The following is a 288,358-nucleotide window of genomic DNA, read 5'->3' as shown; positions in this document are numbered from 1 at the left end:
ATATATATATATATATATAGACGTACATTACCATACATTTCACCTTGGGAAAATTGCTGGCCTACTGCTTACTGCCATACAGACTGTTTTGTTTGTCAGTGTGATTGTGATGGTTTCAGTTATGCATTGTTATGTAACAGATACAACCCAATGTGTGAACGTAAGTATTTTCCCCCTAGGGATTGCATACAGAGTGTAGTTAGAGGTTGCTGGACTATACGTCTGCATTACTTACTGCTGAATGATTGTTATCCTGTGGCCCAGTCTGTCTTTACTGTTGTACTACTGGCAGGCCTTTGCCTGGACAGCAACAAATGTTTTGCTTTCAGATTACTATATTAAATGATCTGCTTGAGAGTTGCATTAATCTGTTTGTATGTATTTCAGAGTATAAACAGCTATATGACATGGCACATACAACTGTGCTAGTACACAAATAAAACTTTCCTATGTATGCAAACCTGTGTGTGGTGTCATATCCTTTGACTTCTCTGTGGGTATATGTTTCAGGCAACAATTGTCTTTTGTGCCCATATATATATATATATATATATATATATATATATATATATATATATGTATATATTTATATGTGTATATATATATATATATATATATATATATATATATATATATATATATAGATAGATAGATATAAATATATATACACACACACACACACACACACACACACACACACTTACATCTACATGTATACATACATTTCCTGTGCTATTGAATGACTGTGCTGGATGATATGTTAGTGAAAACATCATGGTTATGTATATCTGACATGGCTTAATGATAAATCACATTGGCTATGGTTTATAGGGTCCTGGGCTTGAGCCTTGCAGAGGCTGTTTATTTTGTTGCTGGGCAGAAAAAGACCCACTGGATACAGAGTGATTAACGCACTTTTAAGCAGTTGTAAGTGGGTTGGTGTGGGTTTGCATGGAAGTAAGCACTTCTAATGTCTGGTTACAGTTTCTTATATTGATTTAGCTTCTCAATTGCTTAACCTGTGCAGGCATTGCTTACCCCCGTGCAATCAAGCTTAAACCCACTTACTGCTGCTTAAAAGTGGTTATTCCCGCTTACCCCCATGCTAATTTCTTTAAAAGAAATGAAAAAGGGTTGATAGGAAAGTGGTGAAAAGGGGCGCAAAGAGGGAAAGACAGTAGGGAAAATAGCTAGAGATGTGCAGGATGGATGTAGGGAAGGTCCAAAGCTACCCATTTCTTCTACAGCAACAGCTGTGCATATAAACTGAATTTGGAGATAGATTTGGACACTCAAACCCCTGAGAGAGGGTTGAGGACAACAATAATATGTTGTGAAGCCAATTAGACCAGCTTACATGTGTCCAGTGGACATGTGTGCAAAATGGACAGCTATGTATGGGGGGAGATTTCCTTTTTTTTTTCAGGTGAGAGTGGGATGTTGGGGAGAGATAGTAATTATATTTGGGGAGGTAGGTTGTGTAGGATAACAGACAAGACAGACAAGACAGCAAACAGGGGCAGCATATGACACATGTGGGAAATAAACACCCTGGTGGGGAGGGGTGTTTGGAAAATGGTACCCCATGATCCCCCTAGTGGATGCAGTGGGATTGAGGTCCCCACCCATAGACAGTCACAACTGCACCTTCACAGCCCTCAAGGTGGCTGTGCTGGGGGCTGAGTAGGCGGGCCAGGCCGACCCTCTAGTTGCGACATGCGGCCCTCAAAATGGTGTAGCATATCTCCAAACTCCCTGCGGAGCTCGCTATGCACCATGCACTGGACCTGGCTCCAGGTGACAATGTCCTGTCCACGCTCACTCCTGGGGGGGGGGGTGAGCCCCATTCCCTGAAGTGGTTCCACCCAAAGGTGGAGCAGTACCAGCGATGAGGAGGTCCCAGGGTGGGCTCCAGACGTGCTGGTGCCGGTGCCACAGCCACCTGAGGTGGGACAGGTGGGTCCACTGGGACTGGCCTTCCCAAACATGCTATGGTGTTCAAATTTACAACATATGTGGGTTAGTAATAGTCAAACAGTATGCATAGATATTCCCATTAACCCGAAATACCAGATATGGGACAGTTGCACAGCAAACAGAACACATGCATATATGGAACTACAGTGGCCATTACAACAGCATGCAGGTACATTGATGGCAGCATGCCACGAATTTGGGAGTATTTCAACATGACACATGCATAGGAGCAAATTTAAGTATTTATCAAACAATAGGACATATGTCCCAATAATAGATTTAATGGAGCACATACCGATTGAGTTGTGTATTTAGTTTATTGTTGCAGATATGGTGGGGGGAGAGAAAGATGTCAATTAACAACTAGTATATTCCTGTAGTTCTCATTACTTTCCTAGTCAGTGCTGTGATCTGTACCTTACAGGTTTTAGTACACTACCCTATGGCCTTACTTTGGACAATGGTCTGGATGTAGACAAATATATACATGAACTGAGTTTTACCTGCAGTATACACCTCTTAGTTGGTATACCTGTGGAGGTTTTGTTTGTTAACACTACCTAACTGTTTCTACACATATTCCCAGATTCCAGGTTGATGTCATGCACATACCTGTCCATCTCATATTGCACACACTCTGGGCATGTCTCGACCACATGCAGGTGAACTGAGACATATTTTGACTATTGCCCTCTTAAACCTTTGGTGATTTGTACAATGACAGGTTTGTTTTCATTGACATTTTCTAAATATGTACAGGCCTGACAGTCAGTTATATGACATGAAATGCTGCCTACATATAGGAGATTAGCACACTGATATGCCAGGGGGACAGGGTAACAGTTGTCAGATATGGGCCAATTTACTGGACATTCGGGAAAATTCTGTACACTTGTGGGGTATGATTCTGCATACAGCTTAGTACCACTTCCAAGATTCGAACCATGGCTGTGTCTGCTAAAAATAAAACAGTGTCCATCACAGAGTGTGCTATATAGATATTGCTGTGTATCTCTTCTCTGATTTCTGTCTATGAGTCTCCTATGGTTTTTCAATCTGACCTTTTAATGACTACATTCTTATACAGGGTTTCCTAGACAGTTTTATTATGTAGCACAGTGTAGGTGGCAGTGTTGAGTAATACCTTATTATCCAGAGCAACTGCAACACTAACAATGCCATACAATACCAGAGTAAACCGTACCAGTACAGGGTATCAATCTTTTATTTCTAGGCACAATTTTCGTATCTGACAGACCTGTGGGGGCAATGTTTGTTAGCACTACCTGAATGTTGCCACACATATTACCAGATTCCACATTAGTATTATGCACATACGTCTCACTCTGTTACTGCACACACTCTAGTCACAGCTTCACAACATGGGAGTGGAGATGGGACATACTTGGATTATTACTCTCATAACATTTTGGGGAGTTGCTAGAGTGACATGTTTGTTCTTATAGCTGTCGGATAATCATTTGTATTTCTTATTTGCTGTCTAAATGTCTGGGATCATCCCATTGATTTGTCAGGGGGACAGGGTGACAGGCAACATATATGGGCCAATTAACTGGACATTCTGGGCATATCTGTACAGTTATGGGATATTATTCTACATACAGCCTACTACCACTCCCAGGATTCGAACCATGGCTGTGTGTGATAAAAATACAACAGCTCACATCTCAGTTGAGTGTGCTATTTGGATTACGTTGTCTCTTTTTTTTACTGTTTTCTGTCTAAGTCTCTGTCAGTTGGCACTATATGACCTCTTGTGATTACAGCAGTCATATACAGACATTCCTACACATATTATTTATGTAGCACATTGTGGGTACAGTACTATTAAAAGATTGCAACTCTACATTACCATATGATACCAGAGTAAACACATGCAGTCCAGCAGTTAGACCTTTATTGTCAGGCTATTATACTTTTATTTACATACAACCTATATGAGACTCTTCCTGCCATATTCTCTGGTGTATGCAGTACATGCCTTAAACAATACAGGTTTTATACAGGTGATTAACTTACTACTACTTTTAGATTTATTTCCTATGACAGTACATGCAAGAATATTACTAGCCTGCCTTGCGTCGCAACAGCTGCAATCTACAGGCATGGGCTTCCTGGTTTGCAGCCCGCTCATCTGCCACTGTGAAAGACATAAGAGGAATATTTAGCCATACCTATCCATAATATACATGAGCTGGCAATTGTTAAACAGGTAGTGGACTGATACTTACACACGGCTGGGACACCCCCCATCCTCCTAGCCTCTTGGATCCACTGATCCAAGTGAACCCTCTTTCTCCACTTCAGGTTGGCATAGTGATGCCTGACCTGCTTACCAGTTTGGGTTAAACCAGTGGTACTGGTGAGGTCATGGGCAAGATGGTCCCAGGCTTCCGCTTTGTATTGGGAACCCTGGTACTGACTCTGCAGTAGTCTCTGGTCATGGTCTTTCACAAGGAGTCTTGCCATGTCTCTGGAGTCCTGGATGCCCCTGTGCTGCACCCGAAAGCACACATCCACTCCCATACCAGTCATAGTGTTTACAGAAGGAAGCTGCAACCAGTTATGAGATGTATTCTCACCTGTTGGGTTTAAATATGGCCAATGTCCTGCACTTTGCTGTGATTTAACTATTTTGAAAAGGCTAAGCTATGGGCAAACCTGCTTACCTAAGGTGGGCATTGCTTAAAGGGGTATACCAATGGGCAAACTGATTTAACTGGCCTACTCATTGCTTACACCTAATAAGCTGGGCTGTGCAATGCTTAGCATTGCTTAATTTTTAATTTGCATACTATTTGCTGTTTTGCATTGATTTGTTATTCATTACATGTTATATATGTGTTTGGTATCTCTGATTTATGTGTGCGTACATTGTATGGGGTCCTTGTGTTTATTAGGGGATTTCAACACTTTATTACAATGACATCACCATCTGGGCTTAATGCAGTACTCCAATTCACATATTTATATTATGTAGTAGGTTATACAACACAAAACTGTATATGGATTCCTTTTGACATATTCAGTTTGATTTTCCTATAGTGAGGATCTTTTTGGTGATACCTCACTCTTATGTACTGCTGTGATGGCTTAGTGGTTAACTACTGTGACCATAGTGTACAGGGTCCTAGGTTCAAGACCTGCAAAGGCTGTTTATTTTGTTTCTGGCCAGAACAGTGGCTGTTGCATACAGAGAGATTAAGGCACTTTTAAGCAATTGTAAGCAGGTTTGCGGGGGTTTGCGGGAGGGTAAGCAATGCTAACCTCTGGTTAAATATGCTTACAGAGAGTTAGCATCAATATTGCATATCCTGTGTGCCCATTGCTTACCCCCACACAAATGGGCTTAAACCCACTTACTACTGCTTAAATATGCTTACTCTTGCTCAATAGTGGTTACTCTCACTTACCCCTGCACTAATTTAGACAGTTATGTATAATGGTTCTTGGGAAGGTGGTGGATTTGGAAACTCTATGGATTTATCATTCATTACACATTGTATCTTTAATTTGTATCCCTGATTCATGTGTACATATACTGTATGGGACACTTGTGATTATCTGTGGATTTTACAACATTATGACAATGACATCTCACATCTTCATTTAATGCCATACTCCAGTTCGCAAATATATGTTATTTAGTAGGTTATGCAACAAAAAATATTTTTCATAAAGTGATTTGGCATGGAAAATATAATGTATTGGTGTGAGCCTCCAACCAGGAGTAACTGCTCGTAAGGCGAATGCTCTGCCCACTATACTATTGCAGTACTGCTTCATTTGCATATATCTTGATTTTTATCCTCTTGTGCCATTTAAGCTTCAATAAATTTAGGTAAGCAATGGGCAAACCCACACACCTATGGTTAAATTATATCTGTTTCATATAAAAAAATAGCTTGTTTATATTTTATATTTTAACTATTGCTCTTTTAAACTTGGGGGGTGTTGCTGGGGGTATGCAGACACCTATGAGTGGTCTCACTCATGCTTATTGCTAATCTGCTGTTCTTGCTTACAGGGGCATATATATTCTGAGAGCTCTGCTCTCAGACATGCCTCCTGCACTCGTACACGCTCCATGTCCATTTAGGAGTTCAGGCAGTATGCCTTCATTAATATGCCTGGTGCGTTATCGTCCTGCTCCTAAATGGCCACTTCTGTGCAGGACTAAGCTAGTCCTGCATGGAAGTATTGTGAATCCGAGGGTAAGCTCATTGATATGCTTGATGCATTTGTAAATGACAAGATTCTAACAGCAAGATTAAGTTACAAAATATGACAGCTGACAAGTCTATGTCATTGTGAAATAGTAACTAAAGAATGGTTTACAAAGATAGCTTTATAAGTTTATACATTTATAAGTTAGATTTATTTGTTTATTAACTGACATTTGATTACTGGGAAAGTCCGACTCGGTAGAAGCCCATTTTCAGTGGAGGCCTGGGGAGAAAAATTCTAAATAATTACAAAACATTTTAAGAACAATCATTTTATAATCTTCAAAAATTAAAGAAAAACATCTGCAGTTTATATAATGATAGCAAGTTAGACATAATTTAAAAACATTGGTTAAGAATCGATACAAGGTATATGAAAATCCTTTAATATGTATAGAAATTTTAGACAGTTTGTACAGAAGTTTAATGTAAGTCAGTCTGATATAAACAGGAATTGCAATATGAAGTGAGGGAAACAGGCTTGTGGTATATTTACAAAGAAAATCAGGGAAAATAATTTGATAGCAGTAAGGAAGTAAGTGAAGAAGGCAGAGTAAGAAGCTATAATGAATTAAAAATGTACTTGTTCATATTAATAAATCTAACCCTAACTCACATATGTAATTTTTTTCATAAGTAAACAAATTTCATGGGAAAATGCTAAACTTGGATAACATGTTATTATTTTTATGATTATCATGTGTATCAGCATGTTCAAATACATTTTCATTTATCTATTTGTTTATGTATTTACCTTTGTTTATTAGAAAGTCTGAGTGGGCACAACCCTTTTTCAGTAGATGCCTGGGGTGGAATGCACCAACAGAGAATACAGGTACTGATTAACAATATTATTTTACATTTATTTATTTATTTGTTGCATTTGTTGCCTGGGAAAGCCTAACTGGGTGCATGATCCCTTTTCATTTGAGGTCTGGGGAGAAAAGCTCCAAAAAATATATACAATAATAATGAACAGTATATTTAGAGATGAGCATACCACAGGCAGTATTAAATAAAGTATTAATCAAATATTGTACAGTAAATGAAAGATATATCATTATATCATTCTGTATTAGATGAAGATTCTCAAATTATAGTTTAGGAAAAAGTACTACCTAATAGCAGAGGGTTAATTGCAAAGGAAATGGAAAGAAAGAAAGAAAGAAAGAAAGAGAAAAACTATAATTGTGGTGATGTGAAAGGGTAGTAAGGTTGTTATAATATTTTCAGTAATAACTTTTGCAAGGTGGAACAGAGAAAGTAAAGGGTAAGAAGTAGTGGAGTAGGCACAGATTTGTTATAATGGTTATTCTGGAAGTGATATGCATAGGCATGACTTTAGTGGGGACTTGAAGTATTTCTGGCATTGTTCTTGTTTAAGTGACAAAAGAATGGAATTCCAGGATTTGGCTGTACAGTCAGAGAAAAGTCAATCAAGATTGCCATTATATGATTGTGAGGTGAGGAGAAGGAGTTTATCAGTGGAGGTGAGGATCCAGGGGAGAGTAGTGAAGGGTAAGTGTAGAGAGAGGGGCAATTGTTGGGAGACTAAATGAGCTTATGTGTTATTGGTAGTGGGGCATGGTTTAGGTCATGAGGTAATTCTAGTCAATTCATTTCCATGAGAGATAAACAATGGTGAGTCCTGTGTTGGTATTTGGCAGGGAATTTAGCTGTTTTTGTGGTAATATTATTCTAGCTTGATTAGATGTGTTTCTTGTAGGTTTGGTAAAATTGAAACAGAGTAGAAGGGGGCAGGAAGAAGGAGGGTAGAGGCTAAATGTTTCATTGCAGGATTGACAGGTATTGTTTGGTGCTACAGAGAGCTTAACTTCTGGTGTTTTGTTTTTCAGAATGTGTTACATACAGTAGAAAAAAGGCATATTGTAATCTATATAAACACCTTCTCATTTTGTGTGAGGGACAATCTTAGCAGAGACTATGTGGAAGGCATTTTTTTGTGCGCTGTAGGAGTGAAGTGGAGGAGTATAACTTTAGATTGGGATATATAGTTGAGATACAGTTAGCAGTGTTTCTGTTGATATGAAGGATTCCTGTGTAACTTTTTGAAGGTTGACAGGGTTATGGACATGGCAAAACAGGATGGAATTATCCCCATATTGACCTATTGTGGCAGATTTAGTGTGCAATGAGAGTTCAGTGATAAAGATGTTAAAGAGTATGGGGACAAGAATAGAACTTTAAGATACATCACTAGAAACTTGGAGGAAACATGATAATTTATTTTGTCATTTAACAGCTTGTTGGTTAGAATGATCTCTGTGCAACCAGGACAAGAAGGAACTAACTAGGTCAAATTTAGTGAGTTTCTATAGTAAGACAGGATTGGAGACAGTGTCAAAGGCTTTGGAGAGATTGATATAGAGAGCTGCTGTTAGGTTACCACTGTTCATGTGTAAGTTACTAGTATTAGTGAAATTTAGAAGGGCAGTAGTACTGCTGTGGTGAAGGTGGAAGCCATGCTGAGTAGAAGATAGACAATTATTCTGGGTGATATGTAGGGTAGGATAGGACTGTAAGCATTTTTCCAGACATTTTGATAATAGATATATCATTGCAATTGGTCTGCAGTTAGAGATTATAGTGGAGTTTCTGCCTTTATGGAGGAGAAAGCTATAATGTTTTTTCCAGAGGAGTGGGGCACATGATTTAGTAATGGAATAATTTACAGAAAGATACTGGGTAGGCTATTGTTTCAACTATTGTTTCAGCAGTTAACTTCACATATTTAGCATTTAGCATTTAGATTTTCTGTATCAAGGACTGAAGGTTTTAGTTTAATGGTAGTGGTAGACAGTGGTTGATATACAAAGAAGTTTGAGAAAGACAGAAGGTGGAGAATTGGGAAGTGGAATTTGGTTATTTGTTAAAGATGAGGCAGACTGTATGACATGGGGAGTTGGAGAGATACACAGTGTTATCAATGTTATTGTGGTTAATTATTCTGGGTAAAGATTGGTGATACGGCCTGGTGACAGGATTTTGTTTATAGTGAACCAGACAGTTTTTGGTGTTTTAAGATTTTTTTTGTCTGGAAATTGCTGTAGAAGAACTTTTTGTCACACTGGATGAGGCATTTTTAACTGTCTTCTAAGATGCCTGTAATTTTGCAGGCTGATCTGGGTTTTATTTGTGATCCATACTTTCCAGGCTATGTCTTTCTTTTTCATAACAGACTTGGTGCTTTTGGCTAGCCAGGTTTCTGGAGTAACCTTCACATGTTTTTTTCTCGAGAGGGGCCAGGTCATTTAGGTTGTTTAGAAAAATGCTATTGAACTTATGTATTGCTTCATACAGATGGAGACATCTCAGGTTTTTCCATTTAGGAAAATTCTGTTGAGCTCATTGACAGCTTTGTCTAAATGGAGATACTTCAGGTGGTTCCAATTACAAAGTTTTAAGTTGGAAAGCAAGGCAGGCTATATATTTCATTTATATGACAATTTGGGGGGGGGGGGTGGAATGTTATACTCTAATTATGAAAGTGGACATTGGGCAATGAACCCCAGGCAGAGATGTTAATTGAAGAAGAGGTAAATATGCAGTCTTTGGTGTTCACTTGTCAGTACTGCTGCTGTAATTGGGAGATGAGCCAATTGCTTTTGTGCAGCCATAAAAATCAATAGTATTGAGAGTGGTATCTACGTTAATGGAGATCCAATCAATGTTAAAATCTCCTAAATTATTTTCTCTTATGAGATTTTGCAGGTGGCCAAGGATAGGAGAGCCTATGTTTACTGGTTGAATGAAAAAATCATCAAACATCTGATCAGCAAACACAACCCAGCAAACATTCATTCAGCAAACATTCACTTCAGCGAATCTGTGAGATGGGTAAAGTAAGTAGTAGGCCGATATTTTCCCATCTCACAAACCACACTATTTTAACCCCCACCTCCCAACTATATATACCAACTCTGAGATCGCACTACAGTGGGGAAAAATGGCAAATTTCCTGTTGTTGGCCAACTTCTTCAATGCCCTTTCCCCACTGTGGTGCAATCCTGGAGTTGGAAGTCTTCAGTAGTGCCGATCTTATTACCAGGAGGGATATAAATGCCAGTGATACATTAAGATTTATGATAGTTCATTTTGAGAGGAATGCAGAAGATGTATGTGTTGTTGAACTATGGAGATGTTACAGAGGAGAAGATAAACTAGAGAGTATTTTTAAAATGGCCCTGACACTTCCTGCTCTTTTATGTTTTATGAGAGTATTTTTAAAAATTACTACAACACCTACTGCTCTTTTGTGTTTTCTACCACTTTCTAAAATCTTGTAACCTGTGGTAAGGATTTCTTCATCCATGAAGCTTTGTCTTAGCCAAGTTTCTGTAAGTATGAGAATGTCAGGGAAAACATAAAAGAAAACAGTCACAGAGTAACATCAAAGTATTGCACGAGGGCATTTGATAAAATACAACATAAACTTAAATGAGGTATATGCATATGACATGAGGAGTATTCTCAGTAACAGGATATATAAATATTAATATAATAGCATAAAATCAAACCCTCAGAGTTTGCATTTTAGACCATAACTCAAGCCTATCAGTTCTCTAATCTCCTAAATACCTTATCAGTTTTGAGTAACCTACAGTATTCTCAACTAGTCGAACTGGAACAATCTTATAATAAAAATGCAAAGCTAATAAGTAAGCACATTGATGATACACATCACTGTCTTGCACTCCAGTCCCTTAACTGGCTTGGATGACCTAATATATTAGTCTTCACTCATATAAAGACTGCCTACAATATCCTCTATAGTTCAGACAGATGCTCTGCCATCGACCTATTATTAAACTGCCACTCACCTCCCAGAGAACTGAGTTCATTGAACCAATTATTTGCATTTAATCAAAAATCTAAATATTACAGTAGTGACTACCTATATTCCATATACTTTGTTAACCATGGAACTCTTCCCTAACAAACACCAGAAATATCTTGTCTCATCTAGAATGTAAAGTCTCATTCAATCAAATAACCCTGCACTTCTAACATCCTCATTACTAAGCTCCTTTCTTATTCTAATCCTTTTTACATCTCTGTTTGAAAAACACATTGAAATCAAACCTATCAACAAAACAATCCTGCCCTTCTATCAACATCATTACTGCCCCCTCCTTATGCAAAAATTAAATAAATGTCAAAAAATATCCTCACACTTTGTCTTCTCTTTACAGGTCTCAAGTAAATAAATGCTTGGATAATATATGTATATGCCACGTCTACTGTCTGTGCACAAAGATTTCAATGTGACATTATACATAAACTGTAAAATAATCCAATATTAGCATGCTAGAATACTGAGCAATGTTCTTAATGTGATAATCTGTTAAATTGTACATATTCAGCATTGTATCAAATAATTTTATGGTTAGATCATATAATAATTTTGAACAAATATTTGCAATGACAAACTTTTTCTCTAAGCCTACAGTGAAAATGGATTATGCCAAGATGGGATTTCCTGCTAGCCAAAGGCAAATAAATTAATAAACAGAGAATCAGTTGGATAGCTAGATATATATTCAATTATTATTATTATTATTATTGTTTTAATTCTCAGTCCGTGCATTGCTAGTGGGATGCGATATTTTCTATCAGAAAAACAACAACCTGAGTCTATCACAATACTATGTCAAATACATCTGGATTTACCAAATCACAGAAAGGCATATTTTGTTATAAAAAAATGGCTACAATGTCTTAAACAGGACTAACATATGATATATGAAAGTGCCAAACAACAAGAAACAGTTATTGCTATCTGTACTGTCAGAGCACTGACTGCTTTTCAATAAATAACATGCTAATCAAAATTATCCTGGGCAAAACCCATTTATAATATAAGCAGTGTTGGTTTCAAAAACTAAACTAAAAAAGAACAAAGTATTAGAAACTCAAACTCATGTACCTGCTAGATTTTTAAGCACTTATTTTGCTACCCTCTTTCACACCAAAGAAAGTGACCAAAAAGTAGTTTTCAATGAGCGTGGTCACATACCATTCACAAAGTAAAAATTCATAGACCATCAAAAATTTTAAAAAAGTCTGTAACATTCCTGTTATCAAACTCCTCAAATTGTGAAAGCAAAACAGTTAAAAAACAGAAAAACAGCAGCAGCAGAACCACAGCAACACTGTTTTTATTGTAGATAGAGTAAGCGCTTCTGTCGGTGTACTCCACCAACTTCATCAGACAAATGATGTAACATGTAGCTGCAGTTTAAATACTTTCAAACTGCCATATCACTTACACAATTAAAACCATTTTTTTAATTAAAGAGATATTCCCAGAAAAAAACATTTTGCAACACAGGACGCCAAAGTGGGAATAAAAAACTACATTACTAGTACTGTAACATAGTTAAATGTGAAAGAGTTATTTATATTAGCAGAACATTGCAAAGTCTTTATCATAAATAGAAGCAGAAAAATATATGGCTAAAAACAGAAAAATATATGGTTAAAACCAGTCGACCAGTATGACAACAGTATTACCTAATCAAAATTGTTGTCCCTTCTCTTTATACCTATTTGTGTCCTAGCATTCTTCGTCCAAAAACTTTGATGCGAACCAACACCAAAAACCATATATCTGGCGCTAATCCACTATGCTTATTTTTCAATGAATTAAGTTGGAAGTTTATAGGCGTTGTTAGAGCCCGAACCCAATACTTTAAGAAGACTTACACAATATATTGTGATTCTAATAATGCACCAGAGAATACACTAAAAATATGAAGTGTATAATGTAAACTGTGCTATAAATGTAGTTGTGTTAATAATGTTATTAAATTAAACAAGCCGTAGTTAGTATAGCCTTATCTATTTATGTCAGGACACAAATAACAATATTTTTTCTTGCAATATCTCTTTAATTTAAAAAAAAAATGGTTTTAATTGTGTAACTGATATGGCAGTTTGAAAGTATTTAAACTGCAACTACATGTTATGCCATTTGTCTGATGAAGTTGGTGGAGTAAACCGACAAAAGCGCATACTCTATCTAGAATAAAAACAGTGTTGCTGTGGTTCCGCTGCTGCCGTTCTTCTCTAATATTCATGTTATCAATTTGCATCATTTATTGCAACACAGATAAAAGAAGAAGACAAACATGCTAATGCTCACTTTCAAACTCTGCTGTAGATTAATGAATGTACGAGCCTTTAAAACTCACAAACATCTAAACATTTGTGCCTCAAAACCTGAGTTTTGAACTCACATAACAAACCAGTCATATTATACATGTATACACACACACACACACACACACACACACACACACACACACACACACACACACACACACACACACACACACATACACACATACACACTCACACACACACACACACACACACACACACACACACACACACACACACACACACACACACACACAATACACACACGCACATACACACGCACACACACACACACACACACACATACACACACACATGACATACATACACACTCACACCACATACACACACACACACGTACACACACACACACACACACACACACACACACACACACACACACACATTATTTATTACATATATAAAGCCTAACCACTGCACAAGAAACTTAATTTATAACTAAACAATGTGTCTAGTTGAGTGACTTGTCCTACGCCCCCACAACAATGCTGACAGCTCAAACATGGGACTAAAGAGTGAAGAGGTAAGCTCTGAAACCACTGTGTACAAGTAACAGATTGTCATAGTCATATAAAGTTATGTTTATTCAAAATGGATAAACAAAATGCTATTAAACATTTTAGCAATATGGTTAGCTGGATTTTATAAGATGGACAATCTTACTTTAAAACCAGTTGCTTGATCAACATAATTTAAAGGCAAGTATTTGTTGGTTTTCCTCAAGAAATATTAAAGCAAGTCAGTAACTCAAATTACTAAATTACAGCCTGCCCATTAGCATAGGTAATGCCACCTGAATGCATCACTGGTGACCCAGAATTGGCTAACAACCTGTACGTGATACATTCTGTGGAGACAATCCATCCTAAGTGGATAGCATCTCTGAATGTAGACATAGGCATTTGAATAGTTGCAATAGTGAACTCTTCTGGAGACTGAAAAAAAATCTCATCACAGATGGTTGCATCTAAGACATGGATTTTAAGGCACACTGACTTTGATATACAGAATCATCAGTGAATCCAGTGCTTCCTGTGTATGTGTACATTTTAGGGGCATATTCTTGATCAGACAAAAAATAAAATAAAAATAGGCCCCTCCTACAATGACTGTCACATCTCATTGTAAATTCTGCCCCCCGTCACCTACTTCATTACATAAAAATGACACCATAAGATGGCATCCCTTTGGACAGAAGGCCATCCTGGTGGTTGGCACAATTAGGCTAATGCACAACAATAAAAAAGGACAATAAATGGCTTGGCTGGTGGATGCAGTGACTATAGGAGCTAGAATTCAGATGGTAACATTGTTCCTATGAAAGATATTAGGGCATTAATGCAAAGCCAGTGCAATGTATACATCCTAAATAAGTAATAAAATATGACAAGGTGTTACTTGATCTGATAAATACGTGTGTGGGTTAGTGATGAGGCATAATGCTTGAGGCGAATGACTTCCTGCACTTATCGATGCAAATATAACAAGGAAATGAAGGAAATACAAAGCCTAACAATGCTTATAAAATGTTAGAATCAACAGAGAAATGTATTGCTTTTTTAAGGAAAGAAAAAAACTTTAGTTGTATATATCATGCATAGATTAGTATAATAAGGGTATAACTCATATGAAGTTGTATCACTTTTAGAATAATTACTAATTGAATTATAATATGTAGTGAAAGTAGTAAGCTATATCTCTTGTCCTAATTTCATTTGTCATAAACTCTGATTACCACTGTTGCTCTCAATGCTCAGAGCTGATAAGTATTTCAGTACAGAAGGTGCATGAAGTTTGAAACAATCAGTAAAGTTAATAAAAAGAAGTGACTGGGGTGGTCCTTGCTTCTCTTTTTTAGTTTGCTTTGCTACTTTCAGAAAATGGGACTCGGCTCACCAACACGCAGTGTTTTTCCCATCAGTGCTTGATTTCAGAGGCAGGAGAAGTTAAGCCTTGTAGATTAAGTAGGAAAGCACAGCATCATCTTGGATAAGCTTGGTTTTGATAGAAATATGTCCTGAGCGATAGCCATTGATAATAACTGAATGAAACTTGCTCAATGCTTGACTGGTTTTGTGGTAATAATTTCTTATGACTCTGCTGTATGACTGCAGCTATGTTTTGGCAAGGTTTAAATCTATGTAGCAAACTTATAGTCTGTTATAGATCAAAGGCTGACAATGGTACTACACACTTATTTTATAACCTAATTGTTTGTTTAACTACTTCTCAATAAAGTTTTGATATTTAGGTACCCTTTTAAACTTGATTTTAGTTTTATTTAAAATTGATTTTAGTTTTAATCAGCAGTTTCAGAGATTAGCAAAGATAATTATTGATTTCCTTAAATTTACAGTTTTCATATTACTGCAGAAGATGAAAAAAACAAAACAAAAAACAATCTACACACACACACACACGCACACACACACACACATATATATATATATATATATATATATATATATATATATATATATATATATGCTTATTTATCAAAACAAGGTGAGGAGGAAAAGCAAACCATATCACAATGTTTTCAAATGCACTTCATGGAACATTGCTGCTCAAAGTGACCAATAGCTTCTAGAATATAACCTAGATAGGGTCACAATGCAGCACATATTGATATGTGCCATAGCAACGTCATCATGCCTCAATGGCTCATCTGTTTCAGCAGCTAAGAAATGCAAGCGCTAATGTGATGCTAGCAACACAAAGTAACATCAGCAGCACAGAGGGGGAATTATTTGGTTCACGGGTTGTCTCTACATATAAAATAAATTAAATGTCAGTACACATTTATTAAACAGCATACTTTAATCAACAAGCATTTTAATCATTACACCACACTCCATGTCTGTCTCATAGCTGCATTCACTCACCTTGCATTTTAAGAAATGTATAAAAGTAATAAAATGAAGGGCCCTAGATTTGTGGACTTTTCTTAATAAACTGGTTAAATTACAAGATATTTACTAAAATGAAGAATTCATGGCTTTATCTATACTCATTTTTCATTCAAATAATTTCAATGTGTTTTATGGGCATATCTGAGACATAATAACATAAGGATTATTTGGGCAGAAAGTTTGAGACCGAATCATTGTTGCAGGGTTAGCAGTATTAAGAGGGTGGTAAAACCTTCATTCTTAAAAATCTCTGTCCAGTTATCAGGGCACCAAAAAGGCAAATACTCGAGCTCTGAACTAGTTTGAGTGTAAATACCTTTGTTGACAATTTCCATTACTACATCATTCCTTTTGGGAAACAGTAAAATAAATGTACTTTATATATGATAGTGAACAGTGGAAATCTTGCAAATGTTTCAGTAGGTGTAAAAGCACTTCACTGAGATGTGGAAAAGAAAATCAGGACAGTTTTTTTTTTTTCTCTTAGATTAAAAGAAACAAGTCACATATAAAGACACTACCAAGAATGCTAAAACTTATATGAAAATATAATGTTAAGACACAGAGTACATACAGTTGTTAAGGTGAATGCATTTATCTGCACATTTCCTGAAAACAATAGTACCACTATCCTAAATGATAGTGATCTCATAACCTTTACACTATTCAAAAGGTTTTAAAAGGAATAACTTCTGGGAATGGAGTGACTGTCATTTAATGCAGTAATCATATACCCATTATGGTCTATTCTGTTACAGAACTGGTCTGTAAAAAAGAAGTCAATTCATTTGGACTGATTCACTGAAATTGCATTTCTCTTTTTGGAGTTGTATTCTCTTGTTCTTCTTCCAGTGTCTGAATAAGACTTCAACTTGTTTTTTTTCCAGAGTGTCTCTCGTCAATGTCTCCATCTTAAATTTGTAGCAGATGAACAATTTCTAAAGAAAAAAGAATTTTATTTTTGAAATAGGATATGAACATGAGGATCATCAGAGGCTTATCTGTGTAAGAATAAGTGGATTTTATGTAACCTCTCAGAAATGAGAGCATACGTTACCTTTCTAGAACTGTTTTCACTGTAGTGGTCCTAATGCCTTTGCTGATATTAGCTATGAGTCTCTCAAATATGCAATTTGACTGAGGCTATAGTGTACCAGTTATCCTATATTGTACCTCAAGTTTTTAGAAAGAATATTTAAACGGCACATTGTTGAATATCCCTTTATCTGACAACAATACTCCTGGTATTTTAAACAAAGAATGATACAGATGCCACTGGTTTGCAATAGTGAGGCAGGAATATTCTTCCATCATGGTTATTACATACCCTGAGCTGTTCACAGGACCATCGATAGACATTGACTTCCTCTTATGGATATTTGGGCAGTTCTGAAATGTGAAGGGAGTAATTTCAGTCTCCTCAGCATTAGCTGCATCGGTAATAGTTTCTGTACTCGAGAACAGTCTCTATAACTATATTAATCTCACTGAACTATAACTTCTTTTTTTTAAATGCCTTGTCTTCACTATGTATTGATATGCTTTGTTGGCTTTATGTATTTTTCCTTCTTCTAGTATAATGGTGATGTTTTGCCAAGTGTATAACATGCCCTGATTCATTAATTCATGTTGACAGATATCAAATGTATTCAAAATATCTGCATGTGTCTTACCTTTGGTTGGTTTATATATGTGCCACTTCAGCATAGCTCTTTCATCTAACATGAAACTGTGATATTTTATTTCTTCTTTTTTGGCTTCAGAAAGAGCTAATGTTGTTGGAACTTCACACTCAGTTGTAAGGTTTACATAGTGATCTCAGTTGTTAAAATATTCAGCCACCTGTAGATACAGTGTACAATGTCATTATCTTTCTTGTAAATTTTCTTGAAACTGTATGCTTTAACCTCATATTCAACCTTCCTAGTTATAAGGATTATTTGGATCTAGGCTGTTGAAAACTTTCTGTAGGAGCTTGTGGTCTGTCAGCAAATCATTTTTTTTTTCCTGAAGCAGATTTATGTGGAAGAATTCATACTCATGCACCATAGCTAATAATTTCTTCTCATTCTCCAAATATATATATATATACAGTATATTTATATGTTTCATGCTTTCTAACAGATCTGCTAGCATAAGCAATCAATCTTGCATGGATATTTGTGCTGCACCCTGCACCACTGCAGTTGTAACTGCGTTTAGACATCTTTGACAGTCATTGTTGGACAGAGTTGTTTCCAGTTCACAAATTATGCTTCTTCTCGACAGGATCTGCCTGGTATCTAGCAGCTTCCTTATTGCTGTTTTACATAAGAAACTATTACTAGCATGTGCTAGCAGAGATTCCTTTGTTTTGTGTGAATTTTAATTTTTGACACGTTTCTCTAAGTATGGAGTTAGTATCAGTAGTGAGAGCTTTTTTCACTCAACTACATATATACATGTAAGTGCTGGAGACACTGTTATTGACATTTGTTCTAACTGGTAAGTACCCTAACTACCCTTAACACAGGGCTCCCATTCTTAAGCCAAGTTCACTCTCAGTCCCATACTCCCCTTGGTAAACCTAAAATCCCCATTCACTCACTCACACTAAAACAGTACCCTTGCTCCCTAACCCTAAGCTTCCTTCCCCATCCCTAAAGCTAAAACCTCCTTCCTACTCCCAATCCTAAAGTCTCTGATCATTCCCTAACTGTAAAACTCCCCTCTAGCTCTGTATCTCTAAAACTCCCTGCCTGTTCCCTAAAGCTAAAAGCCTTCCCACTCCCTAAACCTAAAAATCCCCTTCTTCTCCCTAACCCTTAACTCCCTGCCTACTCCTTAAACCCAAAATGTCCTTCCTGCTCCCTAAACCTAAAGCCCATCTCCCAGTAGCTACCAAAAACTCCATCCTATACTCCCATCCCCACAGCTGCTGATATAACCTTGCCTGGACTTGAATATTGTGTCCTGTTGATGTATGATAGCCCCAATCTCTCTCTAAGGCTTCCGCTGCTTGCTTGAGCACATGTTCAAGTTTGAGCATGAGTGGTCAGACATGTGAACTCCAAGTCACTCAAGTCCCTGGCTTCAAGGTAGTGGAATTAAACACCTGGGAATGGGAGGCTGTAGTTTATCTGTTTTCTTCATTAGCGAAGCTCAGCAAGTCAGCTCTTCATGGAGTGGTAACATGAAAAATTCATAGGTGAAGCAGTAAAGTGTATTCTATAAATCAATAAGTATTTCTTTTGTTTTCCCTTGTGACGTATTTGTAATACATCCAGGGAGATTGCACATTGTGTTTATGACTGTGAAAGATCTGTCTTTCAAGCTATAAGTAGTGTATTTTATGGGAGTGATGTGATTACCTTCTGGTATCTGTTTGCTTACATCTCATGTGGTATCTGGGAAGCTGTCTGGTTTGCACGCTGTGGCAGAGCATGTTATCTCTGTTCCATCTGTAGACAGCCGGTGACCATCATACAATATGATCTGTATACCAGGTCTACTTTGGCAAATGACTGTTTTGCATTCTGTAATAGTCTGTGGGTCTTATTCTTACTTTTTCCCCCTGTTTTGATGATGGAATGTATTTCCATTTCAAGCACTGCCAACATCTTGGGGTAGTTTCTTCACTGACAGCTGTGTGTTGTTTGGGAATAAATCCTTATTTGATTAGATAGACCATTCATGTTCCTTTATACTTTTATGATATCTGTACCATGACTATTCTTGTACTTTCATTTCTTCTGTATCATGTTTTCACTTTCCTTTTCATTGGTTTTATCTTACTCTGAATTTACTGCACATTTATTTAAATTTTCATTTATTTCATTCTATTTTTTATCCAGTACTTATTAAAGGCACTGTGGCTGTTTAGTTAGAGATGACTAAATGATAAGGATACTAAGTCTGATTACTCATTGGATTTTTCTATCTGCTTCCTGTCTTGGGTAGATCATCTGTTTGTAACAATATCTTAAGGATCTGAAGAACATGAGAAATGTTAGCATGCATGGCACATACAATAACATTTTAACAGATGTTTTGACATACTCACCCACTGTAGATAATAGTTGCCTCTCCTCCAAATATCTGATGCCCTGAACATATTCTGGTTGCTACAAGAAGAAGTATAACTATTTACATTGACAGTGTTACCTGTTCCTGGGGATATCAGTGCTATTTTTCAAGTACCAAGTTATGCCAACCAATATATCAGGCTTAAATCTGCTGGGGCACATTTCCTGGCAGTCTCGGTATTCATACAGAGCATAGTCCTTGAATCACTTGGTCTGTGGTAAAATATAGAAATGTATTGGTTTACAGCTTTCTTCCCTCACTCACTTGTCATTGTTAACACCGGTCATGATAGCAATGGTTTCTCAGGTAAGTGAAACAGTTCTTGTAGTTATGCTGTTACTGGACAGTGTCACTGTACATTTTGAATCATTATGCACATATTTGGATACTTGTACTGTAAAATTCTAAATGCAGAGCATTGCCAGGGTATCAGGTGCTCATATAGTGCTGCTAGCAGAGATAACTGCATAATGTGATGTGAATAATGTATGTAGTAGCATTGTTGTACCAGTATGTGTACCATTTAACTGGTAACAGTACACATGCATGTATATATTGGCCATGGTACACTGGTGACATTTCTGTATAATGATAACCATTGACTACACAGTTTTGGTAACGTTATATAGCTGTGAAAGTCTGTTATTCATGAAATTTATTAGAATAAGAGAGTCATATATATGCATAGATCGATTGATTCAAATTTTGTTAAATATTCAGTGCTCAGTGGTGCTACAGCAACTTACTTTGTACTGAACATTACCTTGATTGTAGCACTTGATTCTTTTACTGGCAAACCTTACAAGGAATTGTGCACAAAGAGAAGTGTAGTTTTTGCCATTTATGTTTAAAATATGATTTGTTGAAAGCTAATCAGCTTATATTAAGTGACTGTGGTATAGTGCACAGTTTTTTTTCCAATTTTACTCACTATTGTATGACCATAATGTTGAAATATATAAATAATGAGGTGTGAGTGGATAGGGATTTAGTGGGTTTGTCCCTGCATAATTTTTATGCATTTTCTAGTTTTGAATTACAATTTGCGATGTAAACAGACTAATAATATATATCTAATATTAACAATTAGGGAAGTGTTTTAATTATGTAAATTTCTAAATGTGGTAGTGTGTTACATTTTAATGATTTTATAAATGTTTTGTATACAGAAGATAGTCATGGCCTTATGAATGCATGCTGACTAATGCTGCTCACCTGTATGACCATGGAGGGACTAAGGAACTGAGGGATAAGAGGAGATAAGAATTGGTACCGTTATGTATTTAGTGTATGTGGCATGACAGGGTCAACATGGAATACAGCTGACATGTAACTATCATGAAGGGCAGAACTAATGAAAAGGCTAAGACAGGTGCCAAGAATAGGAGAAGGTGTAGTACGGGACACGTTGGACAGGGCACTTACTGTACATGAGCAGTTTCTGTTACAGACGGTCTCTGAAGTGTCACTTATTTGGGGCTTTTGTCAGCATAGTTGCTACTGTACCTCCTAGATCATATTAGTGTCTCTGCTTTTTGTTCTGGGAGTATTCCTAGGGTACCACTGCTTATTTAACCATTTACCGTGGAGTATTCCTAGCTTACTGCAGCTAATGTAACTGTTTACTATAGAGCATTTCTAGGGTACTGCTGCTTATTTAACTGTTTAATGTAAAGTCTTCCTAGCATACTGCTGCTTATCTAACTGTTTATTGTAGAATATTCTTACTGTACCGCTGCTTATTTAACTGTTTACGGTAGAGTATTCACAGTGTATTGCTGCTTATTTAACTGTTTATGGTAGAGTATTCACAGTGTATTGCTGCTTATTTAACTGTTTACGGTAGAGTATTCACAGTGTATTGCTGCTTATTTAATGTTTACGGTAGAGTATTCACAGTGTATTGCTGCTTATTTAAAGGGACAGATTCCGTAAAGCTTGAAGAATCCCACACATTTTGCCAGTATCAGTGCAAAGCCTGGGGATAACATAATATATAAATGTACCACTTGAAACTCAGAATAGCTCAGTGCAGAAAGGAGTATTGCAGTAGCAGTGGTGCACTAAACAAATCCACAAGTAAACCACAAGTGAGGAGAAATTGGTGTCAAAGCATGTTGTACATTAACAAAGTTATGTAAAGATTATCATAATTTAATTATCCTGATAATTATACAGACATATAAAAAACAGAATCTGTCCAGTGCAGTTAAGGACAACTATGGGATATAACTGAATCTGTTAAATACAATAAAAAAAATAGAGTTCACACTATTCCAATGTAAGCTGCATGGCATTCATAATACATTTGTCCAAAACTTTGTCCAGAAATATTACAGATAACTACAGATATTTCAGTAATTCATTCACTAACAAAAAATTACTTGTTTCAAAGTTCCAGTTCCTTTGTAATATATATTATCTGTAATCCTTGCAGTAAGCTTAGAGACAACTGCGGCTATATTCTTAAGAGATGTACTAATTTAGTATGCCTACTTGATCTTATGGATTCCAATGGAATCGGCATATTTTCTAATAAAAAAAATAAAGGCAAAGGGCAATCATGGCCATATCACCATGCTAACAATGGGTTTGGGAGTTGTGGGGGGGGGGGGCACTAGTAACACATTCACCCAAGGAAAGTGGGGGATAGAAAGGAAGATGTGAGATATGGGTGAAGAACAGGGACATGCAAGAGGGATGTTGGAATATAAAAATCTGAGGGGAAAGTCAGAGGCGCATGATAAATTTGTTTTTGTGGGAATAAGACTAGAAGGAAAGGTAAAGATAGGGGAAAAGGAGGAGAAGGTCATCACAACAAGTAAACTAATTAAATAAATATCATAAAACGAGACAGTCAAAGGTTGCAACAAATGGTAAGGACAGGTAAGTTACACAGATGGCATACTGCATGACATGGGCAATGGGAAGGTGTCAAACAGGGTGGAGATGCGTATCAGCCATGTTGAAATGCATACCTATGTACTATTACATTAAGACATGTTGCAAACTGTGTTGCGGTCATAACTGTATGTGTATAACCAATGGTAGATGTGTATTGGAGGGTAACAAATTAGGATCACACTACAAATTGGATAGTTACACATGTATCCAAGTAGTCCATTGATACTGCAGGTGTAAGCTAAGCAACATCACAGATAAGCAAATGCAGGTCTAACAATGCTAGATAACTCCAGCAGAGGACAGAACTAAACTTATGACCCTGCATGTGAAAAGCAAACACTCCATCACAATGCCAAACAGAAGTATTACAGAAAAGCAACAAAATGGTTGCTACATACACATGTATGTGTACACAACTCAAACAAATATGTAATGGATTACATATATATCACACACATATGCCATGTCAAAGACAAAACACAGGTGTAGATGTCTATGTATGACTGTCAGTGGCATACATGGAAAGTACATGAAATCAAGGTAAATACATATACACACACAAATGGCATGTAAGAATATTTACAAAAATGTATCAGTACAGCTTAATAAATATAGTAGGTTGTGCACATGGATGTCAACAAAGTACACTGGTTAACACATTAGTATAATGAGAACAAGGAAGTACTGCAAGCAGTAAATAGCAACTTGTGTGCTGATGTCTTGCATCATAAAATGGCCAAATAGTTGGCACAAGTTATCCACAACTGTATTCAAAATATACAATAATATCAATAGGTGGAATATACTTCTATAAGGAAATGCTATGAGTGAATTAAACCAAGATAACAGATATGTTCCTCCTATGTGGATTGGAACCCACAGCATGCCAAAATGTAGACATGCCAGCATGTCTCCTTACAAGTCAAGCTAACAGCCAGCACATGCTCTTATTAAATAAACAGGCACTGCTCTACAAACCCTATTGTTTCAGAGCTAATGTTAGCAGAGTGTTATGGATTATGGGGATATCCAGAGGAATTTGATGACTAACTCAAGTTATTTGTAACCATGCATAACATAAATATTAATATCAGTTACTGGAATATGCTTCTCCAAAGTAATGTTATCTGTGAACTATACCAAGATAACAATTACAGATGTGTTTCCCCATGCAGATTGGAATCCACAGCATGCCAAAATGCAGTCATGCTCGTTAGTTTCCTTACATGCCAAGCTAACCAGCAGCAGTGATTTGCTTTTAACAAACAGGTACTGCAGGTGTTTATTCAAATTCCTATGCAAAACAGTTGAATATGGAAACTGCAAATAATTATTGGACATTTTATTATAAAAACTTAACAGCTATCAACACATAAATGATGGCATATGTGTAAGCAGTCAGAGAGACATTTGTTTTTGTCTAGATAAATGTGACTATTTACTTTATTGGTAGTAATGAATTCAAGAAGTTATGTATGAGTTTTTCATTCCAATGTATAATGGTGCAATAGGCGATACTGTGGTACTATAACAGAAAATAACAAATTGTGCAGTCATCTGCGGCCTAGATGCTATAGGTGTCAGTGATACATGAGGTCAGTGGCTATGTGAAATAATGTTATTAAATGTTGGAATACATATGTACATCTACAAAAGTCAGACTTATGGATATTATAAACATTATTAAATAAATTAAAAGCATGGGAATTGAACCCACAGGAACTCACAGTTATAGGCACAGCAGGTCCCACATCCTCTGTCACAGCAGTTATATAAAATCATTTATCTGATATATATATATATATATATATATATATATATATATATATATATATATATATATATTTGGGACAGATATAGATCAAAAGTCCATAGGAATGTTGAGATATGTGTAGAATAGTAACACTTACTGTAGGGCTCTACGGGCTGCCTCCACACCTCAGTGACAGCTTTTTGAAGCTCCCCCTCTGATGCAGGTCATCATAGTGGTGGCAAACCTGTTAGTGTGGTATATCCATGTTGATCTGTGGTGTTCCCTTGCGATTCAGATCCATACGTCTATCATGGCAAAGTCCCTAGATCTGGTTCTTATTCACTGTTCCAACCCGGTGTACACACTCAGCATCTGGGTCGTCTTCTCATGGGTCCAGTGATGCAGGCAGACACATATCAGCCTTCTCAAAGTAGTCATCATGATCCACAAATAGAAAAAAGTCTGAAAAATACAAATAAAAACTCAGAGAAATGCTCACTGAGGTACCACACAGTTGACAGTTAGCAATGTTCTGATCTGTAACTGTAACAAAATCAGTATTTGAAAGTGGCACTGATGTCATGTTACCAGATCTCTAGAAGATAATGGGCACATGACACACATGGTACCGCTTATCGATACCTAATGGGTGCTTATGCAGAACACCTGGGTGTTACGGCACATGAAGTCAATTTACATGGAGGTATGCAAATAGGATTCCAAAAACCTGAGTTTTAATTAACCTTATTTATTATGCATGCTGCAAATGGTACATAAAGGTGGGTGCAGATAAGGTGCACTTTGATTATGTGATTCCTTGGGAGAGGTATATTGTTAATTGGTCCCATTTCTGTTTTGGTGATTATTAAATCTTTTCAAGTCAGTAATTTCCAAAGGTACCTGGTTAAATGAATTTTTACTCAAAATGTTATCTTTAACAGAAATTGTTATGTTACTAGAGTGATGTTGGTATGAAATGTATACATACAGTTATTGTTATTTTAAATAATTGAGTTCAGTCCCATATGCAGTTGTACAGACAGATTTACATTGCATATGTTAGCAGTATATAAAGGCAGATTTACGGATCACCTGCAACTCTAACTGATAAATTCTTGCCCTCTGTGGTGCAACTACAGAAATCTGTTGATTCTGATACTATCTGTATGTGCCATGTTTTGTTTATATTACAGATATTTCTTAATTCATGATTCCAAGCAAAACTTTTAAAAACATGTACTGCTGCTGTTACAGATATTTCTATACTACTGGCTCAATATAATAAGAATCCATGTTGTCTGTGGCCTGCCTATGGATCCTGAGGTTTGCTGATGCTTTATGTAAGCTGCTCAATTGTTACTTGCTCTAGTATTGTCACATGAAATGTATATTGACTCTGCTGGCATGATGCTGTTGTCTTGAGACTTCCATTCCAAATATATGTAGTATGATGGGATTCTAATCCCACTCACAGAATCTAAAGATACTGCAAGTAATATTGATTTTAGTTATGTTATGCATGAAGGTGTTGTTGTTAGTTCAACTGCTTACATGGTCTCACATTGGAATATTATCATGTGCATATCATTGTCTTTTAGATGGCCAACTGTCCTAGAGGTGACAACTTCTACCTCCCAGGAAAATGAAATCATAATTGAAGTTCCGCAGCAACATGGACAGAGACTCCCAGACCATTCATTTGATCTTGATAAATGTGCAAAAGCAACCTTTAAAGCAGGAAAACTGCAGCACTAGGAAAACATCAGTTTAGGACAAGATTGTGATATAAAAGAACTTGAGCAAGAGGGGGTGCTGAAATACATGGGAATTAATGAAGGATCAGCAATAAAACATGAACAAATGCAAATAAAACTCAGTAAGGAATACCTTAGAAGACTTAAGTTAATCCTGAAAATAGCATTGACATCCAGAAACAAAATCCAAGCTATAAACCAATTTGCTCTTTCTGTCCTGACTTACAGTTTTGGAGTGATTGAGTGGCCCCAAAACATGTTGGATAGATTAGATAGGAAAACAAGAAGGATGTTTCATGCCCACCAAATGATTTATAAAAATCAGGGTATACCAAGATTATATATCTACTGACCTCACAATATCAGAATGCAGTGAAAGTTTTGAAACATGAGGAGAATAAATCTAAGATGACTTCTCTGGTTAATTTAGCAGAAGCATATTGACATCAAGCATGAATGGAAATCAAACCAGAAGTAGAGAAAAAACAGGTGACAACTGAATGTGCCAAAAAAACAAAAAAAAGAATATAAGGTGAAGGACCAGATGAGAAGGCAAGAAATGTGGAAAAAGCATAAATATATTTGCAATTATAGAAAACTTCTGGAAGAACCTCATGTTGATCAGGAACAAATGCAGGAATAGTTAAGGAGAGGCGAATTCACACCAAGAGATGAAAGGTTAATATTGGCAGTCCAAGATAGTGGGCTACGTGCATGCTGGTTTACAAAGTCCGTTGAACATGTGGGAGAAACAGAAAAATGCAGGTTTTGTAAAATTGAATTTCAGTCACACACCTTGTTGCTGGTTGTGACACAAGAATGGCAGAAGGACTGTATACTGAAAGGCATAATAATGTGGCAAGACTGTTGCACTGGGGATTACACAAACATTATGGTACTGAAGTGACTGAAAAACACTGGGAACATGAGCCACAAAACATCATAGAAAATGATAAAGTTTATATCACATGGGGTCACCCATTATCAACAGTTCAAAAGACAGATGCTGGAAAACCAGATATAGTGGTCCAAGAAAAGAAGAGAAAAGTAGCATTGATCATTGAAATTGCCACACCCAGTGACTATAGTGTCTTGCGTACAGAGAGACACAAAGTCATAAAATACCAGGGTCTGCAGGCAGAAATGAGAGCAATGTGGAAGAAATACACCCAGAAAGTTCCAATAGTAGCAGGAGCAATGGGTCTTATAAAAAAGAATCTGCAATCATATTTAGATATTTTACCAGTCCATGTAACCACATACAAATTTTAGAAGGAGTCATTACTGGGCACATAGCAGGTGCTGCAAAGATAATTTTGGCTGGCATCAAAGATTAAAACAATACTAATTTCATGAACTTTAATCATACTTTGACTTATGAATGGGGGTCCATTCCCATCATCGTATTAGAAACCCAAAAGATTTGGAAAATTGAAAAGGCAGAAGCCATTCTGATGACACAGTTTGGAGAAATGAGATTGGGACTGACCTCACCAACATGATAAATGCAATTGGAAGCCACAAATGATCCTGTGATGCCTGTAAATGGTGGTGATCTGACATGGTCTTTTGTGCAGCTAACAGATTAAGAGGTAACAAGAGATTGAGGGATGCCACCAGTGGAAGACCCCCATTGACACCCCTTGATGAGTCACAATATTTCTGACTTAACTACATACAGCAAGAAGGGAGTGATGTATCCAAAGGGTGGCATTGAAGTTGGAGTTCCATGCAGAACATGTATGCCATTCTTTCCATTACATGGCTGAGTATAAAGGCAATCACTGCATATTGCTGTACCATGTGTATTCATGGATTGTTTTTGATTTACAGCTGCAGAGTTGGGCCATGCACATATATCCACACAGGGTGAGGAGGATGAACGTAAGTCTAACAACATGCATTCATGCAACTGAAGTACAGACAGAGAAGTCCAAACAGCATGTGTATTGGGATTTGCATTAATATTACCAAGTCCATCTACTTCAGGACTAAACCAGGGAATGGCATGCGATTGTCTCCATACTGCTACTGTGACGACTACCTTGTTATTGTCTCAGCCTCATTTTAGGGCACTGCTGTTTACTGTCATGTTGTACATCCAATTGGGGCCCAGGCTGTGCAGGTTCAACCTCATACAGACCAGGTCTGTTACAGCAAATTTATTTTAGTTAGCATCAATGTGTAACACATGTGATACATGACACTTATGTCAATATTTGTCAACACTAGCCCATTTGGCATTCACTTGCAACATCCATCACGTGAGTACCTGCAGCCCCTGTGTTGTATATGTGTTGCTGTCAGTACTGTTTTTTTTGGCTAAAGACATGACTGTGTTGCTTTTCTCTGTACTTTCCCAATGCAGGATCCACAATACAACCCACAACCTCTCCACAGTAGGAGTCCGTCAGTGGTATACGAGTGTGGCTGAGACACACATTGGTTTCAAGGAGGATGGAGTTTCTTCACAGGGTCTGTTCAGACATGTGTGGGGTGCATATGTTGCAGACAGCTTGCATCAGTTGTCTATGTAGCCAGTACCTGTCAATTATTTGCTGGTCTGACAAATGGTTTAGTTGCAGCCTTGCTCTGGCTTTACCTGGCTGCCTTATGGAGTACACAGCCACAGCCTCATTTATGGCTTGTATCACTACAATCTGTTGCAGTTTATTAACAGCAGGTTGCATTTTTAAATACTTTTTGATCTTTTGCTATGCATTTCAAAGAAATCTATGGTATTCACATTAGTTTGTTGGGGTCTGTAAAACATATGCCAAGGATTTCGGAAACAGAATCAGCATGGCAGTATATCACAGTTAAGTTGTGCTGTGTGCACATGATGTGTTTTGGAATCAGACCAGCATGTGCAGAATCCCTAATTTTTCTACTGTGAATATCTAAGTACTCAGACTTCCTTCAGCGTATCTTCTAAAATCCCATCCACAGCAGGTACAGTGAAGTCTTCCTTCAGTGTGCTGCACTGTCTGCAAATAGCTTTTGCGAGCTTTGTAGAATCCATCCCTGACATCTCATCCAAAGGTTGACACATTCAGGGGTAAAGCAGTAAAGCAGCCCCCACATATGCTACACTATAGTGCCAACTATCCATCTATCTTGTGTGGAAATAGAAAACTCAGTCTTCTGCACCAAAGGCAATTGTTTTATGTCTTGCATCACTGGCAATTGTTTATATACACAAAATGTTTATCACCAAGATCTAGGCACACAAGCAGTGTAGGATATATTTCAAAAAGAAAAAGATAGTTAATTAAGATGAAAGATAAAATATGTAAGAAATGGAAACAATGCATAGAAAAAAATAAATAAATAAATGCAGTGTGAAACAAGATCTGGAAAGATTTAAAGAAAATTTAAATAAGGATATTGATCACAATATGGCACCATTTTATAGTAATATAAGATGTGGTAGAAATAAAGCCATACAAGTCAATAAACTGTGCATAGATTCAATAATTTGTTATCAACACAGCAGATTATATATATACTTACAAAATGATATACAAAGAGCTTGATACCACAAAGGGGGAGATAATTTATCCTGGTAACATCCAGGTAACTTTAAAATGAAATGAAATTAGATTAGACTGAAAACATGCTGTCCAAACTGGACCCAGCAAAGTACAGGGAGGAGACAGAATTAGTCATATTGAGCTGAGAATACTTCGATGTGACCTTACAGTACCATTAACTGTGTAATTTAGTAGATCATTTAAATATGAGGAGATTCCTCAAGAATGGAGACATGCACTTGTTAAACCCACCTTTAAAGAAAGGGGGATGGGACAAACACAGTGAAATATAAATTCATAGGTCTACTTTCTTCTTGAGGAAAATTAATGGAGATGTTTATTTTGGATACATTGTTTGCCAGAACTGGAAATATTTAGACCTGAAACTGTATATCAGCATGCATTGTTGAAAACATATAATTACTTGTCAAAGGAAAAAACTTCAAAGACCAATTCACGTTAGGTTCAAGCAAGGCACCCTTTATTACTTGCAGCAAGGAGACAAAGCATGTAGGCACAAGATTTTTCTGAATGATTAATGATTAGTAGGTTATACTTATACAGTTTTCTTCCTGTCACATAGAAAATGTTACATTCTATTGCTGACGTAGTTAGACACAGCTTTCTATATGTTTTACTTAAAATATTGTTAAACTTATTGCTGACCAAGTTAAAATAGCTGTCTTTCTGCAAAACATTTTGAGAAAAACAACCTGGCCTTGGGTTTATGTCAGTCCATTTCAGCATTTCAGTTCTTCTATTATACTGTTCTAATACATGTGTTACATTTTACCTAGATTCAAGGTACATTTCTAGCTTTAGTACAAGTAATGCTGCCCATACCTCTCAACTGTACAGATTTTCGCAGAATGTCCAGATTTTTGCCTTATATTTTTGGTTCATTCTTCATAAAATTGTGGCTTTCTGGCAAATTAGTGGCAAATCATTAAAGACTGAAGTTAGAAAATAATGACATACATTTGAGTTTTAGACTTTATATCCTTCAGAAAATTCATGCTAATGCAAATCCTGTTATTCTATCAACTTTCTGAGTTTGTAAGAGCAATATTTAAAAAATGTCCCTATTTGTACCATTTTTTCATGGATTTGTCCAGATTTCTTACTCTAAGAGGTTGAGAGGTATGATGCTGCCTATGGTTTAAACATTCATGCATCTGTTGTTTTCTTTATCAATAGCTTCTAGCAGCTGCATGTTTTTTCATGGCATAAGCAGAAATGAATATCCCTTTGTTAAGTTTCATGACATTAGCAGAAATGAATTACTTCTTTTGTTATTTTCTGACATTAGCAGAAACAGAATGCTTCTTGTTAAGTTTCTAATGGCTGTGCAGATTCATGCAGTGTGAACAGAATAAATGTATTAACCCTTTTAAATCTCAAATGCACTAAATGCACTAAGCATGCATTTTACTATTACATATTTTTCTAACATTTCCCCCTTTTTAATACTTTTATTCTACTTTCAAGATAAGCATAAACAATGTTTTCTTCCCCTAACCTCTTCCTACTCAAGATTTGCAGTTAAGAGAGTCATTCAGTTTAAACTTATGAAAGCATTTCCAGTTTTTCAGCAATTCTTCAAGTTCAGCACCTTGGTATAAGGTTTCTGAAACTGACATGTCTATAAAGTCTTTAATCAGTCTTTTCATGCAGGGGATGCAGCAGCACACACATACCACCAGTAGGATCATTCCTACAGAGATGGCAATCAGGATGTTCATCAGGATACTGCCCCCCCCCCCCAAACAATCTCTGGAAAAAGTCCATCAATGGATTTGGTCCTGGTTTGGTCATGGCTGACACCTGCTGAATTACCTCAAGATGATTGTCTATCTTGTGTTTGTGGTCAGGAATATACAAACAGCACTCCTCCTGGATTAAAGCACACGTATCTCCTCTCACCGCTAGGGTGACGTCGAGAGCCATGCGGTTTTGAAGCACTACTGTTCTCATGGCAGTCAGTTCATCAGTCACCAATTCTAGGGCAGAAAAGGTTGCATTGCTCATTATTTCGAGAAGTTTAGATAATTTTCTCAGTTCCCAGATTGATTTTGTTGCTCCGTATGCTGGCAGTACACCTACCCACGAGATGATGGTATCACCCAAGTCCATATGTGACAGCCGATTTTTCCCTAAGCCCACAGCATGATGGTTTTTCCAGCCTGCATTGATTTGCCCCACTGGATTAACAGGTGTTTTGATTTCTCGTTGAACATTCTGAATTTTTGCTTGAGGTAAAACTGCTATGTGTCGTATGGCCGGAACCAGGTACCCCAAAATACAACTGCCAGACCAATTCTCAGGTAACCACTTACATGCTTTCCTACCACATACAAAGTAACAATCTTCTACTTTGGTAGTAACTTTACAATGTCCTGGCTCTGGATGAAACATTTTTTTGTCTATTATAGACAGCTGTCTATAAAGGTCAGCATTATGTTTTACTTCACCAGTTGTCCTATGCATCAGTTCAACAAATGAATCATAATAAATGTTGCAATAGGACCCTATGTTAGCAGGTTTAGTGTAGCATCTATAGGGAACAGTCACATTGCAATTGCTCCAACCCACCTGAACTGTATCATTTTTGTAAAAACACACAGTCCCCTTTTGTCGAACAGACAAGTGCAATACTACTTTATCTTGTGATGTGACATCTGATGTATCATAAATTAAGTTTTCCTGGGTCTTGTTGGTTCCTAGGGGGACTGAAGTTAACAATAACCCCCCATATGCTGTTGGCAAAGCTGTGCAAATCCAGCAATTCGAAACATTGAAAGTCTCATCATACACATATTTGATTGCCTGGTAAGTGTTAAAGTTTGGGTGCCATTCTGCATGCCACTCTGCACGCTTGTTCAGTTCAGTTTGTGTGGCTGTGAAAAGGAATGGCCACAACAAAAAGATTATTGTCACTAGTACAGTCAACAGGATGGTTATGCAATACTTCTGAGGAAATGGTTGTTCTGCATTTCTGTTTTCTCCGACTCTTCCGAATAGGTGCATTTGGATATTACTGGATTCTGCCATCTTTATTTCAGACACGTGTTCGTACTCTCTGCCCTAATAGGACCTTCAGCACCAATGGTTTCTTCAATGGGGTTGAGACGGATCAGTCCTATTGATATGACCCCCTTTGTAGCCAGACTTTGTGCTGAGGGCCCCAATGGAGAGGTAAGATTTTTGTCCAGTTCAAAGTTGTTAACTAGTTTTCAGTGCATCTGGTGGATCCATGAAGCTCGCTCTGCTATCTTGACTGCAGTGGGTGTTGAAAGAAGCACCTAGTAGGGACCTTCCCACCTTGGCGACTACCAATTCTTCTTCTTTATATTTTTGATCCACACCCACTCTCCGGGCGTTACTGCCACTTCTGATGTCTCGGTTTGTTTTCTATCTGAAATAGAATTTGACTGCAACAGATGTTTAGAATTCATTATTTTCCTCATATATTTAGCTAGTGTAAAATCAGCTTCCTGGTCTGATGACTTGAAAAGTTTCCACTGGGGTGTATAGTAAGCCCTTCCAAATAACTTTTCAAAAGGAGTCAATCCTTTTGCTGTGGGGACAGTTCTCATGCTCAACAGTGCCAGGGGTAAACAGTATATCCAGTTTTTCCCTGTCTCAGCTATCAATTTTCTCAATTTGTTTTTTAATATACCATTATGCCTTTCAACTAGCCCTGCAGATTGTGGATGGTATGCACAATGATTTTTTAAAGAAATACCAAAATGCTTACTCAACTGCTGTATGGTTTGATTTACAAAGTGTGTATCATTGTCACTGTAGATCCTTTCCAGAATACCAAACCTAGAAATGATTTCTTTGACAAGTACTTTTGCCACCGTAGCTGCATCTGGACTTTTGGTTGGAAAGGCTTCCACCCACCTGGTAAACATATCTACAATCACCAGAAGTCTCAATCTCAAGATGCACGCACTCAAGGCCCTTCTCAATATGGAGAACATCGATGTCTGTGCTGTGACAATAACCTGGTTCAAGGCTCCTGAGAGCACCCCAGCACTAACAGGTTTCACCTCATATCATGCGTTCCGGCCCCAAAATCCGGACAACACCAAGAAAGGAGGGGGGGTGTCCATATTCATAAAGGACACCCACACCTCAAGGTTGGTGGCAACGCACGATGCATCGGAGACCATCCAGGTGCAATTAACCATAGGCAAGACTGCTCTGCAATTTGTAGCATGTTACAGGCCACCCTCTCAAACTCAGGAACCTCACATGGCCTTCCTGAAAACATTGGAGAGGATAAATGTATATCCAAACACCATCATACTAGGTGACTTCAACTACCCTAATATAGACTGGGAACACTACTCAAGCCCGAACACTCTAACCCAAAGATTCCTGGAGTTCATAAACTCAAATGCCATGGAACAACTAGTCACCATCCCCACAAGAGGTGAAAACATACTTGATCTCATCATCACGAACATGGGATCAAAATGTTCAACACCGGAAGTATACCCCTCACTGGTGAGATCAGATCATAAACTAATCTCGCTGGAGGTCCTCATCCCGCCCCACCTGAAACAAAAAGACCACAGTGAAAAACTTCTCAACGCCGATTTCACACTTCTAAAAACTAGTGTGGTCTCCTTTAAGGCCCCTGAGCCAGTGGTAAACATTACTCAAACCGCTGAATCACTTACAAATGCCTTCTACCAGCACCTACAGGACTGCATGGATCAGGCAATCCCAAACAAAACTAAGACTCTCTGTACCAAAGGCAAGCGTCCAGTCTGGTGGACCCCAGCCATAAACAAGCTCTACAACAAAAGGAGGAAGCTACTACAAGATAGAGCAAAATCCTTGAAAGGTAAGACACCTTTGATCATTATAAGTAAAAAACTAAGAGCTCTCATAAAATCATCAAAGGCAAATTTTGAGAGAAAAATCGCCAAGGACTCTAAAGACAATCATAAGGCCTTCTTTAGCTATGTTAGAAACCTAGGAGGAAACTCCCAGATATGCTCAGAATTAGTTCAAAATGATGTGAAAATTACTGAACCTACACACATTGCTAACATACTGGCTGACAGGTTCAGTGCAAACTTCTCCCCCCCCCCACAAAAGGAGAGATATCTATTCCAGAGGATTGTAGCCCCCCAAACATCTCCAACGCCCAGGTGAGAACTGCCCTCACTAAGGCAAAAAACACAGCATCCATGGGACCGGATGGTGTCCCCGGCTGTGTGCTTCATGAACTCAACGAGGAATTAAACCCACAGTTAGGACAGCTGTTTAATCTTAGCCTCACCTCAGGATACGTACCCAAGGAGTGGCGCACGGCGACTGTGGTCCCACTTCATAAGGGCGGTGCCTCCACAGACCCTGGAAATTACCGCCCCATTAGCTTGACAAGCCTTATCTGCAAAGCTATGGAGAGGATCATAATGGAACTCATAAATAAAGACATAGGGAACTTGCAGACTTTGGATCCAACCCAGTTTGGCTTTGTCAAAGGCAGATCCTGCCTCTTAAACTTGGTTGACTTTTTCGAGACAGTCACCAAAGCCATTAATGAGGGAAAGGCAGTCCATACAGCCTACCTTGACCTGGCAAAGGCCTTCGACACAATACCCCACTCAGGTATCATCAAAAAACTCATCAGCTTGAATGTAAACCCATACATCACAAGATGGGTTGCAAACTGGCTAAGCGACAGAACCCACAGGGTCAGAGTTGCTGGAGCCATGTCAGACTCAAAGCCTGTCACAAGTGGTGTCCCACAGGGCTCAGTCCTGGGTCCACTCTTGTTCGGCATCTACTTTTCTGAAGTACAAGCAAACACAGGAGGGTTATGGCTGACAAAGTTTGCAGATGACTGCAAACTGGGCCATAGTCGAAAACACATCTGACACAGATATCCTCCAGAAGGGCCTCACAGAAACGGATAACTGGTGCCAGAGCCATGGCCTGAAGTTAAACACCAAAAATGCATAGTCATACCCTTCGGGAAAAACAAGGTTACCCCTAGCTACCATATAGGTGACAATCCACTGAGCACAGAAAAGTCATCAGGGATCTGGGGACCCAAGTTGACAGTAGTCTTCGCTTGACACTCATGTTGCTAAAGTAGTTAGGAAAACCTTCTATATCGCCCACCTGATCATGAAGGGATTCACATCTAGATCAAGGGAGGTCATCGTCCCCTGTACTCATCACTCATTAGACCTATGATTGAGTACAATGCCCGTTCGAATGTATCTGACCAGACACCTGATGCAGCTTGAAAGGCCCCAAAAGTTCCTCACCAAAAGGATAAAGGGTCTCAAAATATGTCTTATGCTGCCCGACTGAAAGAACTCCAGCTTTATTCAGTCTCATACCGCTTGCTCAGAGGTGACCTGTGCCTGACATATAAGGCCATGTCAAACCCAGATTTGATGAATATGCTTCACCTCAAAAATCTAGATCCCTCAGAACCACAAGGGCGGAGACTTAAACCTTGACACGGTTATAAATAGAACGTGCTGGAGGGACAGATTCATCACCCAGAGACTCCCTATGCTGTGGAACAAAATCCCGGTACATGTGAGGCAGAGCACCTCGCTGGCCTTGTTCAAGAGGAATCTTGACCAATGGATGGGAGATCGCAGATATACCCCAGGGACTACTTCAGTGTCACTGCTTGACAGAGGCACAGAAAAATGATAGGCATAGTTTTTATTCAAACTAAAGGGGTGGCGAAAGCCACATAACTATGGGCTAGGGTTATAAATGCCCTTGGGCAGATAGCCTAGTATGAACCTATGAACCTATGAACCTAAGAACCTACTTCTTATTTTCACATTTGTTCAATTCTATGAAATCCATACAGATAGTGTGAAACGGATATGGTGGTGTAGGGAAACTCCCTTGCTTGGGCTTTATCGCCCCCTGTGCATGATGTTTGTTACAAATCTGACACGTCAAACAAAATTATTTAGAGTAGTTTGTAAATCCGTACATTTTGAACACCTGGTTCACCAGCTGTACCATCCCCCCTGTTGAGACATGGCACTGCCAATGGCTCAACAAAGCTGCATATCAAAACAAGTTAGAGGGTAGTATCGGTTTCCCTTCTCTAGAGATGTACAGTCCCTTTTCGAGAATTGCTCCTCGTTTTATCCATCATTGTTTTTCAGCTTGCGTAGTGAGTGTCTGCATTGTTTTTAACATTTCTAAGTCTAAAATCTCAGAGGGTTGTAATTCCTCATTTAAAAGAAATACTTCTGTGGCTGCTTGTTTTGCAGCTGTATCGGCTCTCGCATTACCTTTTGAAATTCTATCTTGTTGCTTGGTGTGAGCTGTGCATTTACAAATGGCTACTTTCTGAGGTAACTGAATAGATTCTAAAAGATCTAAAATAAACTGTGCATGATTTATAGGTTTGCCAGTAGATGTTATCATTCCCCGGTTTTTCCACTGTTGCACAAAGACATGTACAATAGAAAAAGCGTACTGGCTATCAGTAAAAGTGTTTACACATTTACCCTTTGCTAAGGTACATGCCCGTGTCAGGGTGATCAGTTCTGCTGCCTGTGCAGATAAGTTGTGTGGTAAAGGTTTTGCTTCTATAATCTCAGTATCAGAAACTACTGCATATCCTACTAGGTTCTGTCCTGCAGGACCCCTTCTGCACGAGCCATCCACATAGTATGTCACCTCGTCATCATCCAAGCGGACATCCGTGAGATCTTTTCTAGGTAGTGTCTTTTGCTCAATTACCTGCAGGCAGCGGTGCGGTGTGATGTCTGCAGGGGTCGGGAACAGAGTGGAAGGATTCAAAGTCGTGCATCGCTCAATTGTCATATGAGGTTGGCTCAACAATATAGTCATACAGGAAAGATGCCTAGCAGGGGAAAGATATGCCACCTTTTCTTGTAGTAAAATAATCGCGACTGCATGAGGTACTCTCAAAGTGAGAGGGTGGAACAAGACTACTGAGGCTAAAGCCTGTACTGCCATTGCAGCTGCAACTACTGCTTGTACACAGTGGGTAAGGATCGTGCCACTGGGTCTAGTTGTGATGAATAGTAAGCAATGGGGCATTGCTTATCTCCATGCTGTTGTGTTAGTACTGATGTCATGTAACCCTGCTTATAATGTACAGTTTGGAAAAAACGTTTATGGTAGTTTGGCAGTCCCAGAACTAATGAGGACGCTATTAACTGCTTTAGTTTGCAGAAAGCAGATTCTGCTTCTGGTGTCCATTGTAACAAATCTTGCACTGCCATAGGCTTCTTATATATAAGGTCAGTCAGAGGTGCAGATTCCAAGGCATAGTTTGGAATCCAGCACCGGCAAAAATTAATTGTACCCAGGAAGGACATCATTTCCTTCTTGGTAGTGGGTTTTGGTGCTTGCAAAATTGCTATTTTTCTGTCCTCATCTAATGTTCTGCCTTCCTTGGATATTACATATCCTAGGTATTTAACTTGTTTTTTCCAAAGCTGCAGTTTACTTTTATTTATCTTATGTCCTTCAGTGGCTAAGAATTGTAGAAGTGCTATGGTATCTTCTCTACAATCCTGCTGGGTGGGGGCTGCCAGCAAGATGTCATCAACATAAAGTAAAATCTGACTGCCTCTTGGTGGGGTGAATCCCACCAAGTTGCTTGCCATTTCTTGTGAGAATATTGTTGGACTTTCACAATATACCTGTGGTAGTCGCGTATATGTATACCTTTTCCCCTGAAATGTGAATGCAAACCAATAATGGCTATCAGGGTGTATCAGTATCAAAAAGGACGCATTGCTGAAGTCTACCATAGAAAAATACTTCTGTTGAGGTTTTAAATCATTCAACAGGGTGTGTAGATCTGGCACCATGGGTGCCCTTGGTATTACTGCATCATTTACAGCTTGTAAATCTTGGACCATACGCCATTCTCCATTTGCTTTTTTGACTGGAAATAAGGGTGTGTTACATGGTGAATCGGGAGATTCTACTAGTATCCCTCCTTTAAGTAAGGCTGCTATAATAGGCTTTATATCTGCCTCTGCATCTTTTCTTAAGGGATACTGTCTTTTTTGTGGTCTGAATGCTGACTTTGGTGTGATAGTAACTGGTCCCGCTGTACGAATGAGTCCTACATCTGATTTTCCTGTTGACCAGAGGGTCTCTGGTATATTTCGTAAGGCATTTTCTTCCTCCTTTAACAGGAGTGTCAATCAGCTGGGTTGGTCTGTGTTATCCAATTTAACTTCTGTATTTGTATTCCCTGTTCTGACAGTTCTAGTTCTGTTTGTTTCTCCCATCTTGTGACTTTTTCTCCTAGGTCTGCCCATTCTATATTTCTGTTTTTGATTAAGCTAACATGTGGTAATCAATTAGATTTATAAAGTGCAAAGAACTCCTGGGGCAATGAACAGCTGGCTACACTGTTCCCTTCTGTGTTCCAGTATAGGTTACGCAATATCAATCTGTTTGCATGACTCTTAAACAATTCTTGCTCATATTCCTTATCAGGTCCTGGTGTGTTACAATAATACAGGGTACAGTGCAACAGGTGTTGCTTATCAATGTCAAGGGAGTGGAATTTGCTGATGGCTACATTCATTAACTCTTCGGTTACAGTCCCTGGATCAGTCATAACCAAGTCCTGGCTGTGCCAATAAAACATTTCACCCTCCGATTGCACTGCAAAGGTATTAATTTGTCGCTGTGCTTCCATACCCTGCGTGGTTGGGACTACTGCTATACCAAATAGCTGCATGAGGTCTCTGCCCAAGAGGTTTACTGGGCATTTTGCAGAAACAACAATTTTGCCTTTTTGTGTCAATCCTGAAACTGGATCAGTTATTGTAATGTTACGGGGGAGAGGCTCCTGATACAGCTATCCATTAACTGCTTTGACTAGCATGTAATCAGGTGACTCTGTTTTCTGGCAGTTTGGAGAGATGTATCAGGGTTCGTGATGCCCCTGAGTCACACAAGAATTTGACTTCCCTCCCTTCTACCAAGAGTGTAACTTCTGGTTTCGTGTCTGCCAAATAAAGCTCCAAGCTCAATAAAGCTGTTTAATATTTCATTTTCTTCATTGTCACTAACTTCCTGCACTTCCTCTACTCCCTCTATCACATTCTCATTTATCCCTTCTTCACTAGCCCCTTCTAGTGATTCCTGACTACCATATAGTCAGTCCTCACCCTCCTTGTCTTCCATTGTTGCCTTCTTAGTTTTCTTGCAATCCCTTGCCAAATGTCCCTTTTTACTGCATTTAAAACATTCTCCCCTTTTCTTTCACCCTTCAAAGTCCTCTGATCCTTGATCAGATTGTTTGTTTCCCTGTGCATTTTTCTTGCCCTTTTTCCCAGACTGTACTATGTAAACTTCTGCTCCATCTTCTACAGAAAATACTTGAGCTTTCTTTTTCTTTTTGCTATTAAAATGCCTTTCAGCATGCCTAGCATATTCAAGTAATGATTGTAACCTGCTTGTACAATGATCTACCATGTGCTTTGTAATAAAACTGCTTATAGGTGCAATACTGCCCTTTAAAAATGCATTCTTTAACTGCTGTTCATATGGGGAATCTTGTGTTTGATCTTCAGGAACCTGCATTCCACAGTGGTTATTAAAACACTCTAATAGTCTGGCATAATACCGGTCAATCGTTTCAACTTCTTGTTGGATGCATTGATTAATGCAAGTCCAGTCTGCCCTAGGTTTCCATTTTTCAGAGATGCGGTCTGTAAGACCCTTTACTCTGGTGTCTAATTCTGCGCTGCTATGTGGGAGGGGTCTTTGTGCAGCGTCACAGGGATTCCAGTTCCCACTAATCATATACCAGTCTGGCCTTACAATTTGTCTAACTACCTTTTCTACCTCTTCTCCATTTAAGTTATAACTCAGCCTCATTCCTTGTAAATCTTCTGAGAATTTTCTAAAATTAACCTTTGGATGGGGAATTCCCTCAGTGGCTTTCCGGATATCCTCCAGAGTCCAAGGTCTATACACTAAAATAGTTGGTTCCTGATTGTCCTGACCTGCCTGAGGGTTGAGTACTTCTATAAGTGGGCATATTTCTTTTTCACTTATAGATTGTGAATTCTTAACCATTTGCCATAACTCAATGCCTTCATCTGAGTTACCTGCCTTTGTTCGAGACCTGGTCTCGATGGGATCTCTAATTTTAATCAGTTTTATTTTCATAATATCTCTATCTTCAGTGATCACAGGATATTGTGGGGGTGGACTAACCTGTTCACTTGCTTCATAAGGGAGGCGGAGGTGCTGATGCTATTACTAAGTTATTATCCTCCTTATCTAAAAACATTGCTTTTGAATTTTTGTTCGTTTGTTCCCTACGGTTTGCTTCCTCAATCCACCTGTGTGCCTGAGGAATTCCTAATTTACGTTGCTTTTTTACCTGACCTTTGGAATCGGTTTTGAGTTGTTTGACAAGTTTGATAAGTGAGGATTTTTCTAATTTTCCATCAACTTCGTACTTATTAACCCATTTTGAATAATATTTAATATTGTTGGCGCGCTGCATCTGCATGTATTTTGTGTCTACTGTTAACGGTGGATTTTGGGGTATTTTTGTGCAATTATTACCCATTTTATTTTACCCTTTGATTGTTACGTAACTTTTCTTAATTTTTTAATGTGGTACCACGGATTTTGTTATAGTCTCTTCAGAATGACTGCCTACTTATTCTGTTTCTCCAGATCTATGACAAGACAGTAATCTTTTTTGTCCCTGACTGGTAAGAAAAATACAGTCGATCAAAAACAATGCACATCTAGTCCCTGATCTAAAACAGAAAACAGAAAAAAGTAGATTTACCTTACCTGAGCCCATGTGATTGATCACAAATTTGCGGAGACCCGTCCTTCAGTCTCAGATCAGAAAGTGGCTGGCCTCTTTTGAACGACAGTTCAGTCTGAGGACTTTCCATATAAGAAGAACCGATTTGGCTTCTTCCCCGTACGGTTTCAACCACCTGGCCCATCTGATCCGAGGTGAAGAGAGGGTTCCGGTCCGAAGGACCAATCTGTCAAAGGAAAAAACTTCAAAGGCCAATTCAAGTTAGGTTCAAGCAAGGCACCCTTTATTACTTGCAGCAAGGAGACAAAGCATGTAGGCACAAGATTTGTCTGAATGATTAATGATTAGTAAGTTATACTTATACATTTTTCTTCCTGTTACATAGAAAATGTTACATTCTATTGCTGATGTAGTTAGACACAGCTTTCTGTATGTTTTACAGAAAATATTGTTAGACTTATTGCTGACCAAGTTAAAACATCTGTCATTCTTCAAAACATTTTGAGAAAAAAAACCTGGCCTTGGGTTTATGTTAGTCCATTTCAGCATTTCAATTCTTCTATTGTACTTTTCTAATACATGTGTTACATTTTACCTAGATTCAAGGTACATTTCTAGCTTTAGTACAAGTAATGCTGACTACGGTTTAAACTTTCAAGCATCTATTGTTTTCTTTATCAATAGCTTCTAGCAGCTGCATGTTTTCTCATGGCATAAGCAGAAATGAATATCCCTTTGTTAAGTTTCATGACATTAGCAGAAATTAATTACTTATTTTATTTGCTGACATTAGCAGAAACAGAATGCTTCTTGTTAAGTTTCTAATGGCTGTGCAGATTCATGCAGTGTGAACAGAATCAATGTATTAACCCTTTTAAATCTCGAATGCACTAAATGCACTAAGCATGCATTTTACTATTACATATTTTTCTAACATTACTGAAGCATGATAGCCTATAATAATATAATAAAATATATACATGAAAAAGTTTGTTGTGATGTAATTTATATAAACTTATCTTTAGAATTTGATAGAGTCATATACAAAACTCTGATCATAAATTGGAGTTAACAGGTATTAATGAGATCTTGATAAGATAGATAACTTAATGGCTTACAAATTGGACATGGTAAATATTGTACAGCAATTAGACAGGATAATTTCTTGGTTACAGTCAGGGTGTCCCACAGTGCTGTCTTCTAGACCTATACTTGTTTAAGTTGAAATTACCAAATCCATGTTTTTTTATCTACAGTATACTAAAGTCTGAATGCAGATTACTTTAAAATGGGAAAAACTGATTATATCTGCTATAGACAGGGGATGTCTGTAAAAGGTTGACTAAATTGGCCATTTCAGTATAGGAGAATAATCTGCTGACAAGTGCACCAAAAGATAATCAAATAACATTTAAGAGACATAGATTGAAAAGTTAATATTTAACACAACATGGTGATTGACGCTGTTGATTCATTTAATGACCAGACCCGGCTTTGAGTTTTCCTGATCATATAAACTAAGTTGTTAATTATAGTTATAAAACAATAGACTGTATGTGATGCCTGTGCACTGGCCCAGCAATCAAGGAGCCTCAATCCTCACCACTAACACCAGTGAGGGGTGTGCACATTGGGAAGGATAACAAATATACACACAGTAAAGTACAATTTCTCTTAAGAACGCACAGAGATCACAGTCAGTCTGGGGCTGGTTTCTCCCTTTCTCTCCAGATCCCCAATAAGACTCCCCACTGGCACAGCTATATGGTCCAGATCTCAGCCTAGTGATCAAGCTAAAACCTCCAGCACCCTCTCTGTCCAACCAGTGCTTCATGTCCCTGCCCAAGTAGCTCACACACACACACACACACACACACACACACACACACACACACACACACACACACACACACACACACACACACACACACACACACACACACACACACACACACACACACACACACACACACACACACACATACACACTTTAAGAAATGAGTTATATACAACCACACAGACACTCCTGGCTGGCACAGGTTCTCTAGCTATGCCCCTTCTTGACAGTCTATAAGGTAGTACCAGCTGGCACCAACTACTAATATCAGCTACTAATAAGGCCCTTTGTCCAATTATTACTGTGCAATATTATTATCTAAATGGTAAGTGTAACTGAACAGCAAGGCTTATTGGAGTGGCTTAGTACAGTATCACTATATGCATGCAATGCACTCTAGAGCTTAAATTATCTCTACACAAAACAGCAACAGTTGAAAGGTTTAAAATATTTAATAATAAATAATAAAAACACAAGACAATACTTCTTACTACACAGTGCTAGTCAAGAGTTCAGAGATCACATGAAAATGCGTAAAATAATACAGTAGAATAGTTCTGACATCAGTACAAAAAAAAAACTAGTCTAATCTTCCTATTTCTTAGCTATTTTTAAGAGAGACACTAACACCTAACATCCTATTTACATACAGACACAGGCAGAGTGCTGGTGAGTTGGATGTTCTCAAGACAAATGCAAAATGCTCTGAGTCTCTCTCTCTCTGTCCTTAAATTGATAACACAGTACTACTGACTCATTTCAGATTACATCATGTTTTTCTCTGGTTCCCAGGCTAACAGAAACTTAGAGTTTAGCAGCCATTTTTATCTTGCACCTGGTCAGGAAGCTACATCAATATAAGGTATTATACATTCAAATTCTAGCAATAAACTCTGGTCTCAAAACAATAGCAAGAATTCCTTCATCCAGACATCTCGGATCTGAGTTTTGTGAGATCAAACAATTATACAATGCTTGACTTATCAGATTCCTCCAGCAGAGTGCAATGTGGTTACATTTTTGAAGTTCAACATTTAACAAAGAGTACACGCATGTGGCATACATTAATATTTACAAATGGCAGAATTATCTACAAAATCCTAGCTAGCTGGGCTGGCAGCCGTCACATATCTTCACACTGTATACACAGATTTATGAAGTCTAGAAATAGCAAAACTATTGTCTGTAAGTTACATTAGACCCAAACTAGAGCATGGATTACTAATGTGGAATTTTTATAAGAAAATTAGCATAAGTAATTTTGACAGAGGACTGAGGAAATTATACTAAGAGGGTCCATGGATGCCAAGCTTTAAGCTATGAAAAAAAATTTAATATTTGAATTTGTACAGTGTCACTTACAGATATTTAAATGGAGGCTTTTTTCAGATATAGAGGGTATTAGAGACAATTAGCTCCGTGAATGTTTGGAGTTATCAAAGAACAGTAGAGCATCATCAGGCAACCTGTTTAGGAGATACAGATAAGCCATCCCTAGAACTATAGACCAATAACTTGCCTTCTGACAATATACAAATTATATACTGGAACTGATGCAGACAGAGTTTATAGTTAATTTAGAAAATAATTCAATTATGGCAATATACAAAAATGTAACAAAAGAAAGTCATATAGAACAAAGACTCAGTTGTTGCAAAACAAAGCGATAATAGAGAGGTGTAAAAATGGAAAGAATCTAATTACAGAATGGATAGACTACAAAACAGCATTTGACAGCATTTTGCATTTGTGAATAAAGGAATACTTACAGATGTATAGAATACCCTACATTACAGTTACCATAAAACAGTGGCAAACCACTTTATAGTTGAGCCATGACAAAAGTCAAATTATTATCTCAGTGATAAAAAAATAAAAGGGGGAACTTTCAGGGTGATTTTTTTTGTCACTGCTGCTCTTTAGTCTTGCTCTTAACCCATTAAGCTGCTTAAGAAATTACTCTATGATTGTAATGGTCTCCAAGAAAACTACCCTATTTAAAGACTTCTCATCTAGTTTTTGTTGATAACTTAAAATCATATAGTTCATCAGAAGAAGAGTAAAAGCACAACTTCAAATGGTAAAAACTTTCTCAGATGCTATAAAATAACATTTATTCTAGATAAATGTACAACAACAGTATTTAAAAAAGAAAGCTGCGGCACCAAGAAAATATTGATCTGGGACAGGAATGCAATTTTCTATTTTTTTATTTACTTACTGGCATTTGATTACTGGGAAAGTTAAACTGAACAATGTCCTTTTTCAGTGTAGACCTGAGGAGAAAACCTCCATTATACACACATCACAGACATCAGTTGTATTGTTTCATCATTTACAGTAAATTTCATTCATGAGCAATAGTTCCATTATTGAGACAAGATTGATTTTAGTTATATCATTTTCAGTTTTGATCAAAAATAACAGTTACATGGGTTGTATATAAATATTTTTTAGTAAAGGGAGGTGTATGCAGTGCAATATCATAGTATGCATTAATTGTCAGGTTTTATGTAAGAAATTTGCTATTATAAAGACTTGTTCAAAATCTAGGACATAGGAAAATGAGACAAAGAGTTACAGCAGCCCAAAGAAAAAACAGAGAGGATAAGACACATGGAAGATAAAGGAGATAAGATGTTAAAGGAGGGTATAGTTATGATAAAAGCGCATTACATTTTGTGAAGCAGATATTTATGGCACAAATCCATATGTATTAGTACCAGTTTAACCACAGTGGTGCAGGTGCAGAGCCATTTATCTATCAGGTGTTGCTTCAGTTTGCATTTAAAAGTTTTCAGGTTGCAGACTGTTCTTAAGTCAAGTGGGATGGTATTCAAGCTATTAGCAATGAAGTGTGAATACAGGGAGTATCCTGCATTGTGGTTTGTTTGGTTATGGAGAGTAATGACTTGTCATACAGGTCTCTTAGTAGTGTAAGGCTGAATTACAGAGTGAAGAAATGTGAAGTTTTCAGGGTTGTGCAGTAGTTTGAAGGTTTTAATTAATTTTAGGTACAATAGAAAATAATAGAGTTTGAGCCAGTTTAGCTGTTTAAGAGAGGGAGAGAGAGAGAGAGAGAGAGAGAGAGACAAAGAAACAGTGAAATGATCTATATTGTTGGTTGGTTGGCTGTGATTCTTATTGTAGCTTTATTCTAATTTGGCTGACAGAGGAGTTAAGATTGGTTAGAGTAGAAGAGGCATATAAGAGGGTGGGGAGTAGAAAAGTGGCTATGTTTTGGCTATCAAAGAGAGTAAGGTAGTGATTTACTCTATTTAGACATCCAAGCTTTTGGTGTGTCTTTTTTTTTGGCTTGCTGAAGGTGCTGATCAAATTTCAGGTGATCATTTATAATCCCACCCTAGTACTTTGGTGGGGAATACCAGTTCAATATTGCTCTTGTTGGATGATAGTATATTAAAGGTATTTTGTGGGAGATGAGAGAGTTCGGTGAGCAGTAGTAGTTTGTTTATTTATTTGTTGTTTGGATTCAAGAGGAGTTGTGAGTTGTCGATCCAAGCATCTGTAGAGGAAATGGATTTCTGGGTGAATGTCTGGAGCATGAGTAATGTTAAGACTTTGACGGGAGTCAACAGAGTATTGTACTATGGTGGACATTTTGGCTTAGTTTATTGATAAATAAGTTAAGCAGTTGTGGACCTAGGATGGAGCCTTGTGGAAATGTGGTGGATAAAGGAAGGAAAGAAAATAAATCATCTTGCCATTTCACTGCTTCTGACCTATTAATGAGGTAAGTTAGAAATCAATTAAGTCAGGAAGGTGATGGCCCACAGGAAGAGAATTTAGTTAGAATTTTATCTTTATCGGTGTTGATCGCCTTGGATAGCTCTAGAAAATGGGTTGAGATGAGAACACCTGAATTTCTATTGTGATTTATTCTATCTGTGAACCTTAATACAACAGTGGCTGTACAGTGACTGGGTCTGAAACCATGCTGTAAGGGAGAGAGGAAGTTATGAGAAGTAATTTTAAGTAGTAAGTTGAGACTGAGTACATCTTTTCAAGATTTTGGATAAGGTTAAGAGAATGGCGGTTGGTCTATAGTTTGAGAGTTTGGTTGATGAGCCATCTTTACAGAGGGGGTATTATACAAGATTTATTCATACAGTAGAAACATATTTTTCTTGAATCGAGCAGGTTATTACAATCAATACAGGATATGAAAGGCTATCTTCAGCATGCTTGAGGTATTCAGATGGAAGTTGGTCAGGGGCAGTGGTTGTTATCTTATGTGTGTGGATATTTTTTAATTGTAGATGTCACTTGAGTGAGTGTGAAGGTATGTTGTAGCTTCAATGATTGGAGTAGGATGGCTTCATATATAGTATTTTTGTTTTGTTTTGTAGGAGGGGGCTTACTATACTTATAAAATGTGAGCTAAACTGTGAAGCAATGGTTTGAGAGATATTAGTTGGGAATGGGTTGGGTTGGCTTGATTTTCCAGGATTCAGCAATGTATTTATTGATTTTCAGAAGTTTTTTGAATTGTTAGATTTTTGATTGTATGATTTTGGGTGTTTCTATTAATAAGCTTTTTTGTCCTGTGTTATGCATTGCTTGCTAAGATTCCTTAGCTGTCTATATTGTTTCAGGGATGTTTGTGACTTGGTTTTTAGGCATTACATCCATGCTTTATCTCCAAGTTACATGAGTCACTTTTTTTTTTCGTCACTCCAGGGGCTGGTTTATTTTTGTTTGGATTGATTTGTCTTTTGGTTCTTAATGCTGCTTACTCAGCTAAGATATTTAAAAATATTGTATTCAATTTGTTTACTGCTTCATAAAGGGGAAGCATTTTAAGTGGAGTCCAGTTAATCTGGATCTTTAGTAGGCTGGAAGTAAAAGTTTCTTTATTGAAGTTACTGAGGTTTCTGACTGTGTTATATATAGTAAAGAACATTATGGGGTTGCTTAGGTTTCTGATTTTTTTTGTGTAGCTGGTGGTCACTTGGGCTATTTTTAGGTGAGCGGATAGTATTTAAGTCCTAGGTTGTTGGAAAGGAGAGCTATTGCTGTTTTGGGATGTATGGAGGTGGGTTTGGTGGGGACTGGGATTGGAGGATTGAAGAGCCACTCATATTTGCCCTTTATACATGATCTTAGATAGTAATGGAACATGTACTGCTTGCTTGAATTTTAGGGTGCTAGTGTGATTAATGTTGAGTAGGCAGAAAGAGATATTTAAGACATTCATTTTACGTATTATGTGGCAGGTATAGGTAAACAACAGTGGGAGAGAGACTTGAGATAGGTGGTTGAGAGTGTGAGTATAGTGAGACGTGCAAGTGATAGAAAATGAAACAGTGGTATATTTGGAGATTAGAAGAATATATGGATAGGTGACAGTGAGTGGTTGGAGGAAAGTGGAGGGATTCAGTGATCTAAAAGGATATAAAATAACTTGAGTAGGAGGGAGTGCATAAATATTTGGAAATAGATGAAGGGCCATCAATAAAACAAAAACATGTGAATAAAGTTCAGTAAAGAATTCTTCAGAGGACTAAAACTAATATTAAAAACAGCCCTGACAGCTAGTAAAAAAGTTCAAGTTATAAATCAATTTGTTCTTCACATTCTTACTGTTCAGGAATAATTAACTGTACCCAAAAGGTACTGGATCAATTGGACAAGAAAACAAGAAAATTACTTCATGCTTATCAAATGATATGTAAAAATCAGTGCACAACAAGATTATATATTTCTTGCTCTGAAGGAGATACGTGCCTCCTCAAACTTGATTACATGTATAAATCTACAATCACGAGGCTGCATTTATATATGCTGACTTCATCAGATCCAAACATAGTGAAAGATTTAAAATATAAAGAAAAACGTCTAAGATGACATATTTCTTTGGTTTAGCAGAAGCATTTCAGTATCAAGCAGGAATGGAACTCATACCAGAAGTAAACAAAAGTCAGACAACAGCTTAATGTGCCAAAAAAAACTAAAGAAAAAAATATAAGGAAGAGGATCTGATGAGATCTAAAGAAATTTGGAAAAAATACAAATACAGTAGCAAGTACAGATATCTCCTGGAATATCCTTGTGTTGACCAAGATTTGATGCAGGAATGGTGAGGTGAGGAGAGGTGAACAGAAACAGAAAGATGAAAGGCTAATATGGCAGTCCAAGACTGGACTATATACACATTGGTTTACAAAGACCATTGAACATGTGGATGGAATGGACAAATACAGGTTCTGTAAACTAGAAATGGAAACAGACACACATTTTTTTGCTGAGTGTGATACACTCATGACAGAAGACATGTGTACTGAAAGGAACACCAATGTGGCAAGACTGTTTCATTGGGGATTGTGCTGAAAAGCATTGGAAAAATAAAACACAAATCATTATAGAAAATATTAAAGTTTATATCACATGGGATAACCCAATACCAACAGTTAAAAAAACAGATGTAAAAAAAATCAAATATAGTAGTCCACTAAAGAAGAGAAAAGCAGCATTGATCATGGAAATTATCACACACCGTGATTCCAGTGCTTTATATACCAAGAGCCACAATGTAATAAAATATGATGATTTGCACGCAGAAACTAGAGCAATGTGGAAGAATGATACCCAGACAGTCTAAACAGTAGTCTGAACAACAAATTTATTAAAAACAAATTACAGTTATAATTACAAATTCTACAGATATATGTAATCCCATACAAATTATAGCAGGAGAGATTTCTGGACACATTGTGGGTGCTGAGGAGAATACTCTTGGCTAACATCAATGTATGAAACAATACCAATTTTATAAACTCTAATTATACCCTGACTTAGAAGTTGGGTTCATCCTCATCTTAATATTAGAAATTCAGAACACTTGGAGAAATTAAAGCTGGAGATTACACAGCAGTGAGAGATGTACTACTTGGTTCTCTGAAAAAGTAGCTGATGCCTGGAATAGTCTACCATTTTATATTAAAGCAAGCACTAGTTTACATCTTTTAAGAATGACTTGGACACATTATGTGGATAGCTGTTTTGCTATGTTGACAGGCTAGAAGGGCATTATTATCCATGGCTGAAATGTATGTACGTATATTTGTATGTATGCATTTATGTATGTATGAATGTAATCATTGTTAGGGGGGTAGTGCAACAGTAGTTGGAGAAAGGCTTACTTGACTAAGATTCATGGAATTTTTAATGTTTTTTTTGCCTGTCATGTCTGCTAGCCACTGGCCACAAATATAAATCTTGAATTAATTCTTCATCTGGAAACAGAATCAATCAGATTAGTCCATATGACTAACAGAGTTCCCATGGCTGAGAGGGTTAAGTACAGAGTATGGATAATGCGGGCTGGAAAAGGAGTTAGAGGAAATGTGCTGATGATGTGTGACTTTGTACTTAACTCCAAGCTGCTCACACACTGGAGGCAGTTATTCTTACTGAGGCGATATATTCACAGTGAGGGCAGAAAGACAAGAGTTTTACCATCGTGGGAATGTGATACGGTAGATTACAGTGTGCTGTTGTGTAGGTGGTATTTAAGTGTGATCATGAATGCATGTTCATGTGTGTGTGTGTGTGTGTGTGTGTGTGTGTGTGTGTGTGTGTGTGTGTGCGTGTGTGTGTGCGTGTGTTTGTGTGTGTGTGTGTGTGTGTGTGTGTGTGTGTGTGTGTGTGTGTGTGTGTGTGTGTGTGTGTGTGTGTGTGTGTGTGTGTGTGTGTGTGTGTGTGTGTGTGTGTGTGTGTGTGTGTGTGTGTGTCTATGAATTTAATATAGGTAACATTATTTCTCCTTCACTCTAGTAAGTTATAAAATAACTCTAATATAGCTATAAAAATTGATTGAAGGGATAGTCCACAGAATGGATGAATGACAAAATGGCAGTCAATTCATTGTGGAGTAGAGAATGGGGAAGAATGTAAATGCAGAATATGAGGATTACATTTCCTAACCTCGGGACATATACTACACATTGAAATAAGCAGCAGCAGATGAAGAAGTTGATATTTTAGGACATTAGCACACTGGATTACTAATAAAATCTGCTGATTATAATTTCTCCTTTAGGTTTGACTTCTGCAACTATAATCAGCAGATTTTATTAGTAATCCAGTGTAACCCACACCTAACACTCCCAGACACACTCATAAACCCTTCCCAAAACCCTTAAAAAACACCACACTTACTTAACGTGCCATCAGTACCACAGGTTTGACATTTCCAGGGTTCGATATTCTGCAGTTTTGCGCATCTGCAGATTCGACTCTTTGGTCTCGAGATACTGAAATTAAGCTTTTCAGTATTTCGAGATTCCAAAGTGTTTCCTTTTAATAACACTATCAAAACACAATATCAGAGAAAGAGTTTCCTTAAATGGTTCACTAGAGATATGGGAGCATAAAAGAAGCAGTAGAAATTGCTTGTGCACTATAATCAGATGCCTAATCAAAAGACTTTGCAAACACTGAGAAATATGGCTCTAATGTATCATTAAAAAGTCATGAAATATGCTGCCTTGCAAAACATGCTTAATCTTTTCAGTTACCATCTCTGGCTTTCATGCCTTCCAGATTCGCTAATCATAATATCTGTTTCACTATTTTTCTTCCTCCTCTCTCAGCCAAATACTACTTCACTTATACCTACTTGTGGAGCATCTCTTTCATCTCAGATCATAAAAAGCTGTGTTAAAACTTTCCTTGCTTTTAAAGTCTATTCCATAATGTAAGTCCACCTTTCAAGAGATAAGAGTTCTGCTGGCTTCCTATATTTGATTCTTTAAGCTGCAAGTATGAGGGTCAACTGGATATTGTTCAAAGACCAATACAGGTTATAGACTAGTGTCTGGTAGCCTAAACTTTGGGAGCCATCTTCACAGGACTGCATTTTATGAGGTTTAAATGCAAAGGATAGTGTTGTTGTCAGAGCAGGTGTATGCACCTTTGTATAATTACAAGGCCACCTGTAAAATTTACCTCTGGAAGGTATGATACTGACTACATCACGTACTTGCCCATTTATTCTCATTCCAAAGTAAACTAGTACTTTTCCATTAAAACTGCCAATCTTGAATTCTGCTACAAGAAATCCTGTGTTCACCTATCTTCTTCTGACTTCTCCAGGTTAGGGGTCGCCACAGCGGATCATCTGTTGGCTCATAATTGGCAGTGGAGTTTTATGGTGTTGAGTTACCAGCCCAGCACCCAACCTTCCATAGGAGGCACACACAGGGACAATTTAGAGTGTCCAATCCACCTACTGCATGTCTTTGGGAGGAAACCGGAGCACCCAGAGGAAACCCACGCAACCACAGGGAGGACATGCAGACTCCACACAGAAGGCACCCCAGCCGAGAATCGAACCGGAGAACCTCTTGCTGTGAGGCAGCAACGCTAACCGCTGCACCACTGTGGCCACCCAAATCCTGTGTTCACCTATAAGCCCATTAAATTAAAACTGTAGATAAATGCCTTGCTTTTGGGTAAATTACTGTGATTCAGAATCTAATGGGATGGTTTTAGAATGATTCTAAAAAAAATACAGTAGTGCTGTAAAATCATAGAACTGTTGACCCACAAATGCATCTCTATCAAGACAGAGCATTAGACAGGTTTATCTCATGTAAATTTGAATTATCCAAATGTTGCAGTCCAAAGTTCAGTTTTAGGAGCAGACAAATTTATTTTATATTTAAAGCCCTAAGAATTAGCACAACACTTCTGAGGATTATTAGAACAAGTGAGACCATGTTAGAAAAAACAAAAACTGTGAAACTTCGTCACTGACATGGTACACCAAAATGCATATGATGTCCCGTAGTGTAAAACGTGATTACAGTGTTGGTTATTAATTGCTTCAGTTTCTCAGAAATGATGGACACTTCAATTTTCTGTAATAGGCTTATACTTCTGTTGTAGCATTCCTGCCAGCAATTCTGTTTGTCACTTATTTATAATATGCAAAATCTAATTAATACACAGAATGGAATTGTTTATAAGTATTAGCAATTTTAATCTAGTACTCAGAACAAATATGTTAGCGAGACATGCATACTGTGAACTCAAAGAACCTACAAATCATCCTCTTGCCAGTATAATGAACTTGTCTGCTGCTGTCAAGAATGGTAATTATCAGGAATATTTTTCAATTAGCTAAGAAGCAATTATTAACAAAATGCATGCCCAGTTCAAGAACAATACCTCAAAATATCAGAGGGTATACATCTTCAATCTGCAATATTTTTTCTTATAATTAGAACAAATATTTTATAACTAATATCTTGATTGTACTCAGATGATATTTAGTTGTTTGTATTCTGGCTGGTAATAAGAAATTACAATGCAGGTCTTCATTAGCAATGCATCACAAAGTTAAAGCTTTTATTCTTTTTTGCCAGCAGTGACCATAGGCAATCTTATCCATGTTTGTCATTTAAGTAACACTTTGAAGAACAGAAAAATGTATGTGCAGCACTCAAGCAGCCTGAATTCAGATGAGTGCTACATAGGAATATACCACTGTCCATGTTATTAAAGCCATAACCTTCGGCACATGCAGTTTGTAAAAGGGCATTGCAGGACCACAAGACAAGTTGACTAGAATTAATATTATTAGTTGACTTGATTTATAGCCTGACAAACTATAACATAGCTTGCAGCATCTTTCGCTGAACATCCTATTTACTCTAAATGTAATTGGAGATGTACTGGTCACACATGAGCTCATGGTGTGTTGATGAATTTGTCTGTTGATATGTAGATACATCATGAACTGCATACCCATATCCTGGGCTGTAAATATAAACACCCTTCTTGTTGTGATTCTGTTGGTATGAAAATTAGACCTGCATATTAAGCTTGAATAACATGTCCCGACACGTATGAATGCTGCAAAATAAAATATAATCAAAATTAATAAAAATCATATTGTTGTTTAGATTGTGGAGAATTTATTATAAGATTTTTTTAATTTATGATGTAAGTATTTTGGATGTTCAGCTTGGAAGATGTTGATGAATTATAGATATTATTGTAAAGCAATGCAAACAAACAGGCTTAGAGTCACACAGGAGCAGTGATCAATGTGAGGGATTCCTTGGTACTACATGAGCTGGTGTAACTTTGTTATGAATAATGATTGTACAGCATCAATAGTCGGCAAAACAGGGTGCATATACAATAGAGGGGTCAAATTATGGGAAAGTGGCATTAGTCAAGTTTTATGGAGAGTCACACCATCAATGTGCATGTGAATGGGGTGCTCCATGTCACGCAAAGTGTACCCAAGTGTGCACTTGATAATATGTCCTATGCACAAAACAAACAGCCTTATTGCTGCCACATACACAGTACAAAACATGCCAAGGGAAGCTAGAACAGTAAAATGCTAGTCCAGTTCATCATACAAATAAGGAGGGAAGGAAGAGACAAGGAAATAAGGAAAAGGGGGATGGCAAGCAGAGGAAAACATGCAACAATGATGACAGTAATGAAGACGTGCAGGGGAAAGGAGAGTATGTATTTAAAGGGGGGCTCTCCTTTCTCATATAGGAGGACAATGACAGCTGGGGTAGGATGTGAAGAGAGACAGAGATAGAGGCAGGAAGAAAGGGTGCAATGGCACACAAACATAAAACAAACAGGAGTGATATTGTCATAAATAGTGGGGACAACATGGATGAACACATACTAATGGAGGATAGACATATGTAAATGGGAGCACTGGATGCTAAAAAATGTATAGGGAGTGACACAGAAGCAATATCATAAAGGTATAGGTATGCCACAGAAGCAGCCATAACACAAGTAAGGTTAATATGGCAGACTTATTACAGATGCCATAACACCCTGGGTCAGCTCATACAGACATTAGCCACCTCTGTGGCTGACATCACATACAAGCTATGCATCTGGAATCCTGATAGTGCCAGTCATGTGCCTCATGAGTCATGCTAGGAGGAGCTCCCCAAGAACATAAAGCCACTATTACAAAATGCAAATCAGAGTATGAACATAGGGTTGCTACAGATTCAAAGAAAAAAAAAACAGAAATCTTTCTTTACCTGTGTCAGAAAATTAAGGAATAATGTCCAACAATGCAAATACCTCATTTATGATGTTATCACCCATTCTGACCCAAACAATATAGCTAATACAGTAACAGGCAAATTAAGTGATGACCTAAAAGCCCTGGGTCTACAGCACTGTGAGGTGTTCCCCTAGTAGTACGCAGAGTAATACCATCTACCTATAAATTGGCTAGAAGCTATCATTTAGGGGCTTACCTTAAATGATATAGGTGGTAAAGCACAGATTAGAATTTCTTATTTTCCCAAACTTTAGCTAATACAAATTACAGCGTTACACTAATGGAACTTACTGGTAGATGCTAAAACAACATACTGATAGGGTTAGGGATAAAATATGCATAAATTACTGCTATTTGTACTTAGTATATACTTTAAAGCCAGGAAAAATCTTATATCTGTATTAACCCCACTTTAATACCAAATTACTAGCCATCCTTGACTGCCACACACCATCTCATACTATTAGAACAAAAATAAAAGTAGCCCCTTGGATTTCAAAAGAAACCAGACAAAAAATATTACTTAGAAATAAAGTTTGGGCCAAATGGCATACCACAAAAGCCCCTTTAGATCATCTTAAATATAGACAACTAAGGAATGACACAAAAAAGATCTATTATGGTAGAAAAAAAAAACTTCTACTATCAACTACAATAAAGGCACCAAAATAAGCCTCAAATGTTTTGGGCAGGTATTAATAAACTTCTTCACCCAGGGCAATCCACCACTCCTACCCTTTCAGATTCCAACCAAAAATGCACAGAAGAAATTGCCAATACTTTAATAGCTTCTTTACTGAGACCATCCAATCCCTAGCCAGCCAGTTATCCCCTGGTGGCCCAAATCTAACTACTACTATACCCAGCTCCCAACTCTCCTTTCACCTTCAACCAGTCCCCACATCACTTATCCAAACCCTAATTAAGAAACTGAAACTTGCCACGCTCTCTGCTGATCGCTTACCAGCAGAGTATCTACAATAAGCTGCGGATGCCATAGCATACCCCATATCCATCCTTATTAATAGAGCTATACAAGAAGCTACTATCCCCTCTATCTGGAAGATATCCCATATTATCCCACTCCATAAAGGTGGTAACTCTATTGAGCTACCAAATTACACACCCATAGCTATTCTATCACACCTGGCTAAAATTATGGAGAAATGTATCCGCAAATAACTATTGAGCTATCTTATCCATAACAATCTACTTGCTAACTCTTAGCATGGCTTTAGACCATTTCCCAGCGCTACCTCTGCCTTACTCTCCTTCTCTAATGTCATAAACCAAAACCACAACAATAACATTCTTTCCTCAGCTGTCTTTATCGATCTCTCTAAAGCGTCTGACATGGTAAACCACCAACTCCTCATAAATCCACTAAGAACCTTCTCCCTATATAACCAGGCTATCCAATGGTTCCAATCTTACCTGAGTGGTAGACAACAAGCAGTCCTTTGGAGGAACAAACTATCTAACCTTCTACCTATTACCCTTGGAGCTCCCCAGGGCTCCATATTAGAACCCCTTCTTTTTTCCATCTTTATTAATGACCTGTATGCCATCATTCCACAAGCAATCTGCATCCAGTATGCAGACGATTCCACTTTAATCTGCTCAGCTACCTCCCCCCCTGGACTGCAAACCTTAACCCAAATTGCTTTTAGTACAGTTGAAAACTGGCTTCTTAACCGGTGGCTCATACTAAATCCTAACAAAACAAAGATGCTGTTGTTTTCCCCCACCTGCAGGTCCTCCTTTCCATTCTTTACTATTACATCTAACAATGGCTCCAGTATTTCACCTGACCACTCTACCAAACTCTTAGGTGTAATAGTAGACAATAACCTTAAGTTTGACATGCATACTACTCAATCTATTAAAACAGTCAACAAAAAACTTGGCTCACTATACAGGATTAAACCTTTCCTAACTCCACTAGCAAAGACTGTTATTGCCCGCACACATCTACTATCCACCCTCCGTTATGCCTCCCCATTATTCACAAACTAGAATAAAGCTGACCTTAACAAACTATCATGCTGCTGTAATAGCATTGCTAGATTTGCCACTCAAGCAGCTTACAAAACACACCACTGTCAAAACTTAAATCAGTTAAGATGGCTTGAATTGCCTAGCCTACTCCAGTACAACCAATTAATAGTTGTGCATAAGATTCTATACCAACCCGAGAACACCCCTATACTTAAAAAATGTATCACCCCTTACAGTAAACTTAAAACTCTATGCTCATCCAACAGACTTCTAGTACAAACAGTCAAAGCCAACAACTCAGCTGGGGACTCTTTGTTCATCAACTCTGTTGGCAAAACTTGGAACTATCTTCCAACCGATATTACGTCGTTGCCCTCAGTAACCCAATTTAAAAATAGCCTTAAACAATACTTTAAAACATGTTGGTTATGTCCCTGCTCTAACCCTGACTAACTTCTATCCTACAGCCACAAGTAAAAGAAGACTGCTTATGTCACTCAGACAGGATGTTACTGATTGTCTATGAACTGTCTATGTAATATCTAGTGATATCATATGTCTGCCTATCTTTTCAATGTATTGCAATACTGATATGAATTTCTAAACTGTATTTGTCATATGTAAATGAAATAATTTTCTGCATGTATGTTGGAGCTTATCTCCCCGGGCCTCTGCTGAAAATGGACTGTATCCAGTCGGACTATCCCGGTCAACAAATGTAAAATAAATAAAATAAATGTAGCCCTCCTACCCACATCACTACACGCCCCCACCACACACACACACACACACACACACACACACACACACACACACACACACACACACACACACGCGCACACACACACGCACACACACACACACACACACACACACACACACACACACACACACACACACACACACACACACACGCACTATCCCTGAGAATTTAGTTTCTCCTAAAATCACATTGGGACAAGTCTTAGTATTTTTGTCAAAGGATAAAACAATACTACCTTTGTACTGGACAACATACCAGGCTGCATTCTGTTCAATGCCAGGTAAACATTTTCTGAGCCTCCACTTAAACTGTTCAACTTCAGTCTATCCACGGGATTTATTCCTGATGCCTGGAGAACAGTGACTGCGATTCCTCTATATGAGGGCGACCCCTTGACAGACCTGGGTAATTATGGAAACATCAGCTTCACTAGCCTTATATGTAAAGTCATGGAATGCATCCAATCCTTTACTCCAGAAGTATAGTTGAGCAAGTTTTCTGATGACTGCATCTTGGGCACTGTTATCCACTCATCAACTGATACAAAAACATCTCAATAAGCAGCTGGAATATGCATATACATGCTGTATCAAAAGCAGTCTCAAAAACTCATACATTTTAAATGGTAATTCTCTTCAGAAAGGTATATCTTAAGAGATCAAGGTATTTATGCGGATAGCTCTCCCTAATTCGATGTTTTCACCACAGTCTGGAAATTCTTCTATCTGGACCTGTTAATTTCCAAGGGAATATCTTCAGGATTCAAGAAAGTTATCCTACCACTGCACTCTTCCCTTGTCAAACCTATTATTGAATACAATGTCCTCTTTGGTATGTACAAATCCAAGCATATTTCTCAACTGCAAAGGCCCCAGAGATTTCTAACCAAGATGATTAAATGTCCTAAATCCTTTAGCTACATCAATAGATTAGCATGCCTCTCCTTATACTTAGTAGCCTCCAGGTTCTGAGAGGTGACCTCTATCCTGCTTTTTGAGCCATGAAAAACCCAGTCCTGATTGAGCTCCTATTTCTTAGCAAAACCAGTTGGTCTGCAAACACCCGCACTAAAGAACTAACTCTGCACCAAGAAATAAAAAAGACTTGCTGGTGGGATAGGTTCTTAACTCAATGTGTTCCTAGCTTATGCTGTAAGTTACCACTACAGGTCAAACAAAGTAGTACTTTGGCTGGGGAGACACTAATATACATCAGGGTTGTCATTTACAACCTTGCTCAATTTGGGAGGTGAACATGAATAAGTGCTTGAAAAAAGTGGAAAGAACTTTTAAGTTTTAAGTTTTTGTCTGCTTAAGGGTGTATATGGCTAAGCATCTTATGGTCCCCATGATGACTTGCTTAGTCTGCTCTTACCTTAGATGTCACCAACATCTGCAGCTAATGCTGGGTGACCTCAGGTTTCTCATCTGAACTGCCATCAGAAGATAAGCTGATGCTCTCTTCCAGAGTACTGGGCATTCAGGCCTCCAGTGAGCCATCAGAGTTGCTTTCTGCAGTGTGACCTCCATCCCACTACTAGATGCAGGCCTGGTCTATTTGTGTCCCAGTACCAAAGGCATTGACATTCACTAGTCTTCTGCCATTGCATCAGCTGGACTGCCGAAAGAAGAAAAAACAAGAGAACTTAGTATGTATGTGTTACACGTTGTATGAGCTATACAGTGCAGCAGTGTACATGGCATATACAACCAACTTCTTGGAGATATAGCCCTGTCTCCTGAGGTATCCTCCTCTGCTCTCACTCTGCTTCTCTGCTGTAAGACAAAGTAAGATGTTTTTGAAACAATGGTGGATCTATGAAAATCAAGGGAAAAAAAGAAAAAGAAAATAAACTCAGAATAAATTTCTAGCTGTCTATCCCTATCCCATGCTTCTCACTGGCCAAGCAGATTTGGGATGATGCAGCCACAGGTCACTATAATGATGTTTGCACTGATCCTAGATTGGATGATTCCAGTCATGTTACTCACTGCCTTGGCAAGCTTGTGCCAGGCATCAAATTTATACAAAGTGCCATCATCAATAATCCTGCCTTGGTTTGTGATTTATTGATCTTTACTGCTAAAAAGAAGTGCGACTGCAAGTGATAGTGAGCAGAAGCTACTGCGCATGACGTAAAGGAATTACAACTTCTGTCTGGCCTGCAGAGCTTGTATGGTCAGAACAAGTGTACTGTACTTAATTTATTATTTAGTAGTATATTGCTGGTGTGAGTTTTTGTCATAGAAGTTGATTTAAGTTCACTTTCCATTCTGTGGTTACTTTTTTTGATGATTCTTTTCTTTTACAATATTTTATTCATTTGAAGCTGAATACGGATTCCTTAAATAAGAATGCAATTAACGATTTGCTAATGCACAAATATCTTGTATAGTGTAACAAATGGTAGGCATATTTAAAGGTAACATCTGATAACACTGGTGATCTGTGTTCCTTGTGTCAGAAGTTGGATGATTTCCTTACCATTGTTAGAAGTAAATCTAGATTTAATGATGATGATGGCACTTGTGCAGTTGGCATGGCTTGAAGAACTGTTGTTTCATATATTAATGACTGGACTGATGAGATAAATAATGTTAGACAAAGAGCAAATAGAACACATTTAGGAAATGATGCATCTGTTTTCGGCAAAGATCATTCAACCCCTATAAAACAAGACAATATGCCTGACAACTTTGGAATGCTGGATGCAAGTATTCAGCAATCTGAGGATCCAGTTTGTTTAGAAGGAAACAAAAAAGAAAGAAATGAAGACATTCACAACAAATAACAAAGTAGAAAAATAAACTGATTAATGACTGTAAAGGAAAAAAGAATATGTACTAAAAAGGACACTGCTTTATGTAACAAACAGGCTACAGGGAATGATGATATTTTTCTATCAGAAAACCTTCACGCTACAGAAAAAGGCATCATTTTCCCAACAGAGAAGGTAGAAAAAAAAGGCAAGGGGCAGGTGAAAAGGAAGAAATCAAAATTGAATGTGGAAGGATTGAAGAACTTAACTGTAAAAAAAAGAAGAGAAAGTCGGGTGCTGACTACATGGCTCAAGCTGTGGATTTACAATACCAGCTGGATGAGAATTTAATACACGGTGAAAACAGTAGGATTAATAAGACCAATGGTGATGAAGATCTATCCTTTGTAACAATTAACAGAGCAGGTATTGCTGTATTAGAAGCTGAAGATTCTTCAGAGCTGCCCAGCAAAGATATTCTTGTAATTGGAGATTCAGTTATTACTGGAACTGAAACTTATATTTGCAGAGAAGATAATGAACATTGAATAGTGTTATGCTTGCCAGGAGCAAAAATGGAAGATGTGAGACAAGTCATGGAACATCTTAACGTAAGGAAGTACGGATCCATTTTTATTCATGTTGGTACAAATGATGTCATCTCCAAGGATTCTCTGATTCTTAGTAGGGAAATGACATGTCTCTTAGTCTAGTTAGTACAGGTGTTAGGATATATTTTTCACAAATCTCCTATAAAAAGGATACTCAGATCACTGTGAATGAAAAGATTTTTGGGTAAATACCTACATCGAAAAAATGTCCCATTTTAAAAAATGGAAATGTGTGGAGCATCCAAGCTTAGTTTTGGTCAAACTTGAGTTCAGACAGGATGGCGTGCATTTGCCAAGGTCAGGGAAGATAATTTTTGCAGCAGATATTTTCCAGTATTTGACAAACACTAGACAGGATTTTTGCCAGGTCGAAAATTTTGCAGTTCACAGATAGCAACATTTGCTGCATCTCTGATGGGTGCTTAATGCCAGGAACATTAATAATAATTTTTTTTTTTTGGGAAAATTTGCTACATTCCCACAAGATTGATGTTATTGTTTGTGAAACATGGTTAAAGAACAATGACTGGAAACCATTTCTGTCAAGGTATAAATATTTTTACTGTAACAGATATTCTAACAAAAAATCAGGTGGCAGTGTTATGATTGGGATTAAAGATAATTATGAGACCTGTGATTATTACATGTTCACTGATAATGCCAATACTATAGACTGTGTAACTGTGACAATAAAGACAGCCCTGGAACATATAACAATTGTTGGAGTGTATAGACCACCAAAGTCAAGAGAAGATGACCTAGAGGAATTCATACATTTCTTGTATGAAATACAGGAGGGAAGAATAATATTAGCTGGAGACTTAAATTTACAACTTTAGTAAGGAAATGATTCACAATCTATATTCAGGAACAACAACTGCTTCCAACTGTAAAAAAAAAAACTACTAGGGGATGGAACATGCTAGACCTTGTTTGTGTTTCTAAAGAAATTGCTGTTACTTCAAGTCAAGTTTTACCACCATTGATGTGCAGTGATCATGGGGTTATAAAGATTAATTTCTTGCTAGGTAATTCTGCCAAACTGAAATCTAAACCAATACACAGAAGGTTAATTACAGATTATATGTAAGCAAAACAGTCACTATGTAAAACTAACTGGAGTGAGGTGTTCAGTTGAAAAACTGCAGATGGAATGTGGAAAGTTTTGAAAGAGAAATTGTTTGAGTGCAAAAAATCTAAAAAAAAATGTTTAACATCAGGATCTAGGCATACAACATCAGGGGGATATATTTCCATAACAACAAGATATCTGATTAAGGTGAGAGACAAAAAGTATAAGAAATGTGAGAGAGGTTGAACTACAACTTTGAAAACTGAAATAAACAAGCTGGACAAACAGATTAAGCATAGTATGAGGCCAGATCAAGAAAAATTATATAAAAAATATTGAGCATAATAAGACACCTTGTTAAAGATGTGGAAGGAGTAAAGCCACACAGATGTATAAACTGTGTGCAGATTTTAAAATGTATTCTCAGACACAACAGACTATAGATATATTTACAAAATCTTATGCAGAACAGTTTGGCTCCAAAAAAGGGGTGATAAGTTGTCCTAGTGATATCCAGGTAACCACTGATACTGGAATCAAATTAGATTATACTGAAAAAGAACTGCGCAAACTGGATCCAAACAAAGCACAGGGAGGAGATGGAATTAATAACAATGACCTGAGAATACTTCAGCAAGAACTTATTGTACTATTATATTTATTATTCACTAGATCATATAAATATGGGGAGATTCCTCAAGACTGGAGACGTGCTTATTAAACCTGTCTTCAAGGGAAAGGGAAGTAGGACAAACCCAGAATCATACAGACACTTAAGTCTACTTTCATGTTGTGGAAAAATAAAGGAGATGGTAATTTTGGATAAGTTATTGTCAGAACTGGATAGGTTAGGAATTGAAACCATATATCAGCATGCATATGTTGAAAACAGATTTATTACCACGTGTAACATGATGTTCTACAACAATATCATAACAGCTATGAATGAAAAATTGTGCTGTGTGTAATTTATATAGATTTAACTTCAGTATTTGACAGGGTCATACACAAAACACTGATCAATTAATTAGTACAATTAGGTAATGATGTACTCTTGATAAGATAGATAGCTGCATGGCTTACAAATAGGACATGGCAAGTATCATACAGCAACTGGACAGGTGAAATCATTGGTCAGAGTCAAGCTATCCCACAGGGCTCTGTCCTAGGCACTTACTTGTTTAGATTGCATCTTTCAGACCTAACTTTGCTATCTGAGGTGTTCTACTGTTTATATGCAGATGACCTGGAACTGGGTAAACTAATTAAATATGTTACATATAAGGCATGTCTGCAAAATAACTTGCCTAAATCGATCATTTGGGCACAGGAGAATAGTATGCTTATAAATACATCAAAAACTAAACATATGAGATTTGGGAGACATAAATTGAAAGCTGAATATTTAATACACCGCACAGTGATTGAAACTGTAGACTCATTTAAGGACCTGGGTATATTGGTAGCTTCAGCTATGAATTTTTTCTAATCATATAAACTAATTGGTTAATGGTAGTTATAGAACTACAGGCTGTATAAAAAATGTATAAAGTCTAGGAAATCCAAAATAATGAAGTCATTGTTTGTTAGTTCCAGAGAGCACCCCTGCAATACCAGGCTACAACTCTTACCACACTTTTCGGCCACCAAACCAGGACCGAAACACTAAAGGTGGAGGAGTGTCAATATTTACCAAGGATATTCACACCACCAGGCTAGTTGGCCAACACAATGTGTCTGAAATTCTCCAAGTGCAACTAACACTAGGTAAGACTGCAATCCAAATTGTAGCTTGCTACAGATCCCCCACCATACCCCAAGATTCTCACTACACCTTTCTAAACATACTGGAAAATATTAAGATAGAACCGAACACCCTAATACTGGATGATTTTAACTACCCTGCCATTAACTGGGAAAACTACTCATGTCCCAACACCTTTGCGCAACGGTTCTTGGAATTCATAAATTCCAATGCCCTGGATCAACTAATCCATAGTCCCACCATGGGCTCCAATATCCTAGACCTGGTCATTACCAACATGGGAAATCAATGCTCCATACCTATGGTCACCCCCTCGTTAGTCAGGTCTGACCATAAGCTAATCACCCTTAACATCCACATCCCACCCCCACCCCCCACTAAAGAAACCACCATAAAAAACTTCTCCAAAGCCAATTTCATGCTACTCAAGTCAGAAGTGACAAACTTCATAACACCCATGCAGATGGGAACTGAAAGTTCAACTGCTGAATCCTACACTAAGGCACTGTATGAGCACATCCACTCATGCATGAATCGTGCCATCCCAAATAGAACCAAAATGCTCTCATCCAAAAAAGGAAGCCAATCTGGTGGTCCCCTGCCATAAACAAACTTTACAACAAAAGGAAGAAACTTTTGCAGAAAAGAGGAAAATCCCAGGATGCAAAAAACTCCCTTACTAGCCTCAGTAAGAAACTGAGATGCCTCATAAAATCCTCCAAAGCTAGTTACGAAAATAAAATTTCCAAAGATTCCAAAGACAACCACAAAGCATTCTATAACTATGTCAAGAATCTAAATGGCAATGCTCAGATCTGCTCTGAGCTAAAACAGAATGGCATTAAATATACTGATCCAAAGGATATTGCCAATATCCTGGCAGATCGATTCAGTGCCAACTTCACCCCCTAAATGGCCCATCTCAATACCGGAAGATTGCCAAATTCCAGTAATAATGGCCACACAGGTACAAAACGCACTCTCTAAAGCCAAGAATACAGCATCCATGGGACCAGATGACATCCCGGGTTGTGTACTACATGAACTACAATATGAACTGGCACCTCACCTAAGTGTCATGTTTAATCATAGCCTCACCTCAGGTTTCGTGCCCACTGAGTGGCGCAGAGCTACAGTTATCCCAATCCACAAGGGGGGATCCACCTTGGATCCTGGAAACTACCGTCCCATCAGTCTGAAAAGCCTTATCTGCAAGGCCATGGAGCGTATTATCATGGAACTTATAAACAAAGACATTGGCAACCTTCAAACACTGGACCCCACCCAGTTTGGGTTTGTGAAGGGCTGATCTTGTCTCCTGAACCTGATTGACTTCTTTGAATCAGTCTCCAGAGCCATGGACAAGGGTAAGGTGGTCCACACAGCCTATCTAGACCTTGCCAAGGCCTTTGACACCATCCCCACTCTGGAATCATAGATAAACTTACTAAGTTGGGCATTAATCCCTATGTCACCCAATGGGTTGCTAAATGGCTTACTGATAGAACCCACACTGTAAAAGTAGCCAACTCCAAATCCAGCTCCAGACAAGTGACAAGTGGAGTACCTCAGGGTTCAGTCCTGGGGCCACTCTTGTTTGGCATCTACTTCTCTGAAGTACAGGTCAACACTAAGGGACTCTGGCTAACAAAGTTTGCAGATGACTGCAAACTGGGAGCCATTATTGAATCCCCAAATGATGTGGATACTCTACAAAAGGGCCTTACAGAAACAGATGCTTGGTGCCAGAGCCATGGGCTCAAGCTCAATGCCAAGAAATGTATTGTTATCCCCTTTGGGAAAAAACATGTATCCATGAATTACCATATAGGTGGCAGTACACTAAACACAGAAAGTGTGATAAGAGACTTAGGGACACAGGTGGACAGTGATCTCACCTTCGATAACCACATCGCCACAACAGTCAGGAAATCCTTCTATGTGGCACACCTCATCACGAAGGGCTTTTCATCCAGAAAAAAGGAGGTTATTGTCCCACTGTACTCATCCCTCATTAGACCCATTATAGAATACAACGCCCCATTTGGTATGTACCTCTCAAGACATCTGCAACAACTGGAAAGGCCTCAGAAATACCTCACTAAAAGAATCACAGGCCTAAAGCAGATGCCCTATGCTGCCTGCCTTAAAAAACTCCAGCTATACTCTGTCGCATATCGTCTACTCAGAGGCGATCTCTGCTTAACATACAAGGCCATGTTAAACCCAGAGCTGTTGGACATGCTACACTTAAAGAAATCCCAATCCCTCAGAGCTACACGCTCCAGGGATCTAAACCTTGTCATCACAATAAACAAAACATGCTGGAGGGATAGGTTCCTGACCCAGAGACTCCCCAGACTCTGGAATAGATTGCCCATACATGTCAAGCAGAGTGCCTCTTTGGACCTCTTCAAGAGGAACCTTGACGATTGGATGGGAGAAAGGAAATTCACCCCAGGGATCACGTCAGTCGCCCTGCTAGACAGGGGTTCAGGAAAGTAATCAGTTAGGAAGCAAGCTAGCAAGTACGACTGGTGCTCGGCAACCAAGCTTGTTTGACCAATATTGAGAAATAAAGCCAGCACCTCGAGTGGTTCCAATGCATAGATTTTATTGCACAAAAACTAGACCGGTTTCAGCTGTTCAAGCTTTCATCAGTAGTTGAAAAGACAAAATATAAACTGCTCCTTATATACCCTATAAGAAAGCAATGACATCACTTCCTGTCAAGGAAGAAAAAATCATTAATTATGTTACAAATAAAACTAAAAATAAGTATATATGCAGCATACAAATAAAATATACAAAAATTGTTGTTGTCCATCTAAGGCTGTATCAAACCATCATTAATATCAGTTTGTGGAAAATAAGATAAAATATTACCTTTGTGTTGTGAAGGAGATGTGTGCTGTATAAAGAAGAAAAAGGTTAGCACAATAGTACATAGTTTGCAATAATCATATCAATAATAAATGTTGGGTGACACTGTGAACATATGTCAGTGTCAAATTGGAATAACTAGGAATGGTAAGTATAATAAATAAGAGTTTATGAAAAATCACATTTTGTCATTAAGCCCTGGTGGGAAGAGCCCACCCAATTTGACTATCCATCTTTTCTCTTTTTTGTTAAGAATGTCATGCCATCCTGTTTTAAATGCCCTATTTCCAATGATGTTATCAATAATACAAAAAGAAAATTTGGCTGTAGGATGCTTAATGGTGTGTCTGTATAATGCGTTTGTTGGTCTACAATTCCTGATGTCTCCCAAATGTTCTGATATCCTGATGCGGAATTGTCTGGATGTTTGGCCTACATAGAATGCCTGGCACGTGCATGTAGCTAGACAAATGATCCAGTCAGAACTGCAGTTCCCAAAGGTTTTAATATCATGTAACTGACCAGTGTTTTTGCTTGTGAAGCTTTTAGTTTTAAATATATAGCCACAAAAACTGCAGTGGCCACAGGGATATGTACCCACTAATTTGTCCCCTGTTAATGTACTCTGCGTACAAGAGTTGTCATCCATAATACTCCTTTTGTAATGAGAAAAATGGGAACCTAATGTTCTGCCCTTCCTATAAGAAAAATAACAACGTTCTCCTAAATAGCCCTCCAAAAGAGGGTGAGATTTGAGTATGTTCCAATGTGTATTGATAATGTTGATGAGATTGTGACTGTTTCTTCCATATGTGGTGATAAATCTACATATGTCTGAATTATTGGATCTGGCTTTTTTCTTGTAAACTAGCAATGAATCCCTGGGTTGCGTGTTGCTCCATTGTGCAGCAGAACTGATGGTATCCCAATGATATCCTCTAGCCAAAAATCTGCTGGTTAACTCCTCGTGATGTATATTTAAATCCTGTTCCGAAGAACATATTCTTTTGATTCTCAGAAACTGAGATTTTGGAATATTCTTAATGATGTGTTTCGGATGGAGACTGTTGGCATGTAGTAAGGTGTTGTATTGTGGAAATTTGCGATGAACAGATGTTTTAAGTGTGTGATCCGGTTGTCGTTGTAAATGAACATCTAGAAAATGAATGTCATTCAGATTATATTCCACAGTGAATTCAGTCCCCCACATATTTCCATTAAGATGTTCCATGAATTCTTGAAGATAGTCGGGACCTCCTTTCCATACAAGCCAACAGTCATCCAAGTATCTCCTCCAGATGTCAATTTCCGGTAGATACACATTATGCAGTTCGTCATAGATGATATGCTCTTCAATGTACCCCATATATAAATCTGCATAAATAGGTGCAAAAGAGGCTCCCATGGCCGTACCTTGTATCTGCCAGTAACAATCTTGTTGGAAATAAAATACATTTTTTGTCAGAACATGTTCAGCCATGCATACAAGTAATGTGTTCATTCCAGGGGGATAGATATTGGCTTTGTTCAGCCAAAAATCCAGGGCCATCAGTCCTGCCCAGTGTGGAATGCTAGTATACAATGATTTAACATCCAAGGTGCATAATAGCCAACCAGGTTCAAGTTGTGATTCAGAAACAATTTGTAAGAATTCTGTTGTATCTTGAATTCTGGCTCTAATGCATGATAATAATGGTTTTAGTTTTTCAGTCAGAAACATAGACAAGGGTTCCGTCAGGGATCCAATGCCAGATACAATCGGTCTTCCTGGTGGTTTGTTGATGGATTTGTGAATTTTAGGCAACAGATAAAGGTATTGTTTGGCCGGATCCTTGACCGTGAGATGTTTATTAGTTTTGTCAGAAATAATGCCAGCATCGACTGCGTCTTGTAGAAAATCACCAATTTCTTGTTGAAAAGAGGGTGTAGGATCAGTGCTCATTTTCATGTAATGATGATGGTTGGACAATTGTCCATTTGCCTCATCCCGATAATAATCGGCGTCCATGACAACAACCGCACCCCCTTTGTCAGCAGAGAGTATAACTATATCCTTGTTGTTTTTAAGTTTGGTCAGAGCAAGTTGTTCCTTATAAGATATATTGTTTCTTATATTGTCAGATCTATTGGAATGAAAATGTAAATCTTTCATGACCGCCTGTTGAAACACTGCAACATGTTTATCCATAGGGGGATTGAAAGTGGATTTGTGAAATCTAAAGTCTGTAGATCTTTGAGAGAGGTTGGAGTTATCCTGTTGTTTAAAAAATAGGTTGAGATTAATTTTTCTACAAAACTCTAATATGTCAGCAACATGTGAACTTTCGTCAATAAAGAAACCAGGAATAAAACCCAGACCTTTATTCAATATAGAATATTCATCAGATGACAAAGTGTATTTAGAGATATTTAACACATTTTTATCAGATTGAACTATTTCACTACTGACTGGAAGAGTTCCTCTAGACTTTTGACCCCGATGCTTTCTCCCTCCCCTGTGTGTCCTACCCCTAAAGGGCTAACCATGCTTCTACCTCTTTTGTTGTGTGGTGATTCACCAATGCTGGTTGATTCATTATCTGTTGTGGAGGACTCCTCCCCAAAGGTGTTACTAGAGGATCCTGATTTTTTGAGAATTGATCTCGGTCTTTTTTTACGCACAAAGGTAAAACTTTTGGTCCCTTGGGCGAATCTCACACCTCTTTGGGATTCAAATTGTCTACCCCTGCTGTAATCTTCTTTATCCCTAGCAAACTTATGTAATTTTTTGGATTTGAGATTGTTCTCCAATGTGGTTAATTCTTTGGATAATTTGTTCAGATAACTTTGGAATTGTGAATGATTTTCAAATTGTTTTAAATTGTTACATGTTTTCTCAATGGAAGAAACAGTCACAATCTCATCAACATTATCAATACACATTGGAACATACTCAAATCTCACCCTCTTTTGGAGGGCTATTTAGGAGAACGTTGTTATTTTTCTTATAGGAAGGGCAGAACATTAGGTTCCCATTTTTCTCATTACAAAAGGAGTATTATGGATGAAAACTCTTGTACGCAGAGAACATTAACAGGGGATAAATTAGTGGGTACATATCCCTGTGGCCACTGCAGTTTTTGTGGCTATATATTCAAAACTAAAAGCTTCACAAGCAAAAACACTGGTCAGTTACATGATATTAAAACCTTTGGGAACTGCAGTTCTGACTGGATCATTTATCTTGCTACATGCACGTGCCAGGCATTCTATGTAGGCCAAACATCCAGACAATTCCGCATCAGGATATCAGAACATTTGGGAGACATCAGGAATTGTAGACCAACAAACGCATTATACAGACACACCATTAAGCATCCTACAGCCAAATTTTCTTTTTGTATTATTGATAACATCATTGGAAATAGGGCATTTAAAACAGGATGGCATGACATTCTTAACAAAAAAGAGAAAAGATGGATAGTCAAATTGGGTGGGCTCTTCCCACCAGGGCTTAATGACAAAATGTGATTTTTCATAAACTCTTATTTATTATACTTACCATTCCTAGTTATTCCAATTTGACACTGACATATGTTCACAGTGTCACCCAACATTTATTATTGATATGATTATTGCAAACTATGTACTATTGTGCTAACCTTTTTCATCTTTATACAGCACACATCTCCTTCACAACACCAAGGTAATATTTTATCTTATTTTTCCACAAACTGATATTAATGATGGTTTGATACAGCCTTAGATGGACAACAACAATTTTTGTATATTTTATTTGTATGCTGCATATATACTTATTTTTAGTTTTATTTGTAACATAATTCATGATTTTTTCTTCCTTGACAGGAAGTGATGTCATTGCTTTCTTATAGGGTATATAAGGAGCAGTTTATATTTTGTCTTTTCAACTACTGATGAAAGCTTGAACAGCTGAAACCGGTCTAGTTTTTGTACAATAAAATCTATGCATTGGAACCACTCGAGGTGCTGGCTTTATTTCTCAATATTGGTCGTCCAGGAAAGTAAATAATGTGGGAAGAAATAGCCAGGGAATTGTTATGGCTAGGCTTGTATAAGCCCTAGGGCTGATAGCCTAGTACCAACCTATGAACCTATGAACCTATGAACATTAGACCCAAACCTGAGTACAGAATAACAATATAGAAACCCTATATATGAGTAAACTGGAAAGGGTACAGTAGAAATATGCCAAGGGCATCCATGGATGTGAAAATTTAAGTTATTATGAAAGACTAAAATATCTGAACTTGTACAGTGTCCCTTAAAGATATCTAAGAGGAGATCTTATTCAAGTATATAGGGCATTTAGAGACAACTACCTTTGGGAATGTTTGGGGTTATGAAAAAGTACTAGAGAATCATCAGACAACCTATGTAGAAGATTGTATTGGAATGAGACGTGTACTAATTGGTTCTCTGACAGAGTAGCTGATGCATAAAACAGACTACCAAATTACATTACATGAAGCAATAGTTTAGATGTTTTTAAGAACAGCCTAGACACTTACTATGGGAACAAGTGTTTTGATATATTGGCAAGCTAAAAGGGCATTAATGCCAGTGCTTGAAATATTGGTATGTATGTATGTATGTATCATAGTTGCTCAGAAGGCACTACTGGAAGGCCATATGAAGGAAGAACAATAAAACATTGCTCTCCCCCAAGCACCATATATCAGCCCTGAGGTTCCAAGTGTCTGAAATAATCACTCAGACAGGTATACTCAAAAAGTAAAACGGTAGCCCCTTACATGTTCATACATTATTGTAGCACAGTAACGAGATACTTCCAAATGCTTCTGTAGTACAGACTGATGACACAATGATGTCTGTAGATGCCATGTTTGAGCATATAGTTTACTGCCTTGGGACAGGCAAGGTTAAGCAGGCTATCACAACCTGTGGTGATAGCACTGTATATTATGGTAGTGATGAAGAAAAAGGACTTGCAATGGTAAACAGATGCTGGAAAAGCAGCATGAGAAACAAAAACTCCAGCTTTGGAAAAGCCAATAAGTTTATCACAAAAAAGCAAACATAGACGCAAAGCTTTCAGAATAAGCCCCTTTCTCAGTGCTAAGATTTGCGTCTTTGTATGCATTTTTGTAATCAACTGCTTGGTGTTTCTGAAGTTGGAGTTTTTGTTTTTCATTATGGTAGTGATTCAGAGATAGCTGCAACATACTCCCTCTTTAACTGAACTGCCACACTTTGAGCCCTGAGGTAGCATGATATAAACCATTGTCACCAATTTGTAAGAGGCCACTCTGACATAAGCAGTCATGGAAAACAGACATTACTGCTTCAGGGAACTGGATTTTGAAATAGACAACATGAACATAAAGAGGAAAGACAGACACCTGGTAATATACATACCCTTTCACTGTACTGAACATCCAAGAAGCACAAAAAGAACAGAGATATAGTGGAACACATCACACTGGCATTACACCTTCATTGACACTGTCATGCCTGGCTGTAGATGGGAACACACAAGTGTCAATAGCTGTAATAGGAGTCTAAATCAGGTTTGGCAAATGATAACCAGTGTGATACTGCATGACAAGAACAAGACACAGGATATTACCAGGGAAACATTCCTGTGTTTTGCTGTCTAGGGAAAGGGGGTTGATGCTCATACCCAGTGGTGGCCTAAATCTGACAGCCGGGCTGGTGATGATAGAACAAGTTTCTGGGGGGGTGCACCAGTTTACTGTTAGTCATTAGATCACCATATAATATAATGCAGTGCATGTGATGCAGTACGTATTGGACAAAAGGCTTCTATATATCTCCCCTATGGGTACCTTTGGTCTGCAACTGCAACAATCTGCACAACAGAGGATGTAGGTATCATTATAATATTCTCAGTTTCTCTCATATAACAGTTTACTTATTGTTGGGAGTGTTCAGTGCACCAAAGTGTTGTCACATATATACTGCTTTTCTACATACAATGTATATATGTGGAGGGTACAGCACAGTGGGACAGTACATATCTGATCCCCTCAGGTAATCTGTGACTGACAATGATGGCAGTATTCACATGGTATTGTCTGATGACACAGTGGCACTGTCAGCAGCTCTTACAGCTAAAGTACAATAAACATTTTCACATAAAAGGAGCCTGAGCAGAACAAAATGACATTCTAACTTCACCACTGTCTGACAGACATCCTGTAACTGGGGTCCACACCTAGGCTACAAAGGAGTTATCTTCTTGGACAGTATCTGTGAGCTGCACTGCCTCTTTTCTATGCGCACATCTCACGGGGGGAGTGTAGTTGTCTGGAGAGCCATTATGACTCCAATTCTCTTCCTGATATGGGTGCAGCATTTGGCATTAATCACCTGCTTGGGCTATACAATGTCATCCAGCACCTGCACAGTGGCACAGAGTATAGGGACAGGGAGTAGACTGTGTAGGTCAGGTTTGTGGTGGTTAACATGTCATCCACTAATGCATCCATGTGGCAGATACTAAATCTCCTTTGGTTCTAATATCTGTTCCTTTGGAAGGGTCTGGATGTGAGGTGGTCTAGCAGAGGATGGGCATCCACAATATCACTGAGTACTCCTGAGACCGCATTATTGCCAACTCTGGCCACGCAGACCACTTTACATGGCCACAGCTAGTTTCTCATAAGTGGAAACCAAGTCTCCTAAAGCACCAAACTTGGGACTCCTAAACAGGCTGCATGTTCTTGCTCACAAATTTCCATACTATCACTATCCCCTGTGAGTAGACGGAGACAAATGGCCACTGTAGCACTCACAGCCATCTTTTGTGACTGAGCAGCTCTACTTCAGCTCTGTTGTATGTGGTCACTGACTCCCCACAACCTGCTAGCACAACGACTTTCCACAACTCTGATCCCTAGAATAGTATTGATCCCACATCTCACTGTGTCAACCCCACCTGTTCAGATGATGATGATTGTACCCTGTCCATCCTTTAAACTATGTAATTAAATTAATGTCTGACACATAGTGTGACCAGTCATGGCATAATATTATCACAGGGAAATTCTAATCTAATGACCATAAAGGGCCTTTTATAAGCCTAGCTATGCTTCTCAGAAGTGTTATAAAGGGTTTTGTTCCCTTAGATTTGTGTGGGGGAATATACATACCTTGGGCCACATCACATGCTTCCTCTCTTTAATAGAGACTTTGTTGCCAGACCAGGGAAAATTTTGCAATTTCCCATCCACTGATCCAAGCTGAGCTTGAATAAGTACAGGGAAGAACTCTGTTTCACATGGATATGAAGCCTGTTCCAAAGAAGGTGTTCCCTGAATCACATACCTGTCCCTCCAGAATGTCTTATTTATCATACAGACAAGGCTTAGGTCCCTAGATCAGGTGTTTCTGATGCCAGTTTTTATGTATGTGCAATATGTTCATTGACAATGGATCAGAGGATGCTTTGTAAGCCAGGCATAGGTAACCTCTCAGCAACTTGTAGGAGTCTGAGTATAAGGAAAAGGCTTTGAAGTGCTCCGCAGAGGATATGTTTTGTACACCATGTATTCTTTTTGTGAGGAACATCTGTGGATACTCCAGTTGTTGCATATGCCTTGTCAGGTATACACCAAAGGGGGAAATTAACTTAATGATTGATCTAATGAAGGCTCAATACAATGGAACAATAACATCTTTGGACCTAAATACCATGCCCTTATTTATAAGCTGTGCAACACAGAATTATTTCCTTACTACAGTAGACACATGATGGTCAAAAGCCAAGTTACTGTCTATATGTCATCCCAAATCCATGACCACTGGATCTACTCTTGGAGGCATATTACCAATGTAGTAATTTGCAAGGATGGCCGTCTTACCAAAAGATGCTATTATGCAGTTCTTGGCATTGAATTTTACAGTGACTCTGGCACCATTTATTAGTCAGTGTCACTCATTCCCAGAGGGTGTTTGTGATATTGGGAGGATTCAAATACTGTGACTTGTTTGCAATCATCTACAGACTTGGTTAGCTGGAGGCTTTTGATGTTAGCCTTGAGTTCAGAGAAGTAGATGCCAAACAGGAATGGCACCAACACTGACCCCTGAAGTGCTCGACTAGTGACTGGCCTTTTTGTGGAGGTAGTCTCTCCTATCTTAACATTTTGTGTCCTATCTGTGCACCAGTTGGCTAGCCATTGTGTGATGTAGGGATTTACACATAATTTAGGGAAGTTGTCTACAATGCTGGAGTGAGATATTGTGTTGAATACCTTCACCAAGTCAAGGGAGGAAGTATGTACCATTGTGTAATAAATCCAAAAAGCAGCCTCAGGGTAAAGGTACCTTCAATGTAAGCATAGACAGCAAATATTTTCCAAAGATGCACCAAGTACCACCACGACTCTTCTAGATTTTAGTTCTTTTATTGAGACAAACAATCAAGATAGTAAGCACTTTCGGGTTACATCTAAACCCTTCCTCACACATATATTCAGTTACATTTTCTAGGCATTTAAATAGCAAAAAATGGCGCCAAAATACTACATCTCTATAACTTATCTAAAATAGTCACTAGATGGCAGCAAATATACATTTATTCCCTTTCAAAAAACATTTATTCCCTTTCAAAAAAGCATTCTGCAATTAAAAAATTTATAAAAACCTTAACATAAATAATATGCATATACATTATTTCATAGGCAAAAACATTCATCTAAAACACACACACACACACACACACACACACACACACATATATATATATATATATATATATATATATATATATATATATATACATAATTTCATTGGAATAATATATGTATTCAAACCAATAAATATAACAGTGAAACTTTTCAAGAGACTATCTAAAAAAATCCCATATATATATATATATATATATATATATATATATATATATATATATATATATATATATATATATAAACCCTTCATATTTAAAACAATATGGATAACAAATGTTGTGTCTTTCAGCTTTGCTAATGATTGGCAGTAGATTTTTATGTGCTGAGTTGCCGGCCCTGACGCACAACCTTCAACGAAGGTATGCCCATTCACACATGTCTCCACACAGAAGACGCTCTAGCTGAGAATTGAACAGGACAACATCTTACTGTGAGGCGACAATGCTACCGCAGCACCACCACCGCAGTACAATATGGATAACAAATGTACACATACTTAAAGCCATCAACTTTGTGTCTTCATCCATTGCTTTGGTGACTTTTTCGAAGAAGTCCACCTGATTGAGAAAGCATGACCGACCCTTGATTGGAACAAACTGAGTTGGATCCAGTGCCTGAAAGTTTGTTGTTTTGTCATTTATCATATCCATGATTATTCTTTTACATGTTTGATTAGTCAGTTTCATGTATCAGTAGTTCTCTGGGTCTATGGATGTTTTGACTTTATGCATTTCCTGCCTGAGTGAATCTATGATTGACACAACGGTCAGAACATCCTGTCCTTTCCCCAGGAATGGTAATTCACCTGTATCTAGTGTAACCATCTGCCTCTTCCTCCTGCTAATTACAGTCTGTGTCTGAGGTTTGAGAGGCAGCATCTTACATGTCTTCTGTGTTGTCATCTTGGCCTGGCATGGAATTAATTTTTCCCTTCTTGTTTCCTTTCCTTTCCTGAACTTTTAACTTGGATGTTGCTGGGATACACAACTTGTTTTCTGGTCTGTTCTTTTTCACCTCTTGTCTTATAGTGTAGCTGCTTTGTGACCTCCCCCACCCCCAACTCTAGTCCCTAGTTACTTTTTTGTTTACCAGTGCTACCAAGTTTTCCTCCTCCTCCACCTCCTGTATGCTGACCTATATTTTTGATTTCTATGAACTTGTCAGCATTATTCTTGAACCATACTTCCCATCTACTTTATATGTTGAAACAAAGGTAGGTCCATCTAAGGAATACAAGGAGGAATAAACCCAGGTTGGGTTCATCAAGGTTCTTTTCATCTAGTTAGTGGTTTGGAACTCCTTCAACCTTCTTGTGTCTCCATTGAAATAGAAACAAAATCTTTTCATATAATCAGACCATGGGTATGAAATGCAACTGTACAGTATGTGTAACCTTTCCATATGCTGTCTGAATTCCATATGCTATTCTGTATTTTGCATTATTTATACAAATGCAGCCTTTCATTTATATGCAGGTTTATCACTTCCTTTATGCAGCTCACTATTCTACAGGTTTTCATAGCACATTACTATGTGTTATCTGTTTGTTTTACATGCTACAGATGTTTCAGAGGTGTAGGTAGCTCTTCTTGCACATGGTGCCATGCCCTAACCTAACAATCTCCCATCCTTATGTTTAGGAAAAACAAAGCTTCCTCTTCAAACCAGAGGAGTAAAAACCACTGCCTGTTACAGTTTATGCCACAAACCGAATGCTGCAATGCAGCAGCACTGTAGTTCTCACTACATATGCACTGAAGACTGATGAGTATCTGTCATTAATGTCTCCAACACTTTGCACACAGGCCAGTTGCCCTCTTCACCCTATCCTAGATATGCCTCTGTATGTTTACCTTGACTAATTGTATTTTCAAATATGTATGTTAATATACTCCCTGGGATTCAGTAAACTCTGTGTAGGCTTCGCGTAAAGCCTACATGGAGTTTACATGGGTGCGATGTGATGCATGGTGAGCAGCAGCACTGACTACATATTCATGCCATGCAGTACGTTGAAATGCAAATAAGTGTGGTTTCTTGGCTGGTAACAGTGTCACTGGCCAGTGAACCATGTAATACAACATGGATAGTAAACCTGTTTAAATCAGAGCATAGTAGGTTAGCAGGTTTGCTTGGAATGGCACAGTGATCACAAGGGCTTAACATATAATATTTTTCATAGCTCTCAATCTCTAAATCATAGGATCATAGGATCATAGAAGGTTACTAGGATAATGGCCATGGGGATCTTCCAAGCCTAGCCAAGGGTTTATCTCCAAAAAGAACCCTCAGTCAGCACATCTTGCCCCTGTCAGTGAGGGACACATGTGGAACCCCTGGGACAAATTTGTGGTTTCCCATCCACTCATCAAGGTTGTGCTTGAAGAGAGTCAGCAAGGAGCTCTGTTTGATGTGTATGGGAAGTCTATTCCAGAGACGGGGCAGCCTCTGGGAGACAAACCTGTCACTCCAGCAGGTTTTTTGATGTTGCATATTAGATTCAGGTCTTTAGAGTGGGTAGTGCGTGAAGAGTTACACTTATGGATATGGAGCATCTATAGTAGGGCAGGGTCCAAGTTTGCCTTGTAGGCAAGACACAGATCACACCTGAGCAATCTGTATGATACCGAGTAGAGTGATAGTGATTTGAGTCTATCTGCATAGAAGGTGTCGGAGACCATGGATTCTCTTTGTGAGGTACTTCAGTGGTCTTTGAAGTTGGTGCAGATGTTTGGAGATGTACAAATGCAGCGTTATACTCAATTATTGGTCTAATGAGGGAGGAGTATAAAGGTAATAACCTCCTTTTTTCTGGCTGTGATCCCTTTACTTATGGGATGAATGAAGTAAAAGGCTTTTCTGACCACTGCCACTACATAATGGTCAAATGTGAGGTTGTTATCAACCTGAATGCCCAGGTCTCTCACCACAGGTTGTGTAATTAGGGGGTTGCTTTGATGTGGTAATCAGTAGCGGTCATTTTTTGCCGAATGGTATGATGATACATTTTTTTGCATTTAGCATGAGGCCATGTCTTTGGCACCAATCATTAGTTGCTGCAAGACCTTCTTGCAGTATGTTAACATCATTTGGGGAGTCAATGACAGCACCCAACTTACAGTCGTCCGCTAACTTGCAATGCAAGAAAATCTGCACAAAGCACAACATAATAGGGGGACAATGACTTAGAAATAGGGACATATTTTACATATTTAATCTTTTAAACTTAGAAATGTGCTAGAATAACAAGAGGTTTGTGTGAAGGTAGAATTTTCTGAAGGATTTGAAGTCTGAAACTCAAATGTATGTAATTATTGCATGACATCAGTCCTGAGATCAGCCCACTGATATGTCAGAAAGCTACAGGTTTGATAAGGAACACACGAAAAGATATATAAGGCAAAACTCTGGACATTCTGCAAAAATCTGGACAGTTAAGAGGTATGATAGTTATGTATATGGTCCAACCACAGTACAGGACAGTGTATACAGTGCAGAGTATTGTGAAATCCCTTTCTTGGTATTCTGTACTGAAGTTGTGTAAATGATCTGTAAGAGTACATGGACTACCATGTAAAATGATCACTCAGGGGAAGTGTGTATTGAATAGGGACACGTGGATGAATTGTACGAATAAACACAGGGAAAGACGACAGGTGAAACAACCTAATTTACAGCAGAGAAGGGCATGTCAATGGAAGACAGTTGTAAAAACAACACCAATCACATATCAATATGGTACAGTATGGACTGCACAGTGAAACTGTGCATTATGTGTCTGTCACATAAGGTTACATAACAGTGGGGAAGATGTCTGAGAGACATAAGCATCCTTACATGAACAATGCAGATGGCATCTATCAGGGATGTGATATACAATTGAGGTAGGGTGCATATTGTGAAGCTGTGCAAACTGATTTGCCTTAATACGACTGTAATCTCAGCAGAAGTCTCCAGCAAATGGGGCACAGGTAAAGGCTCATGGACAATATTAAAATAAGGAAACACAGTCATGGATAATATCAGAACAATACCATCAATAATCCCATGTCTCTGACGTAACGTGATTTAGAGAGATCAGAGATGATTCTGCACAAACACACTTGTACAACTATTATGACATGTCCAGACTGTATGAGGGTAATCATGCACATTGTCCAGGCACTCTAACATCTGCTGGAGGTGTTAAGAGGGACACTGCTATACCTATGTGCAGCATTATGATTAATACAGGCTAGCTGACTGGTGTGCATGGCAGATATATATGGTACAATCCACACTGTCACGAATGTTACCCATGCCAGTAATGTTGTGAAACTGCTATGTATGTACTGTGTGCATCACCAGAACAGGTAACACACATGCATCTGGTGTAACATACTCACTAGTTGTGTTACATACAAGGATGTAGTTAGCACTATGACCACATACCGGTGGACGTTCCACTTACCATCTAACTCAGGACATAGGTCACAGGTCACATACCTGTTTATCTGATTATAGACTGGACTGGGTTGTGTGTTTGTTTTCCTGACTAATAATTTCCCCCAATGTGTTTGTGTCACTGCAGGTGTTGTCATGTCTGTGGCAGCAATCTTTGGTGTGTGTTGATACTGTCTTTATTATATGAACATCACAGTTAGAGTCCATGATTGCCCACAATCTGTAGTCCTTCAGACATCTCTTTGTACACAGCATGTGTATGCCATCTGTGATGTCTGTCACTTAAATAATAGACAGAAAAAGGTCTAGCTGACAGCCCTGATGTGAGGACCTGATCAATGGACATGAGATATAGATCACTTTGCACATTTTAACATATTTAGATGCCACATATGTGATAAAGTGGTCTACCCACTTGGTAATATAGGTGTTTATGGCTACATCTGACACTGTTGAGTAAATTCCTCTGTGTGGATTTGTGTCAAATGCCTTGGGCTTGTCAAGTTCTAAAGGCTGATAGTGTTTTCATCATGCATGCCCTCGATGACCTCTTTGATGACATCTAACAGATGTACCTACACGACGTAGCATTAACAACTCACACAGATCTTTTGCACACAGTCAGAATAATACTAGTGTCCATTTAGAGAAGGTCCATGATGACACATATGTCTACCTCACAAATGAGGAGAGTCAGGATGTGTCTATACATGCATGCATTGGGTGCTTTCTCCTGCCAACTCAGATGGATGCATGTTGATGTGCACCATTCTACAGGAATATAGTCTGTGTGTAGGGTGTGTTGAATTGTGTATTTGACCATGTCAGGAAGGTGTATGTGAAGTGTCATGTCAGTATGGTATATGTGATGTGTCATATGATAGGTGATCTGTGATGTTGTCACAGCCCATTGATTCTGTGTGATAGGCCTGTATGAAGGTAAAACAGTGCATACTGGCTATCCTGATCTGGCCTAGGGTTTGAACACAATCGCCCACACCGGTACCATTGAGAAACTCTTCCAGTTAGGGATTAAACCTTACATTACTAGATGGGTAAACAGTTTGCTCACTGACAGAACACATACTGCGAAAGTTGATGAATCAACCTGTACCAGTAGAGCTGTCACCACTGGTGCACACCAGGGATCTGTTCTTGGCTCTTTACTGTTTGGAATCTACTTCTCAACAGTTCAGGCTAAAGCATACTGCCTTTGGCTTACCGAGTGTGCTGATTCTGGCATATTGGGTGCAATCATTGAGTCCACCTATGATGGTAACATAATACAGTAGTGGTGACAAAGCAACATGGTCTACAAAAAATGCAAAAATGTATCCTTATTGTGTCCTTCTGCAAAGTGGAATTCCCATGCTAACTGCAGCATTGACAGCAGTACAGCTATGCTGAATCCCAGTAATACAAGCACTGGGAACACATGTAGATAGCAATCTGAACGTGTCCACAATGGTATTCAAAGCCTTTGTTGTGCGCATCATAATTCACATCATCATATTCAGATCTGAGGATTATATTACAGCACTGCACTCGAACCTCATAAAAACACTAATATAGTGTATACTGCTCTCTTTTGCATGTACTTCACCAGACATATTCAGCAGTTGGAAAGACTACAGGTGTTTCTCACAAAGAAGACACAAGTCCTACAAACCATGCCATGATGTATGTGGATAGACTGAAAGCTATATCACTGTAATTTGTATTACGTGGGATGAGGTGACTTCTGCCTGGCCCCCAGGCAAGTCGCTGACCTTGCCCTGGGCGGAATAGTGCACATCCACAAATCAGATATAGCTAATGGCATAGCAGTGTCTAGTGAGGAGAATATGCAATAACAGTGTACCACATACTGGTGTAAAAGGCTCTTTCTAATGTCAAGCAAATGCTCACATACACACACACACACACACACACACACACACACACACACACACACACACACACACACACACACACACATCCCAATGACTGCAGTAAGAATAGAACCACTAAGTGCACAGACTACAGAAGTCTGTATTTAAGGCGAGCGCAACAGCTCAAGTCTGACTTCTAATGTAATGTCAAACAAGTGCACAAACACCCCCCCCCCCACTAGACTGCAGTGAGAGTATAATCACTACCTAGCTATGGTTCATAGATTACAGAGCTTAGTAATTTATGCAAGCACCATAGAACAAGCCTGTCTTTTGCAAAGTTGCAGGCCAACTTATAATGGATGACATCAGCAGTGCATGTTGGAGAGAAAATGTTGGGAGGCCTTCATGAAATGGATGTGTAGGCATGTGCAAGTATCAAAATACTGTCTATCCATGGGATTAGAGCAGTAACTGTAGGATACACACTTCTGCTCCTCTGGCTAGACACACACACACACACAGACACACAGTCACACACACACACACACACACACACACACACACACACACACATACACACACACACATACACACACACACACACACACACACACACACACACACACACACACACAGTTGACTGCAGTGAGAACATAACCCCAACCTATCTATGTACACAGACTATTTGACTGCAGTGAGAACATAACCCCTACCTATCTATGTACAGAGACTACAGACCTCAGTTATTTATGCAAGTGCCATGGCACAAGTCTGATTTTTACAAGGCTGAAGAACAAATTAAAGTGCATGACATCAGCATTAGATGTCAGACATAAGATGATCAGAGGCCTGCATAGGTTCATAACTTCATAGGTTCTTAGGAGGTTACAAGGTTAATGGCCCTAGGGTCTTTACATGTCCAACCATGTAAAAATCCAAGTACCCTTACTGAGCATAATTAGATGTTCATTATGAGCATGTCCATGAGGGACATTGGTGCCACCCCTGAGGTGAATTTATAATCACCCATCCAGTTGTAAAATTTGTGCTTGAATAGGGTCACTGGGGAGCACTGTATCTCATGCAGTGGGAGCCTAATACAGAGGAGCAGCAATCACTGGGAGACATTTCTGTCTCTCCAGTATGTTCTGTTTAAGTCGCAAGCTAGGTTGAGATCCATGAAGAAAGTTATTCTTGTCCCACTTGATTTGTGGATGTCTAGCATTTACATTAGAGCAGGGTCCACTGAGACACCTCTGCAGTTCAGGCCCAGGTAGCCTCTCAGCAACCTCTATGATACTGAGTACAATTACAGCACTTTTAGTCTTTCCATGTATATCATATTTTGGAGGCCTTGGATTCTCTTGGTCAGAGACCTCTGTGGTCTCTCCAGTTGCTGCAGATGTCTGGTGACATACATAGAGAAGGGAACATTGTATTCAATTAGTGGTCTGATAAGAGTCAGGTACAATGGAGCTATGACCTCCCTGGTCTTGGATGCAATGCCCTTAGTTTTGAGGTGGGAAATGTAGAATGTGTCTTGCCACTATGAGCACATAGTGATTGAAGTTTAGATTGCTATCAAACTGTATTCCCAAGTCACGCACCAATGAGTTTGAGCTTAGAAAGGTGCTATGTATAACATAATTACCAGGGCTACTTTTTCACTAAAGGGGACAATGAGACATTTTCTTACATTAAGTTTGAGTCCATGAGCTTGTCACCAATCATTTGTCTGTGTCAGCCTTTCTGTGATATGTTAACATCATTGGGGGACTATATGATTGTGCCCAGTTGATAGTCCACTGCAAACTTGGTAAGCCATAGGCCATCTACCTTTGCCTGCACTTCAGAGAAATAATTTCCAAACAGTAGAGGGCCAAGCACAGATCCTTGTGGTACTCCACTGATAACTGGTCCACTGGTGGATGTGGATTCCCCAACTTTGACAGTGCATGTGTGTGTCACAAAAGGAAATACTGCCAGCCCAGCTATCTGGAATTTGTAAATAATTACATGTCATTTGTGAATACTAATACGATTTAGATAGAAGTCTCACAGAAGGAGATACTGCTAGCCCAGCTATCTGGAATTTTGTAAGTGGCTGTGAGTCATTTCTAAATATCAACATGATTCATATGCCAGTGTTACAAATGTAGTACAACTGTATGTCATATTGTATAGATGAGTGCCTTAAGAGATATTTTAGTACTGAGCAGAAATGTGTATGAACTATTGTAACTGTTTACATACATATTTTAACAGGGGAGACTGAAACACAGGAGATTAACTTGCAAAACCGCAGAAGAATATTTGAGACTGAAGTACTTTATTGCTGGGCTATAAAAAGAGATGTTATCTTTCAGTTTCAATGCAACAGGAGACATAATAATAGAACTAAAAGTTTTTTTTTTTTTATTGTCTTTTAATGTGGAGCAATGTAAATTGTTTTACAACTTCCACCATTTACCTTAGATCTAAGAGAAGTCTTTGTTTAGGTATTTTCACAGGGAGATGCTAAATGCTACCAGCTACAGTGGGGGTTTCACCTGGGATAGTCAGGTGACAAAAAGTGATGCCATGCTGCAAGTATCCCAGTAGTAATATTTGAAATATCAATTTAATAACTTTCTGAGAAAGACAATGGGGAATTTTGTATTTGTCTTTGACCTGACAAAATCAGCTGGAAAACCCACTCACCACATCTGTCTTGCCTTGTTCTGCAAGTAAGTTAACTAGGGTACAGTATTTTTTTTAAGGTTCAGGCAGGAATATAGTGAAGTATAGCTTAGATGTTTTCTGTATTTATTTGAGACTGTCCTGCAATGTTGTTTTAAATATTTCCTTGATTTTGAACTCTTTTTTTTTTTTCAAAACAGGTTTATTGTTTTAACATATAAGAGAAATATCATAACAATTTTATACAAGTAATTAAAAATAGGTATTATTATAATATTCAACAAAACAACTAAAGTATTTACAAAGACATCCACTACAATCAGATCAATTAATTAAACTAAAATACCGTGCTATTGAAATTAGAATTTTTTTAACAAATTTTGTAAATTATCCCATACAATATAATATGATGTTTTTCTAGTTGTTCTCATTCTAATTGTGCTTATTTCCATATGGCACATTATATTCATAACATTTTTAAATTCATTGAACGAAGGAGGTGTATCTGAAATCCAATTTCTAGTTATTATTTTCCTGGCCACTGCTAGGATAGACCATAACAAGGGAAGCTTAATCTTTTTAACACATTGAGGTACAGGTGTGTTGAATTATATAAGAGACTTAGAAATAATGAAATTATCTGTAAAAAGAGCCTGCAGAAATTCATTAATTGACTTCCAGTATTCTTTCAACTTCATACAGTCATAAAACATATGAGCCCAGTCAGCATTAATTTCTACATTACATCTCTTACATAGATTATCTTTATTATTTATTTTATTCATCATCAAAGGTGTATAAAAAGATCTATGTAAAAATTTCCATGTATAAAGTCTCCAGACAATGGAAGATGTAGTTCTATAAGCAGATTCCAATATATATTGTTTATCTTGTTGAGTTGGTGGGTCCCCATTAATAGAGGTGAAATAATTCCAGTATGAATCTACACTGTAAAAGTTTCTTGTCTGATAATTTTATGTATATATGAAAGTTTACCTTTATCAGAAACTTTATGCTGTAAATTTAATATCAAGTAATCAATCAGTTTTGGAATAGATTCTTTAACTGTTATAGACATTAGATCTATTCTATCAATGAGATGTTGTCTAAAGATCTGAACCTCTAACCAGCAAGTTTCTCTTAGATCAAATTCTTCTTTTAAGAAATCTAGATTTTTAACTTTATTATCAGATATCAGCTGATACCAGTACTTTAGATCATTATCTATAGCTAAATGAGCTCCTTCAGAAGTAGATGACATAAGCATACCCTGAGTATACATTATAGGAATACAATAAAATTCCATTCCCTATACTTAGGGTGCATGAATATAAAGTTACGATAACTAATAATAATATTTAATGGGTAACAAACCATATGTTTAGGTGTAATAGGTGAAGTACAAAATTCCTTTAGCAACCACAACATGGAGATATTTACAATCATATTTTTATGTGTTAAGGAGATTTTCATGAAGTGCATACTAATTAGCTCCCAATAATCTTTCCATTTTGATATATGACTGATTTATTAATAAAGTAATAACTTTTATAATAGAAGAGATAATATATAAATTAAAGTCTGGAAAAGAAATACCCCTTGAGACCAGCTATTAGTATGTTTCTTTAATGCAATCCTAGGTCTATTAGGTGCCCATAAGAAATTTAACATTAGTGTATTCAGTTTCTTGATAATTATTTTTGTAGGTGAAAGTATTATTGATTGTATTAAGTATAAAATCTTGGGGAATATTATCATTTTAATAATTGTAAGTCTCTCCTCCATAGTAAAAACATATTATTCCAGGTATTAAAAGATTTTGTATATTAAGAAAACAGGTATTATAGTTATTATATATAATAGATTTAATATCTTTAGATAGTATTATACCTAAATAAGTTATCTGACCTGAATTGGGTACATATTTAGTAAAATCACTAATGAGAATATTTTTTCGTGTATATATAGGTAGTATTTTAGTTTTTCTTCATTGAATATTAAACCAGAAATACTTTTAAAATTCATCATTTTATCAAATAAAGACTGCATAGAAGAATTAGATCCTGCTGATGTAATTAGAACATCATCTGCAAAAGTTGAATTTTTGATGTTGTATTTTCATCTATTTCAAAACCCTCTATGTCAGTACTGTTTCTAATCAAATTAGCCCAAGGCTCCATTACTAAAGTGAATAATAGTGGAGAAAGTGGACATCCTTGCTTTGTACCTTTAAGAATGGGTATTTTTGTGAAACATATGTTCCTACCTTAATATAAGCCAGCGTTCCTTTGTATAAATGCTCAATTAAATTTACAAATGCATCAGAGAAGTTTGTGCATTTCAGTAAGGTAAACAGATAGTCCCAACTTACTGAATCAAATGCTGAACCTATATCAAGACTAATAAGTGTTAAATCTTTCTTTTTCCTATTTGCAAAATCAATTAATGTTAAAGTTCTTCTTATATTATCAAAAGTATTTCTATTTACAATGAAGCCCGTCTGATCTATATTTATAATGCCGAGGATGATTGTCTTCAATCTATCAGCAAAAATACTCATAAACATTTTATAATCAACATTAAGTAATGAGATGGGTCGATATGAAGAACATCTAGTTGGATCTTTATTAGGTTTTAAAATTGGTGAAATAAATGTATATTGCCAAGATGGGGGGGGGTTATTAACTCAGTTTGGGCCAAAATAAAAACCTTATGTATTAATGAATATGTAGTTTTAGAAAGGATTTGATATATCTCTGGTATAATACCATCATTACCCGGTGCTTTGTTTGATTTAAGCTTATTTATTTGTGTAATAACTTCTGTATATGAAATACTCTTGTCCAATAGTTTAATCTGTTGTTTATTAAGCTTTTTATTCATGTTTGTGGTTATAAACTCCTTTCTTTTATCTTTAGGTTCCATGTTAATGTTGTTATGGTTAATCTTGTGAAAGTGATTTCTAAATTCATCCAGTATTTCTGGTATACTAGAAACATTCTTCTTTTCCTTAGAGAAAAGATTTCTTTGATATGGTTTTGTTTATTCAATCTTTTGTTTTATTTTTAAGTCTATGTAAGTATTTGGGGCTTATTGAATAAGACAAAAACTTGTATTTCTCTAAAGTTATTTTAACTTTATGAGTTAAAATTTCTTTGTATTTCTCATTTAGTTTGTTTATTTCTTCAATAACTTTCTTGTCCATAATATTTTCTTTATTATTATGTTTATAAGAGTCTAATTTACTTTGAATATCTAACAATTCCTTATCCCAAGATTTCCTTTTATTATTATACCATCTGATACTTTGTCCATATAGATATGATTTTAAGGCATCCCAAACACAGACAATGGAGACTTCAGGAGTATTATTTATGTCTAGAAAATGTTGTACTTCTGAAAGTATATATTCTTTATAGTCTTTTAGCTGAGTTAAGTATGCTGGTATCCTTTTGATCTGAACATTATGAGTATTTTTATCATGAATTCAAAAACAATTGAGTTATGATCAGATATAGGACATGAAATGATTTTGGAATTAATTAAATCTGTTACCATCTGGTTAGAAATAAAGACCCTATCTATTTTTGAATAAGTTTTGTATCTGTTAGAAAAAAGGTGTATGGTAATGATTTTGAATCTATCTGATTATTAATATCATTCAAATGATAAGAATTAGCAAAATCATTTAAATGTTTTGCATTAGATGTAATTCTTCTTTTCCTTATAGTGGTAGTATCACTTTCATGTAGTATACAATTAAAATCACCAGCTAAAATAATATTCCATATAGAGAATGATATGATCTTATCAATATGATGTTTCACTGTATTAATACCAATTTCAGGTATCCAATATACATTAATTAAAGTGTAAGTCTTCCCATTAATTTGTATTGTAACAATACAAAACATTCCTTTGTCATCCTGAAAAGACTTAATGGTTTTAGGAATGGGCATACTTTTATTCCATAAAATAGCCACTCCTCTTTTTTTCTGAGTGTGCTCTGAACTAACCAATACTGTATACTTATTAGTGGCTAGTTTATCAATATCTTTTTTCAAGAGATGGGTTTCTTGCAGGAAGACTAGATTGGCCTTGTGTAAATTAATGTATCTTATTAGGCTTGCCCTTTTACACTGATTATTCAATCCATTAATGTTTAAAGAAATTCCTTTTAAAGATGTCATTTGGTATTTTTAAAACTCAAGAATCTTATGATCGAAATAACAAATAACAAGATAAATAATGTTACATCTCCTCTTTTAGGTGTACCTTTAAATATAGCTGTATTTATTAAATCTCTTATGGGATTTTGTATAGGATTCAATTTTGTTTGTAGTGACAATGAGTATACAAAATATAATGTGGATGTCAAAACTATATACATATAACAATGAACAAGTGAAAATAATGTAAGGATTAAACCTTGCATCCAGCCTGGAGTTGAAAACTCCAACTTAGAGTAGTATTTACTACTCAAGTTAACCCCCTACCCTAAGCAGCAGTACCTCAGCTACCACCTTATCAATTTAATACTAGTTATATTTAACTGAGGTTAACAGTTTTCAATTCAATTATCTATCAAGACAAAACTACACATTTGGTAAAACAGCATCATATAAACTAAAATAAACTTTTTTATTTTTTTTAAAAACTGTTCATACTACTATATAGATCTGTGTAATATATAACACTTGTATTCAAATAGCATTCAAATAATCTTGATGTTAGAAATCAAGAGGAGAGAAAATTAGGTTCTAACATTCATTTAAATCAAAAACTTTGGCTAATATGATTCAGACATTACATATATTAAGATGCATCTATTTTCTGTCTTGTGAATACTATTAACAGCTTCCAAAAAAAAATCTTGAATTGTTTGTATATGAGCATTTACTTAAACTCATTATTGTCAATAGAGTAAAATATTGTATTCATAAAAATTATTATAAATCATATTGCATAGTTATGCAAATTCTCAGAAACACTTCCATTATAAAAAAGCCATCACACACATACACACAGACACACACACACATACACACACACACACACACACACACACACACACACACACACACACACACACACACACACACACATATATATATATATCTGATCTCACTGAGTTATGTCCTTGTTGAGCACTATCCTACTTGCTGTCCCTAGAATAAATATGTCTGCTTTATAGAAAATAATGCACAGCAAACACATTTTAGTAACCAGATTTTACAATCATGCTAACCTACTGCTTTAAAATATATCACATGACATTTCTTCCAGAATAGAATTATAAAATTGTTTATGCTTGTCAGTCAGATGAATTAAATGAATTATAATAAAGTATATGTTTGGAACAGAAGTTTTTAACACAGATTATTATGCTGCTGTTAAGTAGATTTTCAAAAACATTTAAATAAATGTTTCATTTTCTATGCCTTCCAAAATAAGACATTTACTTACTACAAGAAACTACATAATGTAAACTCATTATAGCTGACATTTTATGAATAGAGTATTTTTCCTGAATCTGTGGTGTGTCAGTATGATAACTAGGTCAGAGGTTATACTAACTGTTTTCAGTTTCTCTGTGAGAATTCTGTGAGTTGAAGCTTTTGAAGTAGTTCATGGACACTGTGCACGAGACAGCCCACATCCCCGACCGTCTCTCCCAACATCCCGGCGGGAAACCCATCAAAAACCAGTGACAAACATTCACCCAGCAGTGCAAATGCATGCAAACATGACAAAACCTTCACAATGCACTCCACAGACCACCACAGCCTCCCACCTCCCCTCAGAAAGAGAAACAAATTGAATCACAGCCTGCAACCAAATCTTCAGACACCTTGACTGGCCATGAAACAAAACACCACAACCGACACATCTTATGAATAGAGTATCCTCCTGAATCTGTGGTGTGTCAGTGTGATAACTATGTCAAAGGTTATACTAACTGCTTTCAGTTTCTCTGTGAGAATTCTGTGAGCTGAAGCTTCTGAAGTAACTCATGAACACTGTGCATGAGACAGCCCACATCTCAGATTGTCTCTCTTAACATTTTGGCGGGAAACTTATTAAAAACTAGTGACAAACATTCATTTAGCAGTGTAAATGCATCTAAACATGACAAAACCTTCACAATGTATTCCACAGATCATTACAGCCTCTATGTAAGTGAAATTAAGCCCAAAATTACCAACAAGCAATAAAACTCAACATTCTCCTCCCAACTCAATTTTCTTACAAATCCTATTATTCACTGTGCCCACACAATCAAAAGCATTTCTATATATTAATAAAGAAAAGAAAAAGAGAGTAGAAAATAAAAGGGAGTGAGGCAGAAATAAAAAAATGTAAGAGAAAGCTGTAAGAAGTATATAGAATGGAATGTTACTTACTGTTTATATTAATAGAGTTAAAAATAAAACATATTATTTACTCTTATTTAGTTCTGATTATTATTAGTTAAAGCATAACAGATTATTTACAAACAGGCATAAGCAGTATAATCAAGAAAGTATAATTAGAAATAGCATTTGAAGAACTTATAAAAACTTTTACAAGGAATAAATATGTTATTATTCTATTAATGATATTTTCATTACTGTTCTCTCCTGCCCTCCCCACCCTTTACCCACTACATAATCTAAATAGAATGTCATTGTTTAAACAAAGAAAATAAGAAAAGGAGAAGGAAAAAAGGTAAAGATAAAAAAAAATGTATCAAATTACTAACCTTACTTCTTTTCAGAAAGAGAAACAAATTGAATCACAGCTTGCCATTAAATCTTCAGGTATTTTGACTGGTTATGAAACAAAACATTTCTTTGCACATAGAGAATAACTTTGATTAAATCTTTTCCAAAATATTTGTGGCTTTCTGGAAATGCAGGAACTATATTAAAAAAGATTAATAATGAACTAAAATGATGAGAGAGAAAAAAAACATATAACAAATCATTTGTTTTTTAGTCTCTTCTTCTTCTCTGAAGTCTTCCACGAAGCTTCAGTTGCCAATCTCTTTAATGAAGAACTAGCCCATTCCATTTCTTCTATTTTATCCAAAATCCTTTTTTCTTTGACAAACAGTAAAGCAGAGTCTAAATCATCGAAAAAGTTAGGACCATCAGGAAGGAAAATTTTAAGCTTGGCAGGAAACAGAAGGTATGTTTTAAACTGTGCTTTTTTAAGCTCCCTTATTAGTGGTAGAAAAACTTTTCTTTTAGCTATTACCATGAAAGAATAGTCATTGTCAAAACGCACAGTTGTCTCATTAATCTTAACAGGAGCTTTAGCCCAAGCAGATTTAAGAATCATCTCTTTATCAAAAGATGATAGAAATCTAACTATAACTGATCTAGGATATTTTTTTGTTAGAGTTAGTATTAGCTATAGATCTATGTGCTCTTTCGATACCAAAAGAGAATGCTTCTGGTAAGTCTAAAGTTTTAGGGAGCCAAGTTGTTAAAAAAGAAGTAATATTGTTACCTTCAATATTTTCTGGCAGTCCAAAAATCCTAATGTTATTGCGCCTAGATCTATTTTCCAGGTCATCCAGCTTTGTTTGTAAATGTGTATTTTGTTTCAGCAGAAACTCAATGTTGATTTCCTCTTCTTGGATTCTATTTTCCATGTCATTCACAGCTTCTTCTATGCCTGTCATCTGGTTCTTCTGTTGTTGCAGGTCTGTATGTAACAGGTCTATTTGTTTTGTAGTTTTTTTCTATGAAGGTGTCTATTTTAGAATCCATTTTATCCATTTTATCAGTAAGTTGCTGGATTATAATTATCAGAGACTGAAGTTTTTTCTTGATACTGGAGTCTTGAGAATTTGTCTTACTGGAACTCATTTCAGACTGATAAACTGACAGGAAAATTTCCACAGTGATTTCTGACAGGAATATTGTTAAGATGTCCTTTCTTTTTTAGATATAGTTCAAGAACTATATAAAACAAACGTATTTAGAAATAAAATTACTTCAAAAATTAATTTTTAAGTAATTAATTCCTGTCAGTGTAATGAAATTGGTGGAGCTGAAGAAATCTGCTGCTATCCTGTGTTCATCCTTGGCCACGCCCCCCTTGATTTTGAACTCTGAAGTAACTGTGATTGTTTACTGAGTATTTTCTTGTCATTTTATTATTTATTATTAAATACAATTAAACCTTTCATTGTGGCTGATATTTGTGACACATATTTAACATCTTAGAATACTTGCATATCTATTGGTGACACTGTGCAGGCTACTTCTAATAGCTTTGCTCTTGATCAAACTACCATTTGGATTAATGGTGACATTACACGGTAAGACTGGACACCCTTTGTAAGGGTCTTAAAGCAGCTGATACATAGTGGCTGGTGGCAGTGAAAACTACCTTATAGTCTAGGAAGAAGGAGGCATAGCTAGTAAACCTGTGCCAGCCTTTCCCAGGTGTGTGTGTGTGTGTGTGTGTGTGTGTGTGTGTGTGTGTGTGTGTGTGTGTGTGTATGTGTGTATAAATCAAATCTCAGAGTGTGTGTCAGCTACTTGGGCAGGAACACAAAGCAATGGCTAGACTGATAGGATGCTGGAGGTCTTGACTTGGCTACTCAGCTGAGATCTCAACTCTATAGCTGTGCCAGTGGGAAGTCTTATTGGGGATCTGGAGAAAGAGGGAGAAACCAGCCCCAGACTGACTGTGGTCTCTGTGTGCTCTTAAAGGAAATGTCACTTTACTGTGTGTGTGGTTATCATCCTCCCAGTGTGTACATCTCCCACTCTTGCCAGTGGTGAAGATTGAGACTACTTTATTACTGAGCCAGTGCTGGGGCATCACATATTAATCGGTTGGCAGTGGCGGGATATCCACCTCACATTTTAATTTGATGGCAGTGGTGGGATATCCACATATTAGGATTCAGTGGTGTGAATATTGAATTCCTGGAACCCATTCTTCCATGGTCACTGAAGAATGTCTTTGCACTCTCAATTAGCCACACAGTGATCATTGAGAGTTTCATATCACAATTGTTTTATTTATTTATTTTTTGCTAGTCAGGGAGAGCAGGCAAGGATGTCAGCTGAGGAGAATGGCAAGCTGACAAGGAGGCAGTTGGCTGAGATATGCCAGGATAAAGGACTGGTGCATGTCCACTGGACTAAAGCAGAAATTATTGCAGCCTTGGGCGCAGCTGCTTCACTTAAAAGCAACCAGGAGGACAATCAGACTAGCTTTGGAGATCTTCAACTCTCAGCAAATGGACAGTTCAACCTTTCCACAGAGGATGTACAAATCTGTCTGGAGTTAAATAGACTTGAACTGGAGGCCAAACATTTGGAAATAGAAGCAGCAGAGAGACTGAGAAATCTGGAGGCAGAGAAAAATAAAAAACTGAGACATTTGGAGGCTTAGGAAAATGAGAAACTGTGATGTCTGGATGCTGAGGAGAATGACAGGCAGATGCAACATGAGAAGGAGATACTGACTCTTCACCAGTGTCATGGAGGTAATGGGTAAGGGAGTAATCAAACTCCAGAAGCAGCAAAGATCAGTAAATGTATTCACAATTTACAGAGGCGGATAATTTTGATGGTTTCCTTCATATGTTTGAAAGGGTGTGTAAACAGTATAATGTTGACCAAGGGCTCTAGGTATGGTTCCTGACCCCCTTACTCCATGGTAAAGCAGTAACTGCTATTTCTAAATTGTCTGATACTGATTGCTTAAATTATAATACTGGTAAAAATTGTCTGTTAGAGTGTTTTAAGTTAACACCTGAAGCTTATAGGAAATAGTTTCATGAGAATAGATACAAGCCAGATGAAAGTGTGCATAAATATATTGCTGAATTAAGCACTTAGTTTCATAGGTGGGTGAGTCTGTGCCATGTCACCACTTTTGAAGGGCTAGTAGATCTTTTGTTGAGGGAACAAGCCCTTATCACCTTGCATGGGGACATGAGAATCTGGTTGGCAGATAGGGAATGCAGTACCACATATGAATTGGGGAAAAAGGGACCTCTATACCTAACAAGCAGGGCATCACTGCACATGAAAGAGACACTCACTGCTGCTCATGGGTCTAAGGGAACCCATGGTGGGCAGCCTAAACAGCCACAACAGAGTCTGCCAGTATCAAGGGAAGCCACTAGTCCAGGTACACATCCAGAACCAAGGGTTAAATGTTTTAAATGCAACCAGCGGGGCCATGTAGCATATAGATGTCCATGGAGGCAAGGTGGGGAACAAAAGTGTTAGAGCCAGTAAGTGGGAATAACAAAATGCCAGCATTAAGTTGTCTGGAGACAACAAGGGTACTACATTACCACAAGGGGTTATATCCTATCTTAATAACTGGAAAAGAGGCCACTGCTAAAGAGAGACACAGCCTCTGACTTAACCATTGTGAAGCCTGCAATGGTTAAAGAGGAGCACTACTTGCATGGGCAGTCTACTCCAGTCAGTGCTGTAGCAGGGACCCTATTCCAAGTACCTTTGGCTAGGGTTTACCTTGACTGGGTGGGTGGAAAAGGAAGCAAGCAACTAAGTGTGTTTGAGGATATTCTTGCAGTTGTCCTGATAGGAAATGATTTGGATAATGCAGTACCTTATGTGCATGCAGTTACATGCAATCAGGCTTGGAGACAAGCATGTGGGTCTGGCAGCCTGAGGGAAACCCAGACAGACTGCAGACTGATGAGGTGGTTACTTGAGGGAGGGAGCTACCCTGCAGCAGTGAGTCTAAAGGTGAGCCACAGCTGCTTCTGGGTACTGATGTTCCCTTGGACAGAGTAACTGCAAGGGCAGAGGTGAGTAGTAGTACCCAGGCTGACAATAAGGCACTGCTGTCAGAGGATACCAGACTTCCTGTGAAAGAGGAGCTGGGAAGGGTTACCAACAGAGAGAGAGTTGAGATAGGCTTAGCTCTCAGACCCTATATTACAAGGCCTCAGGGAGGAAGCCAGTGAGCCACCTGATTGTTAAAGAAAAGGGGGATTTGTATACTGGGACAAAGAGTTACTGTCTAGATAGTGGACCCCTGAGGGAGGACTAGAGGGTAAGAGAATACAACAGCTGGTAGTGCCCAGAGCCTATCATTTGGCAATTCTAGCCATAGCCAACGATATTCACTTTGCAGGTCATATGGGCATAAAGTGTACCAAGAAACATATTATGCAGAACTTTTATTTGCCTGGGATTTCCAGAGATGTAACAGGGTACTGCAGGACTTGTCAGTGGTGCCAAAAGGTAGGCAAGGCAGGAGACAAGGTGAAAGCTCCTTTGATGCCTTTGTCTGTGATTGAGGAGCCATTTCACAGGGCAGCTATGGATATTGTGGGGTCTCTTTGTACCCCAAGTTCCACAGGGAAGATGTATATCCTAGTGGTAGTAGATTATGCTACCAGAAACCCTGAGGCAGTGGCATTTTCCTCCATTGAGACAAAAAAGGTGGCAAATGCTTTGTTAGAGCTTTTCAGCAGGGTAGGTTTCCCAAAAGAAATACTGACTGACAGAGGTGCCAATTTCATGTTAGACCTACTGACTTGTCTGTGGAAGCACTGTGGAATGAAGCACCTAAAGACCACCCATACCATCCTCAGACTAATGTTCTGGTGGAGAGGTTAATCTCTACACTAAAGACCATGCTATGAGCGTTTGCAGACCAGTTCAAGAAAGAGTGGGACAAATATTTGCCCTATTTGTTGTTTGCTTACAAAGAGGTTTCCCAGGAATCCATAGATTTTTCCACCCTTTGAGTTGCTGTATGGGCATAGGGTGAGGGGACCACTAGATTTGATTTGTGATGAGTGTTAGATTGTGAATCCCATAAGGAGTCTGTTGTGGCATATGTCTTCAACCTCAGGACAAGGCTCAGAGAACTCATTGGCATGGCCCTGGAGAACCTGGCACAACCCCAACAGCAAAAAAGGTATGGTATCTCAGGAATGCTCAAGCTAGAGAGTATGCTGTGGGGCAGCAGGTAATGATATTAATTTCTGTCAGACACAACAAGTTGCAGTCAGCTTGGGAGGGACCCTTCAAAGTTGTAAGGAAGATCAAAGATGTTAACTACATGGTAGATCTGCTTAGCAGGAGGCAAGGGCACAATGTTAACTACATGGTAGATCTGCTTAGCAGGAGGCAAGGGCACAAACTGTACCATGTTAACATGATGAAACCATACCATGACAGGGAGGCCCTGGTGCTAAGTATTTGCAGTAAGGGGAAGGAGGAGACTGAGGGGGATCTATGGTTACAGGGAGCCAGCCAGCAAAGTCGCAAATTACTGTGGTGGACCCTAGAATTGCAGACACATGATTAGACAGTGCAGCACTGTACTGGGGTCAACAATGCCAAGGTAGCTGGAATTGCAAGACAAGGAATGGGGTTATACATTCCCAGATAGTCATCCTTTCAAGCAGTGTTTCTCAAGGGTCACTTGAAAAACTAGATTGAGTCTTTGGGAAGGGGGTAGAGGTGTCACAAAAAGAAATATTGCCAGCCCATCTATCTGGAATTTTGTAAATAATTATATGTCATTGGTGAATATTAATATGATTTGTATAAAAGTGTGACAGAAGGAGATACTGCCAGCCCAGCTATCTGGAGTTTTGTAAGTGGCTGCGTGTCATTTGTAAATGTCAACATGATCCATATGTCTGTATTACAAATGTATTAGAACTGTATGTCATATTGTACAGACATGTGTGTTGAAAAGATATTTTAGTACTCAGCAGAAATGTTTATGCACTGTTGTAACTGTTTACATATATATTTTAACATGGGAGACTGAAACACATGAGATTAACTTACAAAACTTCAGAAGAATAGTTGAGATTTAAGTACTTTATTGTTGGGCCATAAAAAGAGATGTTATCTTTCAGTTTCAGTGCAACAGGAGACATAATGTCTCGAAATAGAAGTTTTTTATTGTCTTTAAATATGGAGGAATGTGAATTATTTTACGACTTCTACCATTTGCCTTAGATCTAAGAGAAGTCCTTGTTTAGGTATTTTCACAGACTGGTGCTAAATGGTGCCAGTTGCAGTGAGAGTTTTCACCTGGGATATTCAGATGACAAGAAGTGATGTCATGCTGCAAGTATCCCAGCAGTAATATTTGAATTATTAATTTAAGAACTCTCTGAGAGAGCGAGACTAGGACATTTTGTATTTGTCTTTGACCTGACAACATCAGCTGGAAAACCCACTCTCCACATCTGTCTTGCCTTGGTCTGTAAGTAAGTTAACTAGGGTACAGTAATTTCTCTTAGACTCAGACAAGAATATAGTGAAGTATAGCTTAGATGTTTTCTGTATTTATTTACGACTGTTCTGAAATGTTGTTTTAAATATTTCCTGTGATTTTGAACTCTGAAGTAACTGATTGTTTACTGAGTATTTTCCTGTACTTTTATTATTTATTATTAAATATATTTAAACCTCTCGTTGTGGCTGATATTTGTGAAACATATTTAAGCTTTTAGAGTATTTGCATATCTATTTGCTGACACTGTGCAGGCCACTCCTAATAGCCTTGCTCTTGGTCAAACTACCATTTGGATTAATGGTAACATTACACAATAAGATTGGACACCCTTTGCTAAGGGCCTTAAAGTAGCTGATAAGTAGTGGCTGGTGGCCGTGAAAACTACCTTATAGTCTGGGCAGAAGGGGGCATAGCTAGTAAACTTGTGCCAGCCTTTCCCAGGTGTGTGTGTGTATGTGTGTGTGTGTGTGTGTGTGTGTGTGTGTGTGTGTGTGTGTGTGTGTGTGTGTGCATGAATATGTGTGTGTGTGTGTGTGTGTGTGTGTGTGTGTGTGTGTGTGTGTGTGTGCGCACTCATGTGTGTGTGTGTGTGTGTGTGTGTGTGTGTGTGTGTGTGTGTGTATAAATCAAATCTCAAAGAGTGTGTGTGTCAACTCCTTGGGCAGTGACATAAAGCAATGGTTGGACAGAGAGGGTGCTGGAGGTCTTGAGTTGGCCACTCAGCTGAGATCTCAACTCTATAATTATGCCAGTGGGGAGTCTTATTGGAGATATGGAAAAAGAGGGAGAAACCATCCCCACACTGACTGCTGTCTCTGGGTGCTCTTAAGGGAAATTTCAATTTACTGTGTGAATGCTTGTCATCCTCCCAGTGTGTACATCCCTCACTGTTGCCACAGGTGAGAACTGAGGCTCCTTGATTACTGGGCCAGTGCTGGGTCATCATAGTGTGTTCTTCACTGAGCCAGTTAACTATCCATCTAGTAGTTTATGGGTTAATCCCCAGATGGGAGAGTTTCTGTATGACACCTGAATGTGAGATTGTGTCAAAGGGCTTTTCTAAATCAATATGAGATGTATGTCCTGCTTTCCCTCATCTAGGGCGTTGAGGATATTATCAAAGAAGTACACTAGGTTTAATAAGCAAATCTACACTTGACAAAACCAATATGGGTCAGGTCAAGACTGTTAACGGCCAACTACTTCCCTGTGGATAAGATCCATGTTGATTATTTCCATAGCCTTGCAGATAAAGCTGTTTAGGTTTATTGGTCAGTAGTTCCCAGGGTCAGTTGATGGATGTGTAGGTATGTTCAACTGTGAAGATAGTTCTAGTTGTACATGTTACCAGACTGACGTGCTTTGCATATCACATAACATTTGGTATTAATTTATGTAGTATATTTGATATATTCTGGAAAAGTACTGTAGTCACTAGGGTTGCAGTGTGTTAGGGGACGCAAGACATGATTGCTTTGTAAATATGTGAAATATTGTTCAGTTTGTTTAGTTTCCACATTTAGTTTCATGGTATAAAGAGCAAACTGGGCAATAAACAGCAGCAATACATGCTAAATGTGAAATTGCATAGCACAGCAGTGAACAGTGGGTTTGCACAATGCTTGGCAAAGTGTTTGCACTTGTGAGAAACACATTTCCATTATTTTCCCTATTTGCATATAGTAAAGCCATTTGCAAACTCAAGAAGCATTGCTGAAAGTCTAGCAGAGAGTGGATGAAATGCACCTGCTGCCTAGCTGACTCTGTAGCAGCAGGTGTAAATGCATTGATACATTTACTTTTGAGCCTAGATGATACTGGGCTCAAATCCAAGTATATCTAATACTTTTAAATAAACAGTGACAATGCAGTAACATCAATTCTTTATAGTACATGTGTTGTGTGTTGGCATAGCACAGTGGGTTTAAGCAGCACTGAGCAGAGGTAACCAAAGCATTGTAGGGTCACTCATTGTCACTTGGAATTGGTGCGTGATGCCAAACTCCATGCAAACATAGAGGCAAAAAGTGAAGGGACCCATTGCTTTTTCTGCTACTTAAGTGTGTTGCATGTAATTCTATTTTTTGACCAGATTAGAGGTGTTAAAATGGGTTAGGTAGGAAAGTGGTTAAATGGGGAGCAAGCCAAGGTAAGAACATATCTATCCCAGCAGAGTTCTGCCCGCCTGACATCTCAGATGCTCAGGTAAGAGCCACCCTCTCCAAAGCAAAAAACACAGCATCAATGGGAGCAGACGGTGTCCTGGGCTGCATCCTACATGAACTCCAAGAAGAGCTAAACCCAAACATAAAACTACTGTTCAATCTCAGCCTTACTACAGGATATGTACCCAAAGAGGCAAAAAGTGAAGGGACCCATTGCTTTTTCTGCTACTTAAGTGTGTTGCATGTAATTCTATTTTTTGACCAGATTAGAGGTGTTAAAATGGGTTAGGTGGGAAAGTGGTTAAATGGGGAGCAAGCAAAGGTAAGAACATATCTATCCCAGCAGAGTGCTGCCCCCCTGACATCTCAGATGCTCAGGTAAGAGCCGCCCTCTCCAAAGCAAAAAGCACAGTATCAATGGGACCAGACGGTGTCCCGGGCTGTGTCCTACATGAACTCCAAGAAGAGCTAAACCCAAACATAAAACTACTGTTCAATCTCAGCCTTACTACAGGATATGCACCCAAAGAGTGGCGTACAGCAACAGTGGTCCCTCTCCACAAAGGCGGTGCCTCAACGGACCCTGGAAACTATCGTCCCATAAGCCTGACTAGCTTGGTCTGCAAAGCTATGGAAAGGATCATCATGGACCTCATAAATAAAGATATTGGGGATCTACAGACACTGGATCCTACCCAGTTCAGCTTTGTTAAGGGTAGATCCTGCCTCTTAAACCTGGTCGACTTCTTTGAAACAGTCACCAAGGCCATTGACGAAGGGAAGGTGGTCCACACAGCCTACCTGGACCTCGCAAAAGCCTTCGATACAATACCCCACTCGGGCATTATAGATAAGCTCACCAGCTTAAATATAAACCCCTATGTCACTAGATGGGTTGCAAACTGGCTCAAGGACAGAACCCACATGGTTAGAATTGCTGGAGCCATGTCAGACTCCAAACCAGTTACAAGTGGCGTCCCACAAGGCTCAGTCCTGGGACTTCTCTTGTTCGGTATATATTTCTCGGAGGTACAGGCCAACACAGAAGGACTGTGGCTGACCAAGTTCACAGATGACTGCAAACTGGGTGCCATAATCGACTCTCCAGCCAACACAAGCATCCTCCAAAAGGGCCTCATAGAAACAGACAACTGGTGCCAGAGCCATGGCCTCAAGCTAAACGCCAAAAAGTGTATAGTCATCCCCTTTGGCAAAAACAAAGTGCCCACAAATTACTACATAGGTGGTAATCCATTAAGTACAGAAGAAGTAATTAGGGACCTGGGGACCCAAGTTGATAGCAATCTCTCATTTGACAACCACGTGGCCAAAGTGGTTAGAAAAACATTTTATATAGCCCACCTAATCATGAAGGGATTCACATCTAGATTAGGGGAGGTCATCATGCCTCTTTACTCATCCCTCATCAGGCCCATAATCGAGTACAATGCCCCTTTTGGGATGTACCTTACCAAACACCTGCAGCAACTGGAAAGACCCCAAAAGTACCTCACCAAGAGGATCAAAGGGCTCAAAGAGATGCCATATGCTGCCCGGTTAAAGAAACTCCAGCTCTACTCAGTGGCATACTGCCTGCTCAGAGGCGACCTGTGCCTGACGTATAAAGCCATGTCCAACACGGAATTAAGGGACATGCTGCACCTCAAAAAATCCAAATCCCATCGAGCTATACACTCGAGAGACTTGAACCTCAGCACTGAAATAAATAGGACATGCTGGAGGGACAGATTCATAACCCAGAGGCTCCCCTCACTCTGGAATAAAATCCCAGTCCAGGTTAGGCAGTGCCCTCATTGACTCTCTTCAAGAGGAATCTTGATGAGTGGATGGGAGATCGTAGGTTTACCCCGGGTATCACTTCTGTGTCACTGTTAGACAGAGGCACAGTATACTAACCTCGAAAAAGGGCATAACAAAATTAATTTAAAATGGGTGGCGAAAGCCAAACATACTCTGGCTAGGCTTATAAATGCCCTAGGGCAGATAGCCTAGTATGAACCTATGAACCTATGAACAAAGGGAAACCAATAGAGGAATGTGCAGGTGGAGGAAGGAAAGCATCATAGCTATTCATTTCTTCAACAGTAAAACCTGATAATATATGCAGAATATTAGCTGAATTTGGATTGTCACCACAAGAAAGAGAGGGGTGACAACAAGGTAATCATGTTATATAGCCAATTGAACTGATTCAAGTGTGTAAAGAAGACATATTTGCCAAATGGACAGATATGTATGGGACAATATGTTTTTGTGGGATAGGTGCCCAATTTCTATTTTTTTTTTGTAATTTAGTACAAAAGGAAAGCTGGGTAAGGGATGTGGGTATGTCTGTGTCAGGTAAGTTGGGTAGGTGAGGAAGCAAATGCAAACAAACAAGATAAACAAGGCAAGAGACAAGGATGGTAAGGGACATAAAAGGTTGGGGAACACCATGATTGGGGTGAGGGAGGAGACAACACAGGCTCATGCCTGTCAAACTTGGAGACAGTGAGAATCAAGTCCTCACCCAGTGGACTGTCATCACTATCCCCTTATTCCACTGGCAGCTGGAGTGCTTGACAGCTTCTCCTCCTATAGACCATGAGGGAGAGCAGCCTCTCCATCCAGCATAGGCATACACCAATGGTGCAGTGCACTACCCTGTGCAACAACCATGGCATCTCCTTGCAGGTGATGAAATCCACACCTCCATCACTGCTCCCGGAGGGAACTACCGTAGCAGCTGTCAGGGCAGTACACCTAAGGGCACAGGTAGTGCAGGGACAGCAGAGGCACTGCTGCCAGTTTGGGTCCTAGACATGCTGGGCATCGATGCTGCAGCCAGTGGAGTGGGGGCAAACTGATACACTTGGGCTGGCCTACCTCACTGTACAGTAGAGCATTTAGTCATGTGGTACAGATGGATAACATGGAGGCATTTTGACGACACATAATAGAAAATAAAAAAAGAGAGATAAGGGTTTGGGTGAGAGAGGAAAAAAGAGATAAAATTAGTACCATCATATGTGACATACAATGCATTAACACAATTATACAACTATTTAATCTCAAGTATGACATGTAAGTATATGTCCTAACAAATACACACTATAACTATAGATTGCTAACAGTAATCCTTGAAATGTGCATAGATTGCACATATATGTGTTCCATTTATACAGATTACAGTTAACAGCAGAGCATATGTGCCATTTGTATTGAGTTTAATTTAATGCAAATATTATTTAAAAATGTAGTATTTTATAGTTGTGATTTATGGTATTTGAAGCCACAGCCTCTGACTACAGTCTACACTTTGACTGCTAAATTTGGTTTGTGCTACTGAATAATACATGTATTCTTGCCTTTACATGTGAAATATGCATGCTCAATTTGCTACAACTGTATAAAAAAAACAAAAAATCTATCTTTACCTTTTAAAGCTACAATAACACTTCCCTTATGCTGTATACACTTAGTTCCCTCAAAGTCTCCATTTGAGTAACATAAGCCTGTCTATTGAACTCACATTTGGTATTAGCTGAGGAAAGAACAGAAAAGAACAGAATACCATTATTCATACCAGTTTTGCCTATATTTAGCTTTTTAATATTAAAAATACTCTCTTATAATCATACTTACATAGCTGTGGGTTGTCTGCAGACTCAAATCCATTCAACCAATGGTTAAGGTATCCCTTTTACACCTGTGCAGGTCATTAAAATGATGCCTACACTGCTCTACAGTGTGTGGGATTCCAGTAGCACTGGATACAGCCTGAGCCAAACTATTCCATTCCTCAGACTTGTACTTGGAGCCAGCATAATCCTCCTGCAGAAGCCTTTGGCTGTAGTGCTTTACCAGGAGTCCAATAAATATCCTGGACTCCTGGACACCTCACCTCTGTGCCCTAAACTAGGCATCTGCCCCTGTAATGCCAGACATGATTACTGTCCAAACTTGAGCAATGGCAAATTATGTTTTCTCACCAATTCCAGTTATCACGTTGACTGGTAATGTGCAAACTGCAGCAAAGATGCCAACCATGCTTGCGTGATTCCAAGCAGAATGCAGCAGTGCCAAATAGAGAGGAAATATATACTTGAAATCAGAAGGTTAACCTTATACTTGCCCTTAATTTGATGGGTGTCTGGTGATGTAGCTTGGAAATGTGTATTGAAAATTAGAAGGTAGCTGTTAGGTGAGTTTAGTTTGCAGACATGCACTAAGGGCATAAATGTCATGACTTGACACATTTGTTTTTGGCTTTATACACTGCTAAAATTAATTTTTAAATTGAGAGATTCAAGTCTAGGAATAAGGGACAAAACATTTTCTTCCACGGAGTTGATCTTCCATCTTTGCCACAGGAGGAGTGCTGCACAGACACTGTCAGGAATCATTCATAAATACAGCTAACTGTCTGAGGTGTTACACATGTATGTGTATGACCTGACAATGTTCTTGTATATACATTCAGCTGTGTAGGTGTGTTATGCAACCATGAAGGCCATGCAAGTACAGATAGCAGAATTATACTCACATACCTATAGTAAGCACTGTACCCTCAGTCATATATCTGAAAACAAAATAAGGGTGTCTTATCCCTCATACATATAATTCATATCAACTCCACTATATAAAGTGTTTTAAATGAGAGTGAATATAATGGGAAGTGGAGCAACTGTAAAGCTGAATAGAATACCCTGTATTAGAACTCAGGACCATGTGCATGGCAGTCCTAGGCTTACGCCTGTTGCCACAAGAATATTGAAATAACACTTGTCTATTTATTAGTTCACTGCTATAAACTGCACTGTCACAACAGTAAAAATAGGTTGCACACCCTGTACTACGGCCCAGAAACATCTGTACTCCAGCCCTGCATCTACACTTGCTAGCTGCAAGACATTTCCTAATTAGCTACTCATTCTTAAGTTCTCTCTGTTAACCACTACACAATGCCACATAGCATGTTGGCATGGTGCCCAGCAGAATTAATTGAATGTATCTATTTTCAGTTATTGGCTGTCTAAGTCCTTTCTGCAGGTGTTCAATGGCTACATGTGTTGTGGAACCTTGCTAAATGCCATGCAATGACAGTAAGCAAAGATGCATAATGGAAAGCAAAAATTGCAACAATGTATTGTTTTTGACATTTGCATTTTTACAGATGCCCTGTATGCAGGTATTATGCAGGTGTTCTTTCTGCTTCCTGGGTGGGCCACTAGTCCAGGTTTGTGCATTGTTAAGCTTCACGTAAACAAGATAAGCACTGCCAGATTCATTTTTATTTTTTACCATTTGCCAACAAATGAAGGGGAGGTTAGATGTTAATGAACAGAACCTATGAATTGTATGCTACTTACTTACTTACATTCCCAACCTTGACAAAATTACTTTTAACACTTTAAAAGTCTAACCTGACACACCAGCTGGATGTATGGCAGTCTGGATTGCTGTTGTGTTTTCCTTCTCCCTACCAGTAATCATTCACAGTTGCAATCCACTGAAAAAAAAAAAAACACTGAGAGAGTACCTGCACTATGTTTTGATACGCTACATGGAGCCAAGGATTTGAGTGTCAGCAATTCTAATGAGTTCACACCTGATTTGCATCTTCAACATGTTGACAGCCCTGAATCTACAGCATACAAAGGAAACTATAGCCAGGGAACCTGAAGGAGAGGAGACTTGTTTATGTGGAGACACAGAAAATAAGCTATTACTGTAGGATATATCTGCATAGAAGATTATTGAACTTGAGAAGCTATGTTTACATTTTTCAGCTATATACTGCATATGCTGAAATGTCATTAAGAAAAATCTGTTCTGTAGATATATATATATATATATATATATATATATATATATATATATATATATATATACATATATATATATATATATAAAATATATAATATGTATAGATTAACAAATGCTACACTTTTGTCTGTATGCATTAGTTAGAAGTGCATTGATGGCATGGGCATGTTTGTCAGGGCATTTCACAGGTATACATGATCGGAATACCTTAAAATGGAATGTTCTGTGTTAGATCTGTAGACATGTTTCAGGGACATTTCACTTGATAGCACTTTTAGCCTTTCAGTGATGGTTTGTTAGAAATGTGTCATGCGCCTGTTCATTTTGTGGTGGGGGTGCAAAGCTGCATCTCTGTCATGGTACAAACAAGGACATGTTGCTATTCTCGCTCTCCTTTTTGTGCATCCAGCTAGATGTTCATATTTCAACTCTCTAGACTGTTTTATGTTTCTCCAGCGGGTAATACTGAAATGCTTCAATTTTTGTTTTATCTGGGTACATTTATTTTGCAGTTATGTGATACTTATAGGACACCCAGGACTATGGCACTCAGGTGTCTCAATCCCCAAAAAACACCCTTCAGTGACCCTGAGAATCAAGTCATTGTGGATGCTATTTAGCAACATGGTGCCTTTCTGCCTGAGAGGGGACATGGAGATATGTCAGGGAGAATGGAAATTTGACAGCAGATAGTTACAGATGTGAATGCAGCAGGTGGTCACAGCAGGACATATGCTCAGGTGTGCCATAGGGCCACTGACATGATCTCATCTGCAAGGAGGAGAGCAGCTGCAGTGGCACATGATGGGGTGTGTACCAGGGGGGTGACCTGCTACAGACATCACTAACATCAAATGAAGATTTCCTGTCCACTGTCAGGAAGTCAGACAACTTCCAAGAAAGCACAGAACAACATGTCCTTGACATTGTGCTGCTGTTTCAAGGACAGCAAGTATGTCCCAGTAGGAGCTTCCAGGTAGGTTTTTGTATCGCAATTGTTAAATGCTGTTGCATAGTAAAATATTTACATTGATATGTTAGTTCTGTTTAACATGAAATTGCTTGGGCAAGATTGAAGATTGCAACAGTTTTCAACACATTCTGATTGATTACACACATGGGACTGAGGTTGGGCTTGTCATCCAAGTGTTTTTCTGAAAGTATAGTTAATGGACATATAAAGGGCAAAACATTTTACCCTCTGTGTTACTGTTAATTGTGATGATGTTGTTCTTACCTTTTGCTTAACTTCTTCCAGGACCATCCAACATATGTAGTATACTATCATCTGCACATGGTAAGCCAAACATTTTTATGTCAGTACTAATGAACAGTTCAAAAAAAATATTTTACTGTCTTATGTCGATGTTAGGACTGTTGTGTGTATTATTGTACTGTCTGTAATAGTGGCACTACTTTTTGTTAGCATATATTGGACTATAATCGTGTAGGTATTTATTTTTTTCCTGCGTTTGTTGCTTATTATCACAGGTGATCCTGACAAGTGAAGTGCAGGACTTCTACCATCTGATGTCAGAGTATCAGCAGACTCCGATGATGATGATGGTGGCCAAACAGAGGCACAGTCAGGGTGTGCAGATGTTGAATCTGACACTGAGCTTGACATACAGGCATCCCCTGTAATTCTATCAGACACAGCCAGTAGGCCTCCTTTTACCCATTCCAGTGAAACCTCAGATATTGGACAGGTGAAAGGCTGGCCAATTGATCAGGAAGTGTGGCTATTGTGGCTTCAGTGCCTGTTTACTCTGGCCATAGCCAGTGTGGGCAAGGTGCCATGCAAGATGGTTGTTTGGGGTGCTTGCAGGAGGCCTGCTGTCCCTCCTCCACCTGGATACTCTCTACTATATTGCACTAAGTATAATTCTGCTATCTCAACTTGCATGGCCTTCACAATTATATAACACACATACACAATTGGATCTATATATTAAAACCTTGTCAGGTCACACACATACATGTGTAACTCCTCAAACAGTCACATGTATTTATGAATTATTCCTGAATATGTCTGAGCAGTAATTCCTATGTGGCAAAAATGGAAGATCAACACTGTAGAAAACGCTTTGACCATTATGTCTACGTTTGAATCCCACACTTTAAAAGTAAATTTTAGCAGTGTATAAAGCCAAAAACAAATGTGTCAGGTCATGAAATTTGTTCCTCCAGTGGATGTCTGCAAACTAAACTCACCTAACAGTTACCTTCCAATTTTCTGTATATATTTCCAAGCTATATAACCAGAACCCCCTCAAACTAAGGGCAAGTGTAAGATTAACTTTTTGATTTCAAGCATTTATTTCCTCCCTGCTTGGCACTGCTGTGCTGACATGACTGACATCGTTACTCATTTTTGTGCACTTCCAGTAAATGGAAAAACTGGGATGTGTGGGAAAGCAGCAATTGCCATTGCTCAAGACTGGATATTAAACATGTCTTGCATTAGAGGAGATGATGCCTAGTTTAGGGCACAGAGTTGGGGGTCTCCAGGAGTCCGGGATATTTATTGGACTCCTGGTAAAGCACCACAACCAAAGGCTTCTGCAGTGGGACTATTCTGGCTCCCAGTACAAGTCTGAGGCATGGAATAGTTTAGCTCAGACTGTATCCAGTGCAACTTGAATCCCATGCACTGGAGAGCACTGGAGGCATAATTTTAATGACCAACATAGATGTAAAGGGGATACCCTCAACCATTGGTTGAAATAATTTGAGACTGAGGACATCCCACAGTTGTGCAAGTATCATCATAAGAGAGTAATTGTAAAGTTAGAAAGCTAAATATATAAAAAAATTGGGCACCTGTCCAACAAAAAAAAAAAAAAACAAAACACAAAAAAATGTCCCATACATAGCTCTCCAATTCACACACATGTCTTTTTGACACACTTGATTTGGTCCCTTTGGCTATACAACATGATTATGTTGTTGTCACTTTTCTCTCTAGAGGTGACAGCCCAAATTCAGCTAATATTCTGCATATATTGTCAGTTTTTACTGTTGAAGAAATTGATAGCTATGGTTCTTTCTTACCTTATTCCTGTACATTCCTGTATTGCTTTCCCTTTGTTTTTCCCCCTGCTTGCTCACCATTTCACCACTTTCCTCTCTACCCCATTTTAACACATATAATCTGATAAAAAATAGAATCACACGCAACACACATGAGTAGTACAAAAACAGTGGATCTCTTTACTTTTTGGCCTCTGTGTTTGCATGAAGTTTGGCATTGCACACCAATGCTAAGCGATGGTGTATGGCCTACAATGCTGTGGTTACCTCCATGCAATGCTGCTTAAACCCACTGCGCCATGCCGACACACAGCAAGACATGTACTATAAAGAACTGATGTCAATGTATTACCACTATTTATTTAAAAGTATTAGTTACACCTGGATTTGAACCCAGTATCATCTGAGCTCAAAAAGTAATGTATCAATGCATTTCCACACCTACCACAGAGTCAGTTAAACCAAAGTTATGTTTCATGCAGTCAGTACAAACTGTTAGACTTCCAGCAATGCGGCTCAAATTTGAGCACTACTTAACTACGAACAGGGAAAATAATGGAAATGTGTATCTCACAAGTGCAAACACTTTGTTAATCATCAGTTAAAATTAATTGCTCCCTGTTGTGCTAAGCAAAGCCAAATTTAGCATGTATTACTGTTGTTTGCTGTCCATTTGCTCTTTATGCAATGAAACTTCATGCGGAAACTTAACAAACTAAACAATATGTCACATATTTACAATGCAGCCATGTGTTGCTTCCCCCATGCAATGTAAACTTGGTGTCTCCAGTACCTTTTTACAAATATATCAACTACACTACATAAATTAATATCAAATTTTGTGTGATATGCAATCCACGTCAATTTAGTAACATGCAGAACTAGAACTATCTTGACAGTTGAACATGGCTATGCATCCATCAAGTGACCCTGGGAACTATTGACCCATAAGCCTAACCAGCCTTATCAGCAAGGCTATGGAAAGGTTCATCATGAACCTTATACACAGGGACATAGTTGACATTCAACACTCTTTACCTGCCCATATTGGTTTTGTCAAGGGTAGATCATGTTTATTAAACATAGAGTACTTCTTTGGTAATGTCTCCAAACCCTGGATGAGGAAAAACCGAGCACACCACCTATCTTGATATAGCCATGGCCTTTGATACAACCCTCGTTCAGGAATCATAGAGTAAGTCTCCCATGTGGGGATTAACCCATATGTTACTAGATGTGTAGCAAAATGGCTCACTGACAGAACACATACTATCAAAGTTTGCGGATCCACCTCCACCAGTACACCACAAGTGGAGTATCTCAAGGATCTATGCTGAGCCATCTACTGTATGGAAACTACTTCTCTGAAGTCCAGGCAAAGGTAGACGGCCTGTGGCTTGACCAAGTTTGCAGAGGACTGTCAACTGAGCACAATCGTACAGAGTCCCCCAATCATAAAACATATTACAGAAAGGCCTAACACAGACAAATGATTGTTGTCAAACTCATGGACTGAAACTTATTGCAAGAAAATGCCTCATTGTCCCCTTAGGCAAAGAAGTAGCCCCACTAATTATGTTATACATGGCACCCCTCTAAGCTCAAACTCAGTGGTGTGAAACTTAGGAACACAGTTTGACAGCAATCTAAACTTCAATCACTGTGTATCTATAGTGGTAAGACACACATTCTCATTACCCACTTCCTAACTAAGGGCATTGCATCCAAGACCAGGGAGGTCATACCTCTGCTGTAGTCAACACTTATCAGACCACTAATTGAGTACAATGCTCCCTTCTCTATGTACCTCACCAGATACCTGCAGCAACTGAAGAGACCACAGATGTTTCTGACCAAGAGAATCCGGGGACTCCAAATCATAACATACATGGAAAGATTGAAAGCCCTGTCATTGTACTCAGTCTTATACAGGCTGCTGAGATGCAATCTTGGCCTATTCTACAAAGTAGTTTATGACGGTGCCCTAATGTAAATGCTGGACATCTGCAAATCAAATGGTTCAAGAATAACTTGCTCCAGGGATTGCAACCTAATCTGTGACATAAACAGAATATGCTGGAGAGACAGATATATCTCCCAGTTATTGACACCCCTCTGTATTAGGCTTCCACTGCATGTGATGCAGTGGTCCTCAATGAACCCATCCAAGTGCAAATTTGACAAATGGATGGGTGATTATAAATTTTTTACAAGGCTGCAGAAAAACTTATAGTGCATGACATCAGCAGTGGATGTAAAAGAGAGGATGATGGGAGGCCTGCCTAGGTTCATAACTTCATAGGTTTCTAGGAAGTTACAAGGTTAATGGCCCTAGACCCTTTACAAGCCTAGCAACCTATGCATTTCATGGCCAGGGCCATTCACTGCTGATCAGAAAATCGCTCTGCCAGCAATGAGCATCTAACTATGCTATCAATAAAAATACATGGCTTTTTACATGGCTAGGCTTGTAAAGGGTCTAGGGCCATTAACCTTGTAACTTCCTAGAAACCTATGAAGTTATGAACCTAGGCAGGTCTCCCATCATCCTCTCTTTTACATCCACTGCTGATGTCATGCACTATAAGTTTTTCTGCAGCCTTGTAAAAATCAGACTTGTGCCATGGCGCTTGCGTAAATTATTGAGATCTGTAGTCTGTGTACTTTGATAAGTAGGGTTCTCTTCTCACTGCAGTCAACTGTGCATGTCTAGTCAGAAGAGCAGAAGTGTATATGTTACAGTTACTGATCCAATCCCTTGGACTGACAGTATTTTGATACTTGCACATACCTACACATACATTTCATACAGTCCTCTGCATATCTTCTCACCTACATCCAGTGCTGATGTCATGAGCTATAATTTGGCCTTCATCCTTGTAAAAGTCAGACTTCTGCCATGGTGCATGCATAAATTACTGAGTTCTGTAGACTGCATATTTACTTAAGTAAAGGGTTCTCTTCTCACTGCAGTCAACTGGGGTGTATATATATATATATATATATATATATATATATATATATATATATATATATATATATATATATATTATGTGTGTGTGTGTGTGTGTGTGTGTGTGTATGCACTTCCTTTACATTACAGAGAGCCTTTTACACCAGCATGTGCAACACTGTCATTGCCATATTCTCCTCAACATACACTGCTGATGTCATCAGCTATATCTGATTTGTGGATGTTTACTATTCCCACCAAGGTAGGGTCAGAAACTTGCCTAGAGGCCAGGCAGGAGTCACCTCATCCTATACGATACAGAATCCAGTGACATAGCTTTCAGTCTATCCACACACATCATGGCATGTTTTGCAAGCCCTGTGTTTTCTTAGTGACAAACTCCTGGGGTCTCCTTAGCTGCTGCATGTGTCTAGTGAGGTACATGCAAAAGAGAGCATTATACTCCATATTAGTGTTCTGATGAGGTTCAAGTACAGTGCTGTTATACAGTCCTAAGATCTGAATATGATGGCATGACTTATGATGTGCACAACATAGGCTTTCAATATGAGTGTGGATGCTTGCTTTTCAAAGATCAGATTGCTATGTATGTGTTTTCCAACTGCTTGTATCAATGAATTTCATTATAGCAGGACTGTCATCAGTGCTGTAATTAGCAGGGAATTTCACTTTGTAGAAGGACAAAATAAAGACACATGTTTGCATTTATTTGTAAACTGTGTTGCTTTGTCACCAATCATCTGTCTGTGTTAGTCCCTACTATAGTATGTTATCATCATAAGTGAACTCAATGATTTCAACCAGTATGCCATAATCAGCAAATATGGTAAGTCAAAGGCAGTATACTTTAGCCTGAACTGCCATGAAGTAAATTCTAAATAGTAAAGTGCCAAGCACAGATCCCTGGGTGTATGCCAGTGGTGGCAACTGTACTAGTACAGGTTGACTCACCAACTTTCAAAGTATGTCTTCTGTCAGTGAGCCAGTTGGTTACCCATCTAGTGATGTATGGTTTAATCCCCAGCTGGGAGAGTTTCTCAATGATACCAGTGTGGGGGGCTGTGTTCAAACCCAAGGCCAGATCAGGATAGCCAGTGTGTTCTCTCTTATCTTCATCTAGGGCTATTACACAGAGTCAATGGGCTGTGACAACATCACAGATCACCTATCATATGACACATCACATATACCTTACTGACAGTGTTGAATATACACTTCAATACACCCTTCACACAGACTATATTCCTATAGGAGGGTGTACATCAACATGCATCCATCTGATTTGGGGGGGCGCAGCATCCAATGCATGCATGTATTGACACATCTTGAATCTCCTCATCTTGAAGCTGACCAACAAATCATCATGGGCCTTTTCTAAATGAACACTAGTAATATCTGGCTGTGTGGAACAGACCTGTGTGAGTTGTTAATGTTACATCATGTTTGTGACAACAGTTAGATGTCATCAAAGAGGTCATTAAGGGCATGTATGATGACAGCACTATCATCCTTCTGAACTTGACAGGCCCAAGGCATTTGACACAAATCCACACTAAGGTATTCACTCAACACTGTCAGATGTGGCCATAAACACCTATATCACCAAGTGGGTAGACCACTGTATCACATATGTATCATCTAAATATGTTGAAATTTGTGAAGTGACCTATATCTCAGAACTAGTGATCAGGTCTGCATGTCAGGGCTGTCTTCTACACCTTTTCCTTTCCATTATTTAAGTGACAGACAACACCTCCTGCATTCAAACAACTGTCTGAAGGACTTGAGATTGTGGGCAATCATTAACTCCAACTGTGATATTAGTATAATACAGACAATATCAACAGGCACTAAAGATTGCTGCCACAGATATGCCAATACCTCTCATGACATAAAAACTTTGAGGGATCTGTTACTTCAGGAAAACAAACACACAACCCAAGTATAATGTCGACATCATTCTCTATAATCAATTGAATAGGTATGTGACCTGTGTCTTGAAGTAGAGGTCAAGTGGAACATCCATCAACATGTAGTCACAGTACTGACTACTTTGTTGTATGTAACACAACTACTGAGTATGTTACACCAGATGTATGTGTGCTACCTGTTCCAGTGATGCACACAGTACATACATAGCTGTTTGAAAACATTAATGGCATGGGTAACATTCGTATTAGTGTGGATTGTGCCATATATATCTACCATGCAGACCAGCTAAGAAGCCTGGTTTGATCATAATGTCACATGCAGGTATAGCATAGTCCCTCCTAACCCCTCCAGTAGATGATACAGAGCACAGTGTGCATAATTACCTTCACAGAGTGCAGACATGTCATAATATTTATACAAGTGTGTTTGTGCAGAATAATTTCTGATCACTCTAAATCAAATATGTTATATCAGAGACATGGAATTACTGGTGATATTATTCTGATATTGTCCATAATTGTGTGTGCTTCTTTTAATTTTGTCCATGGCCTTTTACCCATGTCCCACCTGCTGGAAACCTCTGCTGATATTACACTCATATTCAGGCAAAATAGTTTGCACAACTTCACAATATGCACCCTACGAAAATTGTATATCACTCCCCTTATAGATGTCTTCTCATTGTTTAAGTAAGGATGCTTATCTCGCCAGATATCTTCCCCATTCTTATATTACCTTGTGTGACAGTCACATAATACGCATTTTTTTCTGTGCAGTCCATGCTGTACCATATTGCTATGTGTTTGGTGGTGCTGCTACAACTGTCTTCCATTGACATGTCCTCATCTGCTGTACATTAGGTTGTTTTACCTGCCCTCTTTCCCTGTGTTCATTCCTACAATTCATCTGTGTGTCCCTTTTCAATACACATACTTCCTCTGAGTATTTATTTTGCATGGCCATCCATGTACCCTTACAAATCATTTACAAAATTTTGGTACAGAATGCCTGGAATGGAATGTCACAATACTCTGCATTGTGTTTGGACCATATACACAACTAATCATACCTCTTAACTGTCCAGATTTTTACAGAATTTCCAAATTTTTGCCTTAGATATCCATTGGTGATGTATAGCCTTTCTTTACTATGTTTGATCTTTTGCATAAAAAGTAAATTCATTGTTTTACCACCCTAAGATTTCTAATGTTTATCATTTTATTAAAAATGCTACTATTTAGAGCATATGTATAATATTTTTTGTCACCAAAGAGAATCACCTTCAACTTTTTAGCATTAAATTACATAGCACTGTGTTTCACCCACTTCAACAAGGAATCCAAATAACTTTGCAACTTTACTCAATTCCCCAGGTTTGTGACTAAAGAATCCCCCTTGGTGTCATCTGGGCATTTGGTGTCTCTGATAAAATCAGATATTGATATAGTGAATAATTTAGGGCCTAACATTGAGCTCCGGAGGGATTCCATCTTCCATGTTTCTAGTAACAGATAATGTGCTTCCAGTTTTTCCTTTGCAAGTCCTGCCTTCTAATCTCTTGCTTACCCATTTTAAAAGGTATCCATTGATATTATTTTGCTTCATAGCACTCAACTTACCCTCATGGGGCACCATATCAAAGAACATTGCAAAGTCTAAATAGGCAACACTCACCATTAGTCCCTCAACCATAGCTTTTCATACTAACGTGGACTGCTTTCTATGAATGCATGTTGGTAAATATCCATACCAGCAGATAAAGAGTCAGCTAGTATGTCACAGATGATTCATTTAGAACATTTGCCCAAAACTCAAATCAAAGTGATTGGACAATAATTCCCCATCAACATTGGTAAAACCCCTTACAAATTAGGACAGCAATAGCCTCCTTTCATACTGATGGCAAAAATGCAGAACTAAGGGAATCCTGGTATAAATTATAAATACAAGGTATCAAATGATGAACAGTATTTCTCAAAAAATATTGCATTCTGGCCTTTGGGAACAGCTGCTGTTGATGGCTTAATACATTTTATTAATTTCTGAACAGATTAAATCTCCTAATCTCAGCAGTTTTGCCTTTGTGAGGGATTTTGATCAATGGTGTTCCTCCTTATCCATGCTCTTCCTAATGTACAAACATGGGTACATGTAATCAATCTAGAATGACACTTAAATGTTCTTTTTTGGGGATTGGGCACCATTTACTTATTGAGGATGACAAGAAGCATTGGACATAGGATCATTTATTGATTCCTGAGATACAATGAGACCATGAGGTCACTGTGTCTGAAGCTGTAGTAGTAGAAGCAATAGTAATAGTAATTGTAGCAGTAGTAGTAGTAGTAATAATAATACTATTGGCAATAGTAGTAGTAGTAGTAGTAGTAGTAGTAGCAGAAGTTGTACAAATAGCAATAGTAGTAATACTAATAGTAGTAGCAGCAGTGTTAGTAATAATAGTGCTAGTAATGGAATTAGTAGTAGTTGCAGCAGAAGTAGAATTATCAGTAGTAATAGTATTAGCAGTAGTAGTGATAGTAGTAGCAGTAGTAGCAGTAATAGTGGTGTGCTTTGAGCCCCACCCTTCCCTGTCTGGGATGAAGATAATTCCATATTTAAGATCATGACTAAAGGCTCATTTATTCTTGGTACCCAGTTTATCACTATAAAATGTTAGTGCCTTTGTATAATCAAAGAACAAATGACATAGATCTTTCCAAACAAGTATTAAAGAGTGAAGATGGTGAACCTTTGCCAGCAGACCATTTTGTCTAAGGCTCCAGAGAATAAGGTAATACTCTGCATCTTCTGTAAAATGTCCCTGCGTATGTATCTGTGGCCTGTAAACACCAAATTCATTACTTTAGCTACCTTACAAACAATCCATACCTTGGCCCAGACAGAGTGAGTTTTGTAAAAATCTTGCATGGTCTAGCAGTCTTTTTCTGTCACCAATTCTATGTGTTCAGTCATCATGAAAAAGAAGACACTGGCTTCTGTCTGGGATAAACAAAAACTATTTATGAATGATACTATGTTTCCTTAAATGTATAGGAGAGATGTATAAATTTGATATTGTTTCTGTAAGTGAAACATTAAATCTTCATGTCTTTCTTCAAGTGACTGAAGTTCCAGCCATGTCTAGATTATAGAGAAGAATAATTTCCTAATATCTTCCTAGACTAATGAAACTACATCTTCAAGTAATTCCTTAGCTTGGGAAGCCGCAACTGAGTTGTTGATGTGTATGACTTCACCATACAGTTGAAAATTTTAATTTATCGCATTAGAGAAAATTAGATAAGGTTTCCCTTGCTGTGCTAAATATGCTCCTCACTAACATTAAGGTGACAGTCACTGTACTTTACACAAAACAATTGCCACAAATTCTGAGATTTAATACTGGGTGCATTGAAGACAGTTGAGTAGGCATTTATCCTTGTTGAGCTCTACAGTGTCATATCCATCTATTTTTATTTTAGTAGACATCTGGTCATTAAGACTGCCAGCATGAGTTTCTTTCTTCTAACAGCTTCCCAGGGATTCATTAATGTCCAGTATTTGTTGATCTGAAGCTAACATGATTGGCTGGCTGTACATGATGATCGGCATTGATATTCGAATATGCACAACTCCAAACTACTCTAAACATTGAGCAGCCTCAGCTGGATCTCATAATACAGGCTCACTGCCAATCTGAGTTAAAGCAGGGCTTGTATACAAGGTGTAAACAAAGGAGCATACCAAATCCTGAGGTATGTAAGTGAGTAAATGCTCATGGCATATTGACAGGTAGGTCAATTTAGAATAAATAAAAGCAAGAAGAAGCTTAACAAGTATACAAGAATGGTTGATAAAGTTGTATATGGCACTGAATGCAATAATAGGCATGTGGAAACGTCACTGGCACTGTCATGTAGATTAAGTAAGGAAACACAGACAGTAAATGCTTAGAAAGAAAAAAATAATGCATTGTTTGAAAAAATGTATAAGTAACCCAGTTTACAAGTTAACATGGCTGACACGTATCAAAGTAGCAATGCAGAAATAATGGAAAAAGCACATATATAAATGTGTCAACAAATGTATTAAACTAATGAACATGTGGGCATAATGCCAAAAAAATCTACTCAGAATAGACACTATAACAGTTGCAGCAGGTCCATGCATGACTATGAAGGATAGGAAGTGAGACAGAGAACACATCCCCAAGTTATTATGCAACAAAATCCACATGGATCCACCCCAGAAATGGAACTGTTACAGAACACAAACAGAAAATTGTGCTAAATAAATATTGTTACAGATCTGTAAAAATCTAACAGATGGGATGTATGTACATGTGAAATATGGGACATGTCAGATAAACTGTACTAAGATGGAAATCTTGACAAACAGAAGTCATGTGGAGGCAGTCCATTAACATCTGCTGTTTGTGTATGTGTGCATGGACATTATTAAGTGAACATCAAGACCACTCATGACAGATACCTCATAGGAGACGTAATCACAAAGCAAGTGGGGCTGATGTCATTATTGTGTCAGTTCAATTGCTGCATGCACTGTTTCAATTTTATTTTATGTCATTTGAGTGAAGAGCATTTGTACCTATGTAAGCATTATGTTACATGTACATTACCTGTTGCCACATATACACAGTTAATGCAGTATGACAAATTACACTTCTGAAGGATTTTTACTATCCTGTTGGAAATAAAAATGTCAACTGAATTGAGCATCGATCAACACATTGCAATACCTGTATCACAACATGAAACTTACTTCACACACTGGTGCAACATTGCCATCAGGTTGTAAGTGAACTGGGGAAACTCCTAGACTTTACATATGACAGGTGTACACTGGCCTATAAATATGTTATCCTGTGCTCATCAGCCACTACCTCTATTGCATGGCAGTCAGCAGATCCATGCTGCCAAAAGTACATTTTCAATATTTGTTTGCCACAATATGAAAAAATGGCAGTAACTAGTCCCTACTGTTGATTAGTTATGGTACTGTGTGCTAAGCATCATGCAATAGAAAAAGCAATACATGCATCATTACACTGGGTGTTCTCATAAGTAAATACAGCAATCAGGAGATAAGGATCGCCCACCCAGCCCCCAAAAAAATGACAAACTTTATAACAGAGGACCTATGACACTTTGTGGCCACTGTGTAGCATGTCACACATCAAGATCTGTTGAATAAGCCATTCTTGCCTTTCTTGCCTGTTACTGCTAATTGTGAGTAAAATTATAAAAAGTGCACAATACTTGATTAAAACATATGCGATGTATGTCAAGATCTTCCTGACCTGTGCACTAACTGATAAAGCCACACAATAATTCATATCTCACTTATGAGAAAAAAGCACACTTGAAAGGATAACTTGATCATAGTTTTAGCATGCATATGGATACCATTAAAGGGAGTGCATAATTTGTCCTTTCTCTCTCCAGTTGTAAATGTTTTAGCTAAGTGAATTTGTAAATACATTTCTCTCTACTTCCTTGTTAATCTTTCATTTCAGCTAAGTAAATCTTTAAACATCAATTCTCCTGGACAAGCCAAGTTTGCCTGCTAGCATTTTTTTACATACTCATTATGCACCTCTCCAGACCTGAGCACCTGCCTATCTGAATGCATAGATCATAGAACTGTATATAAACCAATGATGCAATAAACCAAATTGCACTGGAAGTGTCATAAGCAACATAATTGAAGGGATTACATCAGTAGAGTATTGGAATGTCTATGGCACCCCTAGAATGCAGTTTGAGGGCTCAACATCATTTTGCCATGTCAGCGCACAATTGTGAGTCAGGCATATCACCATATGTTGAGGAAGCCATTGCTGTCTCTCACTATTGTCTTAGATGAATTCATTACTTTCACGTTAAAAGATGGGAATCCCTGCCTATATTGGTCTGTGCTCTACAGAACTGTATATTGTATTAATTGCTGTTGTTATGTAAAAAGTAAAGAGTAAAGGTATCAGAAAGTGCACACTTGAATGAATGAATGACTTCAGATGTGTATTTGAATACCCGTGGCTCAGCTAAACTGTATTTGAGGGATCAATATCCTGTGGCCATGCATATTTTCCCTGTACATTGAATTATGCATATAACATCTACTGATGAAGCCATTTCTACCTATTTTCAATTATCTGTTAAACAACCACACTAGAAATTGTTGGATTTGAACCCCTGCCTATCAAAGTCTACACTCTAAAAGAGCTGTGCATTAACTGCTTATGCCACAGAAGACATCATAGCACAGGTGTCAAAAAGCACTCAGTTGATGGAGTGATTAAGTATTGTTTTTGAATGTTTATGGCTCCACTAAGATATAGTTTGAGGGCATAAACCCTTCAACCATATAAATGTTACCTCAAGTATTACATTTCCATATTAACACCTGTTGATTAAGTCAGTCCTGTCTGCCACTATTGTCTTGAACAAATACAGTACTTATACATTTCCACACTGGAGTCACTGCCTGTTTAGTTCTGCACTATATAAAACTACACACTAGCCACTCATGCCACAAGGAAAATTTTACTACAAGTATCACAAAACACTCATTTGAAGGGATGGCATTATAGGTTCATAGGATCATCATTGTGTTGCAAGGCAGATATGCAGCCTAAAAGGGAGTAATATAATCGGGAAAATTCTCTCCACATGTTAATGTTTCTCCTGAGTGGAAGTATATGCATAAGCAAGTCCTGCTTGTCAACATTTGCTGATACACAGACAGTGCAATGGTGCAGCGGTAATATTGTTGCCTCACAGTATGAGGTTCTCCGGTTTGATTCTTGGCTGGAGTGCCTTTTGTGTGGAGTCTGCATGTCTTAACTGCATCCATATGGGTTTCCTCCAGGTGCTCCAGTTTCTTCCCACATTATAAAGAAGTGTCTGGGGCGTTTCTCCCCGGACCTCTGCTGAAAATTATGAAAATTAGATTGGTCCAAGTTGGACTTTCCCGGTTAACAAATGGTAAATAAATAACACTCATGCAAGTTACACTTGCTGTACTCAAACACCTAAGTCCCCATTCAATAGAACACTGTGTTAACCACTGACTTCACAGGTGAAGTCTTATTACAAGTGTCGGACAGTACATAGTTGTATTTTACATGACATATGTTTGGGCGAATGGACAATGTGGTGTGACAGACAAAACATTAATGTGTTGACCACAACTCACAACTTATTGTTTCAGTGGCACATACATCACACAATTCACATGAATTGCTGAATTCTGAATGATATATATGTGTGTGACATTAACATATATTGAGCAGGTCTGTGAAGAGTGAATGTCAATGAGTGGAGCTCCACCACTCTGTTCCTGACTTTTTATCACAAGATCATTGAATGACAGTGTTCTGATTGTTTGTGGATCTTTGACAAGTCCTTGTGTTGTGTGTACAGTGTGCAAGGTAACTAGAAACCATACATGTAAAACGTACACACTTCACTCAGTAATACTCCCCTGCAAGTATGTTTGAAATGGAAATAGTTCATTGAAATTTATTTGTAAGGGTAATGTTTGTCAGTGCCACAATCATTTACAATATGAGGTAGGTAGACTGCATTACAATGAACTCCTCAGACTTTGACTACAGTTTTCCAATGAACCAAGAGCAAATATGAGAAGCCATAGATACTACTTTCAGTCTGCAAGTATCTATTACTGAGGCACACTAATACCAAGCATGTTTATGACACTGATCACAAAGTATTAGCAAATGTAGCATTATTTCTGGAGTTTTTTAACTTAGAAAGGGGAAGAAGCTATGTCTGTACTGCTCAATTTCAAGAGCCACAAAATGAAAGAGTACAGATATACAGACAATTCTGTTTCTGAGGCACTTCTGCCCAAGTGTACTTTGTGCTATTTTGTTGTTTGTCATCACTGAAACTTCTGTTATGCTATTTCCAGCACAGTGCTCACAGTAGGGAGCAAGCATAGGCTGGATATCGGTAGACTAAATAAAAATAATAGAATAGTGCCTGAGGATAGACATATGTTGCCAATACTTCACCAGGTAGGATGTTTTAGCAAAGAAAACATTAACTACTGCCCTACATTGTGCTGGTTTCAAACACCTGCTAATGGCAGTAAACATTATTTACACCTGAGAACTATCTGTGCATGCTACAGGAGATGTCATACTTCAGCTGGCAAACATTGCACAGTTGAAGGTGTGAAGCAAGGGGACTTATGTTTGCATTAGACTTCATGACATTAATGAGAAGTGAAATATCCTAGATAGTACATTAAAACATAGAGCCTGTTATTCATATCACGATATCTGCAGCTTTATAGTGCGACCAGTATTGCTTTCTGTTGCCCAGCAGTGATAACCATACCAGCATGAGGAGTACCATATGAATATAGCTGAAGTGAAATTCATCATTTTATGCTGTAGGGCATGGCATGTAATTTACCATCAAATAACCTTGCTGTGTGATACCAAGCATTGCACAAATGCTGCGGACAGAAGTAGCGAGTTTGGGTTATGTGCCATTTGTGGACATGCGTGTGGTATGTGGATTTATTTTTTGAATCTATTAAATATGTAAAAGATGGTTGATTGGAGAGTGATGATCATGGGGAGCAAGCAGAATGTAAGACACTGGAGGAATTAAGAAATACACAACATGGTGGTGGGTGGGCACCATAGCTATCCACTATTTCACAACCTAACATTGCACTTCTGCAAATAATTTTCAAAACTGGATACTCACATCATAAATGATGCTTGACAACAACTTAGTAATGTTGTGTGACCAAATGGACCAAATCAAGTGTGTGCTAGCTATGTATGTGTGTGTGTGTGTGTGTGTGTGTGTATATATATATATATATATATATATATATATATATATATATATATATATATATATATATATATATATATATATATTTATATTATTTTTTTTGGGGGGTAGGTACCATTTTTCTTTTTTTTTTAATGAGAGAGAGGGGGGAATGTTGTTGATGGTATTTAGGAATAACAGGGGTAGGTATATGGGTAGGTTAGGAAGCAGGCATAGACATACAGAATATACATAGACAGGGATGGTAATGGGCATAAGAATTTGGGAGAAACCATAATTCAGGATAGGTATGGGACTTTTGAAGTACACCCACATCCAACATGAGTGCAGTGGGAGTTTAATTCTTATTCTTTGAACTGTCAGCACTGTCTGCTGTCCTGGACACTGTGTGCAGTGACAGATGTGGCAACAATTTAACTATTTGCTCCAGGATTTTTTCCATCCAGTCAGTGCAGACACTTAGTCCTTTTTACGTGATCTCTTCTACCAGTTCCATCAGCTCTTTCTGACTGACATAGTCATAACGGTAGTAGCACTACTCCTGGTGGATACCAGTGCACCAGCCACTGCATCACCACCAGTAGAACTTCTCCCAGTGGATACTAGTGCACCAGCCATTGCACTACCACCAGTAGCACTATTCCTGCTGGATACCAGTGCACCAGCCAATGGGCATAGCTGCCTAATGCAGATGGTGTAAGTATTGCAGAAGCTGTAGAGGCAGCACTGCAAGATTGTGACCCAGAAATGCTGTGTGTCTCTGCTGACTGTGGTGGTACCATCAAAGCAACCAGTGAAAGGATGGTGGTCCAAGCTCCTATAGCTCCTATAGCTCCCCATGCTGGTGGTCATGCTGTGGCAGAAATTATAGTCAAACTCTTATTAAAGAAAAAAAAGATATAGGGAAGGGGGAAGAAACAACATAAAGAAATTTCATCCTAATATATCCCATTCCTTGCATATTCCTGCATGAATATTTAGATTTGTCCACCCGCATTGAAATGTAAAGCCATACACATGTTAAAGCAAATCTTTATCTCCTCAATATTATACACATAATGAAAATACAAGACATATGTTTTGTGTATTACAACTATGAAATGTCTATGTGAACTGAGTATAATGCTATTCTATGGTACTGATTGCAGAATAATGAATATTAAGTGTCTTTCGGCTTTTTCCCGGTTAGGGGTCGCCACAGCAAAACTCCGGTCTGCTAATGATTGGCAGTTGATTTTTACATGCCGAGTTGCAAGCCCTGATGCACAACCTTCAACGAAGGTACACCCATTCACGCACGTCATCATGCAGAAGATGCTGTAACTGAGAATTGAACCGGACAGCATCTTACTGTGAGGCGACAACACTACCACAGCACCACCACCGCGGATTATGAATATTAAGTAATACAGACAAATTGCTGATGCTTGGATTTGAACCCACAGACATCTGCATTTAAACAAACATTGGCTAATGCAATGCTTCAAAAGCAATCTGAACAGGTTTGTACAATTAACATATGTAGAGTATGCCTACTCCTGCGTCTACTTGAGATTACTGAAATCTCAGTAGACCGACATTTAAAACATCGAGCTGAAAAGCTTCACATTTCACATGAGTGAAATTTCAGAATGCCGACTTCCGAATGGTCAACAGTCCATGTTGAGCAGATTCTGCTCTTGTGTATGTTGTAGTGCGATCTCAGAGTTGGTATCTATAAGTAGCAGGGAGTTTGGGCATAGCCCCCCCCCCCGAAAAAAAAATGAAATATACAGGTTTGTACATACTTTTTTAATTTAAAGTGCATGTTATGTATTAATGCTAAGGGTTTAGATTGGTTTAGATGGTGGGTGGGGGGAAGTAGGTATTTTATTTGGAATGTTGTGTTTTCTGTTTCATATGTTGTTTGTGTGCGTTGTTGTTTGTACATTGTAGGGAGGTTTGTATTTTGTAGTGTTGGGGTTGTGTGTGTCAGGTATGTGAGGTGTCGGTTTTGCATAGTGTCAGTGTTGTGGGCTAAATGTCAGTCTACTGGGATTTTGATAATTTCAAGTAGACCTCTACTCCTATATTACCATGTCAAACAGTTGCGGAGTGATGTCCAGAACTGATAAGCTTTTTTGTACAACTACTGCTGTTATGAAATTGCAATCAGTCATACCTGTCCTGGACTTACCCTGCGCTTCAGTGAAGCATTGTATTCTCTCCTGATGCTCCTCCTTATTTCCTTCAGTCTCTGTAGAGCCTACTGCAAATAGAAATAAAAATAATGAATACCTGTTCCTGTTGGCCATTCCTGTTATTGTTTGGCCTGTTTATGGGCCACTGTACCTGCACATCTGAGGTGGGTTGTGGGCCTGATAATATTTCTTCCATTAGTGAAGGCTGTCCCACTTTCCCCTTTACATGTCACTATTATGGTTACAACATTGTTCACCTATGTGTGGGAATGCCAGTTGCACTGGTGACAGCTTTGGCTGAGCTATTCCAAGCCTCAGCCTTGCATACTGACCAGGTGAAGTTATCTTGCAAAAGTCTGCAGCTGTAAAATTTAGCAAAGAATCCAACAAAAATCTTCCATGCCTTGTCACACCACCTCTGTGCTATAAATGGAGCACAACCCTCACAATCGTCTACTAGGTCTTCTCAAAGATCTCTAAAAAAGTGGCAACTCCTGACAAATGCTGGACAATGTTAAAATGTCAGTTACATTTCATATGATATAATGCCAACTCTAGGCATGTACTTGGGGAAGGCTGATAGCATTCATTTACATTTGATAACCTGGAAAGTCTGACTGGACACAGGTCCATTTTCAGTGGAGGCCTGGGGAGAAAAGCTTCAAGAACATACATTCACAACATCTTACAAATTTTGAATTAACTTTCCTTACAGGTAAAACTAACATTCCAATTAAATGACAGCATATTGCACACACTCAGAGTAAGTAAGATCATTGGGTAGGCCATTACATTATGCATTCCAAATATGACAAGTTATACATAGCCATACAGTGGTTATTGGACTTTTTGGAGACTTGGTATAGATTTTTGGGAGTTAAAGGCATTTCATTGCCTCTAGTCATGATTGGACTGTGGATAGCGTGAGAGAATAGCAATTATTATTGTGGTGTATGGGAGTTAGTTGTAATCTAAGTTTTTTATCCTGGGGTGAGACAGACGCATAGCCTGTTGCTCATGAAGTGAACTTTAAGGAATTTCTTAAAATGAGTGGTAGTGTTGTTGGTTATTTGGTGGGTAGGGAGGGAGTTCCTAAGTTTAGAGACTGAATAGCTGTAGACAGCTTTTCCTGACTCATTGTTAAGTTTGGTGACCTCTAGGTGATTTTGGGTGCTAGATCTCAGTGCTCTAGTTGTGGTGTGGGGATGTATAAGATGTTGAAGAGTTGGGATTTTGTCTGAGTAGTTTAACATTTTGTGTGCTAGTGAGAGTTGATTTAATTGCAGTAATAGAGGGAGTTCTAACCAGTTAAGTTTGTTGAGAGATTCACAGTGATGTGTTTTGTAAGGTGATTTTGTGGCAAATCTAGCTATCTTATTATAGCAGGATTCAGGTTTGCTTAGATCCATTTTATGAAGGTTTGTGAGCACAGGGGAAGCATAAAACAAGGTAGATAGCAGATGTGTCCTGGCTATTGTTGTTTTAGATTGCTTTGAGAGATTATGTTTGTTACGGTAGAGCAGTCCAAGTTTTTTGTGAACTTTTTATGGTTTGGGTAATGTGCAAATTAAATCTGAGGTGGCTGTCTATTTTTACACCTAGCAGTTTGGTGTGGGTGGATGGGACAATAACAGTTTTGTTGTTGGAGGTGATGGTAAAGTTGCTAGTTAGGGATAAGGATCTATGAGAGCTGAAGAGGAGCAATTTTGTTTGGGTTGGATTAAGAATGATCTGGTGATTGGTAAATCACATTTCAGCTAGTGAGAAGCATTCTTGTGTTAGAGAGAGGAGGTGATCGAGTGTGGAGGCTGCACAGATTATAGAGGTGTCATTTGCATATTGGACAATGGATATTTTAGGTGTGGTGGATGGGAGTTGATTGGTGAAAAGAGTGAAGAGTAAAGGACCTAAGATGGAGCCTTGGGGTCCCCTATGGAAACAGGCAGTAGGGAGGATATTTGGTTCTGCAATTGTACTGCCTGTTGCCTACCTGACAGATAGCTCTTGAACCATGTAATAGAGGAGGTACTGAGGTTTAAGGTAGAGAGTGACTGAAGAAGTTTGAGGTGGTTAACCATGTTGAAAGCATTTGATAAGTCTAAGAATGTAGCAGATACTAGAAGTCCATTATTTCTGTGATGACTGATGGTGTTAGTGAATGATATAAGTGCAGTTGTGGTGCTATGAAAGCATCTAAAGCCATGTTGCTGGGTAGATAATAATTTGTTTTCTAACAGGTATTCCATCAGTTGTGAGTGTATTACTCTTTCAAGGATTTTTGATAAGGGGGATAGTATAGCTATAGGCCGATGGTTATTCAATTCAAAGGAGTTACCTCCTTTATACAGTGGTATTATATGTGATATTTTCCATAAATGGGGTACTATACATTCTGAGATGGATTTATTAATACATATAGTAACAGGATAGGCTATGGCTTCTGCAGCTATTTATAGATATTCAGCAGGTAGTTTATCAGAGGCCAGAGTGGTGGGTTTGAGTTTTTGAAGGAGTTTTTGAATGGTCTTGATTGATACTGAATAAAAGTTGAATCGGGTGTTATTATCTAGTATTACATTTGGAGCAGATACTTTTAATGAGGTAGGGTGATGAGTATTAGTTTGATTATCAGCTAGGGCTTGGATTGTTTCAGTAAAGTGTTTGTTGATTGGGTGGCAATATTGTCTAGGTTGTTTTCTGTTTTGGGTGTGGTGGTGGATGTTTTCCCGGGTTGTAAAACAGAGTTGATTGCTGACCCAAATTTTTGGGGGTTAGTAACATGTTTCTTTTGGATATTTTGATAGTACGAGATTTTGTCTAATTTAATGAGTTTTTTGGCTTTGTTGTGTAGTTCAAGGTAGTTTTGTTTGTCTATTTGGGTTTTACTCTTGTGAAATTGTGTCCAAGCTTTGTTCCTGCTTTTGAGCAATATTCTGTTGTCTTTATTTAGCCAGGGAGCATATTTAGTTTTAATATTTTTAGGAAGGTTGTATTGAAGAGCAAGACAGCTTCATTGAGTGTTAGCCTTTTCAAGGGGGTCCAGTTACAGCATTTTATGCTCCTGTTAAAGTTGCTGGGGTTAAAGTGCTTTTTGTTTCTGATCCCTGGTACTGTTACCTGGGTCATTAGGGGAGTTTTGCTTCTGAGTAGGTAAGTTGGGTGGTGGTTGCTGAGGGTGTCTGGTTGACATCCAACTAGAGATATGTGGGATCGATGGGATACAAGTATCCAGTCCAGTATGGACTAGTGTTTGTTTTTTTGTCAGTTCTAGTGGGAGATATAATAAGTTGGGTTAGTCCATGTAGGTTTATGTGGGAGAGTTGGTTTTGGCTGGTACAGTTGAGCCAGTCTATATTGAAGTTACCTAGTAGGATATTTTCTTGGGGAATGGAAACTGAGATCCACTCTAATAGGTTTTTCATGACAGTGATATTGTTCCCTGGGTGAATATAGAAGCCTATAATATTGATATTTTTTGGGTTCGGTTTTAGTTTGGCAAGAGTGAGTTCTACATTTTTAAAATCTGGGATAGTGATGCTGAGTTGTTCAAGGATAAGGTGATTTTTATATAGTATGGTAACTCCCCCTCCCCTTTTACCCACTCTGTCTTTGCGAATGATATTATACCCTGGTGCTGTAATTTCATTATTGTGAAATTTTGGTTTTAGCCAGTTCTCAGTTAGTATAACAATTTCTGGTGTATTTATAGCTAATAGAGCATGGAGGTCATGGACTTTGTTAATGATACTTCTTACATTGATATTAATAAGGAGGAGAGAGTTTTTCTGTCTATGGAGTAGGGTATTATTCCCATTGGGGTTTGGGGTGTCTAACTGGAATGGGCCTGGACTGAGGTGTATGTCATCACAACATTTGAGTTTCTTTTTTAGGTATAAGTAGAGCCTGTTAAGTTTGCTGATAATTTTAGTGTGTTTTAATGAGGTGTGGGACTGACTACTGGGTGGAAGTAATTTGTGTAAGAGGTTCTCAATGTGTGTGGGTTGGTAGAGGTATGGAGTTAAGTGAATGTATGTGTAAGCTGGTGTATAGTTTAGGGGTGTAGATTGCTTTGGAATGGTTAGGTTGTGATGTAGCTGGATGTTGTAGTTAGTTATGGTTGATAGTAATAGTAGGGTAGAGATGGAGGTAGTGTAGAGTAGGAGTTGTAGATTTGTGATTTGTGACAATAGAGACATAGCTATTTAGTTAAGTAGAGTTTGTGAAGTTGAAGTATAGGGTTTGTATTGTGGTTTACAGTAAACTAATTAGTGGGCTAATTGGGTAATTATCAATGATAGGTAGGTGTGGTGGAGGGAGGTGTATGAGGTAAAGGGGGGAGTGGTGTATGGGTATAAATGTAATTGTAATATGGGTGGGTGGGAATGGCGATTGGGTAGGGGTATGGAGCAGGGACTCTCCAAGCTGCGAGAGGCCAGGGTTGTGGAAAAAACAATCAGGAGCAGCACTTCTTGAAACTAACCGGGTCAGTACAATGCAGTTCTTTTGTCTTGACTAAAATTTTGGTGGGCACAAATAACTTTAGGAAACAGAGTTTCCTGCCTGGACAGGCTTATCTTGCATTGGCTAAGTAGGAGAAATGAGCGGCAGTGAGATTTTCTATTCACTAAGCTTTTAACTTTTTATTTATTTCAAACTGGCTACCAGCTATTGGGAGTTATTAAGCTTAGTAAATGTTACCATCTAGTGGCCAAGATGTGGAAGAGCAAGCTCCCGGACTTAATGCCGATAAGATGAATGGGGGCATATGTGTGTGTGTGTGTGTATACACATATATATATATATATATATATATATATATATATATATATATATGTATATACGGCTGGGAATACAGCTGGTCCATGTGGCGCACAGACAGTATTTGTAGTATCAGTAATTATTACACAGTACAAGTTTGGCTAACAGTTTTGAGTATTTTAAACCTACTCTGTTTGTGCTTTGGGCTAGGATGTCCTTGTAGACTGCAGGCAGAATAATAGCTTATCCACACAAGAGTAGTCTCAGGACTGTGACTACAGCTGACCAAGAAGGGCAACTCCTTCGTTGTGGGTGAATATCCTGGCTGTGAAGATAAGAAAGGAACAGAATGAGACAGACACACTTTAATTAAGGGATAAATGGGGAGACAGATAGGGAGCTGAGTATAGGACAGAGTATGTTAAAATGACCACTTAGTCATTGGAGAAGAGAGTGAGGTATGCCTCGTTAAAGAGAGAACAAACTACCAGCACTTATTGAAATATAGGAAGAGCGATAGGGCAAGTGTTCAAGGTAATGTGTATTAAAACAGTTTTCAAGCCAGCCCTAATAAATAGCACACATATAGTAACTCTAGCACTTTAACATAATCTTCCCTATTTCAGTTATATTGAAAATACAACAGTTCAAATACAGTACTTATGCCAGCCCTAATAAATAGTGCACATATCGTACCTCTTGCACTTTAACATAATCTTCCCTATTTCAGTTATATTGAAAATACAACAGTGCAAATACAGTACATTCGAGGCACTTTATAAGGAGGTGTTGCACCAAAATCAGAAAAATGTAGTTATTTTATATAGTTGTAACAGTACTATATCCCCTATGGTACATGAAAGCAGTATCATTAGCTGGGGAAAGCAGGAAGTTTTACTTTGTTCCAGTGGTAGTCAGATTTAGTGTTTCCTACAATGATAATGTAAAGAACACACAAGTATGCTATTACATCTGCTAAGCACCTTTAACAAACTTGTTTTTAATTCACATGCAGCAGTCGGCATCTGAACTCGCGAGTGAGAAGAGCAGCTTGCGTGTACATTCACTCATGAACTTAGAACAATTATCAAAAAATAGCAATTAAATAGCAGATGACTGCACAGTTTAATTATAAATTCCTTATTTGTGTAATACAGTGAATTAAAAACAACACTTACTGGCAAGCATAGACCATAGTCTGTGAACATTGTCATAAACAAATATGACATGAAAATCTCCATGATGTATTGTGTTATTCAGTCCTGCCCTTATGTAATTTTTGTATAAGTAATAACACAATGCCTTGGTGGCATAAAAAAGGTTAATAACTGTGAGTGCTAACACCTTAGAATCAAACCCATGACAAAAAGGAAACATGTACTTCCAAATATTGTGCATTAACTGTTAACACCAGAAGGAAACTGATACTCCAATTATGTAAGCTGAGGTATACAATTTTTAACAAGAATGGCAGGAAATAATTGTCATTCAGTGAAGTGTATCACTGATAGGCCTGATGCATGATGCCATGTGTTATGCAAAGGATGAAGACTCACATCTGTCCAGGGTGCCAAGGTGTAGTTTTGACACAAGTGCTTGGGCTGTGTTCTTGCAGATTCCCATATGGTACACCTCATGCTGACCATGACACCACACACACACACACACACACACACACACACACACACACACACACACACACACACACACACACAGCATACTTTCTCAGAACATATATCTCACATACACACACACTTTTTTTGTGTCAGGCTTGCATTACTTTAAGCCCCCCACACACACACACACACACACACTGTACAAATAATGATGATGATTGTGCACATTTCTGTTATTAAGGGCCACTTATGTCTGATGCACAGAGTGGTTAGTTAATACTTATTTAGTCAGATGTCATGTTGTCATCAGAATATGTAATAATTTTCAGTTTTGTTTAGTCTGCTTAACTTAACTTAACTTAGTTGTAGTAGTCATAGTTGCAGTAGTAGTAGTAATATTATTGATAGTAGTACGGTAGCATTAATTATGTAGTATAGCTTGCTCAGCCCCTTGTGCAAATGATGCTGAGATTGCCCTGAAACTTGCTGGGGTGTCTGACTTGGGCTGCTTATGTCTAATGCACACTAATGAGCAGGACATGCATATTTTTCAGAATTAACTTTTTTCTTTGTATACTTGGATTGTCATTTGTGTCTTAACTAATTCTCTTTGCATTTGTAGTCATAAGCTTCTATAGATAATATTTAATCATTTACCTGTGCAGATGATGCTGAAATTACCCTACCTCTTAAGGTTTGTTTGACATGGGGCTGCTTATGCTTGATGCATGGAGTTGAAACATAATGCATACACAAGTAAAATATTTATATTTGTATTCTATTTCAATGGATCATAATTGGTTTGCTCTGAATTACCTGCATATTGTAGTCATAGATAGCAGTTATGACATACCTGTAGACCATTATCTGTTCATTACAGATTTTTCACTCACATTTTTTACTGCTGCTGAGAATGTCATAGCCTGGGGTTACCTATGTCTGATGCTCATAGTAGCCAACCATTGGCTAGATAGGTAAAGGCTAGTATGTTTGCATGCATCAGTGTTACTGCTTGTATGTGTTTAACTCATCTTAGCCAGGGTCATGGCATATTGTGCACACCTCCATCTGCCATGATCATCCCCAACTGCAGGTTTCTCATCTGACTTCTCATCTGTGTCTGCTGGCCCTGCCTCTGGTGCTGGAAACTGCTGTCCCTGTCCTGTGGAACCCTGCTGCAACTGATTTCTAAGTATGATGTTAGGTAAGATGACACAGGTTGTCAGTATTTTGGCAGAGGGGATGGGGTTGTTTTGCAGGACACCTCAAAATGTATCTAGACAGTGGGATTTTGAGTTGAGCAGACCTTCTATATTTCTAGTCTGTGAGTGTACAGTGTTGTACCCTTGTTCAGTGTGTGGTTGTGCGGATTTATGATAGGAGTCAAGAGCCAAGGTTTTAGTGCAAATTCTGCATCTCCCACTAGATATCCTTGTGCAAAGTCACCCACTGAAAACCTTACATACAGGTCACAGTTGTACCATATGTGGGAGTTGTGGAAATGGACACATATGGTACAACAGACCAAGCTACATTACTGATAACACCTTGTGGATTACATACCATTTGACAGTTACTGGAGTGATAGCATTTTCTGTTTCTGTACCTCTTTTTCAGTTCACCCAGTGGGGCTTTTATTTCAAAGCAGTTGCAGTCTATGGCTGTCAGTCCCTCTGTAAATGCTCCATGGCATAACATTTTGCAAGGTAGTAGCTCTCCCCAATGGAGTATGCAGAAGTCAGATATTCTCACCTACATGTTGCAGCATTGCAATGAAGAAATGATAGAGTATTCTTGAGGAAGACGCCTGTATAACCCCCACTCTGAACATGTGGGTCCCTGAAAAGTCCCTGTATCTAGTATATATAAAGCTACACCTTAGCTTCCACTAGGATGGGTTCTCCATGTTTCCTTTGGGACCTCAAGTGAGGATGACAGGTGTCCACTATTTCTTGCATAGTATCCTTGTCCAACCCCAGTAGTACGTTAGCATTTCTTTTTCAAGTAGTCCATGATACGTCAAATATGGTCTGAACACCCTAAGCCTTCTAGGCAGAGGTGTAGAAACAACAGCATCTTGTATGGTTGCTCATACAGATTTATAATGACTGTGACAACTCCTAACAGTTTTCAGAGTTTTCCTGTGGCTGTATCCCAGCATGTCATAGGTTCACAGGTTCAGAGGTAAGTACTAAGCATGCTTGCCTTGTGGGCCATTTTAAGCCTAGCCAGTTTCCCAAAGATGAGACTCAAACCCTGTTTTAGCATCTGTGAGTTAAACGTCTTAAACATTATGCCACCACCCAACATAAAGGGAATGCAATGTGTTTGCACTTGTTTCATATGTTTATGAATCTCTCCAATATGCCTTTCTGGTTCATTAGCATGAGCCTCAGCTGATTATATGCCCAGTGCCATATTAGGCTTCTATCCCTTATTTTGCAGCAGGCCATGATGAATACTTCAGTTTTCTGAATCACAAACTGCTTGACCATCACTGCTTTTCACACACATGAGCTTAGCCCAGTCATGAATTCAGGCCATTGTTTGTTATACCCTGTGATGCCTGTGCACACACCCCAGCAATCAAGGAGCTTCAATCCTCACCAATAACATCAGTGAGGGGCATCTCATATAGGAGGAAAGGATAACAAATACACACAGTAAAGTGCAATTTCCCTTAAGAGCACACAGAGATCACAGTCAGTCCGGGGCTGGTTGTTCCCTTGCTCTCCAGGTCCCCAAAAAGACTCCCCACTGGCACAGCTATAGGGTCCAGATCTCAGCCTAGTGGGCAAGCTAAAACCTCCAGCACCCTCTCTGTCCAACCAGTGCTTCGTGTCCCTGGCCAAGTAGCTGACACACACACAGACACACACACACACACACATGCACACACGCACACACGCACACACACACACACACACACACACACACACACACACACACACACACACACACACACACACACACACACACACGCACACACACACACACTTTGAAAAGAGTTTATACAACCACACTAACACTTCTGGGGAAGGCTGGCACAGGTTCTCCAGCTGTGCCCCTTTTTCCCAGCCTATATGGTAGTACCAGCTGCCACCACCCACTAATATTTATCAGCTACTCAAAGGCCCTTAAAAGGGTGTCCAATTATTATTGTGCAATATTATTATCCAACTGGTAGTATAGCCCATGGATAAAGCTATTGGAGTGGCTTTGTACAATTTTACCAAAGGCATGCAAGTACTCTAAAAAACTTAAATTATCTCTACAAAAACAGCCACAGTTGAAAGGGTTTAAAAATCTTTAATAACAAATAGTCAAAACACAAGACAATACTTTTTACAACACAGTGCTAGTCAGGAGTTCAGAGATCACAGAGGGATACTTCAAATAATTCAGTAGTACAGTTCTGACAATACAGAAAAACACTTAGTCTAATCTTTCTAGTTCCCAGCTATTTCTAAGAGAAAAACACAAGTCTAAGATAAACTTACATATAGAGCAAGACAGTGCTGATGAGTTGGATGGTCAAGACAAAAATGCTTAATGCTCTCTGATTCTCTCTGTTTTTAAAATCACATTCCTTGTTCACATTACATAATTCTTCACACTTCCCTGGGTACCCAGGCTAACAGAAACTACATTTACATTCTTCACCTCTGGGCAGAAATCAGAGCAATAAAATACATTTATGCATGCAAATTCTGGCCATTAACTCTGGCCTTAAAACAATAGGCAGAATTATTTCATCTAGACCAGATGGAGCTGTGTTTAGATCAAAGTTTCAGAACTTGCTTTACTTGGTCAGCAGAGTGCACTGTTGTTACATTTTTTTCAGTTCCACATGTAACACTATTTTTACCATTTAAGACAACATGCCTGTAGTTTACATTAATGTTTACAGATGACAGAATTATCTCCAAAATTCTATCTGACTAGGCTGGCAGCCTTCATCTATCTTCACTCAATCTTCATATACCCCATTTACAGGCAGTTGTTAAGATCATCTGAGCTGGAGTCACAGTAGCTTGAGATTAAAAAAAAGAAAGAAAAAAAGCAGTTCTGTAAATCTCTACACATGATCTACCTTTCTTTCATTCATTTACATTTCCCACAATTTGGCTTCTTCTTTCCAATTATTTTCTTAAGTAGTGCATCTATTATTTTTCCATCTTTTCCCAAATATTTATAAGTAGCCCTCACTACACATTTCACCCAATTTCCCCATTCATCTCACGACATTGCACATCCATACTACTCATTATCCATGACCTCACCTGCCCTTTTCTTTCTCACCCAGCTATATAAGACAACCCAATACCCTTATACTGGGAGACTTTAACTACCCCTCCATTAACTGGGAAAATTATTCATGTACCAACACCCTTGCTCAATGTTTTCTGGAATTCATTAATTCCAATGCCCTGGACCAACTCATTCTTACCCCCACCAAGGGTAGAAACATCCTTGACCTGGTCATTACTAACATAGTTGACCATTGCTCTACACCAGTAATCAACTCCTCCCTGGTCAGATCTGACCACAAACTAATCACCATGGATATCCACATCCCACCTTCACCCCTTCCTAAAGCAAACCACCATAAAAAAACATCTCCAAAGCCAATTTTGGCCTTCTAAAAACAGAGGTGGCTAACTTCACAACACCCATGCAAATGGAAAATAGGTGCATGACTGCTGAATCATACACCGATGCACTGTATGAGCACATACACAACTGCATGGAACATGCTATAGCAAACAGAACCAAGATGCCCTCCTCCAAAAAAAGGAAGACAATCTGGTGGTCCCCCACCATCAACAAACTATACAACAAAAGATAAAAAAACTGTTGCAGAAAAGGGTGAAGTCCCAAGACTCGAAAAACTTTGTTAACCTCAGCAAAAAACTGAGATCCATCATCAAATTTTCTACCAATGAAAACAAAATTGTTGCAGATTCTAATGGTAACCACAAGGCATTCTATAGTTATGTCAAGAATCTACATGACAATAGTCAGATCTGCTCTGAGTTACAACACAATGGCAATATATATACAGAACCAGCTGATATTGCCAACATACTGGCTGACAGGTTCAGTGTGAACTATACCCCCTTTCACCCCCTAAAAGACCTATCACAATACCTGAGGAATGCCAAGTCCCTAATACCACTGCTACACAGGTAAAAACTGCACTGTCCAAAGCCAAGAATATAGCTTCCATGTGACCTGATAATATCCCTGGCTGTGTTCTACATAAATTACAAAGTGAACTAGCACCACTCCTGAGTACCCTGTTCAATCACAGCCTCTTTTCAGACTTTGTTCCTACAGAATGGTACACTGCTATGGTCATCCCACTCCTCAAAGGGGGAGTGACTACAGACCCTGGGAACTACCTACCCATTAGCCTGATGTGTCTGATATGTAAAGCTATAGAGTGCACCATCATGGACCTTATAAATAAGTACATAGGGCATTTCCAAACTCTGGACCCCACGCAGTATGGGTTTGTGAAAGCTAGATCATGCCTGCTCAACCTGATAGACTTCTTTGAGTCTGTCAACAGAGCTGTGGATGAGGGCAAGGTAGTTCTCACAGCCTACCTTGATCTTGACAAGGACTTTGGCACCATCCCTCACTCAGGAATCATAGATAGACTCACTAAACTAGGCATAAACCCCTGTGTAATAAGATGGGTTGCCAACTGGCTCACTGATAGAACCCACAATGTGAAAGTGGCGGACTCAATATCTGACTAGCGACCAGTTACAAGTGGTGCCCCACAGGGACTGGTCCAACGTCCTCTCCTGTTTGGCATCTACTTTTCTGAAGTTCAAGCCAACACAAAGGTACTCTGGCTGACCAAGTTCACAGATGATTGCAAACTGGGAGCAATTACTGATTCTCCAGCTGATGTAGACATTCTACAAAAAGGCCTTACTGACACCAATGACTGGTGCCAGAACCATGGTCTTAAGCTCAATGCCAGAAAGTGCATTGTCATTCCCTTTGGGAAATATTTGGTGCCCATGAACTGCCACATAGGTGGTAGTCCACTAAACACTGAAGGTGTGATAAGAGACCTGGGGACACAGGTTGACAGCAACCTCTCCTTTGATAACCATATTGCCACTGTAGTCAAAAAGTCCTTCTATGTGGCACATCTCATTACAAAAGATTTGCCATCCAGGAAGAAAGAGGTCATAATCCCTCTCTACTCGTCCCTCATTAGACCTATTATATAATACAATGCTCCATTTGGTATGTACCTCACTAGACACCTACAACAGCTGGAAAGACCACAAAATACCTCACTAAGAGGATCTTAGGCCTTAGACACATGCCCTATAAGGACAGACTCATAAAAACACCAGCTATACTCTGTCTCTTATCGCCTACTTAGAGGCAATCTCTGCTTGACCTACAAAGCTATGTCTGACCCAGAGCTGCTAGATATGCTACAGTTAAAGAAATCCCAATCCCTCCATGCCACACGCTCCAGGGACCTTAGCCTCATTACTACAATAAACAGACATGCTGGAAGGACAGGTTCCTAACCCAGAGACTTCCCATACTCTGGAACAAACTTCCCATTCACATCAAGCAGAGCACTTCACTGGCCCTCTTTAAGAGAAATCTTGATGAGTGGGTGGGTAATAGGAAGTTCACCCTGGGGATCACTTTAGTGCCATTGCTTGACTGGGGCACTGGGAACTAACTTTTGGCAGCATGATGCCAGGGAGTCTTTTTGGGCTAGGCTTATATAGGCTCCAGGGCTGTTAAACTACTACACCCCTATGAACCTATGAACTGACTGGTTGTTCATGTTCCAACCATGTACATTTCCCATACATATTATCTTCTACTTCTGCATGAATCAGGGGTCCTGCTCTCTTAAAAAGTCAAAAAATAGCCAGGTCAGTCAAGACAAGTTCTTGGAAGTCACACTCAGTGAATCATAGCTTGGCTAATAACAAGTGTCCAGATCTGTCACTGAAAATAAAAGCAGTAAGTTATATTCACATACAAGCTTCCATAAATGACATAGTGCTGCAGTACACATGATAAGTATGACAAAGTATGGCATCAAGGAGGAAGACATGTCAATGTAAGTGATGTCTGAAGGATGAGGTAAGATGTATGTCTGTATTAGAACACTGAAGTTTCAAAACTTTGAATGTTCTAATATCGATCCCAATTCAGCGAAAGCTGAAAACGTCGAACATACAGAACAGCAAATTTTTTCCTAGGGAAAAAATTCACTGTTCCAAAACACATACACACAGCACAAGCACACCAAACAAACAGCAATCCACACACATACACCTAAAATGTTACACCGAACCCTACACTAAACTATACACACACCACTAACTATCCACTTACCTTAACCCAAACCCTAACCCTAAGGTCTGTCACTATCGCACACTTACCTCACCTGTGCCCTAACCCTAATCACCTACCCCACCCTAACCCTCATGTCTACACAATCGCACACTTACCTGACCCACACCCTAACCCTAACTCACCTAACCCGCCCTAACCCTCACATCCACACAATCGCACACATACCTAACCCGTGCCCTGACCCTAACTCATCTAACCTGCCCTAACCCTCATGTCCACACAATCGCACACGTGCCTAACCCACACCCTAACCTAAATGTCCTAACCCGCACTCAATTGCACACTTACCTAAACCCGACCGGTAACTTTCCACCACAGCGCTGAAAATACCGAAGCAGCAGAAACGGACAACCAAATTCTTTCCCTAGGAAAAAATTTGGTTTTCTGTTGCTTCAATATTTTCAGCTTTCACTGAATAGGGGTCGATATTAGAACATTCAAAGTTTTGAAACTTCGATGTTCTAATATAGACCCCGTATGGGAAGGTTCCTTATGCTTTTTATTTTTTTTTCTTCTTTGTGAATCCTGATTCCTTGCTTCTCTTTCTGCCTTTGAATTAACTCATTGTTTGTCTCTACTGTGCTCCTTGTAAAATAAAATTTTCTTCTTCTCTTTTGCTCTGTCCATTTCTTGCATTTTCTATTTGACAAGGTAAATCCCCTTCATTGTTTCTCCTTTATTCCTTGGTCCCAACTATGCCATTTTATCTTTTTTCACATCTTGCTGCAGTTTTCTCTATTTGGTAAAACCTCTTTATTTTACAGCATTTTGATTTCTCTTCCGATTAGTCTGTTTGTTATGCTAGAGGGAATTACTTTCCTTCCTAATAGAGGTATCATACTCTCAAGACTCCCCCAACACACCTTCATTTTTTGGGCATTGCTGCTAAAATTTTATTTTCAAGGATAGCCAATGCTTCCACTATCAGTTAATATTGTGCCTATTCATTTGACTAAACAACTGCTTCAGTATTCATGTAGAAAGCTTACTGTAACCTGGTTCAAAGATCATATTATCTCCACTAGAGTTGCACTCTATCAATTCAATGGGATAGGGAAGTCTTTTACCAACTTTATCTTATTTCTCTCTAATGGAATCCCTATGAGTTGTCATTCATCTTAAAGAATCAATTTTATATTGTACAATTGTCCAGATTAACATTAACATCTTTCAGCCACTGACTCAGTTGATTTATCCTGCTTACCATGCATGCCAGTTGATTAGCTCTCCTACATTTGTTGAGCAGCCAGGAAATCTACTTACCTCTACCTCTTGGTGGGAAAAGCCAGCTTCTTTTTTGATGACAGCCTGAAACTTGAGTTTTATGTCAGTGTCACCTAATTTTATTATAAGGGCAAATGTTTGCAGAGTAGTATTTAATGAAAGAGGAAATGTATGGGAGTAAGTGTGCTTACCATTTGTAAATAATTTTCTGTCAATTTTTTTCATTGTTTCACAGGACATCATGCAAATGATCAGCATTGTTGACATTCCTGCTACCTGAGAAATATCATCATAAGTCCAAACAGTTGTTTTTAACTGTCTGTTTGCCTATGAGCCCTACATTACCGTGCTTCATACTTTCAGTTAAGAGTGACTGTCAGCTATTATGTACAGTAGTAGGCAAGAATTAATATGTGAATGGACACATGCTACACACCTGCTGTTAGATGAACTTCAGTAACATAATATATGGGCTTTCCCACCAACAGCTATTGTCTTCAGATGCCGAAACATGTTATGTGCCAACATGTACATCAGTGTTAGTTCAACAGTGGATAATCTGCAATTTGCTCCAGCACATCAACCATTCTTGAGTTTATATCACATCAGTAATGGAGTAAGTAGTCCCCATCATCACACCTATAGTGCATATATTCATAAAACTGTCATTGTCTGGTCATATGTTCCTTGTCTGCATCAAATAATATAGTGTGGCCTGAAACAGCACTCACCAACATGCTGTCTTGCTTGTATCTTCCCTTGGGAAAATAGCAGGTACATGTCACTTACCTGCAAGACATGAGTATTTTAAACACTCTGACCACACATACCACATATATACAGTACATCCTCATGCCATCTGCATTGCTTAAGAGATGGCACTTTATGGAATAAGTTCACATCCTGTTTATATATGCCACCCCATGTTTTCACAATATAGCCTTTTTGACAGAAAAGTTATGTTTATAATACTTAATATGACTGGAATACCTATGACATGCTATGAAATTATTGGGGTTTGTAAAAAAATGGTAATATACCTAGAAACGGGTTTATATTATGCCATTGATACACGTTAACATTGAACACCACATTTTCGACAAGTGTTCAGCAAAATTCACTTCTGCAATTCGCTGAATGCTTAAAGGGCAAACAAATACTTGCCCCACAACCCAATGGAACTAAATCTACCTAAACCAAGCCCACCAATGTTGGGGGCTGCACCCCCCAACTAAATATACCATCTCTGAGATCGCACTGCGGTGGAGAAAAGGGAAAAAAAGGATAAATTGTGTAGTTGGCCAATTACATCTTTGCCCTTTAAGTATTCAGCAATCACGGAAGTGAATTTTGCTGAATACTTGTTGACAATGTGGTGTTCGATATAAACGTGTTTTGATGGTATAATATAGACCCCCTGGAAACATATGTCTGTATGTGAGTGAATGCAAATATAAGTTAGCATGTACAATTTTTCTAAGGGACGACTAAAATGCTTAGAAGGTGAGAATAAAACCAAATCAGATGGCTTTGTATCAGTATAGGCTACATTTGTTAACTAGACAAGCCTACTGCACACAAGTGCTCTTTTAGAGGATGACTCATATTAAGAGACCTCTTTAGGGTAACATAGTTTGCAAAAGGAAACTTAAGGACTCAAACCCAGGAATACAACATGAAGCTTAACAATAGGTTGTAGCCCTTATTCTTTGAGCTAAGCTGTCAGTGGTCTGCTTAACAGATGGACTGTCCCTTAACTGTTCTGCAGTGATTACACTTACAGTGCTGTGAGCATCAGCAAATATAGCAATCCAACTAGCCTTGTAGCTCAAGGTTTAAAGCGCAGGTTTCGTAAACCTCATGAATTCAAATTTATTAAATGTCTCTATCTGTCCTTGAAAATGTCTAAGTTTGTTTATATACATTACTTTCTGTTGGGGTTGGCAAAATAGTTACGGTGTTTACCTTACAGCAACAAAATACAGGGTTTGAATTTCATCCTTGAAAGGGAAATTCTCTGGGCTTAAAATGACCCATAAGGGCAATTAGCCTAGTAATTGATTATGCACAAAGGAGTTAAGTTCTGACAGACTGCTATTTTGATGCACTAATCAGAGCAGAGACTGTAGAAGCATGATGTTTTACAGAACCCCCTGCCTTTGATTACTAGTCTAGCAAGAGTCAGAACAATGCTTCATTTCTGGACATCTCTTATCCAAGCTACCACTGTGAAAATAAGTCCTACATGTCCCAATTAAATGTATCAAATGTATGAAATTTACTGCCTTTTGACTGCAGGAATTTAGCATGCATAAGAAAATGTAATAACAATACCACTGATGAATCATGTAATTCTCAAGGTAATTGCATAAACAACGTATTACTGGAATCCTAATGTTTTCTCTCCTTACACATTTCTGTGAGTAGCACAAGTGATGCAGCTGACAGATAAACATGCCGCTGCTGCTGCCTGATGAAGTGATCACCTGTATTACTTTTGTTAACTGATGTACGTGCTTTTTAAAGCAAGATACATGACAACCTTCCATACTTTATAGTCAAACACTTACTGCTCCATGTAGCAACTCTATCATGTTCAGAATGTCTCTGCGCTGTCACTGTCAAGTTAATGACTGTATATATTGTCAGAGAAAGAAAATTGAACTTCACAGACTACAGTATAAATAATGTAGAAATGAGGATGAAGCCAATAAAAATGTGTCAATGACAACAAAGTCAGAATAGAAAGTCTTAACCAAGTTTCTGAGAAGAATATTTTTTAAGCCTGCCAGCTCATAAAACCCTACTGTCTCTAAGCTGCAGCTGAATGACTGAATGTGCAAGTACAGAGAGTGAATGAAATAACTCATCTTTTAAAGGGAAAGGAATTTGTTTTACACATACAAGGGTGACTCTGGATAAGTTAACTCAGGAACTAGAGTGCAAATAAAGTTGTTCAAGCAAAATGAAAAAGTGATTTCTCAAAGTAGCACTTCAGGTTCCTAGTTTACCTGATTTTGCTCAGAAAAAAAAAAAACACAACTTGTCTATAAGCTTATTGATAACACAAGGTGACCAGATTCAGCAATTATTTAAATGCACTTGATATCCCAACTGGCCCATGACTAATACCATTAATATTCCTTACGGTGAAAATTAATAGAATATAGCAAACTATATTAAATGAATCAGGTACACACCACGGTACAGGTAAAGAAAAACTGGCAATAAATAAATAAATAAAACATTCAACGTATTCAAGCTTCATCATTTATAAATTTAAAATGCAATATATAAACCACAGATGTGAGTGTTACAAGCAGTGCATAATTCATTGGTTTGAGGTACATCAGAAATTGCATGCCAGAAGTCATGCATTCCAAAGGCTAACAAGAGGCCTCATTAGGACAGTACAGGCCTTAGCAACCTATATCATTCAGGAGTTGTATCAGAGCCTGAAGCTGCTGAGAAGTGCACATTAACATTCCCTTAACACAGGCTAGAGTCACCCCAGTGATGTGCCACATATTTATCCACCTTCCATGCATAAGTGGTATTACAACATTACTCTCCATATTCTACCACTGAAGATGGCATTGCCTCTGCCAACCTGCTTAGATATCTTTTGCTAAATATGAAAATGATATGCAATCACACAAGACGTATAACTGGCAATTGTTTCAAATATTCAGGGTGCAAGGCATGGGTTGCCCTTTTCTGACAATTTATTGGTATATACTATGCATTTTAAATTAGCATTATCTCTCATGGTTTAAATTAGCATTATCTCTCATGGTCATTTTTAGGTGAAGGTGACTATAGCCTTGAAGCACAGCTGCTCTCCTCCAACGGTTTTGAACACCATCTAAGGAGATCACCAACACAGTCTCTTTTCAGTCACAATTCTACTAAATGTGTTTTTGTTCATGTAAAATTGTAGTTATTTAGCATACATGGCAATGGAGGTACCCTGCAGTACAAACCTGGCAAAGCACATCAGATGTTTGTTGCACACTGCACCATGTGCAACTTGACTCTAAACAGCCTGGCACCAACAGCTGCAGCAATACCAGCAGTAGAAGCAAGTAGTCTGTAAGTATATGAGTATAAAATGCAAGTCTCCAAAGAAGTGTGACCAAAACCATGGCAAACTCGAGCATGGCTGATAAGGAACATATTCAGACAAAGGAAAAATCTGCATAATTTTTTAAACTGTTTTCAAAAATGTAATAGCCAAATATTCTTCCTGTTAAATAAATTTGTTAGAGTCAGACTGTAAAAATCATTGAGTTATTCAAAAACAACGTCAATTAATAACAAACAATAATGCAGGAGAACTCAGATATCTTATTCTCTAATGTACATTAGGAGGCAAAAAACCATACACAAAGTTTGTATAGAATTTTGACTAACTTTATTCACAGAGTACACCTGTTTTATACAGGTCATTATCAGTTTTGCCCACCTCACTGGTGTGGTCAGTGACAGGGTCTTTACATCACAGTAATTCATAAAAAGTGCTGAATTGGTGTTTTTCAAAAAGTTTTTTTCCCATGAGAATATTACAGCCTTGCAAACACCTGGTCAGTCACGATGACCTCCTGAGGATGTAGCCAATTCAAGGTTCTCTGATTAGTTTAAATACAATAGATGTATGTCTTCCTTAATGCCTTTTTTTGTCTTCCTCGTACCCAGCTGCGCACTATCAGAGATAGTGCACACAAGGCTACTCTCCTGGTGGAGGCAGGAAAGAGGACACATGCGAACAGATTTATTATTTTCTAACTTTGCAAAATAATCTTTACTTGAAAGACATGAGCCAGACTGTGTTTGCAAACTGCCAAGGTCAAATTTTTGATTACACTGCAGCTTGTGCTTCAAGCAATAATATGCAGGTTTATTTCTACTATTATTCTAGTAAGACAGAATTAAATGCATTACATAACTTTGTTCTCTATTATGGATTTAAGTACATTTATTTCTAACTAAAGCACACATTTCTCCATATATTTGATCACACAACTTATATGTGTTTGAATGTTTAAATACACATCTTCCTAAGCAGCACACATTGTAAATATATTTTTCTAAGCAGCATGTATGTAAATATATTTTTCTAAGCAGCATGTATGTAAATATATTTTTCTAAGCAGCATGTATAGATTTTTCTAACATTCTCCCTCCTGTTAATGCATTTTATTTTGTTTAAAACATAAACAATATTATTTCATTCCTCAGCCTTTCCCTTTCAAGGGCTTTTAGCTAAGTAAGTCATTGGTTTTATATTTTAGAAAAAGCATTATTTGAAATTAATCTTTTAATTTCAACACTTTGGTAAAAAGTTTTAGTAGCAGATATATTAACAAATTTTTGATTAACCTTTTTATGCAGGGAATTTCACAGTAAACACATGTTCCTATTAGGAGTATACCCACACAAATAGCAATTAAATGTTTAATAGGATGGAACCCCACCCCCCCCAAACAGATTCTGGAAAAAGTCCGTCAGTGGGTTTGGGCCTGGTTTAGTCATTGCTGATACTTGCTGAATTACCTCTAGGTGGTCATTGATTTTATGTTGGTTGTCTGGAATGTACGCACAGCATTTTTTTTTGTGTACCACCTCTTGCCGCTAGGGTGAAGTAAAGAGCCATTCGATTTTGTAGCACAACAGTTTTTATTGCATTTAGTTCATTAGTCACCAATTCTAGGGTGGAAAAAGTTGCATTGCTTATGACTTTTTTTACAGCTTCCTCAGCTCCCAGATCGATTTGACTGCTCCATAGGCTGGTGGTATTTTTGCCCTGGATATAACACTGTTGCCCAAGTTTATATGAGTTAATTTACTTTTGTCTTTTACTGAATTATGGCCTTTTCAACCAGCTTCGATTTTACCAACTGGATTTACAGGTTTTTTTTCACTGGACCTTCAGATTCTTGAGCTGTTTTTTTACGTTTCGTATTTTACCCAAAGGTAATTTTGCAGTATGTCTTATTGCTAAAACCAGATAACCCAAAAAACAACTGCCGGACCAATTCTCAGGTAACCATTTATATGCCTTTTTTCCACAAATAAAATCATTACTTTGGTACTGATACATGTTATCCCTGCATGAAACATTTTTCTATTCTTAATAGACAATTGCTTAGTTAAGACTGGATTGTCACATACTGCATTTAATGTAGTTTTTATTGAACTCAGATATGAATCATGGTTAGTATTACAAACAGTACCCCCACTTTTGACTTTAATGTAACATTTATAAGACATTGTTATATTACCATTACTCCAGCCCACCTGGAGGGTATTACTCTTGTAGAGACATACAACTCCTTTTTGTGTGAACAGGTATAAATAAAGCAATTTTGTCCTGTGATCTCACAGTTTCTGTATAAAAAACTTTCCAAAGTCTCATTTTATCCCCAGAGGGACAGAGGACGTTAAAGTCTATTATATTTTGTTGGTATAGCTGTACAAACTCAGCAATTTGAAATGTGCATAGTTTCTGTATACACTTGCTTCATGGCCAGGTACGTGTTGAAATTTGGATGCCAGTCTATAAACAGTTCATCACGTCTTCTCACTTTCACTTGTGTGGTTGAGTGTAGGGAAAAACCACAATAAGAGAAAAATTGTCACACTTATAGTTAACAAATACATAGTTAAAATAATTATGCAATAGTTCTTGGGTTGCTCTGCTTTTTTGTCTTCTTTACTCTTGGCCATTTTGCCCTTGTGTATTAGTCACAAAGTTTTTATTCAGCTGAAAGTTTTTTTGTCTGAAAAAGAGTTAAACTGCAAAACAGATTTATTTATAACAGTTTCTTTATTTAATTAGCTAGTGAACTGTCAGCCTCCAGCCCTGCAGGCATGAGAGCTTTTTACTGAGGCACATAATATGCCCTTCCAAATACTACTTTAAAGGGGATTAAACCCTTCACATTTGTTACTGTTTTTATGCTCAGCAATGCTAGAGGTAAACAGCAAATCCAATTCTTCTGAGTCTTACTCATCAACTTTTTTAACTTGTTTTTTTAAAATCCCATTGTACCTCTCCACCAGTCCTGCTGACTGTGGGTGGTAAGCACAGTGATTCCTTAAGGAAAAGCTTCTACCCATTTTGAAAACATATCTATGATCACTAAACAGTATTTCTTTCCTTCACATTTATTCAACTCTATGAAGTCCATACAAATAGTATGGAATGGATATGGTGGTGTAGGGAAACTCCTTGCTTGTTTTAAATGCTCCTTGTGCATGGTGCTTGTTACAAGTATGACAAGCTGCACAAAATTTTATTGTATAATTTATGTATCCATATGTTTGGAATATTTTATTTACTAACTGTACCATCCCCCCTGTTGAGACATGGCTCTGCCCATGGCTCAACAAAGCTGCATTTTTAAATAAATTAGACGGTAATATTGTTTTTTTTCTTTGGAAATGTACAGTTCATTTTTAAAAATTGCACCTTGTTTTACCCAGTTTTGTTTTTTTGCTGTTGTAGTAAGCATTTGCATTGTTTTTAACATGTTTAAATTTAAAATCTCAAAGGGCTGTAATTTTTCATTAAAAAAAATAAAGTTCCTGAGTCTGAGGCTGCTTGCTTTGCAGCTGCATCAGCTCGTGCATTACCTTTTGAAATTTTATCCTGTTGTTTTGTATGAGCTACACATTTACAAATAGCTACTTTGGTAGGCAACTGAATAGATTTTAATAGCTCCAAAATAAATTGCGCATGATTAATAGGTTTTTTACTGGATGTAATCATCCCTCTATTTTCTTTATTATTGTGCAAACACATGCACTGTAGAAAAAGCATACTGATTATCAGTATATATGTTTACTTTTTTTTGCCTTTTACTAAAATACATGCTTTTGTCAAAATTACCAGTTCTGCTGCTTGAGCATACAAGTTGTGTGGCAAAGTTTGTGCTTTTAAATTTTTAGTGTCTGTAACTACTGCATACCCCACCAGATTTTTTCCTGTAGGACCCCTTCTGCATGAGCCATTCACGTAATATGTCACCTCAGCATTATTTAAGGGCATATTTGTAAGATCTTGTCTAGGTAAAGCTAACTGTTTATATGAGGTTGACTCAGCAGTATGGTTATACATGAAAGATGTCTAGCAGGAGAAAGGTATGCAACTTTTTCTTGTGGCAGAATTATTGCAACTGCATGAGGCATTCTCAATGTGAGAGGGTGGAATAACACCATTGAGGCTGAAGCCTGTACTGCCATTGCTGCTGCAACTACTGCTTGTACACAGTGAGGCAAAGATTGCACCACTGGGTCTAACTGTAATGAATAGTAAGCTATGGGGCATTGCTTATCCCCATGTTGTTGCTTTAATACTGATGTCATGTACCATTGCTTACAATCTATGGTCTAAAAAAAACGTTTGTGATAACTTGGAAGTCTTAAAACTAATGAAGAAGCTATTAACTGCTTCAACTTGCAGAAAGCCATTTTTGCTTTTGTTTTTTATTGTAAAATAATTTGGTACCCAGTTTCAACAAAAATTAGTTGTACCTAGGAAAGACATTATTTCTTTTTTAGTTGTTGGTTTGGGTGCTTGCAAAATTGCTGTTTTTTTTTTTTCCCCTTTTCTCTTTCCCACTATTTAGTATTTTACCTTTACTGAATATCATATATTCCAGGTATCTAACCTGTGTTTTTTTCCCAAAGTTTGTAACTTACTCTTGTTTACTTTGTGTCCTTGTATTACTAAAAATTTTAACAATGCTACTGTATTCACCCTGCACTGCTGCTGGGTGCTGCTAGCAAGATGTCATTTACATAAAGTAAAATTTGACTACCTTCTGGTGGGGTAGACCCTGCCAGATTGCTAGCCATTTTTTGTGCAAATATTATTGGGCTCTCACAATATCCCTGTGGTAGTCGTGTATATGTATACCTTTTACCCTGAAATGTAAATGCAAACCAATATTGACTATTAGGATGTATAGGTATTGAAAAGAAAGCATTGCTTATATCTACCACAGTAAAATACTTTTGTTGTGGCTTTAAATCATTTAACAAGGTATGTGGGTCTGGCACCGTAGGTGCTTTAGGTATTACTGCATTATTCACAGCTTATAAATCTTGTACCATCTGCCATTTCCCGTTTGCCTTTCTTTAACAGGAAATAGGGGTGTATCACATGGTGAATCAGGAGATTCTACCAGTACTCCTTTTTTGAGTAATGCTGCTTATTATAGGCTTAATTTTTACTTTTGCATTTTTTCCAAAATGTATTGTTTTTTCTGTGGTCTAAAAGCTGACTTTGGGGTAATTGTAACTGGTCCTGCTGCTTGAATAAGCCCTACATTTAACTTGCCTGTTGACCACAGAGTTGTTGGAATTTTACACAAGGCCTTTTCTTTTCTTTTAATAAAATGCTAATCAGCTGTCCTTACTAGATTGCAAGTGTACAGCTGTATGTGTCTGTGTCAACCAATTCAGTTTTGTTTTTATATCCCTTGTCCTGACATTTTTAAATCAGTCTGTTTTCCCATTTTGTTACCTTTTTTTTCTAAGTCTGCCCATTTAAAACTTTTGTTTTTGTCAAGCTGACATGTGGCAGTCTATTGGACTTATACAATCTCATGAACTCCTGAGGTAATGAACAGCTTACTACACTGTTTCCCTCAGTATCCCAGCATAAAGTTTGTAATATTAATTTGTCAGCAGGATTTTTACTTATATTTTTTATTAGGTCCTGGTGTGCTACAGTAGTATGGAGTACAATGTAACAAGTGCTGCTGATCAGTGTCAAGGGAGGGTACCTTACTGATGGCTACGTTTATCAGTTCTTTGGTTACTGCCCTGGACCAATCATAACTAGGTCCTGGCTGTACCAATAATAGGCTTCACCCTCTGATCACACCACAAGAGCATTCATTTGTCTTTGTGCTTCCATACCCTGCATGGTAGGAACTACTGCTATGCCAAATATCTGCACAAGGTCTTTTTCCAGTAAGTTTACTGGATATTTTTGCAGAAACTACAATTTTACTTTTTTGAGTCATACCTGAAACAGGGTCAGTTATTGCTATATTATGGGAAAGTGGTTCCCTGTATAGCTGTCTATTTGCTGCTTTTACTAATATATAATTAGGTGATTTAGAATGTTTTGGTAACTTGGAGGGGTGTATCAAAGTCCGTGACGCTCCTGAGTCACACAGGAATTTGACCTTTTTTTCCTCCACCAGAAGTGTTACTTCTGGTTTTGTATTTGCTAGGTAGAGCTCCAGGCTCAACAATGCTAAATTTAAAATTTTATTTTTATTTTTATTCTTTACATCTGTTTGTACTTCCTCTATTCCCTCTACTACATTCACATTTTCTTTTTGTTTATTAACCTTTCCTGATGATTTTTGGTTATTATCACTATTATATAGTCAGTCCACATCTCCTTTATCTTCTGTTATTGCTTTCTTATTTTGTTTATAGTCCCTAGCTAGATGCCCTGACTGTAATACAAATACTTTAGCTCCGTCTTCAACAGTGAAGACTTGTGCCCTTTTTTTTCTTTTTACTATTAAGGTGTCTTTCAGTACGTCTAGCATACTCAAGTAAGGCTTGCAGCCTGCTTGTTCAGTGATTTATCATATGCCTTGTAATAAAACTACTAACAGAGGCAATGCAACCTTTAAAAATGTATATATATATTTTTTTTAATTGTTATTTTAAGCATTTTAATAATCTAGCATAATATCCATCTACTGTCTCATTTCCCTGCTGTATGCATTAATTAATGCAAGTCCAGTCTGCTCTAAGTTTTCATTTTTCAGAGATTCTGTCTGTTAGACCTTTTACTCTGTTGTCTAAAAATGTTTCAGAATTTTTTAAGCTTCTGTTTTTTTTTTGCCTGACGCCCTGCATCAGATTAAAGCTTGTTTAAGGAGTTTAACTAGTGAAAGTTTATCTAGTTTACTATCAAATTTATAGTTGTTAACACATTTTGCAAAATATCTCACATTATTTGCTTACTGTAATTGCATATGCTTCACATTATTCGTTAGGGGCGGATCTCGTGATCTCTTAGTGCACTGATTTCCCATGTCTTAAAAAGACTGTTACGTAACCCTTCTCTTGTACCACGTGGTATCTTATTTCCCCATATCCACAGTAGTGTCTAGAATGACTGTTTACTTTGCTTTGTTATTCCCTGATCTATGACTCAAGATACAATACTTCGACTCTCTCTCTCCCTGCTATCACAAACCTTAGCAATAGCACAGTGTAACCTGGTCCCTGATCTAAAACAAAGACAAAGAGGGAAATTCTTCTTACCTGAGCCTCCTGCTCTTATTGTTTCTCCTTGGGGCCCAGTCTTCCGCTTTTCAGCCACAGATCAGAAAGTGGACAGCCTCTTTACATACAACAATTCAGTCGGAGGTCTTTTCACTTTAAGAAGAACCATTCTTTTTGGCAGCTTCTCCTGCGTATTAGCACTTATGCACTTTGTGACCTGCAGCTTACCAAGGGAATTCCGGCTCGAAGGACCAAAATGTTAAATAAATTTGTTAGAGTCAGACTGTAAAAATCATTGAGTTATTCAAAAACAACGTCAATTAATAACAAACAATAATGCAGGAGAACTCAGATATCTTATTCTCTAATGTACATTAGGAGGCAAAAAACCATACACAAAGTTTGTATAGAATTTTGACTAACTTTATTCACAGAGTACACCTGTTTTATACAGGTCATTATCAGTTTTGCCCACCTCACTGGTGTGGTCAGTGACAGGGTCTTTACATCACAGTAATTCATAAAAAGTGCTGAATTGGTGTTTTTCAAAAAGTTTTTTTCCCATGAGAATATTACAGCCTTGCAAACACCTGGTCAGTCACGATGACCTCCTGAGGATGTAGCCAATTCAAGGTTCTCTGATTAGTTTAAATACAATAGATGTATGTCTTCCTTAATGCCTTTTTTTGTCTTCCTCGTTCAGCTGCGCACTATCAGAGATAGTGCACACAAGGCTACTCTCCTGGTGGAGGCAGGAAAGAGGACACACATGCGAACAGATTTATTATTTTCTAACTTTGCAAAATAATCTTTACTTGAAAGACATGAGCCAGACTGTGTTTGCAAACTGCCAAGGTCAAATTTTTGATTACACTGCAGCTTGTGCTTCAAGCAATAATATGCAGGTTTATTTCTACTATTATTCTAGTAAGACAAAATTAAATGCATTACATAACTTTGTTCTCTATTATGGATTTAAGTACATTTATTTCTAACTAAAGCACACATTTCTCCATATATTTAATCACACAACTTATATGTGTTTGAATGTTTAAATACATATCTTCCTAAGCAGCACACATTGTAAATATATTTTTCTAAGCAGCATGTATGTAAATATATTTTTCTAAGCAGCATGTATGTAAATATATTTTTCTAAGCAGCATGTATAGATTTTTCTAACACTTCCTGTTACAGATAAGAAGAAACCCGCAGAGATCAGGTTAAGAATACATTTATCACTCTTCAAGCAAAATTGGAGGCACCTACTAGTACACAAGTCTTTCATCACATAGAACTTGTTCCACAGTGTACAGCAAAAGCAATGATTAGGGTGACTCTAACACCTGCTAAATGCTTGGCCATGAAAGCCACATGTCTACGTTCACAGCACTGATGATTTCCAACTTGTATTGGAGAAGAAATCTCCTGTATATTGTGATGGGGTATGGCAAAAAGTATATTGCACAGCAGCAACACCCATTACAAATGCAGATGGTAAACTAACAGAAGGAGAATCTCTGCATAACAATAGAGCAGGTACAATGATGCTGACCATTTTGATGTCTGTGCAAGCAACTGGGATGCCGAGGTACAAGCAATCAAGGATAGTGTATGAAACACCAGTTGCTGGTTTTACAGCATTGTCATGCCTATGTGTACCAGCTCATGAAAACCATTTGTGAGTCTGTGAATCTCATGGCACAAACATGATACCTTTGTTCTGTGCCTGTGGAAGTGCTACAATAGCATAGACTTAAACTGTGGCATACAGTAATGTTCACTCTGAGACTGTGTAAAGAAACCTTGGAGAATTCAGTTCATATTGTGGGCAATTTCCTGCAGTACCTTGCCATGTAGTTTGTGTCTCAACACTGTCCCTTAGAATTTGTGAATAGTGTGCTACCACATAAACACTAGAAAAACCCACAACCAGACAAATATTTGAATAGGGACAAATTGATACAGAGATACTATGGGCATGGTTTAACCTACACAAGAACTTTGATTGGGCACCATGTTATATACTGCTTCCTGTAGCTATCTCATTTGAGTATTAGCATTTGAAAATATATGACCATCCCATTTAAGTAATACATATGTATATGTGTGTATATATATATATATATATATATATATATGTATATATAAAAACACACACATATCTGTATATATGGAAACACTACATGCGGCCAGGCCTTTTGCTGAGCCACTTATTGGATTTTCAGGTGAAAGCTATTGACTCCCATCTTAGCAGGGGACTGGTGCACAAGGATGGTGAACAGACTGCCTGTGGATCCTTGGTAAAGCTGGTCTCAGAATGCCATTGAGATGGGAGTAAGTAAAATGTAGTCAGTGATTTTTTTGGTTGATGAAGCAACAGTTCAAGATATTTGCATAAAGATATTTCAATATCCTGATGAGGAGGCCTCATATTTACCTGGTCTGACTATGCAGTTTTATTATTTTATAATAATTCTCAATTTATAAAAAATTTTAAATACAGAAAGATCTTATAGGGAAGTGCAATTATGCTATGGATAACAAGACTTGAGCATAGCTGATAAGGAGCATGTTGATCCAAAAAATATTCAAATATGGTGTGTTCCACAAATAAAAAAACTCATTTTTTTATTAAATTGACTTGTAATATTAAGCTATCATGAATTTGGATATGAATGGACAAGAAATAGAGAAAAATACACCTGCTGTTCTGCCACAGCTCCAAATGCCAACTTTTCCTCTTGGAAGAACCAACAACAGCTTTAATTATTTCATTAATTAAACTTGTTCTGATTAATACAGTAAAAAAGCAGGCTCACTATGATAAAGAAACATTCTTGCTTGATATAAAAGTGTTTTAGTTACAACAATTTCAGTTTCGCATTGTTTTATTTACAATGATTTCAATATCACAGTAATTTATTTATACATTATTTACATTGATATTTATTTATTTTTTGTATCACTTGCAGACTTGCATTTTGCCAGTCAAGTATTCCATGAAGTAAGAGGCATGATTAAAGCAAACACGACAGTATTCTTTCCCTTTAGAGATTTTACCTAGCGATCCATATTTCTTTGGTAATATCTTCTGAGTCTTTCTGCAAGCTTCCAAATTCTTCTTGCACTGTGAACCACCATTTCCGAGGCATAGCACCTCCTAGGAAATACTTCTCCATACCTCCTCAAAACCCCAGTACTAGTAACCTGCCTTATTACTCCCATTTGACCATCTTAAATTCTGTCTACTGCAGCTCACTACTGGCTGCCTGCCTCGGGAAAAAAAAGTATTTCCTTTCAACTGCACACCATGTTTTACAGGCCTCCTACAATTCCAGGGTAATCCTATGGGCTAGGCTTGTAAAAGCTCCAGGGCCATTAGACTAGTACACACCTATGAACCTATGAACCTATAAAGGTACCATCTGTTGAACTGGGAAGGAGGTATGTGAACCACAAAGGATATCACTGCAGGCCACCCATACAGTTTCCATGACATATACATATGGCACACATGTGACCTTTAGCAATGCTTTGCAATGGGTGACTTCACAAAAAGGCATCTGCTGGGTGAGGCTGGATATGAACCGGAGCCCTGCCTAATGATACCAATTAGAAATCTTCATAACCAAACTGAACACAGTAATAACTATACCCGAACATAAACTAGAAACATGTGTTGAGCTGCTGAAGCCACACTTTAACTGCCTAACACAATTTGTGGTGCCCTGCATTATGACTCCACCACATGTGCTAAAGTACTTGTGTGCTATGTTCCACATTATAATAGTAGGGAAGCATTTGCAGCAGAGTTGCCTCTTTCAGGGGCAACAGTTCCAGCCCCACAAGCAGTGGCAACTGACACAGGCAAGGAGTCAGTCGAGGAGCCGACAGCAATGGAGGTGGACATGCCAGACCAAGGTGGGCCCAGTATGCTGTCGCATAAGCAAAGAAGCAGTGTATTGCATGTATCTTTGCAAAATAAATATACAAGAGTTAAGCAGGTACACAACTGTACAAGTGATATATGCAAAAACATCAGACTCTATGCTTAGCCATCCATAAGCTGGCCACACTGTACATCAGAGAAAGACAACCCAGATTACAGTGTACTCAGGGCAGGGTACAGCTGTCATCATATGCAGAGGTGGATAAGACATAAAGCAGTGCATGTCTTTCACAGGGAAGTTGTGAACTGGAGTGCTGATGTGTAACAAAACAAAAACCGCAGGTGCTGACAGTGTGAGAAATTGTTTGAGGGAGGGGATTAACGTGTAGAAGGGCCATGTTCAGTGAATGTGTTGGATTTGCTGGATGATATGCTTTGTGCGTGTGTGTGTGTGTGTGTGTGTGTGTGTGTGTGTGTGTGTGTGTGTGTGTGTGTGTGTGTGTGTGCGTGTGTGCGTGTATGTGTGTGTGTGTGTGTGTGTGTGTGTGTGTGTGTGTGTGTGTGTGTGTGTGCGATGCGTGCATGCGTGTGTGTGTGTGTGTGTGTGTGTGTGTGTGTGTGTGTGTGTGTGTGTGTGTGTGTGTGTGTGTGTGTGTGTCTGCAGGGGCACAACCTCAGCACGTTGTGCAGTACTGCATCTTATCTTACTAGGCAGGTCCATGGCATGCATGGGAGATTCTTCAGCTTCCTGTACATGCCCCCACCCATATAAGCTCACACTGCCCCCATCCATATAAGTTCACACTGACAGAAGTTGTACTGCATAACTCATGACCTTGGCTAGATGTTGGTATATTACCTGATTGCAACCAACATCTGCTGGAGGAGGTGTTACCATGACCATGACCACTGGGATGGTCTCTCCTGGCTGTAGACACATCCACAACTGATGCTGTAGTGCAAGTGCTAGCACTGATTGGGTTGGATATTGCTCATCCATAGCCAGCTCAGCTGACTTGCAGTCATGGCCCCACACCCTTGACAAATGACATTGCATGTTCCAATGTGTGATCCATTACATCCAATGAATCACATATGTCATGCAGTCTCATAGGTTAGCAAGCACAGCCTGAATCATCTTCAGAACTCTAGAACTTAACCATTCCTCCATTATGGCCCTGCACATACTTAGCATAACAGCTACTGACACACCATCCTTAGGGGCAGAGAGTTAATCATAGAAATGAAAAAGCATCGGTACCCCCACACCCGCCTGTGATTGTTAAAGGCAGGTTCAGACATGTATCTTCTGGAGGCCATCACACTTTCCTGATTTACAGTGCCCCCATTATCCTCTCCATTCTGAGATGGTACTGCGTCTTGGGAATGCACAGATATAGAAACGGTGTTGACACACTGAGGAAGGAATGTGGGGATCACACTTCCTGTGCTCAACACACACAACCTACATCCTTTGATTGTGTCACCTCATCTCTACCGCAATTCTCAGACACTAAAGAAGCTCCGACATTAGATGGGAGAAGTTCCACATTACTGCTGTCAGTGAATGATTCATCTGTAAATACAACAAAAGAAAATATATCCAACACCACAACTACATATGCAAGTGATATCCTTACCACTAAACAATTACGATATCGTGGTATAACCATGGCCATACATTGTACAGATGGGTGCCAGATGCACTTATATGACACAAGTAAGACAGGCATTATAAGTTGTAATTATTGGTTGGTCTTTCCATGAAGTCATTATGGTGGCTAGTTGCTGATGATTGTGTAGTTCTTATTGATGATTTTCTGCAAGACATTCCAAGAATCCAAGACATTTTAGACAATTTTGGCATGCTGTCAGGATTAAAGCTTAATATATTCAAAACATAAATTTTCCCTATTCATCTTGGAGCTAAAGTATTAAGTGATAAGGGCGCTCAGTTTATGCATAAATGGCCCTGTGCACACCCTCATTATATGGTCATAAAGCTCCATACTGATATCTCTGAAATGTTTTGGACAAAGCTTAGTAATGCTTGGGATAAAATGTTTGTTGGGGTTCACGTCTGGTAAGGTTACAACTTTTCTTAACTGGGTGAATTGCAGCAATCAAAGTCATGGTTGGTCCCCTCCTTTTTTATTTTTTTCCAACATGTCCCTACAGCCTCCTCATATCTGTCAGTAAAGAGACTGTAAAACTTATCAATGCATTTTTATTAAATGGGGGATGGGCAACACTAAATTCATCCATACAGAATTTGTCTACTATATTGTCAAGGGGGGGGGGGGGGGCACATATGAGAAAGTATTTTTCTTCTCCTATCTCTTTAAGATTGATCATAAGGCACTACCGTGTTGAGCACAGATAGAGGCTAATATTCCTAACTCCGTATCATGCTAGGCCCTCAGTTGCTATCCTTAATCCATTTTTAGACATATAAAGGTTTGGCATTCTATTCATCAAATGCATGTAGTCCTTAAGAAATTAGTCAAACACCTCAGCTGGTCCTCCATATGAGGCTTTCTTATTCCTCTCTGGAATAAACGTTGTTTAAAGCTGGATGGTTCACCCTTCACAGAAAAGACCTGGAATAAAGGGGTATCAAATGGCTGTCTGATATGACTACAGAAATTGCAGGGAGTCATATGCTTTCTAGTTTCACTGACTTGCTAGAACACTGAGAGTTACCCAGAACAACTTTTGGAGATATCTAAAAATTAGATATGATTCATAGATTTCCCTTTATAACCCATACTGCATATTCTCCATGCCTTCTTTCCAAATTACTTATAAGTCACATCCAGTCTTTGCTGGTTAAAGACCATAATAAGGCAGCTAACAAATATAACCTTCTACCTTCACCTTCAAGGAGGGTGGCAATAGATCCCATTTCACTATGGTGTCCCACTTGGGATTACATCCACATGAGAAATCCCTTACAGCATCTTAGGACCTTTCCATATATCTTTGAGGAAACACTGCTCTTTCTCCATAAAGGATACTGGACCCCAACTAATACCATAGCAAAGGGATTTGTAACTGCTGCTGACTGCCAAGCATGTGGCCTCCCTAACCCTAATACTGACAATAAATTTTGGGACTGCTTTCCAGTATATAACATTTGGACTTAATTTGGGAAATGGATGAGCATTCTTTGGGCAATTCTTTAACTCTGACCAAACTTTCCCTATGATCAGGTTTTTCCACTTCAGCTGTTTTTCTTGACGTATCAAATCTTTAATGACTGTTAACAGTTCACTTTTATTGTGATAACCTATATTTCCTTAATATACAAGACTCTTTCTGCACTATCACTTCCAGGTTTATACACCTGGATTCTTAGCAAAGGAAATTTTTTATCAAGTATTTTTCTGTAACTTCCTTCAACACATCCTCTTCAAAAATAATATGCTGCAATCCACTTTAACTGCCATGTGGTCACACTTTTTGGACCTGGTTAGCAATGCTGTACTGACTGCATCTATTTTTCATACGTTTCTTCTCTTACATTTTCCTTTCTTTCTATTTTCTTTCCTCTTTAGGCCTACTTGCCTGCTTTTCTCCATGGTTTCTTTCCTTCTGGCAGTAAACAGATTTGTTGTTTATGAATGCCTTATTATTTTTTATTTTATTTATTTTTATTTAACATTTGTTGACTGGGAATGTCCGACTAGGTTCCACAGAGCCTGTTTTCAGCGGAGGCCCGAGGAGAAATGCTCCACTGAACATATCGGTGATCAATGTAGAAAGTTACCATGTGTATAAGTAATATTCTGTTTATCATACTTGTTTTGTATAGTGCATTTGACTTCTTTTTTAGGCTATCACCAATACGGTTCCTACACAGTTCTAATTAATTATCATGTGTCGTATTTGCATTGCATGGTTATAATATCTGTTTATGGTTTTACTTCTTTTAATCTTTATTCAAGTGTTATCGAATGTTCAATAAAATATTCTAAAAAAAAAAAATTATTGTGTTTTAAGTACAATCCTCCCCAAAATACCATTACGTGACTGGAAGTTAACAAGCATATGTTCATTAGCCCTAATATTTGTATAACTTATCTATTGTAATCACATACTGTTTAAGATCTGCAACATTGCACTGCTATATGGCGCAGTTACATTGCTGAAACCTACTATACCGTGCCTGCATGCGACCACGGCTGGTACACTGACAATGTACCTATTCAGAGAACTTTGGCCAATAAATGTAGATACACTGAAAAAATAACATCACTTGTTAGCCTTACAATAAATAACATGCAAAATGCTACCTTTTACATGGAAGTAGGTGTAAAAAGTACCACATACTTTACATAAGTAGATAATCTTATGTAACAAGGTAATAAGAAGTAGGATTTAAACAAAAGTTCACCTTCTATATTATGATGAAGATCTTCAGTTCCTGTTGGGCTTATACCATGTTGATTAACCCCACGGGGCATGAAAAGTATCCTAATTAGGACTCCTGTCATTATTGTTTATGAATCACTCAATTTGCATAATGAGCAAACCTTATACATGTTTTCAGTTCTGAATGATACGGTACACATTTCTGAGCACCTGTGTTCAGCTTTGCATATGCATGGGAAGCCTAGATTACAAGGGTAGGGAATTTGTTATGTCCATAACTCTCGTGTACTTTATTATGACAAGTGTTCCTTAATTTAAGTTTTAAAGAGCCATGTTCCTTGTCCTTCCACATTCAAAAGGTGTGTCACATATTAAAGTGTTCACGGTTTATTTTAACTGATTTCCATGGAAAATAATACTGACTAATATCAAATCAGCAATATTTAATAACTATGAATTGTTACAAGTTAACCATGCTGTCTGATTTCTAGTTGCAGTTTTTGGTAAGCTGTTTGTAAGTATTCAATGTGTTATAAATTTGTTAACATTATGAGAAATGAAGTTTTACAGTCTGCAGATGGAATGTTTTGGTCATGCTGTCTTTAATGATGTGAAGATAGAGTCACCGGTGAGCACATATTCTCATCAGCCAAAAGGGGAGATGCAGGACTGCCATGTTTCATATCTTAAAGTGCCATTGGAACTATAATAACAAAGTACATATATGTTATTACTTTGACATCCATAGGTTCATAGGCTCATAGGAGGTTACTAGGCTAACTGCCCAAGAGCCCTTACAAGCTTATCCGTATTTATCCCAAGTTGCCCCATTTGTCTGTAGTTAGATGACTAAAGTTCACAGAGGTATGAATCTATGGTAATTAACATCAACTGCCTCTTTCCATGACAGACATGTGCACCACGCCAAGAATGTATTTTTGGTCACCCATCCATTGAACTAGGTTGCGTTTGAAGAGTCAGGGAGGGACTCTGTTTCACATTAATGGGAAGCTTGTTCCAGACAAGGAGTAGTCTCTGGGAGATTATCTGTCTCTCCAGCATGATCTGTTCATGTCAGAGACTAGGTTATGATCCCTGAAGTGATTGACCCTAGTGCAGTTTGATTTAAGAATGTGCAGTATTTCTATCATGGCTGGGTTAGCAACTGCTGTGTAAGCCATGCACAGTGACCACTCAACAGCCTGTAAAAGACAGAATACAATGACAGGGCTTTCAGTCTTTCTCCATAGGACTTGTTTTGAGTCCCCTGCATTGTCTTGGTGAGAAACCTCTGTGGAATATGCAGTTATTGCAGATGTCTGGTTAGATACATGCAACAGGGAGCATTGTACTCAATTATTGGTCTGATAAGGACCACATATAATGGAATTATAACATCCTTAGATGTAGATGAGATGCCTTTACTTATGACATGTGCCACATAGAAGGATTTCCTTACCACTGTGTATATGTGGTGATCAAACTTCAGATGGCTATCAACCTGAGTATCCAGATCCAGTACCACCGGATCTACACTTAGGGGGTTGCTGTCTGTATTGTAATTAACAGGGGTGTTAGCTTTCTCAAAGGGAAATATAATGCTTTTTTTGCATTTAGTTTCAATTCATGGCCTTGGCACCAATCATTTGGCTGTGTTAAACCTTTCTGTAGTATATTAGCATTGTTGGGGGACTCAATGATTGTTCCCAGTTTGCAGTCATTAGCAGACCTGGTCAGCCATAGGCTCTCCACATTTGCCTGGACTTCTGAGAAATAAATTCTGAACAGTAAATGGACCAGCACAGAACTCACAGAGCTCAGTGGTACATCTCTACTGACTGCACTTTTGCTAGAGGTGAAGTCACCCACTTTGACAATATGCGTTCTTTTGGTAAGCCAATTGGCTACCCATCTGGTGACATAGGGGTTAATACCCAATTGGGAGAGGTTCTCAATAATACCTGAGTGGAGGATTGTGTCAAATGCCTTGGCTAGGTCAAGGTAGGCTGTATGCAGTGTCTTTCCCTCGTCCAGGATCTTGGTGACTTCCTCAATGTCAACCATGTTTAACAGACATGATATATCCTTTAAAAATCCAAACTGGGTTGGGTCCAGAGTTTGAAGATCACCTATGTCCTAGTTGATAAGGTCCATAATGATCCTTTCCATGGCCTTGCAGATGAGACTACTCTTGCTTATAAGTCTATAATTCCCAGGGTTATTTGATTGTCCCCCTTTTAGCAGAGAGATTACGGTTGCAGTCCTCCATTCTGGCAGAACATAGCCAGTCTGCAGGCTATTGTTAAACAAGGCTCCAAGTGGATCTGCTAGGTCATGTTTTAAGTTGTTTAAAAGTCAACCAGGGATGTTGTCTGGTCCCATTGATGCCATGTTTTTGGCCTTAAGAGTGCAGAGATGACCTTCTCTCTTTATATAATAGGCTGAGAAATGGTGGCAGGTATACTTTAGGGGGTGACTGATGGAGATGGGGTGGTGAAGTTTGTTGCAAATGTGTCAGCTAGCAGGTTGGCTATTTCTTCCAGCAAGTATGTGTGGTGCCATCCACATCCAGTTTAGTACATAGGTAACATACATACATTCCCCTTCAGATTTTGGACATAGTTAAAGAATGCCTTTTGATTATCCTTAGCTCTAGAGGCTATGTTTGCTTCATAGTTAACTTTGGGGGACGTGACGAGATCTCTAATTTGTTTGTTTAAGCTAGACAGGGATTTTTTCTTCTGCTGAGCCAGCTCCCTCTTGCTTTTGGACATTATTTTCTTTTTTGTTGTATAACCTGTTTATACTAGAAGCCCACCCGGAAGGCTTTTTTTTCCTGGCAAGACCTGGTTTTAATCAGGTCAGGTAGAGCTGATTCTATACAACTGCTTAAGTAGTTATAAAGGGCGTTGGTGTACACCTCTGTATAGCAGTCCATTTTATGTGCGTTCAGGGAGCTTTGAAGCTTCTTATACCATCACTTAGAAGGAAGGGAAGTAATGTTTCTTGGAAATTTTTTTTTAATTTGATGGGATATCTGGCATTATAATTACATCAAAAGAGACTGATTTATGATCTGATCTTACCAGGAAGGACATCACACTGAAGGGGGTGCAATGCTCTCCCATGTTAATGAGTACTATATCTAGGACATTTGAGCCCCTCATGGGTGTGCTGACAAGCTGTTCCAGAGCATTTGCATTGACAAAGTCCAAGAACCTCTGAGCCACAATGTTTGTGGTTGTGTATGTTTCCCTGACAATGATAGGATAATTAAAATCATCCATAACTAAGGTGTTAGGCTGCATGGTAAGTGACTCCAGTAAGTTCAGGTATTTGGCATGATTTTCCTGGTTCATGGTGGGGACCTAGAGCTGACTGTAATGTGGTAGGGGATTTTGCACATGGTTAATTCGACATGGAGCATGTTGAGAGAGTTATATTTGAACAGTCTCAAGATGTAGTTATCCTTAATAAAGATGGATATACCACCTCCTTTGGTTTTTCATGCTCAGTTTGTAGTCTAAATGTATGGAAGGTGTTATAGCCCTACATGGCTGGGGTGCTTTCTACGGCTTTAAACCATGTCTTGGTGACTGCATGGATGTCAGCATCTTCCAAGTTGAGGTGAGGTTCCAGGGAGTGCAGTTTCCTATTTAGACTTCTAGCATTAAGCAGCAGAACCTTGAGTTTATCTAGAAAGATTTTGTTACATTGGGAGGTTGGTTATTTTGACACTGTCTAAAACAGACACAATAAGGGTGGCTAGTGCCTTTACCAGTATCTGAAAGCGTAGAGGAGACAAGTGGAGACCATCTCTGACAAAGCAGAGTGGCCTGCCAACCATGTCTTTCCAGGCTGACAGATAGTGGCTCCCCTTGTACTGACACGAGAAGCTAAGCCAGTTGTTAAAGTCAACCATTTTTTGTTTGTATCATGGCATCATCCTTGGAGAAGATAGAACACTGTTCAAGGTTAGTCTTTTACCTGCCTGTGACACATAATTGAGAGCTCACTCATGTCTTTCTCTTCATATAGTCCAGAGAGGTATGTCTTAGGTGATTCACCCCCACATGGACTATGATGAAGTCATACTGGTACTTTTGGTAGAGTCACTTGAGTGCTTAAGTGACTTGATGGATCCTGGCACTTGACAGGCAGCTAACCATAACCTGATCCTTATCCAGGTGGTGAGGGAGGAAATCTGTGTGACTCATTATGGAGACACTATGACCACTACACTGGGTTTTGTGGTGTTACACCTTATGGGCTTATTTGTTGAGACATTGTTTTCTGTGTGTGTGCGCGCGTGTGTGTGTGTGTGTGTGTGTGTGTGTTTTGTGTATGTGAAGTGGTTGTTTTTTCCGTGTTGTATGTATTGGTGGTTTGTGGAGCCACAGTCTGGAAAACCTCTGGTCTTTTGGTAAGCTCGGAAGGCCTCTAGTCTTTTGGTAAGTAATAGTGAGTACCTCCGCATATGTGCGTTTATGTGTTCTGTTCTTATTTAGTGTGGGAAGTGATATGTGTGTGCTGACAACCTGTTTGGCATTTAATTTGTGTGAGAGAGTCTTACCTCCAATTTAATAGTATAACTACATTGTTCTCATAAAGTATTTGTTTGTTTCAGGAGTAAGTCTTTGTCAGTGTATTTGAGACAATTGCTACATTGCTTCAGGATGCCCATGTCTATCAAGCTGGCCAGAGAGATAATGGGAAACTGTCCATCCATGATAGCAGGTTCTTACTTTAATTTTTAGTAGGGAAGGGAAAGGAATGGGTTAATTTGACATGCCTGTGCTGGTAGCTCAGAGACTATAAGAGGGACCTATGCTATGTGTAGGCTAAGGCTGAGCAACAAAACAACAACGCCCAGTGCACAACTGAGTTGCTCGTAGAGCAGCAGAAAGGCTTGGAAGGGTTTCACTGATAGTTGTTTAGGGAAAAACTAATCTTCAAGGCTTTTGCATCTATACAGGGCACTGTCAGCCTCCACTGGGTGGAGAGCAGCTTAGTACAAACATGAGGCTTAAATACAAGCAAATAAACCTTCCAGCAGCAATCCTCCAATCAGATAGGTTAGTTCAGCACAATTCTGCCACAAGAGTGCAGAAAGAAACTTTGTTAACATAAAATAGCTGGTTTGGATCCCAAGTGTAAGAAGACAACACAATCTAGCTACAACAGCCCTAGAACTAATAGACAAACTGTAAAACAGTGCAAATAACCTCTTAAAGCAGCAGTAGACAGTACTTTTTTTTTTCAGAAAAGTGCAGCAAAAAAACAGTAAATAATAAATGGCTAAAATACAGTTGAAATTAATAAAAGAAGTGCAGAAAAATACTTATTTTTTGTCTTTTAAGTAATGGATTGCTTCAGGTGAAAGCAGATTTTCTGCACTCCTAAGCAAAGTTGCCAAACAATGAGCAGTTCTGAGCAATAATAATGCATTCATTATGCAAATGAGATTCCCTTCATTCCCAATGGTTGCATGTAAAAAAAAATGGACAAACGAAAACTGTTTTTGTGGGCAAGTGTCTGATATTTTTCCTGAGACCTTTGAGGGCGAGACAGTTATGGCTGGAGAAGGTGAGGGTAGTGTTTCTTTTAGAGCACAGGGGTGGTTTGAAAAGGAGTCCATGATTCTTCTTGTCATCTTCCAAAAGCATTACAATGAGGTCTATACTGGCTCACAGCATAAGGCTGATGCCTGGAATACTTTGGCCAGGTCTGGGCCCGTGCTGGTGATATACCACACACAGGGAAACAGTGTCATCTCCACCACAGTGATATGAGTTGCTGCAAGCCTGAACTCCTTGTTTATCCATTAATAAATGTTTATTTTATTTTTTTTAAATTAAGCTTTTTTTTTTTTTTGGCAGATCACGGCCATTTAAGCTTAGGGCAGTGACATGCAAACGGGATCATGCCATGCCAAAAATTAAAAAAAAATGAGAAAAGTCAATTTTAAAATAATTCTGCATGTTGCTACTATAGTCAATGGCATGCAGAATGTAAACAATATGAGGGAGCACTGGTTCTCAAGGGGAAAGGGTCCATCTAAATGCAGTAACTAAGGATGTACACACTGGCGTATGCAAATGAGGGGAGTTATACTAAATCACAGATTTCCTTGCACCTAGCCATGTAGGTGCAGGAATACAGCAGTGCTAGTATAAGAGCTGAATGACTTCATAAGGGGGTGTGTCATGCTTGCTGTAAGCTCATTGGTGCTCTATGGCCCATGTTTGCCCTTAGCTAAGCACAGCTAAGGAATGGTGTGTGTCTGAGGCTGTATTGTCTTATTCCATGAAATGCAGAGCGTGTTTGTGACCAGGTAGAGCCATTTTTGCTTAAAAGAGCTTACATTAGCTAAATGGGTGTGCGCAGCACATAGTGGGCCTAAAAAAAACATAGGAAATAGCAGAACTGTATACATTTGAGCACCAGGGTATGCATGGCGAGCCTCAGGGCTTAAATAGGGAGGATGTGGGAAGGGGAAACAGCAGTAGGAAGGCAATCAAGGAGAACTAGCATAGCTGGCAGGTGGAATATTATCAGAATCAGAAAATTACACATGCAGCAGCCCAGCACACTAACATACATTCTGCAAACACCCTACAGACTGTTTTTTCCCACAAACTCTACACCTCCTGTGTACACAGATGTGGGATTTTTAACTAGAAAAAAGAATTAAATATGTTAGAGGCTGCTGCTGATTTACTCCATCAATATGTGCTAGAGACTGAGGGTGGTGAGGAGGAGAATGCTGTCAACCGACCCACAGTGAGGAGGAGGAGAAGAGTGAACAGACCCAGGGTAACCTACCAGGGGCTACATGAGCTGGAGATAGTAGAGCACTATAGGGTTGACAGGGACATTCTACAGCAAATTGTTGAGCTGTGTTGGCCACACCTTACACACAGAACAAATAGAGGGGAACCCATACCAGTGGATACCAATTTATGTCTAGGCTTAAGAATACTAGCCACATGTACCTTCCAAAAACCAAATGGGTATATTATGGGGGTCTCACAGGTATCAGCATACAGGGTACTCCACCAGTTCCTAGATGCCATGACACAACATGCCAATGAGCACATATATTTCCCCACCGCCAGTGAGGTGCTGACCACCCATATGCGTCTCTTCCACCGTATATCAGAATACCCTGAAGTAGTTGGTGCTATAGACTGCATGCACATCCACATCAAAGCAACAACTGGTGAGTGGGGCAGGGGTCTACATAAACTGCAAGGGCTTCCCCTTCATCAACTGCCAGGTCGTCTGCAATGCCCAGGGCATTATCATGAATGTGTGTGCTGGCAGCCCTGGAAGCTATCACGACTCCCACATCTGGCATTGCTCACAGCTGTATCAGGCATTTGCCGGGGGGCATCCCATATGGCTATCTAGTGGGAGATGCTGGCTATGCACTGGAGCCATGACTGATGACACCCATCAGAAATGCGCACACACCCGAACAAGAACACTATAATGAGGCACACGCACAAACCAGGATCATTGTAGACCATGTGTTTGGGATGCTCATGTCATGGTTCTGCTGCCTTGACATATCCAGTGGAGCCTTACAGTACTCTCCAGCTACAAGTGCACAAATGTTCATAGTATGTGCCATGCTACATAATATGATCCTACGGAAACAGCTGCAGCAGGAACAGCATGGGGCAGGGCCACAAAGCCCTCTACCATTGCCAAGGCCAGCACAGGCACACAGGGACTTGGAGGTGGAACATCCTGAGCCTGCCCCTGTAGGCAGAAGGAGGCATACACAGTATGGCCAGGCCTTGGCAAAAGGCAAAGCATAGCACACACATTGACACTGTAGGGACCCAGGGACTGGTACCTCTCTCCAACTCACACAGACAGTAAAAGGAATGTCAAACATCACACTACCTAAGCTTTACCATGTACAGGGAGTGTACTATGTGCATCCAACATAGTCAGCCCTCCAACGCTGTCCTTAATACTGGCCCAGCAACAAGGTAAGTCACTCTTTCTATCAATAACTGAATGGAGTAGTATGTTCTCATATTTGTATGTATGATATGCATGCAAACATGCAAGGGAATTGGGTGGCTGAATGGGATAGCAGCAGACAGCTATATGGGACAGCAGGAAATTTATAACAAATACTGGTGTCAACATACTAGGCAGCACTACACAAGGTGACATGCCTCACTATAGTAAATGTGATGGTCCAAAGAACTGTGGGTGTCAATAGGTCACACACATGGATGTCAATGAGGTTCACATATCCACCACCAGCCTCATCCAGCAGGACAGGTGTAGATGACCATGAAGAAAGGCTGGGCTAAGTCCCCCAAATGATGGCAATGGTGAACAGCCCCCCACCAGACCTACACAGACATACTACTACAGGTGTTTCAGTTGCATTCCAGTTCTGAAGGGTAAGAAGTCTAAAACTGAAATATATGCTATTAAGATCTAACATGTGTACTCCACTGATATGTCTCCTGTCTGCATGATAGGTCACAATACAATATGAAATGGAATCCAACAGAGTAACTGCACCAGTACAGTCATTTCAAATGTTAAAGTCACCAGGTGTGCACCCCCCACACAATCTCATGTAGAAATGCAGCAACAGATGGCTTGCAGCACTCTCAAATGGCTTACAGTCCACTGGCAAAGGCCCATGCCACACCCATAGTGCCAATGTATGGAATTTCAGGGGGTCCCAACTAACAAACTAACAGTAAACAGAAAACAATTGCAAGGCCATGTTGACAAATGCCAGGAGCATGCCCCCATGTCCTACTGCAAGGACTGTGGATTAGGCCATAAATACTACTGGGATAAAGGTCCAACTATAGGGATACCTCTGAAATATTGCTTACATAATGTTAGGTGGAGGAGAGAATAAAGGGGGGGGGGGTGTAGAAGCATGGATGTCATGGAGTGTGTGAAATCTGAAACTCTAATATCTGCCCATACTACTCCCAACTGCAAACCCATGAATGAATAGTCACCAAACCTCTTGTAAGCCACAATGTGAAGGTAAACTGACCAGATATATGAATGCTGCCTCTGGATAACCTGGGTGTATCTGTACAGCTGAGAGGTATGTCCCCAGCAGGATATGGCCTATCCTTGAAGATGAGAAAAGCACAAGGAGGGGAACCCAAGCCAGCATACTAACAAGGTACTGCACCATTTACACAGAACCAGCAGTCTATTATCTGTAGCTACCCCTCCACAATGGCAGGTGTGTGCCAGAATGTGTAGACTGTGTGCCTCAGAATATTGGTCTCAGCTGCAATCATCTCGTATTTCTCGGAAAATAACTGTTAGCAAAGAATGATAACTGTCATTAGTTGATGACATGACACAGCACAGTGTAAAACAGTACATATGTCAGAATGTCTATACTACAACCAAACATGTCACACAAGCAGCACAGACAGCAATAGTTACAGTATCCCCTGTATGTTAAGCCCATTGTGTCTCCATATTTGCAACCTATCTACAGATATCTTGCAGAAACAGTTTGCTAGGTGTAGCTGTTGCACACCAAATCCTAAACTGGAGTCCAACCCTCCCTGGAATGGATATACACACTCAATATAGAAGGCCATACTGGGCATGCTCCTACACTTAGAGAAATGAAGCCCATGTCTCACAACACAGTGGACTACTAGAGAAATGAAGCCCATGTCTCACAACACAGTGGACTACAGTTACTGGTAATTTGCAGCTGTCTGTGCACACACACTAAATTGTACACTATTGATACTTCACACACACACATTGGATAGGAATGCACACACATATCTATGGCAAACATAATATAATATGTCAAACATACACACACAGAGACATGGGGAAGAGAAAGACAGAGAGTGACAGAGAAAATCACATTATGAGGCCTGTCCTACCAACTACACATCCCATTGGCCTATATCACATGATGTACTGATGTCATTCACTGTAGAAATACCTTTGATTATGCCTCAGCCCTATAGTGTCAGTGGTGCTTGTGAAAACTGTGTAACACTACAGTACACATATATTTCCATATAGCAGTTGTAATCTAAGTCTTGTCAAATGTAAAGTGCATGAGTGTGTTTCTAGATGAATGTGGTTGAGGCCACTCACACTCACTAAATCTCCCATACCCCTCCTTCAGCACCGCTACTGTTGTCTCTCACCTTCAAAGATACCTTTGGACAGCTCTTTATCAGATAAGCTCCATGGCACTCATGATAACTGCGCAATGCTATAGTGTAGCAGACTAGTTAGGTAGGAGTTCTGATCCTAGCAACTATGTGAGTGTTTGTGTGAGAGAGTATGTGTATCCTTGTACAGACATGATTTTACAGTCATTCACTCTTACAACACTTCCCTTACCCCTCTTTAGCACTGCTGCTGATGTCACTCATGTTCAAAGATAACTTTGGACAGCTTTTTAACATATAAGCTCCATGGCGCATGTGATAACTACATAATACTATAGTGCATAAAACTCTTAGATAAGAGTTTCAATCCTCATTCTAGCAACTGTGTAAATGTGAGTGTTTGTGTAAGAGAGTGTGTATATCCTTGTAGATACCTCATTTTGGAGATTCATACTTACAACACTTCCCTTACCCCTCCTTTAGCACTGCTGCTGATATCACTCACCTTCAAAGATACCTTTGCACAACTCTCCAATGTGTAAGTTCCATGGCATGTGTGATAAATGTGGAACAATGTAGTAGCAATAACTACGTAGGTATGGGTTTGAATCTTATCCCTTGCAAGTGTCTGTGTGTCTACATATGTATGTCTGTATCTCAAAGATTTTGGCCCCAGTACACATCTCACTACCTGACTTTAGCAGTCCTGCAGATATCATCCACCTTAGAAGTACTTGTTGCCAACTCTAAACCATGTAAGGTCAGTGGTGCATGTGGTAAATGCATAACATAATGGTCTGAAAAGATAGTTAGAAAGAGGTTTGAACCTCACCCCTGGCAAATATAAATGTGGGTGTAAGGTAAAATATTTTTTTGTAATACATCACCTAATGCCACTATTTACAAGGGCTGGTGATGTTCCTCACCTTAGAAGTACTTTGGGGCAACATACATCCTATAAGCTCCATGGTGCATGTGATAAACGTGGTACAGTGTAGTAGCACTACATAGCTAGGTAGGGGATTGAAACTCAGTACTGGCAATTGTGTGTCTGTCATCACTGGGGTTAGTGTGAATGTGTAATAACAAGATCCATTGGGGGCTGGTTTTGCTAAATTATTATGTTGAGGACCTAGTATGTCACAATGTCCACATTACAAGGCCAACAGATGTCAAACACTGGAGAGGTTGGTGTAGACAATCCACAGCCCTAAATGTGACATTATGGATGAGTGAACAATATAGGGAACCCTTCTATTACTCAGAGACCACTCTCTACCCTCGTATCATACACAAACACACTTGGTTAGGCAACAACCACTATATTGGTAGTTCCTCTGCATATTGCCTCACATATAGTACCCGCAGTGTGATTGCAGTGGACTACATGCCTGTTGACCACAACAGTGCCACTGACATCAGAAAGTAATTTGATGTGTTACATCTCTTGACTGAGTGTGTGTTATCCAGCAAGTAAAAGGACATGGCACCCTATTCTATCCCCTCAGTAGCCCAAACAATGTGTATAGTGGCCTTTTTGCCATGTTCCCCACTGGACACCTGCAACAACTGTAGAATCTGCAAATGTACCCCACAAAGGAAATGCTACGCCTGATACACATGCCCTGTATGGACAGAAACCACTAACTCCACTGAATACCCATATCATACTGTCAATGTAGGTGCAATCACTACATCACTTACATAGCTAGGTCTTACCAAATGAGGTCAGGAATGCTACATCAGAAGATACAGCTCTGTCCACACAACATGCCCCAGAGACCTCAAGCACACTTCCACATGTCAAAGAACATGCATGTGGGACATGTGCACAACCCAGACATTGTCCCTGTTATGGAATATAGATCACATACAATGGAAGCAGTGCACATCACTGGCCATCCACAGTAGAAACCTGGATGAGTGGATGGGGAATACAATACCCACCTATGGGGCCACTCCAATGACTATATTCCTGAGCCACACTGGGGACTATAGTCATGTGGTCTGATGCCAAGGTATCCCCTTGGGCTAGCCTTGCAAAGCCTTCAGGCCAATTCACCTACTACACACCTATGAAGCAATGATCCTATGGATCTCAGTACTGGAAAATGTGTGTGTGTGTGTGTGTGTGTGTGTGTGTGTGTGTGTGTGTGTGTGTGTGTGTGTGTGTGTGTGTGTGTGTGTGTGTGTGTGTGTGTGTGTGTGTGTGTGTGTGTGTGTGTGTGTGTGTGTGTGTGTGTGTGTGTAGTAATCCCAGTATGTTTGGTTGATGGATATCCCCTGTGGCTGTGGTTATTAGCAATCAGACATGTGTCCAAACCAAAACATGTACCATTCTCCATTCTACAACAGATGTTGTACATCAGCATGTACCTATGTACAACCTTCAGCCCTATAATCTGTGAGACATATGCAATCACTGTGTTACAGCCCAGGAATTACTGTGCACATACTGTGGATGTGTCACCACACTGCCATATCCTGTGTCCTTGCTGCAGGGTCACATCCTGGTGACACAGAAGCCTAGAACGGACATGGAATACAGCATGTGAAAACAGTCACTCAGCATTTCACTTGTGGGGGGAGAGAGGGTAAAGCTGGTTCTGAATATGTTGCCAATACTGTGGTCAATATCTGTTGTCTCAGGATAGGTACTAGCTTTGTGCAGTAACTCACAGAACTTGTGTTTAATGCTGTGGAGGTTGTTGATGTAACTATCAAAGCTGGTGTGACTGTTGTCAGTGTCTGCTGCTTCTCTGCTGACTAGATGCCTGTCAGGGACTCCATGAGGGATCCAAAGTTGTGTTTGAGGCTAATAAGGGAGTTCAATAGTCATGGGACACCACCTTTCCTTGCAACAGTGTACTCCTTCTGATGTACACTTCAGTAATGGCAGGGGACAATCACATTTTCTCTCAGTGTTTGGAGGACAGTGTCTGGGTTCTCTTCACTCTGGCTAGTACCATGCATTCATGTACCTGTTTGTACAGTGCCTATGTGTATGATTCCACAGTCACAGAGCTACATCCCATTGCTATGAGTGCAGTGAAGACATCCACCCCTGTTTTCATGGCTGCAAAGTCAGCTTTGGAGAGTTTTTGTTAGGTGGTTATCTTTGTGGGGGGGTGTGGCTGACATGTTGAGTTCTATGTTGATTACAGCCTGTGTGAATCTCACCATGCAGGGATTGACATCTGGAGATGAGTAATGGTCCCATATTAAAGTGGTCAACACAGGTCAAGGTTGTTGCATCCTCTATCATGGGTCAGTATGAGCTGGTTTAGGGCAATGGAAATGATGAATCCCAGAAGTGTTGGGCCACTGTACTGGTGTTTGGCTACATTCCCCAGGTGATGGAAGGGTAGTTGAAGACTCATACTATGTCACTGTTGCATTGGACCATCAGAGATGGCAGGGAGTTGAGGAATGGGCATTGAAAGTCTAGGGATGTAGATGTGGACCCATAGCAAGCTATGGTCTGGATAGCACCATTATCACAAGGCAATTGTACCGGAAGTATCTACAATACATTATGATAGGATGCTAGTTTGGCGGTGTTCCTATCCATAATGAATATGGAGACAACACCACCTGTGGAGGAGTGGTGTGGTCTATGTTTGGGGGCTGACAACTGTAGAATGTGTCATAGCTTGATACTGCAGATCTGCTGTCTGCTGCTGTGAACCACCTCTCCATTACAGCAGACATGTGTCCTCCACTCCAACAACTGCTATGAGTGACTGCATCCTGACAGTTAGATTCCACTGTTGCACAGCATGACCCTCAGATTGCATACATGTGTAGCTGTTACGGTGGTAATAATATTAGGGACACTGCCTAATAAGGCACCATAGAGATGGAAAGACACGTAGCCAGTACCTGGCAACCCAGGGGTGACAGATGTAGGACAACTGTGGCAGGTCATTGGGTTATGACAATCAGGCCATCCCAGGGAGAGAGGTCCTGGATCCCCTGAGAATGGCACATAACTTGTAAGCCAATGTTACAGTCAACCATCTGTTGATAGTACCGCAGCATCATTCTGGGTGACAGTGGTACACTGCCCAGGGCTACTGTCACACCTGCCTGAACTGCATATTCAGAGAGCTCAAGCATGCATCCTGTCATGTAGCCCAGGGAGGTGTGTCCCAATTCATTCACACCCACATGGATGCAGATTGATACTTGTAGTTGTTGTGGAGTAACATGACTGGCTGTGTCATGTGTTAGATGCTGGCATATGATTGATATTTGGCTGCTACCTGCTCCATATTCAAACTAGTGAGTGGGATGTGTGTGCCTCAGTATTGAGTTACCCATGATCACTGTATTGTGCAACGTGGTTAGCCTTAGAGGTGTAGGTTGGGGGCACACTGTGTAGGATAAATGTGTCCTTTGACATGTGCCATGTTGCGGTATCTGAGTGGGTGTCTGATTGCTGGTCTGTGCTGTTTGGGTAGATGTTGATTGAATGCCTCTGGAAAGATGGGTGTGTGGCTTTTCACTGTATGTCATGGCTGTCAAAGTGGGTGTCATGGAGAGCTACATGTTCCACTTGGTGTGGTGCAGGTGTTGATCTTATCCTCTTGACCTGCTAGTCCATTATTTGCTGGAGAGTGCATATGCCCAAATTGGGTGCTATATGGGTAACCCTCACAGCTCTGAGTGTTTGGAGTTTAGAGGGGAGGTTGTTTGTGTACATGTGGCAGTTGCAACAGTGCCCCAGAAAAGACATGTGCACCAGGTCAATGGGAGAAAGCACAGATAACCGCCCTCCAAACATGACAGGAAGGGTGGACATAACTAGTAAGTACTGGGGTGACATCTCTGATGAAAGAGTGTTACTGATGGCTAACAGGTGTGCCACACTTCATGGTACAATAACCTGGTGAAGTGCCAGGCCATAATACTAGTTGAAGTGCAAGACAGAAAGAACTAGCATGATGTATGGGTGGGACAAAAGGCAGACTGTCTGTCACCTGTAATACCTTGCCACAGCTGTGCAGTTATCAGCAGCTTTGGCCAGGTGAAAGCTCAGTAAGGTGTATAGCATGCACAGTAACTGCGTAACACTATAGTAAACATAACTAGATAGGCAGGAGTTCTAATCCCAATACTGGCAAGTGTTTGTGTGTATGAATCATGTACTATCTGGCTCATACCATTTTTGACCTGTGTACTACCCTTTACACTTCCCTTCACTCCAATTTAGTAGACCTGTTGATGCCATCTACCTCAGAAGTACCTTTGGTTGAGTTGAAAGTGTATAAACTCTGTGACGTGTCTCATAACTGCATATCATTAAAGTAGGAATACCTAGATGGACAGGCGTTTTAATCCCAATACTGGCAAGTGTGTGTTAATCATGTACTATCTGGCTCATACCATTTTTGACCTGTGTATTACCTTTACACTTCCCTTCACTTCAGTTTAGTAGACCTGTTGATGTCATCCACCTCAGAAGTACCTTTGGTTGAGTTGGAAACATATGAGTTCTGTGGCACATCTCATAACTGTGTAGCACTAAAGTAGGAATACCCAGATAGGCAGGAGTTCTAATCCTAATACTGGCAACTGTTTGTGTGTGAGGATCATATCATGTGTGGCTTATACCATTTTGATGTGTATACCATACACGGCTGGTGACCACCTCCAGCTGCTATTACTTTATACTGTGTGGTGACAGCATCTGCCTCACATGCAGAAGATTAAACCATTGTACAGTCCTCTGTACAGATGTGTCTGGAATATCCATATGTTTGAAATCTATACATGGCCGGAAGTGGTCTGTGTGCCTTAACAATACCCATGTATGTGATATTATAGCCAAATAGGCCACAGTGAGTGTACTGATACATATGGTAGCATGAAGTATCATACCGGACTTAATCATCATGCTGATAAGATGTCTGCCACCCTCACGGGTGGCCTGCCTTGTAGGTGTAATACATGAGTACAGATGTTTGGTTTTACAAGTAAACTGTACTTGTTATGGGTCACATTAAAGGCTGGAAGAGGTGTGGACTGTCATATTGCAGTCCTAATTAGTATGTAACAGGAATACCTTGCATTTAAAGAGGGGTGTGTACACAGTTTATATCCACTGTATACCAGTAATGTGTCATGCATGACTTTACCTTAGGACATTTGTCCATCACAATTTGGTGGCCTCTGTCCAGACATCTTGGCACTGACAAGTTGTGAGGTATCCTACAGGAATATTGAATTCATGTTAGATAGGCCCCAGTGGTGACCACTGTGATGCAATACCGTTAACCCCAGCACAAGTAAACACGCACAGCAAGTAATATAGCTATTACATAAAGCAATATAGCTATTACTGATGGTTGTGTGCATGGTAAATTGTATGCACTTCACATGCATGGGGTTTTGCCAGGCAACAACAGAGCAATGTAATACCCACCAGCTACAGGCTGCTGTCCCATATTCAGACCAGAGGGTACTAGGTTGTTGAGATAGGGGGTTATTGTCAGTAGACACACATGTGGCCTTGGTATAGAATGGATGCAGGATGTCTGCACATTTACAGTACTAACCGCAATAATACACAATGTCCTGTCCTCACCATAGATGTGCACCTCTGTGGATTACAAAACCCCATTCACTACTGCAGTCAGACCTGACACATACATGTAGATATGATACAGATACATGTATGTTTGATACATTAGTGTACTAATCCCCACTGCGCCCTTACCTGCACGTTACTCATCCAGTGTGTGTGTGTGCGCAACCCACCTCCACAAGGCTTCCCTTAGCGTCATGGCTTGTGCGTTCAGCGTTTTGCCCAAGTGTGGTGAGAAGCTCCTTGGTGGGTGTCAGTGGGGGCTGGATGGCTCAGCCCCCACCTGTGTCTAGCCAGTCCCTTGCTACAGCAGCAGCCCATTGATGGGCATGGCATTTCAGGTTGGTGGCCCAATGCTGCACATGCACGTAAGTTCTGCTGTGCAGTCTAGCATCATTTACCCTGTGGACCACACTGTTCCACAGGGCAGTCCTCTCCTGCACATCTTCTGCTTTCCGTCCACATGACAGGGCATAATGTCCAAACGTCCAATCACATATTGGGTGAGGATGTCTGTTTCCCCAACAGAGAATGTTGGTAGGTGAACACTCTGCATGTTACCTGGAAGACATGAACAGGAAACGGTCTCAGGACCTCATACGGTTGTCAAAATGCACATCAACAGTGGATATTACTTGCAAATAGTCCAGACTCCCCTGGAAACCTCCAAGCTATCATGGGTATAGCAGCTTGCATTACGCATCTGTCCCTGAGCTATCTTATTCCCCCCAATATTGGAAACTTGATTGCATATTCCTCTATTCTCCATTCATTTCTGTATAGAGGGTTGACAGTGGTCATCTTCCATGTGGCTGGTGTGTATATGGTGGCAGGCCTGTGTTTGACTGTGGTGTGTGATGGTGCTCTGAGCACATGCCTGAGTTCATGTAGGAGGCAGACACTGATGTTAGTATGCCCCATGGAGATATGTTGTTGTTGCCATCAGTAGGCAATATGCACATGCTCACCATTGCTGTGTGGAGGAGTGTGGTTGATGTGCATATCTCCATGTATGACTGGGGTGGACAGGGTGTTGATGTTCCCACCTAACCTGTGTGATGCAGGTTGCCTATATCCATGGCATTTGTGTATGAGGTGTTCTTTACCCTCAGTACAGGGTGAATTGAGTTGTTTCATCTGAGACTTACAACATATGTGGAGACATGGTTGCACTTGTCCTTTCTGGTATGTATATCTCTGATTCATAGTCATAGTCAGCCTTACAGTATGTCACCTGTGAAATTACCTGCTTGCTCAGATACAGGTGGACTTGCTTCAAAGTTGTTGCCTGCACCTATGCATCCCTGTACAGCCGATGTAGCAATCTATTATGTGGTTTGTGTATTGCTGATGTCCACCAAAGGGGATTAGCCTACTTTGGTCAGGCTGGATATACAGGTCAGGTACTGCTGTGTCCATATAGCTACAGTGGATATAAAGGCTGCACAGCATTATACACTGCCTGGTATTTGTGCGACTGGAACATGACACCACAATAACTCATTTCATAACAATTCCCACCTGTAGTATGACCTAAAGTCTGTACAATTCAACTGAAAACATAATAATCTGGTCTGTGAAAACATGGAAATAATATTCAGTACAATAAGCCAGTTGAATGAGTGTTCACACCTTCAAACTTGTGTATGCACCTCTTGAGATGGTTACAGCATTCATCGGTCTTGGTCTGGACTCTAACATCATGGCTCATCTTCACTTGGCAATAGTTGCTCACTTTCCTTGAAACACCTTTGATTGCATTTCAATGGAATTGGACAGGTTGGGGGTCACATTCAAGATGAGAAACATTATGAAATGATCTTCTGTGGTCTGATTGTCATACAGCACACAAACCTGGCATTCCAACAGGGGTGTGTGCACTTGTGATATCCACTGTATATAGGTGTTGATATAGCTGGTAGTGGTAGGCATGGACAGAGGCTCATAACACAAGTGGACACTTCTCTGATTAGTACCTGATAATCATGCCTATTCCAGTACTCACATCTGTGTCAGGGCAATACAACCACCAGTAGCTATACACATATATGTATGTTGTATGCACTGACACTGATATAACACACATGTGCAACATGTACAACCTATTTACCTGACTGCTTGAAACCCATGTGATTAGTTTTGTGCCTTCCACCTGAACATATGCATGTATACATGTGTTCAAGGGATATCTGGTATACATTTCTATTGGATGTAAGTATGGCACACTGTATTTACAGTCTTGCTGCTCAATCATACTTCTCAACCTGTTACAGCAGTATGTCTGGACAATGGCACACATAAATGGGTGTCAAAAGGGACATAAATATTGAAGCTTTATTAATATAGTTGAACCGTACATTAGTACATTGATTGCACAGTAGGGTTTGACATCACTGTGAGAACCTGGAAGATGTCCAACAGTCATAAGTAGGCTAGTATGTTAAAATGCCATTGCTCACAGGCCTGCCAATGGTTTGGGTGACATAACACAGTCACAAATGTGCTTATTGTCCAGCATAACACTGTACAGTTGAATGTTATTAAGTCAATATATCACATGCAGTTCAACACACATGTCTGCAACAGTACTCTACTGTGCACACACCCTCTATAGGTGTCTTAGCTTTACAAGGCAAACATGTGTCATACGCATAATCACAGGTAACATGGATATGGAAAACATCCCATTAACTGGTCTAGCAGTGGCACAGTCACAACTGATTGACAGATACCCCTGTGGTTGTCATATATGAGCTGTCCTTTCACATGGTTAGGCTCATGAGTTGTGTTCCCACCTCACAACCTCTCAGAGCATCACAGCTGGACAATGTCTAAAATGATGGGGGGATAAATAGGGACATACTTTAAATATACCTGCTACAAACATAAAAAGTTTATAGAATTATACATTTAGCATTACAGTGAATATTCTTAAGGATGTGGAGTCTCAAACTCAAGTGTTTATCATTACTTGATGACTTCAATCCTCAGCTATTTGTCAGTAAAGTACAGATCTCATGAGGAACAGATAAAAATACATGATGGTAAATGTGGACATTCTGTGAGGATCTGTACAGTTGAGATGTATGTCTGTGATATCTCCCACTGCAGAGATGGCCTGATTCTATGGTCATAGCATTGGTTTAGCAGGACATTAGTACAGCATGTCTTGTTGGGACACATATTCCTCCAAACCATATTTCCCATTATTTTAGACCAAGTACTAGATTCAATTACTTGCTTATATGTTCTAGTTACATTTTTTCTTTCTTCTCTTTTCCACTTCATGTGTCATTTGTTATTTCTCTCTTTCTCCCTGTGCACTACAAGGATAGACCTGGTTTGAATAGGTGGCAGCATGGCTTTTTTTTTCTCAAAACATCTTTTATTTTATTTTTCAAATACATTTGAATGAATTCCATAGTATTTATACATAACATCTTAACTATGTACACCATTTACGTTAGCCTGACACTATAACAGATCTTAATATATACAGTTACTTTATATGTATGTCTAATCCATTAGCAGTCTGTCTGATCAATTACTGTATAGTGTCAATCAACAATAAGACTTTTCCCCAAGGGTTGTTGATAAATGACTTTGGATAAATTCTTATTTCTTTAATTTTAATTTCCAATAATGCTGTGGTCTTCATTAGGCTGTAGAAGTCTTCCAAAGTTGGTATTGTATTTGTGTTCCATCTTCTTGTTATACACACCCTTGAAATTACAAGTATAGTCCATACTAGATACATGTTTGACCTATTCAAATGAGGACCTTCATTCACATTTAATAATACAAGCTTTAGTTAAATAAAATGATTCATTAAATAAAGCTTGTAGAAAGTTAATAACAGTCCAAAATGGCTTAATTGTAACACAATCAAAGAAAATGTGGTTCCAATCTGCATTGTGTACTTGCTCACATCTCCAACATATTCCTTTTAAGGAAGAACTAATTTTACTGATTCTATCTGGGGTTAAGAATGCTCTGTGCAAGCATTTCCAATTAAAAACTTTCCAGTAATTTAAATATCTTCAGTTAACTACATTGAGTGTCTTTTTGTTATATATTTCCAATATGAGGTTTTGGGTGTTATTTTATAGTTTATCAATATTTTGGAAAATTTTGAAATACTGTTTCCCATACATATGATTTAATATATGCATTTCGTAAATTTTAGTATTTCTTTAAATGAAGACTTGTTAATTATTCTACTTAAGTCTTGCAAATGTGACAGAATACTCTGTAAAGTTAGCCAGTCCTGTTGTGGAATTTTGTATGTTGTTTTTATTACTTGCATGTCTAAAACTTTTAGTTATTTGATACATTGGAGCCTACAAACAAATCCTTTCTGTTCCCAGGAATTAATAATTTCTCTGTATATTTCATGTGGAAAGTGTTTTGTGACTATAAATGGTGTTAAAAGATCAAACCAGATTTTTAAATCTATATTTGCATTAATAATTTTCCTAAATGAGACAATGTAATAATTAATTAATTATGCGAGTTTTAGTGGGTTTAGTTATGTTATATTGCATACTAATACATAATATATGCCATGGCAAATTGTTTTTATCTGTTATTTGAAATGTTTTTTGTAAATCAAATTCATTTATTGATATTACAGTTAGTAATTATTTCCAATTTGCAGAGTAATTTGGACTTATCCAATCCGAGATTGTTTTAGATATTGATGCTTTTATATATGTTTCTATATCAAGAAAGTTTAATTCTACCTGTTTCCATGGTCTGATATGATGTATTAAAGCTATTCTATTTCTTTTGGGAAACCATAAAAATTTTATTAGGCATGAATTTATTTCCGTAAGTATATTCGTTTCTGGTAACAGTTGTATTTCCAAGGCTATATATAGGATCTTGGGCAGTAAAACCATTTTTATCTGTAGTCTATCTTCAAATGTTAATATTATTTTGTTCCATTTTCCATAGAGATTATAATTGGATTGATGATATCATTGTAGGTTTTTAGACTGATTCATTATTATCCATTGCATAACTCAATTCCTAAATATTTTAAGGTAGATTCTTGTTTCCCTATGATGTGATCCCCCTTAGTCTGCTGTTCTTTTTTTATTTAAAAATAACAATTTTGATTTTGATTTATTGAAATAGAGTTCTGAAGTCATATGAAATGTGTCAATTAATATATCTAATTCTTCTAATTTCTTTTTTGTATTAGATAATGTTAATAACATGTCATCAGCAAATAGCATTACTTTAGAATTGCATTGTTCAAAAACATCTATTCCTTTGATTTTTATATTGTTACAAATTGAATCTGCCAGTATTTCAATAGCCAAAGCAAATAGAATCGGTGACATGGGAAATCCTTGTGTAGTGCTTTTTATGTGTATAGATTCAGAGGTAAAAGGACCTAACTTGACATACGCTAAATTATTTGTATATATATTCTTTAGGAGATGAACAAAGGATGCAGGAAATTCAAATAGCATTAGGATTTTGAATAAATAATCCCAATTTAGGGAATCAAAGTCTTTCTCTATATCTAAACCAATTATGAGTGTTTTTTATTTTCTTTATTAACATAATCTATAAGAGAAATTATCTTTTAAATATTGTCCTGTGTGTGTCTATGATATATAAATCCACTTTGATCATTATTTATTGTTTTGGATAGTGGTATTTTCATTCTGTTAGTTAATATTGTCATAAATATCTTATAGTCATTATTTTTTAATGATATAGGTCTATATGAAGTACAGAGGTTTGGGGATTTGTTTTCCTTTAGGATTGATGCGATTAAGGAATATCTCTAAGAGGGTCATATTAAAGCTTGTGACTGAATTTCTAATAGGGTTTTATGGAAGAGGGATAGTATCTTTGAAGGAAAAAGTTTATATATGTCCATAATTATGTCATCTATATGTGGAGCTTTATTATTTTTACCCTATTTTATTGTATCTGTAATTTCTTTGTAGGCTATAGGTGTTTGCAGATCTAGTTTTAATTTTTCTGGTATTTTATTTTATATTAGAACATTTTTCATCTAGATTTAATTGATTGATATGTATATTTTCTTTTTGGAAATGTTCCATATAGTGATTTCTATAGGCACCAAAAATGTCACCTATATCCAAGACATTTTTCCCTTTTTTAATGTTTTAATGTTATTAGCTTTTGATTGTATTTTGATTCTTGTGGATAAATTATGTAGATATTTGGGAGAAGTGGCCAAGGTGTTGATTTTTAGTTTTTCGAAAGCTAAACTAGTTTTATGGTTAGAATGTCATTGTATTTATTGATTAATACTTCTACTTTCTTTTTCATCTCCAAATGATTTTAATTTTTTTTTCAGCTTTTACTGACAAAAGTTTGGATTGTAGATCTACTAATTTAGCATCCCATTGTCTGATTTTTTTTTTATACCCAGGTAGGATTTTATCATATATGTAAGCTTTTAATGAGTTCCATATCATTATTTTATTTATCGCTGAGGTGTTATGACTATCTAAGAAGAACTGTAATTCAGATAATAACCAGGGTTTGAACTCTTTAATTTTAGTTATATATGCTAGAATTCTGGAGTTAAAGATTAATGGTTTTTACCCATTATGAAGTTTTAGTATCAATGAATTGTGGTCTGAAAAGGGAGAGGGAGGGATTGAGAAATTGATGATTTTAGAGTGTAATTCATGGCCAGCAAACATTTTATCTGGTTACCAAATCTGTGATCTTGATGGGAAAACAACAAAGATGTATCTTCTTTAAATCTGAAAGTATCTACAAGATGAAATTATTCTACCCACTTGTTTAAAGCTTTTGATACAGCAGATGTACGCAGCAGTCTTTTATTTGTAGTTTTAGAAATATCATATATATAGCTAAAATATCCTCCTAATATTAAGTTGCCTTTATAATTATTGGAAATTAAATCCAAGTGTTTTTTTGTTTTTTTAACAGTTCCTGCTCCAATGCCTGGGTACCAGTATAGATTGGCTAGTGTCCATATTCTGTTATTATATTTAACTATTACTAATGCAATAAGGTCTTTTTATCTTCATACTTATAAATGATTTCTGGATTAATCACATTTGTTTTCCATAAAATTGTTACTCCTTTGGTCTTTGTCTTATAAGTGGATTGCGCCAGTATAATATATTCGAAGCGAAAAGACTAGACACAACCACCACAACGTATATAAAATCCAGGTTTAATGAACAGAAATGAGTGCTTTCACATGCTCCACTGGCATGCTTTTTCAGATTTAACATATACTCCCTCCAGCAAGCATTTAAATAGCAACAGCTTAATTAAAAAATGATTAAGTACTCAATTAATTAATTAATTAAATAGGTGTTTTTTTTATTGACTCTACCACCTTGACTTTACTTTTAAACAAAACAAAAATCTCTAAAATGAGAAATAACATATTATTAAAATAAAATGAAATAAGAGTACAAATATGCATGTCCGTAAATAAAATATCACTCAATCTATAAACATCGCAAAACATTATTCCTATACAGGACATAAACTTTTGAAACATAGTTACTAAAGCATTTTTATTCAGTAGTAAAACACTTGGTTACTGCAGATGAGCTCTTAATCATATGCTAAAAAACATTTGTTCCTAGTATATCAAATAGTCTAACCATATCAAAACAACACTACTAACATATGAACAAAATTTAAAACGCTAAAATATTATCAACAGGTGTATGAGTGTAAAGCTGCATACTTTTATCAGAAGATATAAAGATATATATATATAAAATAACAGGCTAACATCCTTAGGATTCCATTTGTAATTGTCATTCATTTTGAAATGAGTTTCTTGAAGGAAGCCAATTTGTGCTTTCTTCAGTTTTAAATATTTCAGTAGATCTGATCTCTTGCTAGGATTGTTTAAGCCATTGGCATTTAAAGATAATAAAGTTACATCCATCTTAGGTTATTTAGACTATGTATTTTTTGTTTTATTGTGACTATTAAACATTTTCCACTGATAACTATAAAGCATATGTTTGAGCTTTTAAAGGAAATTATCAGTTTTATACTTTGGGTGTTTACCAATAAAGTAATGTTTTGGTCAGGCATACTAAAAATGTTTTTGTGAAATAAATTTAAATTAATAAATGTTAACAAAACTAAAACCTGCACTAGCCATGGAATGAAAATCATTCCTAATCTGATGGATAGACCTAAGACCATTAGATTGTCACTCATACCTTGACAATCCAGAACATCTGAGCTCCATAAATTGAATTATCATATGGAGAATATTTGTAATAGGAATCAGCAATATTTATATTATTTTGAACAGATATAGTACTATTGTATATTAAATAGAATTCTAATACAATATTAATGTCTATTTATTGTATAAGCAATTACTATTTACATGAAAGATAGATAACAAGCAATTCAGTCATAGTAATGTAGGATGCATCATATATAAAACCTAAGTAAAAGATTATAGCACTCAATTATTTAACATATACACCATTATTGATGAACCCCCGGATTCACTATTCTTTCATGCAGGACTAGCTTAGCCCTGCATGGAAGCAGCTGTTTAGGAGCAGCATGGCAATGCACCATGCATGTTAATGAAGGTGTGCTGCCTGAGCACCTAAACGGACATGGAGCATATACGAGTGCAGGGGGGCATGTCTGAGAGCAGAGCTCTCAGAATATACATGCCCCTGCAACCAAAAGCATCAGTTTAGCAATAAGAATGAGCGAGATCACTCATAGGTGTTCACATACCCCCAGCAACATCCCCCCAAGTTTATAAGAGCAATAGTTATAATATAAAATATAAACAAGCTAATTTTTTTTTATCAAACAGATAGAATTTAACTGTAGGTGCGCGGGTTTGCCCATTGCTTAGCTATGTATACTGCAGCTTAAATGCCACAAGAGGATAAATATTGAGATATATGCAAATGAAGCAGTACTGCAACAGTGTAGTGGGCAGAGCATTCACCTTATGAGCAGTCGTTCCCGGTTCAAATCTCACTTCAGTACATTCCATTTTCCAAGTCAAATCACTTTATGAACAATATTTTTTGTTGCATAACCTACTAAATAACATATATTTGTGAACTGGAGTACTGCATTAAATGCAGATGTGAGGTTTCATTGTCATAATGTTGTAAAATCCACAGATAAACACAAGTGTCCCATACAGTATATGTACACATGAATCAGGGATAAAAATTGAAGTTACAATGTGTAATGAATGACAAATCCATATAGTGTCCAAATCCACCACCTTCCCAAGAACCATTTTACATTTCTGTCTAAATTAGTGTGGCGGTAAGCGGGAATAAGTACTATTAAGCAGTAGTAAGTGGGAGTAAGCATATTTAAGCAGTAGTAAGCGAGGTTAAGGCCATTTGTGTGGGGTTAAGCAATGCGCATACAGGTTATACAATATTGAAGCTAACTCTCTGTAAGCATATTTAACTGGAAGTTAGCATTGCTTACCATCACGCAAACCTGCTTACAATTGCTTAAAAGTGCCTTAATCCCTATGTATGCAACAGCCGCTGTTCTGGCCAGAAACAAAATAAACAGCCTTTGCCAGTCTTGAACCAAGGACCCTGTACACTATAGTCACAGTAGTTAACCACTAAGCCAACACAGCAGTACATAAGACTGAGGTATCACCAAACAGATACTCACTATAGGAAAATCAAACGTAACATGTGAAAGGAATTTATATACAGTTTTATGTTGTATAACCTGTTACATAACATAAATATGTGAACTGGAGTACTGCATTATGTCCAGATGTGGGGTGTCATTGTAATAAAGTGTTGAAATCCCCTAATAAACACAAGGACCCCATAAAGTGTATGTACACATGAATCATGGACACCAAACACACATATAACATGTAATGGGTAATAAGTCAATGCCAAACAGCAACTAGTATGCAAATTAAAAAGTAAGCAATGCTAAGCATTGCACAGCCCAGCTTACTAGGTGTAAGCAATGTGTAGGCCAGCTAAATCAGTTTGCCCATTGGTATACCCCTTTAAGAAATGCCAACCTTAGGTAAGCAGGTTTGCCCATAGCTTAGCATTATCAAAACCATCCAATCATGGCAAAGTGTGGGAAATTGGCACTATTTAAACACAACAGGAGGGAAAAAATTTTATAACTGGTTGCAGCTTCCTCCTGTAGGCACTATGACTGGTATGGTAGAGAGTGTGCACTTTTGGATGCAGCACTGGGGCATCCAGGAGTCTAGAGTCATAGCAGGGCTCCCTGTTAAAGAACATAACCAGAGACTGCTGCAGGGCCAGTACCAGGGTTCCCAATAAAAAGCGGAAGCCTGGGACCATCTTACCTGTGACCTCACCAGTGCCACTGGCATACCTCAAACTGATGAGCATGTCAGGCATCACTATGCTGACCTGAAGTGGAGAAAGAGGGATCTCTTGGATAAGTGGATCCAAGAAGCTAGGAGGACATGGATGTCCCAGCCATGTGTAAGTATCAGTCCACTACCTGTTTAATAATTGCCAGCTCATGTATATTATGGAGAGGTGTGGCTAAATATTCCTCATGTCTTTCACAGTGGCAGATGAGCAGGCTGCGAACCAGGAAGCCCATGCCTGTAGATTGCAGCGGTTCTGTCTCGAGGCAGGTTAGTAATACCTTGCATGTACTGTCATAGGAAACAAATCAAAAAGTAGTAGTAAGTTAATTGCCTGTATAAAACCTGTATTGTTTGTACTGCATACACCAGAGAATATGGCAGGAAGAGTCTCATATAGGTTGTATGTAAATAAAAGGATAATAGCTAACAATAAAGGTCTAACTGCTGGACTGCATGTGTTTACTCTGGTATCATATGGTAATGTAGAGTTGCAATCTCTTAATAGTACTGTTGTATTAAGCACTGTTACCCACACTGTGCTACATAAATAAAATGTGTAGGAATGTCTGTATATGACTGTTGTAAGCACAAGAGGTCATATAGTACAACTGAGAGAAACTTAGATAGAAAACAGTAAAATGATGGACAGTATAATCCAAATTGCACACTCAAGTGAGACATAAACTGTTGTATTTTTAGCACACTCAGCCATGATTCAAATCCTGGGAGTGGTAGTAGGCTGTATGCAGAATCACACCCCACAACTGTACAGATATGTCCAAAATGTCCATTTAATTGGCCCATATCCGCTGCCTGTCACCCTGTCCCCTTGGCAAATCAGTGGGATGATCCCAGACATTTAGGCAGCAAATAAAAAATACAACTGATTGTCAGACATCTATAAGAACAAATCTATCAATCTAGCAATTCCCCAAAATGTTATGAGAGTAATAAGCCAAGTATGTCCCATCTCAACCACCATGTTGTGAAGTTGTGACCAGAGTGAGTGCAGTAAGAGAGTGAGATGTATGTGCATATTATTAATGTGGAATCTGGTAATATGTGTGACAACATTCATGTAGTGCTAAAAACATTGCCCCCACATGTCTGCCAGATATGAAAACTGTGCCTAGAAATAAAAGATTGATATCCTGGACTGGTACTGTTTACTCTGGTATTGTATATCATTGTTAGTGTTGCAGTTGCTCTGAATAATAAGGTATTACTCATCACTGTCACCCATACTGTGCTACATAATAAAACTGTCTAGGAAATCCTGTATAAGAGTAATGTAATTACAAGGTCAGACTGTAAAACCACAGAAGACTTATAGACAGAAATCAGAGAAGAGATACACAGCAATATCTATATAGCACACTCAACTGTGATGGACACTGTTTTATTTTTAGCAGACACAGCCATGGTTCAGCTGTATGCAGAATCATACCCCACAAGTGTACAGAATTGTCCAGAATATCCAGTTAATCTGCCCATATCTGCCGGCTGTTACCCTGTCCCCCTGGCATATCAGCGTGCTAATCTCTGACATGTAGGCAACATTTCATGTCATATAACTGACTGTCAGGCCTGTACATATTTGGAAAATGTCAATGAAAACAAACCTGTCATTGTACAACTCACCAAAGGTTTAAGAGGACAATAGTTAAAATATGTCCCAGTTCACCTGCATGTGGTCAAGACATGCCCAGAATGTGTGCAATAAGAGATAGACATGTATGTGGATAACACCAACCTGGAATCTGGGAATATGTGTAGAACCAGTTAGGTGATTTTAACAAACAATACCACCACAGGTATTCCAGGTAAGAGGTGTATACTGCAGGTAAAACTCAGTTCATGTATATAGTTGTCTACATCCATACCACTGTCCAAACTAAGGCCATAAGGTAGTGTACTAATATCTGTAAGGTACAGATCATAGCACTGACTAGGAAAGTAATGAAAACTACAGGAATATACTAGTTGTTAATTGACATATTTCTCTACTCCCACCATATCTGCAACGATAAACTAAATACACAACTCAGTTGGTATGTGCTCCTTTAAATCTACTGTTGGGACATATGTCCTGTGGTTCGATAAATATTTAAAATTGTTTCTATGCATGTGCCATGTTGAAATACTCCCACATTGGTGGCTTGCTGCCATCGATGTACCTGCATGCTGCTCAATGGCCACTGCGGTTCCATATACACATGAGTTCTGTTTGCTATGCAACTGTTCCATATCTGGTGTTTTGCATTAATGGAAATATCTATGCATGCTGGTATACCTAATTCTGCAAAGTGTTGACTATTTACTAACCCACATATGTTGTAAAATTGAAACACCATAGCACATTTGGGAAGTTTGGTCCCAGCGGGCCCACCTGTCCCACCTTATCTGGCCATGGCACTGGCTCCAGAACATCTGGGGCCCACCCAGGGACCTCCCTGTCCACTGGTTCTGTACCATCTTTGGGTGGAGCCACCACAGGGGATGGGGCTCGCACCCGCAGGGAGCAAGCGGGGAGAGAACAATGTCACCTGTCGCCAGGTCTGGGGCATGGTGCGTAGCGAGCTCCACAGGGAGTTTGGAGATCTGCTATGCCAGCTTGAGGGCTGCATGTTGCTACTAGAAGGTCAGCCTGGCCCTCCTACTCAGCCCCCAACACAGCCACCTTCGGGGCTTTGAAGGTGCAGTGGTGACTGCCCATGAGTGGGGACCTCAGTCCCACTGTTTCCACTAGGGGGCTCCTGGGCTTCTGATTTCCAAACACCCCTCCCCATAAGGGTGTTTACCCCTCAAATGTGTAATATACCACCCCTGTATGCTGTTATGTCTGTCTTGTCTGTTATCCTACCCAGCCTATCTCCCCAAATATACCTACTATCCCTCCCCAACATCCCACTCTCACCTGAAAAAAAGAAAAAAAATGGCAATCTGTTCCCCAAAAAAAAAAAATCTCGTCCCATACATAGCTGTCCATTTCACACACTTGTCCACTGGACACATGTAATCTGGTCTAATTGACTTCACAACATATTGTTGTCCTCACCCCTCTCTCAGGGGTTTGAGTGTCCAAATCTACCTCCAAATCAGTGTATATGCACAGCTGTTGCTGTAAAAGAAATGGGCAGCTATGGACCTTCCCTACACCCGTCCTGCACATCCCTTGCTATTTTCCCTACTGTTTTCCCCTCTTTGGTTCCCTTTTTCACCACTTTCTTATCAACCCTTTTTCATTTCTTCTAAAGAAATTAGTCTGGGGATAAGCGGGAGTAAGCACTTTTAAGCAGCAGTAAGCTGGTTTAAGATTGTTTGTGTGGGGGTAAGCAATGCCTGCACAGGTTAAGCAATTGAGAAGCTAAGTCAGTATAAGAAACTGTATCCGGAAGTTAGCAGTGCTTACCTCTGCCCAAACCCGCACAAACTCACTTACAACTGCTTAAAAGTGCATTACTCACTCTGTATCCAACGGCCCTTCATCTGCCCAACAGCAAAATGAACAACCTCTGCAAGGCTCAAACCCAGGACCCTGTACATCATAGCCAAAGTGATTTACCACTAAGCCATGTCAGATAGACATAACCCTGATGTTTTCATAAACATATCATCCAGCACAGTCATTCAACAGTACAGGAAATGTATTTATACATGTAGGTGTGTGTATGTGTGTGTGTGTGTGTGTGTGTGTGTGTGTGTGTGTGTGTGTGTGTGTGTGTGTGTGTGTGTGTGTGTGTGTGTGTGTGTGTATACATATATTTATATCTATATCTATCTATCTATTTGTCTATCTGTATATATATAAATCACTTTCTGTCTCTCTTTCTCTCTCTCTCTCTCTCTATATATATATATATATATAAATATATACACACACACACACACATATATATATATATATATATGTATATAAAAATATACATCTATAGATACATATGTCTACATATATATGTATATATATATATATATATATATATATATATATATAGAGAGAGAGAGAGAGAGAGAGAGAGCAATATTTATGTGAGTATATATATATATATATATATATATATATATATATATATATATATATAATATATATATATATATATATATAATATATATATATATATATATATATATATATATATATATATTTATATACATATATATGTATACACAGATATATATCTATAGGTATAAAAGAGAACATAACAAATACATATATGACCAAAGGCACCGTTAATGGGGGTGATTGGGCCCGAGCTAAATATGTCTTGTAAGTATTGATATCACCCTCTCCTCTACAGTGAAACAGATCTTCCCTGCAATACAATACCAGCTGTTGCAAGTCCCACACCCAGGACCCGATACAACATGGGCACAAAACGTTAACAGTAATCCATCCCACCTGTATGATGTCAGGATGGTATCAATAACATATCATGCAGTACAGTCTGGCTACCATAGGGAATGTACAATGTGGAAGCAATAAACATTCCGAAGATCCATACACACACACACATATATACATATACATATCAATATATATATAAATATATATATATATATATATATATATATATATATATATATATATATGTATGTATATAGATATACATGTAACTACACATACACACACAGAGATATGTATAGGAAGATACATATTTAGAGGGTTCACACCATACTGAACAGCCAGTATTCCTACAGTTGCCACCTTATCAAATGGACAGTGTATGAGTCACCCATACAAAAGACAACTGTTGCCTGAAACATATACCCACAGAGAAGTCAAAGAATATGACACCATACACAGGTTTGCATGCATAAGAAAGTTTTATTTGTGTACTATTACAGTTGTAAATAACATGACATATAGCTGTTTAGACTTTGAAATACATATAAACAGATTAATGCAACTCTCAAGCAGATCATTTAATACAGTAATCCGAAAGCATAACATATGTCCAAGGCCTTCAAGGAGTACAACAGTAAAGACAGACTGGGCCACAGGATAACAATTAATCAGCAGTAAGTAACGCAGATGTATAGTCCAGCATATAAGCGTATTCCACTGATGAAGGCTGTTTTACTGAAACCGATAAGGAAAATAAAACTATTGCAGCCATTTTTATGGCATGATTTAGTTCTATTCGTCTTATTTTTTGGCTTTTTATCACCTGTATGCTGGCCATTTGTGAATGTTTCCCTATTTGGTAGAAAGAGAAGACAACCTACAGGGGTGGTATGTGACACATGCGGTGGGTAAACACCCTGGATGGTGATTGTCCTCTGTGATGTGGAAGCCCCATGAGCCCCCTTATGGAAACAATGGGAACAAGGCCCCTACCCATTTCTAGTCACAACATCAGCTTCATGACCCTGAAGGTGCCTGGGCTGGAGGCTGAGCAGGATGAGCATGTGGACCCTGTGATTGTGTACTGAGGGCCTCAAGGTGCTGTAGCACATTCAAATCTCGTAGAGCTCCCTATGCACCAGACCCTGGACCTGACCTTGGGTGACAGGGTCATGTCTGTGTGTGCCGCCAGGGGGGGGGGACCATCCCCTTAAGTTGCTCCACCTGAAGGTAGTGTAAGACCAGTAGATGAGGAGGCCCCGGGTGGGTCCAACATGTGATGTGGCCTGGTAACATGGCCAGATGAGGTGGGAAAGGTGGTTCTGCTGGTAGCTGTTCCATAAGCATGCTATTGTATCACTGTTATAGAACATATGTGGGTTGTAATAGTCCACACATTCCTGGATCATGTCCAACAGCATGCATAGGTATCCCCAATAACACATAACAACAGATGTGCAGCAATCACATAGCAAACAGACCACATGCATATATGGAACCGTAGTGGCCCTTACAATGGCATACAGTGACATTGTCCGTAACAGGCCAGCAATGATAGTGTCCCTGCAGAGAACATGGCTACAAACACATAGCACAAAGTGTGGTACAATACGATATATGTCCAAATGGTAGGTATGCTGTGGCCATACCTATTGAGTTATGTGATCACTTTGTTTTCACAGATATGGTGGGGGGGAGACCAAGATATGTATTAAAAACTATGGTAACCTTGCTGTATAAGTTGCTCAGACCTGTTTCCTTCTTTATGTCTTTCAGGCAAGATGTCACGTGGCAAACTACCTGTCTATTCAGTGAACAAAAATGAGGTCATCATCACACACCTGGTGCAGCACTACTAAGTGCTGTTTGGCAGAACAGCCCATGAGCAGCAGGAGCGGACCACCTTGTCTGCAGGGTCAGTGATATCAGCCTGCATAACCACAGTTATCTGCAGGTCCAGCATCATTGCAGCAACCTAATTCTCAGTGCCCATGGGTGTGCTGCTGCAGTCTGGGGGAATCACCTCGCAACAGGGTGGGCCATGCCATCCATCCCCCCTGACACTTGTTGAGGAGTCCCTTGCCAGCCTCGTGGCACCTGCCCTCCCACACACACATCAACTGGTGGAGAGTATAGTGGAGATGGGTACTACCCACAGACTGGTAGAGGAGAGTGCAGGTAAGGACACAGGGCACATCAGTAGACCACTGCTGCGCATTCATCCACATCTGTACAGGTAGCTCATGCATATGTGTGATGACATATATATAGTCTGTTGCTGCATAGTAGTAATAAATAGATGTGCATAAGCTATAGTATTGTGGACTTGTACTGTTGATGTACTGTAATGTTGCACCCACCCTGTACTGATGCCATAGCTGTGGTTACTGACATCACATCTCTCACACACTTATGTAGGTCCCTCTCGTATACCTCCAAGGCAGCAGCCTGTATCTGGTGAGTATGTTTTTTGTTCAGGCTTTCCAATACATCAGTCATGTTATGGCTATGGTATAATCCATGCAGTCATTTAGCACACCTACCCATAATGCATGCAGTACATGTTTACATATTGTTGCTGTTAACTGCACCACATCACAGTGGTGTCCATGATGGAGTATCTGAAGGGTATTTCAGACTCCTGCAATATAACTAACATCTTGTCATTGCAAAATGTGTCTACAGAGATGAACATAATGGTGGGACAAATGGCCTACAGTATGGACATGTGTGAAACATCACCCTTACACAGTGCTTCAACAGTGTATATACCAGTATTACAATGGCAACTGTTACAGATCTACACTACGGCATATCATAATACTGTGGTCCACAACTCTTAAAACCTGCAATGTGGTCCCAACATGAGCAATGAGTGTGTAATATGGAATCATAGGTTAGGGCACCAAATATGGGGAATACATACCTTCACAAACACTGAAAGCATATGTGTGCACACACTCCAGATAAAATATAGTGAAAGCAACTGTTGAGGTACTGACTGCATGCATTTGTCATGGAAATGCACCTTTCAGCAAGTACACGTCCCCAATCTCACACCACGTATTGGTCTTCTGTCCAAGACTTTTGCCCATCAAATGTGCACACTTACCTGCAATAGAGGCAGCCGTGGCTTGCACACATCTTGCATGACATGGCATGGGTCCCACACCCAACAGGTAGCACCCATGAGCTGGACATGTAGTCATACCTCACCACTGCATATACCATGGCAAACAGTGCAGACAGTCATTTATGTGGCAAGGATGTATGGGGCATGAATGATGTAGGAAATAAACAGATAGCCTTCCAAGACAGATGATGTCACATATAGCAAACTGGTCATGTGGGCTGCCTAATAACATGCTGCAACACTGAGGGGGTTGCAGGAATGTCTAGCAAGTACTGGCTGTGCAGTACCCATGTCAGCAATTGCCTGGACTCTGCAAACGTATGGCCTATGGGTTAAGGTAATCAGATGTGACAGTTGTACCACAGGAAACATCAGCCAGGCATCTCTAAAGACAGTATATGCATAACAGAAGAGGTACCCAAACGTCATGCGTTGCAATATGTACTGGTATACCGTGACCACGTTGGAAACCTACAGACAGTATCATGCAAGATACATGTGCTGCACAACCAATGCCTCACCCCACTTCAGGCCCACCATCCCCATCTGTACTGTGCCAGTGCAAGTGTACACCTGTATGTTTGCGATTCATTAGCTGGGACAAGGCTGTTACATGTGGTGTTCAGTGTTTGAGACACTGCAAACTGACACACATGTGTAGGCGATAGTTGTCAAGCATCTGCAAAAATGCTGAAGGTGAGGAGGGGGTGTCATCATGACATGCCAATGCACTGCAGCAGGGATACTAAGGATGCTATGAATGGCTGTATTTGCACACTGTCAGGGTCAGGAACTGTGGCAGATGTAGCCCTGACTCCACAGCAATAGTGACGGCAGTGTGTGAACTCCAAGGGATGTGCACATGAGTTGACCTTGCAATCATCCAGAGTTGGGGGACATGTGTAGGGCAGACTGACCAAATACTGGAAAATGCAGGTGGCCCATGCTAGTATACCCCTGCCAGGAATAGTGACTGTTGTAGTACACATAACAGTTTATGCAACAAACCGTCATGATAAGGGCGTGTGCACATATGCACCCACGAAGTGTATGCATCACGGTCAGCATCAGCACAACTAACACATTTGTTAGACACTGCATTTGATTGTACAGGACATATGTCACATATCAGGCTCATGTAATTTTAACATATGCAGTGATGTGGTCCAGTGGCATATCAAGGAAGAGGGTGTCATATCAATAAGGGTGTGTACACTCCCCATAGCTACGGTAAGGTTTGATGGTTGGCAGTGCAATCGTTTTGTATCAGTCATACATGCACAGCTGATATTGACATCTGTAAATCAGACATCTGGCATTCACAAATGACATCTGTCCACATATCATCCCAGGTATGTGTCAGACAAACACATAGGGGCTGTGAGCATTAGAGCAGACATATATATTGCTATCATGGATTGACTATATCTGCACTGCATGCTGTTGAGTACCATATGTTATGCATGTTGACAGATGGGTAATGGGCGTTCTGTGTGTACTAGCGTTGTGCAACCTCACCTGCAGATGTGTGTATGTGTGGTGGGTTATTTTGTCTGTAAATGCAATCTGGTGTAGTGGAGGGGAGTTGATGCATGTAGAATGTGTGTGTGTGCATGTGTGTGTGCATTTGTGTGGGTGTCCATGTATGCACATGTGTGATTGTGGGGTTGTTCATACGTCAGTACTTCCTTTTGGAATTGTGCAGTACATGGACATGGACTGACTCATGAGACACCAGGAATACTTGTCTAATATGTAATCTCAGGACAGCTGATAATATAATAAGGTCTGTAGCATGGAACATGCATTAGGAAGGAAACTAGACACCAGGTATACTGCTAAAATTGCAATAAGCAGAAAGGTGAATGACTATCTAGATATGCAGCACTACAGATGCACTGGGGAATTACTAGATAATACCAGGGAGTGTATCCATATATTATTTTTGTCCACATAATAAGTTGATTGAGCAACAGAGCTTGCATCTACTGAGCAATAGTTATGTATGACACTCCAGTGCATGACATTACTGAGTGACCATAGTAGCCTCTTACATATGGAGGCCATTACTGAGTGACCATAGTAGCCCCTTACATATGGAGGCCATACTCACGATGTCATGACATACCCAGGGTGAGCACTGGATGACAGCAGTGAGTCCTTGTAAAACCTACTCCAATCAAGTCAAAGAGGTAATGGAGTAATGGGTCATGCGTTGTGATCACTTGTCTAGGCAATTAGAAGACTGATACGTTAATGAGTGGTATTAATGAGTGTATGTTTCCAAGTTTGATGCAGGATGGGGAACTTACGTGAATAAACTTGGGACAGTCTGTAAACTCACGGACAGGCAGGTATGATGGTGGAATTTCATTTGTGTGTGTGTGTGTGTGTGTGTGTGTGTGTGTGTGTGTGTGTGTGTGTGTGTGTGTGTGCGTGTGTATGTGTGAGTATATATCTGTGTGTATGTGTGTGTGTGTGTGTGTGTGTGTGTGTGTGTGTGTGTGTGTGTGTGTGTGTGTGTGTGTGTGTGTGTGTATATGTGTGTGTGTATGTGTGAGTATATATCTGTGTGTATATGTGTGTGTATGTGTGTGTATGTGTTTGTATGTGTGCGTGTGTGTATATCTGTGTATTGTTATGCAATGCCATGCAGGTCTTAAAGTGCATTTCTTGTTTTCCCCTCACAGGTGGCAAGGTGGGTCAGCGTCCATCTTGCATGCAATCTGATGTTGGTGTACATACAGACATTGAAAATTATGATAGGTGTGTTGAGGCACAGGCAGGGTTGTCAGAGGCTGAAACTGTGCCATCTTTTGACATCCCCTTGTTATCCACCCCATCCCAGCACAGAGTCACAGTGCCTATAGATACCCCATCACCAGTGGCCATAGCAGAGGAACAGTTGGTGATTAATTGCAGTGCACAAGAGAGTGTGGTATCTATGGCTGCTGTGTCTGGACACAGCAGGCATAGCCAGATGCCTGGCAGGGCACCACATAGGCAGATGCACTGGGGTGCTTGTGTGAAGGCCGCTGATCATTGTGCACCTGGCAGAAGTGTCACAACTGGTACCACCAGGCGTATGTTTCAAGCTGTCATGGGGGCGCAGTCACATATGGAACTGTACACCAGACAGGGTCTGAGGCTGCAGAGAACTGCTTTCCCATCTGTAAGTGACATCCATGATCTTGCAGATGCCCTCTATGATTATACAGAGGTCATAGATAGACAGTTGGGTGAGATGGTGCACCTCATTGACCGTGGATTTTCTGTGCTAGAGCATGTGGTGAGAGTGGGGTGAAGGCCGAGTGGATGTAGACGAGCAACACCAACATCTGGTGGTTGACATGGAAATGCAAGGACACCAAACAGTTCCCATAGTGGCAGTACCAGCCCCAGTACTACAGGGGGGCACTGTCCACATCATGCCACAGCAGGCCACATGAACATGGCCCTGGCCAGTGCAAAGAGGGACCTGGTTCCAGTGGACATATGTCATCATTGGGGAGTGTTTAATATCGAGGCCTGTACCTGGATGTGCCCATGGAACCCCTGGCAGGCACAGTCCACGTGTCCATGGCCGGAGGTGGTGAACTGCACACCCAGCCAGGTATGGTCTGTAGCTGTCCAAGAAACACCTGTATAGGGCAGCCACAAGGCAGAACTGTGTGCATTCGTACCCACACACTATACAAACACGCATAGGGCAACCCCATACCTACACACACCACATCACCATGCCCATATCAGCAACTTACACCCCTCACCCACACACATGGTGTCAGATGTATGGCCCACTTTAGGTCTCTGGCAAACCAACACACCCTGTGCATATGATGGTACCTATGCCACATCCCTATCATCCATACCATTGATGCAGGGCCAGGCTAATATATAGTTCTGATGCACACAGCGACTGTACCACAGTGTACCAATGTACTGATGTGTAACATGTTGTCATGTTTAATGCTTACATGTCAGGTAGTGTAGCTGTCCAGCCATGATGCATTATAGCTGTTAGTAACACTGAGTGATTGTGGTCTCCATAATGTTATCCATTTGTGTTGTAGGTGTACATGTGTCAGCAGGACAATGGTCTGCTTTCATATCTCACAAGGGGTATGGCACTGTGGTGACACCATGGCTGTGCCATATCCTGGGTAAAGTTGAATATGTCACAGGTCTGTATAACAGTTATTACCTGTCCATGAGGCACAGGCAGTAACTGTATAACAGTTACTGCCTGTGCCTCATGGACAGATGACCCCCCGGGACATGTATATTCAGCAACCTGAAGTAGATCAATCCACATACATGCACACTCTTACTTGGCAACACTGGGACTACAGCCCTACATAGGAATGTAGTGCTACTGATGTGTGTGGCTTTAATTGTACACACCACACTGCATTTAGGATGAGGTGTGTTCCAGGTTACATGTTACATGCAGAAAATCCCCAGGCATGTACAGTATGGTAATGGGGGATGTAATGGTTGTATACAGACAATACATAGTGTGACATACCATCATATACACATTAACAAACACATAACAGGCAGAGGCAGACACACATGCAAGAGACCTGGGCATATCAGTGCTAATTAACTTGTCAGTGTGTCCAGTTTCTTACAGGTAGGCTGCACACAGCACATGCATAACTGGGCTGGATAGTGTTATCAGTTACCTGTATGGTTGGTGGTGACAGTGGTCACCATACAGTGGTACACGGGACATGTACTGAGGGAAACATGGTGTAATGACAGTATACACAGCACCCACACCCCACTGTGGATATCATATGCACTGGAACCTATGATGACACTCTGACATACCCACCATCACACATTGACTAGAACTGCAATACATCCCATTGCCCATCTCAAGAGTGGTACTACAGCGATATGCATCAAAAGTACATGCCACAGGCATAGTAGGGTGATGCATTGTCATGCCTCTCCTATGGGCAGCAACATCATTATCTGTAATTCTGTGTGGCAATGCATATTGTCATAGGAGTATGTGGCCTCGGAATGCTGTACCCTACAGATATACAGACAAGCACACATACACACATTTGCCAGAACTCAGTGGACATCCCATGCCTATCAACCCATTTGTACAACAGTGTTTTTCTGGTACTGCAAGGCTCAGGTAACATTTAGGGAGAGGAGCGTAACAAGGTACATGTAATATCCGGTAGAGCAGCAGCCACATCTAACTATGACAATGGGTGTTGCAGTGGGTGTGAAGGGCCTCAGGGTATTCCCAACTACAGGTGTACTAACACACATACACTGATATCCTCAGTAATGCACATGAACACATTTGTCATTGTTGGGGTGCATCACTGCGGGTAGTCATAGGTGTTTACCTAACTATTGTCCCTGGAGAGATGGGAAGTGTAGGGGATGTGTGCACAGTAGTATCATGCCACCTGCCATGTGCCAACAGGCAATCTATCTACAGACACCACTGTGGTGACCCTCAGGGTGAGAGTGACATACATTAGCCAATCCTCTGGGTGCCTCCTGCAAATGGACAGTGAGGTACTCCAGTTGACATGTATGCAACATGTATTGCAAAACATGGTTAGTGTCTCTGTTGCAGACCTGTACCCAAGCATGTTCTGTTGACTGTGGTAGTGTAGTGGAGGTACGTATGGCATGTGGTATGTACAGGGTGTTGTGTTTTATCTGTGCCAGTTATAACACAGCTGGGCAGACATATCAGACTCAGTCAAGCATAGGTTGCCTGTACGTATCCAAGTTGGATACCTGACATCTGCACATCTGTACAGGGACTGACAGACATCAGCTTGCCAACTAGCTATGCAGTAGGATGAATGTGTAGACAGACAGACATCTGACACCAATAGCTATGCCATTACTGCATGTTGGCAGCCCTCACTGACATGTGCTATACCGACAGTAGTCTACAGTTGATATCCACATGTCAGACCATTATCCAGTAGGAAATGTATAATGTGACACAGCTTATACACCAGGAACATGACGATGAGGGCTCAGAGTCCATCTATGCATGCAGGGGTGTCTGCTACCAGTACTACAATTAGCAATCTACTCTTGCTTGGGAAAGCACTGTCAACAGTAGTAACATCATGATACACTACATGCCAGTGTGATTGCACATAACCTGGGATACTACCCCTGAATGTAACACATTCACATGGATAAGAGGGTTGTACAGGTCATAAATACTCAAGTGTCCCAGACATGAGACTCACACCCCTTGCTGCTGTACTGGCAGCACATAAATACATGTTATGTACACAGCATTAAATACACCTATTACAGATGTCATTACCCTGCTATGTTATCAAACTGGGATGTGAGCTCAGGTTACCAGGGCTTAGCCATGCTTATCAGGTGTCAGCATTGCTGCAATATAACAGCTAAGCAGATTTGCACACTGGTAAGCGAAGCCTACGTGGTGTAAGTGCCCGTATGTTTAACTGTACCTTAGCACTGCCTAGTTTCATGCAAACACATGCAAACCCGCTTAAAGCTGCTCAAACCTGTCTTAACAACTCTGTATCCAACAGCCCTTGTTCAGCCCAGCAACAAAATAAACAGCCCTTTAACCCAGGACCCTGTACACTATAGTCAGAAAAGTTAACCCCTACACCATGACATCTGTCAACAGATATATTGAATAGCATTGAACAATTACTGTGACTTCTACAATTGTATAGTACATGTCAGTGATATTACTGCTGCATTACATATGTTGTTATATTTAAATATACACATATCAGATACATACAGTGTGATGCATCTGGAAAGGTATACACAACAGTAATGTTTACACATGACAAAGATAAGGATATATACATATACATATGTAGATACATGTCTACATATACTTACACATATATATTCATATATATGTATTTATACACATCTGCATAGTGCATCATATATATGGCCATTTATAGATCTGTGTGTGTGTGTGTGTGTGTGTGTGTGTGTGTGTGTGTGTGTGTGTGTGTGTGTGTATATATATATATATATATATATATATATATGTATATATATATAGATATATATATATATGGGTCTACTTCATATGATCGACAACCAAAACACTGACACCAAAACACTAAAAGCTCAAAACACTGAAAGCTCACATGATCGACAGCTCATATGGTCGACAACAAAGCATTATGCCCTTTCCCCACTGTAGTGCAACCCTGGAGTAGCAATGAATAGTTAGGGGATTTGGGGAGTGTGGAGGGCATAGCCCCCCACATTATTTAGATGAATATAGTCAACTCATTTAAAAATATCCATATGTATGTTTAATATGTATAACATGTGAAGGGCTTCATTCCCCCACACCCCCCAATGTGGAGGTCTGTGCCCCCCACACCCCCTAACTATTTATTCCTACTCCAGGGTCGTGCTACAGTAGGGAAAGGGCATAATGCTTTTGTTTCATGTGTCGACCATATGAGCTGTCGATCATATGAGCTTTCAGTGTTTTGAGCTTTCAGTGTTTTGGTGTCAGTCAAATGGTTGTCGATCATATGAGCTTTCAGTCATATGAAGTAGTCCCATGTGTATATATATATATATATATATATATATATATATATATATATATATATATATATATATATATATATATATATATATATATGTATATATATATATATATATATATATATATATATATATATATATATATATATGTGTGTGTGTGTACATCACATATGTACAGATATATCTATTTATGTTGATATATATGTAGATATCTATAACTATATCTGCATATAGATCTATATATCTGTATATGTGTTGACATATATAGATGTGTATATGTATATGTATATATATATATATATATATATATATATATATATATATATATATATATACACATATATATATATATATATATATATATATATATATATATATATATATATACATGTGCACACACACACACATATATATATATATATATATATATATATATATATATATATATATATTCATATATGTATGTAGATATGTATATGTTTATATATCTATATAGATATATGAATATATATATATATATATATATATATATATATATATATGTTTACCATATGTCCAGAACATGGAGTGGAGCCCTACCTCAGGACCAAAAGTCTAAACCTCTTAGTGCAAAGGGATGTCATCCATGTATTGCAGGTGTATATGTAGACTGTTGCTACTGTAACAGGGGTTGTCTTAACAGACATGTTGTGTGTGGGAGGTCACATCTGCTATTGACATGTACGCCATTGGTTACTGACAGACATCCTAAGGACATCATAGTACAGTACCACTGATAGCACAGTAATGATCATTTGGACTACAGCAGAGATATGACCAATATATGTGGACAGTCTGGCACTCTCTGGTCAGTCCAGAGGTATACACAAATCCCCTTAGTGCGAGACATGTGGACCAAGCCTGACAATGTGGATGTTAACAGCCATGTACATGGGTATATCAAGTTAATACTGGACTACATATATCCACACAGTTTATGCATTCACACAGTCCTGTCTGTCCTGACACATAATAACTGGTGGTGCAGAGGTCACATAGCCGCATACTACCCAGTAGATAGTGACATACATCTATACAGAATCTCACTGCTTTGTCAGAAATACACAACAGTTATGGTGGCCCAGCAGCAGTGCTTCTTGCAAATATCTGGACATAACATCAACCACACTAACCTACTAGGCATGTAAAAAAGCACCGTGCAAACTACAGGCAGACTGCCACAACACTGGCCTACATTTCGTACGGGGGAATACACATGTTCCTGAAAATATAGCAGCCTCTACAGGCATGTCACAACACAGAGTAACAGACACCTGTGTGAAAGTGCATACTCACAACCAATGTGAACATAGCCACAGCCACATATTGTAAGCAAGCTTAATATTGCACTATATGGACTGTCTGATCAACACCATCCTCATATGTGCCCCTTACACACTAACCCTACATATACTGGGTCATGACACAGTGTGGACCTTATGCCTGTCTGTGGTATGGGATACGTGTGTTTGGCCCTACAAACATGTGAGCAGATTGGGTACCATATACTAGAGCAGCATGTAACATCAGATAGAACAGGACCAAGAACAATGACATCTACCAAAGTCTGTACACAGGCCAAGGTACGTATTCACAATTCACATACTGTCGACAATCACCATAAGTACACGGACCCCACTACTGTACACACAACCACAGAATGCCCAGGTTATGTCCTCAGAAATAACCCCTACTATACATAACATGTCTAGCCATCTGATATCTGACTGGCTTCTTATCAGGTGTGATGTCAATAAATAATGGTGTACAGAACATATGCACCTCTTACTGCATGACATATGTACAAAGGTTGACAGACTTGTGGCTGGAGTCACAAACACTGGGCCAGTATTGGCATATTGCTGTGATACACTCATACATTTACTGTTGTAACAGTGTTTGTTGTGATATATGTCCTTTGAGGGATATGAAAACAGTAACTCTCATGGCTGTCACCATGTACTGACTGCAATCCTCAGACTATGCTTCTGCAGTTCTAAGATAGGTGATCTGTGAGTAACACAAGAAACATAAGACTCCAAACACTGCCCAGTCTGCAGATAGACCTACAGGTGGGAGTTTCCTCAAACACATAACACTGTCATGACAGGTATTAAATCATGTAGACCAGCCATATCCACACAAACCCTGTTAAACCAACATTATTCCAAATGCAGAAGAGCAACACTTACATTCTGTAGTCATGTCTGGAACATTCCCCTCCTGTTTGTTGGCCTGTCTCCACAGTGTATGTTATTACAGGTATATCCCACTACCTTCTGTGATGCTGTTTGCCAAACACTGACATGAGGTCCTGCTCACAGTGAATGAAAAGGCCATCACCAACATGATGTTCCTAGGCATAGGAGTGTGTTTCCATGTAAGTGTCTATGGGAATGTTACCACAGCTATTCCACATGCAATCAGCTAGTGGGGGAGTGCAATTTGTACAGAGGCCATCAGCTGATCATGAGTATCACTGACAAAACAAAAGCTGCTGCTTAAGCAAACCAGGTGTACTTATCTGTATCCACCAGAGAGGGAGTGAGAGAGACAGGCAGAGACAAAGTAAGACAGGGAAGGGGTGGGTGAGTAAAACCTAAGCATGTTTGTGTCACACACTTAACAGTGTGGGGTTTCAAACCCCTGCCTGACTATGTATTGCTATCACATGTCTATGTAGTTATTGCATGCACCACAGAGCTTACATGTTGGGGTGTTGTCCAAAGGTATATTTGAAGGTGAGTGACATCTGCAACAGTGATAAAGGAGGGATAAGGTACGTGTAGTACACATTCCTGTCCACATGAACAGGTATCCACGTCAATACAGCCAACTCTCTCAGGGACTCACACATATTATCAGAGTTGGCAAGGTCAGGATTAGACTTCCTAACTAGCTAGTTTGCCACAATACAGTAATACGCAGGTATCACATGCACCACAGGGGTTATCAGGATGTTATATGGGCAAAGGGTATGTGAAGGTGTCTGACATCAGAAGGCATGCTTCAGTTGGCCAATGGGAGGTGTAGTGAGTGTGAATGGCATCCAAATCATCATACTCCACACACACACAGACACAGGTTGCCAGTACTGACATGCATGGGTGCATTGCTTCACAGGTGTGTAGTGGATGACTGTGCCAGAAGGCTGTACAAGGCTAGGTATAGGGTGTACCTTGGCATCAGGCCACATGAAAATGGTCTGCAGTGTGGCTCAGGGTTGTAATGTCTGGATTGGCCCACACAGGTGGGTATTGAATTCACCATCCAGTCATCTGGGTTACTATTGTGGGTGGGCAGTGCTGTGCAATGCTTGCCATGTATGTGTTCTATAGTCCATGACATGGACGGTGTCTTGGATGTGCACACATCCCACATGCATGTTCTTTGACATGTGGAAGTGTACCTGGGGTGTCTGGGGCATGTTGTGTACACAGATTGTTATCATCAGATGTGCCATTCCTGGCCTCATGTGGTGAGAATTGGCAATGGACACCAGATTGACCCTGCACCTACAGTGACAGCATGATACAGGTATTCCCTTGTGTCAGTGTCATCTGTCCATATAGGGCATGTGTATAAGGCATGGTATGTCATTTGTGGGTTACATTTGTTGGCACCTACAGTTGTTGCAGACATCCATTGGGGAACATAGTGAAGGAGCACTGTATGCAATTATGTGCCTATTGTAGTGATGGGACAGGGTGCTATGCCCTTTGTAGTCCACTGCAATCAAACCATGGTTACTCTCTCTCTGGGCAATATGCAGGGAACTACCAACATAGTGGTTGTTACCTAGCCGAGTGTGTTTGTATATGAGACCTGGGTTGAGAGTGTTCTGTGGGTAATACAAGGGTTGCCTAAATTTTTCATCAGGCCTTGATATCACATGTAGTGGTATGGATTGTCAACCCCAGCCTCTCTGCTGTTTGATATCTGTTATCCTTGTAAGGTGGACATTGAGACATATGATAGGCCCACCATATCAGAAATTTGCAAAACCCACCCCACAATGTGTCCAATTGTTACACACTCACAGCCACATCCACACAGGATATGAATGACAAACAAACACACACCAAGTCTCACAGTTGTCATGTCTGGGATTGGAATTCTTACCTAACTAGTACATCACACTGCAGCACCACACAATTATAGCATGCACCACAGAGATTACTGGGCTAGCTCTTCCTGAAATGTGTATTTCAAAGTGAATGACATCAGCAGCCTTGACAAAGAAGTGCATTGGAGGTTGTAGTTACACAAACACACATCCACACTTGTCATAGAACTCCCACCTAACTAGTATATCACACTACAGCATTACACAGTTATAGGATGTGCCACAGAGATTACTAGGCTATTCCTTATCCAAAGGTGTATTTCAAAGTGCATGACATAAGCAACCTTGCCAAGGTTGGGCAATGGAAAGTGTAGTTCATAGGTTCATAGGGTCATACATTGATACTAGGCTATCAGACTTAGGGCCTATATATGCCTAGACATGACAATTCCCTGGCTATGACTTCCCACAACATTTACTTTCCTGCAAAGCTGGCATGATCCCCTGGGTAAATTTCCTATCTTCCATCCAATTGTCCATGTTCCTTTTGAAGAGGTCCAAAGAGGCATTCTGCTTGACATGTATGGGCAGTCTATTCCAGAGTCTGGGGAGTCTCTGGGTCAGGAACACATCCCACATGCATGTATTTTTCATTGTGATGACAGGATTTGGATCCCTGGAGCATGTGGCTGTGAGGGTTTGGAATTCTCTTAGTGTAGCATGTCCAACAGCTGTGGGTCTGAAATGGCATGGTATGTTAAGCAGAGATCACCTCTGAGAACACAATATGAGTATAGGTGGATGATTTTTAGACAATCAGCATAGGTCATCTGGTTTAGGCCTGTGGTCATTTTGTGAGGTATGTCTGCAGCCTGTCTACTTGTTGCAGATGTCTTATGAGGTACATACATAATGGGGTGTTGTAGTCTGTACTGGGTCTACTAAGAGATGACTACAGTGGGGCAATGGTCTCCTTTTCCTGCATGTACAGCCCTTAGTGGGAGGTATGCCACATAGGTGGGTTTCCTGACCATTGTGGCAATGAGGTTATCAAAGGTGAGACCACTGTCCACCTGTGTCCCTAAGTCTGTTACCACACTTTAGGTGTTTAGTGTACTGCCACCTATGTGGTACTTCACAGGTACATGTCCCTTCCCAATGAGGATAACTATATATTTCTTGGCATTGATCTTGAGGCCATGGCTCAGGCACCAAGCATGTCTTTCTGTAAGGCCCTTCCGTACAATATCAACATCATGTGGGGATTCAATATTGGCTCCCAGTGTGCAGTCATCTGCAACCTTTGTTTGCCGGTGTCCCTTACTGTTGGACTGTACTTCAGAGCAGTAGATGCCAAACAAGGGAGGTGCCAGGACTGAACCCTAAAGTACTCCACCTGTCACTTCTCTGGGGTTTGTGTTGGTGTCACCTACATTTACAGTGTTGGTTCTGTCAGTACAGCAATTGGCAGCCCATCAGGTGACATTGGGATTAATGGTCAGCTTGATACATTTATCTATTATTCTAGACTGGGGGATGGTGTCAAAGGGCTTGGTGAGGTCCAGATAGGCTGTGTGAACCATCTTACCCTCGTCCATGGCTCTGGAGATAAATTCACAGTTGTAATTCAGGTTGGGGTGACATGATCGGCCCATCACAAACCCAACCTATTTAGGGTCCGTTGTTTGCAGGTTGATAATACCTTTGTTTTCATTTCCCTGATAATACATTCCATGGTCTTGTAGATCAGGCACATCATACTGCTGGGGCTGTAGTTCCCAGGATCCATGGTGGATCCCCCCTTGTGAACTGAGATTACTGCAGCTGTGCACCACAGAGTGAGCACGAAGCCTGAGGTTTGGCTATGATTAGACATGGCACGTAGGTGACGTGCCAGTTCAGTTTGTAGCTCATGTAGTACACAGCCTGGGATGCTGACTGGTCTCATGACTGCTGTTGTCATAGCTCTGTAGAGTGTGTTTTTTACCTATGTGGCCATAATTATTGGAATATGGCAATCTATCCATATTGAGATGGGCCCTTTGGGGGTTGTGAGGGGGTGTAGTTGGCACTGAATTAATCTGCCAGGATATTGGCAATATCCCTGGGAGCAGTAAATTTAATACCATCCTGTTGTAGCTCACAGCAGTTCTGAGCATTGCCATTTAGATTCCTCACATAGCTATGGAATGGCTTGCAGTTGTATTTGGCATCTTTGGCTATATTATGTTCGTAACTAGCTTTGGTGGATGTTATGAGAGATCTCTGCCTCTTACTGTAGCTGATAAGGGATTATTTTGCATCTTGGAAATTCCCCCATTTCTGCAATAGTTTCCTCCTTTTGTTGTACAGTATATTTATGGCAGGGGGCCATCACATTGGCTTCCATTTCTTGGTGGGGAATGTTTTGGTTCAATATTGGATGGTACAATTCATGCACGAGTGGATGTGCTCATACAGTGCCTTCATATATGATTCAGCAGTCATTCTTTCAATTCCCATCTGCATGGGTGTCATGATGTTAGTCACGTCTGACATGTGTAGCATGACATTGGCCTTGGGGATGTGTGTTACGGAGGTTTCCTTACTGGGGTGTGGGGAAGGGATGTTGATGTTAATGGTGATTAGCTCATGGGCATACCTGACCACCGATGGGGTGACCATAGGTGTGGAGCATTGATTTTTCCATGTTGGTAATGACCAGGTCTAGGATATTTGAGCCCATGGTGTGACTATGGGTTACTTGATCCAGGGCATTGGGAATTATTAATTCCAAGTCCTGTTGGGCATACATATTGGTACACAAGTAGTTTCCCAGTTAATGGCAGGGTAGTGTAAATCACCCAGTATTAGGGTGTTTGCTTGTATCATAATATTTCACAGTATGTTTCAAAAGCTGTAGTGGGAATCATGGGGCATGGTAGGGGTTCTGTAGCAAGTTATACAATTTTCAATGCAGTCTAACCTACAGTTAGTTGCACCGGGGGTATTTCAGACACAGACTGTTGGGCAAGTAGCCTGGTGGTGTGAATATTCTTGGTGAATATGGACACTCCTCCACCTTTATTGTTTTGGTCCTGGTTTGGGAGCCAACAGGTGTGGTGAGAGCTGTAGCTGGTATTGCAGAGGTGTTCTATGGAGGCTTGGATCAGGTCTCTTTTACTGTACAGTTATCACTGTTCTCCATTTGTAGGTGTGTGTAGTGACTGTGAATGGCCAAAAAAAATAATCCCTACACACACACAACCAAACACAGAGTTTCACAGTTGCCATGTCTGGGAATAGAACTCCTACCTAACTAGTATATCACACTACAGCATTATGTGATTATAGGACACGCCAGCAAGATTACTGGGCTACTCTTTCCCCAAAGGTGTATTTCAAAGTGAATGATATCAGCAGGCTTGCCAAAGAAGGGCAATGGAGGTTGTAGTGTCTGTGAATGCCCTCAAAAGCATTGCTCCATACACAGACAAACACACACACAAACATCCACACTTGCCATGTCTGGGAATAGAACTCCTACCTAATTAGTTTATCACACTACAGCATTACGCAATTATAGGATGGGCCACAGAGATTACTGGGCTACTTCTTCCCCAAAGGTGTATTTCAAAGTGAATGACATCAGCAGGCTTGCCAAAGAAGGGCAATGGTGGTTGTAGTGACTGTGAATGGCCTCAAAAGCATTGCTCCCTACACAGACAAACTAACAAACACACAAATCCACACTTGTCATGTCTGGGAATAAAACTCCTACCTGACTAGCTTATCACACTACAGAATTGCACAGTTACAGGATGCACCCATGGAAATGACTGGGCTATTCATTCCCGAAAGGTGTATTTCAAAGTGAATGACATCAGCAGGCTTGCCAAAGAAGGGCAATGGAGGTTGTAGTGACTGTAAATGGCCTCAAAAGTATTGCTCCCTACACAGACAAACACACACACACAAACATCCACACTTGCCATATCTGAGAATAGAACTCCTACCTAACTAGTTTAGCACACTGCAGCATTACAAAATTATAGGATGCTCCACAGAGATTACGGGGGTACTCATTCCCCAAAGGTGTATTTCAAAGTGAATGACATCAGCAGCCCTGCCAAAGTAGGGCATTTGAAATTGTAGTGAATGTGACTGGCCTAAAAAGCGTTGATCCCTACACAAACACACACACACACACACACACACACACACACACACACACACACACACACACACACACACACACATGCCACGTCTGCGATTAGAACTCCTACCTAACTTGTACATCACACTATAGCATTATGCAGTTATAGGACATGCCTGTTGTAGTCTGTCTGTGTAGATCTGGTAAGGGGGGATTGTTCTCCATAGCCATCAGTCAGAGGCCTTAGCACAGCCGTTGTTTGTGTTTGTCTACACCTGTCTTGTTGACTGAGATTGTTGTTGGGTATGTGAGCCTCTCTGACTGGCAAGTGTGTGTCCTATGGACACACATGAGGAACAGCACATTTAATGCAATGAGTTTTGTAACCTTGTCTAGTACTGGCTACTATGGTGGCAGCAGTATTTGTTACAGATCCCATGCTGCCACTATAGGTGTCTACTATCTGCTGGCATCCCATGCAGCCTCCCAATTCCTTGCATACTCACATCCATACCATAGATACAGGTAACAACACATACTACTCCATTTGGAAATTGGTAGGAAGAGTGACTTACCTTGTGGCTGTGCCAGTATTGAAGATGATGCTGGAGGGCTGACTATGTCGGATGCACATAGTACATTCCCTATACACGGTTACGCACAGGTAGTGTCATGTTTGGCATCACTTTTACTGTATCTGCGAGTCAGAGAGAGGTTTCATTTCCTGGGTCCCTACCATGTCAGTGTATGTGCTATGCATTGTCTCTTTGCCAAGGCCTGGGCATACTGGGCATGCCCCCTTCTGCCTACTGTGGCAGGCTCAGTTTGTTCCTCCTCCAAGTCATTCTGTGCCTGTGCAGGCCTTGGCCATGGTGGGGTGCTGTGTGGCCCTGCCCCATGCTGTTCGTGCTGCAGCTGTTTCCACAGAATCATATTGTGGAGCATGGCACATACGATGACAATTTAGGTACATGTAGCTGGTGAGTACTGCAAGGCTCCACTGGATGTGTCCAGGCACCAGAAACATGACTTGAGCATCCCAAATGCACGCTCTATTATAATTTTGGTCTGTGCGTGTGCCTCATTATGGAGTTCATGATCGGGTGTGTGTGCATTTCTGATGGGTGTCATCAGTCACGGCTCCAGTGCGTAACCAGCATCCCCCACTAGGTGACCATAAGGGATGTCCCCACTGCCAAATCTCTGGTACAGCTGCATTATATGCCAGATTTGTGAGTCATGATAGCTTCCAGGGCAGCCAGCACACACATTCTTTATAATGCCCTTGGCATCACACATGGCCTGGTAGTTGATGGAGAGGAAGCCCTTGTGGTTGATGTAGACCCTACACCGCTCACTGGGTGGTGCTTTGATGCATATGTGCGTGAAGTCTATAGCACCCACTACCTCAGAGTATTCTGCTATTTGGTGGAAGAGACACATATTGCTGGACAATGCCTAACAGGTGCTCTGGAAATATACATGCTCACCGGCTTGTGCTGACATGGCATCCAAGAACTGGTGGAGTACCCTGGATGCTGATGCCTGTGAGATCCCCATGATATACCCAGTTGGCCTTTGGAAGGTACCTGTGGCTAGCATTCTTAGGCCTACACAGCACATGTCCAAACAACGAAATCTTGCCTCTCTGGCTTTGTCTCCAAGCCTTCCAACTTGGGCTGATCCTCTAATATACTTATTCCTAATCCTGTCCATCCTCGTCACACCCAGTGCAAATCTTAACATCTTCAACTCTGCCATGTCATGCTCTGATTCCTGCCTTTTTGTCAATGCCACTGTCAGCAACCCATATAACATAGCTGGTCTCACTATCCTCTTGTAGACCTTCCCTTTCACTCTTACTGGTACTCATTTGTCACAAATCACTCCTGACACTCTTCTCCACCCACTCCATCCTGCCTGTACTCTCTTCTTCACCTCTCTTCCACACTCACCATTACTCTGAACTGTTGATCCCAAGTACTTAAACTTATCCACCTTCGCCACCTCTACTCCCTGCATCCTCACCATTCCTCTATCCTCCCTCTCATTCACACACATATATTCTGTCTTAGTCCTGCTGACCTTCATTCCTCTTTTCTCTAGGGCATATCTCCACCTCTCCAGGGTCTCCTCCACATGTTCCCTACTCTCACTACAGATCACAATGTCATCTGCAAACATCATAGTCCATGGGGACTCATGTCTGATCGCGTCTGTCAACCTGTCCATCACCATTGCAAATAAGAAAGGGCTCAGAGCTGATCCTTGATGTAATCCCACCTCCACCTTAAACGCATCCATCACTCCCACCGCAGACCTCACTGCTGTCACACTACCCTTGTACATATCCTGTACCACTCTTACATACTTCTCTGACACTCCCAACTTCCTCATACAATACCACAACTCCTCTCAAGGCACCCTGTCATTTGCTTTCTCTAAATCCAGAAAAATACAATGCAACTCCTTTTGACCTTCTATGTACTTCTCCATCAACACTCTCAGAGCAAACATTGCATCTGTAGTGTTCTTTCCTGGCATGAAACCATACTGCTGATCACTAATCATCACCTCCATTCTTAACCTAGCTTCCACTACTCTTTCCCATAACTTCATGCTGTGACTGATCAGTTTAATCCCTCTGTAGTTACTACAGCTCTGCACATAACCCTTATTCTTAAAAATTGATACCAAAACACTTTTTCTCCATTCCTCAGGCATACTCTCACTTTCCAAGATTTCATTAAACAATCTAGTTAAAAACTAAACTGCCATTTCACCTAAACACCTCCATGCTTCCACAGGTATGTCATCTGGACCAACAGCCTTTCCATTCTTCATCCTCTTCATAGCTATCCTTACTCCCTCTTTGCTAATGCAATGCACTTCATGATTCACTATCCGCACATCATCCAACCTTCTCTCCCTCTCATTCTCTTCATTCATCAACCCATCAAAGTACTCTTTCCATCTGCTCAACACACTCTCCTTGCTTGTGAGTACGTTTCCCTCATTATCCTTTATCACCCTTACCTGCTGCACATCTTTACTTGCTCGGTCCCTCTGTCTAGCCAGTCGGTACAGGTCCTTTTCTCCCTCCTTAGTGTCCAACCTTTTATACAACTCTTCATATGCCTTATCCTTAGCCTTCACCACCTCTCTCTTTGCCATGCACCTCATCTCCTTATACTCTTGTCTGCTTTCTTCATCTCTTGGACAATCCCACTTCTTCTTCGCCAACCTCTTTTTCTGTATACTCTCCTGTACTTTTTCATTCCACCACCAGGTTTCCTTGTCCTTCTTCCTCTTCCCAGATGTCACACCAAGCACCTTTCTAGCCATCTCTCTTACTAGCTCTGCTGTAGTTACCCAGCTATTTGGTAACTCCTCACTGCCACTCAGTGCCTGTCTTAACTCTTCCCTGAAGATCACCTCACAATTACCCTTTTTCAATTCCCACCATTTGATCCTTGGTGCTGCCCTTGCACTCATCCTCCTCTTCTTGATCACTAATGTCATCCTACAAACCACCATCCTATGCTGCCTAACTACACTTTCCCCTGCCACCACTTTACAGTCTCCAATCTTCTTCAGACTGGCCCTTCTACATAAGATATAATCCACCTGTGCACATCTTCCTCCACTCTTGTATGTCACCCTATGTGCTTCCCTCTTGTTAAAATACGTATTCATCACAGCCATGTCCATCCTTTTCACAAAATCCACTACCATCTGACCTTCTGCATTCCTTTGCTTAACACCATACCTACCCATCACTTCCTCATCCCCTCTGTTCCTTTCAACAACGTGCCTATTGAAATTTGCTCCAATCACCAGTCTCTCACCCTTGGGTACAGTCATCACCATTTCATCCAACTCACTCCAAAATGTTTCTTTCTCATCCATCGCACACCCAACTTGTGGAGCATATGCACTAACAACATTCACCATTACACCATCAATTTCCAGCTTCATAAACATCACTCTATCTGACAATTTTTTCACCTCCAAAACGCTCTTATCATACTGTTCCTTCAGAATAATACCTACGCCATTTCTCTTCCCATCTACACCATGATAAAATAATTTGAAACCGCCTCCGATACACCTAGCCTTGCTCCCCTTCCATATGGTCTCTTGCATACACAATATACCAACCTTCCTTTGGTCCATCATATCAGTTAGCTCTCTCCCTATACCAGTCATACTGCCAACATTCAAAGTTCCGACCCTCATTTTCACAGTCCTAGCCTTTACCTGCCTTCGGGCATGCCTTCCCCCTCTTCTCCTCCTTCGGCCAACAGTAGCCCAATTTCAGTACTGGTGGCGGTTATTGTTAACCCGGGCCTCGACCGATCCGGTATGTATTTCTGCACTGTTGTCTGCATGTATGATTTGGCAAAATTTAATGCCGGATGCCTTTCCTGACGCAATCCTCCCCATTTATCTAGGCTTGGGACCGGCACAAAGAACAAAGAAATGCACTAGCTTGTGCATCCCCAGTGGCTGGGTTTCTTTAAAAACTTACTACTTAATATAAATAGATGGTAATAATATATATATATATATATATATATATATATATATATATATATATATATATATATATATATATATATATATATGCATAGCTAATGTTTAAAATACAATGTATTGTACTAGATATATCAGAAGTTATATTTCATTGTTTGCCAGCATTTAAGTAATCACTTTGTTTGTTGCTAACTTACTTAAAGCATCAAGTTTGTTTTATGTGAACATTGATGAAAGTTAGAGCATTTTAATTACCAGTGCATCCCTCTTCACCCCATTTCCTACAAATAAGGATTTTCATATCCGTCATTTCTTATTATAAAATGAGTGAAATTATAGGTTAAAAACAACAAATTCACTTATTGTGATTAATGTTTACAAGTTCCCTTTCCATATTCATAAACTGCCATTTTATGGCATATACTGAAAGTTTTTAGATTTAAATGGCAACATTCTATTTTGTATAATCAGCAAAGGTTAAACTGAGTGATTACTGTCAATTTAATACTATTTGTTCAGATTGTGATTGTTACATTCTGTGACATTCCTAATTAAGACTTCTATTGTTTCCCTTGAATAACTTTGTCAGTTTGATGCCATGTATAAAACATTAGTTACATTTGTAGCAACTTAAGTATTATGTATGGTCAAGATGAGTTACAAAACCGCAATTCAAGTTAAAGCAATTATATGACTTGCTATGCACATTTACTTATATGAGGAAATCATCATGCTTCCCCTTGATGTTCAATATAGTGTATGTCATTTATGACAAGTTAAAACAGTAGTGCTATAAAACACACACCCATGTTATTAAACTGAGTGTCTATTGTCAATTTAATACTGTTTGTTCAGAATATGATTTGTTACATTCTGTGACATTTCAAGTTCAGGCTTTTATTGTTTCTCTTTAACGACTTTGTCAGTTTGATGTCATGTATAATCATTAGTTACCTTGGTAACTGCTTAAGTATCACATATGGTCAAGATGGGTTACAAAAACTACAATTCAACTTAAAGGAATTGCATTACTTGTTATGCATATGTACTTATATAAGAAAACCATAATGCTTCCCCTTGATGTTCAATGTAGTGTATGTCATTTATGACAAATTAAGACAGTAGTGTTATTATACACACGCCCATGTTTTTAAATCCTGTCTTTAATATCTAAATTCAGCAGACTGCTATATCTTGTATGACGATTATATATTTTATGTCTAGATTTACTAAAATCGTACATTAAATAACTATTGTGTGTGTGATTTTTTTTTTTTTTTGGCTGTTGCTTAGTTACTTGAGAGAGCACAAGCTGTAATGCTTATTCTTATTATTAGCTCCTTCCAAGCATGTTTATACAGTCCATAGACTTTAAGTTATGACACCCTTCTAGTTTCTTATTTGTTATAATTATATTTCCATCCTTACATACACACATATCAGTACTTTAGGCATGGGCAACAATACCCATCCAGTTTTGCCAGAATACCATTCACTAGTTCATGTGGTGTGTTTCGTGGCTGTTCTTAAAATTTCCAAAACAATATTTGTCCTGTTCCATTTTACCAGCCTGTTCCATGGAGTGCCCACTTTGCCAGTGAACTACTCAACACATCGTCCATTCCCACAGATATTTCCACAAAGGAAATCTGATGACTCTCTAGCACTTCCCAGCAACCCCAAACACCCCTAGAATCAGCTATCCCCATATGCCCAACATGTCCAAGCAAGCTCACCTCCCAGACCACTGCAAAGGGTACTGCACAAGACCAAGTGCTCTTAGTTTTTAACAATAGCTCAGACTTCCACTCTTATATAAGTCCTTAATGTGTTTGGACCAAAAAAAAAATAAATATAAAATTGCACTTATTATTATTATTTTCTTTTATCAAGAATCAACTTAATGAGCTAAACGAAGTGTTGGGAGACCATTTAACATGTGGTTTAAAACAGCCCTTTTATTATATTTTTTTAAACCAAAAACCTCATTGCCAAGAATCAGCTCAGAGGCTCCTCAGAGCCGTTAAGCATTATTGTCACTCTGTCTCTGTTACCAAAGCAACCTGGGAGCATCTGTTCCTGTTAGTGTGTCTGTGTACTGCATACCAGAGGCTCATGATGCACCTGAAGCAAAGCTTCACTTCACTGCAACTTCAAGCCTAAATTCCCTCCCTTTCAGTGAGGCAGCAGCCAGGTAAAGAATGGAGAGCAAACAGATCAAAAAAAAGAAAAAAAAAAACCTCCCAACAAGCCACCAGAACAAGAGACAACACACTCTTCCAGCCTTCCCAACTCTTACTCAGCAGATGTATAAGCAAACTATTCTCTGTCAAAATATCCCAAATCACAGTTCCGGTTTACCTTCATATTGTCGATCACAGTATGGTCGACCCAGCTTTCGCGAATACCAAAGTGTGACTGTCCAAAACATTGAACACCACATTTCCGAATGGCAAAATCTCGCCCCCTTTTTGACTCATGGTAGCACTGGTGTGGAGGTGTGGCTTTAATGCCCATGCTTGAAACATTTGTATGTATGTATGTATGCATGTATGTATGTATGTAAGTATGTATGTATGTATATATGTATGTATTTAGAGAAGTCTATATTTGTTATTTCTGTATGTTGTTGCTGTAATAGTTCATTAAGAGTATCAGTCTGTTTTGAAAATTTAATTTGAGGTTTTCTAAGTCAATTTTAAAGCCATCCATCTTCAAAGATAGTTTCTGTAATGTAGATGTCATCAATTGCAGTTCTTTTTTCAAAGCAGCATCTGGATGAGAATTCCTTGAGTTGTTCATATTCAATTACTCAATATATCTCCAAGTTACCTGACAGGAAAATTTTTGTATATCTCCACCAAAATTGATATTTATGTAGTTTTGTAGTTTCTCTATACATTTCTAATGTTTTAAACCTGAACATAATAACATTTCCTATATTATTATGATAGTGTATGGAGCACTCAAAATTAACTGCTTTCAGTTGGCCATCTAAGCTCCACCCCCATAGCAGCATGGCTTTTGTAGGTGATGCTCATGACCAGGTGATGGTCTGTGCACCTATTGGGGTTCCCCACTTACTAATTGCATGCAGAGCAGCTGTGTAGTTCTTCCAATAGCCAATGTCATGAAAACACACTCCTATAAATGAGTACTCCATGTGGGCATTGGTCCTTTCTCTTACTTGTTAGGAAGACATCCTGGAGTTGTGTGGGCTACTACCTCTTACAACAAGACTTGTGGAGACAAGCTAACTAAATGGTGGGGAAGATTCAGGACTTAGGAGCAGAATGTGGGTATTGCTGTTATATGTTTGGAATACTACTAGTTTAACAGGGTTTGTCTGCACATGCTATTTCTGCATGGGTTTCAGTCTGACAAAATTCTGTCTCTACATTGCTCCCAACTGTAGGGCCATTCACATAATGGGCACAAGTTAGCCTGTTATGTATGTGCTGTTCCCTAGACAGGTGTTTTCCTTGGCAAATCAGTAGCATACTCTGGTGATTGCATTATGTAGATCGCAACATCTTTTTTTTCTGACTTTATATCCCTCAGAAAAGATATGTTACAACAAACCCTGTAACACCGGCCATTTTCTCAGTGAATAACAGCAATAGTTCATGTATGGCCATGTATTTGGGCTTTTGCCCACCAATTATGTCAGATGTCATACAGTAGTAGGTGGATAGGTATGCTGTTCTATCATTATTTAGTGCTATAATTCCTGCTGAGGGGAATGGCTGGGAAACATGTTGACGTCTGTACATTCAAGAGGTAGGTGTATAGGGAATGCTCTTAGATGGCCTTGTAACATTTTATGTGGGGGACAGTAACACATGTTTTAAAACCAGGCTGTTCGAACATGTCAGATGTATTACTGATAAGAAATATGTCAGTTCTATAGATGTACATTTGAATAAACCAGACCATGGGGAGAGTAGCAGGTCTCAAGGTACTGTTTCTGAAAACCTCTGTTCCTTAGTGTGATGAAACATTCATAAAAAGACAATTGTTATGTGCAGACTTCACTGTATTAATATTAACTGTGATACTTAATCCCACAGGGGGTTAAATGACAATTGTAATTGGAGGCTGTGTATTCAATTATATAATTAGGTGTTAATTGCTTCTTGGGATCAAGGCATGCATTTCTGGTGGTGTTTACTCCTTGAAGGCTTTAGCCAAGACATCAGAGTATAATAAACATGTGTGAATTACTGGCTGGTTGATTTTTTTCTATTCTTTTTTCAGACATTTTATTTGTTTTTGCTAAGAGATTGTTGTATGTCTGGCCATTGTGTATGGCCTATCATGATTTTGTATCAGTCTACTGTTCACTCATTTATGTAGACTGTAGGGGGGCAGATGTGAGAGTCATGGCTGCTTTTGTATCCAACTGTGCATGCTGCCCCAGTTGTGGCTGGTCTGTCAGCAGCATATGTTTGTATGGGCATTTTGGGACATGTATGCATATATATATATATATATATATATATATATATATATATATATATATATATATATTATATATATATAGATATATATATATATATATATATATATATATATATATATATATATGTACACCTCAGTATTTATTAATATAGCTATATATTGTTCTAACCATATAGGATCTTCTAACATATCTCACAATCTCTCTATGTATGTTTCTATTCATATATATATATATATATATATATATATATATATATATCCTTCCTAATAGCACACTTCTCTCTTCCCAGTTGTGTAAAGAAGGGTATGTTTGAGACAACATCCTCAAACAATACAGCTGAGGTGGCTTACTGGTAAATTGCAAAGGCTATGGTGTGCAATGGCTGCTTATACTGTTGCTAGGCAGAACAAGGACTGTTGGATATAGAGTGATTAAGGCAGCTTTGAGTGGGTTTGTGCAGGCTTGCCTGACAGTAACCAGGGCTAACGTATGGTTAAATGAATAGGTGCTTACACCGTGTAGGCTTTGCTTACCAGTGCACAAATCTGCTTGGCATTTACATTTAAGCAATGCTTAAAACTGCTAAGCATAGCTCAGCCTTGTTAACCAGTGATCACATTCCAGTCTGATAAAATAGCAAGGTAATGACATCTTTAATATGTGTACTTAATTCCCTTTACATAATATGCTTCTATGTGCTGTCATTACAGTAGCAAGGGGTGTGAGTAAACTGTATTGGACACCTGGATATACATGGTTAGTACCACAATCTGTCTTTGGATTTGTTTCATACATGGGTAGTATCCCAAGTTATATGCAGTCACACTTGCATGTTACACCAGCTACAGTGCACTGGTTGACAGAAATAGTTTAACGCATATGGTATCATTACGTTAGTACTTTTAACAGTGCTTTTTCAAGTAAGAGTAGATTGCAGATTGTAATACTGGAACCATACACCCCTGTATGCAAAGCTGGACTCTGAGTACTGAGTATCTTGTTCTAGGTGTTTGTGCTGTATATTTATATGTATCTCCTACTGGATATTGATTTGACATGTTGATATTAACTGTAGACTACTATGCTCTTTGGACATGTCATTGGGGACTACTGTCATGTAGTAATGGCATACCTTTCAGTTTCAGAAGTGTATCTTTCAATACATTCATCCTAATGCATAACCTGTTATCTATCTACTTTCTGTCTGTCCCCTGTACAGATATGCAGATGTCAGGGATTGCTATTGCCATATCACTATGTAGGTGCCCACATTGTATTGTGCTGTGGACCTGGACACTGCTGCTAGTTCTGACATATAGGACATTCCTTAATGTGGGCCTTGCCCCATTTCCTTTCCTGTGTGAGGGACATTACAGAGGTGGTAGCCTACAGATTCACATACAGTGGGTGGCAATGCATCACAGCACAGGACATGTGGAGACAGCCAACCAACATGGGGGACAGTTCTCCAGATTTGTGAATATATTCTATGTTATCAGTGCTGTTATACACATGGTGGATTGATAGATTGACAGGGTTTGTGTGGACATGCATTTAGTGTGTGACATCATGACTCACAGTGATATGTCTCTGACATACTTCTCCACTGGCACACTGTACACATAATGGCCACATGTCTGCCTATCATGTTTTGTGTGTTCACCAGACAGTTGGTGTCCTTGGTAAATCAGCTGTGGACTCTGGGGAATGCAGTCAGTATATACTCACATCTATTGGTATTACTGATGTCATATTCCTCATAGGGGATATTACAACAAACCCAGTGGCAACTGTCTCAATGTATATCAGCAGTATGTCCAATCTACCCCTGTGTCTGTGCCTCTGTTCTCACCTAGTGATATAAGGGGCAATGCCGAGCGTAGTGAGTGGGGAATGCTATCAAAGGCTTTGGAAAAATCAATGTAGGCTGTAGGTGTCACCTTGCCTTCATCCACAACTCAGATGACTGATGGGAAGAGGTTGACCAGGTTGAATGAGCAGGTATGGCCTACCCTTCACAAAGGTAAACTGTGTAGGATCCTTAGTCTGCAGATGCCCATATCCCTGTTTATTAGGTGCATGATGATGCATTCCATAGCTTTGCATAACAGACCTGTCAGGCTGTTGGGGCGGTATTTCCCAGGGTCTGTAGTTACATCTCATTTGTGAGGAGGGGTGACTGTAGCAGTGCACAATTCAGTAGGGACAAAGCCTTAGGTGAGGCTGTGCTTGAACAGGGCACAAATGTAATGTGCCAGGTCACTCTGCAGTTCATGTAGAACACAGCCAGGGATATTCTCAGGTTCCATAGAGGCTGTATTCTTGATCTTGGACAGTGGTGTTGTAACCTGTGCTGCAGTAATACTGAGTGCCTGGCAGTGTACTGGTGTTGTGATTGGTCCTTTGGGGGGTAGTGAGGGGTAATGATTACACTCAAAATGCCAGCCAAGCATTATTTGTTGGCTCAGTCTGGGACGTACCATTGTCTAGTTGCTTAGAACAATTCTTGGTATTGCCATGGAGATTTTTTACATAACTGTATGTTCCCTTGTAGTTGTCTTTACTATGTGCTCCAAGTCTGTTTTCACAGCTAACTTTGATGTATTTGATGAGGGATCTCAACTATTCATTGAGGCTGATAAGTATTTTTTCCTGTCTTGGGACTTCACCTTATTCCAAATTGGTTCCCTCCTTCTGTTGCAGTTTATTTATGGTAGGGGACCACCAGATCAGCTTCCTTTTTTGGAGGTGAGGGTCCTGGTTGTATTGGGTAAGGTGGTATCCATGCATCTGTGTACGTGTTCATAGTGTATTGTTGTTTGCTTCAGCTGTCATGCAACTAGTCTCCATTTGCATGGCTGACATGAGGTTAGCCACCTCTGCTTTTATGAGGCCATAGTTACCTTTGGAAAGGCTTTTCCTAGTGGTTACCTCTGCAGTGGGGGTAGGATGGCTGTGGATTTCCAAAGATGATTACTTTATGTTCAGATATAACAAGTGAACTGTTGACTATTGATGTAGAGCAACAGTCACCCATGTTAGGAAGGACCAGGTTGATGTGATGGGCATGTGCATCGGTACAAGAGTAGCTTTCCCACTTAATGGTGGGGTAGTTGAAATCAACCAGTATGAGAGTGTTAGGTTGGACACCAATATATTCCATGGTGATTATGGACATGGAGTGTGAGTCTTGGTAAATGTATGGGGACCTATCACAGGTTACAGCCTAAGCCACTGTCTTACCCAATGTCAGCTATGCATGCAGGATCTGTAATGCATAATGTTGGTCTACCATTCTGGAGGTGTGTGCATCCTTTATAAATATGAAAATACCGCCATCTTTGCAGCTTCAGTCCACGTTCTGTTGCCAAAAGTTGTGGAATTATCTATAGGCTGGTATTGCAGGGGTGCTTCCTGTTGCCTTTATCCAGGTCTCTGTTACAGCACATATGTCATTGTTCCCCATTTTAAGGAATACTTCCAGTGAGCGAGTTTCCAGATTTAGAATTCCAGTGTGCAGCAGCATGACCCTCTGATTGCCATGTCTTTGTAGCTGTCATATATTTCTGTATATTTCTGTATACATAAATATATACATATATATATATATATATATATATATATATATATATATATATATATATTATATATATATATATATATATATATATATATATATATATATATATCTTTATTAACCTTTCTATGTATATGTATGTATGCATATATGTGAATATGAATGTGGATGCATCTCTCTCTATATATGTATCATGTATATATTTGTGCACATATCTGCATCTCCATACATATATACATGTATATATTGACTACCTGACTGATTCTACAGGCTCTTTTCCCTGCTGTTGAATGACTGTACTAACTGATATGTTTGGGATGTCATCACTATTTTGTAGGGCTCAGATGGTGTAATGGTACATTGCTTTGATCATAGTTTCCAAGGCCCTAGGTCCAGGACTTGCCAGGCATTAATATTTTATTGCAAGGCAGAACAGTTGAGCTGTGGAAAATGGGATAGGGGCAATAATTACAAGAGGTCCCTAGTTTGGGCCCCTTCACTCCCATTTACACAGCATTTGGTCAGATTTGTAGCATTAAGAGGTTCAGAGTGTGGATCCAATGTCCGATTGCACTACATACACACATATATATATATATATATATATATATATATATATATATATGTATATATACACACAGATATATATCTATCTATATATATATATATATATATATATATATATATATATATATATATATATATATATATATATATATATATATATATATATATATATATATATATATATAAATATATACACACATATATATATATAAATGCATTTTACCTATTGTTGAATAACTGTGCTGCATGATATATTGGTAAAAACATTAGAAATATCTACAACTCAGATAGCTTAGTAGTAAACTGCTGTGGCAATGGTGTGCAGGGTCCTGGGTTCAAGACTTGCAAGGGCTGATTATTTTGTTGCTGGGCAGAACAAGGGCTGTTGGATACAGAATGATTAAGGCACTTTTAAGCAGTTGTACATCGGTTTGTGTGGCTTTGCATGGCGGTAAGCAATGCTAACTTCCGGTTAAATATGCTTACAGACACTTATTTTATTTTTATTTTATTTTATTTATTTTACATTTGTTGACCGGGCTAGTCTAGCTGGATATATGTCCATTTTCAGTAGAGGCCCGGGGAGAAAAGCTCCAAGGGTAAATTACAGATATAAAAAACATATAGGAAACAGAACACTTAGCCTTAAATGTGGTTAATCTGTGTAGGCATTGGTTAGCACTATGCAAACAGGTTTAATCCCGCTTACTACTGCTTAAAAGAGCTTACTCCTGCTTAGCCCCGTGCAATTTTTTTTAAAAGAAAAGAAAAAAGGGGTGATAGGGAATTGCTGAAAAAGGGGGCATGCAGAGGGAAAGACAATAGGGAAGGTAGCTAGGGGTGTAAAGGTGTAGGGAAGGTCCATAGCTGTCCATTTATTCTACAGCAATTTCTGTGCATATATACTGAATTTGGAGGTATATTTGGACACTCAAACCCTGACAGAGGGTTGAGGACAACAATAATGTGTTGTGAAGCTGATTAGACCAGATTGCATGTGTCCAGTGGACATGTGTGTGAAATGGACAGATATGTATGGGGCGAGATTTTTTTTTGGGGGGGGGCAGATTGCCCTTTTTTTAAGGTGAGAGTTGGATGTTGGGGAAGGATAGTAGGCATATTTGGGGAGGTAGGAAGACAGACAAGACAGACAAGACAGCATACAGGGGCAGTATATGACACATGTGGGGGTAAACACCTTAGATGGAGAGGGGTGTTTGGAAATCGGAAGCCCATGAGTCCCTGAGGTCCCCATCCATGGGCAGTCACCACTGCACCTTCAAAATCCTGAAGATGGCTGTGCTGGGGGCTGAGCAGGAGGGGCAGACTAACCCTCTAATTGCATCACGTGGCCCTCAAGCTGGTGTAGTAGATCTCCAAACTCCTTTTGGATCACGCTATGCACCAATCTCTGGACCTGGCTTCGGGTGATGGTATCCTGTCCATGCCTGCTCCCAGGGGAGGGGATGAGCCCTATCCCCTGAGGCAGTTCCAACTGAAGGTGGTGCAGGACCAGCAGATGAGGAGGTCTTGGGGTGGGTCCCAGACATGCTGGTACCCGGTGTCATGGCCAGATGAGGTGAGAGAGGTGGGTCCGCTTGGACCGTTCTTTCCAAATGTGCTATGGTGTTGCAGTTTTAGAACATATGTGGGTTAGTAATAGTCAACACAACCCAAGATTATTTATAACAGCATGCATAGATATTTCCATTTACCCAAAACAACAGATTTGGAACCGTTGCATAGCAAACAGAACACATGCATATATGGAGCCACAGTGGCCATTACAATGGCATGCGGGTTACATTGATAGCAACAGGCCACCAATGATAGTATTTCAACATGGAACATTAATAGAAACACATTTCAGTATTTGTTGGACAATAGGACATATGTCCCAACAGTAGGTTTGGTGTAAAACATACCCATTGATTTGTGTGTTTAGATTATTGTTGCAGATATGGTGGGGGGAGAAAGAGATGCCAATTAACAACTTGTATATCCTTGCAGTACTCACAACTTTAATGATCATCGCTCTAATCATTACTCTACAGGTATTTATACAATACCCTATGGCCTTAGTTTGGGCAGTGGTATGTTTGTACACAGTGTATACTTCAACTGTCTTATAGCTATATTCTACTTCTCTTACCTGGTAGACCTGTGGGGGGAATGTTTGTTAACACTACCTGACTGTTTCAACACATATTCCCAGATTCCGTATGCATACAGCTTATTACTACTCCCAGGATTCAAATCAGGGCTATGTCTACTAAAAATACAACAATTTGTATTTCATCTGAGTGAACTATTGAGAAACTGATGTCTCTTCCTTTAGTGTTTTCTGTCTAAGTCTCTCTCGGTTGCACAATCTGACCTTGTAATTCCAACATTCTTATACAGACATTCCTAGACATATATTTATATAGCACAGTGTGGGTAACAGTGGTTGACACAACATTGCTATTTGGATATTAGATCTTGGTGAATGCAACATGTCAAGCCATACAATACCAGAGTAAACACAACTAGTTCAGGATTTAGAACTTTATTGCCAGGCAGTTACAGTTCTCTTACCTGAAAGACTTGTGGAGGGAATGTTTGTTAACACTACCTGACTGTTTCTATACATATTCCCAAAATCCTAGTTAAAATTATGCACACAGCTTGCTCCCACTCCTGGGATTCAAACCGTGGCTGTGTCTGCTAAAACTAAAACAGTTTGTACATTATCAGAGGTGATCTATTAAGAAACTGCTGTTTCTTTTTTTAGTGTTTTCTGTCTAGTCTCTCTTGGTTGTGCAATTTGACCTTGTAATTACAACATTCTGATACAGACATTCTAGACATAATTTTATGTATCACAGTGTGGGAAACAGTGGTTAACACAACATTACTATTCAGGTACCAGATCTTGGTGAATGCAACATGTCAGGCCATACAATACCAGAGTAAACACAACCAGTCCAGGATTTAGAACTTTATCGTCAAGCAGTTACACTTTTATTTAAATATGAGCTATATGGGACTATTACTGTCATATTGTCTGGTTTATTCAGTACAAACCATACACATTTTTTATAGTGCCAAGTGACATTTTACTCCTTTATATTTATTTGGTATGACAGCTACAAGCAGGATTGTTACTCACCAACCTCGCAACACAGCCTTTGCCACCAGCTGGCATGGGCTTCCAGGTTCACAGCCCACTCAGCGGAAGCTGTAATGAAAATAGAGAAATATTTATGCATACCTCTCCATCACATACACAGGCTGGACTTTGATAAACTGTTATTGCTATGAATACTTACACACTGCTGGGGCATCTCTCCTCTTTCTTGCTTCTTGGACGCAATGTTCCAAGAGCTCCATCTTCCTCAGTTTCAAGTTGGCATAGTGGTGCCGGACTTGCTCACCAGTCCGAGGGATACCAGTGGCACTGGTGAGATCACGGGTGAGACTTTCCCAGGCTTCCACTTTATATTGGGAACCCTGGTACTGGTCCTGCAGCAGTCACATCACATCATGTTTTTTTACCAGAAGTCCTACCATGACCTTGGACTCCTGCATGCCCCAGCACTGTGCCCAGAAGCACATGCCCTCTCCAACACCTGACATATTGTCTAAAGTGGGGAGCTGCAACCTGTTATGAGCTGTGTTCCTTCCTGTGGGGTTTAAATACGGCCAATGTCCCACCCTTTGCTGTGATTGGACTGTTTTGAATATGCTGTGCTAAGCTATGGGCAAACCTGCTTAGCTATGGTAGGCAGTGCTTAAAAGGGCAGGTGCTGAGCACAGCTTACCAGTGCGCACATCTACTTAGCTACAGTACTTCCTGCTTAGCATTTACATTTCAGCAATGCTTACAGTGCCTCAGCTGAACTGAGCATAATGTAGCATTATTTACCTTTCATTTTTTGGACTATCATGATGGTGGGTTTCATTCATCATTTAGCATAGCTTATGATATGTATGTTGACCTTCCATAACATCCCCCTATGTGCTTTTCTGACATATTGCATTTTGTGTGACTGCATGTATAGGACACTTGTGTTTATGTGGGGGTTTCACAACTTCATTACACTGCCACCTCACATCTAGCCCTAATACACTGCTCTGGTTGGGAAATATAAGTTACTTACTACATACTCTAATCACTATGCTATGGCACTGCTGTGGTTGCTGTCTACAGCTATTTCACTTCTTGGGCTGTTTAAGCTGGCCTAAGCGTAACTGAGCAATGGGCACACACAAGCAGTTACACTTAAACTTTCCTGCCGATGTGAAAAAAAAAACATTATGGACACTTTTTAAATATTGCTCTTACAAACTTAGACAGTTGTTAGAATAACAGGTTTTGCATGCACCCAAGCAGCAACACTTAACCTTTCCTGCTGATGTGAAAAAAAACCCCATTATGGACACTTTTTAAATATTGCTCTTACAAACTTAGACAGTTGTTAGAATAACAGGTTTTGCATCTGCATGCATTTTCTGAAGGGTATGATGTCTAAAACTTAGTTCTGTCATTATTTTCTAACTTAATTCTTTAATGATATGCCACTACTTTGACAGTGGCCACTTATTTATTTCACGGCCGTACACTATACGGTAGGAATCTGTACATTCTCTAGGGATCTCTCCTGTTGGGGGTTTACATTCTGTGAAAAGACCGATCTCGCTCTTTTTACATATGGCAGTTCTGGTATGCAGGGGGCGTGTATCTTGTGAGAGCACTGCTCTCAGACACACTTCCTGCTCTAGTACACATTTCCGTGTACATATTGCAGCACAGCAGCGCGTCTTCATGCATATGCATGGAACACTGCAGTGCTCTCCCATGTAGTTTCTTCCATGCAGGAATAGGTTATTCCTACACGGAAGTTTGCTGAATCCCGGGGACTCTCTTTTCAATTTTAGCTCCAATTTTCAGATTTACTAAGTACTTGGAAGATACTACACCATTCATAGAAACCTTAATATACATTTTTTTCAATGGCTTTAATGCTTTCTCTGTGAAGGATCAGTCCCCCTGAATTTAAAATTATGAATGCATTTTATACATGCTACTCTTTATTTATATTTGCAATTAATTAGCTGTAAATTGTGTTATGCTAATCTAGTCAGAATTTGCATTAGTCTATTTGAGTTTTCCATGTCATTTTGTGTCTTTCCCACATACCAACACATTATTAGTTATGTTTTTTTATATCTTTAAAGCCTTCATCTACTTGTGTAATGCTTCTATAGAGCATATCCAGTGCTGATAAAATAGGAAACAGGATATTATAGTGACACAGCGTTCAGTATTTCTGCCTCATAGCACTTGATTCTCCAATTTAGTTTTTAACTGTGGTACCCTGCTCTATGTAGAATTAGAATGTCCTTTTGACTAGATGCCTTAGCTACCTTCCTGATTGCAAAGATGTGCTTTAGCTGTATATCAATTACATGTAGGTCTACGTGTATGTGAGAATGACTATCTGTGCCCATGTTTGTGTGTGTGTGTGTGTGTGTGTGTGTGTGTGTGTGTGTGTGTGTGTGTGTGTGTGTGTGCGTGTGTGTGAGACACACACACACACACACACACACACACACACACAAATATCAATATCATACATACATGAGGCTAAAGCTCTGCAAGGCAGACTTGGCTCGTTTGTGTTATTCAGGTTGTGATGTGCCTGTTTTTTTTCTTTCAGTCCTCATGTTGTGCTGGTTGTTGGTCTAAACCTTTCTATGCCATATTTCACTAGGCACCTGCTTGTGCAACCAGCATCATCATTCACATCACTATTGACCAAAGTGAGGCAAAACAGCTGCCACCAATGCAGCCATTATCTGAACAACACTGGCATTATTAGCACAGTAGGCAGAGCATGCATCAGATTCAGAGATATTGGGTCAAATTCTCTTTCAGTCTGTGTGCCATTTATTCACTATCCAAATCGTGCTCCTGTACCTACAGTGGTACACCACCTCTGCTTGCAATTCCTGAACCAGAAATAAAAAAACAATGTTTTCTAGCATTATTCTCTAACCTTTTACCCCCACTAAAAATTATTTTGATTCTTCATCAGCACACATGGTACTGAGGAACCCCGTGGTACACCTGCTGTGCCAGTTGCAATCTATTCTTGCTGCCCAACAACAAGTAGTGCAAATACAGTCGGCTCAAACTTCTGTCTAAATGTCTCATGCATAGTACACTAGGAATACTGTACATAAACAGTTAAATAAGCAGGGTACACTAGGAATAACAATTAAATAAGCAGCAGTACACTGGGAATACTATACAATAAACAGTTAAATTAGCAACAGTCTCTAGAAATACTCTACAGTAAACAGATAAATAAGCAACAGTATACTAGGGATACTCTGTAGTAAACAGTTAAAATAAGCAGTTATACACTAGGAATACTGTAAAGTAAACAGTTAAGCAGTGGTACATTAGGAATACCGTACAGTAAACAGTTAAATAAGCAATGTTATGCTAGGAATACTTTACTGTAAACAGTTAAACAAGCAGCAGTACGCTAGGAAACAGGATATTATAGTGACACAGCAATCAGCATTTTTGCCTCATAGCACTTGGTTCTCCAGTTTCATTTTTAACTGCAGCCTGTACTACATAGAGTTAGAATATCCTTTTTACTAGATGCCTCAGCTACTGTCCTCATTGCAAAGATGTGCTTTATCTGTATCTGAATTACATGTAGGTGTACATGTATATGAGAATGACTGTGCCCATGTATTAGTCTACAGTAAACAGTTAAGTAAGCAGCCATACACCAGAAATACTGTACAGTAAACATTTAAATAAGCAGAGGTACACTGGGAATACTGTACAGTATGTAGTTAAATAAGCAGTGATATGTTAGGAATACTCTACGGTAAACAGTTAACTCATTCAATCTGGAGCAGCTCAGAAAAAGCTGCCTGCTTAATTCCACCATAGGAACAATAGTGCAGCCTGAGCTAATTTTCAGGTAACCCATTTCTAATACCATACAGAAAACAAATGTTCATAACTCTTCAACTATAAGAACTAGACTAAAAATGTAAATGCAAAAGTTCTTCATCAGACATTGCCTTTTCCAACAGTGTAAATGTTGATAGTGTGTATCAAAGTCGTTATTAAATATTTGGCAAGGAATGTTGATATTGTGCATATTTTCTACCTTTTTGGAAAAGCAAAACACAATAGTTTGGTCATTGTTCCATGTAGACCCATACAATTTGTATTTCATTTATTTGTATGAACATCAGCTTTAAAATGATATGTTAACCATTACTGTGTGATGCTCCTTTATGGATATATTCACAGAAATATGATTAATATAATATTACTCATAATTGATAAATACACAAAGGATGATATCTCATCACCTGTAACAGACAGAGGCTACATATCAGTGTACAAGTTGTGAGTCTCAATGTCAGCTTCAAAACGATGCATAATTTGTGTCATGACCATGCTCCCTTGCAAAGATATGGGCATAATAATGAGAAGTATTGGAAATGTATAATTTTCTTAATCCTACAAGACTAAACAAACTGTGATATCTGTACATGTGTACAGTGCACAGACACAGTTCTTTTACCATGTCATAAAGAGTAACACTGTCTTCAAAATGAGGTATTACTTGGCACACTGACATGTTCCCTTGCAAAGTTATTTACCAACATATTAAAAAAAATCATAATTTTCCTAACCTAAGTCCGAAACAAACTTTGATATCTGTACATGTGTACAACATACAAGGACAGTTATTTTACCATGATGGAACTATCAATGCTATCTTCAAAATAAGGTATTACGTAGTACATTCAGATGCTCCCTTGCAAAGTTATTTACCAAAATATGAACAAAATCATAATTTCCATAACCTGAGTCCTAACAAAACTGATATCTATACACATGTACAGCATTCAGAATCTAAACTCTACACATGCCTGATAAAAGCAGAATAAAAAAGAAATACTGCAGGATGGTCACTGACATATCAGATTGTACTTGGTAGCACTCTCCTGAAACAGTTCTTTTTCAGCATCTTCACCAACTCCTTACCACAGTTATTTGTCAAACTCAGAAAAATATATTTTACACAACACATTTCATAATAGAGTTTTACTTACCATACTGGTCCTACTTGGTCATGGGTGTTTTCCATTCTTCTCATAAGCTGCATGTTACCAATCCTGCATAGCTCTCATCACACCATCGTGGAGGTCAGTCAAGAACAACAAAATGCCCTCCTCAGTTAGGTGAACGCCATCCCTTCTGAATAGGTGAATATCTCCCGAGGTGATGCTGTCATGGCAGACTATAGATCCACCGACACTGTACATCAAGCCATGCATGAACCCATTCTGTAAACATCTGGCCTTGTGAGCTACCCATTGACTGTTTGCTGTTTTCCATATCTGTCGAGGAATTCTATCAGACCACACAAAATGACAACGTGGCCAACACGACTGCAGGTGTTCAAAAATTGCTGTGATTTGAAACCGTAGCCTTCCAAGTGGTTGACTGATGACATCATTCCCTCCAATGTGCAGCACAAGAATGTCAGGCTCAGGGTAGATGGAATACTTCTCTTCTAACAACTGAAGTACTCCGCTCCAATGCATACCTCTTCTAACAATCTAGTATACCTTCACACTGGATGTGGGAAAGCTCAGGTTGTACTGGTTTTCAGTTTCGGAGGCATGGCTGGCAGCCCAGTGAATGTAGGAATGGCTACATATCCACACTGTCACTTGTCATTCTCCTGCTCATGAAGCCATGTCCATGTCAGAAGGTGGACAAATCTGCACAGGAAAAAAATGCAAACAGATTACTACTGATGTTTGACCGATGTATTGGAAGACTATATATATATATATATATATATATATATATATATATATATATATATATATATATATCTATGTATATCATATGCGTGACCTGGTTAGCCCATACAAAACTTCCATCCTATCCACACAGGCAGTATTCTTTGCATTACGTACATAAGTGGTGATGACGCTGCATAGTTACATACCTACTACCCGTGAAAACACCAAATTATACACAATGACTGACAAGGGGGCACAGAAAGGGCATATGTAAATGGAAAAAGCAGGGTAAGGACCACCACTCCACTAAAATGGATACTTGCATCTGCATGTTATTCGTGAAAATACAGATAAACACAAGGAAAGAAACTGTGCTTTCATCAATGAGCTAATGTTTGCACATGCACCAAACAATAATGTTTAAGAAATGTCCAATTAAATAAAACAATTCAAATAACAGAAAGAGTTACACCATAGTGAATTATTAAATTAATATATACACCAAGTGGGAACAGAATACAGCCACTGTTTTGAATAGCATAAAAGCTGGCCAGTCAGAAAGCCCCTCTAAATGAACTACAGACAAATTTTGCAGATTCATCACCCTATCTCCCAAGACAGACCACTGTCAGCCTGATCACAAAGTGAAGTAGTCCATCTGGCAAGATATATATATACATATATATATATATATATATATATATATATATATACACACACACACACACACACACACACACACACACACACACACACACACACATATATATATACATATGTTTGTGTGTGTGTGTGTGTGTGTGTGTGTGTGTGTGTGTACAGAAATAAAAAGAATCAGGGGTTTAGGAGTGTAGGCAGTTGATGAAGAATGATGGGGGTTGCTTGCAATGACTTCAAGCAGAGAAAAAACCCAACCTGGCTTGAGCATTCATCAAAGTGATAACGACTTCTACTTATGTGAATAACAGTGACAGCAGCTGCGAAATTTCCCAGAAAAGTTATAATGACTCACTGCTATATTGTAACTGCACATATTGTTAATGTGATAATAACCTTCCTTTCATTGCTGCAAAGGTACGCATGCTGAGACACAGGTGATAATTGCTGCACATAACCTGTTGAGTAGGCATTCATTATATTACATTGTGCAGCTGTTATGTAACACAGACTCAGTATCATCAGTAAGGAGAAGACCTGAGTCATTCAGTCAAATAGTATAACACTTAAATATTACTGAGCCCTTCCTCCCACCTAAATTACACACATGATTGACAAAGCCAGGAGAAATGCGCAAAAAATATGGTAGCTCCATGCTGTCAGTAGTCACCTAGTGATAACCTTTATCTCACTCAGGCAGTATAATCACAAATAGAATAATACAAGCAGACGTGAGGTAACCCAATGTAATTTGCAGACTGACTTTCTATATGTCCCCAGTAACCCCTCCAGTTGTTTGCATTCTGTATACACAGGCACCAAAATGACACAAATTGGTCCAGCAGACACTTCAGCTGTGAGGCCATGTATGCACAAGCACTTCCCTGATACATAATGAAATATTTCCCCAAGCAACATCCTCATAATTATGTCCAAGTATACATGCACCCAAAATGAATCTTTTCCACAAACAAGCCTTCAGTAGCATTTCCTAGTATGTGCAACCACCAGCAGAAACACTTCACCCCATCAACCCCTTCAGTAGAATGTTGAAGTATGCACAATGCCCAAAATTAAACGCTTCCCCAAACAAAATGTCTGCACGATTTGCTAGTATTAATCCACCAAAATGAAGCATTAACTTATGTTAGCCCTTCAATATAATGTCTGCACAGGCACCAGAATGAAAGATTTCCCCGAAACAACCATTCAGTAATATTTCCTGGTATGTACAAGCACCAAAATGAAAAATTCAGAAAAGAACACCAAATATGCAGGTGGGAAATTGCATCACATTATCTGTTGAGTAGACATGCGTCATATTCCTTGTACAGGTGTAATATAAGGCACTTGCAAATACACAATTGCCTTTATTCATTATCTATCTATATCTATATGTCTAGTCCCTGTAATGATCTCTTCTGCAGCCTGTTCATGTATGCAAAAGAACTCCCCTGATCACCAAATGAAACATTTCTCCCAACAATACCTTCTGCACTCTATATATGCACAAGCACTCCTCTGACCACCAAATAAAATATTTCCCCCAACAATCCCTTCTGTAATTTGTCCAGGTATGCACAAACACTCCCTTGACCACTAAGTGAGACATATCCAGTAATGAGCCTTTCTGTAGTCCATCCATGTATGCACATGGACTCCCCTGAGCACAAACTAAAACATGTCCACCAGTGATCCCTTCTGCAGTCTGTCCAGGGATGCACAAGCATTCTCCTGACCACCAACTGAAACATTTCCCCCAGAGATCCCATCTGCAGTCTATCTGGGAAAACATTTCCCTCACTGATCCTGCCTGTAGTCTGTCCAGGTGTGCACAAACATCCCACTGACAACCAAGTGAAACATTTCCTGAAACTATACCTTCTTTAGTCTGTTCAAGTGTGCATAAGTACTCCTCTGACCACAACTGAACCATTTCCCCACCAAGCTTGTCTGCAATCTATCTAGGTGTGCAGAAGCACCCCCTTGACCCTCCAATTCTGACCATTGCAGTATGTCCAGGTATGCACAAGCACTCTGCTGACAACCAAATTAAACATTTTTATCAAGGAGCCCTTCTGCAGTCTCTCCAGGTATTTACAGGCACTCCCCTTACAATAAAATGAAACACTTTCCACCACACTCCCTTATGTAGTCTGTCCATTATATGCACAACCACTCCCTGACAACAAAATGAAACATTTCCTGTAAGGATCCTGTTTGCAGTCTGTCCAGGTATGCACAAGCACTCCCCTGACTACTAAATGAAACACTCCCCCTGCGATCCCTGCCTGTCTAGTTATGCATAATCTTTCCCACAATGATTCATTCTGCAGTTTGTCCATGTATGCACAAGCACTCCTCTGTTCACCAAATAAAACATTTCCCCCAATGATCCCATCTGCAGTCTGTCTAGGTATGCAAAGGCACTCCCCTGACCCCCCAAAAAACACTTCCACCAGCGATCCAATCTGCAGTCTGCACAGGTAAGCACTGAAACTCCCAGACCACCATGTTAAACATTTCCCAGCAATCCCTTCTGCAGTCTGTGCAAGTATACACAAGCACTCTTCCTGAGCACAAAATGAGAGATCTCCCCCATCAGTCTCTGGTGCTGTTTGTCCAGGTATGCACAAGCAGTCCCCCGATAACCACCTGAAACATTTCCCCAAAGATTCCTTCTGCAGTCTGTCTGGGAATGCAAAAGCACTCCCCAGACCACCAAGTGAAACATTTCCTCCAGTAATCCTGTCTGTAGTCTGTCCAGGGGAGCAAAAGCACTCTACTAACAAATGACTGAAACATTTCCACAATCTCTTCTTCAGTCGATCCAAGTGTGTACAAGCACTTCCCTGATAACTAACTGAACCAGAAACACTCCCCTAACTATCAAATGTAACGGTGCCTATATGAGTGTAGTTGTACTTATAGTAAATTCAGTTCATTAAGCTTTTTATTAAAAATGACTCTTTAAATATAACTACTTTATTAGTAGATGAAACTGCATCAGATTCACAAATGCAAGCTTGTATCACATCCCTGACAGCAGAGTACAAAAGGGCAAATGCACAGTTAGAAAACTGCCCATCATAAAACAGAAAACAATCTTGAAAACTACAAAAGACAGTTGCCAGGATTTTTCATATTGTAGTTCATGGCACGCATATCACTCTAATCCTTCAACCTATCAGGTCATAAATCACTGAGTATGCCCCCTAGCTGTGCTAAATAGCAATAAACAGTTGCAGTCCCAGAAATAATGCTTTCACATGCCCCTCTCTCTTCTCACATCTACAGCACCCCCCCCCCCAAAAAAAAATACTGGAAACACATATTGCAGTCTACTACCTGTATATTATTTCTGCAAACATTTCCGGCCAGAAATATGGAAACATCAAGATACCAGGACTGCCCCCTGTACTACTAATAAGCAGATGCTCCTAATATCAATCCCTATCCAAGTAAGTAAATTAATTTTGACACTAGTGCAAACAACCTGTATTTATACAGCTCAGGAAATTTTTTTAGTCTTAATTTAGTACTGAAATCAAGCCATACAAGAGAGGATTGATAAGATCACGTAAAAGTGAAACCACAACTTTCTTATTCAATGGGGGGACAAGAAATTACATTATTATCCATTCTGCCCATGAAATGATAAAGGCAACACAATCTGTCCTTGAGGTTCCCCTGGAAGATCATTCACAGCTGCTGGCATGTCTCTATACTGTGTGATCACTGCCAGGTTTCCCACAAAGTCATATAAACCATTTAGCTGAGTCTGCATTCTTCAGTCTTGCTACCCCTCATATTTCCTATCATGTACAATAAGGCTTTCTACATGATCATAAAGCATTCCCGGTCTCAGGAGCTTTGATCTGGATGGAAGTCTCTCCATCGCACTATTCATTATTTATCTACTGTTAATGTTTAGTAGCTAAGTTTATTACTGAAGCAATGACATGATTGTAACTTTAAATTTAACATTCATTTTTTGGAAAGTCTGACGTTGAACGAGTCAATTTCCAACACAGGCACACGGGCAGAAATGCTACAATAACTATAGTAATATACAGAAAGGAGGAAACTGGGGCACCCAGAATACACACAGAAGGCAACCCAGCTTTCTTACAGTAAAAATTATCTTTGCACTTACTTGTCCTTTGCATGGTCAGAAGACCTGCCTGTCTTGTAGTAACACAGCATTACAAACATGCCCATTACCGATCTGTACGTAGAACTGATGATTCCTGTACGATAAGCCTTCCCGGTTTCAAGATCTTTGATCTGGATGGAAGTCTTTCCATCGCACTATTCATCATTTATCTACTGTTAATGTTCAGTAGCTAAGTTTATTACTGAAACAATGACATGACTGTAGCTTTAACTTTAACATTCATTTACCCGAAAGTCTGACATTGAACGAGTCAATTTCCAGCACAGACACACGGGCAGAAATGCTACAATAATGATAGTAATCTACAGAAAGGAGGAAACTGGGGCATCCAGAATACACACAGAAGGCAACCCAACCTTTTTTTCAGTAAAAAATATCTTTGCACTTACTCGCCCTTTGCATGGTCAGAAGACCTGCCTGTCTTGTAGTAGCAATTCGTATCGTCTCACAGTCGGGGTTAATGAGTTAAAAGAGAGAACGCTCTTTTCTAGAGCTGTAAACATCATAACCACTAAATAGCGAAAACACAGAACAGCAATTTTTTTTTCCCAGGGATAAAAATCACTGGGCCATTTTTGGGATTTTGCCATTTTCTCCACTGTGGTGCAATCTCGGAGTTAGTATATTTAAGCAGGGGGGGTGGGGGGGCATAGCCCCCACCTCAGGGGATGTGTGGGGTGAAGCCCCCCACTTTATTTTGTGTTTGCATTTTTTGGGGGGGGGGTCTTTTTTTACAGAACATGATTTTTTTCCCCTGGGAAAAGTGGTTTCAGTGTTTACAGCTCGATAAAAGATAATTTGCTCTTTTAAGCTTTTGAGCTTATAATATAGACCCTTGAATCCAAGTGTGATGTCAGTATAATATAGACAGTATAAACGTACACAAAGGATTACTGCCACAGCCATGGAGACACAGTACATAAACAAAAATTATTGATGGATTAGTTACATTATAAAAGCATATATACAAGCTAATTATAATATTGACAGCACACCTTTATGAGCAGACCAATTGGTATATGACCTGTGTACTCGGGTAGATGGTACGTGGAACATCCATCAGCATGTGGTCACAGTGGTGACTGCTCCTTCGTATGTAACACAACTCCTGAGTATGTGCGGGACATCCACATCAAAGTGCATTATAGTTCCATACTTCAAAGCCCCGATCACCAATAACTGATTACAATGCAATCTTTTTCATGTACCTCACAACACATCTTCCAGGGATGAGTTACTCAAATGTACCATATTTGCCACAGTGAGCTCCCACACATCGTATTGGCCATGCATATGTATTTTTTTTTTGTTGCACAAACATTAGTATTTGATGGTGCAAAACTCCCAGCAAGGTGTATACAAGATGCATGTATGATACATGTTCCTGTGATGCACACAGTACACATCACTCAGAGTCACATAGGTTATGTCAAAGATATGGGATTAATGGTGGAATTATTCTGATATTGTCCATCATTGCACATGCTTCTGTCTACTGTTGCCCATGAGCCTGTTAGTATGTTTCCCTCTTGAGTGAGACCTTTGCTGATTCTCCATTCATATTCAGGCAACTCATTTTGCACAGCTTAACAATATGCACCTAACCCTTATTGTGTATACCATGCCTGATATATATATATATATATATATATATATATATATATATATATATATGTGTGTGTGTGTGTGTGTGTGTGTGTGTGTGTGTGTGTGTGTGTGTGTGTGTGTGTGTGTGCTGTCCATTGTTCATGGCAGGATGCCTATATCACAAAGAATTTTCTCTATTGATGTGTCACCTTGTGTGACAGTCACATAATATACAATCATGTTAATATGTGATTAGTGTTCATGCTACAACTGTTTTCATTTACATGCCCCAATCTGCTGTATATTACCATGTTTCACCTGTCATTTCCCTGTGTTCATACCAAAAATTCATCTGCGTGTCCCTTTTCAATGCACACACTTCCCCTGACTATTTATTTACAATGCAGCCTATGTACCCCTGCTGATCATTTACAAAACTTGTATTCAGTATGCCTGAAACAGGATTCTACACTACTCTACACTGCATACACTTTCATGTGATGTGTTGGAACTGTATACATTGATTTATTAAAATCCCTGGTAGTCATTGTTGCTTTCTGCACAATGCTGCAGACCCAGTGTGCCCGTAGGTAAACAAGTGTCCATATGTACAGGTGTTCATGTTGCTTTACATGGTTTCCTGGCTGGCAACACTGTTGCTGGCCATGAAACTGTGTTTGCTTATGATTAAACATGGTGAGTGGCATGCATATGTAATTATCACTGCTGCTCACCATACAAACATGTTAACTCCATGTAGGCTTTGCAGTAAGCCTACACAGAGTGTATTGAATCCCCAGGATTGTTTTTAGTTTTAGCAAAGTTGGCTTGAATCATAAAGATGTTTTAGATAATTCTCAAATTAAATACCAATAAGTGACAGCGGACAGAAAAACGAGAAAGAAAAGCCTTAATGGATTGTAACAATTGTACAAATGATGACATTACTGCTTTATCAAACACTGTAATATGACTGACAAACTTGCTTGAACAATATGTGCATCAGTCATTCCAGTGATTCTTTAATAAAGTTATGTTTGTACAACCCAAATGGGATGCTAATTGCATAATTTCACTGTCCTGAAATTCTTTTACATACATGACTAGATAAGTTCTTGGTATGTTCTAATAATTTATAACTATAGTAAGTATTGTGGGACATAACATATTTTATTAGAAGAATGGAATTATTAAAACATTTAGAGAAGCTGCAGATTGAAGGTAAAAGTATAATAGGGTGCATGAACTATTTTATTATAATGAAAATATTATTAATGAATTTACAGAAGCTACTGGTAGAAGAAAAATTAAGAATATGTTTGAATTTTTTCATCAGAGCATGGCAATCCTTAGCTTTAGTTGGGTATTTAAAAAATATTATAAATAAAAAAAGCCCAACGTCAAGAAACTTCTTTATTAAAACAACAAAGCTTTCGGCTCTACACCCTTTCTCAATGTGAATATAAAGCACATGTATTAACTCAGTTTAAATAGGAGCAAATCACATCATGTGACTACAGCCATTTCATCATGAGTGCCATTTAAAACAGCAGTCACCTATATATATATATATATATATATATATATATATATATATATATATATATATATATATTTATCACACAAACATCAACGTTTACTTTGTTGCAACTTAACCAGCACAGGTTTAATGGTCACAGCAGTATTAAGGTCAGGTTTAATATCAGCTCTTAGTCTCAATATCCAGATATATTCCTTGTTCTCTAGTAAATTATTTATATCATCCCCCCTGATGTCTTTATCCACCATTTCTATAACACTAAACTTAAAGATGTGGTCAGTGTTCATACACATGTCCACATAATGCATTTCTATCATTCACTCTTCTGATGTCTGACCTGTGTTCTATGATACGTTCTTTAAGTTTCCTTGTGGTCTTGCCTACTTAAAGAGCGTATCATAGAACACAAATCAGACATCAGAAGAGTGAATGATAGACATATCATCATTATATCATCTTTAAACCTGGCCTTAATACTGCTTATATATATAAGCTTTTGTATATGTTATAGGTGACTGTTGTTTTAAATGGCACTCGTGATGAGATGGCTGTAGTCACATGATGTGATCTGCTCCTATTTAAACTCAGTTAATAAATGTCTTTTATATTCACATTGAGAAAGGGTGCAGACCCGAAAGCTTTGTTGATCTGCTCCTATTTAAACTGAGTTAATACATGTCTTTTATATTCACATTGAGAAAGGGTGTAGACTGAAAGCTTTGTTGTTTTAATAAAGAAGTTTCTTGATGTCGGGCTTTTTTTCTTCAGCATATTGGAGTTTTATTCCAATTTTACAGCAATTACCTTGTTCTGCCCTATATAAAAATATTACTCATGATCTAGTAAATATGATTCTCATATTCCCAAATGACACAGCATACTCCACAATGACATGAAAGATAAAACTGTGATCAAATGAGTCTGCTATCCAGGGGGATGCATCACTACATATTTTAGATAACTTTTTGGTTGTTGAAACTTAGGAATAAGGACAAAGATGCTTATCTAATTTTTTTGGGCATTTTTGTTCAGCCTGGGAGGCATTCAACTCCCTTCTGTTCCTTTACATGCTATGTTCTGAAAGAGTAACTTTTTTTGCCTTTTGAAGATGTGGACAGGTTGCAATAAAGAAGAGCTGAATAAACAGTTTCTAATGCTCCATTGCAGTAGTTTGTGTCTCTTAATCATTAAAGTTGCACAAATACATGTAAAAATTTACCATAATTAGTGATGGTTTAACCTTCCGACATATCAAGCTTTTACATTAAAGGAGATATTCAAAACAACACTCCTCATGAGAAGGAAGTATCATTTAATATTGCTTTCTACCTGTAAGAAGACATTAAAAGGCACACATAATATAATGTGTGAGACAAATAAAGAGGAATGCATATATCTAATAAGCTAATTACATTTAGAGGTAATTATACTGTTCATTTTTGCATCATCATAGCAAACTGTCAGCCTCATAAAGAGCATCATATATGCAGAAATATCCACGAAAATAGTGAAACTGTAAGTAGAAACTATATAAGATCTTTCTCTCTCTCTCTCTCTCTCTTTATATATATATATATATATATGTGTGTGTGTGTGTGTGTGTGTGTGTGTGTATGTGTGTGTGTGTGTATATATATATATATATATATATATATATATATATATATATATATATATATATGTCATATGGTGGTAGTTGATAGAGTGTGTGAGGAGATTTACCACAGCCCTTTTGTGACAGAGTGGTGAATGGTGCAAGGAATGCTTCTAATTAAAACAATATATTAATCATTTTTCTGTGAGGAAAGTTAAAGCTACATCTTTCTGATGAATCAAGTAAAATGTTCATAAAAATGGCATGTTTCTCTAAGGAATGAGAAAATAAGTCTATAGATTTTTTGTGCTTATAAATTAAATATAAAACAGTCAGTGTGCAGTAGCTCTTCTAAATTGCCAACATTTTATCTGGGTTATACGAGGTGCTGTAATGACCGCTCTGTCACTTATGGCATATAAATAAATAATTAAAGTCTATTTTATTTTAAGTTGTTCTACATAGTTTTGCATGAAAAGTTTATGAAATAACACAGTAAAAATCTTAGCAATTTCAGTAGCAGGTTCAGATCATTGGAGGCTCAATAACAGTGTGCGTCTCCATAAATAAAGTGCTGTCTCTAAATGCACCTTGCCTTCTTGTTACCTCCATTTCAAAACTCTCTTGGATATCATTGAAGACAAATGCTCATCAATGCTGCAGTTCTTTTCATAAAAAGTCAGTAGTTTATCTATGGTTAGGAGACGTTAATGCTGATGCACCAAACTGATCTTATCTCCATCTATTTCTAAATGCAGAAAGGTAACCAGAAAAAGATAAACCTAGATAAGAAGGAAATATGCACTAAAAGCTTAGAAAACAAGGATGAGTCATGCCACATATGGATAGATGAAAGGCATAGCTGAGAAGCACAACATGTTTTGTAGGAAAAAGCAAACCACTAGGGATACTTTGCAAATTTTAGAATAAACGCATATACAGTGTAACTCATACTATAAGGTATTCATTACTAAACTTTCACAGAAAGCAAAAGTTTTACATTTTTCTTCTTTTTTTTGTAAAAATATGTCATTCCATTTGCTGTGGCAGATTCTTAATTTCATGATAAAGTCATAATAAAAATTTAAGAGAAGCAGAATTTATATATACATATATATATATATATATATATATATATATATATATATATATATATATATAAATATATGCATGTATACATATATATATATATATATATATATATATATTTAACCTGCTAAAAATATATTAAAAATCCTGAAAAATATTTAATTTTAATTCATTATATCGTTTCAACCAGTGTAAAGGATGACTCATGGGCTTTTACAGGTACATTTAAGTAAAAGGAAATATCTAAGGTCCATGACTGATACTTTTGTTCTTTTCTCACTAGAGTCAGCAATATTTTTCCTTTGAACTAGTAAGACAAAAATGGTTATTATAGTACTTTAAGGCACATTTTGTATCAAAGGTTTTGGTACGTGTATGTCAGGTCAGTTTTTAGAGTACCTTTACACTGCATTGCTTAGAAGAAACACTTGGAAAGCTTTTAACAAGTGTAGGTAACATAGCATTCACCTCCGCCCCCTCTCTTTGGTTTCTTGTGATGTGAACTTTATGTTTGCGCCTCTCTTTTTCTAGTCCTCACCACTGTTTCAGTCCATCTGTGCTCTTCAGTCATATAGCTTTCCTCATTAATGTAAACCATAAGCACGGTGATTTTTGAGTTCAAATTATATTCAGTTCCCCATTCACTCTTACTGCCTTAAAAAAGTGGAGTATCTTATTTAGGAGAATAAAGATTTGATTTCAGTAACACATGGTTTTATTTTTTTTATTTTTTATTTATTTATTTATTTATTTTATATGGAAGGTCTATGTGACCACCCATGGCTGCTATTCAGTTGTAAACATTGTTAGTGAAATATAAAGATATTTAAATTAAGTGGCCCATGAACATGTTTGTATCCTCTGCATTGTTAAATGTTTTGGTAGAGTTTGATGCTTTCTAAGTACCATCTTTCTGTACTTCATTGCTCTTATAAATTGGAGTATGTTTACAATCTTTTCCATCTGCAAGTTTATCTTAATATTAGATAAACTCCTCTCAGAGAAATGAATTACTGAGCAGCAAAAAGTAGAACTGGTACAGTGACTTATTTTATTTTACTTTAAATCCTCTTATTATAAATTTATTTCTTTTTCCTCTCTTTAGAAAAGAATTGAGTTTCTCGTACAAAATTACCATTCTCCATGAGACAGGAATTTGACAATATTTTGAATATAATTTTTTGGGTGAGTACAGCCATTTTATATTTCAAGGTTTTAATATTTAATATTTTAATGATATATTACTCATATCCAGGGAATATCACTTGAACATAACATTGTTTTTCAGTGTCTGAAGAAGAAAAATGTTTTGGCAGTTCATACTTCACTGCACCATTTTCCCTACTTTTGGACAACAAAAATATTCAGCACTGACAAGTGCAAATGCTTTTTCCATTGCTACATAAATCTGTCAGTAGGTCCCAGAAATATGTATTGAATATATTAAAGAATTTTGAAACATCTGAGTTGAGCGGGATATTTATAAGCCTTGCATTGTCTATGTTCCTCCTAGTTCTACACAAAATTGTATAAAAGACATCCATTAATATACACGGGTAATATACTTTTTGTTATATATTAAACTTGATTCATTTAGTTATTTAAAAATTTGTATGCACAGACGTATCTCTAAAAACTGAACACACCTGTTGTTTTAAGAGGATAGGAGTACTGACTATTGTTTCTTCTTTAAAAGTCCACATACCAGTACAAAGTCACATTAATTAAAAGGTAAAAAACAGCTTTCCAAGTGTAAATATTTTCTATAGAGTACTGTAAAGAAATATGTACCATTTTAATGTTGAACAAAAAGTATAGCTGTTTTGTATGTATATTAGTCCTGTTAAATTCAAAACTATATGAGCTGTGAAATGAGTTCTTGCTTGTGATGGCGTCTTTACTCAGTCACAGTACTATTGGGCTTCTTATCCAATGCTGACAATGCAACTGTGGTACAAATTAACAAAATCAAGTATACCACAATTGCTGGCTCCATTATGCCTAAGAAATGTTTGTGTGACCACAGTGGGGTAAAAACTGTCCTATAGGATTGACTCATGGTACAGAAGAATAAAAACATGAATGTGATGTGGATGAATTTAGGTTCAGGTAATGATTTCAGTGCTGCAAGAGTCAATCAAGGAGGCTGGGGGTGACTAGCCATTGATGTGTCTTCCATTCCTTGGGGACATAAGACAGCCTAGCTTGCTTCATTGGTATTACAGTGGTGTTGTCTCAGCCTGCACTTACCAAGTTGTACACATGACATTAACGGTAGTGCAGAAAATGGTAGGAATATATCCCTTACAGATGGATAAGATTGTAAACATATTCTAATTTTAAGATCAGTGTGAGCAGAAATAAATATTACACATCAACTTTAAACAATTTTAATGGCCATATGTATTCACCATCTGCAAACTGATGTTCTTGCTCACTTATCAATAAAGCAGCCCTGTTACTTTTGAAGGCTGGATAGGGGTAGTATTACACAGCACTGCAATTTTATGTTTACAATCAAGCACTGGGAATATTGTGAAAACATGGAGGTATCTCTATATCAGTGTGAATCATACAAAGAGTGAAGACATTTTCATTTCCAGAACTAAAAAAAATTCAGTTTTTCCTTTACTCTAAGAAATGATGATTAAGAACAATAATAAATAGGTTAAAGATTGGTTGCTGTGTTAATACAATGAGAAAACTTAAAGGCTGCAAAGTTATGCTGTACTTAAGAGAATAGGATATTTATTTCATTTACAGTAATCATGAATGTCTGAAGCTAGCTAGCCTGAAGCAAAGTGTTTAATCCCCCTGCATTTTTTTGAAATGTACATCTTTGTAACAAAGTGCTGTTCTGTCCTAGAATTATTTTGTTTTCTGTCTTGCGTATAAGAAATGATTTTCTGAAAGAATTTCTTTTTGCAACATTTTGAATCAGATGGAAATTGTTAAAAATAATAATAATTTGTTAAAAGTTCTACTTGCAGACTAATAAGGCATTTAACACAATGAAACACAAAAGACTGAGGTACAAATTAAACAGAACGGAAGTGTCATAGTTCACTGTTTCATGTGCTTTAAGAGACTCAACACTTTCAGACCATATTGTGTCTGCTCTTTTGTCGTACTGTGGCACTGTGTTTTCTGCCCTACTTCTTTCATCTTGTTATGTACAGTCACAATCTGGAAATTTCTACCTAGCCTACTTATTCAGTATGTAAAGGCTATATTCATCAACAGTGTCTGTGTCTTGGGAGCCTTCATCTTCACAAAAAGCATTAATAGTTCCATCAGGGATTTAAATGTTCTGTAATCTTCTGCTGTGACAAACTGAACCAAATTAGCACTTTTGCATAGATGCAAAGGGATCTAAAACTTACAGCATAAGCTCTGTATAAGAATTAGCTTCATTCTACATATTTCTTTGCAGAACCATGAAATCATCAATGAACTGCATTGTTTGTGCCTCCAATCTGTTTTTTCCACATTGTTTACTAAAATAAGTAATGAAATGAACAAACGATCAAATAAAGAAATGAATACTTAAAGTGTAGTCATACTTCTTGAGTTCTCATTGACCTGTTTGCATGTAAATCACATATGAATGATGGGAAGATGAAGCCTGGTAGACCAATGAGAATGGTTACCTTGAAACTTTGGTTTCAATTACTAGGTGCAGAGTGCACTTCTTTAAGGTTGCACTCCTAGCCTTTGACTAGGGCCTATGCTTCCAAAATTAATCTAATTGTTATAGTAGTTTATATGAGTTATGGTAAGGGAGCTTGTTGATGCACTCTCTCCTTTCCTCTCTTTGACTTATTACCTTGTATAGTATATTTGGGGAGGAAGGTGTGGCTACACTTAATATGCGATTTATAGTCAGCCTCAGCTGTGGGTGAAACTAGGTCTACAGAGCAGCTGACCCACATGATAAAAATTTTAAAATGTAGTTGCATTCTATTTGTTCTTATCAGTCTGTTCACGTTTGCAGTGGTCCTCAAAGTGCATTCATGCAACTCTGTACCTCATGAGCATTGCTTTGTAGTAAAACAAAATCTGCTGGTCATGCTGACTACTGCCTTAGCTTCTACCTTCAGCAGTATGGGTAGTCCTATTAAATGTATAATTTGAAACTGCATACGCAAATTGAGTGTATTCAACACCTATGACAATCAGATAATCCAAAAATCAGTATGGGAAGACCGCAACCACTCACTTTGTAACACTCACTTTATTAACGTAAGCAAACTGCAATAAAACGCTTTCGTCAATCCAAATTCTTGACTTCATCAGATACACATTGTAGCCAAGCCATGTCTTAAATACATAACACAATCAATCATTTAATTATTAATTTGAATATCTTAAAGAAACACTTACTTGGAACTACATAGAAAACTACTGAATAAATATATCAAGCCTTAAAAAAATTTTTTAAAAAAATCACTTTACATATATACAAATGTATAAAACATAAAAATGCATATATATTTAAAAATGTACTTAAAATACCAATGTTGTTGCCTAATATTCATTTATAAATCAAAGGGGGAATCAAGAATTACACTCTACCAGCTTTTAATTTAAGAAGGGGCATTATAGATATAGCGTCATTTAAGCCTGGATCCTTGTTTGCTTCTAATAAAATCTGCCAGTATGTTTCCCTATGTTCCAATTTCACCTCCCAGGGGCCACCACGATTGTCTCTAACCATTGTTTCTAAGACAAAAAATTCATATCGTGCCTTAGGGCAAACTGAAAGATGTCGATAAAGGGTATTATTAGAATTTTCTTTCTGAATTTCATAAAAATGTTCATAAATTCTCCTCCTAAGATGTCTTTCAGTTTTGCCAACATAAAATGCTGGACATTCTAGGCAAGATACCAAATATATAACCCCCTGACTATTACAATTTGAGAATTTTGTAGACTGTATCAGCCTATTTCTAGCTGAAAGAAGTATTTTATCCGTATGGGAAATGTATTTGCATTGTGGGCATGTACCACACCTATATGTACCCTTACGCTTATTAGAAAATGTGTTTGAATTAAATTCATACTCTAATAAATTTTTAATATTGTTCCCCTTTCGAAATACGGTCTTAACATTCTTTCCTTTTAAATTACTGAGATCTGTAATGTCTCTAAAAATATCCCATTCACGTTCAATGATGTTTCTAATAGTGCCAGAGTTGGCACTATACTCAGTAATAAAGGCTTTGTAGAACTCTATCTGGGAATCATTTGGCCCTGGAGTTTTTTCCAGTTGTCCTGTACCCAAAATAGGTCGATATTTGTTGTTTCTGCCTTCATAGACCTCTTTACAGATGTGGTTAATAAATTCCTCAGGATAACCCCTGTCTTGAAACATCTCAGTAAGTTTCAAACATTCTGATTGATAGTCAGTTTCATTAGATGTCATACGGGATGCCCTGACAAACTGACCCTTGACAATACCTTTTTTTTGGTGTCTAGGATGTGAACTTTTGTAGTGAATATAACTGTTGGAAAAAGTAGGTTTTCTATAGATAGTAGATTTAAAACCTTCATCATAGATGCTAAGGGACACATCTAAATAGTGAACCGTTCCTGAATGTACTTGATAAGTAAAGGTCAAAAAATTGGTAGTGGAGTTTAAATAATTCATGAATTCCACTATAATATCATTTGGCCCTGTCCAAAAAATACATATGTCATCCAGGAACCTAGAATAAAAAATACAGTTGTTCTTATATTCACTGTTTGTTACATATTTCTTTTCCCAAACTGATAAAATAATGTCAGCATAAGTGGGTGCACAATTGGCACCCATAGCAACTCCAGAGGTTTGTTTGAAATATTCACCAGAAAAGTAAATAAAATTGTTGTGTAATACTAGATCTGCCAACTCCAGAATTAAAAAAATATAATTCTCATCAATCCTGGGGCATTCCCTAAGAGCCTCTTCGAGCCAAAGAAGTCCCATCTCATGGGGTATAACTGAAAAAAGATCAACCACATCTATTGTAAGAAACTGTAAATTGGGTACATTAAACTCCGGCATAATTTTGCTTAAAAATTCCCGGGAATCCTTGAGTAAATAATGTTCCCTAGGCCACAAAAGTTTGAATTTCCAGTCCAGAAATTTTGAAAGGGGTGAGATCTTAGATCCCTGAGCAGCTACAATAGGCCTTAAGGGTGGATCCATGATGTCCTTATGAATCTTGGGTACCCCAAAAATAGAAGGTACCCTCGGGTTCTCATTTTCTAAGTAACTATATACACTGTAATTAATGACTCCTTGATCAAATAGATCCTTAATGGCTAAATCTATTTTTTTGTAAGAAATATGAATTTCATGAATAGAAACAGGGGTATATCGTGAATCATCATTTAACACTGCATACATTTTACTTTCATACATGATTTTATCCATAAGGACAGTACCTCCACCCTTTTCTGGCTCCATAACTCTAATGTTGGAGTTATGGCTCAGTTCAAAAAGTAAAGCATTTTCTTGCGTAGTTAAATTAGCAGAAAATCTATTTTTTCTAGTGTGTTTCCTTATTTGTTGCTCTATTCTATTTTCTAAATTCCTTAATTGTGGATGTATAGGAGGGTTATAAATACTGGGCCTAGAAGGAAAAGAAAAATCAGCCTGTGTACTATGGCCAAACAGGTTCTCCAGATTAAGTTTTCTAATGAACATTTTAAGGTCCAGGATGACCTTACTAATGTTACTGTTCCTTTGCAGTACATATTTGAAACCTTTGGTAAATAAATCAAAAAAATGTATCAGTAACTACCAGGTCACTGTAATTATATATAAGATAACCTGCTCTCCTAAGGACACAAATGTTATCACTTTCTTGTTCTACAATACCTGATGTCACTTCTACTATTTCTGGTTTCTGTTCTGTTTCACATTCCTGTTGTACCCCCCCCCCCCCTGTAAGGATGTTGAGCTGGGGAAAAATGGTTTAAATCTTGTTGATTACGCTGATTGCGTATTCTCTCCGACCTCCTGGGAAGAGACTCCTGGCCATAATCAACTACCTCTTCTTCCTCATAATCATCCCCCCGTGTGTTAAATCAAAAACATAAGGAATATTATCATTTCTATTTTTGCCAAACCGTATTGGTGGAGGTGCTGGATACTGGCATCCCTCCTGATATTCCTTAATGTCCCTACTAAGCTTTTTGTACTTTCTTTTAAGTATTTCATCACATTTCTTATCAATCTGTATTCTGATGTCATAATATTTTTTCTTTTCAAGGTCAACATTGAACAACAAATCATTAACAACAGCTTGGTTAAATCTTTCTATATCTTTGTGTAATTTGACAATGTCTTTTTCATTTCTATGAATAATAGCTTGTACAATTTCAAGTCCACAATTGTCAAATGCTCTAACCAGTTCCTTGTAAAAGTCACTGCCAACCATGACATTATTGGGATATTTAAATAAACAGAGCCCTTTGGGCACAATTCGTTTTTTAAGGCATTCGTTTAGGTACAAATTATCCAATTGTAAACTTTTGTACCTGTATAAGGATGCCTGTAGTGCCACCAAGGAGTCCGAGTAAGTCCCATTATCATCCGTAGTGCTGGGACTACCTTCGTGAAATTGAAAGTTGGGTTTGCCCTGAAACCAGTCTTGGAAGGACATGGATGGTATTTGGTAATCTTTTCCCAAAGTAGGAAGTTTGTCAGGGCCTCTGCTTTGAGCTCGCATAGCTTGTGGCGTCCTGGCCAAAATCTGCTGGTCATGCTGGCTACTGCCTTAGCTTCTACCATCAGCAGTATGGGTAGTCCTATTAAATGTATAATTTGAAACTGCATATGCAAATTGAGTGCATTCAACACCTATGACAATCAAAGCTTCCTGTAGGGCTTACCCCTGCAGTATTTATTAATATCCTGTCCATCATATATTTCGCTTTTTTTCTTTCAGTCATAAACTCCATAAATCTCACATTCAAAACCGTGTTTTGAATTAAAACAAACTGATATCCATTTTAAGCCTTCGTCATATCTGTTTAACCCTGTAACATTCAAGTAAAGCATGTTGAATAGATTCCTCCACTTTGCATATCTGATATAATTGTTCACTTATTTGTTTTGTATTGTATTTGCCCCTTGGACAGGTAATTTTTGCAACATTAATCTTCACAGAAAATATGCCATTTCATTAACCCTTCTAATTATAACCCATGGCTGATAGCTTGCCCTTTTGTTCCCTCAGCATCACATAATGAAATTATTATTAATGTAAAAAGCACACATGTTATCTAACCTTTCCTGTGGTGACCAGTGTAAGTTAATGACCCCAGTACAAGGGAAACAGGGTCCTAATCTAGGACACTCCAAATTTTATTAATACTTGTCCCCTCAATTTTACAAATTAATGAATAATCTAAAGATAATTATAAATAACAATAAGTATGTATAGCACTGGAGATCATATTAATTATACATGTGACTGAGGGTATACTGACAATTATGTTTCTGTACTTAAAAGTGTCTTTTCTGCCCTGGGATGCACTTCACATTTCAACGATAGTCATATACACATGAATATATAAACCAGGACATTGTCAGATCACACACATACATGGTTAACCACTCACTCCTTTATGTGCTCATATAATTAATGAGCATGTCTGACATGTACTTCTTCTGTGGCAAAGATGAAAAAACGTTTATATGTTTTGTCTATTTTTCATAGGGTTGAATCCCACATTGTACTAATTACTTTTATCAGTGCGTAAAGCCACAATATAAAGTATGGCAGGTCATAAAATGTATACATCCAGCACGTCTGCAAAGTTAAATCAAGTAACAGGTACAACAGCAACCCATGTATAAACTAATAGCAACTGTCACATGACCCTTCTTAGGTCATAAACTGCCTTTCTCTCTGTTTCACACTGCTTCTCTCTGATTAACATTATGCAAACACAGTTAGCATGGCTGTTCGGGTTTGCACACTTGCCTTAAACACAATAACATGAATGGGGTGGGGACACTTTAACTACATCTGTTTGACCTGTGTGGACAAAGCAGTAGCAAAAAAAAGGGAAGGTGCCCAATTTAGGGCTCAAAGATAGGGTATAGAGGAATCCAAAATATTTATTGGATTCCTTGTAAAGAGCCACAGCCATAGGCTACTGCAGGAGGACTATACCAGGTCTTAATAAAAATCCGAGGCTTAGAACGGTCTTGTGAAGGCTGTCTCCAATGTGACTGGTATTCCACACACTGGAGAGCAATGCAAGCACCACTACAATGACCTGAGATGGTGCAAGCAGGCACAGATCAACCAGTGGCTGGAAGAGTTTAGGCTGCTGACATCCCACAGTTGTGTAACTATACAAATAAAGGTACTTTAAATTGTATAGAAAGTTGGATATAGCTGAGACTGATTTCCATAATTCTCTTCTCTTTTTCTCTCTTTCTGTTTTACAACCACCCAGGAGATTGCATCAAAGAGGGAAACCTATGCTGGATATCTGGAAAGACTAAGAGAAGCAAAGTGTATGTATGTATGCAGTACAAAAAAAATTAATTTATCAAAAGTATTGCTTTTCCATATATTACTAGTAAATTAAGCTTGCTTAAGTGTAAAATTATGCATGCATGCTTCATTCTGTAGTTCAAAATAATTGTAATAATGAATATTAATGCTGCATTCAGATGCTGTGGGTTATTGCAAGTTCGGTGGTTGCCTCTTGTTGCTTTTCGTATTTGGATATTATACATGTCATACTGTTAACTAAAACTGTATTATTTGAAAAAGTATATGTGCAATATATGCATATTGTAGGGATTGCTTGGAACAATTATCAGTCATATATTGTAGTTGTTAAAAAGTATACTTAATGTAAAAATAAAATTATATTCATATCATACTAATTTATTGCATGTGACATGATGGTTCTAATTATCTTTTTCTTTTTTTTTTCTCTTACCCCACTTTTTTATTTTTATATGTGTGGTAAAAACATTCTGATGTCATCAGTTTCTGATAACTGACAAAAGAATTTCCAGCACAGCGAGGTAGGCCAACCAGTGTGGTTCATCTACCACCCCTCCAAAAGCTGCTACACAAACACCTAGCACATCTGGGACCCGATCTGGCAGTACTTCCTCTGCAGCCCCTGCACTACATTGGCCCTCAACATCATGTAGCATTACCCTGGCAGATGGTGCAGTGGTACCCTTGAGGAGTATTGGTGGAGGTGGGGATTTTGTCACCTGCCAGGAGATACCAGGTACGGTGTAACGGTGCATGAATTTTTGGAAAGTACCATTGGTGTATGGCTCAGCTGAATGGAGAAGATGCCCATCAGAATACCGGAAAAAAGAAAACATCAATCACTCCAACAGCAAGCTCAGGAAGGAGACATTGATGACATTTCTGAAGGTGAGGACTAGATTCTCACTGTCCTCATATTTGACAGGCATAGGCATATGATGTCACCTCTCTAGCCCCAGTCACGATGCCCCCAATCTTTTATGTCCTTCATCCCTATCTCTGTCTTTTTTGTCCTGTTTGTCTGCACCTGCTTCATCACCTGCAGTACTTACCTGACCCTGACATACTTACGTCCCCTATGCGACATTCCTCTCTTACTCAAATAAAATCAAAAAATGGGCACCTCTCCCATAAAAAAATATCATCCATACATAGCTCTCCACTTCTCACACATGCTTTCTCAACACACTTGTTTCAAACCAATTGGCTATACAACATTACTGTATTATTGTCATCCATTTTTGTTGAGGTGTCAGTCTAAATCCATTCAGTATTCTATCCATGTTCAGTTTATAATGTTGAAGAAGTGGATAGCTATGGTTCTTTTCTAATTTCCTCCTGCACATTCTTATATTGCTTCCCTATTGTTTTTCTCCCTGCTTGCCCACCATTTCAACACTTTCCTATCTACTCCATTTTCACACCTTTAATCTGGTCAAAAAATAGAATCACACATCACACACATGACAGACATACTCCACAATGAATCCTTTCAATTTTTTCCTCTGCTTTTGTGTGGAGTATGGTGTCATGCACCAATGCTGAGTAATCGTGCATGGCTCTTCACTTCTTATGGCATGACGTGGTTACCTCCTAGCAATTGTGTTTAAACTCTCTGTGCAAAGGAAACACATAGCTAAAGCAGAGTAAAGACAGCCATATTAAATATTTCCTGTAATATTTATGTAGAGTGATGAATGTTTATAAATATCAATCCATATGTGTACTGTTGATATAAAACAGTTGAGTTGCATTCCTTTTTATACACTACTTCACTGTAGTTATCTCTCACATTTGCAGAAATGATCACATGCAGTTATTTAATTACATTATAAATACATATATCAACATTTTAGATGGAGCTGAATTTGAACCCTGTACCATCAGTGCTCAAGATAAGAGCTCACTGCTGCTACACCTGCTGCCACAGAGAAAGCCAGGTAGCAGGTGTTTTTATTACTCTCAGTCCAAAGTGCTGACTGCCGCACCTCTTTGCTTAGTGTGTTTAAGCAGGTGAAAGTAAACTAACAGAACTATTATTCTTTTTTCAGTAAAGCAGAGAACTGCTACTGCTTAGCACTTAACTATGTGCATATGGGGAAAGCAGTATAAATAGTCCTTAATGTTATAAATTTTATGACACAACATTTGTAATATAAACGACATCATGAGCACCATAATATCTGTCAGCTATTTCTACCCTAGCCCATATGCATAAGTACTTCTCGAGTTCAAATAGTAGTCATTAAATGTGAATCTTGCATGTGCAATGTTTGCCATCGATCACTCAAAAAACAGCTGCTCAACTGAGTGCTATGGAAAGAGCATGAATTAGTATGTTAAATGCTGTTACTTTTTGTCCTATTATAATCCATGTAAAATGAAACATAAAACGGACTATAAAAGAAAATAAAATGGACAAGCACATTCACATCTGATATGCTGTTTCCTCATATCCTTAATCCAATCAAATATTAACAATTTGTCACATGACTGGATAAATTATTAGCATAGAATGGTAATTGCAGCCAATCCACAACAGAGAGAACAATCAAAATATGGCCAAGGATAATGAGATAAAATACATAGCAGCCTATCACTGAGAAGAGTATACTCAAGAAAGGTTGGTAGAATGGGCACCAACCAACTTGCATGAGGAAGCTCAAACTATCTAAAAAAGGGTGTGAATTAAGAAATAGTCATAGCCTTGAGATTGCAATTGAGATTACTCATATAAATTTTACCTATCAGTGATAGGTTGCTTTGTGAGATTTAATTTTAATATACTTTTCAGTAGTTTTTGCGTTATTATGAGCCTGTGAAAATGGGGCGGCAACTAGATTAGTGTCTTGAGATCCTCTATGATTTGATCCCTTACATTTTCCTTGTTTTATAATTATGATATTTTATAGAAGGGTATTAAAGAGAATGAATTGGGATTATTGTTTTGGACTTAACATCAGTAATGGTTACAATCAAACACTGGGCTAGTATCCTAGCTCACACCCATTCCCTTGATAGGCAGTTGAGCTCTTTTCTCTGTTTCTGATGCTAGTTGATTGGTGTTTTTTATTAATATATTTGCATAGAGTTTGCCATATACTGATATCCTTCATTATTATGTTCATTTAACTAGAGCAACAACTAGAATGATATTTATCAGATGCATTATGAATTGAGCCCCTAATCCTCCTTCTTTTTTAGTTGTGTTATTTTGATGGAGGACATTAGTGGGAATGAGTTTGGGTTAATGATTTAGATTGTATATTGGTAGTGGTTACAATTGAAGGTAATGGTATAGTTATGCTCTTAGGTTAGATTACACCCTTTCTCTTGATAGGTAGCTGAGCTTTGTGTGTGTGTGTGTGTGTGTGTGTGTGTGTGTGTGTGTGTGTGTGTGTGTGTGTGTGTGTGTGTGTGTTACTGATTCGATCTGTGACCTTTTTTAGCTTATTTCCATAGAGCTTGCCATCTAGCAATATGCTGCCTTGTGGCCTATCCATTATTAAGTTTATTATTTTTAGGCAGGCTATTTAATAGTTCCATTGTGCAGTTCTATGCTTTATTAATGACAGTTTCCATTTATTGATTTTTGTGTTTAGTGGCAGGCTTTTCTCCATTACTGTTCAATAGTTATGTCATCGTATGCTAATAATTCATCCTTAGTCATTTGATGATTTGTTAATACTTGGCTGATTTCTTATTCTTTATGAATGAATTCATTTGTAGCACTGTTTAAGGATGTGAGGAAGGGCCATATCAGGCATGAAAATGCTTGTCCATTCATTTTTCTTTTTATAGTCCATTTTGCTATGTTTAATTGTATATAAAAGTGAACACATCTTAGCCAGGCTCTGAGTCCTTTATTCCTTCTGATTGCTGTGCCATTTTGTTTGGATTTGTGCATGAATTACTTTTACCAGTGAGCTACATTGTCCTTTTGTATCTATTATAATCCATGTAAAAACACAGCCAAAGGAAGAGCACTTGTTACTGATAAAACACATATTTACTCAGACGCATGTGTGCCCTGCACCTATGCACCTGAAAATGAGTATGTCAATACTAGTTCCCAAAAGTCAACTAAACTGCAAAAGTAAATAGCACACCTACATCATCTAAACCTTTATACTGACTGGGTTTGAATGGACAGATGACAAGTCAGCATCAACAGGAGAGTAGTATTGCTGGAATTGAATTCATCCACAAGTTTTAGTGAGTACCTTCATGAGGTGGACCCTGTTTTTCACAAAATCTCACCAAGAAGACACTGATATATAGACTGTATTTTATATAGCATACATCATTTATTTATTTATTTATATTATTCAATTTGGTGACCTGTGAGGTCCACTGGGCTGGGGAGCCCATTTTTAGTGGAGGCTCAAGGAGAAAAGCTCCACAGAAGGTTTATTAGAAACATTTTTCAATCAAAGTGAACATGCATAGTATAAAAATACATATACAATAACAATATGGTTCAATCTGCAATCTAGTAACAATCAATGGAATGACAGTTTAGTTAAAGAGAAAAGAGTACATATTGTAATAGCTGGTGGAGATAATTTGTTATGAGAAACAAATTAATAGTTAAGAGTGGGGTTAGGAGAGGAGAGGTTAGGAGGTTCGGAGGGGAGGGGTTAGCCAGGGGTAAAGGGAGTGGAGGGTTTGAGAGGCAAAGGTGGAAGAGTGCAGTTGCATTTCCTGTTAAGGAAGAAGTAGGAATGGAGTTGAGATTTGAAGCTATTGAGGTTATTGCAGGTCCGTAGGGCGGAGGGCAAAGAGTTCCATTTTTTTGCTAGGGTACAGGATATGAGAAGCTGGCCAGCTGGGTGCTTGGGTTTATGAATGGTAAGTAGGTTTTGGTGAGAGGATCTAAGAGGTCTAGGAGGGAAATATGGTTGCAGTATGTTGAATAGTGTGGGGCAGTTTGAGGGTTGGAATACTAATTTGTGGACTATGGTTAATTGGCAAAAGTCAAGTAGGTTGGGCAGTTCAAGCCAGTTAAGGGAGAGAAGGGAATTGCAATGGTGTGAGGAGGATTTGGCACTAGTGGCAAATCGAGAAATTTTGTTGTAACATATCTCTAGTTTAGAGGTAAGTGTGGAGGATAAGTTAGAGAACAGGGGAGAGCCATACAAGAGAGAGGGAAGAAGATAGGTAGTGGCAAGAGTTAGCCTAGAGGAAGGAGACAGGAAGAGGTTATTTCTGTAAAGTAGGTCAAGTTTTATGTGTGTTTTTTTGATATTCTGCTGAATGTGGGAGTTAAATTTTAGCTGATTGTCTATAGTGACCCCCGAGGAGTTTGGCAGTGTACAATCTCTATTTGTGAGTTATTATGGCTGGTGATGTAAAGGGAGTTTTCATCTACAGGGGAAGATTTGGAAGGGGAGAATAGAAGGATCTTGGTTTTATTAGAGTTAAGAGAGAGGTGGTTTTGGAGCATCCAGTCTTCAGTGGTACAGAAGGCATTTTGAGTTAGAGATTGGAGTTCAGCTAGGTTGGAGATACTGCAAATCAAAGTGGAATCACTTGGGACCTGTTAGCAAGATAGCTGGAGAACCAAGAAAGGGTTTCTTGGGAAAGGTTAAGTTAGAGAGATGATTTAGGAGTATGGGAGATGGTATCAAAGGCTTTAGAAAGGTCCAGCAGGACGGAAGATACTAAATGTCCAGAGTCGCGGGCTGAATTGACGATATGTAAGAAGGAGAGAAGGGTGGAGTTAGTACTGTGTCCTGGGCGGAAGCCATGTTGGGTGGGGAAAAGTAATTGATATTTGGTAAGGAATGGTAAGAGCTGTAGATGGATGCATTTTTCAAGAATTTTGGAGATAGGGGAGAGGATGGCTATGGGCCGAAAATTAGATACATTGTTATTTTTGCCTCCCTTGTGGAGAGGCAAAATATAAGCAGTTCGCCAAAGTTTGGGAACGTAAGACTCGAGTATAGATCTATTGATCAGGATGCTGATAGGCAGAGCAATAGCATCTGAGGCTGTTTTTAGGAAGGAGGAGGGAATGCCATCAGGGGCATTAGAGCAAGGCTTTAGTTTATAGAGGAGTTTTTTTATTAGGTTGGTAGAGAGTAGGTTAAAAAATGAAAGACACAGGTGAGTGCACAAGACCCAGTATAAAAAAAAAGTGCAAACATTCAGTTGCACTGCAAGAGAAGGAACAGGAAACTGTGGCAACTCTGATGCAGTCAATGTTGTGGAGTGATAGGTCAGTGAGCTCCCATATGAAAGAGCAATGGATGACACAGGATCAAGCTGAGGAGAATGTGGCACAGGAAGATGCTCTGGAAGTTTCTACAGAATTCAAGCAGGAAAAGGAGACCAAAGAATGTGCCTTCACTTTAGAAGAAAGTGATCTAAGAGCAGACTTGCTTGATTTAATACAAATGGACAGACATATTAAGTTCAATGAAAAAAAAAGACTGTAGAAAATCAATAAAATCCACAAAATAAGAAGTTTTACAAAACAAATGCACACAATAATTAGGACTGTAATTATGACTGCCCATAGGTATTCATGTGATTTAACAGAAGTAAATAGGATATGTTAATGTGCAATTAAATTAATAACAGATAAAGTCTTAGCACAAAATCACAAGATAGTAAGGAAAAGGAAGGGGAAAATCGAATGCCATCATGGAAGTATCGAAGAGAGAAAACTATAAAGCAACTAAGACAAGAAGCATCACTGTAGTATAAGAAAGGGAACAGATTAACAAAAATACTCAAAGATAGACATGACAAAGGCAATGCACAGTATCAGAACAGATCAGGATTTATTGTGCATTATCACAAATAATAATCTAAAAATATCAGCACATGCATTAAAACATAGAAGACAGGCAGATAAATATAAAGGAAAAGTACAAAATAAGCAATTTACCGATGACCCAAAAAGTTTTATAGAGAATTGGGAAAGAAGGAAAAAGGAATAGAAATACCACAAAAAAAACAAGAAATAGATACATTTTGGAGGAATATCTATGAAGATCCCATGGAACATAAAAAATATATTAAATGGATAGAAGAAGTAATAGAAAGAATAAAAAGTTCAATTGTACAGGATATGAAATGGGATGAAGTAATGGCCAGAGAGATTGAAACAAAGTTAAGAAAAGGTCCTAAATGAAAAACCCCAGGTCCAGATGCAGTACCTAACCTCTGATAAAAGCATTAACATCTTTACACAAAGATTTATCCATGAGTAAGAACTATTTACATGCGCACTGTGACGAGACACCAGCCTGGTGAAAATAGGAAAAAATGTACTCCTGCTTAAGACCGAACCTGCAAGCTATCCTAAATACTATAGACCAATAACTTGCCTTCTGATGACGTATAAGGTATACACTGAAATTGATATCAACATAGTTTATAGTCATTTAGAAGAAAACTCAATCATGGCAATAGAACAAAGGGGTAATAAAAGAAAGTCATGTGAAACAAAGGACCATTTGTTGTTAAATATGGCCAAAATGGAGAACTGTAAAAAGGGGAAGAATCTAAGTATGACATGGATGGCCTATAAAAAAGTATTTGACAGTATCCCACATTCATGGATAAAACAGTGCTTAAAAATGTTTAAGATGCATCCAACACTGATCGATTAGATTACAGTGACCATTAAACAGTGGCAAACCACATTGCAGTTAAGCTGTGATAAAGGACAAATTATTATTCCAGGGATAGAAATTCAAAAGAAGATATTCCAGGGTGATTCTTTGACACCACTGCTATTTTGTCTTGACCTTAACTCAATAAATTGTCTACTTAACAGACTAGGTTATGGCCACAATTTGGTTCCCAGAAAAACAACAAAGTGTAAAGGCTCCTCATCTTATTTTTGTAGATAATTTAAAATTGTATACTTCACCAGATGAGGAACTGAAAGCACAACTACAAGTGGTCAAAACTTTTACAGATAGTATAAGAATGCCACTGGTCTTGATAAAAGTGCAAAATCAACCTTGAAACAGAAAAGCTGCAGCACCAAGAAAACATTAGTTTGGGACAGGAATGTAATATAAAAGAAATTGAGCAAGAGGGAATGTACAAATATTTGGGATTGATAAAGGATCAACAATAAAACACGAACAGATGTGAATAAAACTTTGTAAATAATATTTTAGAAGACTAAAATTAATACTGAAAACAGAGTTGACATCTAGGAACAAAATCCAAGCTCTAAACTAATTTGCACTAACTGTCCTAACTTACAGTTTTAGAGTGATTGACTGGTCCTGAAAGGTGTTGGATAGGTTGGACAGGAAAACAAGAAGGATGATTCATACTCATCAAAAATCAGTGCATACCAAGATTATATATTCCCCATTCTGAAGGAGGTATGGGCCTCCTCAAAATTGATTACATGTATAGATCTGCAATCGTGGGACTGCATACATATCTGCTGACCTCACAAGATCCAAATGTAGTGAACGTTTTGAAACATGAGGAGAATAAGTCTAAGATGACTTCTCTGCTTAGTTTAGCAGAAGCATATTGGTGTCAAGCAAAAATGGAAATCAAACCAGAAGTAGATACAACTGAATGTGCAAAAAAACAAAAGAAAGAATATAAGGTGAAGGATCAGATGAGAATGCAAGAAATGTGGAAAATACATAAATATAATTGCAAGTATAGAAAACTCTTGGAACAACCTCATTTTGATCAGGATCGAATACAGGAATGGTTAAGGAGAGGTGAATTTAAACCAAAAGATGAAAGGTTAATATTGGCTGCCAAAGACAGTGGACTATGTACATGCTGGTTTACAAAGTCCATTGAACATGTGGGAGAAATAGACACATGTAGGTTTTGTAAAACAGAATTGGAAACAGTTGCACATCTTGTTGCCGGTTGTGATATACTAAAAGCAGAAGGACTATATACTGAAAGGCATAATAATGTGGCCAGACTGTTGCATCGGGGAATGTGCAAACATTATAATAATGAAGCAGCTGAAAAACACTGGAAACATGAGCCACAAAGCATCTTAGAAAATGATGAAGTTTATATCACATGGGATCCGACATTACCAACAGTTCAAAAAGTAGATGTGAGAAAAACAGATATAGTTGTCCATGAAAAGAAGCCAAAAGTAGCATTGATCATAGAAATTGTTACACCCAGTGACTACAGTGTCTTATGTACAGAGAGACACAAAGTCATAAAATACCAGGATATGCATGCAGAAATGAGGCCAGTGTGGAAGAAACATACCCAGACAGTTCCAGTAGCTGTAGGAGCAATGGATCATATAAAAAAATGTACAGTCATTCTTAGATATGTTACCGATACATGTAACTCCATAAGAATTGCAGAAGGAGACATTACTGGGCACATTGCAGGTACTGTGAAGAGCACTTCTGTCTTACATCAAAGATTGAAAAAATACTAATTTCATCAACTTTAATTTTACTTTGACTTAGGAATGAGGTGCATTCTCATCATGATATTAGAAACCGAAAAGACTTGGAGAAATTAAAAAGTGACAGACAATCCACATTAAGATTGCTTTATACATCTATTAAGGTGGACATCAGTTCTTCACAAATGCAAACACTGTGCAGACACAGTTGCATCAATGCTGATCACAAAACAAGTGTGCGGATTGAGGGTGTGACCAAGATGCCAAACAGCTAACAGCACTGACTTTTAGCTCTCCCTTTTTTCTATTATTCTGACAGGAAATTTTATTTTTTTTGTTGGAAAACAAGTTTAATCTTACTTATAAAAAGACAGTCTATCATTTGGTTGCTGTTTTTCAAAGAACATCTACATGTCTGTGATGTATTTTTGTTTTCCCTGTCAGAAGTTTTTCTACAACAGAAACAGAGATGAGCAACTCAAAGAACTCACATCAGGAGAGTGTGATGAAGAAGGAATGACAATCCATCATTACAAATATACTAGAAATTTCCATCAAAATAGATAAAGTGCAGAACAAAATAGATAATATAAAACAGGACAGTACAAAACAACTGGACTAACTCAATCAGGTAATTAAAAAACATTCTGATCAAATATCAAGTATAGATGAAGCTATTAATGATATTGATGGCAGGCTGTCTGAACGTGAAAAATCATAAAAAAATTTTAATTAAGCAAAATATATGGCTTTTGGAAAGAGTGGATGATTTAGAAAGTAGATCAAGGAGAAATAATATAAGAATTTATGGGGTGCCTGAAAAAGAGGAAGGTAATAATATGGTGGAATTTATAAAAAAATTGGTTACCCAAAGCCTTGAACTTACCTGAATCCCTTTCATTTGGAACTGAAAGAACTCATCAGTCCCTGTCAAAAACAACATCAGCTGGCAATTCCTCTACTCTTAGATCCATAATAGTCAGATTTTTATCCACTCAAGACAACAATTTGGTATTAAAGTCTGCCTGGTCAAATCCTCCTGTAAAAATAAATGGAAAAATCATCTGCTTCAACAATGATTACAGTTATTCTGTTATCTCCAAAAGAAAAGAATGTTTACCTTTAATAAAATCTTTAAAAAAGTCTAACATTAAAGCACAAGTACTATTTCTGGCTAGAATAAAAATGTATTTATCTGATGAGGAAAGGATTTTCAGCTCCCTACATAAAGCCTTGGACTTTGTACAAAAGAAAAACTTATTATCTGATACAGAAGATATGAACTGGTCTGCACAAAGTCTTAAGAGACATGCAACAAAGAATGGATGGTCTATCAAAGAGGGAGCTAACAAAAAGCTGAAAGACAACTAAATGTTATGAAAAAGCTTATTTATTGTAGTTTTTTCTCTCCTTTTGACTGTGGATATTTGGTTCCCTAGTTTATATCTCTGGTACCAATTAACAAGGTAAACATTTTGTATGTTGTTTTGTACCTGTTATTTTCCTTATTCCTCTTTATATTTTTATTTTCTTTCTCTGTGTTTTCTGCTTATCTACTTTCTTGTCTTTTCCTTTTAATAAGGTATGAATGGCTTTATAGAATGTTTATTCTTAAATGTACTTTACTATTTATTAGGAAAAATTACTACTATACTGTTACTTATAAAGTGATTGTGTATAGAAGGGGAGATACTCTGTCACAGATACTCTCATAAAAGATATGTTTGTAGTTATAGTTATGTCTAGATATGGACATAGTTTTTGGACCTTATGTGTATATATATATATATATATATATATATATATATATATATATATATATACATCTGTTATTAAATAGGGTATGGTATGGTTGTGTTTATATATATGTGTATGTTTAAGTGTATTTGAGTAGTGGTTATAAAGAGGAATGGGATTGTACCTATATATAGGTGTATGTATAGGTGTTGTAGTTTTGGTTATATAAAGGGGCAGGGAAAGGGAAGGAAAGTTATACATATGTATTTGCCCATGGGTTTAGATATGTTGGTGTAGGAAAGGGAGGGGTTGTACTTATATGTATGTGTGTATATGCCTTTTTTTCTTTCTTCTTTCTTTCATAGCAAAAAATGAGCTGGAGTCTTGTATATTAAAGATGTCAGCTTTGTTTTGGACATTATAGACTTTGGGCATCCAGTTATGAGTTATTCACTTTTATGAAAGATGATCCTGTTGTTGGCTTCATTGACACACACTGCATTCAGTGATCTAGCTCATTACCTTTCTTTGCATATTTCACTTAGTATTGCTGTTCTTTAGTCATTTTCCTGCCTAAAGTCACAAAAATCACTTAAGAATTGTTTAAAGGTCTAGAGTTGGTTCAGGATCTCCAAATCTAATTGTTTGAAGAGAATCTGCAACTTGAAGAAACAGAGCTTTGGTGATGACCTTTGAACTCACACTGAACCCTTAGAACACTGAAACGGCAGCCTTTAAAAGCTAATGAAGTTTTGTTCACATATTTAATGCTTTTCTCTGACAGGTTTACTTTGAAAACCCAAAGAAGGCTGCATTCAGCACAGAAATTATTTTTCTTTCATTTTTTCATGATCTAAGCAAGCCAAATAGACACAAAGGTACTGCAATAAAACCATTTTAATTATATTAGCTGATGTTTAGTTGAATAACAGTTATTACATCCATGACAATATATTCCATTTTGAAGTACCATTAGTGTGTGTGTGGTTTTGCTATAAAAGTTCTATTGCCAGCAAATGTTAATTATGAATGCATATTAATATTTGATATAAAAAAAACTGTTGATGATTCTGAAGGCTACAAATTGCCAGCTGATTAATGCTGTGTCAGTGACACATACTAAGTATGAACTACAATATTTGAGTCAAAGATGTAAGCTTTGAGGTTCTTCAGTAGTTTGTTATTAGAAAGAAAAGGCATTAGATGTGGATTGGTTTTGCTTAACTGAGTCATTGAAGTTTGTAGATGTCTGTCTTATTTATGGATAAAGCATCTCAGGTTAAAGTTATATATACATGAAGCCAACGAACAGAGAATCCAAAACTACTGATTCAGCTTTTACTTACACTGCAAGAAGTGGTTTGATATACAAATCAAAGTCAGGTTAGGTCAGGTATGGGGCTGACCTAGTTTTTGTAAACCAGTAGGGGAGAGGGAAGAGGGGGGAAAGGGAAGAAAGATCTGTTTTTTGTTTTGTTTAGCAAGCCTTAAGAAATAAGCTATGCTTAAGCATTAATGAGACAACAAAAAATAAAACTTGTGATTACAGTAAATGGCTTTCTAGGGACAATAATGTATTAAACTATAAACAACCATAGCAAATCTGCTCAGGTTGATTTCCTCCCATTGTTTGAATAAGATCAGAAAGCTATAGTTGAAAGCCAGATAATAATAAGTGAAGAACAAGATTATGGAACTTATGACACATAATAGAAGGTCATCATTATAAGTCTTTATGTACTGTTATAAGTTACGATGGTTCTAAGTACAATCATTAGTAAGTGGTCCCAGGGATCTTTTGGATGTGACAAAGTTGCCAACAAACTTTGAGCACTAAAAATCGATATAACCATTACCATGGGTAAAGCTATTCTAACTAATGGGTATTCAAAGACTCAATCAAATCCTTTGTTTTTGTTGACACATTTTGCTTCACAATACTGTATAGGATACATAGTATGTCTAAATAGTAATACTCTAGTCTGAGACATAGATAGTAAATTATAGTACCATGTTAAGTATTTAAATATTAAACCTCGCTCCTAAATAGTGGGCTGTGGGTATCAGTGAGTAATGTTATTGTACTTTATATGCAGTGCTACCCAACCACTGAGTCAATTGTTGTATAAGATATGTTTATTTAATTAAGGAATGATATAATACAAAATATTTGGAGGACAGATTTTTATTCAAAAGCATTTGTAAGTTTACTATTACTGAACAAGTAGCAGGTTAAAATATATTTATGGGCTTGTGACAGTTTTCTAACATAATTGCTGTCTCGGAAGGTGGTACTCAATTTTGAGATAACAGTGTTGGAATATTTATGTATATATGTGTATTTTTTTCTCTCTTCTTCGTTCTCTTTATCAGTTGCATATATTAAGCAATGTATATAAGCAGATATTGATATATTTAGACATAACTGTTCAGGTTCTTATACCAATACTATAGAATTGTTCATTCAAATAAGATAACAATACTTATACACATATGATTAGTACTTCAAACAAATAATTTCATCTTAACAGCTTGCAAAATGTGCGTCATGAGTGATAGTTATTAGCTTCACTTTGCTTAAGGTTCATTAAAAGAAATCATTGCATTGAAACTTTGCAGGTCATGTATTGTGGTTGTACATAAAGTGAATTATTCATCTCAGTAATATGAATATTAGGCAAATGATTTTTGTAAAGGAGTATATATACACCACTGATACTCATTCCTATTGAATAGTTAATGAGAAAGTTATTTCATTTTCTAATACATATTCTGTTTTAATACATGTTATTCACACTCTCTTTAATTACATTAAATATGTAGGGGTTTGTAATAATTTATTCTAGATTTTATCCAAAACTGCCATTGTTTGGGTTACAATATTTTTATATTTATACTGCAGAAAGTTTTATTTTTCATATAAGGCAGAAGCAGAAGACAGGAAATTTGGAGTGTGAGATGTGGATAGTGGATGGTTTTATTAAATGTTTAATCAAACCAGGAATACATTGTTCCATGTGTGTCTTTGTATATAGAAATGTGTTTCAAAAATCAAAAGTTAGATTATTTGTTTCATCCATGATAATTCATTATAAAGGTTGTTATAAGTCAGGATATAAAAAAAAAATCATATTTCAGATGTTCTAAATATATCACACTGATATGTTAGTATAGAACTGTATATCACTTAATATCAATGGCCTTAACAATAATATAAAATGAGCCAGTTTACTTAAGTTTATTAAAATGCACAAAGCACATATAATCTTTTTACAAGAGACTCATTTATTAAAAAAAAGATTTAGACAAATTATCTTTTAATGGTTATTCATTTCTTGCTGACTCGTGTTACAAAAACAAAAAGAGAAGTACTCTCATATTGTAGAAAAATTCTCCTACTATGGCTAAAGTCCTTAGCACTTTTTCTGATAAACATGGAATGTTGTGTTTGGTGGTATTAGAAATCAATAAGAAATGTTATACTTTAATTAATTCATATTGGATACTGGGATTGGGAACTAGATATGTAGACAAATACTTAGATACCATAACCTTACACACAAGAGGGGAAATCATATTAGCTAGAGACTTTAATTGCTTATTATCAGATAGAGACCCTTCTAGAGTTAATAAACCCAAAATAATGGCACAATCAAAGAAACTGAACAATTGTAGTACCTCAATGAACCTCAGAGATATTTATGAGCTAAAAATAACAAGTTCTCTTAACTATACACATTATTCCTTTAGATTTGGAACCCAAATGAACATAGCCAAGGTCTTAATCTCAAACGACCTATACTGCAAACTAAATGAAGTCTTAATATTTTCGTGTCCACTTTCAGATGCTAATGTCCTTACTTTCAATCTTAGTTTAAGAAACGATGACTTAATTTTTTTGTCAAAGAATTTTGGCTTACATAATAAAAATTAAAGGTTTTAAAGACTGGGTATTGAATGAAATTAATACTTTCTTAGAGTTTAACAACAATGGTGAAGTAGTAGATATACTGTGGGATGTTTTAAAGCATATCTTTACTGGAGAATAAAGAACTGGTGTCTTCTAAAAAGAAAGGAATGGGATAGGGAATTATCAGAATTGCAAACTAAAATAGATAAATTAAAATCAAAATTAAAACCTAATGATAAATCCACAAATATAGGATTATCAAGTTTAAACCAAAAATACTTAGAAATTTTAAGTCAGAAAGTTTCAATTAATCAGGAAAGAAATAAGTTACAGTCCCATTCAATAAATCCTAAATATCTACACAAGTTGGCTATTAGGACTAAAATTAATAACTTAAATCATATTAATGAAATTAAATATACAGTTAATAATGCAATAAAAAGAACAACTGATTTAAAAGGTATACTAGAAACCGTTAAAACATATTATAAATCAATTAATAAGGATATCTCAATAGAAAATGATACCACAATTGACACATTTCTCAAAAACAATATCACAAATAAATTACCCAATCAACAGAATATGGTAATAGAAAAGCCACTATCATTATTGGAACTGCATGACCAAATTAAAAATTTAAAAAATAACACATCTCCAGGTTTAGATGGAATCATTTCTGAAATATCCAAACTGTTCCCAGACTCAACACTAAAAATATTGTTAAATGTATATTCTATGATTAAAATGATTTTAAGATACCCCCTTCCTAGAAATACTCTTTGATTTCTCCTGTCTTAAAACAAGGTAAATATTTGCAATTATGTTCCTTTTATCGGCCTATCTCTTTGTTAAACATTGATTATAAAATTGTTATGTCTATATTGGCTAAGAGATTGAATAATATATTACCTGATTTAATAGATTATGAAAAAAAAACAGGTGTCATATTACATAGAAAAGTTCAGGATAATATTATTTAACTACTATTCCTGATAGATATAGCACATAAGACCAAAAAACAACTTACTATTATCAGCTTAGACATTCATAAAGCATTTGATTCTATAAGCTTGTCATATCTACATAAAATCCTTAAAGGATATAATTTTTCCCTAGATTTTATTAATTTAATATTTAAATTATATACTGATTCTCAAGCATACATGAAAATTGGGTCATCTCTATTGTCGCCATTTAAAATTTAGAAAGGTACCAAGCAAGGCTGCCCACTGTCACCCTTATTGTTTGCTCTGTCAATAAATCATTTTACTACTTATATAAGAAAAGACACCAGTATAAAAGGATTTTCTTTAAATAAAATCATTGTTCAAAAATTCAGTTATTTGCAGATGATATTCTTTAACATGTGAAGATAGAGATTCTTATTTATATTATATTATATTTTATCACTAAATCAATCAATTTTTTTGAAAATATTTCTAGTCTAAAATGTAATCAGAGCAAAACTAAAACACTATTAATCAATAAGGAAATTAACAATAATCTATAAGATCATAAAATCTTCAACTGGGAAAATAAAATAATACAATATTTAGGGATACATATAAAATCCACTTGGAAAGAGACTGTCCTTTCAAATTAAAATAATTTGTTAGACCCAATCACCAAGTTAATAAATAATTGGGATACAATGTTTTTCACCATGGAAGATAGACTTACTCTGATAAAAATGATTATTTTACCCAAAATCTTATTCTATACACAATCCTTGCTTTTACTTCTTCCAAAATTTTTTTTCAACAAAATAAATACTACATAACTTTATTTTCTTTGGTTCCCTCAAAAACCAAAAGTAGCTTATAATTGGCATGTAATAGGTTAGAATAACAATGTAAGTGTTTTTTAATACTGAATTATATTCAAAATTGACTATTATTAACATAGTATTAAACTGGCTAAACAATAGCTACTTTTCAAGCTGGAAACAGCTTCATGAAATTTACATAGCATCTAGTAGCAGTTATGAAACACAAATAAACTCTGCATTAGGCACTAGCAAATTATATTGGATATTACAAGATTATTATTTATGTAATAAAAAGTTTATACTCAGGTCACTTATGGTATGAATCAAATCCTCAGCACATTTAGAAGTGTAATAGAAAGCAATTATAGTGTTAAACAGTTATTCTTCCTCATATTTCCCATAACGTATACTCCAGACTGTTTAGAGTCATTCAATCTAACCAGAATGTTATATTTTAAAGATACTAACTTAAAATTTTGGTATCAGTTTCTTGATAATAATAAGATTTATCCAACAAACTTTCTTTTAGCCAGATACAATGTTAAACAAAATAACTGGTTATCTATACAAACTTTGTGAGATGTAATTGAGAATAAAGATATAACATCAATAAATTCAAAATTAGATTCTTTACCAAAGTTGTTCAACTTTTAATGTGTAACAACTCAACAGACATTAAAAATAAATTGAAAATTGTATATGTATGTATATATATATATATATATATATATATATATATATATATATATATATATATATATATATATATATATATCATCATCACCATCTTCTTTCGGCTGTTCCCGTTAGGGGTCGCCACAGCAGATCACCTGTTTCCATTTCTTCCTGTCCTCTGCATCTTGCTCTGTCACACCAACCACCTGCATGTCCTCTCTCACCACATCCATAAACCTTATCTTAGGCCTTCCTCTTTTCCTGTTACCTTGTAGATTCATCCTTAGCATCTTTTTCCCAATATACTCATCATCCCTCCTCAGCACATGTCCAAACCAACATAATCGTGCCTCTCTGGCTTTGTCTCCAAAGTTTCCAACCTGGGCTGACCCTCTAATATACTTATTCCTAATCCTGTCCACCCTCGTCAAACCCAGTGCAAATCTTAACATCTTTAATTCTGCCACATCCAGCTCAAACTCCTGCCTTTTTGTCAATGCCACTGTCTCCAACCCATATAACATAGCTGGTCTCATTACCCTCTTGTAGACCTTCCCTTTCACTCTTACAGGTACTCGTCTGCCACAAATCACTCCTGACACTCTTCTCCACCCACTCCATCCTGCCTGTACTCTCTTCTTCACCTCTCTTCCACACTCACCGTTACTCTGAACTATTGACCCCAAGTATTTAAACTCATCCACCTTTGCCACCTCAACTCCTTGCATCCTCACCATCCCTCTATCCTCCCTCCCATTCACACACATATATTCTGTCTTAGTCCTGCTGACCTTCATTCCTCTTCTCTCTAGAGCATATCTCCATCTCTCCAGGGTCTCTTCCACCTGTTCCCTACTCTCACTACAGATCACAATGTCATCTGCAAACATCATAGTCCACGGAGACTCCTGTCTGATCTCGTCTGTCAACCTGTCCATCACCATTGCAAATAAGAAAGGGCTCAGAGCTGATCCATGATGTAACCCCACCTCCACCTTAAACGCATCTGTCACTCCCACCGCAGACCTCACTGCTGTCACACTACCCTCGTACATATCCTGGGCCACTCATACATACTTTTCTGACACTCCTGACTTCCTCATACAATACCACAACTCCTCTCTAGGCACCCTGTCATATGCTTTCTCTAAGTCTACAAAAACACAATGCAACTCCTTCTGACATTCTCTGTATTTCTCCATCAACACTCTCAGAGCAAAGATCGCATCTGTAGTGCTCTTTCCCGGCATGAAACCATACTGCTGATCACTAATCATCACGTCCCTTCTTAACCTTGCTTCCACTACTCTTTCCCATAACTTCATGCTGTGTCTGATCAATTTAATCCCTCTGTAGTTACTACAGCTCTGCACATCACCCTTATTCTTAAAAATTGGTACCAAAACCCTTTTTCTCCATTCCTCAGGCATCCTCTCACTTTCCGAGATTTCATTAAACAATCTGGTTAAAAACTCCACTGCCATTTCACCTAAACACCTCCATGCTTCCACAGGTATGTCATCTGGGCCAACAGCCTTTCCATTCTTCATTCTCTTCATAGCTATCCTTACTTCTTCCTTGCTAATCCATTGTACTTCATGATTTACTATCCCTACATCATCCAACCTTCTCTCCCTCTCATTCTCTTCATTCATCAACCCCTCAAAGTACTCTTTCCATCTCCTCAACACACTCTCCTCGCTTGTATGTTTCCCTCATTATCATTTATCACCTTTACCTGCTGCACATCTTTCCTAGCTCGGCCCCTCTGTCTAGCCAATTGGTACAGGTCCTTTTCTCCCTCCTTAGTGTCCAACCTTTCATACAACTCTTCATATGCCTTATCCTTAGCCTTCGTCACCTCTCTCTTTGCCATGCACCTCATCTCCTTATACTCCTGTCTACTTTCTTCATCTCTCTTACCATCCCACTTCTTCTTTGCCAACCTCTTTCTCTGTATACTCTCCTGTACTTCCTCATTCCACCACCATGTTTCCTTGTCGTCCTTCCTCTGTCCAGATGTGATACCAAGCACCTTTCTAGCTGTCTCCCTTACTAGCTCTGCTGCAGTTACCCAGCTATTTGGTAACTCTTCACTGCCACCCAGTGCCTGCCTTAACTCATCCCTGAACTCCACCTCAAAATTACCCTTTTTCAATTTCCACCATTTGATCCTTGGTGCTGCCCTCACACTCCTCCTCCTCTTCTTGATCACCAACGTCATCCTACAAACCACCATCCTATACTGCCTAACTACATTTTCTCCGGTCACCACTTTACAGTCTTCAATCTCCTTCAAACTGGCCCTCCTACATAAGATATAATCCACCTGTGTGCATCTTCCTCCACTCTTGTATGTCACCCTATGCTCCTCCCTCTTGTTAAAATACGTATTCACCACAGCCATGTCCATCATTTTTGCAAAATCCACTGCCATCTGACCTTCTGCATTCCTTTGTTTAACACCATACCTACCCATCACTTCCTCATCCCCTCTGTTCCCTTCACCAACATGCCCATTGAAATCTGCTCCAATCACCACTCTCTCACCCTTGGGTGCAGTCATCACCACTTCATCCAATTCACTCCAAAATTTTTCTTTCTCATCCATTGCACACCCAACTTGTGGAGCATATGCACTAACAACATCATCATTACACCATCAATTTCCAGCTTCATAAACATCACTCTATCTGACACTCTTTTCACCTCCAAAACACTCTTAGCATACTGTTCCTTCAGAATAACTCCTACACCATTTCTCCTCCTGTCCACACCATGAAAAAACAATTTGAACCCACCTCCGATAAACCTAGCCTTATTCCCCTTCCATCTGGTCTCTTGCACACACAATATACCAACCTTCCTTCCATCCATCATATCAGCTAGCTCTCTCCCTATACCAGTCATACTGCCAACATTCAAAATTCCGACCCTCACTACCACAGTCCTAGCCTTTCTCCTCTCTTCCTGCCTTCGGCCATGTCTTCTGCCTCTTCTCCTCCTTTGGCCAACAGTAGCCCAATTTCCACCAGCACCCTGTAGGCTAACAGTACTGGTGGTGGTCATTGTTAACCCAGGCCTCAACCAATGTTTATTGGTGTCTGCATGAAATGAATTGGTGAAGTTTTATGCCGGATGCCCTTCCTGATGCAACCCTCCCCTTTTATATGGGCTTGGGACCGGCACAAAGAAATGCACTGGCTTGTGCATCCCCAGTGGCTGGTATTTATATAGATATATATATAATATTACGTGATGAATTTCTACCATTTGACTTGGCCTTTTGGGATTATTCTATGAAAATAAATAAAAATCCTTTTCAGAAGATGATAAAAACTTGTTAAAATCTATAAATAACACCACATCTTCTCTTTATTGGAAATTATGCACCTGGACATTTTTAAATAGAAGTTTTTTTCACTCCATATAAAATGGTTATCATTTTCAATAGTAGAGAAAGAAAATGTTGGAGATGTGATAAAATGTTAGAGGCTAATTGGGGACATATGATTATTGAGCGTAGATTTATATTACAATTTTGTGATGACTTTAGACATTTTGTAATGGCTTTGTGGTCAGACAATTGTATATTATTGATTCATTGCTATTATTTAATGTTCCTACACCAAATGTAATTCTAAAACATCAAACATCTCTCTTATAGTCACTTTGGGCCATTGCTCGAAAAGTAGTCACAATGAACTAGAAGAATAAACAAGATCTCTCATTTGTTCAATTTATAACCTTAGCTAAATGTGTGTGCAAAATCGAAATGCAAACTATTTGTATAAGAAGATCTAATATAACTCACAAAAGACTAGCTTAATAGTGTATATGTATATATATATATATATATATATATATATATATATATATATATATATATATATTTATATACAGAATTTTGTCATGGATGAGTGCATATAGTTGGAAACATAAAGATGATTATTCTGTTGTCTTTTTGTGTTTAAATTGTTTGATTGTTAATTGCTGAATAAAGAACCAAATAAAAATGTGTTGACAAAAAAACCCAAAACATGTGTGTCTGTATGTGACAATAACTGTGTAACATTCACAACATACTGAGAAACAGCTGCATATTTCTCAGTTCTGCTAAACTAATTCCTGACAGATTTTTGCATCTGTTTTTAAAAGCTGTCTTTTAAAGTATACCTGCACATTGGAACCATAACAGAAAATGCAAATTCCACACTTTGCACACCACTCTCATAACAGGATATGTTACCCACATCATATAATGTTGATGACATCATCTATAAAGACCACTTTTGCAAGGCAAACATGTACTTCAGGGATGATGCAATCATTAACTTTTGTGATCTGCATATGGGGACAAACATGTGGGTTAAATTAAATGATAGACACATTATGTGTGTATCGCAATGTATGTATAAATCTGTGTGCATAGTTCAATGGACATCACTTTGTATCCAACTATTATCAATCCAGTCCCATGCAGAACAAATATCTTGATAGTCGTACATGCCTACTCAGCTGTTTCAAACAGTCTCCCAGCATCTTTTCACAGGCATCAAGTGGTGATGTTGTTCTCTGTAAATTGTTCAGCAGCAGTGCAAAATTCAGACTTGTGTTGGGGTGCTTGCATTAAGTACTGACTTCTCTAGCTGGAGTAATTAGATAGGCATTATAATCTCACTGCAGTCAACTAGTGTATGTGTATCTGTAGTCAGAAGTGCATGAGCCTGTATCCTACTGTCAGTAATCCAGTCCTATGGAGAACAAATATATTGACATTCACACATGCCTACACATACATTTCATACAGGCCTCCTAAATTCTTCCCTCAAACATCCAGTGGCAATATCATCCACTATAAATTGTCCATCAGCAATATAAAAGTCAGACTAGTGCAGTGGTGCTTGCATTAAGTAGTGAGTTCTCTAGCTGGTGTAACTAATAAGGTAAAGGTCTTGATCTCAAGGCAGTCAACTGCCATGTGCAGTCAGAAGAACCTAAGTCTATATACCGCTTGCAACAATCCAGTACCCTGAAGAATCAAATATTTTGACAGTCATACATACCTACACATGTATTTCATACAGCTCTCCCAACATCTTCTCTCAAGCATCCACTGATGATGTCATCTACTATAAATTGCCCAGAAGTTATACAATTTCATACTTCTGCTGTGGCTCTTGCATTAACTACTGTGTTCTCTGGATAGTTTGGGGTTCTCTTCTCACTGTGGTCAACATTTGTGTTCAGCTAATTCACATTCAAAAGATCATTTTGGAACAGCATGTGAGACACTGCTACTACCATCTTCTTCTCACAATCATATATCATTGATGTCCTCAGCTATAAAGTGTTGCCTGACACTGTAAAAGTCAGACTTATGCAGTGCCACTATGTAGATAGTTAGGTAGAAGTTCTAATATCACTGTGATCAGCTAGTGTGTGTGTTATCTTTTAAAAATCAGTATGATGACAATTGTAGAATGGCAGGTGAGTCCACAGCTATGTCAGACTGTCCTCTGAACATCTTCTTGTAACATACACTGTTGATGGCATCCTATATAAAGTGCAATCTGACATGATTCAAGTCAAACTTGTGCTGCATCAGTAATGCTAAGTACTGTGTTCTCTAGCTTCTGTAACTAGATATTTAGGGGTTCTAATCTGACAGCAGGCAACTTGAGTATGTATCCATTCTAATCATTTATTTGAGACAATTTTACACTGAGATGTGACTCCACATCCATGTCAGATAGTCCTCCTAACATGTTCTTTTCAGCCCACAGAAATGCTATCATACTCCATAAATTGCAACATGAAAGTATTAAAATAAGACATATGGAATGGTACTACTGTTACATTGTATGGAATTCAACTTCTTTACATACATTGGTGTAATGTTCTAATTAGACCCAGTCTACTGCTGTTTGTGTAGTTGGTGGTATATTATGGCCATTGTATGATCATTTGAATCACTTTTCATTTCAATATCATTAGTAGAGCCATTAACGTAGCTCCATGCATCCAACATCCCTTTTTCCTTCTGGCCACATGAAATCCTTTCAGCAGAGGAGTGGAGGATGTCCTCATGTCAAAGATGTATACACACATCATGAAGCAGAGTCCTTCCATGAACCTCTACAAGCCATCTCCAAACCACTGGATGTGTGATTGTTAATTGTATCATGGGGTGATGCACATATCACATATGGAGAGTGGGACTGTATAATGCAATGAAAAACACACCTACACATGTAGCCTTACTATCTTCTATCATGTATATGTATGTATATATATATATATATATATATATATATATATATATATATATATATATATATATATATATATATATATATATATATATATATATATATATATATATATATATATATATATATATATATATGTCTAGGATTTTATGTGATGTTGTCCATTAGCTTAGTAATGACCTATGGCTCTATGAACATTTCAAATGTCCATGTTGCTGTCATCAACATGTGCTACATTGAGGTGTGTATGCATGGTAAGCCTACAAGAGTGTATTACATTACAATTTATGATGTGAGATCATATATTGATGGCCAATGCTGCCATTTCATTACATGTTCATTCTATAACAGCTGTAGTAATATGCCACCTGAGAACTGCTGACTTGGGATGATACTATGTATATTGTTGGCTTATTAAGCCATGCATTTTTGTAGTGGAGCAGATCAACATTCTATGCAGTTTTCATTCAGCCATCACACTGACACTTGGAGTATGGCACAGGTGTGCATGTGTTTAATTACCATCATTAAATGCTCTGTGACATACATCAGTAAAACGTCACACTTATTATATGGGCACAGACGTCTTGTTTCATCCACGTGTTGTAATGCTGTGATATACACACAAATATCATGTTTTGATTCAATTTTAACTTCATGGAATTCATTCATTCTATGCACAATTGTGTTGCCATTTCCAAGGATTATTGAGGTGGCCAGCAGCACCATTGTGCAACTATCAGCATTTGTGTCAGTAAATGTTCTGCACAAGCCACAGCCAACTCATTTGTAATGTGTCTTTGTAGGACTTCATGCCACTCAAACACAGCTTTCCTATGAAACACATGTAGGCATATGTTGTGCAATTGATGTAATTACGTGACATTGGTACAGTTGTATGACTGTGAAAACAGTACCACTGCATGGCATGTGATACATAACCAAGGTTGTATTTGAAGGTTTTGTCATAAATTATTCATTTAGATAAGTGTAAAATGTTAAGGGAAATACACAGCTAAGTGGAGAGCTATTTCTGAATGCCACAGCCATACTCAGCCGGAGAAAATAGACGATCTGCTAGCTGACAGTTTGTCTCACACATCACCCTCTGTTACCACTGGCATTTAGCCAAAGTATATATACAAACATTACCTAGTTTGTGTTCCCAGGAGAGCAGTTCATCTGTGTGCTGTCTAAGACTAAAAACACAGAATCAATGGGCCCTGATAATGTCACAGGTTGCCTATAGTATGACTTTAACCCTGACCTAGCAGAAACAGTTGGATCCCTACAACACAGCCTCCAGACAGCCTATGTTCTTTCAGAAGGGTGTACTGCAAGAGTCATCCATCTGAATGGGGGGGGGGGACTATAACCTGATGGAGGGACTTATAGACCCATAATACTGACTCTCTGTGTGGCAAACCAATGAGTTACAATGGACCTTGTCAAAAAAGACACATGTAATCTCCTGACTGTGTACCCAACCCATGTTTGAATTGTTAAGGCAGCATCATGTCTGTTAAATCGGTTTGATGTCTTCAAGAAGGTCTCCATGGGCATGTATGGGGAAAAGACTATCACCACATGTAACTTGACCTGGCCAAGGCATTTGACATAAATCAGTACTCAAGTATTATAGAGAAACTGTCTCAAGTGATCTCAACACTAATGTCACCAAGTGGGTAGACAAACAGATCATCTACAGAACACATAATGTCAAAGTGTGTGAAGTCACCTCTAGTTAGAGTCCAGTGACCAGATTCACACCTCAAGATACTGTATGAGGCCCTTTTCTGTTCAGTATTTAAGTCTCAGAAACCAAGACAAACTCACACATCCTTTGTCTAACCATCTTTCTGGATGACTTGCAAATTGTGGACAATCATTGAATCCAAAAATGGTATTTGTATAATGCAAAAAATATTAATATGCACACAAAGAATTCTTGGCAGAGTCATGGAGACACAGTAGACATACATAAATCATGATTATTTCCTTTATGAAAGCAAATGCACAAATTAATTACAATACACACAGCACACCCCTAGGATCAGACCAAGTGGTATGCAACCTGGGTTCCCAGATAGATAGTAAGCAGAACTTCCACTAGCATATGCCCACAGTGGTGACAAATCCCTTGTATGTAGCACAGCTCCTGAGTATGGGCAGGCCATCCACATCAAAGGACATTATCCTATTGTTCTCAGCCTTCATCAAACCAATAATAGAGTACAATGCAACATTTTACATGAACCTCATCACACATCTCCCAGGCATGATTTACTCAAGTGTATTACTTTTGCAACAGTGAGCTCCTACATATCTTATTAGCCATGCCTAAGTATTCTTTGTGATGCGTAACCACTAGGAGTTGCTAGTGCAGGACTCCCTTCAAGATGTTGTACATGACGCATGTATGATACATGCTCTTGTGATGTACCCAGTAAATACATAGCTCATTGACACTTGTGGCATGGGTTACATTCTTGCAAATGTGGATTGTGGCATACATTAGGTTCATAGGTTCATAGATTTGTACTAAGGTAACTGTCCTTATGGGCCATTTTAAGCCTAGCCAGCTACCCCCATGTGAGAATCAAACCCTGCACCTTGTGTCTACAAGGTGAATGCCTTAACCATTATGCCAACCTCCCACCATATGTCATGCAAACCTCTCAACTAGCCAGGATCACTCACAATGTAGTCTACAGGTGTAACACTGTCCTTCTTAATACTTCAAAAAGTGGTAATTTTTAAGGAAGGTGTGCTTGATTACCCTTACAGATTACTGAATAATCAGCACAGTTGTACATGTGTGTTCTTGCAGAACATGTATAATAAGTCACAATTACATATTTTATGTCAATGACACAAATTACTAGTGGTATTATTATGATATTGTCCATGACTGTGCATGCTTCTGCTTACTGTTGTTCATGAGCCTGTTGCTATGTGCCCTAATGGGTTGAGACCTATGCTGACATTAGATTAATATTCCAGCAACTCATATTGCACATCTTCACAATATGTATATACCCCCTATTGTATATATTCTCCTTGCTAAATGCCTTGTCCAGTGATCATGTCAGGGTGCTTATATCACAAGCAATCATCTCCAATGGTATGTAATCTTGTGTGACAGTAACATGATATGATATGGCTATAGCCACACAGGAGGAGAAAACAACTGTATGTACTGTATTATGTACATATATAATTAATCTTCATGCTATAGCTGTCTTGTCTTTGTGGTGTACGTACATTGACATGCCCTTATCTGGTGCACATTACCATGTTTCACTTGTCCTCTTCCCCTTTCTTCATTCTTACCATTCACATGTGGCCCTTTTCAATACACACAGTTCCCCTGACTAGTCTATTTACAATGCAGTCTATATACCCTTGGTGATTACCACCAAACCTTTATTTTGGTATGCATAAAACATTTTTGTACTGTACTCTGCAGTTACACTTTCCTATAACATGTTAGAACTGCATTCATGGAGTTAAATTAGACCCTGATAGTCATTGTGGCTGTCCACATAGTCATGCAGAACTAGTTTGCCCACAGGTAAACATGCCTGCATATCTGAAGGTGTTCATGCTGCTTTACATGGTTTCCTCACAGGCAACACTGTTGCTGGCAGAGAAACCACACTTTTATCCATGTAAGAGCAACGAGCGGCATGCATATGCAATCAGCACTGCTGGTCATATCACTAGCATGTAAATTCCATGTAGACTTACCATGAAGCCTACATGAAATTTATTGAATCCCCAGGTATGTCTTCTTCATCACTTATTTCAGAACCTTCTTCTATGTCCTCATTATTATTTTTTCTCTTCTAATGTGTCATTTAGGAGGAAGGAAGGAAGAGAACATTGACCAGTGTGATATAACTACGGACAACATGTATTGGAAAAGAATAAGGGAGGACAACATAATTTAGCTATGTAAGTTACAGGACGCTTTAATAATTCCAACAGGAGTATGGACACTGCGTAACAAGGAAAAGGGTAAAGGAAGTTCAGTGTTTTATGGTTTGTTGTCTTTATGTAATAAAATTAGCTTCTAAGTGCCATAAGTGAGTAGTATATTGTTGAAGTTTTGATATTTGGCACTATTTTCGAAAAAAGTGTGTTGAAATTTATAAAGTCCATTGAACATGTGGGAGAAACAGACAAATGTAGGCTTTGTAAAAAAATTAGAAACAGTGCCACACTTTGTTGCTGGGTGTGATATACTCGTAGCAGAGTTCCTGTACACTGAAAGGCACAATGATGTGACAAGATACTTGCACTGGGGACTGTGCAAACACAATATAGGAGTAGCTGAGAAGCACTGGAAACAGGAAGCCACAAAGCATTCTAGAGAATAAGGAAAGGTACATTACATGGGATCACCTATTGCCAACAATTCAAAAAACAGAGGTGAGAAAAACAAATAAAGTAGTCCATGAAAATAAAGACAAAAGTAGTACTGATTATTGAAATTACTACACCTCGACACCGAGTCATAAAATATCAATATCTGTAGGCAGAAACATGAGTAATGTGGAAGAAAGATACCCACACAGTTCAAACATCAGCACAAGCAATGAGTCTAATAAAAAATAATTTACAGTCATATTTAGATCTATACATGTAACTCCGTATGAATTGCAGAAGGAGTCAGTTCTTGGCACATTGCTGTTGCTGTAAAGAGAACTTTTGGCTAAATCAGAGATGGAAACAATACTAATTTCATGAACTTTAATTATACCCTGACTTAGGAATGTGGCCCATTTCTGTCATGGTATTAGAAACCCAAAAGATTTGGAGAAATTAAAAAAAAAATGGGGAGGGTGACAGCAATCATCACTGTGGCTTCTAGTTCCAAGTCAAAGTCTGGACTTACGGCACAGTCTGTCAGTTAATGTAAGGCTAAAAGAGCTGAACAATGCCAGACCTTTCTGTTGGATGAGGAGGATACTAATAAACACTGTGCAAAAGCTATCTCTGTAAAGTCTATGTCTCCAGCTGTAAGGCTTGCTAGAGATTCTTCTACTTGCTCCACCCTCCCCCACACACACACACATTTAGCCAAGAAATTAGGGTTGAAATAGCCTGTTACTAATCTAAATCACATGATTACAAAACTAGGGGACAAAGGCATCAATTACCTAGGTTTCCCTCTCTCTGTTTAATCTAAACTAATGGAGTTACCATACCAGTGGCTTAGCTAGATTGGGAAGCCATATCACGTAGTAAGGTTTTAAGCATCCTAGCCATCTTTGTTCATATCTAAACTCCTGCAATAAATAAACATAATATACATACCTTCTGCAATATGCTCCAGAGAAAACATAGAAGTGACCATATATTGTTTCATCTGCTATGGCTTTCGTGGTCATCCACTGAACTGTTACTGATTAAAATTCAGCAGAAAGTTAATATACATTTAATTTTCTTACACTAGCAATTTAAATACAAGAGTGTTATCATAATTTGCACAGTGCAGCCCATAGTTTCTGAAACTGCATCCTTAGTATCATTTACATGAGGATGCAGTGCTGACTGGATTTTTTTTTCTTTCAAATAGTTGCTGTATGGAAACAACTAGTTCTGATGTACTGGCGTATTGTTACTTCCCACCTGAGACTCAACCCTGGCAAATGCCATTATTTCAGAAAGAAAAAGATATTTAGGGCAGTCACTCTGTTTTTGTGGAGAGGTGACAAGGCATTCCAACAATTACCTAGATTAATTTTGGCTTCATTGGCAGATTTTGTTATATACATTAGTGCATAAAAAATGCAGACTCACACCTGACTCTAAACAATTTACATAACAACTATATTATAACACAAATAAATCCACAGATCCTTGCACTGAGACTACTTCACATAGCTCAAGCAGAGCCAGACATTCTTATTTATTAAATTATTATTAACTTTTGTTGTTGAACAGGGCATCAGTCTGGAAAGAGTTCATGCATCATAGTAACCTTGGAGATAAATTCCATCAAGAAGGCCATACTTTAACAAACAGAAGATGAATTACACAGACAGCAGGCCAAGGTTTTCTCACACTCTTTTTGTACAGATCTGTTTTAGTCTGCACTTCATGGCATATAAACCTGCTTTTCTTTTCTATCTAGTTAAAGAAAATGAAACTAGCACACCCTAACTGTAGTTGATTCAACTGAGTGTTATAAACCTTTAATTTTGGGTGTTCATGTGTGTGTGTGTGTGTGTGTGTGTGCGTGCGTGCGTGCGTGCGTGCGTGTGTGTGTGTGTGTATGTGTGTGTGTGTGTGTGTGTGTGTGTGTGTGTGTGTGCGTGTGTGTGGTGAAGACTAGGGAAGAAATTGTTCAGCTAAAATAAAAGTAGAAGAGCCTTTTGGATTTCCATCTCAAATGGGTCAGTGGCAGAAATTTCAGAATTTTTCTCAGTCTAATCTTCAAACTGACAATGAGGCAAAACTTTAGCACCATTAGAGTCATTCTCACACCATGTATATATATATAAAATGAGGTGTAAGAATTTTGTTTTATTTTATTTGAAATTTGTTTATTGTGGTAGAATACTGATCAAAAATTACCAATTTCAGTCTCAGTCTGGGAACACAGAGAAAGTCAAAATTATATTTAGTGAGAGACAGCACAAGTGTAATGAGAAACCAGTTTTTAGCACATACACACACATACACACACAGACACACACACACACACACACACACACACACACACACACACACACACACACACACACACACAAACGTACTGAATTATTGTCAGTATAAGAAACAAAGATGTGTGTATATATATATATATATATATATATATATATATCTATATATCTATATATATATATATATATATATATATATATATATATATATATATGGGTCTACTTTACATGATCTTACTTTCAAATGTTCGAATTTCATATGGCCGAGACCATATGATCGTACATTTAAAAGTTTAAAAATGTAAAAAAATAAATAAAACAAAAAAAAAAATACACATTCCTGGAAGGGGGCAAGCCCCCCGAAACCCTACACCCTCCGCTATTTAAATATACCAACTCCGAGATCACACTACATTGCAGAAAAGGGAAATCTTCCCATTCCATGCTGTATGGAGATTTCCATTCAGACCATTCAAAGTTTTAAAAGTTCGATCATATGGTCTCGGCCATATGAAAGTCTATCTTTTAAAAGTTTGACAATCTGAAGGGGTATAGCCATACACATATAGATATATATGTGTGTGTGTAAATGCTCGGTGGTATAGATATTTCTTTGGACTGCTTGAGTTTCTGGGAGGTCAGATGTGTGCTGAATGGTTGTATTGTACTATGGTTTTGCGGCTTTTTTTCTCCTTTTTTTCTCCCTTTTTTTTTTTTTTTTTTTTTTTTTTTTTTTTTTTTTTTGAGCTGCAGACTCTTGTGCGAGTTGTGGTTTAGCTAGAGTTCCTTGTGTGTAAAGGGAAGTGTTTTGCTGTCTCTATATGTGGGCTGGTTTTCCTTGTCTTAGATTCTATGAGTCAGTTATTTTTTTTTAAAAAGAAAAGCTAAACTTGAGCTGTATCTGAAGCCATTTTAAGCTTTGTTATTGCTTGAGTTGTCTCTGCATTTTCCCACCAAGGTTGTGAGTTGGAGGGTCCTTTTTTTACCTTTCTTCCTCTACTTTTTGGTTTCATTGTTGTTGTGCGGACTGTTGAGAGGAATACTAGATGGCAAAGTAATGATGTCATGTTCATGGGTCAAAGTTATGCTAGCAGCTTGTTTAAAGTGATCTCTGCCTATATCAACAATATTGAAGCTACAAGTACGTAAGATTTTAAACACTTATCTTAATATATTTTTATAATTTTGTTACATACCAAAATAATTGTGTTTCAGTCATACTTCAGATATTATATTTTAATATGTTTAGAAAAGTTATAAAATACTGTTTTGTTTCCTCTGTGACCATAAAGAGAAGGATAAGTTAAAGTATCTATGGAATTCCATCTGAAAAAAAGATGAGCATTTAAAGAAATAAGCAATGAAGACACCAATTGATTATATATGTTGTGAGTCTGTTCAAATATTTTTTCTTGGAGACACATGACATTTTCTTCAGTAAAGATCAGTCTTAATAAATAAGTTACTTCAAAGGTGTATAGATTCCGAATTATTCTGAATAGGATGCATAACCTTTCTTGTGTTCATATTAAAATTGTATCACTAACAAGTATAGTATTGAAAAAAGTGAATTTTAGATGGTTGGGCTCTAATAATTGTCACAACAGTTGATTTATGAGTTCTGTAGCACCTAGCAAACTATGTCTCATGTCATTGTTAATGTTAATTTAATTTGTAGAATCTTATTATACAATTCAACATTTCATTAAATAGCTATATAAATAGCATATATGCTGAATTCATTCTAATTAGTCATTTGTAAAGTCAGGCATATAAATAAAAGCTTTAGTTATTTGTAAAGTGATAATATAGATTTGAAAATAATAATTCATGCAAAGTTATAACTGAAAACTTTAAAATACAAACATCAGTTTTTTATACTTAAAAGATATACAGTGAAAGGTATACAATATTACATATGGATGAATTGACGTTGGCAATCCAATATTTTGCATTATTATAAGATAAATATAAAAGCTCATATTATAATTTAATTCATAATTGACTGCTTTTCACTCAGCTATTGAAAGTTGTCTATCCATATTAATAATGTATTTATATTTTTGCCATTACTTAACTTTAAGATATATCACTATGTCACTCATCTACATATGTTATATGACTTATTGTACATTAAAAACTTATTAAGTTTGGAAGTGAAATGGGAAGTTGTTTAGTTAATAAGAGGAATAATATATTTTTTATGTTAGGGAGGGGAAGCAAAGTGAAGTAAAAGTGCATGCTATATTTTAGTACAGAACTGATATATATATATATATATATATATATATATATATATATATATATATGTGTGTGTGTATATATATATATATATATATATATATATATATATATATATATATATATATATATACACATATATATATGCACACATAATATATATATGTATATATATATACATATATATATATATATATATATATATATATATATATATATATATATATATATATACACACACATACTTGTTAATTGATGATTAATACATAAGAAGCATAAACATTTAAGAATAACATTTTTGAAGGTAATAACTGTTGACACAGTAATAGTTGTAGGTGATATGGTTTCCTGAGGTTTAGTAATTTTAATTCTCCTTATATTGTTCTTTTAGCTATTAAATTTAATTATATTGAATGGATTAATATTATGTTAGCCTGTATTTACATATGTTTGAAACATAAATATAAAATAATAAGCAGTATATATAAAATTCATTAGTCAAATTTGTTTAATAAGTAACTTTTTGTATAAGTTTAGCTCTCAGCTAGAGAGGGGGTTAGTTTCAGATGGAGACTTTAGACAGAACATTTGAATAGAGATGCTATTTAAATGTGGAGTCTTATACCCCATGGATTGTGTTTATCGTTTATTAAAACATTTACTATTTTAATATTGAATTACTTATAATGTGGTGTCTTTGGATATTAATAATTTAAGCTTGTTTGATAAGTATATACAATCATTTTCAGTCATATTTTCAAAAAAAGTTATGTTTTAAATTATATGATGTTTTCCTATTTTTTCTCTATATTGTTAAGAACATATGACTAACTATACTTCTCCTAATGCAGTGTACATGAAGTGTATTTCTGTCAATGTAAATTGTTTGAATAACAGTTCTAAAAGGGGGGTCTAAATAAACATTTAAAAATATTTAATGCCCAAATCATATTCTTGCAAGAGACACATTTAATTCAAGAAGATATTAATAGACTTAATACAAATACTTATTCAGTGCTTGTTAGTTCATATTATAAACAAACAAACAAACAAACAAAAAAAAAAAAAAAAAAAAAAAGTGTTGCAATATTATGGACAATTCTTTATTAATGCCTAAAATCCTAAATATATATACAATAATAAATCTGAGATGTTTTGTCTAGTAACTTTGGAATTCAAGGGGAGACTATACACACTAAATAATCATTAATGGATTCCTGGATCAGGAGCTAAGGTGGTTAAACAGCAGTTTGAGGAGATTATACAACATTCTAAAGGGAGTATAATATTAGCTTGTGGTTTTAATTGTATTTTGAATGATTGTTCTACTAACATAATAAATAAGCATGGAGACCAGCATCATCTAAAGCATTAATGGACTTCATAGATAAGTTTAATATTAAGGATATAAATGAATTTTCAGAGGTGAATTCATAATTTTTTTAAAGTGTTCTGATGTCTATTATCTGACCATAATGCAATTACATTTGAAGTGAAAATGAATACTAAAATGTATTTCTATTAGTAGAATTCCATCATGTGCCACTAACCTCAAAGATGTTAAGGAATTTTATAATAAAGAAATTCAGTCCTTTATAAATGTAAATTTAACCATGGATAAATATGAGATTTATGCATGGGATTCTCTAAAATCATACCCATAATGTAAAATGACATTTCAGTATATTAATAAGAAGAAACAATGGGATAAGGAATTATTAGTGCTACAAATGTAAGTAGGTAAACTTAAATTAGATATTCAAAAAAAAGTAATAAAAATATAGTAAAATAACTTGATGAGATAAATAAAAATAATTAGAGACATTGCATCATAAAACTATGATTAATTTAGAAAAAAAATAAAATAAGTTCTTATTCAATGAATCCTAAAAGTCAATGCACATTAGCAAATAGATCAAAGAGGTAGATTATTAAATTTAATCAAATAAAAGAAATTATATACCTGGAACTAAAAAAAGTTTTCAGATTTAGAAGATATTTTGGAGGCATTTGAAATACACTTTAATTCAATTCATTTGTATAAACCAGTAATAGAACCACAACGTTTAATAAACCTTGTTTATGAAACATATCAAAAATAAAATAACAGAGGATGAGATCAAATTAGTAGATAAGCCTATGTTAATGTCTGAACTTAAATTTTAAATGAATAAATACAAATTAAACAAAGCTGATGAAATTTATGGTGTTTTTCCTGAGGTGTATAAACTATTACCTAAAGAAGCACTAGCAATATCGCTAAGAGAGTTTACATTAGCTAAAGAAGTTAAAAATATCTCCCCATCATGAAAATATACACTAATTCCATCAATTTTAAAGTTGGATAAAGATGGAAAAGAATGTTCATCCTATAGACCAATCTCCCTATTAAATGTTGATTATAAGCTTTTTATGGCAAAACATTCAGTTTTACCTTTGCTGATTGATGAAGATCACACTGCTTTAATATTGAATAGAAATGCATATGATAATATTAAAAGAATACTCACAATAATTGGCTATATCAATACTACAAAAAGAAATTTGACTCTTGTGAGTTTAGGCATCAGTGGTGCCTTTGATTCAGTTCATCGGGATTATTATCTTTTGGGTTTGGGTGAATATGTTTTTTCACAAGATTTTATATGATTAATTAGAATGCTATATGAACAATATTAGGCTTATATAAAGATTGGGTCATATACTTCTAGGCCAATTGCAATTATTAAAGGTACTCAGCAAGGATGTCCATTGTCACCAT

The sequence above is a fragment of the Protopterus annectens genome, chromosome 1.part0, assembly GCF_019279795.1.
Source record: "Protopterus annectens isolate FY-2018-M chromosome 1.part0, PAN1.0, whole genome shotgun sequence".
Classification (NCBI taxonomy): Eukaryota; Metazoa; Chordata; order Ceratodontiformes; family Protopteridae; genus Protopterus; species Protopterus annectens.
This window is presented reverse-complemented; position numbering follows the sequence as displayed.